This window comes from Hyla sarda, chromosome 5 (assembly GCF_029499605.1).
Source record: "Hyla sarda isolate aHylSar1 chromosome 5, aHylSar1.hap1, whole genome shotgun sequence".
Lineage (NCBI taxonomy): Eukaryota > Metazoa > Chordata > Amphibia > Anura > Hylidae > Hyla > Hyla sarda.
In genome coordinates, this window is record NC_079193.1 from 246,586,706 (window position 1) to 246,875,063 (window position 288,358).

The window sequence follows — 288,358 nt, forward strand, 5'->3', positions numbered from 1 at the left end:
GAGATTTATCAAAACCCGTCCAGATGAAAAGTTGCTGAGTTGTCTATAGCAACCAATCAGATCACTTCTTTCATTTTTAAATAGGCCTCTGAGAAATGAAAGAAGCAATCAGATTGGTTGCTATGGGCAACTCGGCAACTTTTCATCTGGACAGGTTTTGATAAATCTCCCCCACTGTCCTTTGGGCCTCAGACATCGCCAAAAAGTTCTGTAACTCTTCTGTTACTTGAGGTCTTCCAGGGTAAACTTATTTATGACCTATCCACAGGATAGACCATTATTGATCTTTGACAGGGTGCCTACCCCCATGGACCAGCTGTTTGAGGTATCTTTGGTTCTGGAATTAAATATTGTACGGGAGCCAGAAACCTTGGCTCTATACTTGGAATAGTAGCTTTGCTGTGGTACTGCAACACAGCTCCCATTCCCTTTATTGAGAACTATGCTGTAGTTACCCCAGCTACACCAATGCCATAATGTACAGAGCTGTTTACTTCCCACGCCTTGGCTCCTCTGAACAGCTCATCGGTGGGAGTGTCAGCTGTTGGCATTTTGGTGTTTTACTCCGAAAAGGCCCTTTAAGATCTGTGCCTCTGAAAGTGACTGAAACCATTAACCCCTTAAGGACTCAGGGTTTTTCCGTTTTTTCACTTTCGTTTTTTCTCCTCACCTTTTAAAAATCCTAACCCTTTCAATTTAGCACCTACAGACTGATATAATGGATTTTATTTTGTGCCTCAAATCCTACTTTGTAATGACATTAGTCATTTTACCCAAAAATCTACAGCGAAACAAACAAAAAAAAAAGTCATTGTGCAACAAAATTGAAAAAAACAAACAAATGCCATTTTGTACATTTTGGGGGCTTACGTTTCTACGCAGTGCATTTTTCGGTAAAAAATACACCTTCTCTTTATTCTGTAGGTCCATACGATTAAAATGATACCCTACTTATATAGATTTGATTTAGTCTTCTGGAAAAAATAATAACTACATGCACAAAAATGTATACGTTTAAAAAAAAATTCCTCTTCTGACCCCCATAACCCCTATAACTTTTTATGCATACGGGGATGTATGATGGCAAATTTTTTTGCGCCATGATCTGAAGTTTTTATTATTACCATATTTGTTTTGATCAGACTTTTTGATCGCTTTTTACTCACTTTGGAATTTTTTAAGTGTACGCCATTGACCATGCGTTTTAATTAACAATATATTTTTATAGTTTGAACATTTGCGATACCACATATGTTTATGTTTATTTTTATTTACACCGTATTTTTATGGGAAAAGGGGGTGATTCAAACTTTTATTAGGGAAGGAGTTAAATCATCTTTATTAACTTTTTTTCACTTGTTTTTGCAATGTTATAGCTCCCATAGGGGACTATAACATACATTACACTGATTGTCAAGCACTGATCAATTCTATGCCATAGCATAGCATTGATCAGTGTTTTTGGCGCTCGACTGCTCCTGTCTGGATCTCAGGCACGGAGCAGTAATTCGGTGATTGGACAACGAGGAGGCAGGTTGGGACCCTCCTCGGATCAGTACAGCTGATCGGGATAGCCAGGAATGCTTTTTTTTTTTACTATAGACGCGGCGATCATCTTTGATTGCCGCGTCTGAAGGGTTAATACCGGGCATCACTGCAATCAGTGATGTCCAGTATTATCCTTGGGTCCCTGATATTTTCAGCTGCTGGGATTGACCCAATATGATGTGGGTTCACAGCGTGAATTTAGATATATACGTCCTGCGTCATTAAGGGTACTCCAGTAAAAAAAAAAAATGTAATCAACTGGTGCCATGAAGTTAAACAGATTTGTAAATTCCTTCTATTTAAAAATCTTAACCCTTCCAGTACTTATCAGCTGTGATATGATCCAGAGGAAGTTCTTTCTTTTTGAATTTCTTTTCTGTCTGACCACAGTGCTCTCTGCTGACACCTCTGTCCATGTCAGGAACTGTTCAGAGCAGGGGAAAATCCCCATAGCAAACCTTTCCTGCTCTGGACAGTTCCTGACATGGACAGTGGTGTCAGCAGAGAGCACTGTGCTCAGATGGAAAAGAAATTCAAAAAGAAAAGAACTTCCTCTGTGGTATAGTACTGGAAGGATTAAATGGGCACTGTCACCAACTTTTTTTTTGATATGTTGTAGTTGTAGTGGCGGGGGGGGGGGGGGGGGCTAGCAAAAAAAATAAAAAATAGGATGGTGTGAGCTACCCTTTAAGGATTACAAATCTATTTAACTTTGTGGCTCCAGTAATTAAAAAAAAAAATGTTCCACAGGTGTACCACTTTAAGCTTGTCTTGCCTCTGTGTGAGGAAAATAAATGTATATATTTATATATATATATATATATATATATATATATATATATACACTCTAAGACTGTTTTGATTTCATTGTCACAGCTATCTGTGTAAATCTTGAACCTGACAAATTTTTAACCATTTATAAAACCAAACTAAGTATATTGATATTTCTACAGGTAAACATATGCTTATGAACACTAACCTGAATCATGACATGTAAAAATAACAGTTTCTGTGATGATTCATAATGTGAATTTTTTTTTAAATACCCTTGAAGGTCATGGCTTAAATATAAAAACATAAGCAGCAGCATTTGTGTCCATAGTAACTGACTGCAGTTTCCAGCTCCTATGGATACATTAAAATTTACACATACAAGAAGGTTAAGAATGTTATTATGTAGGCTTCATTAATCATTTACCACATGTGTAATTTACATTTTACTCCATTCTGCATTGGTGATTTCCCCATTTGCAAAATTATGTTTATATGACAAAGAAATATGACTGATTAAAGGGAGTATGGGGGAGATTTATCAAAACCTGTCCAGAGGAAAAGTTGCTGAAGTGCCCATAGCAACCAATCAGATCACGTCTTTCATTTTTTAAAAGGCCTCTGCAAAATGAAAGAAGCAATTTGATTGGTTGCTATGGGCAACTCAGCAACTTTTCCTCTGCACAGGTTTTGATAAATCTCCCCCCTATATCTCTGATCTCTATGTTTTGTTTAGGGCACTAATGCAAGCACAGATCACCGAAAAAAATCATAAATTGACAATAGTGGACTGTTCAAGAAAAAAAATTGCTGAAAAACTAAAATTTGACATTTATTATAACGCAATTGTAAAATCGGATCCAAATGGTCTGATGCCTTCAACAAAGTACAAGGTTGTGCATCTTAAAAAATGCTGCACAAGAACCGTAATCGGTATCAGGTTTGCAGACTTACATGACAAAATATTCTTCCACTAATAGCAATGTGTCAGTCAGCAATCAAGATCGGTAATACAGTCAGTAGTAAATTAATATTCAAAAACAACCATCACCTATATAAAGAATGGGTACAAGGGAAGGGTCACGGGCGGGGCGGGGGAGGGTACTCAGGGGGGTATGTGGGCCAATGGTGTAGGCGGCCCCTACCTGACTGTAACCCTGTGTACTAGACCTCTCACTATGCCTAATCCTAGGCAGATTTTCCATTACCACAGGATGTAACTAGGGTTTTGTGGGGTTAGGTTTCAGAGCAGGACCGCCCTTATAAGGGCGGTCCTGCTCTGAAACCTAACCCCACAAAACCCTAGTTACATCCTGTGGTAATGGAAAATCAGGGTAAAGGCTCTCTGTCTCACTGGTGTTCCCACATCTGGCTGGGAGGATAGGGAGAGGTAACCCTAATCCTATTAATCACAATGGATCAAGTAAGCCAGATATGGGAACTGTGATCAAAATATCATTAAGCTTGGATATATACTGTAGAAAATGTTCTGATACGCTGTATTCAATGTATGACTGAGATGAGTTAAGATGTTTTCTCTCATAGCTGGCATACATTTGGGAAAACAATGAGCATGATGTGCCGATATACTGTAGTTTATGATGTATTAAGACATCACTTAGATATGGTGAATACACATATCTCTTTTACTGCTAAATAATACCAGTGCTGCTGTAAGCTCATGCAGTAGAAAGTGGGTTAAAGTGTTTACTCTCACAGTTGACATACATTCAACATATCAATAAATATAATGTAACAATGCACTGTAAAATGCAATATACAATACATATCACTTAGTGGTATATACAAATATCCCATTCACTGATGGATAACACCAATGCCACTATGAGCTCATTAGATGTAATGAGGTCTGTAGCATATGTCTGACCATAATCCAACGGCAATCCTGTATACACCATCATGTATCAATCCACAGAAAAAACTGTAAACCCAGTGTACAAACTTGCACTGAGGGGCAGGGCGTGATATTCCGGCCCCATGGTCCTCACAGTGCACATTCTGAGCCTCAAGCACTGCGGAGAGCTTGCAAAGGTGGGTGATAGGAGATAAGATGTATTAGGGCCAGAGTACCCTTTTAAAGGGATACTCCCCTGAAAATGTTCTTTTTCCTAAATCAACTGGTGCCAGAAAGTTAAACAGATTTGTAAATTACTTCTAATAAAAAATCTTAATCCTTCCTGTTCTTATCAGCTGTTGTATCCTCCACAGGAAGTTATTTTCTTTTTGAATTTCCTTTCTGTCTGACCACAGTGTTCTCTGCTGACACCTCTGTCCATTTTAGGAACTGTCCGTAGCAGGATACATTTGCTATGGGGATTTGCTCCTACTCTGGACGGTTCCTAAAATGTACAGAGGCGTCAGCAGAGAGCACTGTGGTCAGGCAGAGAGGAAATTCAAAAAGAAAATAACTTCCTGTGATAAGCTGATAAGTACAGGAAGGATTAAGATTTTTTACCAGAAGTAATTTACAAATCTGTTTAACTTTCTGGCACCAGTTGATTTAGAAAAAAAAAATTTCAGGGGAGTACCCCTTTAAAGAAGAAGTTACAGGTCTGTGAGAGCGAGAAGTCTTGCTTGTTTGTAGGTGACCAAATACTTATTTTCCCCCATAATTTGCAAATAAGTTCTTTAAAAAATCAGACAATGTGATTTTATGTATTTTTTTTTCTCATTATGTCTCTCATAGTTGAGGTATACCTATGATGAAAATTACAGGCCTCTCTCATCTTTTTAAGTGGGAGAACTTGCCCCACTGTATGTAAAAAGTATGTTAGCCATGGTATATATAAGGATCATAGGGGATGGAGTCTATAACTCCTCATGGATTCTGTCACTCATGGTAACTTCCTTATTTTAACGTAGCATTATTCCAATGGGTCACGGCAGGTGGTGGATCCTCCGGGCCTGTGTGGATGATGACATGAGCCGTACCAGGGAGCGGAGTCTAAGGTGCCACTGATTTTCACCAGAGCCCGCCGCAAAGTGGGATGGTCTTACTGCGTCAGTTTGCACCGAGGTCGCTACCCCTGTCACGACTCGTCCACACAGGTTGCTGGGATGGAAACAACAAGACCTGGTCAAGGTAGCAGTAGGTCAGGGCAGGCGGCACATGTGCAGGGTCAGGCAACGGAACTAGGATCAGGAACACAGATATCAGGAACACAGGAACACATAAGCTTTCTCTAGGGCACAAACGTAACAACGATCGGGCATGGAACAAAGGGAGGAGCTGATACTTAAAGGTGTGAACTCTTACCGTATATACTCGAGTATAAGCCAAGTTTTTCAGAACCATTTTTCGTGCCAAAAACGTTCCCCTCAGCTTATACTCGAGTGATGGGAAAAAAAAATCGCAGGCATACCGGTGGGGGTGGCGAGGGGATGGGCCGGGCCGCCCATCATCGCCCATCTATGCTGCAGGGACCGTCCAACTTCCAGTGGGGAGGGTGAGCCCGGCCGGGCCGTCCATCTTGACAAGGAGGCCCTCTTCTCCACTCAGGGCCGGCCATGGACTAGTGACGCTGCATTGACGCCGCCGTGCAGGGACATCCATGCGCAGCAGGTGTCCGTAATGTCAGGGGCGCCCCTACGCTTCGTCGTCAATCCAGCGTCACTAGTCCGGGGCCAGCCTGCAGCAGAGAAGAGGGCCTCTCGGTCAAGATGGATGGCCAAACTGGCTCACCCTCCCCACTAGAAGTCTGACGGTCCCTGCAGCAACGTTGGATGGCTGCTAGGGAAGGACCGACAGAGCTGCAACTTGGGAGGTGACTAGAGAACAAGAGAGGAGGGTCTGGATGATGACAGGGGGGTATGATGGGGATCTGGATAATGATATTGGGGCAAGGGGGATTTGTATGATGGGGGGATGAGGGGGGTCTGGATGATGACAGGAGGGATGAGGGGGGGGCTGAATGATGACAGTGGGAGTCGGGATGATGACAGAGGAGGGCAGGATGATGACCAGGGGGGGGGATGATGACGGGGGGATGATGTATTTCCCACCCTAGGCTTATACTCGAGTCAATAGGTTTTCCTGGGTTTTTGGGGTGAAATTAGGGGCCTTTGCTTATATTCGGAACGGCTAATACTCGAGTATATACGGTAATTAAATTAGTACTGGCTCTTTAAATGTAAGAGCTTCGGCGCGCATGCGCCCTAGAAGGAGGGGGCACGTGCGCTGGGGCTGCAAAGACAGGAAGACCAGGGAGGTGAGTGACGGGCTGGGATTCGCATGCGGGCGCATCCCGTGATGCGAATGCCAGCCCCGCCAGCAGCAAAGACAAGAGAGCGTTCACGGCCAGCGTGCCCGGCCGGAGCACAGATGTTACAACTATAGTCCTTCTATAAAACTGCATCATAATGTATTTATAAATTAAATCAAGTCTTTTATGTCTTTTGTGAGTATAGAGCTTTATTAATTAAACACATATTCTCAAAATACTGAAGCAAGTTAAAATGCCACAGAAATTATATAATATATGGATTATCATTCCAGTAAATGAAATAATTAGTAAAACGTAAAATTCAATCAATGTAAGAAAAAAATATCTCAAGAGATTCTGACCAGGAATAGACATGTGTGATAGATGGATGATGAATGAATGATCACCACAAATAAGTAAGATGAAGTTAATGAGTTTCATTGAAGATAATTAGGATGAAATGCAAATGAAATGATTAATGAGAGATGAAAATCCTGGACATAATCTATTCCATGTTCATCTATCTTACAAAATTATATATGCTAAATTTCACCCATCAAGTAGCTATAGTAAAAACTATGCAACACCAGTAACAGAAGAGTTTATGAATGAAAAAATATAGATACAATTAATCCTCTTTGAGAAGACCCCCTAGAATTGTATCATAACATTTTCTTCTGGTGGGTTGTCTTCTCCCCAAAAAATGGCCACAATGCATAATGTAGGTTGAACTGAAAATCTTTCGCACAAAATGTTGTGTTATTGAGAGGTTACCCTTTTTTAGAGTGCCAATATAGAGCATAATAATTTCATAGCGACTGTAGGCTTTATTTGTACACACACACAAACAAACAAACACTGAAACACACACACACACACACACGAGTAGATCCTGCTCCCCCATATCTCTATAGCACACCTAAGTAGCAGCAGCATTAAAGGCATTATAGAGCAGTACTCAGCAGTCTAAGCTGTGAATACAACATGAGATAAAACACTTAGAGACTTAGTAGATTGTCTCTGCACTTCTCTCTCTGTCTCTCTGGTATATCACTTTAAGTGCAGCAAGGTTAAGTTATGAAGTAGAGAATATCTATATAAGTATCCCCATGTGGAAAATATGAGGACATATACAGTGAGTCTGCGTAAGTATTAAGGAACACAGTGTTCCCTAAGGTGTGTGAGGCATATCTAGAGGTAATGATTATGAAAAGGTCTAAGGTCATGAAGATGAGCAACATGAGGATTTAGCCCAGGAATCCCATCTAGAATGAAAATGATCGTAAGACCCATTACCTAGGGCAATTATTTTCTCATATGAATAGGATATATTGAGAGAAGAAACAACTTCCGCAAAATCAGGAACATCAGCCGTTTTCCAGTATCTAAGTAAGACAATTTTAGCTGTTATGCAAAGCATACATACTAAAGCTCTAAATTTGCAAGGGATATCAGTAATGCATACGAAGAAGAGTGCTAGTTGTGGAGTCCACGTTATGTCACAAGGTTGCAACTCCCTAAAGATTGACCTGCATTTAGCCCAATAAGAGCCTATGAAAGGGCAGTTCCAAAGGATATGCCTGAGAATCCCCCTACATCCACAACCCCTCCAGCATTTATTTGACATTGTATTGTAAATAATATACAGTCTGTCTGGGGTATAGTACGACCTAAGGATTGTTTTAACAGCTGACTCAATATGAGACGTACATTTAAAATGTTGGTGAATTATCTGAAAGGCTCCCAACCATTCAGTTTCTGTTAGAGAAATGCCTAACTCTAATTTCCAGCTGCGTAAAGAATAGGATTTGTGAAAGGTATCATTATGGAGGAGAGAGTTGTAAAATAATTTCAAACCTTTTTTGTCGCTATTTAATTGGATATTTGTAAGTTTATCCGGACCAAGGACAGATGGTTGTAAGGTGTGTAAGATATGATGGACCTTGAAGAACATACCTACAGGATATGGAAAATGTAATGCAAAGAGACTGAAAGTCTAGCATAGTGGAGTGTTCATATATGTCCCTCACTGAGTTGAGACCCTTCGCTATCCATAAGAAAAGATCAGCTTGTGGCAGTAAAGCTTGTATGAAAGTGAATGGCAAGGATTGTTTAGTAAAGTGATCTGATGTGAGTAACAATTCATGTTATTGTGACCATGCCAACAGAGAGGAAGACACTGAAGGTCCAATCTCCCTAGGGATGGGGATATTCCAGAATGGTAAAAGTAGCAGGTCTGGTAGAGTGAAAGGGCTTGCCAGTGAGTGTTCTTAATGAATCCACGGAATGTTCAGATCTGGTCATTTCCAATATAAGGGTGGACACTAGTGTGGCTATATAGCATTTCTTTAAGTCTGGGAGTGCCAGACCGCCCATTGAGTGGATCTTTGATTAGATGGAGCATGCTATTCTCGGCTAGCGACCCTTCCAAACAAATCCGGACAGTAACGAGTTTGAACGGACAAAAAAATGTGTACGGAATTATTATAGGTAAAGTACTGTAGAGATATAAACATTTTGCTAGTATGAACATTTTTAAAGATGCTATCCTTCCTATCCATCATATTTTGTGGTTTGACATGCGTTGGAGTTCCTTTTCTGTGTCTGTTAGAAGGGTTTGGTAGTTTAGAGAGTATAGTGTGGTAAGAGAAGGTATCAAAGTAGTCCCTAGATAGTCAATGCCATTTGATTTCCATTCGAAAGAGTAAATGGAACATAAATGCTCAACCCAATGTGTAGACATGTGAACCAAAAATGAAAAAATTTTGTGTTTTGGAGGAGTTTAAATGATAGTAGAAGAGCATACCATATTCCTTAAGTAGGTCCATGGCGGCAGCTAAGGAATGTTCTGGGTTCGTGAGGGACACATTGTCCGCATTTAAGGAGATCCTACCCCCAATGGTCACCCCATTCACCTTAGTATCCTTTCTAATAGTCTGGGCCAATGGTACCATGGCAAGTATAATAATTAAGGGAGACAGGGGACACTCCTGTCTCGTTCCATTAGTAAGTTTGAATGTGATGGAAAGGGCACCATTTACAAATGTTTGAGCTGACGGATTACAATATAGTGCTAGGGAATAGAGGGAAACCCCATGTGGCGAAGCACCGAGAAGGCAAAATCCCACCGAAGCTGGTGAAACGCCTTTTCGGCATAGAGCTAAAGCCAACATAGGTATCCCAAGTGAGTTTACAAGATGGAATACACTCAACATCCTCGGGTGTTAAAGAAAGCTTGTCAGTTAGGAACAAAACCTGTTTGATTGGGTGTATCAAGGATGGCAAGAATTTTGCTAGCCTGGAGGCTAGTAGTTTAGAGTATATCTTTGTATCCTGATTCAGGAGCGAAATGAGGTGAAATGGGGTGGAAGTCAGGAGACTTCCTCGGCTTAGGAAGTGTGATGAATCAATGCTAGTGTATTTTCATTTGGAAGCTGGTCCTGGGAAATATATAGCTTTTTGGCAAAAGTCACGCAAATAGGGGGACAAAAAAGACCGGAAATGTCTGTAATAATGATTTGCAAAGCCATCTGGGCCTGGGACCTTATCTCTGGGCAAGGATTTGATAATGGATTCTATTTCTTCTGAGAGTTTGGGTAAGTCTAATGAAGACAAATATGCTTGTATAGTCTCTTGTGGGGTAGGAGTGGGCTCTTTAAGATTTTATAATTGAGCACTATGTGTTTGAAAGGTGTTGCTAAGAGCTTACTTGCCTTATTATTTTGAAAGTAATAAAGTGCTCCTGTTTTCCTAAAAGCTTTTTCATAGGTGTGGAGTAGGTGTCCCCTAAGCTCTTGTCTCAGTTGTTGGAGTTCCTCAGCCAAAGATGGAGATGGAGAGGACTTATTGCAGGATTCTATTAATTGGATTGTATGTAATAATGTAGTTATTTGTTCTTCCCTCTGCTTTTTATAAATTGCTCCCTGTTTAATAAATGACCCAAAGATAAAGCCTTGTGAGTGTTCCAAAGTTTTACTGGTGAAATATCTGGAGAGATGTTACAGGAGAAAAATTCTATTAAGTCTGATGTACTACGAGCTCTATATATACAGTAGGATGGGAAAGAAGGAAGGGATTACTGCGCCAAAGATATGGGGGTTGAGAGATTATAGACTAGGACACTTCCATAGGGATCGCAGCATGGTCTGACCATGTTATGGTTTCTATAGACGTATTAATTATGGAGGGTAATGAAAATCTGTCCGTTAAGAATAGGTCTATACGGGAGTACACATTGGCCCTGATTTACTAAGAGTGGAGTGGTTTATTCTGGAGTGATTTCAATATCACTCGTCTTTTTTTTCAGGCTTATTTACTTTTCTGTCGCACATGTCGGTTATTTTTCTGTCACACGTTTTTTTGTGTCGCACTAGTCAATTGTGTCGCACAAACTCCGAGCTAAAGAAATTAGTTGTGTGAGTCAAAATGGTTTAGACTTGTTTGTTTAAAAATGTTTCCATGAATCAAAAGTATCCATGTGTTATAGTTTTTCAAACATTACAACAATTATCCTTGTTCATCAGCTTGGGTGTTAAATTGATTTAAACCTAATATTGCAAATGTGATAAAAAGAAAAAAATATATATAAACATTAACTATCACAAAAGCATTCAATATTTTATTAATAAAAGTGTTAAACTGTACAAAATGTTTTCAGGTTATAAAACAAGTTACTTTCACACAAAACACTGTTGTTAGAAATCACTCCATTTTTTAAATTCAGAGAGAGAAAAAAAAACACTCCAAGTGTTTTCTAAAATTCAGTTGTGCGACTAAAATTTGGTCGCATAACTAGTCGCACAGACGTTGCGACAAAAATTTAGGCGCAATAACCGAGAAAAATAATTGGTTGGACTTTAGTAAATGAGGGCCATTGTGCACACCAGAGTGGTAGGTATAATCACTGGAAGAGGCGTTGTTAATATACCATACTGTATATCATATTACTCTTCTTTCTACAAAGTAGTGGACAGGGAAGCTGGTGTTCTACGGTGTGAGGGAGTAAGTTGAAATCCCCAAAGATAATCAATTTCCCCTGTTTCACATTATTAACTTGTCTCATAAGTTTGCAGAAAAATATTAACTGAGCTGTATTAAGGCATAAGCTGTTACTAAAGTATACAATGTGTTATTCAACATACATATCTCTATCACATATCTGGCAAGAGGATCTATGCATTTGGATATCAAAGAGAAGGCTAACAAGTTTTTAATGGCTATCAATACACCTCTAGATTTGTAATGGAAGTGTGACAAATAAACATGTGGAAACGCTTTATGTTTTAAGTGATGAGCACCCGCCTGAATAAGATGTATTTCTTGTGCACATCACATTTAAGTGATATAGCTTCTTTCTACAATTGAGACCCACGCATAGGGCTGTTTAAACCATTAAAGGGGTACTCCAGTGAAAACCTTTTTTCTTTTAAATCAACTGGTGCCAGAAAGTTAAACCTATTTGTAAATTACTTCTATTAAAAAATCTTAATCCTTCCAGTACCTATTAGCTGCTGAATGCTAGAGAGGAAATTCCTTTCTTTTTGGAACACTGATGACATCACGAGCACAGTGCTCTCTGCTGACATCTCTGTCCATTTTAGCAACCGTGCATAGCAGATGTACGCTAAGGGCAGCATGGTGGCTCAGTGGTTAGCACTGCTGCCTTGCAGTGCTGGGGCCTTGGGTTCAAATCCCACTAAGGACAACAATAAATAAAGAGTTATTATTATTATTATGACGTCAGCAAAGAGCACTGTGGTCGTGATGTCATCAGAGAGAATTCCAAAAAGAAAAGAATTTCCTCTGTAGTATTCAGCAGCTAATAAATACAGGAAGGATTAAGATTTTTTAATAGAAGTAATTTACAAATTGGTTTAACTTTCTGGCACCAGTTGATTTAAAAGAAAAAAGGTTTTCACCGGAGTACCCCTTTAACATTAATGCTAGCTAATTTAATAACCATAGTAAACTGTTAATAGAGATGAGCTGAAATAAGCAAAGGTAGTAAAGTAGGTATGGCAAATACCGCCTCCCAGTGAGAGCGACTGTGACCAAGATGTACAGGAGGAACCTGATTGGTAAAATTGTGGAGGTTCGCCAACAGCATTAAATAACAAGCATAACAATGAACTAACCTTGAGATATGGTATAAGGAAATATAGAATTAGAAAATGAGGTAAAGTAGATTTAACTCCATCTACAAGTACGGGGTAAGTGTTCATCCTGTAGCCTAACAACAAAAAGTCTCCAGATCTAAGAGGCCGGGAGGCTTCGCACCTTACAGCAGAGAATTCTGCAAATGTAGTTCATCCTTTAAGTCGCGAAGGACCAATCTTCTTGGACCCTGCGAGGGGGAGAGGAGCGAGTTGCATCAACATGCTCAGAAAACAGGCAGATATTCCGCAAATTTGCATGTTTCTGCAGCGGATGTTTCAGAAGCGTAAATTTCACCGTATGAACATAGCCTAAGTTATCAGTTTTGGCCAGAAATGCAGAAATGGCTTATGAATTAAAGTGCACATGATAGCGGATCATCGACCTCAATGATGTCACCCTCCACAACCATGGTTCGCTAAGACCTTCCTTAGGTTGTATAAGGTTGTCCCTGCTTAATGCTAACCTAACTAATAACTTTGCCCACCACTTCATCAATGTATGTGACCCTCATAAAGACATTAGTCAGAGTTGAAGGTCCCTCTGTGGCGATTGTAAAAGGTCTCTTGTCATCTTCTTGTAATCTCTGATTTTGTCCTGTGCCAAGGCCATGAACCTAGAGCCTGAGTGAGTAATGTCTGGTGACCTTGGCAATGTTATAAGTGATCAACACGTGTTGGGATGTGGACAAACTTTCCAAACTTAGCCACCAGGTCTGCTCTTAGCTCCAACTTCGTCTCCTTTTGCTTCAGTTTAAAAATGTCAAGAAGCTGTCTCTCTTACTGGGCCAATACCCTAACATCTGCCCTACTGTACACAAGGAATGGAGGCACATGTAGAGGTGGATATTAAAGACAAGTACTGCAGAGAGATTACATCTTGTATTTATAATGGGGTAAACACAGATTCCGGCTTTACCATATTGGTAGTTATACAGCATTAATCAGTACTCTGGCCAGTAAGTGATGTATCCAAGCCCATGATACCTTAGAAGAAAAGATGAACATATTAATTTAGACCAATATAGATAGCATACATGCTGCCCATCTAAGTAGCATAATGTCCTGCAAACTGATGGTTAGACACCAGAAAAATGACAAAGGCAATAGTATGGTACCTATACAATCTGTACCCTCATTACCTCTCAGTATGACCAAATACAATTATCATTAAAGAGAATCTATGAGATGCTGCAAGTGGTTGATACTTAGGCTTTCTGATAGTAGTGATACTCTCGATCTCGATGCGTTTCCTGTACTCTCATCGTCAGGAGATAGATAAGGTATACGGCAGCGAGCGCGCCATTCTGGATCTAGTGCTGTGACCCATACACAGGAAGTCCTTAACGGCTCGTTTTAGTTTGTAAGAAAACAGCGGAACAAAAGTTATATTAAAGACATTCTTTTCTTTTCTTCTTTTTTCTTTTATTTTTTGCTCAGCTTTTAATTTGAAGATATTAAGAAATGTAATGTATTGGTTTTATTAAGAAGTGTATTTAGAAGTGTATCTGAAGGTCATCTACCGTATATACTCGAGTATAATCTGAGTTTTTCAGCACAATTTTTCGTGCTGCGCACGTACGTCCCTTAGCGTCGTCGTCAAGGCAACGTCACTAGTCCATGGCCAGCCCAAAGCGGAGAAGAGGGCCTCTCGGTGAAGATGGACAGCCCGGAGCGACTAACCCTCCCCACCGAACGGTCCCTCCAGCATAGATGGCCAAAGATGGACAGCCCGGACCAGCTCACTCTTTCTTCCCACCAAGAAACTGGGGAGGTGAGTAGAAAACAAAAGGGGGGGTCTGGATGATGAGGAAGGCCGCATTGGTCTTCAACCTGTGGACCTCCTGATGTTTCAAAATGACAACTCCCAGTATGCCCGGACAGCCGATGGCTGTCCAGGCATGCTGGGAGTTGTAGTTTTGCAACTTCTGGAGGTCCGCAGGTTGAAGACCACTGACAAAGGGATTTACAGGCAGTGATGATGAAAGGGGGGATGATGACGAGGGGGATGATGACGGGGTGATGATGACGAGGGTGATAATGACAGGGTGATGATGACAGGGTGATGATGACAGGGTGATGATAACGGGGGTGATGATGACGGGGGTGTTAATGACGGGGGTCTGGATGATGACAGGGGGGGATGATATATTTCCCACCCTAGGCTTATAGTCGAATCAATGACTTTTCCTAGGTTTTTGGGGTGAAATTAGGGGCCTCGGCTTATATACGGAACAGCTAATACTCGAGTATATACGGTAAATATTTCTAATTTGTTTATTTATTACTTATTGTTCATTAGGTATCTGTATAATATGCAGTGCTGTGCAGTGAATGTATTTATCACACTGATTCCGTTCTCTCTGGATTTACAGTTCAATATCCTTATATCTGACAACGCTATAGGGCCAATTCAATAAGAAGATAATTAACTTAAGCATGTTATCTGAGAATGGAAGAAAGACCATATGGAGAAATAGAAAACATGTAAACGTCATGTAGATGTTGACCACTTTTTTCCAATAAAGCAGGCATTCAGAAAATTGATTTCAGTTAAAATATTTCTAATAGATGGATTTGTAGGGAATATCATATGCTGCAATATCTTTTTATGTTGTAAATTTCAATTAGTTTTCTAAATTCTCACACTAGTACAATAAATTAGTAATGTTTATCTTGGGTTTTAGTATAACATTTTATTCTATTCTTATTCATATCCTTTATTTTCCTCCAGCTGAAATAAAATAGCTTTATGAGGATTCCAAAAGCTCAATACAATAAATGTATGCTACCTTGACTCTCATTTCATTTTTTTTGGGCGTATTTCAATTACTGTTGCCTCCTTGGACCTTGGCATTTTATTTCCACTTTTATAACACAGGTTATAACCCTGGCTAACATAAGATAATAGAGTCTTAAAGGGGTACTCCGGCACTAAGACATCTTATCCTCTATCCAAAGGATAGGCGATAAGATGCCTGATCGCGGGGGTCCCGCTGCTGGGGAACCCGTTAGAATCAGCCCCCGGAGCATGCTCACTCCGGGTCTGATTATTGGCCTTCACGGGGACGGAGCATATTGATGTCTCGGCTCCGCCCCGTGTGACGTCACAGCTTTCACGCCCCCTCCATAGGCTTGCATTGAGGGGGCGGAGGGTGATGTCACACGGGGCGGAGCCGAGACATCACTATGCTCCGTCCTTGTGATCGCCAGTAATCAGACCCGGAGCGAGCATGCTCCGGGGGCTGATTCTAACGGGGTTCGGCGTGGAAGATCACGGGGGTCCTCAGTGGCGGGACCCCCGCGATCAGGCATCTTATAAGCACAAAAGCTAGGAAACATAAACTAGAGATGTTAGAGGGCTAGAGATGAGCCCAACCCAGCAAAACCTTGCTCAGAACTTTGAGGTGAAAACGGCTTGCTGAACTTTCGAACATTGCCAGGGTGGGCTCGCACAAGCCTGGCAAAGGCGTTAAAAATAGCAGAAAGGATTAGGAACACCTGGTGTTTTGGCTCCTGAATTAAAGGAGGAAGTATTGGGAACACTGAGATGATGTCAGGGTAGCGCAGCATACCTTGCAGCTAGCAACAAGATCACATGATCCCAGGTTATTAAATCATTGCTTTGCATTATGTGCCATGTAGCTCCCATGTCAATGAGGACACAGCATAGGGTTTGAGCATAAAGAGGTATTCCAGCTTTATACATCTTTATCCCCTATGGAAAGGACAGAGGGATAAGATGTATGATTGCAGGGGTCCCGCCGCTGGGACCCCCGTGATCTCAGTACAGACCCCAGCATTCTATGCCGGGAGCTGCCTCGGCGTCCGAGATGTGAGGTCACGGCCGCTCCCCCTCATGACGTCACGCCACACCCCCTACATTCATGTCTATGGGAGGGGGCTTGATGGTTGCCACGCCCCTACCATATACATGAATGGAGGGGGCGTGTCATCATACATCTTATCCCCTGTCCTTTGGATAGGGGATAAGATGTATAAAGCCGGCATACCCCTTTTTGAGGTTAATGAAGTTGTATGCATGGCATTGCGGCTGCTTTTTGGAAGGAGAAAGCTGAGAGATTGAGCAAGAACTACTTATCCCAGAAAGCCTTCACAAATCCAATAGAATTTTAAAGCAAGCTGAGCAAAGCATTTATCAGTGGCCTGACCCCAGACAGTACCTCCTGTCACCTGCAGTGCTATTTCCAGTTGGTACATTAAAAGGGCCCATAAAAGCTTTCACAATACAATACAATACCCAACAAGCTGAGTAAAGCAGTAGATTATGTATTTTGTAATGTAAATACGCATTAAAAGCATTGTGAATGTGAAACACAGGTTATGTGTATTTTCTGGGTTTAATTGAACATACAGTATTTATACCAGGGTTTAACATAACTAAACATTTAAAAGCAGGGATAGTAAATGCAGAATTGCCATATTAGGCTTAGGTATATTGTGTGGGTTTAATAAAAAAATAAAAAAAAGCTTCGCACTTGTAGCTGGCTTTAACATAAATACGCATTACTAGTGTTAAGAGTGAAAGTTAACTAGTAGGTGAGTGACAAATCACCCCAGAAAACATAAAAATAATCTCCAAATATTTTTCTGCAATGGGATTTGTTGCATGGGGTAGAGGACAGAGCACCCTTACCATGTCCTCTGATAGTAAGAATGTTGGTGGCCTTACCAGCACCAGTACAGGTAGCAGCAGCAGCCATGGGCATAGTGGTAGTATTAGCAGCCATGTCAGCAGGCAAACCTTCTCACTGTCCTCCAAGGGTTGTGTAGTTTCAGAGGATATTACAGCCTTTGTGGACTTATTGAGGTATTCTCCGTAGGAGGAAGAAGAGTCTGAAAATAAGATGTTGAGCCAGGTGTCATTGGATTTCTCATTGTCTACAGTTACATGACATGGTGGAAATGTCCATCCTAGACAGTCTTTTCCATCATCTCTATCTTTGCTTACTTCCTCCCCTCCCCCCACTGCTAACTGCTAAGCAGAAGGATAGCTTTAGTGTGTTGCAGAGGAGGTGGAAGCAGAGGCTGAGTACAGTACTAGTTGGACTGGTGGTAGTAGGCATGGTGGGAATACTGTAAGGTATCATGGTGGATATGCTGAGGGGGAGCAAGGAGTCTATGATCAGTTATCAGAAGTTCATGCAGAGAAGAGTGGCTGGGACAATGAGCAGGAGTTTGATAATGATGTAGTGTTGGACAGGACATCAGAGCCAGCAGAGGAGGAGGTGACATGTTCAGAGCAGGAGGGTAGTGGTACTGTCAACGAAGAAGAGTGTAGCTGAGGTACAGCCAGAACACCTGTCAAAATAGACTTAGGGCTGCTGGTCTGATCAGATGACAGCGATGCTGCCACATCTGTAGGCTCGAGAGTAAAACCTTCAAGAGGAGGGGCACAGTCAGGTGATGGAGTACCTGTGGAAATTCCCATGTGGAAATTCTTTACTAACTTACCAGATGCATAAAACGTGGCATTGTGCCTTAATAAAATGTGACACTTATGCCAAACATAAAGTAAGCCGTGGCCAGGGTATGAGTATAGCAACTATGTTTCTACATAGTCATATGGAGCAGCAACTCCCACCAGTCTACCACTGCCTGCTGCCTGTTGGCTACTACAACTCCTACCAGTCCACCAGTATTGGCTGTCCTGTCTGCTGGTTACTACAACTCTCACCAGTCTACCACTGCCTGTTGCCTGTTGGCTACTACAACTCCCATCAGTCCACCACTGCCTGCTATTCTGTCTGCTGGCTACTACAACTCCCACCAGTCTACCACTGCCTGCTGCCTGTTGGCTACTACAACTCCTACCAGTCCACCACTGCCTGCTGTCCTGTATGCTGGTTACTACAACTCCCACCAGCCTACCATTGAGTGCTGCCTGTTGGCTACTACAACTCCTATCAGTCTACCAATGCCTGGTGTCCGGTGGTTACTACCAATTCCACCAGTCCACCACTACCGCCAGTCCACAATACCCTAGCTGCCACTATTACCAGCCAGGCCTACACATACACAACCCATGAGCCCCTAAAAAACGAATAATGTTTTTGGCTTTTCATAAAAAAGCTATTTCTTCCTCACTACTTTTAGAAACCAATCATGTTGCAAATCCTTTCTTGCCAGACCCAAAACCTGTTGCAAGGGATGTAGATTATTATTATTATTTTTTACTTTTTAATCTTTGCAGAAGCTATTTTTTCACTGTTTACTGTTTCTTTAATATTTTGAGACACCATTACCAATCATCTTGCAGTTCTTAAAAGAGGAGAACTTTTAAAAAATATTTCAACTTTCAATATTTACAAAAGCTTTTTCTTCTTCACTATCTACAAGTTCTGGGATACATTATGCCCCTTTATTTAGTGGTAAAAACATACAAAATCATCTAACGCAGTGTGTTTCTAAACAAGGTGTTAGGTACAATGGATTGCTACATGTTGTTGTAGGTTTGACATTAACTTAGCCTTAAAACCACTTTAACCTCTTAAGGACACAGGGTGTACCTGTACACCCTGCGCCCAATCCCAGTCATAGCAGGTCGGTCCCAGCGGCTAATGAAAACCAGCACCCTGGGCTAATAGCGTGCGGCACCTATCATTGTAGCGTGCGCTATTAACCCTTTAGACGCGGCATTCAAAGTTGATTGCCGCATCTAAAGTAATAAAAATACACTCCCGGCAGCTCAGTCGGGCTGATCGGGACCATCGCTGTGAAATTGCGTTGTCCTGATCAGCTAGAACGCGAGCGGAGGGTGCTTTACCTGCTACTGTCGCGTCCAATCGACGATTGATTGCTCTAAGCCTGAAATCCAGGCTTGAGCAATCGACCGCCAATAACACTGATCATCTCCATGTTAATGCATGGGGGGGGGGGGGATCTGTGTATAAGATCAGTATGTGCCGTGCTTTATAAAAAAAAAAGTGTGAAAAAAAATTAATAAAGATCATTTAACCCCTTCCCTAAGAAAAATAAGAATCAACCCCCTTTTCCCATTAAAAAAACTGTGTAAATAAAAATAAAAAACATATGTGGTATTGCCACGTGTGTAAATGTCTGAATTATAAAAATACATTGTTAAATATACAATAAAAATTACTCACTCTTCCCCCCCTTCTTCTCCTACCCCCACCCTCCTCTATCCCCCTAACTTCTGTCCTGTACCCACTTTCTCTTCTCCTCCTCTCTCCTCCACTCTCCTTTCTGAGACGGCCTGCATTAACCCAGAATCCATTCTCCATGTTATGTAAATCGTGACCCCTTTTATAAACCCCTTTGTTCTTATTGATTCTGCTATGTTTTAGGCTATTGATGGGGTGCCTGCTGCCCATTACATACCTGCCTCATTTGGGCAATCATCACCATGTACTATGGATATCCTTTTGTGCCACCTTTGATGGAGGAATTTTCATGCACTTGTTTTCTATTTGATACCTGTGTTATGTTGGTTGTTACTCATGTGTTTTCTCTGTATTGAAAACCTTAATAAATCTATATTATAAAAAAAAAAAAATAATAATTACAGAGTCCAAAATAGCGTATTTTTGGTCACTTTGTATATCATGAAAAAATGAATAAAAAGCGATCAAAAAGTCTGATCAATACAAAAATGGTACCGATAAAAACTTCAGATCACGGCACAAAAAATTAGCCCCATGCTGGCCTGTACACGGAAAAATAAAAACGTTACAGGGGTCAGAAGTTGACAATTTTAAATGTATAAATTTCCTGCGTGTTGTTATGATTTATTTCAGAAGTAAAACAAAATCAAACCTATAAGTAGGGTACCTACAGAATAAAGATAAGGTGTCATTTTTACAGAAAAATGCACTGCGTAGAAAAGGAAGCCCCCAAAAAGTTACAAAATGGCATTTTTTCTTCAATTTCAATGAATTTTTTTTCCATTTTGTTGTATTTTTTGGGGTAAAATGACTAATGTCACTGTAAAGTTGAATTGGTGGCGCAAAAAATAAGCCATAATATGGAATTTTTGGTGCAAAATTTTAAGCGTTATAATTTTTAGAATGTGATGAGGAAAAAATGAAAATGCAAAAATGGAAAAACCCTGAGTCCTTAAGGGGTTAAAACTATTTGAATACATTCCAAGTAGTGTAATACAGGGCTTTAGAGCTCTTAGGCAGGGTTTTGAGGGTTATTGTTTGCCAATTCAAACAAAGCTTTTTCAGAAAGATCGACGAGCCCAACAAACCAAACTTTTCAAACGTTTGCTTAGCTCTATCAAAGAGTATACCACAGCATACATTTAGGTACCATTTAAACATATCTCCTGACAAACTACTGAGTTTTATATGTGGACCGGCCCATAGCTCCTTTCTCTTTAATGGATATGAGCTGCAATACCACAATACCTGTTTGAAATAAAGTCTAGTTTGCTGAGCAAACTAGTCCTCCCATTGTGGGCCACAAACTTTGTTGATGGGTATATTCATGAGCTGCCACTCCCCCTGCCCACCTGATTGACAGTTTTCTGACTTGGCATAGGACAACATTGTTCTGCAGCTGAGAAACAGTAATACTGCATAAAATAAAGTAAGTCACTACTTTATGCTGCATTCTGGGAGATTTACTTTTGCTCTTTGGGTAAGGTCATATGTAGTGCATCTGCAGCGTATTTGATGCTGCGGATGCGCTACTGACCGTCCCTAGAGTGTGCTTCCTCCTGTGCCTGTGTACCCTGCTTTTGTCTGCTTCTAGCAGCAATCCGCCGCTATGAGCAGAAACACAGTGATCTGCGCTTCATAGCGCGAATGCACAGCGTACTCACAGACATCGCGGCTGCTCTCGACCTAGCAAAGGGAGCAGGGGGAGTGACCGCAATGTCTGTGAGTACAATGCACATGCGTGTGGAGACTCACAGATCACTGTGTGTCTGCTTGTAGCAGCGGATTGCAGGACACACACGGGCACAGAAGGAGACACACTCTAGGGACGGTCAGTAGCGCATCCGCTGCAGATGGGCTACGTGTGATCCTACTCTTTAGGGGATATTTATCAAAAGCTGTGTAGAGGAAGGGCAGAGCACTTGACTATAGCAACCAATCAGATCACTTCTTTCATTTACATGACTCTAAAAATTTAAGAAGCAATCTGATTGACTGCTATGGCCAACTGCACCAGTCTTCCTCTACACAGGTTCTAATAAATCTTTCCCTATGATACTACCACCACCCACCTTGTTCACGCCAATGAAGCTGTTATGCCTTTCAATTCTAAACTGCTTTTAAGTTCTGCGCTTGGTGAAACCTTTCTTACACGTAGAAGCTGAAAACTATAATACTACTGCTTTTACAGTGGTGACTGTCCAGTTTGTGACTATGCACCAGTATATGCAATCCTCTGTGTAGCAAACCATAAACACCACTATTTTCATTTACAATAATTGTAATAACTCTTTCTGTGTCTTCTATAAACATTGCTTTGATCCCTCCTAACTAGTCAAGTGCTAGAATAATGACAGGAAATATTTGAAATCATCTATCTCACATTTGATGATTGAATTTGCATTGTAAATTGTGATTTATGCATTGTTCCCTGTACATCAAACAAGCCTGTGTACAGACAAAACAGCCCATAAGCTTGTACAAGTTACCATAGTCCATCACGAAAAGATGATCAAAACAGAGGAATCATATTTTGAAATGGTAAAGGTTGATAAAGTGAACTGTCAGTTAAGTTATGCTATCCTCCCTGATGGAAGCTTTCTGGAGGTCTGGTCCTTATACGAGGGGGAACTGTAAGTTTGGAGAATCTTCACCTGAAAGCAGGCAGTGCATTGCCAGAAAAGAGTCAATGCTGCCTCAGCGCAACCACTGATGATTGATAGATTATTCCCTATCAGTGCATCTCTATACATACAGTGCGCTTCACGGTAAAACTGACATGTTCTCTTCATTCTGTAGGTCAATATGATTAAAATGATACCCATGTTTACATGCTTTACTATTACTGTACTACTTAAAAAAAATTGTTTTAACCAAATCAGTATGTTTACAATCGCCCTATTTTGACCCCTATAACTTTCTCATTTTTCCATATATGGGGCTTTATAAGGACTCACACAGTAATATCAACTATGTTTATTTATTGTTTTTTAATACTTTTTTTGTAACATGGGAAAATTAATGATTTAACCCCTTAAAGCCACATGGCGTACCTGTATGCCCTGAGTCCACTCCCTTTCTATAACACGGGGCCACGTCCCTCTAACATTGGCCGGGGCAGGTGGCTGATAGCGTGCGGCACTGATTGCGGTGCCGTGCACTATTAACCCTTTAGCCACAGTGTTCAAAGTTGATCGCCGCATCTAACGTGAAAGTAAACTTCTCCCGGTTAGCTCAGTGGGCTGTTCGGGACCGCCGCGGCAAAATCGCTGCAGCGTTCCGAACAGCTGGAGGACACAAAGAGGGCCTTTATCTTCCTCCTGTGTGTCCGATCGTCAAATGACTGCTCAGTGTCTGAGATCCAGGTGTGAGCAGTCAAGCAGCAGAATCAACAGTCAATGTTATCCTTTGAGATAACAAAGATCGATGTAAAAGATCAGTTAGTGCAGTATAACCACTAAAAACTTCAGATCACTGCGCAATAAATGAGCCCTCATACCGTCCTGTATGTGGAAAAAGAAAAAAGTTATAGGGGTCAGAAGATGACAATTTTAATCGTATACATTTTCCTGCATGTAGTTATGATTTTTTCCAGAAGTACAACAAAATCAAACCTATATAAGTAGGGTATCATTTTAATTGTATGGACATACAGAATAAAGAGAAGGTGTCATTTTTACCGAAAAATGCACTGCGTAGAAACGGAAGCCCCCAAAAGTTACAAAATTGCGTTTTTTCTTCAACTTTGTTGCACAATGATTTTTTTTCCATTTTGCCGTAGATTTGTGGATAAAATGACTGATGACATTACAAAGTAGAACTGGTGGCGCAAAAAATAAGCCATCATCTGGATTTTTATCGGCAAAATTGAAAGAGTTATGATTTTTTAAAGGTAAGGAGGAAAAAACGAAAGTGCAAAAATGGAAAAACCCTGAGTCCTTAAGGGGTTAAGGACCAAGACCATTTTGGCCTTGAGGACCAGGCCAATTATCATTTTTGCACTTTTGTTTTTGACTCCTCCTCTTTTAAAAACCAGAACGCTTTAAATTTTGCACCTACAAACCCATATTAGGGCTTGTTTTTTGCATCACTTATTGTACTTTGTAATGACATCACTTATGTTATTACAAAATTTGCAGCAAAACAAAAAGAAACTTGAAATAAAAAAAACACCATTTTGCATCTTTTGGGGCTTCCTTTTCTACGCAGTGCACTTTTTGGTAAAAATGACCCCTTATCATTATTTTGTCCATATGGTTACAAGGATACCCAATTTATAAAGGTTTTCTTTTATTTTACTACTTTAAAAAAATGTAAACGTCATTAACCAAAATCAGTATGCTGAAAATTGTCATATTTTGACCCCCTATAACTTTTTTTATTTTTCTGCATAAGGGGCTATATGAGGGCTTATCTTTTTGTACTGTGATCCGTAGGTTTTATTGGTACCTTCTTTTGAAGGGGCTTTTTGTTATTTATTTATTTTTTTGTGGTATATGAAGTGCAATTTTGGACTTTGGTGCAATTTAATTAATATTATATTTTAACATTCACGCACGCGATGGTACACATGTTTATGTTTATTTTTTTATTGCATTATTTTATTTAAAAAAGGGGTTAATTCTGGTGCCAGAAAGTTAATTAGAAAATTGTAGATTTATAAATTACTTCTATTAAAAAACCTTAATCCTTCCAGCAGTTATCAGCTGCTGAAGTTGAGTTGTTCTTTTCTTTCTGACAACAGTGCTCTTTGCTGACACCTCTGCTTGTCTCAGGAACTACCCGAAGCATTAGAGGTTTGCTATGGGGGTTTGCTTCTACTCTGGACAGTTAATGAGACAAGCCGAGGTGTCGGCAGAAAGCACTGTTGTCAGACAGAAAAGATAAGCTCAGCTTCAGCAGCTGATAACTACTGGAATGATCTAATAGAAGAAATTTACAAATCTGTTTAACTTTCTGGAGCCAGTTGATATATATATATATATATATATATATATATATATTGTGGCAGTGTGGCAAGGAAAGGGTGTGTTTCCTTGGCTCACCCTGCAGAAGCTCTCACCTGCTTCTTAAGTAATGAGGCAGGAGGGAAGGGAGGTGTGTATATGAGATGGAGACTCAGTCTAACCTGGGCTCTTCCTAGGAGACAGCATGTGGGCTGTAGGGAAGAGACAGAGCCTGCTGAGGAGTACACAGTCCGAGCTATGAGGGGCTCAAAGAGAGTGACATGAATTGTGAGTAGAAGGTTGCAGGGGACATATGTTTAACCGGCTGACGGAAGCTCAGCGGTTGTTGGTCAGGACAAGTTGATCTGTGTAGTCAGTGACCAGACGGTCTAGGATTTTGTTTTGTTCCTGCTTTTTGTTTATTTCTTTCCCTGCAACCTGTCTAATAAAACTGGCAAGGTGCCAGATTTGCATTATAAGCGTTTGTTTGCTGGTTTATTGAGAAGAAACGCATCCTGTGGCGTGGTTCAGGACGATCCCAGAGCTAATCCCCAACACGGATCGTCACATTTTGGTGGAGGATGCGGGCACGCCGTTGCTAACGGCAACCTGTTGCCAAGGGCAACCAACAAGCGAGTTGGAGAGGAGCTGTTGCTAGGAGCAACCCCCTGCAAGATTGCAAGTCGGAGGAGCCCAGCGGAGGAGTTCAAGCCCAGTTTGGTGAATGTGGAGGAGCGTTGCTAGGGGCAACGGATCGAGAATTCTTTTCAAGAAAATGGGACAACCTCGAAAGACTGTTGCTGGGAGCAACAGACGTGGGCCACAACCGGTGGTCGCCAAGACGAAGCCGAGGTCCCGTGAGTTGTCGGTGGGCAGAATCCCACTGTGGGTGGACTTGGATTGTTGCCAGACTGTATCTCGGATTATGCCAGAAATAATTCCATTTGTGAAGTCCCGCCCGGAGCCTGGTAAGACTTTTCAAATTACCTTTGATACATGTTTTGGGACAGTAAGCCATATGATGGAGGTATGTGCGGAACTTACAGTGGAAATTGTACTGGGCAGAGACTTTCCGTATTTCTGGCAGCTGTGGGATGCTGAAAGTGAGCCAGAGAATCCGCACACAAAGGTTCCGGAAGGAGTGAGGACTGGGGGGTCTCTACTGGACTGTGTGAATGGTGCTGTATATTGTGAACCCATGCAGGCTGATAATGTTTTTCTTGAAACACTTATGTTAATGTGTTCTGATGTAAAGAGTTCTATTCCCACCTCTCGCAGGACAAAAGAAAACCTGTGTGAGCTGGAAATAGAAGGTAGAAAGATGACTGTTTTGTTAGATCCAAAATGTGTAATAAGTCTGGTAAAGACCAGCTGCAGAAAGCCAGACCCCACTATAGTGTCTATACAAGCTGGTATTTGGGGTTATAAAACAGTTAATGTGTGTTTCTACGGCCTATGGTACCATAAGTCACAAGGTTGCAGTAGAGCCTACCTTAGAGTATGAAGTAGTGCTGGGGAAGGATTTTCCGTTTTTTCAGCAGTTGTGGGAAGATAGTCAGGTGACTAGAGCAGGAACACCTGATAGGCTCACAACACTTGGTTTTCACCACATAGCAGGGGACAGTAACTCAGCAGAGGCTGAGGACAGGGAGTGTCAGCAGACCCTAGGTATATCTCAGGTGGGAGTGTGCCAGACCACTAGGGGAGCTGAAGAACAGTCCACGAGTCAAGATAAAAAGTTGACTAGAATAGAAGCTATGGAGATGGCTGCGGAAAAACCAAAACTCCGGAAGAGAGTACCAGTGGAGCTGGGGGCTGCACTTACAGTCACAGACAGAGTCCTAAGTGAAGGAGACTGTGACAAGACAAAAGAAAAGTCTGCCAAGAAGCCGAGAGACAGTTCAGAGGAACTGATCAGGAATCTCCCTGACTCCCTGAAGTTGTTGCTAGGGGCAACAAACTTACCGCCAAGGGACTGCCGGTCCGACGGGAGTGTTTAGCGAGAGTCTCCAGAGTTTACCAATGTGGTGGGAGAGGAAGAGTGCCAGGTGTCAATGGTACCTGTTGTGGATGATGATAATGAGGCACAAGTGTCTGCAACCCCGAAAAAGGACCAGTGTGGCAAGTAAAGGGTGTGTTTCCTTGGCTCACCCTGCAGAAGCTCTCACCTGCTTCTTAAGTAATGAGGCAGGAGGGAAGGGAGGTGTGTATATGAGATGGAGACTCAGTCTAATGTGGGCTCTTCCTAGGAGACAGTATGTGGGCTGTAGGGAAGAGACAGAGCCTGCTGAGGAGTACACAGCCCGAGCTATGAGGGGCTCAAAGAGAGTGACATGAATTGTGAGTAGAAGGTTGAAGGGGACATATGTTTAACCGGCTGAGGGAAGCTCAGCGGTTGAAGGGGACATATGTTTAACCGGCTGAGGGAAGCTCAGCGGTTGTTAGTCAGGACAAGCTGATCTGTGTAGCCAGTGACCAGACGGTCTAGAATTTTGTTTTGTTCCTGCTTTTTGTTTATTTCTTTCCCTGCAACCTGTCTAATAAAACTGGCAAGGTGCCAGATTTGCATTATAATCGTTTGTTTGCTGGTTTATTGAGAAGAAACGCATCCTGTGGCGTGGTCCAGGACGATCCCAGAGCTAATCCCCAAGACGGATCGTCACAATATATATATATATATATATATATATATATATATATATAGTCATTATACACCTGACATAATTTAACCCCCTAAGGACGCAGGGCACCCTGCGCCCACATCCCTTATATGACGCGGCAGGCTGGAGCAATGGAGCGCCAATAACACTGATCAATGCTATGTTGTAGCATGGCACTGAACAATGTATGCAATCAAATGCATGTTATAGTCCCCTATAGGTACTAAAAACAATTGTGTAATAATAGTTAAAAACGTTAATAAATGTGATTTTACCAGTCCCATAATAAAAGTTTGAATCACCCCCTTTTCCCATAAAAAAAGTGAACAAAAATAAACATAAACACGTGTTATTGCCGCATGCATAAATGTCCAAACTATAAAAATATAATATTAATGAAACCGCACGCACAATGGCGTATCTGTAAAAAAAATACCAAAGTCCAGAAATGCGCTTAATGTATAAAAAGCGATCAAAAAGTGCCATCAAAACAAAAATGGTACTGATACAAACTATAGATCATGGCACCAAAAATTTGCCCTCACACATCTCTCCCCTAAAATAAAACCTATGTAATTTGGGTATCATTGTAACCGTATGGACCTACAGCAGTGGTCTCCAACCTGCGGACCTCCAGATGTTGCAAAACTACAGCTCCCAGCTTGCCCGGACAGCCGTTTGTTGTCCGGGCATACTGGGAGTTGTAGTTTTGCAACATCTGGAGGTCCGCAGGTTGGAGACCACTGACCTACAGGATTAGGATAATGTGTCATTTTTACTGTGTGTCATTGTCTCAATATTAGTCAGGTGGTGTTTGTCTCAAAAACCACACCGCACATGAAAACAACACCACACATGATGTAAAACGCATGATGTAAATGATAACAAAATACTTGAAAAAGGAGGCGTGGTCTCCGAAACGTCGTAAGTGTCGACGCAAGCTCCATTCTGTTCCCCTTTGTGTGATGAAGGTTGGTCAACTGAATGTAGCCCGGTCATGGGCAGAAAATCCTAGCAGCATCCAGAGTGTCTAGCATGTCCGCAGAAGGTGCACCTTGGATGATCAATTAATTTTGCTTTTTTTTTCTCCTTGCAAGATTTGCCTATGAACTTGTATATTTATGCCATTTTTTTTTTTTTTTTACTAAAGCAACTAAGAAAAATTGAAAAAGTGTGTGGTGTTTCATTTACATTGTTATATGGCCTGTTTAAAGGGGTACTCCGGTGGAAAACAATGTATTTTCAATCAACTAGTGTCAGAAAATTTAACAAATTTGTAAATTACTTCTATTTTAAAATCTTAATCCTTCCAGTACTTATCAGCTTCTATTTGCTCTACAGGAAGTTATTTTCTTTTTGAATTTCCTTTCTGTCTGACCACAGTGCTCTCTGCTGACATCTCTGTTCATTTTAGGAACTGTCCAGAGTAGGAGCAAATCCCCATATCAATCCTCTCCTGCTCCAGAAAGTTCCTAAAATGGACAGACGTGTCAGCAGAGAGCACTGTGGTCAGACAGAAAGGAAATTCAAAAAGAACAGAACTTCGTCTATAGTAAACAGCAGCTGATTAGTACTGGAAGGATTAAGATGTTTGAACAGAAGTGATTGGCAAATCTGTATAACTTTCTGGCACAGGTTCATTTAAAATAAATTGTTTTCCACCGGAGTACCCCTTTAAGTGAGTTTTGAGCCCTCACTATGAAATGCACTACACCCACCCAGGTGTGAATAGGTGACTATCTCTATTTTTTACATTGGTTGTATATAACATAAGTTTGTTTTTTTAATCAGTCCAGCAGCCCTTTCTTTACAATCAGATTTTTTATTTATTTATTTACAAACAATCTAGAATTGAAATTGAAAATATTTACACAAATCTATGTCTTGCTTATTCTCTTTTCTATTGTGTTACAAAAGTATTCACTTGTACAGAAGAGAAGCAGGGCAGCAATAAATACACATCAGCTTCTCTGCTCCATTCTATAAGGCAGAGAATGAGAACTCAGCTTCCCTTCTGCAGATAGTGAGGGAAATAAAGAAGAATCCTTACTTCACAGCTGTCCCCTCCCTCCTAGAATACTATGCTAAGCCTTGGCGTTGGCTCTCAGTCTGGTGCTGAGGAGAGTGTGTGTGCAGCGCCGGGGGGACAGGGACACTGTGCAGTAGGGGAGGCAGCAGCGCCTCCTGATGCCCAACTATGCGTCCTGCTGGGAAGGGGGCTCTTCAGTAAGCAGGAGGGCGCTTGATGGAAAGTGGAGGCAAGGGAATGTACGTCAGTGCTGGGTCTGTAGGGGAATGCACAGTTTCCTGAAGTCATGGAGGGTGACATTGTATCCTGTGAGTATGGTGGCCACTTCTGCACACGTGTGGAATTAACTGCTAAAGTTTGATGGTCCAGTGGATACTGAAGGAGTTGGAGCCGTAGTAGCTGGTACCGGCTGCAGAGATCATATACCTTCCTGTAGGATTGCTGCCCCGCTCTCCCCCAGCATAGGGCTCAGTGCCTGGGCTCCTCACATTCTTCTGCTGCTTGATACTATGCGACAAGCAGAGTCTTTGGATTTGCTCCACAGTCAGGGATTTTGCTGTTTTAATGCGGATTTCATCGCAGAAATATTATTAAATCCCTATATTTGTAAAGCTTTCCCTCAGAAGATTGCAAAGGTGGAGCAAGCGGAGGGAGCAGATGACGGACCCATTAATCCTTTCAATGCATGGGAAGACCCAGGAACCGCTGCTGTGTGAACCGTCCTGGCTGCATGTGGCTGTGCTGCTGTATGAAACTAATGATTAGTAGTCTCCTTACTCCACATGATCTCCAGCCTTCACAAGGAGGATGATGATGATGAGCAGCGGCAGCAAGTGACCATGGTGATCTGTTGCAGCGATCTGGGGATCTGGCTGGGGGATGTGATCTAGTGTGTGGATGCAGTGCTTACATACTCCTATCCCTATCTGCGATCATGGTGATTACTTGAGAGGAAGTGGCAATTCCTGCTCACCCATCCTATTCCCCGCACTGGAAGTCCTCCCGGATCTAAATGGAATTAGTGGAGATCGAAGCCCCTTGTGTAAGGAACAGACATGGTCCATGGGCGCAGCTTGTGTCACAGTGAGTATGTCTTCAGCCGCAGCTTGCCGCACATCACTCCTGTCGCTTGTGTATCAGACAGACATATACATTAATAGCAATCCTGCTGATCTTGGCCAGTATTGGACTATGACTATAGATCATTCAAAGCAGATAGGTAGAGAACCATCTAAGCTGCTCCTATATATAATGTGCTGCTGCTGCTGGTGTGCATGCATTGACATTCTGGAGATGTAGCACAACTCCTTCCATATACTGCTATGTGCAGAGGGGGTGATGCTGCTGTGGTGAATGGAGGTATAACAGTGCCCTTTCCCTTTCTGCGGTGATTAGTAAATGCTGTGCACAGCAAAGTGCTCCTTAATATGATAAAAGGGCTTTATGACACTGTCATGTGTATACATAGACATATATACCCCAGAGTCATGTGCTTTAGAGAAAAACCTGGGCTTGATGGAAAGGAGACTGTTAGTAGTGTAAAGTATTTCGTATGTTTGCACAGAACTATAGGAAAATTGCTTGGACAGTCAGTTTCACTACATTAAAAATTCACAGGCCCTTTAACTGTGTATATTAAGAGGGTTCATTTCCATAACTCATTAAGAACCAAGGACAGTTCCATCTGTGAGTCAATATATTGGGCTTTTGATGCTGCTGTATATGTGTGTGTGCATATGGGTAATAGTCATTGTTTATTCCCTCTTCTCTTTAGATTGCCCTTTGAGTCAGTCACACCGATAGGAATATTATTATTCAATATACCTGTTTTTTAAACCTGGGCTTTTCATTTTATGTTTTTAAATATAATTAAAATACTTTACCTGATAAATACACCATCCAAGTGTGGGAAGAAGTGTACATTTTTATTTGTAATAGTCACGGACATTATTATTCCTTCATTGCTGTGGCTACCTCCGTGTGCAGGAGTTCAGCAGAGAACACATCACCTTATCTTGTGACTGAGTCAGTGAGACATAACGCATTGTCTGACATATCAGACACACTCTATATCTTCCGATATGGCTTGTGTACTATACAACAGTCCATGAGATTATATACAGACTGAACAGCCGACCATATAACCTTATGTTTGTGTAATGTGTAGGTAAATAACCTGCAATGCTGTATAGAGAGGACAATACTGTATAGAATGGTGACTTTGACAAATGCTTCTAAACAAGAAGGTATCTTCTTTTATTGCAGTTGTAACAAGTCTAATTATTCTGCATGTGTCTTGGGCAACCAAAAAAATAGGAGGTAAGTATGGCACATTTTATATCCAAGCCTCTATTATTAAATGTAACACAATATATTGTTACCGTAACATATGCGATTTTTGTTTCCCTCAGACAAACAAAGTACTCCAGAAGGACAGAAATCATTGCAGTGTGGATCCTGGACAAAGTATTCCGATGGAGGAATTTTTACCTCTCCCAATTACCCCAACAAATACCCTCCTGACAGGGAGTGTATTTACATAATAGAAGGTAACTATTATTGACATCACCTCTACAATGCTTACTTCCCCATACCCCCAATGTAGAACCAGGACCAATGAGTCCAGCTTTACAAGGTTAATTGTAGACACGTATTCAGACTGTAAATATGACTTTTCACAATCTAATATTAGCTAATTGAAATGTGAAATTATGTCAACATTGAAGTTAATTTTCCACAGTGTTGTCAAGTCTTCTTGTGCTTCAGTGAGAGATTAATAGATTAGTAAAGGGAGGATTTAGGAAAGAGTGTGCTATAATTTATCAAATGCTTTCAGCCTCCAATCCCCAAGGAGCTATTCACCATTTAGCATTACAGTATGTCTCTTTGTTTGCGAAAGTACTGAATATTATTTCTGTTGTTTACGATAGAACAGAGTTTTCAAAGGTTTCTATCTAATGAAATCCTTTGATATATACTGGCATATTAATCATGGGAAGTAATAGATTCCTTCGACAGATTCTTCATTGCGTAGACTAGATGGGCCAAATGGCTCATATCTGTCAACACATTCTACGTTTCTATGTTATATGAAACGACTATTCACCATACCTCTTTGTGGTGGCAGGGTGTGTGTTGCTGGGCAGATGTTCTTACCCTATGGGCAGATGACATTAACCCCTGGTATTCATGATGCCAGGACGTGGTTTAGCCTATGACCATTCGAAGGTATACCCCTGGATCCTGGGCTAGGATCGGGGGCAATAAACACTCTGACGCAAGTTACCGACAATGGTAGCTTTACTGAGGGTAGACAGTTGGTAAAGTCTATACAGTTCAGCCAGGGCCCAAGGAGGTGACCAGTGACGCAGAGACCTTAAGGGCTTGCTGGGACTTGTAGTAGGACTGGAAAATTGAATGCAGACCACGCTGACTTGACAGATGACAGGGACTGACTTAACTTGACTCATAAAGCTGTGACTTTAGCTTACTTGACTTGATGATGGCTGCAGGACTGGACTTTGAGGTCTCCAACACTCTGGACACGCACACTAGGCACGACTGCCCTGGACCTCAGCTTAGCAGAAGAGCCGAGCTCAAAGAGAGAGAACCTATCTCCACCCAGGGCTTATATGGGGGAGACTAGCAGGGAGCCCATATTTCACTCCTGGGATCACCTGGTCACTGGTACCTCCTGGATAACAATCACATGACGTATCACATAACTCTTAAAGCAACATTACATTTTATAACACTTTACATGGTGAAACACATTTACAATGGGGAAACAAGTGCAGGGGGCCTTGGGAACACTGAAGGAGGCTGCCTGACAGGTCAGCAGGAGCATGAAGTAACACCTCCCGTACTGGGTCACCACATCTGTAGATCTACGTTTTAAAAGACAATGATACAATATATGCTCAGTTACACCAGATTGTATTAGATCCAGAAACATGGAAAATAAGTGTAAGGTTATATTTGTTTCTGAATATTTCCTGAATGTCACTGTATACCATCTACAGGCAGACATTCTATAAGAAAACCATTGTTGGTTGAGGTAACCTTATAAAAAATACTATAGAAATGGCAGTAAAGACAAGCATGAAAACAATTTATAAAAGTGAGCATTATGTCTACTTTATCAGACAAATGGGCACATAAATGTCTTTCAAGTGAGGTAGAGCTTTGACATGAAATGTTGAGGGTCAGGCAGGGTTCATAATGGTGGCAAGGCCATAAAATGAGAAATCAATGGAGGCTAAATTTGAACAATGATTAAAATGAAGCTTAAACAGAGTCCAATAAGACTAATAGCTGTACCACAAGGCTGATAAATAGATACATACCTATTTAGTTTAATCTTAGAGTCCTGTAGGCACAATATACTCTACTAGAAGATTTTGATTGGGCAGTGCAAATGTAACATTATTTCCAGAGAAGACAGAGAATTCCTTATAACGTATACCTTCACAACATATCTATTCCTATTGTATAAAGACAGTAGAGAAAACTGCGGTGTAGGAACTATAATCCATTGAAGATCAAGTTTATTTTCTGCAGAGCCACCAATAGGCACATGCTCCTGCACCATTTGAGTCTAATGGTTTAGAAACTGAATACGTCTATCTAGTTCAGCCTATAGTATAGACACTAGGGGATACCAGTATTATTAGGCTTCTACTAGTGAGTCCCCTGCTTGAGATATCCCTTTTTAAATCTCTTTTTGAGTGGAGAATGTGTCAAAAAGAGTTTTATTTTTGGCTTTTTTTTTGACCTGGCAGGACTATAAGAGACAATCCACAAAGGTCAGTGGAGGTGGAGAGGCTTAATTTCTCCTGCAGTAACCAAGAATAACCCTATTAAAATCTATAGAAAGTTGATTACTAAATAGACAGGAGCAAACAAACTTAGCATGGCAAGCTGTACACTATACCTTGCTGATCCATTACAATTCACTTGGCCCAGTGTGTAGCACCCCTTGTTGCCCCATACATTTGCTTGGACAGACACTCGGCCCCCGACACAGTGAATGTTCATTGAACTGCAAGGCAGAGAGTGTACAGGAGTACTGTATTCCGCTTGACAGATGTCCCAGTTTCTGTATGTACTTTTAATGTCAACCTAAGCTATCGGTGTGGAGTTCCAATAAAAGGAATCCCTGCTTCTGTACTCAATTGGCCTGGAACGAATCCCAAAAAGTTTAGATTTGGATGAATAGTCAGCTCTACTGAAGGCGGTGCTGCAGAAGGTCTCACATCTGTTGGTTTTAACTGCAGATTCACATATAGACATATTTTTTTTAGACACATTGCATACCTCTATTATTAGATTAGATTTCATGTATGGATCTGTTATTTGATCACTGTATGATAATATAATTGAGCACCGTATGATAGTACTTACTAAGGGATTGATAGTACTTACTAAGGGATTGTGTGGCATTTCTATGCAGTAAATTATTTTTCACTATGTCAGCCCTCTATAGAATAGCTATTTAGACAACTTATTTGGCCTCTGCATGACACTGTTATTTGGGAACTGTTCTCTATAAGAAAGGGACAGTAAGAACTGCAAAAATCTGTTAGAAGACTTACATGACCCAAAAGAGACACTGATGATGTGGTACTGTTAGTTTCCTTGGCATCCTTTGTATAACTTTGGAAACCTTGTGATTTCTCCAGCGTCAAGCAGTATCCCAGTTAAGAACATGGCCAGGAGATACGATAAATCAAAACAGACACATGTATGGCTTCATTACTTGAATATGTGGATTTGTGATGCTGAGTAGATTCAATATGGTTACAATTACTAATCAATACTGGTAATAACCATCAGGAAGAGTCTCAATAATGGGATGTACCTACAACATTAAAGACTTGGCCTCTGAGATGATGACTACTACTGAGGGAGCTATTACACAATACACATATATTGCCACTAGATGTAAGCTTTTATACAACGTGTGTTTGTATGAACCAAAAGGAAAAATAAGATTGCAAGCATTATAATGCTAAGTCCAGGGCTTTATTACAGTTTACACTGCCCTAGACATTAAGGCTTAAAGGGGTACTCCGCCCCTAGACATCTTATCCCCTATCCAAAGGATAGGGAATAAGATGTCTGATCGCGGGGGTCCCGCTGCTGGGGACCCCCGCAAACTCTCCTGCTGCACCCTGTACATCAGCAGCCTGAATCTATGGGTATGGGGTATTGTGACATCATGGCCCCGCCCCCTCATGCTGTCATGTCCCACCCACTGTGGGAGGGGCCATGGCAGCTGCCATGCCCCCTCCCATAGACTTGCATTGAGGGGGTGTGACGGCACAAGGGGGCGGGCCATCACCTCACAATACCCCGTCCCCTGTATTGCCCATCATCAGCCATTGAGGAAACAGAGCTCCAGGCTGCTGATGTACAGAGGTGGGACCCCCACTGATGTATGGGGGTGTGTGGGACCCCCACAATCAGACATCTTATCCCCTATCCTTTGGATGGGGGATAAGATGTCAAGAGGCAGAGTACCCCTTTAATACGCCCTATTAAGGGCCCATTTACCCTCTTCATTTATCATTTAGATTCACTCACTTCTGAGCAATTGTTATAATTGTTCAGTGTTAACAAATGTGAACATCAACAATAAATGTATAGTTTATTATTGCTCATCAATTGTGATACAGTAAGAATTGTTATCGGGGGCGGCGTCTATGTAAATGACATTCCGTGACATTTACACTTGGCATTGATGCCTAATTCACAGCCAGGTCCTGGTTGTGGTACATAGTAGTGTTGACTGTGTTCCTGAATATTCATGTGTGGGAAATACAGGATTTACTGTAATCTGATATCTGTATACATTGATGAGCTCAAATAATAAGAAAAACTGTGAATAAATATTATTACCATGCTTAATACTATGATATTTTACCACCATACAATAAGAGGATAACTCCACCATACTACAAATAGATAACACTTCCATACTTTCGCTAAAAAATGCCATTGAATAACTGAATAATAATAGGAATAACATAATAGGAATACCAAAATTAAAACAAAAATAGAGTAACCGAAACATAGCCACACATCCACAATTTGTATTTTGATCTATTTGCTTCTCAGCATAATTTCAAAAACGAATAGGTTGTTAGAATACATTTTGATCAGAAAGTGCAAGCCCACTCACCATGTCAAGGCCACCTAGTCAGAGTGGGTCCCTAAGCTAACATTGGCACAGTGCTGGGTGGCAGCTACGGCCTCTGCGACACCAAGCCCACAAGTGCATAGCTAGCACTCCACTCCAACCATTCGGCCCAGCCGTTTTTAATTAGCAGGAGACTGCATATGGGTTTTCTTCTAGCATTTTTCGAACCCTCTGGCAGGGAGCACATTGTAGGTGTTCACACTGGTGTCATGCTCTGTGGCAGCCATTGTTGCTGTGATGCTTTGTCTGTGGGCTGGTATGGCCCATAGTCGTGGGCTTGGTCAGGCAGCAATGGGGCTGCCTGGCCACTGGGTCATTCCCCCTGTGGGCTTCGTGTCTCGGAGGCAGTGGTCACTACCTGGCGCTACACCAGTGTTAGGTTAGAGATCCATTCTAAATAGGTGGCCTTGATGTGGCAAGTGGGCTTGTACTTTTTGATAAAAATGTTTACTAACAACCTGTTAGTTTTTAAAATTCTGCTGGGGCGCAAGTAGATCAAAATAACAATTAAATCCAGTAGATCACAGGTGACGTCTTCTCTGAGTAGAGACATTTGCTTTCCACATCTTCTCAATCAGGCTGATGACTTATTTTATTTATGAATTGTCTTTGCAGAGTTTATTGCACACTGACTTATAATGGGTTCCAAGAAATAGAAAAAGTTTTTCTCATCTCATCTGTGAAGCGACCTCTTGACATTAATTTAACACTTGTAGTAACACCAGCACTTGTGGTAAAACATGAAGAAAGGAACGCAGATATGCAAAAGTAGAAAAAGCACCATTTTTTACTGTGCTTTTTCTACTTTTGTATGGCCATGTGCCTTTTTTGCCGCCCTTCATGGACTTTTAATGGATTTACAATAAAGAAAGTCTTACCACAAGTGCTGGTATAATGGGGTCTGTTGGATTTTGTTGCTTTAATTAGAAAATAGCTCAGCATCAGAGCTTTTCTTCCTCTCCTGATAGAATTTATGCAGATGTAAACAGAGCCTAATCTGTCCTCTCTTGTCAGGTTGTTAAAATTCAATTCAGCCATCACTTAGTCATGTGTTTGTGAAAATAGGTGGACGACAACAGATACGTCCTCCATTACAGCTTTCACCAGGTTTGTTATCCATCTTTTCATGCAATCTAAATGGCAAAAGGGCCATGTTACACAACCTCCCACATAGTACTATGCAACTAGGAAGACTTACAGTTCACAAGTGTGAGACTGTTGGGTAGAACGCCTATAGTACATGTTTATAAGCAATCATGTCACATAATTGGATATACCCAACTACTTGATGCCTAGAACTCAGGGGGCAATTCCCACAGGCACAGGATGTTTACATGCAAGAGAATTGTTCACCATAAAATATAACCTGGACCTCCAGAGTTCCCCCTTAATGCACGTTTATGGGAGGGGGCATGAGTGTGGCCACGCCCCCTCCCATAAACTTGCATTAAGGGGGTGGAGCTTGACATCACAAAGGGGGCGGGCTGTGATGTCACAAACCGCCGGCCCCTGCATGGTGAGTCATCAGGCACTGAACAAACTTCGGCTCCGTGCTGCAGATGACTAGGGTCCGCAGGAGAGATCGCAGTGGTCCCCAGCGGCAGAACCCCCGTGATCAGACATCTTATCCCCTATCCGTGGATGAGGGATAAGATGTCTAGGGGAGGAGTACCCCTTTAAGCATGCAGGGGATAGGCATAAGGCTATCCTTCGTATAAGATAGGGACAAGAACTATTGATAGTATTCAGAATATTGGGCAGTCTAGATGGGCCAAATAGTTCTTATCTGCTAACACATTCCATTTTCTATGTTAGGTCTAAAGACCTGAACTGTAAGCCTGATGGAGCTCTATGTTGTTCTCAGGTTGGTGCGTTAGAGCTGGGATTTGGCCAGAACGTGTGTTTGTAATATGTAAGTAGGAAATTTTGGAATACAGGGTGCTCTTTCTGCTTGTGCTTGAGCATTTGACAGCCATTATACTCAGCATATGACTTTGGTGGTTCACCACACTACCCTTGTCCAATCCTTCACCTCCCTATCCTGTAAGGAAAGAGGGTGAAATTTATCAATATTGCATTGGGAAAGTGATTTTCTATATGGTTTGAAGTTGTGTATTTTTTGCCTGTTCTTGTGCCAAATTTATTAACCCCTTAAAGGGGACTCAAGTGAAAAACTATTATTTTTTTTAAATAAATTGGTACCAGAAAGTTAAACAGATTTGTAAAATACTTTTATTTAAAAATCTTAACCCTTCTGTGGTAGAGGGTGCGATGCAAAGGGCAGATGGAATTACCCTAGGGGCAGATGGCATTAACCCCCTGTATTTGTGGCGCCAGGGCGTGGCTTATCCTCGATTCCACCTGAAGGTATACCGACATCAAGTTACGGATAATGGTAGCTTTACTGAGGGTAGATAGATGGTAAAGTCCATACAGTTCAGCCAGGGCCGACGGAGGTGACCAGTGACTTGCTGGGACTTGCTGGGACTTGTAGTAGATATGGTCAATTTAATGCAGGCTACTTTGACTTGGCAAATGATTACTGTGACTGACTTGACTTGACTGATGACTGACAATACTGAGACTGTGGCTTACTTGTAGCTGCTTGTGGCTGCAGACTGGACTTGAGGCCTCCTATGACGCTGGACACTCTCTAGGACTCGACTTGACCTCAGCAATATATTTTTATTTTGCTGCACGCATAAATTGATCTGTGTTTAAAAATGTATACAAATTTTGTTATTAAAAAGATAAATTTCTGTAAATATACATTTTTCCATCACTACTACATATTAAATATTATTATTTTTTTTAATGGTACCCTACGAAATGTTATTAAAAAAGTATCTCCATCACTTTTTTGGATCGCTAAAGTCCAAAAAAGAATAAAAATCGCCTTCAAAAACGCCAAAGTTAAAACCCACATGGCGTTTTTTTTGGTGTTTTTTTACCTCCCATTAGCTTCTATGGGAGAAAAACGCCACAATTTCAGGGAAAAAAACACCATAGGCTCAACATGCTGCGATTTTGCAAAGCCGCCAAGGAGCTGAAAAACACCAAAAAAAGAGTGAAAAAACTGCAAAAGGATAAAAAAAAATGGTAAAATGAAAAACACCTAGTGGAAAAAGAATTTTGCAATTTCTCATTGATTTACAGCTAACATCTGGTCGCAAGTGGAATTCCAACCTCAGCCTGATCACCCACTCTAAACCCAAAACATTGGGTTATAGAGTGATTGACCAGGAGTCCACAAAGGGGTCACTTACTAAATTCTGTTCACTGGTTGCCCAGATAAAGGCTGCAGAAGTTCCATTGCTCATTTAACTGAAATGCGCACCGGAGGCGGGGCTATGGCGGCTGGCCACCCCTGCATCTGTCCGTTAGCTTATTATACTGACCCCACAATTAGCATATTCATTTTCTTTAATTCCACGTCCTAGGGACATGGAGTCTGGGTCATGTGAGCGTTACTACTCTGTCAGCAGAGTGCATGCGCTGGAAGATTACATACAGCTCTCACGTCCTGATGACGTGAGAGCTCTACCTGCTCTGAGTGCTCTGCACAGTGTCAGTGAGAGCTGTATTTAATCTTCCGGCGCATGCACTCTGCTGACAGAGTAGCAACGCTCACATGACCCAGACTCCAGGTCACTAGGACGTGGAGTTAAAGAAAATTTATATGCAAATTGCCATCACACCCCCTCCCATAGACCTGCATTGATGGGGCGGGGCGTGATGTCACACAGGGGCGGAGTCGTGACGTCACGATCTTCCGTCCCCGTGGTCGGGAGCCAGACCCTTCAGCGCTTCCAGAGCAGTAACATGTGGGTGCTGCGTACTATATTGCGGGGGTCCCCAGTGGCAGGACCCCCGTGATCAGACATCTTATCCCCAATCCTTTGGATAGGGGATAAGATGTCTAGGGGCGGAGTACCCCTTTAAATACGCTACCACTGCAAGCACCTACAGCTACACCATGTGAAAAGGCGGAAAGTACTTGTGCAAAAGTGCTTAACCACTAATGATAAATTCCCCCAGAGCATTTTTACACAAAAAGTAACAATGTAAGTAAGGTCCACCATACCACTTTCTATAAACTAGCTGTGTTACCCTCCTGTTTCAGATTCTCCAATCTCTGACATTTGGGTTAGAAAATCCCATACGGCCGTTAGAAAATCACGTTATAGTTTATGGGATTTTTACATTATCGGCTTTAACCAATATAGCCCGTTATTAATAACGGACATTATTTTGTGACAGTAGAATGAACGGAAGAAACTATTTATTCCGTTCATTCTCCAGTCACAAAATAACATCCATACCCTACACTATTTCTCCCATTATCTTCCGTCACAAAATAACGTCCATTATTAATAATGGGCTATAATGTGTTAAAACGGATAATATAAAAATCCCATAGACTATAATGGGATTTTCTAACGGTCGTATGGGATTTTCTAACAGCAATTTAACGGCCGGTTTTCAGGGTTTTTATAATGGAACATTGAACGGATCTTTAAAAAGGATTTTGGTGTGAAAGCAGCCTAAGAATTTAAGAAAATAGTGCTGTATATTTAAATAAAGGTCGATACCTTAGGCAATGTGTGTGTTTTATCCCTTTGTTATTTAAGGTGAATGCAGCAGAGCATTCAGCATTATCCTGGCTCGCTCACATACTGTTGCACACCTCAGCAGAAGGTGCAGATCAAGTGATTCTTATTAACTCATTACGCTGAGTCTGTAACCCTTTTCCTATGAACGCTGAAAGCAAGGCTTTGTAAATATTCAAACATTTTTCAAAATCTGCCTTTGCTGAGCATTTAATAACTGTCAAACCTATTACATGAAGAAAATGGGATTGTGTTATAAAGGTTAAATAACTATTTACTAGTCTAATACACCGTGTTAGACAGATTACAGTAGGAAATCTTTGCTGTTGCCGAAGATCTAGCTAAATTTTAAAGAACATGATAAAATTATTTCTGACAAATTGAGGTGCTCCATATTGAAAAATATTAAAAGTACTAATCTTTAATGTAATTTTACAGCTTAAAAAACACTATTTTAAATAAGCTTATTTTTTTATTGCCCCTTTTTTAAACTATTTTTGCAGCAGGTTTTTTTGCCCATAATTTTAGCTATAGTAAAAGCTAAAGCTTAATAGTGGCTACTGGATGTATTTTGGGATGTTTATGGCCCACAATATTACCTAAATGTGTGCCAATATGCAGACCAAAGAAGGAGCCAGCACTTAATTGGCGCCCTAAATTTTGTGGTCTGTTTCTGTTTTTAACCCCTTCAGGACCTAGCTAGTTTTGACCTTTATGACCCAGTCCATTTTTTCAAATCTGACATGTGTCTCTTTAAGTGGTAATAACTTTGAACGTTTTTTTTCGAGACATATTGTACTTTATATTACTGGTAAATTTTTGTTGATACATTAAGCGATTTTTGTGAAAAACTCAAACTCAAATTTCTCTATGTTTGAAACTCTCTACTTGTAAGAGAAATAGTCATGCCAAATAAATGTAGTTATTAATTCACATCCACAACATATCTACTTTATGCTGGCATCATTTGTTAAACATTATTTAACATTTTTACAACATTGGAAGGCTTATAATAATATGATTTTTTTTTTAATTTTCTACAAAAGTTTAAAATCAAAATTTTTTAGGGACCACTTGAATTCTGAATATATACGTGTGTATATATATATATATATATATATATATAAATATATATATACAGGGTGGGCCATTTATATGGATACACCTTAATAAAATGGGAATGGTTGGTGATATTAACTTCCTGTTTGTGGCACATTAGTATATGTGGGGGGGGGGGGAACTTTTCAAGATGGGTGGTGACCATGGCGGCCATTTTGAATCCAACTTTTGTTTTTTCAATAGGAAGGGGGTCATGTGACACATCAAACTTATTGGGAATTTCACAAGAAAAACAATGATGTGCTTGGTTTTAACGTAACTTTATTCTTTCATGAGTTATTTACAAGTTTCTGACCACTTATAAAATGTGTTCAATGTGCTGCCCATTGTGTTGGATTGTCAATGCAACCCTCTTCTCCCACTCTACACACACTGATAGTGGCCTTGAGGTTTCCATTGATGAAGAATGGCCCCACTATCTTTATACCCCATATACCACACCATAGCATCAATTTTTGTGTTCAAACAGTCTTGGATTGATCTATCCAATGTGGGTTAGTGTCAGACCAATAGCAGTGGTTTTGTTTGTTAACTTCACCATTCACATAAAAGTTTGCCTCATCACTGAACAAAATCTTCTGCGTAAATTGAGGGTCCTGTTCCAATTTTTGTTTTGCCCATTCTGTAGCACCTGAAACTACGGATACTGGAAGCCTGTGCTAGCATTTCTCCTGCGGTGTTGCTATCAGTGTGTGAAGAGTGGGAGAAGAGGGTTGCATTGACAATTCAACATAAAGGGCAGCACATTGAACACATTTTATAAGTGGTCAGAAACTTGTAAATAACTCATGAAGTTAAAGTTACGTTAAAACCAAGCACATCATTGTTTTTCTTGTGAAATTCCCAATAAGTTTGATGTGTCACATGACCCTCTTCCTATTGAAAAAACAAAAGTTGGATTCAAAATGGCCGACTTCAAAATGGCCGCCATGGTCATCACCCATTTTGAAAGTTTCCCCCCTCACATATACTAATGTGCCAAAAACAGGAAGTTAATATCACCAACCATTCCCATTTTATTAAGGTGTATCCATATAAATGGCCCACCCTGTATATATATATATATATATATATATATATATATATATATATATACACACACATACGTACATAGATATACACACATGTATACGTGTATGTATGTATATATATATATATATATATATATATATATATATATAGAGGGCCTGACTCACTGACTCATCAACGCCCAGCCTATACCCTTGAGCCTAGAAAGCTGAATTTTTTCACAGGTGTTTATTTTAAGATGTAGACAAGGAATAAGAAATCATTTTTTGAAATTTAACCCTTAATGGTGTTAAAAAGAGGTTGAAAGTATGGAAGAATTTTGAAGATAGAAGCATGAAACTTTGTTTTTAGGCTAACAATTAGAGATAAAGAAACATGTTCTCTAAAATTCCACCCCTGAAGGGGTTGAACGGGGGTTCAAAGATTGTATGAAATAACCCGTTGCCGCAGAACGCCGGGTATACCCGGCGCTGCGGCATGGGAGAATTATGAAGCAAGCTCAGGGGCTGAGCACGCTATCAGCAGCCAGGACCCGTGGCTAGTGCCAGAGATTACCATTCCGGCATATGTCCGGCATTAACTCTTTTGACCCGGCGATCAAAGTTGAAAGAATTCGGGTTGTTTGGATGTCCGTAGACTTTACAAAATAAAAACTGAAAAAAAAACTGTGTGGAAACTTAGCTTTACACAGGCATATTTTGTATCAATATTATTTGAATAGTGTAGTTCGATTGCCTAGCAGGATTTCCAAAACAGAAGTAAATATAGTCTTAAAGGGGTACTCCAGCGCAAAACATCTTATGCCCTATCCGCCGCTGGGGACCCCCGCGATCGTGGCACCCCGATCATCCGTGCATGCAGCAAACTCCTCTCCGTGCCGGATGACTGGTGACTACAGTCGCCACGCCCCCTCCATTCAGGTCTAGGGAAGATATCATGACGGTTACATACTAGTCATCACGCCCCCTCCCATAGACAGGAATGGAACCCCATCCAGGGGGTTTAGTGAGTGTGTGGGTGTCTCCACAGTACCACACTCTCCTGCAATCCCAGCCTCCCATCTGAAGAGGCCTGCCCCAATTTAAAGCTTCTTGGTGACACTACAATAGCAGCCAAGGTTAAAGCCAGGAGAAAGATAAACTCTTTTATAACTTCTGTGAAAGGTGGCCATGTATCCCATACCCTTGCAGGTGCCTACTGGCCTGTAATCAATGGAATGATTTGTGAGTGACCATCGCCTTTTGGAGAGGGCTTGTGGTAAACTATATCTTTGTACACTTTTTTTTTTGCTTGCTGCGCTTTTTCATGCACTTGGGTGGTAGAAAGCACATATTTGGGCAAAAAAATTGTGGGCAAGCTTCATGGATTTTTTAACAGGAATGTATAATGCATATTGTAAAGCCAACATAGCATTGCAAACATATCAGACAGTCCATGGGCAGCAACCATAGTCTCTTACAATGTCATATATAAAGACAAGCAAGCAAGAATAAAATATGGTGTTCCCTGCAGAAAGCTTACGGCTGCCGTATAAAACCTTCATGACAGGCACTAGAAGCTAATAAACCCCTCTATGCTCAATAAACTGCTTACTTTAAAATATGTGTGTTTTAATTAGGATTCTCTGTAATCTAGCAAATCCTTGACATAAAAGCTTTAGATCTGACAATAAAAATGCTTTGCTTGGATAACTCCATAAGGATTGACAGTACTTAATGATGACGGAACCATACTACAGATGTTAAATGAATGGATACTTGCCGTATACTAGTCACTGTATGAACCAAAGTAAAGTATCCAGAGAGAGAGAGAGAGGTCTAAAGTTTACGCTATGATAAAAAGTATATTTTCGGTTGTGAATAATTCATAACTTAACATGCAGATAACAGCACAGTAATATATAAAAAAGAACTGTGTTCAATATTTTATAGCATAATAGCTAAGGGGTTATGATATAAAGAGTGGAATAGGATCCAACTCCTTTGTCTGGGGTCCTCTGTCTCATAAAGGAAAGCAATGTTTGTAGGGATGCATTGACCTTGCAATCCGCTTTCTCAGACAAATAGTCTTAAAGCAGGGCTTGACAAATTTGTTCTTATTCTAGGAGCCATCAAAAAAGGTTAGTAGCCAGGATACTGTGCATGATGTTCTGTGATTTCACTACGCAATATGATATGTAACATCAATCAGTAGTTTTCCCTTGTCTCTCCCTGTGTGTCACAGTCATTACTGCCCCTCATCTCCCGTGTGTGCATCAGACATTACTGTCCCCTCATTTCCCCCTGTGTGTCAGTCATTAGTATCCCCTTATCTCTCTGTGTACTACATTTGTTATTGTCCCTAATTTCCCCCATGTTTCTCAGTTTTTACTGTCCCCTCATCCCCCCATGTGTCAGTTATTACTATCCGCTCATTTCCCCTTTGTGTATCAGTTATTACTGTTCCTTCATCTTCCCCCCCCCCCCCCCCCCTGAGTTGTATGGCATCCGGCATCCATTGTTTCTGCATGGCAGCAAGCTGCGTTCCACTGTTTGGTGCCCTCTGGTGTTTCCAACCATTCAGCATCAAAATTGAGATGGTGGATGATTATGAACTGTCCCATTCAAATGAATGGGATCAGTTCTAGTATCAGTTTCCCTCCAGTGCATATGCCTGATATATGTTAACCCAGCCTAAGTGATCTCAGTCATTGAATTAGAGTTTTCCCTCTTTTATTGTTTATAGACAAGCTGCCAGGTAATGAGTAGGACCCACAAGCCTAATAAATAGCAATTTAAATGAATAAATTACTGAATCTTATCCCACAAAACTGTATATAAATGTGCGTCATTCTTTATGTTCAGTACCATGCTACCTGCAGATCATATTCGGTAAAACAGGTTCCATATAGGAGCATACACAAGATGTTTTTTTATGATGGCTCTGTAGCTAGAGGCAGGAAATATTTAGCACCAGCAAATACAGTGGCAGTGTTCTAGTTCAGAGAGAGAACTTTTTACTTCCCTAGTATCCACCTGAAGTATTTGCACCATAGCTTGTAGAGATATTTTAGTGAGTACTAGCATTTAGGCTTTTAGGCCATTGCAGAAATGTAAGAAAAAAAAGCAAACCCCCCCGCCCCCCCTGTTTATTCTTATTCTGTTCAATGAGCATAAATAAGAACCCGAAATTTGTATGCAGTATGTTTATCTATGGCGTCACATTACTTAATTACACAACATTTGGGCCAGGACCTCTATCATACAGGGTATCAGGGCAGCTTTGTCTGCAGTATTTGTTCCCTGATCTGCATGTGCAGTATTTGTCTATTGTGTGAGTCTTATGTGTAGTATATGTCTACTGTGTGAGCTGTGTGTGCAGCATATGTGTGTGTACCGTGTGAGTTATATGTGTGGTATTTGTACCCTATGTGAGCTGGGTGTGTAGCATGTCTGTTGTGTGAGTTATATATGCAGTATTTCCTGTGTGAGTGTGTGTGCTACATGTGCCCCCTGTGTGTATGGCATGTGTCCCCCTTCCATAATCCAATCAAGGACCAATATATGGAGGGTTGCTTTAACCCAGTTTCCCAAAAGATCACCAAAGAGGTGATCCACTTATCCCCTAAATTTCCCATATATTTAAAACTGTAATCTTTATTAGTAATTCAAAACACCAACAGAAACAAAGGGTTAAAAGTATCAGTGTGTCTCTCTTCCCATAGTATTAGTCATTCTAGTGCCACTCTGGCATCACTGATTCTCTATCTGTCTGTGGGCACCTGCAGTGTGCACACAGTAAGGGAAGAACATACACTGTATATTAAAACCTACTCGCGGCCCCCCTGAGGGGGGCCGCGAGTAGGTTTTAATATACAGTGTATGTTCTTCCCTTACTGTGTGCACACTGCAGGTGCACACAGATTGAGAATCAGTGATGTGTCCCCTTCCCCAACAACATCCTGTATATGCCCCAAATTCCCTAAAGTGAATAACTCTTGCAAATTCATTAAATTGCTGGTGTTTTAACTTTGAGTCATCTGATATGTGTTAATATTTAGCTATTTTTATTACATTATGCTTTTCTAAGTCACGTTAGAATGGTACTAAGAATATGCTTCCTTTTACAATAATTATAGTTGTCATACCAGATATAGATTGTTTTATTTTTATTATGTAAAATAAAGAGCAGCGTCAATAAAGTAGAATAACTAGAATTTCATTCATAAGACTATCAGAAAATATGTGTAAATAGACTGGGAGTTTTTTTGCCGATAGGTATAACAAGGGTGCCACAAATCACTGGAGAATGCAGATTATTTATATAGATTTTGGCATAAAAATTATGAATTTATAGTTGGAAAAATGATTACTTAGAGCATTGTTTATTTTTATTTTTTCTTCAGCTTATTGATGTGTCTCCAATGTGCCCATTTCCTTATGTTAAACTACCTAAGTTGAAAAGTTTGCATTCAATGCAGCAAGTCTACTATCAAACTGCTAACAAAGTGATAGATGTAATCTATTTATTATGTAGTGTTAGTAGCTTGAATGTACCACTGAGGTTTTTCTATATCCAGACATTCAGTGGGAAGATTTATCAGCACTTACATGTTTCTATTTGCATTTATACACACTGAGTAATTGTGAGATTGTGGAAAAGAATGATTTGGTATGTTATTAAAACAAATTTATTTGAGGAGCTGGAACCTCAATAGGAAGCTATTACTTCATGTAAATATATGATGTCTGTTCAGTGCTCATAGTGCTTTGTTGGACAGTAAACAGGCCTGTATAATATATCTTTATAAAGATGGTTAAACCCCATAAGGGTGCTTTCACACCACGTTTTGTACTTACGGTTCCCAAATACGGCTGGGAGGAGGGGGGGCGGGGATTAATTGCGGCACCCGCACTCAGCTGTATTCGGGAACCGTATTTAATGCATGTCTATGAGCCGACCGGCGTGAACCGCAGCCTCTGGTCGGCTGCGTTTTTGGCCGTATGCGGTTTCCCGACCTCAGGCAAAAACGTGGTCAACCGCGATTCACTCCGGTCGGCTCATAGACATGCATTAAATACGGTTCCCGAATACAGCTGAGTGCGGGTGCCGCAATTAAGCCCCGCCCCCTCCTCCCAGCCATATTTGGGAACCGTAAGTACAAAACGTGGTCTGAAAGCACCCTAATTTAGGCTTTATGTTTTCATTTGAAGCTATTGCAGTTACCTAGATAGTTTTTTCTAATAATTATTTTTGTTGAATAAATACATAAAACAAAACTAAAAACACAACCTTCTAAACTGGGCAGCCACGCTTCTGCCACTGATCAATGCTTTGAATTAAAATAGAGGGTATAGTATGGAGCGGATTCAGCTAAAACCACAAATGGACATTATCTTTAATCAGTTGGACATTCATATGTTTTAATTTGTAATGTAAGGTAATTGTGTCCTCAAACATAAAGAATCGAGATGCTTAAAGATGACCCATAAGTAGAAAAGTATTGTTTGCATAAAATACTTGACCATTTGTCTGTTCTGTTTTTTTTTAGGTAAAATGTGTAGTTGATTCAAATTCAGCACATTAGCATAATGAAATAAAAGGCATAGATATGTCACTACAGTGTGTTCTCCCAGTACTTTTTCACTATTGAAAACAGTATTGAAATTATAAGTCTATGACATATAACCCTTAATGCCTTTAGTGCCTTTTGTTATAATATAAATGTGTAGCCCATTTTTGAATGTGTAGTCTGTCACTGCTAACTCTTAGTGTAGGGTATTCTATTATTTGACTAGTATAACTGTAGAATACTCTTTCCTAGATTGATTTCTAAGTCAAGCGCAATGTCCTATATTCTTTTTGAATTGTGGAGCCAAAACTTAATCCTATATTCCTCATATGATATTACATACTAATTGAGGGGCAAGAAAATGAAGGAGATCGGATCCAGCTCAATGCAGATAAAATCAGGTTTAATCCATAGGACAAGGAAGGAACAAGTAACGCGTTTCAAGCGCTATAAGTGCTCTTAGTCATACAACAAATGCATGTTACATGTCGGTTTAAATAGGCAGTGAGGTAATTGCGGCCGGTCACAGGTCATGTGACCGGCAGGAATTAACCCCTTACAGATAAAAAGGGGCAATGTAATAACATGAGATATAAACTTCAAGTATCAGGAAGGTAAATGAACACAAATACAATACTGACTACAAAAGAGAAAGATGTCTGAGAATAATAAATGACCCATGTGTAGAGAAAGAATGGGAAAACAAACATGAATAAATTGAATAGCAAAAAATATACTATTATGCATATAGGCTGGAAATAAACCACATATAAGTTGACATCTAAAAAATGTCACCAGGTGAGTCCTATATAAAAATAAGCACAAGTGCACAAATAAATCTATACATATTTGTGGACACCTGGAGGACATATAGAGATGTCAAAGAATAAATGGAGGATGACATAAATATAATTATATTCAATAATGGAGAATGACATCCTGGCATTTATTCATACCGAGAGGAACTCGTGTGGACAATTTGAGGATCCAAAATACTTCTCGGTTGAGAAGCTTTTGTTTCAAATCACCTCCTCTCTTGGAAGGGTTAACACGTTCAATTGCAATGCATTGTAAAGTAGAAAAGCTGCCATGGTGTGCGTCAGCACAGTGTTTGGACACTGCAGAGGTGTTTCTAGAATTAAAATGGGGGATGTCGGATAGATGCTTTCTCAGCCGAACTTTGAGTGGATTTGTGGTACAGCCGACGTATTGAACACGGCAGGTCATGCACGACACCAGATACACCACATATGTGGTATTACAATTAATATATTGTTTGATTGTATAGGTAGCATTGGTGGCGAATGAAGTAAAGGATCTGGTGACATGCATGACCGAGCAACAGGTACATCGGCTGTGCCCACACCTATATGAGCCAGGGAAGGATAGCCAAGTGGGTGGAGTAGGCCTAGAAGTAGAAAAGAGACTCGGAGAGACTCTTTCGCCAATCGTGGGAGCCTTTTTGGGAACACATCTGTACCCGGTTTCTTTAATGCACGCATACTGGGGATCAGTCAAAATCATGGGCATGTATGTGTGTACAATCTTGCAAATAGTAGAAAAATCTGTACTATAAGAAGTAGTAGTTTCTTGCTATTGGCTGGTGCCGTCCAGCACCTAGATCGGTGCTCTACTGTCCGGGGCGGGGCGAGCTGGCTTTCACCTTGTTTGCTTTCTAATTGAGGGGCAATATTACATTTACACAGCTTTTTAACTCTCTTTTTAACACCCTAAATCCCGTTTGCTTTTGCAGCTGCTGCTTGACATTGAGTACTGATATTTAGCCTACTTAACCAGGAAACAAAAGTCCTTCTCTTGTTCTCCTATTTTTTAAATATTACAATTCATCTGCCATGTTTTTGCCAATATTGCTAGAATTTTAATCCTAGATACTTATATTTGCAACACCCTATGCTAGGAATGGGGATCACTAAACCCCTGCCTCACTTGATGAAGTGGCGGCCACATTTAGACAAAGAAAGAATAGAGAGATTGCCCCTCGTAAGAGGACTCTTCATTCACTTCTATGAGAGTTAAAGAAATAGCTAAGCATATTTGACAACCACCTCTTTTACCTAAAAATAATTTCCCTCCGATTAAGTATCTAATATTGAAACCATTGGTCAGTACAGCTGACATGTGTCTATAAAAGGCTCCACTCATCTCACAGGGTTTTAACTAGATACTGAAATGTGGCTGTGGGGATGTGCATATTATTGAGGCCAAATGCTAATGCAATATCATAGTGATTGTCTTTTAGTAGGTGCTTTGTGTAGATCAGAGCTCTGTGCAGAATAGTCAAGGTTTTCAACTCTTAACTTCTCCACACCATACATGCATAGTCATGTACAACTGTAATGGAGCTTTCCAAAACTATTGCTACTAAATATAAAAAGCAAAGTACTCTGGAATTTACACTACTTTTTAACATTTTGTTATGTTGTGGCTTAAAACAAAAAAAAAAAAAAACGTAAAAAGTTGCTCTGCTAAAATGAAAAAAATACATTAACTTTTTCCCCATCAATCTGCATGAAAGCATGATGTTTTTTTGAAATGTTTGCAAATTTATTAAAATGGAAAAAACTTAACATTTTTCATGGACATAAGTACTCAGGAATGCTGGGAGCCTCCCGTTTCACATGATAAGATGTTTGTGCAGATAGGTGAAACTTTCAGTAGGCCAACCATAACTGCAGCTCTTCACAATCTGGGCAGAGTGGCCAAAAACCTCTACTGTACTCTACACTTCTACTTATAAAAAAGGACATATGAAAGCCCACCTGGAGTTTAGAAAAAAGAAAAAAAAAAGAAAGAAAACACACACGTAAGGAACTCTTAGACGGTGAGAAACAAGATGTTCTGCTCTGAAAAAACCAAGATGTAACTTTTTGGCCTAATTTCTAAGTATAATGCCTGAAGGAAAACAGGCACTGGTCATCACCTACACAATACCATCCATGCAATAAAACTTGGTAGTGGCAGTATCATGCTGTGGGGATGTTTTTCAGCAGCTGGACAGGGAGACTGGTCAGAGTTGAGAGAAAGCTGAATGTATAGAGATATTCTTAATGAAAAACTGATCCAAAGTGCCCAGGACCTCTAAACTGGGCTGAAGATTTACCTTACAAGACAATTACCCTAGGCACACAGCCAAGACAACTCATGAGTGGCTTTAGGACAACTCTGTAAATGTCCTTGAGTGACCCAGTCAGAGCCCTGACTTGAAACCAGTAAAACATCTCTGGAGAAACCTGAATTTGGTTTCTGCCGACTGTTCCCATCCAACCTGATGGGGCTTGAGAGGATCTGCAGAAGAGAATGCCAGAAAATCCCCAAATCCAGGTGTGTATACCTTGTGGCATCATACCCAAGAAGACTGGAGGCTGTAAACGCTGCCAGAGGTGCTTCAAATAAGTACATAGGAAAGGGTGTGTATACATGAGTCAAGTGTAGTTTTTTCATTGTATTTATATAGCAAAGATTTCTAACATTTTGTAATGAGTGCAAAATGACTGGGGAAAACCTTTTTTTTAGGCCACAACATAACAGTATGTGCAAAAAGTGAAAGGGTCTAAATACTTTCTGAATGCTTTTCAATTATATGGTATTTTCCTCAACTGATATTAATGGGGGGCAATTTACTTGGATCCACCAAATTAAGATTCATCCTTCAGACTGTTTCATGGTAAAGTAGGATTCAGCTCAGATAACGCTTGGCATGTTCATTCTTATGTCTGGCTTGTTTGCAGAAGTCCATTTTTAGCATTTTTATTATCTATTTATCTATCAGTATAGTAATTCCGGTTTGCCTCATACTGACTGAGCTTTTTACAGAACACATATGTTACTTATCAGATGAATGGAGAGGAGCTACTGCAATAATAGAAATTCAATCTTATAGGTGTTTGTGAGGTTGTGCATACATAGCCCAAGGTGTTATATAAAGTGATACATAATGGTATTCAGTATTCTAATTTTCTTATTTAACTATTCATTCTTGATATTTTTCTAAATGGAATATGGAATGCAATAATTTCTACAGGGTATTATTCAGGAAAAACATAAGATTTTATATTTGGTTTCTTTCTAAAGGGTAAAATAGTCAGTTATAATGTCTCCATGCCGGCAACATTCTAGGTTCAGAACATTCAGTAATTTGTCCAAGTCTTCATAAGGGAGCGCATTGTAATAATACTAGATTTCTTTTGTCTAGACTTTCTTTTTATTGTGTTTTGTTGAGATAGAAATGATCAGTTACTTAAATAAAAATGCAGATGACAAAATAGACATTCTGACAACTTAGAAAACAGAGACAAAGAGTAACTTTAGTTGAAACCTTAGTATGAAACAAGGTAAGAGTCTGGGTCCAGATAATCTAATGTAGGTATAAATTCATAAAGGTCAGGTATAAATTATCATTTATTCATGCAAATCTCTGCTCAATCTGAGTTTAGTAGTCACTAAGTGACTGATAGTTGTCTATGTGTGCATATAGAAAGAACTGTAAGCCACTGTGGGACCACCCATCCAGCTACTTATCCCAGGATGAAAAGAGGTTTATATAATTAACCCCTTAAAGACCAAGGACGTACCGGTACGTCCTTGGTCCTGCTCCCGTGATATAACGCGGGGTTACACAGTAACCCCGCATCATATCATGGCGGGCCCGGCGTCATAGTGAAGCCGGGACCCGCCGCTAATAGCGCGCAGCGCCGATCGCGGTGCCACACGCTATTAACCCTTTAGCCGCGCGCTCAGAGCTGAGCCGCGCGGCTAAAAGCGAAAGTAAAAAGTGCCGGTTAACTCAGTGGGCTGTTCGGGATAGCCGCAGCGAAATCGCGGCATCCCGAACAGCTTACAGGACAGCGGGAGGGCCCCTACCTGCCTCCTCGCTGTCCGATCGCCGAATGACTGCTCAGTGCCTGAGATCCAGGCATGAGCAGTCAAGCGGCAGAATCATCGATCACTGGTTTCCTATGAGAAACCAGTGATCAATGATAAAGATCAGTGTGTGCAGTGTTATAGGTCCCTATGGGAGCTATAACACTGCAAAAATAAAGTGAAAAAAAAGTGAATGAATATCATTTAACCCCTCCCCTATTAAAAGTTTGAATCACCCCCCTTTTCCCATAAAAAAAAAACTGTGTAAATAAAAATAAATATATATGGTATCACCGCGTGCTGAAATGTCCTAATTATAAAAATATATCGTTAATTAAACCGCTCGGTTAATGGCGTACACTCAAAAAAATTCAATAAGTCCTCTCAATGCAAAAATGGTACCGTTAAAAACTTCAGATCACGGCGCAAAAAATAAGCCCTCATACCGCCCCATACACGGAAAAATAAAAAAGTTATAGGGGTCAGAAGATGACAATTTTAAACGTATTAATTTTCCTGCATGTAGTTATGATTTTTTCCAGAAGTACGACAAAATCAAACCTATATAAGTAGGATATCATTTTAATCATATGGACCTACAGAATAAAGATAAGGTGTCATTTTTACCAAAAAATGTACTACGTAGAAACGGAAGCCCCCAAAAGTTACAAAACAGCGTTTTTTTTTCAATTTTGTCGCACAATGATTTTTTTTCCCGTAGATTTTTGGGCAAAATGACTGACATCCTTACAAAGTAGAATTGGTGGCTCAAAAAATAAGCAATCGTATATATTTTTAGGTGCAAAATTGAAAGAGTTATGATTTTTTAAAGGCAAGGAGCAAAAAACGAAAATGCAAAAACGGAAAAAACCCGGTCCTTAAGGGGTTAAATGAACACTTATCTCAGAATTTTTCCATCACGCCCCCTCCCATAGACATGAATGGAGGGGGAATGGCCTGATGAGGTTTGTAACACCGCAGCGCCGGCCCGGAGATCGGGGGGGGGGGGGGTTGAAAACAGATTTGTATTCTATTGTATATATTACTGTTAAAAAATCTTAATACTTCTAGTACTTATCAGCTGCTATATACTACAGAGGAAATCGAGTTGTTCTTTTCAGTCTGACCACAGTGCTCTCTGCTGACACCTCTGTCTGTATCAGGAACTGTCCAGAGTAGGAGCGAATCTCCATAGCGAACCTCTCCTTCTCTGCACAGTTCCTGACCTGGACAGATTTGTCAGGAGAGAGTACTGTGGCCAGACAGAACTTCCTCTACAGCATACAGCAGTTTAAGATGTTTTAATAGAACTCCTTTACAAATCTGTTTAACTTTCTGGCATCAATAATAATAATAATAATAATATATATATATATATATATATATATATATATATATATATTATTTTCCACTGGAGTACCCTGTCAAGGAATATCAGGATACTACTCTCTTTAACCCCTTAACGACCACAGACGTAAATTACGTCCTGGTTTGGCGGGACCTCCCGCACCGGGACGTACATTTACGTCCTGTGTATGACCGCGAGTATCGGAAGGGTGCTCGCGTCATACACGGCAGGTTCCGGCTGCTAGCAACAGCTGGGGACCTGCCCGCAATGGCCGACATCCGCGATCGCACGGATGTCCACCATTAACCCCTCAGATGCCGTGATCAATACAGATCACGGCATTGCGGCACTTTGATTGGATGATCGGATCGCCCACAGCGCTGCTGCGGAGATCCGATCATCCAGCATGACAGCCGGAGGTCCCCTTACCTAGCTCCGGCCGCCTCCTGGGGTCTTCTGCTCTGGTCTGCGATCAATAATACTGAGCAGTGCTGTGTCCTATGCATAGCACTGCACAGTATTAGCAATCAAAGGATTGCTATAGATAGTCCCCTATGGGGACATAAAAAGTGTAAATAAAAAAGTTGAAAAATGTAAAAATAAAAAGTAAAAAAAAGGGAAAAATCCCCTCCCACAATAAAAATGAAAATTGTCAGTTTTTCCCATTTTACCCCCAAAAAGTGTAATTTTTTAAAATAAACATATTTGGTATCGCCGCATGCATAAATGTCCGAACTATCAAAATATGATGTTAATGATCCCATACGGTGAATGGCGTGAACATAAAAAATAAAAAAAGTGTCACATTTTATTAAAAAAAAATTAATAAAAAATGATCTAAAAGTTTTATATATGCAAATGTGGTATCTAAAAAAAGTACAGATGATGGCGCAAAAAATGAGCCCTCATACCGCCCTATAAACGGAAAAATAAAAAAAAAATAGGTGGTCAAAATAGGGCGATTTTAGATTACTGATTTTGTACAAAATTTTTTTTTTTTTTTTAAGCAGTACAAAAATATAAAAGTATCTAGACATGGGTATCATTTTAATCGTATTTACCCACAGAATAAAGAACACATGTCATTTTTTCCATAAAGTGTACAGTGTGAAAACAAAACCCTCCAAAATGTGCAAAATTTTGGTTTTCATTTAAATTTCCTCCCTAAAAAAAAATTTTTTGGGGTTCACCGTACATTTTATGGTAAAATGAGAGGTTTCATTACAAAGTACAAGTGGTCACGCAAAATACAAAGTTAAACAGATTTGTAAATCACTTCGATTAAAAAATCTTAATCCTTTCAATAATTATCAGCTGCTGAAGTTCAGTTGTTGCTTTCTGTCTGGCAACAGTGCTCTCTGCTGACATCTCTGCTTGTCTCGGGAACTGCAGAGATTAGAAGAGGTTTACAATGGGGATTTGCTTCTAAACTGGGCAGTTCCCGAGACACGTGTGATCAGAGAGCACTTAGATAGAAAAGAACAACTCAAATTCAGCAGCACATAAGTACTGAAAGGATTAAGATTTTTTAATAAAAGTAATTTACAAATCTTGTAAGCACAAAGAAGATGTGAAAAGTATAAGATGGCACTCACCGGGATTTTCAGGCTTGCAAAAGCTTTCTTTATTGCATAAGCAAAAGGTGCATAGCGGTACGGTGTGAAGGCAGGTATCCGTCCAGGACGCCGGGGAATGAATGCAGCGTGATGGTATTTACCATCACGCTGCATTTGTTCCCCGGCGTCCTGGCCGGATACCTGACTTCACACCGCACCGCTATGCACCTTTTGCTTATGCAATAAAGAAAGCTTTTGCAAGCCTGAAAATCCCGGTGAGTGCCGTCTTATACTTTTCACATCTTCTTTGTGCTTACAACTATTGTGTTTTTGGACTGAGCACCTAGTTGGATTGGCTTGTGTCAGTATCCACCTGTGTCCTCGTGGTTTACCGCAGTGATCACCATTGCAGTGCCGGACTCTGTACCTTGTATATTTTAATTTACAAATCTGTTTAACTTTCTGGAGCCAGTTGATATATAAAAAAAAAGTTTTTTCCTGGATAACCCCTTTAAGGATTAAGTCGCAGGAAATGTAAAGGATATTACTAGGTAACTGAGGGACATAACCATTGATGAAGACTGGTTTAGGTATAGGTTATTTTGCTCTTGGTCCATGCTAGAATCCAGGATCATGGAAGAATGTTATTTTCAATAAAAATTCTGGAGCAATGTAATTCCCACCATAAGGAGTTCAATGGGAGGCTTACAGTTTATTCACCCCATGATCATAAAGCATCAGATATGTAAAACCAGTAAACTAAATAAGAGATTTGTGCCACTTCATGTCTGGAAGTCCAATCCCTGCTAAATTGTTAGGAAGACGAATTGCATTGTGAGCAATTATTGGCTTAGAGCCTTTCCAAATATTATTAAAACATTAAAATTTTAAAAGTGTTATAAAATAGATAAATTTGGGTTTTGGAAGATATTAGAGGAGATAAAGAATCTTTGTAAAATAATTTTAAGGAAGTTCATACTTCCTGTCCATTATGCATATATGAAACTTTCCCGTAAGAAATAGCCAAAATTATTTAGGATAGTAGTGGTTAAACACATACCTCATAGCTCAGGGGATGCTGTCAACTTTATCCAAAGATATTTGATATAATCAAACTGAAGAAGGGAGGATGAGTAAAAGGCCAAACTATGCTTCAAGTTCATAGAGCAGAATATACATAGGCCATTAAAGTTAGACATCTTGTTGAATTCCTCAAAACCGATTGAAAGACATGGTAGAGCTTTGAGTGGGTTGGTAGCTATAATAAGAAAATTGTCCACAAAAATCCCTGTAATAAGCATAGTCTCTCCAATCTTCACAACTTTCTGTAATAGATCCTGTACCTTATTCCTGAATATAAAATAAATAAAGCTGATTTCTTTGAAAAATAGCACTATACCTATCTTTCCGTTGCGTGTGGTATTGCAGCTCAGTTCCATTGAAATGAATGGAGCCAAGTTGTAATACCACACACAGGTGTGGTGTTTTTTTTCTTTTTAAAAGAAATTATCCCTGTTTTTCTATTCCTGGATAATCAGACAGGCAGCCATTACCCATTACTTAGTAAAATGAGAAGATAATATAGATGAACACAGAAGTAAAGCCATATTGGTGAATGAGGAGGTAAAAAGGCATTTGTGTTGTAATGAGATTTTGGGATATTATAGAGATTGGTGCATGGAGATAGTGAGAATTGTTTTTGTCAGAAAGTTTTTGTCAGAACCCTGTAGGGTTAATCTGTACTAGATGCTTTGGTTTATCTGGTTGCTATGCCTACGCCTAGTTTCTGGGCTGGTCAGCTGACCCTGCTGAGTTCACCTGGGTAGCTGGATATATAAACCTGCAGTCTGCTTTCAGGCCTTGCCTGTGAAAGAGCTCGCTCAAGTAACTAGTGTTTATTATCCGTATTCCTGATCTTCCGGTATTTGTGAATTTCTGGCTTGGCTTCCTGACTCTTTCCTGTATTTGCGATTTGGCACCTTTGACTACTCCTGGTATTGAATTTGGCTAGTGGGCCTTGACTTATTGTGTGTGTATATTATAAACCCACTTCTGGTAAATAATGAGGATGACCAGGACCCACTTTGATGTACAGCCCTAGGTGAACATATAGAATATAATACCAACTAGAAAACAAGAATAAGGCAAGGATAAAATGTAACTTTTACTTAAATAATTATTATATAACCCCAGATGGGGTACACATAAATAACATATACTGGGGGATAAAGGGTACAGGTAAAGCCCTAACCCAGAGTCCCTAACACATAGAAATCTCCTATTTTCTAGGTGTGGAATGGGGAGATGGATAAATGACAAAAATACAGCACAATACAGTGACTAGTGGCAAACCTCTCTTGCCAACACGTTTCACCCCTAATGTCACAGGGGCTCATCAGGGATAAACCACACTCATGTAGATATAGATAGATATAGTGTACCATAGGAGTAATATTATTATGGTTAATTAAGATAAAGTAGATATAAAGTAGACAGGTGTCCAAAAATTAACGAAAAATGGAGTCGGTGTTGGTCAGAGTAAACTGTACATCACAGAGATAGGTGTGGTAATATATAGGTAAGGTACTAGATAGAAGTAGTACAATATTAGTACAACATTAGAACAGCATTGGTACAACATTAGTAACACATATCCAGTTACAATTATAACCTTGCATAAGCACATATCAATAGGTGTGTGACCAAGATAACGGGCTTAGAGCTGAAGATGTGATGATATAATAAGGCCACATCCTATCTTAATTGGGTACAGGAAAAGGGACTCTTCCACCATACAAAAACTGGGATACACCAACTCCTAGTGATAATGCACACAGATAATTGGACGGCGAGTGGCATAAATCAGGTCTGTCATGATAACTGGGCACTGATAATGTCCCCTGATTAAGATGATCCCAACAACCTAAAGAAAGTACCTGGTATCATAAGATGGAGGCCAGGTCTATCTAAAAAGCCTGACCCTGTGTAGGGAAATAATATCCCATCAAGGCGTGCTGATACTCGCCTTGGACTATGAAAATCCAGTATAAGCCACGAGGATGTCTCTGTGACGTACAGTTAACTCTGACCGACACCGACTCCATTTTTCATAAATTTTTGGACACCTGTCTAACTACTTTATATCTACTTTATCTTAATTAACTATAGTAATATTACTCCTATGGTACACTATATCTATCTATATCTACATGAGTGTGGTTTCCTCTTATCCCTGATGAGCCCCTGTGACATTAGGGGTGAAACGCGTTGTCATGAGAGGTTTGCCACTAGTCACTGTATTGTGCTGTATTTTTGTCATTTATCCCTCTGCCCATTCCACACCTACAAAATAGGAGATTTCTATGTGTTAGGGACTCTAGGTTAGGGCTTCACCTGTACCCTTTATCCCCATCCCTACCAGTCTATGTTATTCATGTGTACCCCATCTGGGGTTATATAATAATTATTTAAGTAAAAGTTACATTTTATCCTTGCCTTATTGGTGTTTTCTAGTTGGTATTATATTTTATTTGTGTTTAGTATTATTTCGGTTAGTTTGAGTGCTTCTTGACTGTTTCCAGACCTGTGTCTATTTTGTAGTTTTATTTTGTTGACAGTTACCTCCATCCCTTACCTAGGAAGGGACCATCACCGTGGTTGTTGATCCGCTGTTTAGGGTGGATATTCAAGTAGGCAGGGCCAGAGGGAGTGGGTGAGATCAGGGCTGCATTCCTTCCCTGCCCATATGTGACAGTTTTTGAGCTGGTACTCTGGGTCTCAAGTCCATCAGAGATTGATAGAACTTGTTAGATGTAGAAAGAACCCTGGTGACATAACTGTGTGAATGTTTCCTTTTTGATTTAATAGATGATGAGCTATACAAAAACATACATCAAAGGGAATAGGTCATCAGAAAATTATCTCGTTTGAATCATACTTTTCTGTTAATCAATTTTTTTCAAGAATTTTTGTGGATTTTTTTCTAATTTACCATTTTTCTATCTATATTTTATAATATCCCTGAAATGTTACAGTTTCATTCTGGCCAGTAAATCTTAAACTAAGTTGAGACTTCCTGTTCTTTACAGAACACTTCCCAGTAATGCCTGTCTTCTGAGAATCACAGTGAAAGGTGACACCAATAAAGCAATAACACTGAATCTACCACCATTCACAGCAGTGATAAGCATCTCACCATCCCTATACAATGACCTTTGAAAAGTTCAAAGACAATGCTCAGTAACCTCTGCAATTCACCTGAATGTGACAATTCATGTCTATTGTCTATGTCCAATGATCCTGCTGTAAAGCATATCATGAAGTGCTGTTAAAAACACCTTGGGCAAGATGGCAACCCCCATAATAATGAATATCACAAAAAAAGGAAAAAAATACAATCAGAAAATGAAAATAAATTAGAAAAAAGAACATGTTTCAGTATCTGGCTCTAATCAGTAGAAAAAAAAATCTAGTGATACATTCCCTTTAAGAGTATTTCTGCAAAAACTAAGATCTAAGAATTGTATGCAATTAGGACATTTGAGCTAGAAAGCTATTTATTTACTTGTTGCACTTCTCTTTATGGAGATATCCTATGCTTATACTGTAAATACTCTATGGATCATAGATTTGGAAGCTCAGGGATGTCTGTCCACAATCATTCTCCTTAAAGTATTTGGAAAAGAAAATGTCTACCTCTTTTTTAGTGTTAATGGAGCTAAGCAAAGTTTAATTGTTGAAGTAGGGGTTAATTGTTGAAGTAGGGGTTAATTAATGAAGAAAAAGAAGACATTATATTGTGATAGGCTTTATTTGGGGGTTACATGTAATAAAACGTGATTTATTGATAAATACGTGGATAATCGACCATCTGATAGTTTGTAGAAAATGTGAGTAAAGTGTTTTAACAGTTTCCTGAGGAAAGGATGAAACCAAATGAGAAGTTATTAAGCAATTTAAAGGGGTTATCCATGAAAAAACATTTTTTTTTATATATCAACTGGCTCCAGAAAGTTGAACAGATTTGTAAATTACTTCTATTAAAAAATCTTAATCCTTTCAGTGCTTATGAGCTTCTGAAGTTAAGGTTGCTCTTTTCTGTCTAAGTGCTCTCTGATGACACATGTCTCGGGAACCACCCAGTTTAGAAGAGGTTTTCTATGGGGATTTGCTTCTAAACTGGGCGGTTCCTGAGACACGTGTCATCAGAGAGCACTTAGACAGAAAATAACAACCTTAACTTAGGAAGCTCATAAGTACTGAAAGGATTAAGATTTTTTATTAGAAGTAATTTATAAATCTGTTTAACTTTCTGGAGCCAGTTGATATATATATATATATATATATATATATATATATATATATATATATATAAAAAAAAAAAAGTTTTTTTCCTTGATAACCCCTTTAAGTGTATCCAAATGCCTCCTAAATTAGACCAATGGCGACAATAGTGTTGGATGCTGAAGTCTCCCATCAGTATGGAGGTGGAACTGAAGTGGGGGCAATAAAATACCATACTGACTATATTTGTTTTAGCAGACTAATTGCATGAGCGGTAGCATGTGTAAAGAGGGATTGTGAAAGAGATACAGGAAAATTTGAACAACCTTCCTTCCCAGAAAGAATAAACAAAATGGAGAGGTTGTAATATATATATATATATATATATATATATATATATATTGTTACGCCGAGCGCTCCGGGTCCCCGCTCCTCCCCGGAGCGCTCGCTTCACTCCCTCTGCTGCAGCGCTCCGGTCACGTCCTCTGACCCGGGGCGCTGCGATCCCGCTGCCAGCCGGGATGCGATTCGCGATGCGGGTAGCGCCCGCTCGCGATGCGCACCCCGGCTCCCCTACCTGACTCGCTCCCCGTCTGTTCTGTCCCGGCGCGCGCGGCCCCGCTCCCTAGGGCGCGCGCGCGCCGGGTCTCTGCGATTTAAAGGGCCACTGCGCCGCTGATTGGCGCAGTGGTTCCAATTAGGGTTTTCACCTGTGCACTTCCCTATATTACCTCACTTCCCTTGCACTCCCTTGCCGGATCTTGTTGCCTTAGTGCCAGTGAAAGCGTTCCTTGTGTGTTCCTTGCCTGTGTTTCCAGACCTTCTGCCGTTGCCCCTGACTACGATCCTTGATGCCTGCCCCGACCTTCTGCTACGTCCGACCTTGCTTCTGCCTACTCCCTTGTACCGCGCCTATCTTCAGCAGCCAGAGAGGTGAGCCGTTGCTAGTGGATACGACCTGGTCACTACCGCCGCAGCAAGACCATCCCGCTTTGCGGCGGGCTCTGGTGAAAACCAGTAGTGGCTTAGAACCGGTCCACTAGCACGGTCCACGCCAATCCCTCTCTGGCACAGAGGGTCCACTACCTGCCAGCCGGCATCGTGACAGTAGATCCGGCCATGGATCCCGCTGAAGTTCCTCTGCCAGTTGTCGCTGACCTCACCACGGTGGTCGCCCAGCAGTCACAACAGATAGCGCAACAAGGCCAACAGCTGTCTCAACTGACCGTTATGCTACAACAGTTGCTACCACAGCTTCAGCAGTCATCTCCTCCGCCAGCTCCTGCACCTCCTCCGCAGCGAGTGGCCGCTCCTGGGATACGCTTATCCTTGCCGGATAAATTTGATGGGGACTCTAAGTTTTGCCGTGGCTTTCTTTCCCAATGTTCCCTGCACCTGGAGATGATGTCGGACCTGTTTCCCACTGAAAGGTCTAAGGTGGCTTTCGTAGTCAGTCTTCTGTCCGGAAAAGCCCTGTCATGGGCCACACCGCTCTGGGACCGCAATGACCCCGTCACTGCCTCTGTACACTCCTTCTTCTCGGAAATCCGAAGTGTCTTTGAGGAACCTGCCCGAGCCTCTTCTGCTGAGACTGCCCTGTTGAACCTGGTCCAGGGTAATTCTTCCGTTGGCGAGTATGCCGTACAATTCCGTACACTTGCTTCAGAATTGTCCTGGAATAATGAGGCCCTCTGCGCGACCTTCAAAAAAGGCCTATCCAGCAACATTAAAGATGTTCTGGCCGCACGAGAAATTCCTGCTAATCTACATGAACTTATTCACCTAGCCACTCGCATTGACATGCGTTTTTCTGAAAGGCGTCAGGAACTCCGCCAAGATATGGACTCTGTTCGCACGAGGCGTTTCGTCTCCTCGGCTCCTCTCTCCTCTGGTCCCCTGCAATCTGTTCCTGTGCCTCCCGCCGTGGAGGCTATGCAGGTCGACCGGTCTCGCCTGACACCTCAAGAGAGGACACGACGCCGTATGGAGAACCTCTGCCTGTACTGTGCTAGTACCGAACACTTCCTGAGGGATTGTCCTATCCGTCCTCCCCGCCTGGAAAGACGTACGCTGACTCCGCACAAAGGTGAGACAGTCCTTGATGTCTACTCTGCTTCTCCACGTCTTACTGTGCCTGTGCGGATGTCTGCCTCTGCCTTCTCCTTCTCTACAGTGGCCTTCTTGGACTCTGGATCTGCAGGAAATTTTATTTTGGCCTCTCTCGTCAACAGGTTCAACATCCCGGTGACCAGTCTCGCCAGACCCCTCTACATCAATTGTGTAAATAATGAAAGATTGGACTGTACCATACGTTTCCGCACGGAGCCCCTTCTTATGAGCATCGGATCTCATCATGAGAGGATTGAACTTTTGGTCCTCCCCAATTGCACCTCGGAGATTCTCCTGGGACTTCCCTGGCTTCAACTTCATTCCCCAACCCTGGATTGGTCCACTGGGGAGATCAAGAGTTGGGGGTCCTCTTGTTCCAAGAACTGTCTAAAACCGGTTCCCAGTAACCCTTGCCGTAACTCTGTGGTTCCTCCAGTAACCGGTCTCCCTAAGGCCTATATGGACTTCGCGGATGTTTTCTGCAAAAAACAAGCTGAGACTCTACCTCCTCACAGGCCTTATGATTGCCCTATCGACCTCCTCCCGGGTACTACTCCACCCCGGGGCAGAATTTATCCTCTCTCTGCCCCAGAGACTCTTGCCATGTCCGAATACGTCCAGGAGAATCTAAAAAAGGGCTTTATCCGTAAATCCTCCTCTCCTGCCGGAGCCGGATTTTTCTTTGTGTCCAAAAAAGATGGCTCCCTACGTCCTTGCATTGACTACCGCGGTCTTAATAAAATCACGGTTAAGAACCGCTACCCCTTACCCCTCATCTCTGAACTCTTTGATCGCCTCCAAGGTGCCCACATCTTCACTAAATTGGACTTAAGAGGCGCCTATAACCTCATCCGCATCAGAGAGGGGGACGAGTGGAAAACGGCATTTAACACCAGAGATGGACACTTTGAGTATCTGGTCATGCCCTTTGGACTGTGCAATGCCCCTGCCGTCTTCCAAGACTTTGTCAATGAAATTTTTCGTGATCTGTTATACTCCTGTGTTGTTGTATATCTGGACGATATCCTAATTTTTTCTGCCAATCTAGAAGAACACCGCCAGCATGTCCGTATGGTTCTTCAGAGACTTTGTGACAACCAACTCTATGCCAAAATTGAGAAATGTCTGTTTGAATGCCAATCTCTTCCTTTTCTAGGATATTTGGTCTCTGGCCAGGGACTACAGATGGATCCAGACAAACTCTCTGCCGTCTTAGATTGGCCACGCCCCTCCGGACTCCGTGCTATCCAACGCTTTTTGGGGTTCGCCAATTATTACAGGCAATTTATTCCACATTTTTCTACCATTGTGGCTCCTATCGTGGCTTTAACCAAAAAAAATGCTGATCCCAAGTCCTGGCCTCCTCAAGCAGAAGACTCCTTTAAACGACTCAAGTCTGCCTTTTCTTCGGCTCCCGTGCTCTCCAGACCTGACCCTTCCAAACCCTTCCTATTGGAGGTTGATGCCTCCTCAGTGGGAGCTGGAGCTGTTCTTCTACAAAAAAATTCTTCCGGGCATGCTGTCACTTGTGGTTTTTTCTCTAGGACCTTCTCTCCAGCGGAGAGGAACTACTCCATCGGGGATCGAGAGCTTCTAGCCATTAAATTAGCACTTGAGGAATGGAGGCATCTGCTGGAGGGATCAAGATTTCCTGTTATTATCTACACCGACCACAAGAACCTCTCCTACCTCCAGTCTGCCCAACGGCTGAATCCTCGCCAGGCCCGGTGGTCTCTGTTCTTTGCCCGATTTTATTTTGAGATTCACTTTCGTCCTGCCGATAAGAACATTAGGGCCGATGCTCTCTCTCGTTCCTCGGATGCCTCAGAAGTTGATCTCCCTCCGCAACACATCATTCCACCTGACTGCCTGATCTCCACTTCTCCTGCCTCCATCAGGCAGACTCCTCCAGGAAAGACCTTTGTTTCTCCACGCCAACGCCTCGGAATCCTCAAATGGGGTCACTCCTCCCATCTCGCAGGTCATGCGGGCATCAAGAAATCTGTGCAACTCATCTCCCGCTTCTATTGGTGGCCGACTCTGGAGACGGATGTTGGGGACTTTGTGCGAGCCTGCACTATCTGTGCCCGGGATAAGACTCCTCGCCAGAAGCCCGCTGGTTTTCTTCATCCTCTGCCTGTCCCCGAACAGCCTTGGTCTCTGATTGGTATGGATTTTATTACTGATTTACCCCCTTCCCGTGGCAACACCGTTATTTGGGTGGTCGTTGATCGATTCTCCAAAATGGCACATTTCATCCCTCTTCCTGGTCTTCCTTCTGCGCCTCAGTTGGCTAAACAATTTTTTGTACACATTTTTCGTCTTCACGGGTTGCCTACGCAGATTGTCTCGGATAGAGGGGTCCAATTCGTGTCTAAATTCTGGAGGGCTCTCTGTAAACAACTCAAGATTAAATTAAATTTTTCCTCTGCATATCATCCCCAGTCCAATGGACAAGTAGAAAGAATTAACCAGATCCTGGGTGATTATTTGCGACATTTTGTTTCCTCCCGCCAGGATGACTGGGCAGATCTCCTTCCATGGGCCGAATTCTCGTATAACTTCAGGGTCTCTGAATCTTCCTCCAAATCCCCATTTTTCGTGGTGTACGGCCGTCACCCTCTTCCCCCCCTCCCTACCCCCTTGCCCTCTGGTCTGCCCGCTGTGGATGAAATTTCTCGTGACCTTTCCATTATATGGAGAGAGACCCAAAATTCTCTCTTACAGGCTTCTTCACGCATGAAGAGGTTCGCGGATAAGAAAAGAAGAGCTCCCCCCGTTTTTTCCCCTGGAGACAAGGTATGGCTCTCCGCTAAATATGTCCGCTTCCGTGTCCCTAGCTACAAGTTGGGACCACGCTATCTTGGTCCTTTCAAAATTTTGTGTCAAATTAATCCTGTCTCTTATAAACTTCTTCTTCCTCCTTCTCTTCGTATCCCTAATGCCTTTCACGTCTCTCTTCTCAAACCACTCATCCTCAACCGTTTTTCTCCCAAATCTGTTCCTCCCACTCCTGTTTCCGGCTCCTCGGACGTCTTCTCGGTCAAGGAAATTTTGGCTGCCAAAAAGGTCAGAGGGAAAATTTTTTTTTTAGTAGACTGGGAGGGTTGTGGTCCTGAAGAGAGATCCTGGGAACCTGAGGACAACATCCTTGACAAAAGTCTGCTCCTCAGGTTCTCAGGCTCCAAGAAGAGGGGGAGACCCAAGGGGGGGGGTACTGTTACGCCGAGCGCTCCAGGTCCCCGGAGCGCTCGCTTCACTCCCTCCGCTGCAGCGCTCCGGTCACGTCCTCTGACCCGGGGCGCTGCGATCCCGCTGCCAGCCGGGATGCGATTCGCGATGCGGGTAGCGCCCGCTCGCGATGCGCACCCCGGCTCCCCTACCTGACTCGCTCCCCGTCTGTTCTGTCCCGGCGCGCGCGGCCCCGCTCCCTAGGGCGCGCGCGCGCCGGGTCTCTGCGATTTAAAGGGCCACTGCGCCGCTGATTGGCGCAGTGGTTCCAATTAGGGTTTTCACCTGTGCACTTCCCTATATTACCTCACTTCCCTTGCACTCCCTTGCCGGATCTTGTTGCCTTAGTGCCAGTGAAAGCGTTCCTTGTGTGTTCCTTGCCTGTGTTTCCAGACCTTCTGCCGTTGCCCCTGACTACGATCCTTGCTGCCTGCCCCGACCTTCTGCTACGTCCGACCTTGCTTCTGCCTACTCCCTTGTACCGCGCCTATCTTCAGCAGCCAGAGAGGTGAGCCGTTGCTAGTGGATACGACCTGGTCACTACCGCCGCAGCAAGACCATCCCGCTTTGCGGCGGGCTCTGGTGAAAACCAGTAGTGGCTTAGAACCGGTCCACTAGCACGGTCCACGCCAATCCCTCTCTGGCACAGAGGGTCCACTACCTGCCAGCCGGCATCGTGACATATATATATATATATATATATATATATATATATATATATCTGTGCAATAGACTGAGAAAGAATTTATCCAGCTAAAGAAGAAGAAAAAAAAAAAAGATGAAGTCATACATTGTAACTGTCTGGTTGCAGGGTGTCCAACCGGTGGGAGCCCATGCGTTCAATCAATGCAGCAGGGAAAACTCAAGTTAGCATTGTAATTGTTACTTTGAAACAACTTGACTGTTACTTTTTATACATAATGATATTCTAATAATATAGTACAATGTATGGTCTCAAGTTTTATAAGGCCATATTTAAAGGAGTACTCCACTGGAAAACATTAAAATTAAACAGATTTGTAAATTACTTCTATTTAAAAAATCTTAATACTTCCAGTACTTATCAGCTGTTATATGCTCAACATGAAGTTCTTTTCTTTTTGAATGTCCTTTCTGTCTGACCACAGTGCTCTCTGCAGGCACCTCTGTCCATTTTAGATGCAGAGGAGTAGAACAAAACCCTTGGATACCGGCACTGCGACTTACAGACAGGAAGATAATAACATCCAGGTAGGGGTGAAAGATCGTAAACAGGACGTTTATTTAACAGGAATGGTAAAAACAATAAAACAGTGCATTATGCGTTTCGGGAGGAGCCCTCCCTTCATCAGATCAGGGGCTCCTCCCGAAACTCTCCTGCTCTGGACAGTTCCTGATATGGACAGAGGTGTCGGCAAAGAGGACTGTGGTCAGACAGAAAGGAAATTCAAAAGGAAAATAACTTCCTGTGGATCATACAGCAGCTGGAAGGAGTAAGATTTTTTAATAGAAGTAATTTACAAATCCGTTTAACTTTCTGGCACCAGTTTATTTAGAAAAAAAATAGCCAGCAGCCTCCTTAGGCAATAATAGTAGTATCCCCCTTATGTAGCTATCAGTAGCTCCCTTAGGCAGTAATCAGTAGCCCCCTTAGGCAGTAATCAGTAGCCCTCTTAGGTAGTTATCAGTAGCCCCCTTATGTAGTTACAGGTAGCCCCCTTAGGTAGTTATCAGTAGTCCCCTTAGGTAGTTATCAGTAGCCCTCTTAGGTAGGAATAAGTAGCCCCCTTAGACAACAATAGAAAAAAAACATATTTACCTGGCTCCTGCGCGGTCCATGATGATGATATCATTCATGTGTCAGAGCGTAGAGGAAGGAAGCCCGGGCCTCTTGTTGGCGCCTGCATAATGTGGGCAGTCCACAAGAGTGATCGACAGGGTAAGGAGCCAGTGGCTCTTCGCTCTATAAATCAGCCAAGCCCGAGCACCGCATTGAACTATAGGCGTGTCTGTAAGACACGCTTATAGTTTAATACGTCCTGGACCCGCCATGGAAGCAGGAGACTGCTGTCTAAACAGAGATCCCCTGCTTCTGTGCTGTGGCAGCTGCAGGGTGGGGGGGGAAGCGGGGGCCCAGGCCCCTTACTGGAGTACTGGCTGTACCCCCCTCATGGCGGCCCTACATGGGCAACTGTACATTGTCCTAAACAATACTTTGCTGTATTACCTTTGGGGTTTAATAACTTCCATAAAGGTCATCAGTTTGGTAACTAACAAAACTGTTTTAGGACCAAAGATAATAATAGCCCACTTCATACAAAATATGGTATATATTTGTCAGATAAAATGTATCTCAGAACTTTTTTGCAATTTTTCTTTTTACAGCGGCCCCCAGACAATGCATTGAACTTCATTTTGATGAAAAATATGCCATAGAGTCGTCATGGGAATGTAAATTTGATCATATTGAGGTGCGAGATGGACCTTTTGGCTTTTCACCAATTATTGGACGCTACTGTGGACAACAAAGTCCTCCTTTTATAAAATCAAGTGGAAGATTCTTGTGGATTAAATTTTTTGCTGATGGTGAACTAGAATCTCTTGGATTTTCTGCACAATATAATTTCACACCAGGTGAGTTACATAAGCCTTCTGAATTGTACTTATAAGCATTAAAAATCTATTTAAGTTATGTGTCAATCTGAATCCATCCTTTATTGCTTAAGATAGTGATGCTCAAGAACCCTTTAGTATCACAGAACAGAACCTACCCTTAAGGTCAAGATAAAAACAACTTTTATTAAGTAAATATTAAAATGGTCCCTATTGGGACCGTTTTAATATTTACTTTATAAAAGTTGTCTTACTTGTAGTCAACCCCCACTGGGTACCACCTATCCTAGTTATAAGTGTGTATAAGAACCGCTTTGGTGATTTGATTCAGGAACCCTTTAAAATGGTTCCGCTCCTGGCAAACGAAGGAAGCTTAGTGTAGGGGCATTTTCTATTCGAGTGTTTTCTTTTAGCTCTGATTTGTTTTCTACTTTGCATAGTATCTTTGGGCAGACAGAAATAAGTTTGCCTTCCTTATTATAAATGTCACAGGTCTTATGGTTGATGTGTTTTAGAAAATTCCTGATCAGAGCTGACGGAACCCTATAGTTCCTCAAAACCCTGGTTTGGAAACACTGTCATAGGGTATGATGCTAGCACCACTGTGCCTGGACCTGGGACATTGGGGAAGGGGGGGGGGCAATGAATAACTGTACAACTTACATATTTTTAACAACTAGAGATTTTCCTAGTCCCTTATGATGGAAGATATGGATATTATTAAAGAGTGGAGACAAACATTATGCTTTAAATCTTTCATTTACCGCACTACCACAGCAAAAGGGTTAATATACAGTTAACAAAAAAAAAAATTCAAACATGCAAATTAGGTTGGAATAAAAGCCAATCATAACGCAGTATAGGTGATATCGAGTCTCAACAGGTAAACTGACTCCTCTTTCATTGGTGCAAACTGGAAATCAAGACAAAGGTAACGTCTGCAGTCTGTTGGAACGTAGAATAAGACCCAAACTAACATCAAACAGGAAATCTTCACAAACAGATGAATCCCATCATGCAAGGATGAAGAAATAGCTTCAGCAATTAAGTTTCATTAAACTGCAATAAAAGGAAACAGGTAAATAGAAACAGGGAAGGGATATCGGGAGGGATAAAGTTTGTCTCCTGTCTTTAATAAAATCTATATTTTCCGTCATAAGGGACTAGGAAAATCTCGAATTTTATTACAAGAGCAGGAGACTTCGCATTATGCATGTTCAAAGCTTGCATAACAATATGTACAAATAACAAGTACAAATATATATGCACATGTAATTAAAATAAAACCATAGATACATGAGGATCAAATCTAAAATAGAAAGTTTTAAATGTGGATTCAGAAGACCAATTAGCAGCTTTTAAGATATCTGATAGAGATCACCCTGCCTGCCTAACTTTAGTGGACATAGCCCCTCTGGTTGAATGAGCTCCAAAAATAGAAGTGTCTATACCTACTAGAGACATGGTTTGACTAACCCATTTGGCAAGGGTTGTAGAAGAAACAGGTAAATGAGTTTTACAAAAGGAAACTAGCAATTGAGAAGCTGAAGAGGGTCTAAGAGATATTGTTTTGTGTACATAAGTTTTTAAACATCTAACTTTTTCTTGTTGGGGAAAAAAATGGGTAAAAAACTGAATGGATGTTAGTCTTGGTCCTATGGTGAATAAAAAAGGTCCCACCTTGAGGAGAGAATTGTCTACGAGAGAGATATAGGGCTTGGACATCTGAAACTCTCTCAAAGGAATTAAGGCATAGAAGAACTGTCAGTTTAAATGATAAAAATTTTAAAGGAAGGAGGTCATTATCGTCCCAGGAATTAAGAAGATTAAGAATTAAAGTAACATCCCAGGTAGAATAATACTTGGGTAAAGGAGGCCTTCTAAATTTAATACCTCTCATCAATTTACAAATCAATGGATGTTTTCCCATAGGTAAAGCATGAATAGGTGGGGGATAAAAAGATATACAGTCATGGCCGTAAATGTTTCCACCCCTGAAATTTTTCAAGAAAATTAAAGGGGTATTCCAGGAAAAAACTTTTTTATATATCAACTGGCTCCAGAAAGTTAAACAGATTTGTAAATTACTTCTATTAAAAAATCTTAATCCTTTCAGTACTTATGAGCTTCTGAAGTTAAGGTTGTTCTTTTCTGTCTAAGTAATCTCTGATGACAAGTGTCTCAGGAACCGCCCAGTTTAGAAGCAAATTCCCATAGCAAACCTCTTCTAAATTGGGCGGTTCCTGAGACACATGTCATCAGAGATTACTTAGACCGAAAAGAACAACCTAAACTTCAGAAGCTCATAAGTACTGAAAGGATTAAGATTTTTTAATAGAAGTAATTTACAAATCTGTTTAAATTTCTGGAGCCAGTTGATATATAAAAAAAAAGTTTTTTCCTGGATAACCCCTTTAAGTATTTCTCACAGAAAAGGATTGCAGTTACACATGTTTTGCTATACACATGTTTATTCCCTTTGTATTGAAACTAAACCAAAAAAGGGAGGGAAAAAAAAGCTAATTGGACATAATGTGACACAATTGAATGCACCAATTAGACCATAATCTCCAGACTGATCCTTAAGCAGACCTGGTACTCGGAGCCCATGCATCTGATAGGATGTCTTGAGCTAATTGTGAAAGTTCGAGACCAGATTCTGTTGACCTAAAATGAACCAGGCTATCAGAGATAGAAGCTGACTAACGGATAAGGGTTCCCCGTAGGATCCAGAATAATGGATTGATGGATAGGAAGGATTCGAGGAAAATTGATTGTCATTCCCAAAACTTTGGGAAACTAAGTCTGAGATGGCCAAAGAGGACTAATTTCTGTGATTTGGTTAACAACAGAACTCTCTGAATCAGAGCAAAAGGTGGAAATGCATACAGAGTATGAGAGGGCCAAGATAGGAGGAGAACATCTATTCCTTGAGATTCTGGATCCGAACGCCAACTGAAGAATTGGGGAAGATGCAAACAGATCAAAGATTGTTGCGTTGAGGAAAAATGGAGAGGTCTAGTTTCCAATCGCTGCAATCGGTTAGATAACATGAATTCCAATCTGCAATGGAATGGGATAGACCTGAGAGATATTTTGCTTTCAAAATGATATCTCTGTTCAAGCAAAAAAGTAAAAAACCTTCGTGATATTGGCTAAGAGTTTGGATTTAGGGCCCCCTAGCCGCTTGATATATTGTACAGCTGAAATGATGCCCATCCGAAGTAGGACACAACAGTGGGATCTGTCTTTCACAAAACTCTTGAGAGCAAAAGACCCTGCTAAGAGTTCTAGACAATTTATATGAAGAGAAGATTCTTCCTCTGACCATTTTCCTCCTGTGGAAAGTGGACCACAGCGAGCGCCCCAACCTGTATGGCTGGCATCTGATTCTATGATCAGGTCTGGAAGTGGGTGTAAAATGGCTTTCCCATTCCATGTCTGAATATGGTGTAACCCCTAAAGAAGTTCCTCCTTGGTTTCTGTGAGGGATATTTTGTCGGAATATCCCAAGCCATTCTGTAATGTTGGACTTTTAGACACTGAAGTGCTCTGTAATTGAGGGGAGCTGGAAATATCGCCTGAATAGATGCTGATAGAAGGCCTACTATGCGAGCAATTGCTCGAAGAGAGACCAATTGTTTGTTTAAGACAGATCAAATCTCTCGGCAGATTGTCTTTAATTTCCTGGAAGCAAGACTCAGTATGGCTGATCGTGCATTGATCATAAAACCTAGGCATTCTAGTATCTTTAAGGCAATCAGTACTGATTTCTCGAGATTGATTAAAAATCCGAGATTGTAAAGTAATGTCAGAGTCCAATGAATATGTAGATGAACGAGCTCCAGAGATTGGGCCATTAATAAAATGTTGTCTAATTATATAATTAGACGAATGCCTCAAGATCTTAGAACAGCTACCACTGGTTTGAGGAGCTTTGTAAAGCACCAATGAGCTGAGGATATGTGAAAGGTAGGCTGGTAAATTGCCATTTTTGTCCCTTCCATAAAAATTGGAGGTATGGTTGAGAGTTTTGGTGCATAGGCACCATGGAATAGGAATCTTTGAGGTCTATCTTTGCTAGCCAATCGTTATGGAGCAATAGGTCTCTGAGAAGATGGATACCCTCCATTTTGAAGTGCTGGTAACGCACAAAGTTGTTTAGGATTCTTAGATTTGTTACAGGTCTGTGACCTCCATCTCTCTTTTTTTTTTTTTTACCAAAAACAGGTTGTTCAGAAAACCTTGTGAGTTTAGAGGAACCTGAGTGATTGCACCTTTGAAACATAGTTCCCTGATTTCTTGTTGTATGAGACCTTGATCTGTCTGAGAAAAAGCAATGGGATGAGGTAATTGAATTTGATTTGGGGGATATGCAAATTCTATTACTACCCCAAAATTGTATTGAGGATCCATGAGTCTGATGTTATCATTGACCAATTCTGGAAAAAATGCAAATAACCTTCCTCCCAAGGGAATGAGGGCAGAATATGGAGGAAGAGCATTTACCTGCAGCGAGTCTAGGCCTAGGATATCCTCTGTGGCCTCTAGCCCTCCAGGGTCTTTCTCTTGTTGGGAAGAATGGTGTGGGGTTGAAAAAGATCAATGGTAGAGTGTATGTCTGGGCGAAGTGGTGGTGGGGGCCTCTATAGGATTGTCCCTCACGGGATTGTTTGCCGGGAAAACGACCCCTTCTTTTCACGGCCGGGCAAAAAAATGCGACCTTGAAAGACTCTCTTCAATGAAGATTGGGCTTTGTTGAGAGTCAAGAAAAGCCCCACGTATTTATTGATCTCTTTGATAAAATAGTCGCCAAAGAGTTAACCATCATTAGAACTAGACTTATTAGTGGCCAAATGGACTAGTTGAGGGTCTAACCTCATTAAAATGAACCTACCAAAAAGATGTATAGCCCTTTGTGCCCAAACCCTAAGAACCTTAAGGTTAATAGGTTCTCCTGATAAAGAGGCTTCCTCTGTAAGATCCAATATTTTTGTCAAAAGGCCGAGAAGGTCAAGGAATCTGTCTTGGACAAATTACTGTCACACTTAGTTGCGACTTCACAGAAATATTGTGGCTGCGGGCGGTGCCCTTATCAAGTGGACACTCTAGGCAGGTACCTATCCTGCCTGTAGGGTGCACCAGCCCTGCCCAGACCTTAAGACAATGTCAGCATTTGCACTTTATTAGTTTGCAAGTAAAGACACATATCAAGTCTCCTCTTGTAGAAACTCTGGGGAATTCTGGATAGTAGGAGAGGAAAAAAGGAACCTGGTCCTGCCACACCAGCTGGAGCAGCCTTTCCTAATCCTGTAGATTGTGCCAAAGTGCTTACTATGTCTTTGGGCAATTCAGAGCTTGCTTAAATAGGCAGATAAGCTTTCAGGCCAGCTAGGTAAGGAGAATATATGCTATCCTGAGTCAATAGTCACCTCTGGACAATAACATTAGCAGTGGGATCCAGGTCCTGTTGGCTAACAGGGGCAGATGAAAACGACTGAAGACTGTTCCCATTTTATCTTCTTGTAAGACCTTTGGGATCTTTAGTATAGGCAGAAAAACATTTGCTCATTTTAAGTTTCTTGGTATGAAAATTACATCCAGAGCCCATGGCCTATCGATCCTGAGCAGGGAGCAGAAACATGCTACCTTGATATTTTTGTGAGTGGCCATTAGGTCAACTTGTGGAAGACCTCAGAGGTCTGTGATCTGTTGAAGGATCATCTGATCCAGATGCTATTCCTCTAGTTTGCCAGGAGTTAGGACTTTCTTTAATGAGTACAGCTGATTGCTGAAGAAAGGTCTCTGCCCAAGTAAAGATTATTTCCACTTTATAAGAAGGTTAATAGATCGTGCAAATTCTTGGAGTAAGATACATTCGGCCAAGGAGGTACAACTTCCTTTGATGTGTACAGCTAACAGCTTTTGAAGAAAGGTTTCTGCCCAAGTAAAGATCTGTCCCTCTTCTATAAGAAGGGTAATGAATCTTATGACTTGACCTTTACTGCTCTCCCTCTGGATGTCTGGTGGAAATGAATAAAATATTTCTGAACAGCTCTCATCTTCTGAAAGAATGCTAAAAGTGATAATGGTAATAACTCCTTGACAGCATGAACATGTAAGCAAAGAGTTAAAGAGACAAAAAAGGAAATAAATGGAGTAACCATTTCCCAGATATCACCTGTCCGAGAGGAGGACAAAAAAAAATCACAATGAGGCTATGGAGTAGTAGGTGTTATATAGGTTGTGCAATTAAATGGTTAATCAATGTCATCTGGTTGATCATTAAAGGAAGACAGAATCTTCCCCATTGGTGCTGCTGCTTTCAGAAGTATAGGAATGTATTGTACTATACATTAAATTTCCACTTTATAATATAAACCTGGGTAGGATTGCATTCAAAACTTCCTTTATGTTTTTGGGCAAATTATCTACAAGGTACTTTATACATTCCTCAGAGATTTTGGTCCATATGGACATGATGGCATCACACAGTTGTAGTAGATTTGCTGGCTTCACATCCATGATGTGAATATCCTGTTCTACCACATTCTAAAGATGCTCTATTGAATTGAGATCAGGTGACTGTGGAGGCCATTGGAGTACAGTGATCTCATTTTTATATGCAAGAAACCAGTTTGAGGTTATATGAGCTTCGTGACATGGTACATTATCCTACTGAAAGTAGCCATCAGCAGATGGGTCCACTGTGGTCATAAAGAAATAGACATGGTGAGCAACAATACTCCAGTAGGCTGTCGTGGTTAAACGATTCTCAATTGGTATTAAGAGGCTTAAATATCACCGCTGAAATCGAGACATTAGACCAGCCATAATTTTTTCAGCCTTTTTCAGTCTGTTCTTACCTGACAGGAGTGGCACCTGGTATGGTCTTCAGCTGCTGTAGCCCATCTGCTTCAAGATACAATGTGTTGTGCATTCAAAGATGGTATTCTGCATACCTTGATTGTAACAAGCGTTTATTTGAGTTACTGTTGTCTTTCTGCCATCTAAAACCTCTCTGTCCATTCTGCTCTGACATCAAACAAATTATTTGTGTCCACACAACTGCCGCTCACTGGATATTTCCTCTTTTTGGATCATTCTCTGTAAACCTTACAGATGGTTGAGCATGAAAAATTCAGTAGATCAACAGTTTCTGAAATACTTAGACCAACCAATTTAGCATCAATGACCCTGCCACGTTAAAAGCCACCTAAATCCCCTGTTTTCACCATTCTGGTGCTTGGTTTGAACTTCAGCAAGTTATCTTGACCATGTCTACATCCCTCAATGCATTTAGTTTCTTCAATGTGATTGGCTGATTGGCTATTTGTGTTAACAAGCAATTGAACACGTGTACCAAATAAAGTGGCCAGCGAATGTATACTCTGATGTTTTTGTTTGGAAGAAAATTGAAAATAAAAATCACTTAAGTAAGAAAAAAATTGAGTTTTGAACAACAGTTATTCAATGTGCACACTATTGTTTCTCAACCAATGTGAGTTCAGCTGTTGCAAAATTACAACTCCCAGCATGCCTGGACAGCCATTGGCTGTCCAGGCATGTTAGGAGTTGTATTTTTGCAACACCTGTGTTACGCCGAGCGCTCCGGGTCCCCGTTCCTCCCCGGAGCGCTCGCCTCATCTTCGTTGTTGCAGCGCCCCGGTCAGATCCACTGACCGGGTGCGCTGCGGTCCCGCCTTCAGCCGGGGTGCGATTCGCGATGCGGGTAGCGCCCGCTCGCGATGCGCACCCCGGTCCCCGTACCTGACTCGCTCTCCCTCGGTCCTGTCCCGGCGCGCGCGGCCCCGCTCCCTAGGGCGCGCGCGCGCCGGGTCTCTGCGATTTAAAGGGCCAGTGCACCAATGATGGTGCCTGGCCCAATCTTCCCAATTAGCTTATTGTGTTCACCTGTGCACTTCCCTATATCTAGTCTCCTCCCTTGCACTCCCTTGCCGGATCTTGTTGCCTTAGTGCCTAGTGAAAGCATTCCCTAGTCTGTTCCTAGTCCGTGTTCCTGACCTCCTGCCGTTGCCCCTGACTACGATCCTTGCCGCCTGCCCCCGACCTTCTGCTACGTCCGACCTTGCTTCTGCCTACTCCATTGTACCGCGCCTATCTTCAGCATCTTCAGCAGCCAGAGAGGTAAGCCGTTGCTAGTGGATACGACCTGGTCACTACCGCCGCAGCAAGACCATCCCGCTTTGCGGCGGGCTCTGGTGAAAACCTGTAGTGGCTTAGAACCGGTCCACTAGCGCGGTCCACGCCATCCCTCTCTGGCACAGGGGATCCACTACCTGCCAGCCGGCATCGTGACAGTAGATCCGGCCATGGATCCCGCTGGGGTTCCCCTGCCAGTTGTCTCTGATATCGCCCGACAGATCGCCCATCTAACCCACCAGCTGTCGGAAGTGTCCACCATTTTGCACCAACATTCGCAACTTCTTCAGCAATCATCTCCTCCGCCAGCTCCTGCACCTCCTCCGCAGCGAGTGGCCACTCCTAGCCTCTGCCTGTCCTTGCCGGACAAATTTAATGGGGACTCTAAGTATTGCCGTGGCTTTCTTTCGCAATGTTCCCAGCACTTGGAGATGATGTCGGACCAGTTTCCTACTGAAAGGTCTAAGGTGGCTTTCGTGTTCTGCCTTCTGTCTGGAAAAGCCCTGTCATGGGCCGCACCGCTCTGGGACCGCAATGACCCCGTCACTGCCTCTGTACACTCCTTCTTCTCGGAAATTCGAAGTGTCTTTGAGGAACCTGCCCGAGCTTCTTCAGCCGAGATTGCCCTGCTGAACCTGGCCCAGGGTGTTTCTTCCGTTGGCGAGTACGCCATTCAGTTCCGTGCTCTTGCTTACGAGTTGTCCTGGAATAGTGAGACTCTCTGCGCGACCTTTAAAAAAGGCCTATCCAGCAACATTAAAGATGTTCTGGCCGCACGAGAGACTCCTGCTGACCTACATGAACTCATTCATCTAGCCACTCGCATTGACATGCGTTCTTCCGGATGGCGTCTGGAGCTCCGCCTGGATATGGACTTTGTTCGCACGAAGCGTTTTTTCTCTCCGGCTCCTCTCTCCTCTGGTCCTCTGCAATCTGTTCCTGTGCTTCCCGCCGCGGAGGCTATGCATGTTGACCGGTCTTGCTTGACACCTCAAGAGAGGACACGACGCCGCATGGAGAATCTTTGCCTGTACCATGCCGGTACCGAACACTTCCTGAAGGATTGTCCTATCCGTCCTCCCCGCCTGGAAAGACGCACGCTGACTCCGCACGAAGGTGACACAGTTCTTGATGTCAACTCTGCTTCTCCACGCCTTACTGTGCCTGTGCGGATATCTGCCTCTACCTTCTCCTTCTCTACTATGCTCTTCTTGGATTCCGGATCTGCAGGAAAATTTTTTTTGGCCTCTCTCATCAACAGGTTCTACGTTCCTGTGACCAGTCTCGCCAGACCCCTCTACATCTATTGTTTTTACAATAAAAGATTGGACTGTCTCGTACGTTTCCACACAGAACCCCTCCTAATTTGCATCGGACCTCTTCACGGAAAAATTGAGTTTTTTTTTCTCAGGTTCTTTGGCCCCAAGAAGAGGGGGAGACCCAAGGGGGGGGGTACTGTTACGCCGAGCGCTCCGGGTCCCCGTTCCTCCCCGGAGCGCTCGCCTCATCTTCGTTGTTGCAGCGCCCCGGTCAGATCCACTGACCGGGTGCGCTGCGGTCCCGCCTTCAGCCGGGGTGCGATTCGCGATGCGGGTAGCGCCCGCTCGCGATGCGCACCCCGGTCCCCGTACCTGACTCGCTCTCCCTCGGTCCTGTCCCGGCGCGCGCGGCCCCGCTCCCTAGGGCGCGCGCGCGCCGGGTCTCTGCGATTTAAAGGGCCAGTGCACCAATGATGGTGCCTGGCCCAATCTTCCCAATTAGCTTATTGTGTTCACCTGTGCACTTCCCTATATCTAGTCTCCTCCCTTGCACTCCCTTGCCGGATCTTGTTGCCTTAGTGCCTAGTGAAAGCATTCCCTAGTCTGTTCCTAGTCCGTGTTCCTGACCTCCTGCCGTTGCCCCTGACTACGATCCTTGCCGCCTGCCCCCGACCTTCTGCTACGTCCGACCTTGCTTCTGCCTACTCCATTGTACCGCGCCTATCTTCAGCATCTTCAGCAGCCAGAGAGGTAAGCCGTTGCTAGTGGATACGACCTGGTCACTACCGCCGCAGCAAGACCATCCCGCTTTGCGGCGGGCTCTGGTGAAAACCTGTAGTGGCTTAGAACCGGTCCACTAGCGTGGTCCACGCCATCCCTCTCTGGCACAGGGGATCCACTACCTGCCAGCCGGCATCGTGACAACCTGGAGGCACAGTGGTTGGGAAACACTGATCAACAGGATAAGGAATAAATGTAAAATTGCTGGATGTCTGACTACTAGGACCCCTAGTGATCATATAAATAAAGGCCCAAAGTTTTCTGTCTGACTGAAGCAGTGGTCCCAAAGTTCACTACCACTTCATTCATTGTGTATAGGACTGCCAGAAATAGCCAAGTACAGCATTTGTCCACCTCTGGCAGTCTTACAATAACTGGAGCAGCAGTAGGCACGCATAACTGCTACTTTATTCAGATTAGACCCTTTCTTGGGATCAGTGGGAATCACAGCTGTCGGTACTCTAGATATTATACATTGTTATGTATTGTCTGTTATGTATGTCTAGTGCCACTAGATAGCTCTGTAGCCGAGAGGTTCTAAAATAGTATAGCAATGTCAGTTATTTTTATCTCGTTTGTCACAAATGTAAAAATAACTCTTTGGTTTCTTGTTCAGTCGCCATTTTGTTTGACCAGTAAAACAAACTCTTTTATATTTCCATCCACAGACTAGTATTGTTGGGCTTGTTTTTTTCGAGACCAGTTGTCCTTTGTAATGACATCACTCATTTTACCATAAAATTTACAGCACAACCAAAAAAATACTATTTGTGTGGGGAAATTGATAAGAAATCCACAATTTTGCAAATTTTGGAAGGTTTCGTTTTCATGCGGTACACTTTACGGTAAAATAGTTTTCTTTATTATGTGGGTCAATACGATTAAAATGATACCCATGATTACATACTTTTCTATTATTATACCGCTTTAAAAAAATTGCAAACTTTATAACCAAATTAGTTCATTTAAAATTCCTCTATTTTGTTGACCAATAACTTTTTCATTTTTCTGTATAAGCGGCGGTATGAGGGCTCATTTTTTGGGTCATTATCTGTAATTTTTTTACTATCCCATTTGCATATATAATTTTTTAATAATCTTTTTAATAAAAGTTAAACAGATTTATATAACTTCACCTCCAGTATTTCTCAGCTGCTGTGTACTACAGAGGATGTCGCGTTGTTATTTTCTGTCTGACCACAGTGCTGTTCAAAGCAGGAGAGGTTTGCTATGGGGATTTGCTTGTACTCTGGACAGTTCCTGACATGGACAGAGGTGTCAGCAGAGAGCACTGTGGTCAGACAGAAAATAACTATACAGCTGCCTCTGGACCATACAGCAGCTGATAAATACTGATAAGTACTAGAAGTACTTTACAAATTTGTTTAACTTTCTTAAGCCAATTAATGAAGTACCCCTTTAACCCCTTCCCGCTATTGGACGTATGCATACGTCCAGGCGAATTACACGTTCGCGCAAATGGACGTATGCATACGTCCAAGCGATCTCCTGCTCTGCCGCGGGCAGCGCAGGAGATCGCGGGTGGGACTCAGCTGTCAATCACAGCCGGAGTCCCACCGCAGCTGCCGGGGCCGCGATCGCGCCGGTCCCGGCAGCATTAACCCCATAGATGCCGTGATCAGTCTGATCACGGCATCTATGGTGTTTGCAGGGGGAGCGCTCTCCCCCTGCCCATCAATCGCGGCGCCGCGATAAAATAAGGGGGATCGGGGGTGTCCAAGACACCCTCGATCCCCCTTGAAGAGATAGGAGTGAGGTGGCAGGGTTGCCACCCCTCCTATCCCTGCTATTGATCGGCGGAGCGGACGACCAATAGCAGACTGGGGGCGGGGGAGTTAAAGTTCGGTTCCCCGCGCTATGCCCGCCCATCGGTGTCCGGGCACAGCGGGGGGAACCGTGCAGTAGCGGCGGCGGCGGCGATCACTTACCCGGCGGCGGCGGCGGCTGTGATCACGGCGGCGGTGGAGGTGAGTATGGCGCCGCGTGTCCATAGTCTGTTGCCTAGCAACATCTGCAGGGCGACAGTTTAGAGAGTGGTCTCTAAACTGTCGCCCTCCAGATGTTGCAAAACTACAACTCCCACCATGCCTTGACAGCTGTTTGCTGTGTTGGCATGCTGGGAGTTGTAGTTTTGCAAGATTTAGAGGGGTTCAGGCTAGAGATCACTGGCAGTGGTCTCTAAACTGTAGCCCTCGAGATATTACAAAACTACAACTCCCAGCATGCTCAGACAGCAGTTTGCTGTCTTAGCATGCTGAGATTTGTAGTTTTGCAACATCTGGAGGGCTACAGTTTAGAGACCACTGTCAGTGATCTCCAGCCTGAACCCCTCTAAATCTTGAAAAACTACAACTCCCAGCATTCAGGAACAGCAAATGGCTGTCTCGGCATGCTGGGAGTTGTACTTGCGTGCATCCAGCTGTTGCATAACTACATCTCCCAGCATTCTCTTTGGCAATCAGTACATGCTGAGAGTTGTAGTTCTGCAACAGCTGGAGGCACACTGGTTGGGAAATACCGAGTTAGGTAATAGGTTCTATTACCTAACTCAGTATTTTCCAACCAGTGTGCCTCCAGCTGTTGCAAAACTACAACTCCCAGCATGCACGTTCTGTCAGTGCATGCTGGGAGTTGTAGTTTTGCCCCCCCCCCTCCCATATGAATGTACAGGTTACATTCACACTGGCGGTGGATTACAGTGAATTCCCTGCTTCAGGTTTGAGCTGCAGCAGCCGCAGCTCAAACTCCTAGCGGGAGACTCAGTGTAATCCGCCGTCAGTGTGAATGTAGCCTAAAAACACTACACTAACATAAAATAAAGAGTAAAACACTACATATACACACGTACACTGCCCCCCCCCCCACCACCCCTTCCCCCCCAATAAAAATGAAAAACGTATCCTACAGCAGTGTTTCCAAAACGGAGCCTCCAGCTGTTGCAAAACAAAAACTCCCAGCATTTCCGGACAGCCATTGACTGTCCAAGCATGCTGGGAGTTTAGCAACAGCTGGAGGCACCCTGTTTGAGAATCACTGATGTAAAATACCCCTATGTCCACCCCTATGCAAATCCCTAATTTAGGCCTCAAATGCGCATGGCGCTCTCACTTTGGAGCCCTGGCGTATTTCAAGGCAACAGTTTAGGGCCACATATGGGGTATCGCCGTACTCGGGAGAAATTGCCTAACAAATTTTGGGGGGCTTTTTCTTCTTTTACCCCTTATGAAAAGGTAAAGTTGGGGTCTACACCAGCATGTTAGTGTAAAAAAAAAACATTTTTGTACACTAACATACTGGTGTTGCCCCATACTTTAAAATTTCACAAGCGGTAAAAGAAAAAAAGCCTCCAAAATTTGTAACGCATTTTCTCCTGAGGACGGAGATACCCCATATGTGGGCGCAAAGTGTTCTGGGGACGCACAACAAGGCTCAGAAGGGAGAGTGCACCATGTAAATTTGAGGTCTAAATTGGTGATTTGCACAGGGGTGGCTGATTTTACAGCAGTTCTGACATAAGTGCAAAACAATAAATACCCACATATGACCCCATTTTGGAAACTACACCCCTCACGGAATGTAACAAGGGGTACAGTGAGCATTTACGCCCCACAGGTGTCTGACAGATCTTTGAAACAGGGGTCTGTGAAAATGAAAAATAAAATTTTTAATTTACACAGCCCACTGTTCCAAAGATCCGTCAAATGCCAGTGGGGTGTAAATTCTCCCTGCACCCCTTATTACCTTCCGTGAGGGGTGTAGTTTTAAAAATGGGGTCACATGTGGGGGGTCCACTGTTCTGGCACCACGGGGGGCTTTGGAAATGCACATGGCCAAATTCTCTCTCCAAAAGCTCAGTGATGCTCCTTCTCTTCTGAGCATTGTAGTTTGCCCCCCAGTGCACTTCACGTCCACTTATTGGGTATTTCCATACTCAGAAGAGATGGGGTTACAAATTTTGGGGGGTATTTTCTGCTATTATCCCTTGTAAAAATGTAAAATTTGGGGGAAAACAAGCATTTTAGTGTAAAAAAATTTTTTTTTTTTTTACATATGCAAAAGTCGTGAAACACCTGTGGGGTATTAAGGTTCACTTTACCCCTTGTTACGTTCCCCAAGGGGTCTAGTTTCCAAAATGGTATGCCATGTGTTTTTTTTTCTGTCCTGGCACCATAGGTGCTTCCTAAATGCGGCATGCCCCCAGAGCAAAATTTGCTTCCAAAAAGCCAAATGTGACTCCTTCTCTTCTGAGACCTGTAGTGCGCCAGCAGAGCACTTTTCATCCCCATATTGGGTGTCTTCTGAATCGGGAGAAATTGGGCTTCAAATGTTGGGGGGTATTTTCTTCTATTACCTTTTTTAAAAATGTTAAATTTTTGCTAAACCAAGCATTTTTGGTAAAAAAAAAATTATTTTTTTTTACATAGGCAAAAGTCGTGAAACACCTGTGGGGTATTAAGGTTCACTTTATCCCTTGTTACGTTCCTCAAGGAGTCTAGTTTCCAAAATGGTATGCCATGTCGTTTTTTTTTGCTGTCCTGGCACCATAGGGGCTTCCTAAATGCGACATGCCCCCCGAGCAAAATTTGCTCTCAAAAAGCCAAATATGACTCCTTCTCTTCTGAGCATTGTAGTTCGCCCGTAATGCACTTCAGGTCAACTTATGGGGTACCTTCATACTCAGAAGAGATGGGGTTACAAATTTTGGGGGGTATTTTCTGCTATTAACCCTTGCAAAAATGTGAAATTTGGGGGGAAACACACATTTTAGTGAAAAATTATTATTATTTTTTTTACATATGCAAAAGTCATGAAACACCTGTGGGGTATTAAGGCTCACTTAATTCCTTGTTACGTTCCTCAAGGGGTCTAGTTTCCAAAATGGTATGCCATGTTTTTTTTATTTGCTGTTTTGGCACCATAGGGGCTTCCTAAATGCAACATGCCCCCAAAAAAACATTTCAGAAAAACGTACTCTCCAAAATCCCCTTGTCGCTCCTTCGCTTCTGAGCCCTCTACTGCGCCCGCCGAACAATTTACATAGACATATGAGGTATGTGCTTACTCGAGAGAAATTGGGCTACAAATTCAAGTATAAATTTTATCCTTTTACATCCTTGTAAAAATTCAAAAATTGGGTCTACAAGAACATGCAAGTGTAAAAAATGAAAATTTTGAATTTTCTCCTTCACTTTGCTGCTTTTCCTGTGAAACACCTAAAGGGTTAAAACACTTGCTGAATGTCATTTTGAATACTTTGGGGGGTGCAGTTTTTGTAATGGGGTCATTTATGGGGTATTTCTAATATGAAGACCCATCAAATCCACTTCAAACCTGAACTGGTCCATGAAAAATAGCAAGTTTGAAAATTTTGTGAAAAATTGTAAAATTGCTGCTGAACTTTGAAGCCCTCTGGTGTCTTCCAAAAGTAAACACTTGTCAATTTTATGATGAAAATATAAAGTAGACATATTGTATATGTGAATCCAAAAAAAATAATATTTGGAATATCCATTTTCCTTACAAACAGAGAGCTTCAAAGTTAGAAAAATGCAAAATTTTCAATTTTTTCATCAAATTTTGGGATTTTTCACCAAGAAAGGATGCAAGTTACCACAAAAATTTACCACTATGTTAAAGTAGAATATGTCACAAAAAAACAATCTCTGAATCAGATTGATAAGTAAAAGCATTCCAGAGTTATTAATGTTTAAAGTGACAGTGGTCAGATGTGCAAAAAAGGGCTGCGTCCTAGAGGTGAAAATGGGCTGTGTCCTTAAGGGGTTAAGACCACTTATTAACTCTATTTATACTTGGATGATGACTTCTGTTTATAACTGAGCCAAGACAACCATCGTATGCCGGAATTGTTTTCACATGGCAAATCTTGATGGATCTCATGAATTTTAATGGGGGCTGTCACCATTCCAGTACTTTTGTTGACATGAATAGTGCTGCTTTAAATATTTGAAAGTCTGGCAGAAACCCTTTGGATCCCATTAATGCTAATGTCAACAGAGGAAACAAAGAAATCTCCATCTTGTAAAATCAATTTTGAGACATCACTATAACATAATTATGTCATAAACATATTTATTAGCGGGAATGAATTATGAAGCTATGAGTAGGTTAAATCTGTATTAGACATCATAAGGTTATGTCTGAATTAAATGATCATATACATATATAGCAGTAACTGTTATAAATAGGATGTTAGAAGTGATAAATCCTAATATTTTGGATTAATGCTTCAATTCAGAGAAAACTCTGGGAATTCATATAAGGGTGTATATCTGGGAGATATACATCAGGGAGTATGAAACCTGCCCTCACATTGTAATACAAGATATCATGTGATAATTTCCTAGTACTTGAATGTTTAGAGCAAGTTGGATAATATGGCAGAATTAAATGAATTGACTGTTGTAAGAAACCTTGTATAATGCTGCGGTTTAGAAAGTGAACTGTTAAATTGAGGCATATACTGTATATAAAAATATGTGACATAAATATAATTTAATGGGTTTGGTGGCATGGGTCAAGAACAAGACCAATATGTCTTTTTATGAAAGGCTGGAGAAAATTTGAAAGATCATTTGAGAGATCAATGTTTTTTCATTTTAACTATGTCCCATCTATAAAAGATTTCATAAACTAGTTTTCAAAGCAAAAATGTATATAGTTACATAGTTCATATGATTGAAAAAATTCAGAGTTCAACCTATATCCCTATTTTGTTTCTATTGTGTTGATCCAGAGGAAGGCAGAAAACCCCTATGAGGCTGATGCCAATTGCCCAATACCAGAATATAACCCTGGATCAACATTCTATCCCCATAATTCTCGTATCCATAACCTGTAATAATACATTTTTTAAGAAAAATGGCACCCCCTTGAACTTGTTTGAGTCAGACATCACAATATCATGTGGCAGAGAGTTCCATAGTTTCACTGCTCTAACAGAAAAGAATCCTGTCTGTGATGATGGTGAAACCTTCTTTTCTCTAGATGTAGCTATAGATTTCAGGGGTGCCAACATTTACGGCCATGACTGTATAGTGTAGCTCAATAGGTAGAAATGTGGGATGCTTTTAACCCCTTAATGACAAGCGCCGTAAATGTACAGCATTGCTAAGCGCCACTTGGCGCACAGAGCTATACGTTTACGGTGTACTAAAACACTTTACATCCACATATGGGGTATTTCCATACTCAGAAGAAATAGTGCTACAAATTTTGGAGGGCTTTTTCTCCTATTACCCCAAATTTGGGGTAACACCAGCATTTTAGTGAAAAAAAATAAAAATTTTCATTTTCACGTCCAACTTTAGTAAAAGTTCGTCAATCACCTGTGGGGTGTTAAGTCTCACTGTACCCCTTGTTACATTCCTTGAGGGGTGTAGTTTCCCAAATAGTGTGCCATGTGTGTGTTTTATTTTATTTTTTGCTGTTCTGGCACCATGGGGGCTTCCTAAATGAGACATTGCCCCCCAAAAACCATTTCAGCAAAATTGTCCTTCCAAAAGCGCAATATCTCTCCTTTCCTTCTGAGCCCTCTAGTGCACCAGCAGAGCATATATCTCTCATATATCCACATATGAGATAATTCCTTACTCGAGAGAAATGGAGTTACACATTTTGTGGGAAATTTTCACCTATTACCCCTTGTGAAAATGAAAAATGTGGGGTAACATCTGCATTTTTGTGAAAAAAATAAAATTTTTCACTTTCGCATCCAACTTTAACAAAAGTTCGCCAATCACCTGTGGGGTGTTAAGGCTCACTGCACCCCTTGTTACATTCCTTGAGGGGTGCTGTTTCCCAAATAGTGTGCTTTTTTCTGTTCTGGCACCATGGGGGCTTCCTAATGGTGACATGCCACCCAAAAACCATTTCAGCAAAATTCGCTCTCCAAAATCCCATTGTCGCTCCTTCCATTCTGAGCCCTCTACTGCACCCACAGAGCACTTTACGTCAACATATGCGATATTTCCTTACTCTAGAGAAATTAGGTTACAAATAAGGTTAAAAAAAGAAGATTTTGAATTTTTGCTTCCATCTTTCTGCTATTCCTATGAAACACCTAAAGGGATAACAAACTTTCTGAATGTCATTTTGAATACTTTGAGGGGTGCAGTTTCTATAATGGGGTCATTTATGGGGGATTTCTTAAGAAAAGCCCCTCAAATACACTTCAAACTTAACTGGCCTCTGAAAAATTCAGATTTTGAATTTTTCGTGAAAATTTAGAAAATTGCTGCCATATTTTGTCCTCTAATTGGTTCAAAAAGTAAGAACATGTCAACTTTATGATGCAAACATAAAGTAGACATATTGTATATGTGAATCAATATATAATTTATTTGGAATGTCTATTTTCCTTACAAGCAGAGTTTAAAAGTCGGAAAAATGCAACATTTTCAAATTTATTAATGAAATTTTGTAATTTTTCATAAAAAAATTATAAGTATCTATAAAAATTTACCACTTACATAAAGTAGAATATGTCACGAAAAAAAACTATCTCGGAATCAGATTCATAAGTTAAAGCATCCCAGAGTTATTATTGCTTAAAGTGACAGATTTGCAAAACATGCTCTGGTCCTTAAGGTCAAAATGGGCTTGGTCCTTAAGGGGTTGAACAACTGCACTGTCATTTTCTGTTTTCTAAAATAAACCTTTTTATGATCATCCATATGATAAAGCCATGGTCATTTGCTAGCCATTTCCATGATCTCATGCTGATCATAGTTTAAGGCAAAACAATTCTATTAATACTTTGACATTTTTCATAGCATGTGTCCAAAAATGCTTACTTTAAGCTGTGTGGTCATACTTTAAGCTGTGTTCTGTCACTCCCATTGCTGTTCCTGAAGAAAGAAAAAAAAGTACAGAACTAGATGACAGGCTTACATTTTGCATTTTCTCCACATACTCTTAGCACATACCGCTATTTAGGCGCCTTTCAGTCTACATGGAGAATAATGGAGAATTGAATAATTGGACCAAGGAAAGCTGTCTTAATATCATTTAGAAAGACCATGTATAACAACATGGAAAGAGCAGGTAGATTGCTCACATATGGTTTCAAATTGTATAGAATCTCATAGGAGAGAGACTATAGAGAGACAATTTATTGCAGGCTGAGAAAAGAAGGGGAAGATCTATGGGAGGAGGCGTGACGGCTATGTACTAGACATGAATGGAGGGGGCATGGAGTGACGTCACGAACACAGAAGCTGCAAGCAAAGTTCTGGATGCTGCTGGCCCAGAGATCGCGGGGGTCCCCAGCCTTAAGGCTGTTTTTTTTCTGCCTTCAATATCCGTTAGTGTGACAGAGCCCAACGGGAGGCATAAGGTGTACATAGGATCACTTGAATGGGATTCTCTGATGTCCATTATTGCGGCCGTTATTCCACTGGAGGAAAGTGGGAGAAAAAGACGTTGCTAGCACAAACGGCATTGTGAAATATATATATATATATATATATAAAACTCAATGTATGTATGTATGTGTGTGTGTGTATGTTCCAGCATCACGTCCAAACGGCTAAAGCCGTGGGCCAGAGGAAGCGCCTCAGTGCGTGAAACCGGTTGCCACCCCCTTGTCACGCCCCCGCCTCACCTGTTCCATCTATGCTCCCTGTGTGTCTGTCTGCTCCATCTTACCAGCTCAAGTTTGGAATAAATTTCTACTATGTTGCTGAACTTCTGATGTGGTGAGTGCTTTATCTACCTGCTCTACTTGCAAAGTTTTCATTGCCACTGGGCTTCTTTGATATGAGCACCACGATCACCCATAGCAACTTTATAGCAGACATACGTGGTTATTAGCTGTAATACTTTGTGTTGCTTAGAGCTCTGTTTTTTGCTACTTCAGTAGCGGTGCCAGACTTTCCTCCTTGTGAGTTTTACATTGAAAATGGCTCCATAGGAACAGAAACGTTGCTGTATTGAGATATGTGTGAATAAAATGCAGCTTTTTTTGGAGTGCTGCGCCATTGGAATTATATATATATATATATATATATATATATATATATATATATATATATATATATATTAGAGTTTCGGAAAAAAAATAAGTTAGTCCTAACTGTTGACTTTGCCGTTTTGCTAATCTATATGAGCAGAAAAGTAACATCAGGGAATTTTCTTTCTTTCATAAATAAAAGAAAATCTGTCATTAGGCTTATTCTGTCCTATTTGAAGGCTGTATTAACTAGGGAAAGAGACAATGACCAGAACAGTATATTACGTACATCATTCTGTATAGCTGTTCTGTACTGGAATTCCTGTTTCTGCTGTACACTCTTACCAAGTCCAAGTCTATTGCCCTTTTTCTGTGTTGAATGCTGCTGTGTGTGTTGTAGGTCGGGTTTTAGTTAAAGGGATACTCAGGCCCTAAGACATCTTATCCCCTATCCAAAGGTTAGGGGATAAGGTGTCTGATTGTTGGGGTCCTGCCACTGGGTACCCCTGCAATCTCTCACGCAGCACCTACCTGTCTCAGCTGCATAGATCAATGATAGCTCCGTGTCTGAAGACTTAAGACTCACAACCCTGCCCCCTTAGTGCAAGCCTATGAGAGGGGGTGTAATAGCCCCGTGGTCGTGAGTCTTCAGACACTGAGCTATCGTCGCTCCGTGCAGCTGAGACAGGTGGGCACTCCATGAGAGATTGCGGGGGTCCCCAGCGGAAGGAGGGATAAGATGTCTTAGGGCCAGAGTACCCCTTTAAGAAGGGTGAAATGCCATCTGAAGTCCTTTGTTGGATGTACACTTGACAGGAAGTGGTGGTAATTTAAAATAAGAAATCAGACAAGCAGTAGGAGAGCGTGAAAAACTACAGAAAGGTAGTCAAAAATGTTGTTAATTTATTAGACAGTTAAAAAAAGTGTTTTATCGGAGAATACCTCTTTAAAGGGCTACTCTGAAAACAGCTAGAATGCTGCAGAAATAAATAACCTTGCTTACCTGTCTGCACCAGTTCTGAAATCATCAAAATCTATTTGTCTTCTAATTATGTGATCCGCTCATCAGCCATGTCATCTCACTACATCCTGATAAAGCATTTGCACAGTACCGCAATTCCCAACATTTTTTCCTGAAGCATTTTATCACATTGCTCCTAACCTGCCTACTCACCTCTCACATCAATCCTGTACATTTCCTTATATAAATATGGGAATGGAAATCTCTAGCTCAAGCATGCACATGCCTTAATGTCATTTTCAGTGAATGAAGCTTGATCCTACATTGTTTATTGCATTCTGAAATGAACAGCATTTATGTGGAAGCTATGTGGATGTTTATAGAATATAATATACATGCTCCTTCTGTACCATATATATGAGATGTTTATTTACAAATGTTTACCTTCCCGTACGGGGGGGGGGGGGATGAAAAAAATTAAATTGAAATAAGTGTATGTTTTTAGTTTATTGTTGTAATTCGAATGACACTAAAATTATGTTTTCAATTGCTTCCTCTTTCAATTACAGCCATTACTATGTGGGTAGTAGTGTTTATAGGAGATGGTATTGGGGACATAGTTTGGGCTATATACTTTTTTCTCAATCTTTATTCTTTTTATTTTGTATTTTTTTACATAGTTTTTTTTACTTTACAAATTTATAATTTTTGTTGTTTTACTTTTAGTGTCATCTCCCTCATGCACACAGTGACATGTATCTGTTACACATTCTATGTTTATGAGATCTTTAGTAAAGCCTAATAGATGTTAGTACAAGGATACATCACTTATCTTTCTGGAAGCTGTTCATGACTTAACCCCTTAACGACCACAGACGTAAATGTACATCCTGGTTTGACCATGAGCATCGGAAGGGTGCTGGCGTCATACACGGCAGGTTCCGGCTGCTAGCAGCAGCCGGGGACCCGCCGGTAATGGCCGACATCCGCGATCACGCGGATGTCCGCCATTAACCCCTCCGATGCCGTGATCAAAACAGATCACGGCATCTGCGGCATTGCGGGACTTTGATTGGATGATCGGATCGCCCGCAGCGATGCCGCGGGGATCCGATCATCCAGCATGACAGCCGGAGGTCCCCTTACCTAGCTCCGGCTGTCTCCCGGGGTCTTCTGCTCTGGTCTGCGATCGAGCAGACCAGAGCAGAAGATCACCAATAATACTGAGCAGTGCTGTGTCCTATGCATAGCACTGCACAGTATTAGCAATCAAACAATTGCTATAGATAGTCCCCTATGAGGACATAAAAAGTGTAAAAAAAAAAGTTGAAAAATGTAAAAATAAAAAGTAAAAAAAAAGTGAAAAATCCCCTCCCCCCAATAAAAATGAAAATTGTCAGTTTTTCCCATTTTACCCCCAAAAACCGTAACATTTTTTTAAATAAAAATATTTGGTATCACCGCGTGTGTAAATGTCTGAACTATCAAAATATAATGTTAATGATCCCGTACGGTGAATGGCGTAAATGTAAAAAATTAAAAAGTCCACAAATGCTGCTTTTTTGTCACATTCTATTAAAAAAAAATCTAAAAGTTTTATATATGCAAATGTGGTATCTAAAAAAAAGTACAGATGAAGGCACAAAAAATGAGCCCTCATACCACCCTATATACGAAAAAATGAAAAAGGTATAGGTGGTCAAAATAGGGCGATTTTAGATAACTGATTTTGTACAAAAAGTTTTCGATTTTTTTTTTAAGCGGTACAAAAATATAAAAGTATCTAGCCATGGGTATCATTTTAATCGTATTGACCCACAGAATCAATAACACCTATCATTTTTACCGTAAAGTGTACAGTGTGAAAACAAAACCCTCCAAAATGTGCAAAATTTTGGTTTTCATTTAAATTCCCTCCCTAAAAATTTTTTTGGGGGGGTTCGCCGTACATTTTATGGTAAAATGAGAGGTTTCATTACAAAGTACAATTGTTCACGCAAAAAACAAGCCCTTATATGAGTCTGTAGATGGAAATATAAAGGAGTTATGGATTTTCGAATGCAAGGAGGAAAAAATGAAAACGCAAAAATAAAATTGGCCTGGTCCTTGAGGTGAAAATGGGCTTGGTCATTTAGGGGTTAAATGGGCACTGTCAGATACAAAAACTTTTGATATGTTGTAGAGCATGCAAAACCAATAGGTTTTGCAATTGCTCTCATTAGAAAGTTTTCAGTATTTCATACTGAAAAAGACAGTCAAACAACTGCCCCCCCCCGGCCTGCTTGGACACATACTAGTCCTGCTGTGTCCATGCATCATGGACACACCTCCTTGATTGACAGCTGTGAGCGCAGGACTCCCAGCTGGAGGAACAATCCTCCCACTGTCAGCTTATGTCCCGCTCCTGTCAGTGAGGACAAACTGGGAGTTGTAGTTTTGCTAATGTTAGGGGAGATGGGAGCAGACAGCATATTGCGGGAGGGGTCGGAGACCTGCACAGGGAGACCACACCCCCTCCCTTTGAGAGGAATTCAGACTAGTGAGCTAAATTAAAAGTGTAATAAAAAAATAAATAAAGGTGCTAGACACATAAAAAATTGATTTACATGGTCAGGATTAGGTACTGAGTGATATATAAAAAAACATTTTTTGTTTGATCTGACAGGTACGCTTTAAGTTTAAAAAAAATTGTGCCCTATCATTTCTTCTCTCAAACCCTCCTCCCCTCTGGGAGGAGTTTATACATTTTGAATGTTGCTGATTTCCCCAGGGGCTGACCTCTAAGGGGAAATACAGGCCCCTAACACTGTCTGAGAGTAACAGAGCTGATCAGATACTCGGCATTGCGATCGCAAGAAAGCCCAGTTGTCATTGACAGCTGGCAGTCAGCTTTAGCAGGGTCATCGCTCTGCACGACCATTTTAAAATGTCCGTAAACAGGTTATTGCCGACTGCCCGGACATACAGAGTCTTTGGCTGTAGGAATGTGGTTAAATATCTGTATCTATATTATACACAGTTAGCACTATTTAAAAAAACAGACATATAGATGGATAAAATTTCTCTTTCAGTAGCCTTCTTCATGTTATAAACAGGAAGCACATCAACCGGTGTACTGTATGTCCTGGCACTTACCGGTGCCAAGCCGCATCCTCTTTGACATGTCTCTGTTGTGGGCTCTGGGCTTCTTCCTCTCATTGCTGCAGTTCCTACTTTGCCCTATAAGGACCACTTAAGAGCACTGACTGGAACTTATTGCATCAAAATTAGCTCTCTAAGGAATCCTCCTCCTGTCCCTGCCAGGCAATGCCTATATAATCCTGTTCCACCCGTTCCTTGATGCCTGAGCAATAGGGTAGGTTACTACAGAAAATGTCTGTTCTGTGTTCCAGTATTTAACCAGTGGCTGATATCCCGAATCCACCACTCTCTGATCCATCGGTACCTTGCTGATTCTCCAGTGTATGACCTTGATTGTTGACACTGCCTGTGTTCTCCTTCAGCCTCCACCCCCTGGCTGCTTGTGAGTTAGCTCTGCTGTTCCATGAACTTTGCAATATTAAACTCATCTTTGCTCTGGACAGTTACCCGTGCTTATGCTATCCCCTTATTTTTTCCTGGCTGCATCTTAACATTCTCAACTTCAATATTGTACTCCTACTTCTACATTGCACTCTGCCTAACTGTGCTTCCAACTCCCACAGTGTGAGCCCACCCCTCCTGCCTACTCATTTTGGCCTGCCTAGCCAGCCATTACCTTACCAGTAGGTGAAACAACAGGTCAGCACCTGTTGGTGGTGTTACAATCAGTCAGAGTAACAAAACAATTAACAATTTAAACAAGAGAAGTGAGAACCTTGGTCACAAGATCTTACCACCTATGAGTGAGATAATATACTACATCACTATATACAATACAAGAACTAGGGCATCCTATAAAAGTTACCAGGTTACAACTTCAAATGGGAGACATCTCCCTTAGCAGAAGGATTACCAACTGTAGTTAAAGCAGACCCATAATAAACTAAACAAGGCTATTATGGAGGCATGAATAGGAGGAGGGGGTCTGGCTAACCCAGGGCTCTCTGTATTGGGGAGCAAAACCTAAGCACTTGAACCTCATATACATGTTAACAAAATTATACATATTTTGGCACTGGAAAGAACTATGGATATGAAAAAAAAAAAAAAAAACATATGACCAGAATGTTAATAGGAAGCCTTTTATAGCCATGTGCTCAGCCTAGCTGCTGACAGGTTTGCATTAATGGACAGTCAGTAAAAATAAAGGGGGGGGGGTGTCATTGTTGTCTTTTGAAAGTTTGTTTTGAAGTTATTTATTTTTGCTTTAGTTTTGCTTATGTGCGACATATTTATCATATTTAGGGATGAGCGAATCAAAACAGATGAATCCGAATTTGTTACGAATTTCAGGAAAAATTTGATTCGTAGCGAATGCGAATATCACCGCAATTCGATCACGCAAATCGTTTCCTTAAACTCTGTTTAGTGCAGTCTAGGCTCCAAGGCATCTAAAATGGCGGATCCACATGTGAGGACAAGGGGCAAGGAATCCTGGGAAGGCGGGAACAAGGGTGGGTGGAATGACCCTGAATCCCATGCAGCATGCAGCCACCAGCCACCCCTGTGATATCACAGCCCTATATAATCGGCTGCCATCTTGCGGCCACTCACATCAGCGTTCTATTGCAGAGAGAGAGAAACAGAGAGCAGTGTGCATTGCACAGAAAAGCTTTTTTACAGCAGCAATTCACCTCAAGCCCAAATCCAGCCTAGAAGCACTGATAGGGAAGGGAGAGAGATTGAGAGAGAGAGAGAGAGAGAGAGAGAGAGAGAGAGAGAGAGAGAGAGTGCAATAACGGGTGTATTACAGCAGCGATTCACCTCAAACCCAAATCCAGTCTAGAAGCACTGATAGGGAAGGGAGAGAGATTGAGAAAGAGTGCAATAACGGGTGTATTATAGCAGCGATTCACCTCAAACCCAAATCCAGCCTAGAAGCACAGATAGGGAAGGGAGAGAGATTGAGAGTGCAGTTGTGGGTATATTACAGCAGTGATTCACCTCAAGCCGAAATCCAGCCTAGAAGCACTGACAGGGAAGGGGGTGAAATTGAGAGTGCAATTTTGGGTATGTACAACAACTGAAAAGCTAATAGTAGTCAGCCAGTTAGGGGGAGCAGAGCACTAAAAGCATATTGACCTCTATTAAGTGTAACCTGTGCATACATCCACGTGGTGTACCATTTTGTTCCTGTTAAAGTCTTAATGGCCTAGTTACTGTGAAAGGCCAGGCAAAAGTACACACCTACACCTACTGGTGTTGTAGACAAATACTGCTTTAAGCGTACTGGAGCACATTGTACACAAGACCGGGATCTGTCACAAAGACCAGGATTGCTGAACAGTGTGGCGCTCAAGTTCAGCACATCGCAGATCGGGTTGACATGTTGCTGGGTGGGGCTGGAGAGGAGCCAGCAGTCATGGTACACGTTTGCACCAATGACAAAGTCGGTAGGTGGAGTGTCCTTAAAAATGATTTCAGGGACTTAGGCCACAAGCTTAAGGCAAGGACCTCGAAGGTAACATTTTCTGAAATATTACCTTTACCATGAGCCACACCAGAGAGGCAGCAGGAGATTAGGGAGGTAAACAAGTGGCTCCTAAACTGGTGTAGGAAGGAAGGGTTTGGGTTCATGGAGAACTCGGCCAACTTCGCTGTCTGATACCATCTCTACCGTAGAGACAGGCTACAACTCAATGGGGAGAGTGCAGCTGTGCTTGTGGAGGGCTAGAAGGGTGGAGGAGTAATTAAACTAGGGACTGGAGGGGGGACCTACAACGTAGACGGTGAAGACAGTGTAGATAGAGTGGGGGAACTTATTAATGTACATGGGGGTGGAGCAGAGAGGGGTTATAATAGTTAATAGGGATAGGCTTCATAGGAAGAGAAAACATACACCCTTGAATTGCATGTTGACTAATGCCAGAAGTCTGTCCAATAAAACAAAGGGACAGGAGTGGTTGATGTCTGAGGAAAATTATGACACAGTGGGTATAACAGAGACTTGGTTGGAAGATAGCTGTGACTGGGGGTAAACATACAGGGTTATAGTCTATTCAGGAAGGATCGGACAAAATGGAAAGGGGGGAGGAGTTTTTATATGAAATCGAGTCTGAAGGCCGCACTGAGGGAGGATATACGGGAGGGAAATGATAATGTGGAGTCATTATGGGTAGAAATATTTGGAGATAAAAAAAAAATTCTGATAGGGGTTTGCTATAAGCCACCAATCATAATGGAAGAGACAGAAGATCAATTACTGAGGCAAATAAATAAGGCAGCAAATCAGAATAAGGTGATAATAATGGGGGAATTTAACTATCCTGATAAAGGAATCTCTTGAGGGGCCACAAAAATAATGAACTTTAGGAAGGAAAAGTTTGATCAACTCAAAGAAGCCCCTAACAATAAAGATTGGGATAATGTCTTCAAAAACAAGAATACTGACACTAAATAGGAGACTTATAAATATCTTAAAATCTCACTGTAAGATGTATATACCTTATGGGAATAAAAGGGTCAGAAATGAAAGAAAACCAATATGGATAAATAAAAATGGGGGCAATAAATGACAAAAATAAAGCATTTAACCGAGGATGGAGGGTTTTCCAGTTTTTGCCCTTTCATTTTTCCCTCCTTACTTTTAAAAAAACATAACCCTTTCAATTTTGCAGCTAAAAATCCTTATGATGGCTTATTTTTTGCACCATCAATTTGTAATTTTACCCAAAAATCTACGGCGAAACAGAAAAAAAAAATAATTGTGCGACAAAATTGAAGCACAAATGCCATTTTGTAAATTTTGGGGGCTTCCGTTTCTATGCAGTACATTGTTCGGTAAAAATGACACATTATCTTTATTCTGTAGGTCCATACGATTAAAATGATACCCTACATATATAGGTTTGATTTTGTCATACTTCTGGAAAAAATCATAACTACATGCAGGAAAATGTATACGTTTAAAATTGTCATGTTCTGACCCCTATAACTTTTTTATTTTTCTGCGTATGGGCCAGTGTGAGGGCTAATTTTTTGCGCCGTGACCTGAAGTTATGAGATAAAAAGTGACCAAAAATACGCTATTTTGGACTTTGACATTTTTTTGCACGTACGCCATTGACCATGCGGTTTAATTAATAATATATTTTTATAATTCGGACATTTCTGCACACGGTGATACCATATATGTTTATTTTTATTTAAACAGTTTTTTTTATTGGGAAAGGGAAGGGGTTAAATGATCTTTATTAACTTTTTTTTCACTTTTTTTTTTTTCAATGTCATAGGAAACCATTGATCAATGATTCTGCCCCTTGACTGCTCATGCCTGGATCTCAGGCACTGAGCAGTCATGTGGTGACCGGACAGCGAGGAAGCAGGTAGGGACCCTCCTGCTGTCTTTACAGCTGTTCGGAATGCCGCGGTTTCACTGCAGCGATCCCAAACCGCACCCTGAGCTAACCGGCACTGCTATACTTTCAAAACCGCGTCTAAAGGGTTAATAGCGCATGGCACCGCGATCAAAGTCACAGATCCTGGCCGTTGATAGAGGCCAGGCCAGACCCGCTATGACCCGCGTTATAGACAGGGAACGGGCTGAGGGTGCCCTCCATCCCCAAGGAGTTAAACTACTAAAACAGGACGGCAGTGAAGAAGCATTAAAAAGCTATAGAGAAAAATTTGAAATATGTTAAAAAACAGATAAAAACCGCAAAGACTCATTGCAAAGAGAGTAAAACTAACCCCAAAATGTTCTTTAACTACCGTATTTATCGGTGTATAACAGGCACTGGCGTATAACACGCACCCCCATTTTAACAGGGAAATTTAAGTAAAAAAAAAAAAAAGTAAAATAAATGACTTGGACTAAATGCCACATCATCCCCCCAACTTCGTTTTCTTCTGCACCTCAGTTTGGTTCCGTCCCCTCCAGTACCACATAATCCCTTCCCTTATATCAGTCCCTGTGCCACATTTACCCCTCTCATCACCACCCCCCATGTCTCATCATCCCCCCATGTCTCATCATTTCCCCCTGTCATACACCACCACTAGCCATACAGTCATTAAGCATTTGGTGGCTCCCCTCACCATCATTTCCCCCTGTCTCATTATGTCCCCCATCATTCCCCCCTCATCATCCCCCCCACCCTGTCTCATCATGTCCCCCCATCTTCCCCCCCTTCATCATCCCCCCACCCTGTCTCATCATGTCCCTCATCATTCCCCCCTCATTCACCCCCCTCATCATTTCCCCCTGTCTCATCCCCCCATCATCCCCCCTCCTCATCATTTCCTCCTTTCTCATCCCCCCATCATTCCCCCCTCATCATTTCCCCCTGTCTCATCCCCCCATCATCCCCCCTCATCATTTCCTCCTGTCTCATCCCCCCATCATTCCCCCCTTCATCATTTCCCCCTGTCTCATCATCCCCCCATCATTTCCCCCTGTCTCATCCCCCCATCATTCCCCCCCTCATCATTTCCCCCTGTCTCATCATCCCCCCATCATGTTCCTCCTATGGCATCCAGTGGTCTTCAACATGCGGACCTCCAGATGTTGCAAAACTACAACTCCCAGCATGCCCGGACAGCCAACTGCTGTCCGGGCATGCTGGGAGTTGTAGTTTTGCAACATCTGGAGGTCCGCAGGTTGAAGACCACTCTTCCCCTTTCCTTATTTGTCTGCGCTTCGGCTGTCTTGCGGGGTCAGTGAAGCAGATGAGTTACGTCCTGTCCCGGCTTCTCTGTGCTGCATCACGGATGTCACTTTTCGGCGGCGACTACAGGAAATGAAAAGTGACATGAGTGATGCGGTACAGAGAAGCCGGCAGAGGACGTCACTCATCTGCTTCACTGACCCCGCAAGACCCCCCGCCTGACCTGACCTGCCGAAGCGCAGACAGGTAAGGAAAATAAACAAAACTATAAAAAGCAGGGAAAGGGGGAATGATGAGGGAGGAGGAGGGAAAATGAAAAGTAAAACTCACTTGTCTCCCGCACGATCCACAGGTACAGGTGGATTGTGCGGGAGACGCTGATTAAAAGGTATCGCAGATTCGGGCGAGGTAGGGCTCATTTTAATCAGCATCTCCCGCAGTATCCACCACATCAGTACCTGTGGATTGTGCAGGAGAAAACAAGTGACAGTGCGGGGAGGAGACACCGCTGGTCACTGATTTAAAGTGGCCGCGGCCGTGCTGTTAATACGTTACAAGCAGACGCTGCTGGGGCCGCTTTAAAACAGTGACCAGAAGACTTATCGGCGTTTAACACGCAGGCAGACTTTTTGCCTTAAATTTAAGTTTTAAAAAGTGCGTGTTATACGCCGGTAAATACGGTATATAAATAGCAAAAAGTGTAGGCCCTTTAAAAAATGATGAGGAAGAAATTATAAATGGGGATCAGGAAAAAGCAAATATATTAAATAAATTCTTCTCCACTGTATTCATCGAGGAAAATGAAATGACAGGTGAAATACAGTGAGATAAGGTAAACTCCCCAGTACAGGTCACCTGTCTAACCCAGGAAGAAGTACAGTGCCGCCTACAAAAAATCAAAATAGACAAATCACCAGATCCAGATGGCATTCACCCCCATGTTCCTGGGGACTGTTCCCCAGGTAAGGCGCATGGCAAATTTGGTGCCAATATTTAAAAAGGGCTTAAAAGGTGACCCCGGGAATTATAGGCCTGTTAGTTTAACCTCCGTTGTAAATTGTTAGAGGGTTTTCTAAGAGATGCTATTTTGGAGTATCTTGATTAAAATAAATGTATGACTCCATATCAGAAGAAAAACACTTGGGACGACTGACGTGGGAAAGGACTTGGGAGTCTTAGTTACTAGTAAATTTAGCTGTAGTGACCATTGTAGGGCAGCTGCTGCCAAGGGAAATAAAATCATGGGGTGCATCAATAGGGGCATAGATGCCCATGACAAGGAAATAATTCTACCAGTGTACAAATCACTAGTCAGAACACACATGGAATACTGTGTACAGTACTGGGCACCAGTGTACCAAAAAAAAGTTGGAGAGTTGGAGCGGCTTCAAAGATTGTCAACTAGAGTAAATCGGGGAATGGGAGGACTACAATACCCAGAAAGATTATCAGAATTAGTGTTATTTAGTTTAGAAAAAAGAAGACTTAGGCGAGACCTAATAACTATGTATAAATATATCAGGGGACCTTACAGAGATCTCTCCCATGATCTATTTATACCGACATCCTCTACATTTAGAGGAAAAAAGGTTTCTACTCCAGAACAGACGGGGGTTCTTTACTGTAAGAGCAGTGAGACTGTGGAATTCTCTGCCTGAGGAGGTGGTCATGGTTAACTCTGTAAAGGAATTTAAACGAGGTCTGGATGCATTTTTGGAGAATAATAGCATCACAGGTTATGGATTTTAGATCTAAAGGGACAGGAGGTTGATCCAGTGATCTCTTCTGATTGCCATATTTGGAGTCGGGAAGGAATTTTTACCTCGAGTATGAAGTTTTGTTTTTTTACCTTCCTCTGGATCAACTCAGTAAGGACTCATTAGGGTTATAGGTTGAACTTGATGGACTCTGGTCTTTTTTCAACATTATGAACTATGTTACTATGTTACTATAAGTGCATACCACATACGTACATCTAAGTGGTGTACCATTTTGTTCCTGTTAAAGTCTCAAGGGCCTAGTTACTGTGAAAGGCCAGCCAAAAGTACACACCTGCTGGTGTTTTAGACAAATACCGGTTTTAAGTGAAATGGAGTCCATTGTCTTTAAGCATAGTGGAGCGCATTGTACTCCCCTCATAAGTGCATACCACATACGTACATCTAAGTGGTGTTCCATATTGTTCCTGTTAAAATCTTAAGGGCCTAACTACTGTAAAAGGCCAGACAAAAGTACACACCTGCTGGTGTTCTACACAAATACTGTTTTAAGCATAGTGGAGCGTATTGTACTCCTTTCATATACGCACGATGTATGTCAGGCAGAGAAGTGCCAGGACGTGCACAGAGGATTGGCAGAGGACTAATTTCATCAGGCAGAGGCTGCAGCAGACTAGGGTCGAGTGGCAGCAGGAGTCATAGAGAGAGTCCTGAGCTTACGGTATCAGCTAGCAGTTGTGTCTCGACCAGCAACCCATTTGCCGTCATCGATTGGTTAACGTGCTCATCCACTTCATCACAAGTGACATCTGACACCACCATTCAACAGTCGGTGGGTCCCTCAGACACCACCCTTGGTTGGCAATGCCCGGGAGGAGTCCCTGTCCTCCCATTGCCTCTGTCCTATGTTGTTCCCACCCCTACAGAAGTATCTTATGTTGTGGGTTCAGCTCCACTATTTAGTGAGGACGATTCACTAGAGGACAGTTAGCAGCTACTGCCCAGCCAAGAAATGAAAGAGACATTCGCAGCTTCCTCCGCTAGGAGGCAAGTAGTGATGAGGAGAGTGGCGTGGGAGGTGGTGTTGCGAGCGTTCAGGGTCCTGAAACAGACACTGATGAGGAAGCTGAGGAGGACATCAGTGGTGTGCAGACACAACTCGATGATGATGAAGCCGATCGTACTTGGGAGCCGGGTGCAGAAGGGGCTTAATCATCATCAAGAGAAGAGTGTTGCAGGTTTCCCGTGAGGCAGCAGCTGAGCCAGCAAGGTGGTAGCATGTTTGGCAGTCAGCATGGTGGCAGAAATGGGAAGTCTGGAGCCAAATGTGCCCGGGGTAGACAACCTGCTTTGTGGCAACCTACCTTCACGGGAGGTAGTGGAACAGGTGTTCCTGGAGTCGGCAGCAGTAGCAGCCAAACAGTGTGGACTGTTGGTGGAAAAACCGCTGAAGCAAGCCTGACAAATCGCCTTGTGGCGTGATACGGCCCATGGCCCGATGTCTGAACTAGCCCCCCCCCCCCCCTCCGGGCACAGACCGATGCAGTCTCTGGAGTAAGAAGTCCGTTCTGCCAGTTCAAGATGTGGTGAGCGCTCCATAACTTTTTTACTTGTGTGCCATTATAACTGTATTTCTGATTACTGTCACTGTTTTCCTGATTAATGTCTCATCATTCTATAAGAAAATCACAGAGATGTTAAGTGACAGCAGTAGTGTATATCCTATTGTAGTTAGGATAAATAGGGTGAACCTGGCCTTTTGTCCCAACTGATGTTATGCATCAAATGGATTGGGGATACCTTAATGAGATTGGAAAACACATTTAAGGAAGATGTTCATGGGGATACATTTATTTCCAACTTCCCCAGATCCAAATCTGATCAGACATCTGAGGGATGTGAAAAATGTGCAATCCATAGAGGCCCTACCTCATAACTTACATACCTGTTAGATCTTACAAAAAAAAAAAAAAAAAAAAGTAATTTAACATCAAGCTAAATATATAGAAAAAAATGCGTTTCTGAAAATCAACACAATACATCACTGAAAACACATAACAGCAACAACACAAATAATGAAAATGTACAAAAAACTTTATTGAAAATCCATAACATAAGACATTAAAAACAATAAGGATTGAGCACAGTGCCCATAACTGGATGGATAGAAAGCAGTTCAGGCATAAATATTGGTTTATATATTAAAATCCATACATGAACCACTTCAACAAGAGTAGACATAAGATAGAGGTATATATAACCTGCAGGAAGTAGCTCCAAGAGTTGAAAAAACATAAAGATAGGAAACAAATTGGTTACCAATGCAGAGCCATGCACCACTTGCACTTAAAAAAAGAATACAGTACTCAGTACCTAATCCTGATCCTGCTCATGCAGCCTTGTCGATGAGTCATCTCTTGTCCATGACTCATGGACAAGCCTGAGGCTGCTGCAGGACTGGTTAGTGTCCCATAGGTATGGGGACCCATAGTGGTGGGATTTTCAGGAGCCATTTTCTTTATTAAATATTTTAAACATTTTAAACAACCATATTACAAAAGGTCTTTACTTTTCATCAGTAACAACATATAAAAAGTTTTTGACAGTGTCCATTTAAAGGATCCACTGTTAATGACTTGGCACTAGATACCATGGGGCATCTAGAACCAGTGATGTTAATGCTTTGGTGGGTCAAAGCTGTTTTGATGGCACCATGGAATTTTAGTAAAATGGCTGATCGATGTATAGGTAAATATATTGCATATTGTATATATTCTTTAAAGTTAAATTGAAATTGGAAAACTTGTGAAAAATATAGCTGGTTTATTGCACTGTATACTATTTTAAGGATAGTATTTATCATCCCGATGTTTCAGTAGGAAACAACTTGTCTGTGTATTCCTCCATTGGTCAAACAAGCTTTCATATTTCTATAAAGGTTAATTTTTGCATGTTGGCTTTGCACTGTGCTGGGAGTATTGAGCTGAAAAATATATGACTATACAGAAGTCTACAGTCAGAAACCAAATTCAAATAAATTGATCACTGTGTCACAGTCATTATTAAAAACTCTTTTGAAGCGTGACAGAAGCAGACTAGCTCCATTATTATTCCAGTCACAATCTAAACCTCCAGATGAAACTGTGAAGCCGCCATTTGTTGTGCGCGAGAACTAACAAACATCCATGGCCAGATGTTATCTAATATTTTATGTCCAATTCATGGAACTCTGATTTTAATATGCAGGTAATTACTATGGTAATAGCATATCAAGCGTTATCCCTAGTTTTGTTTTCATGTAAGTATGTTGTAGATTAGAAGAATTGTTTTATCAACAGGTCTATATAAACCACAGTATTGTGGTACACTACCGATACCACAATAATGTACATAATAGGGGAATAGAAACAAGACATACTGTGTTGAAGGCATAAAGGGGTACTTCGGCAGAAAACATTATATATTTTTTAATAAACTGGTGCCAGAAAGTTAAACAGATTTGTAAATTACTTCAGCATAAAAATCTTAATCCTTCCAGGAGTTATTAGCTGCTGTATGCCTGAAGTTCCTTTCTTTTTTAATTTCTTTTCAGTCTGACCATAGCGCTCTCTGCTGACACCTTTGTCCATGTCAGGAACAGTCCAGAGCAGAAACAAATCCCTATAGCAAACCTATGCTGCTTTGGACAATTCCTGACATGGACAGAGGTGTCAGCAGAGAGCACTGTGGTCAGAAAAAAAAGAACCTGTGGAGCATACAGCAGCTGATAAGTACTGGAATGATTAAGATTCTTAAATAGAAATAATTTGCAAATCTGTTGAACTTTCTGGCACAAGTTGACTTGAAAAAAAATAAAAATAATAATTCCACCAGAGTACCCAATTAAAGACTACTCATCCTCAGAATTACAGGTTGTCCTTCTTATAGTAATTGTGTAATACGAATATATAATTCTAGCTCTAATGGTTAGGTTAAAGAGCCAAATAATCTTTTGGAGGGGAATGTCTTTCCCTGTTCTGCAGAAGATAGGGAGTGGGTTATATTCTTGCCTCTATGTCACTGGTCTCAAACTATTGCCCTCCAAATGTTGCAAAACTTCAACTCCTAGCATGTCCGGACAGCCAACGGCTGGGAGTTGAAGTTTTGCAACAACTAAAGGGCCACAGTTTGAGACCACTGCTCTATATACACATATGTACAGTATTTCTGTGCTGCAACTATTCACGCATGGTGACTCGTTGTTGCCCTGTTACAATGCTGGAGGCCTGATTTTGCATCTGTCCAAGAACAACATCTACATGGAGTTTGTATGTTCTCCCTGTGTCTGTTTAGGTTTCCTCAAAGCACTCTGGTTATCTCCCTCACTCACAAAATATACTAAGGGTAGGGTCACACGTAACGGAGCCGCAGCATATTTTATGCTATGGATTCGCCGATGACTAACCCCTATTGTTTGCCTCCTGCTGTTGCTGCTAGTAGCAGCAATCGGCCGCTGCTACGAGCAGACCCACAGGGACCTGTGAGTCACCTTGCACGCATGTGCAGTGTACTCAGATATGGAGACTGCCCTTGGCCTAGCTCAGGTAGAAGGGAGAGCGACCGCTATGCCTGTGAGTGCACTGCGCATGCAGGTTGCTGTGTGTCTGCTTGTAGCAGTGGCAGATTGCTGCTACAAGCAGCCACAGCAGGAGGCACACAACAGGGATCGATCATCGGCGGATTCAGAGCGCAGAATATGCTGGGGATCCATTATGTGTGACTCTACCCTAAAAATGTATTCTCCATGCCATAAAAAAAACAAAAAACTAAATTGTTTGTGTTTTTGAAAGATGGGGATTAGATTGTGAGCCCACATACACAAAACATTGCTACTATGTGTAGTGCACAAAGAAGACAGGGTGGGGTTAGGGGAATTTTAACTTGTTAAGGAACATGGGCTCCCTTTCTATAACACGTCATAGCGGGTCGGGCCCGGAATCTAACAATGCCCGGGACCTCTGGCACTGATCACGGCGCAGCGCGCTATTTACTTTTTAGACGCAGCGTTCAAAGTTGATCGCAGCGTCTAAAGTGAAACTAAACTTCCCCCGGTTATCTTAGTGTGTGCAGTGTTATAGCCCCCTATGAGGGCTATAACATTGCAAAAAAAAAAGTGAAAAAAAAAAAGTTAATAAAGATCATTTAACCCCTTCCCTAATAAAAGTTTGAATCACCCCCCTTTTCCCATAAAAAAACAAACAAACTGTGTAAATAAAAATAAACATATGTGGTATCGCCGCGTGCGAAAATGTCCAAATTATAAAAATATATCGTTAATTAAACCGCTCGGTCAATGGCGTACGCACAAAAAAATGCAAAAATTGCGTATTTTTGGTCACTTTTTATATTATGAAAAAATTAATAAAAAGTCTTATCAATACAAAAATGGTGGAAAAATATAAAAGTTATAGGGGTCAGAAGATGACAACTTTAAACGTATTAATTTGCCTGCATGTAATTATGATTTTTTCCAGAAGTACAACAAAATCAAACCTATGTAAGTAGGGTATCATTTTAATTATATGGACCTACAGAATAATGATATGGTGTCTTTTTTTACCGAAATATGTACTGCGTAGAAACTGAAGCCCCCAAAAGTTACAAAATGGTGTTTTATCTTCAATTTTGTCACACAATGATTTTTTTTTTTTTTTCGTTTTGTCATAGATTTTTGGGTAAAATGACTGATCTTATTACAAAGTAGAATTGGTGGCACAATCAAATAAGCCATCATATGGATTTTTAGGTGCAAAATTAAAAGAGTTATGGTTTTTTTAAAGGTAAGGATGAAACCTTAAGTACCCTTTAGGGGTTAAAGGAAAAGATCAAATCTACTGGATTAAAGGAAAACTGTCAGCCTGTTCATCCACACTAAACCCAATTCACTGGGCTATAGTGTGGGTGTCCAATGAGGGGTTAATTGCTTAAAGGAGTACTCCGGCGAAAAGCATCTTATCCCTTATCCAGCAGTGGGACCACCAAGATCTCCGGTGCAGCACCCTAGTCATCTGTAGATGGACCAAACACCGCTCCATGCCGGATGACTGACGACTACAGCAGCTACTCCCCCTCCATTCATGTCTATGGGAGGATGCGTGATGGCTACGTACTGGCGATTACACCCCCTCCCATAGACATGAATGAAAGGAGTGTGGTGTGACATCACGAACAGGGAAGTTCCAAGCTTCTGTGTTCCGAACGCCGCTGCTGCCAGCCCGAAGATCGCAGGGGTACTCAACAGCGGGACTCCAGTGATCAGACATCTTATCCCCTATCCTTTGCATAGGGGATAAGATGTTATTCACCAGAGTACCCCTTTAAATATGTCCTGTAGGTCCTAAGATATGTCCCCTAGAAGATACCCTGCTAAATTCAGTGAATTGCGCTCTAGAGGGGGCCCCACCAGCTCAATTTACATATCCATGGTCTGTGACACCACATCCTAGGTAAGTCACTAGTCATGTAAGCTGACTAAGCACTTCATGACCAGTGACCCCACGTTACTAGGACGTGGAGTCACAGACCATGAATATGGACCATGAATAAGAGGTGAGCCCCACCTCTTGCACACAATTCACAAAATTTAGCAGATAATGTTTTGGAGGACACATCACCACTGAACAGAAGAATTAAATGGGGAATCCAGAGATGTATTTTTTATTTACCTGTGCTCAGGATGCAGTTAAATAGAGCAAATCTCTACGTACCCCCAGTCTCTTCTGCTTCTCCGCTATCTGTATGTCAGTACCTCGCCATGCTGCAATTCTTTCTGTCCGTGTTGTACAAGGACCTTTCTGCTCAGCCAATCAGTGGCTGAGGAAGTACACTGCTGCATCTACTTGGCTGAGTGCGAAGGTCCTGGTGTGGCAAAGCCACAAGGTTTAGCAGTGTAGTGAGGTACTAAGTCAGTTACTAAGTAAATTGATAGTCAGTGTGTAGGGAAGCAGGGGAAAAAGTAAAGTTTTTTTTTCTTTAAAGGGGTACTCAGGCCCTAAGACATATTATCCTCTATCCAAAGGATATGGGATAAGATGTCTGATCACGGAGGTCCCGCCGCTGCACGCAGTGCTGCATCCTTGGAGTCTGCCAGGTCACGACTACGGGGCCGGAATATCGTGACATCACGACCGGAATATCGTGCCACCACGCTCCCTCCCATAGGCTTGCATTGAGGGAGCAGAGCATGACATCACATGGGGGCGGACCCATGATGTCACAATACTCCGGCCTTGTGATCGTGATTCATCAGACCCGAAGCGATGTTCACTCAGGAGGCTGATGATAGTGGGGTGCTGCATAAAAGCTTGCGGGGATCCCCATCTGGCATCTTAGCCCCTATCCATTGCATAGGGGATAAGATGTCTTAGGGCATTAATTCCCTAAAGTAAGGTTTAAAATGTACTGGTGAAAAGCAGTCTTACCTCAGTATAAGGCTATTTGTGCATATATATATATATATATATATATATATATATATAACATAAAGGATGACCGCAGCACTCAATAGTAGTGAAAAAATAAAAAAAAGTGGCTTTATTCCAAAAGCAAACAGCAGCGACGTTTCGGTGTTCTCACAACACCATTCTCAAGCTAAATAACAGTGATCACAGCAAGGTATATATAGAGGGTGAAACAAATCAATCAGAATTACAAACAATTATAAATATGTAAACATTCGTAAAGTGCCAGTGTGTACAGTGCATCAGAAAGATATTAGGGGATGTACAATAGTCCTCCAGATACAAGTGAGTGATATAAAAAACATCTCTATGCAGATCTTATACATAGGTAAAACAGAGAATGGTATAAAATATAAAAACAATAAAGTATGTAAACAAACATCTTAAGTATCATAGGGATTCAGGGCAGGTGTGTGGCATCACTCACCGAGGAAGCGTGTCCCATGTGTAACAGGTGTAATGGCGGCGAACGCCAGTGTAAAGATACAGCCAGTGTCATGGCGACAGACGCCAGTGTATGTATAAATAAAGTTGTAAAGGAACAGACCAATCACCTCTGGTGGAAATAGATCACATGACTATCGGTGTAATGTCAGTGTATTGGCCGGGTGCGCATGCGCACCGCTGCAAGTCACATAGCGGTGGCCATCTTAATGTAGGGCAATACTGCATGAAGTGTTGGCAAAGCGCTGGTCTGCGCAATATCAATAATAGAAAAATAGTATGTCTAAGTCCGTGGTTTTGTCCCCACTCATCCTGAACGTAGCAGTCATACTGGGCACACATATCTCTCTCACCCACCAGGGAATCCCAACGTCCACCGCCCGATCCTTGCGGACCCGGAGGGGATCACCCGATCGCATGTCACAGGGCCACTAAGGGTCCCGGACACTGACATCGAGGGGCGCCCTGGTACCTGGGCTACCAATACCTGGACAAGAGTGCCACTCAATCACAAAATGCACAGGCGCAGGGGAACTGTGATCATATCCACAGGATTTATTATAAACCAACAGCCAACTAAAGGAGAGGAATGCCCCAACATGAAGTATGAAGTATATTAAAAAAGTGAAATAGAAAATAGAGAAATATACATCAAAATAAAAATCTAAATAAATATAAAAAGTAAAAATAAATATAAGAATCAAATAAATATAAATAATAATAATAATAAATATATATATAAAAAAATATATAGATAAATAAATAAAATGAATTAAATTAAATAAATAAATATGAAAAATATAAAAATAGAAATAAATATAAAAGGAAAAATAAAAATAAATAAAAATAAAAATCATATTGAATATTAATAATCTGTTCCAGTGTGAGTGAATCCGTTCCCTTACAATACAAAATTATAATGAATAGTGTACAGTACAGTGTAATTTGAAAGAATATTTCGAAGGGGACCGCTATCGCTTCGGTTCATATGTTCAGCCACCGGCCGCACCTGATCCCTATGAGAGAACAAAAAAGGAAAAAGAGAATCATTAAAATAAGTTCATATCATTATTGAATATAGATCACTATTATCAATACCTAATCAGAACAATGACATCCGCCGGATCCCCGGACAAAACGAGGATCAGACGCCACTATAACTACATACTCATTGTGCATTATATATTTGCTGGGTGACCGTGAAATCTACATTAAGGCCCTTCGGCCGAAGGGTCTGGAGCTCATAGATCCACTTGAGCTCACGACGTTTCAGTACGCTCACACGGTCACCCCCCCTCTTCAAAGGTGGAATACAATCCAACAACGTGAATCTAAGATCACCTTCTGTATGATGTGCTTCAGCAAAATGTTTGGAGACTGGTAAATCCAGTCTCCGTTTACGTATACAATAGCGGTGCTGATTAAATCTGGTCTTGAAGTCCCATGTGGTCTCCCCAACATATAGGAGACCACATGGGCACTTCAAGACATATATGACAAAACTTGATGTACATGTCAGATAATGACGTAATTTAAAGTGCTTACCAGTAGTGGGATGTACAAATACCGGACCCTTGTCCATGTAACTACAGTTCGTGCACCAACAGCAGGGATAAGAGCCCTTATTCCTGACCGTCAGGTACTTTTGGGAGGGCATATTAAAAGAGATATCTGTTTTAACGAGTTTGTCACGTAAATTAGGGAGACGTCTGTATGAAATAAGTGGATTTGTAGCAAACTCTGGTATATTGGGGAAGCTTCTAGTTAGGATATTCCAATTCTTGTTAAGGACTTTGGCTATCAACTTGGAATGTTCACCATAAGTGGATACGAAAGCTACTCGAGCTTCACCTGATCTCATCCTAGGTTGAGATAAAAGTTTTTTGCGGTCTGTGGCAAGTACTCTATCTTTACCATCATGAAGTAATTGTTTTGGGTATCCCCGTCTGGAAAAATTTAGAATAATCTTATTTAAGGCATGGTCGGTTTTGTCCTCTGCCTCAATGATGCGTCTCGCCCTGAGCATTTGGCTATATGGGAGTGAACGCACCATTGGGCGGGGGTGGCAGCTGTCAAAGTGTAATACCGAATTACAATCTGTCTCTTTAACAAAAATGTCAGTAGTCAGTCTGTTGTTCTCAATAATAACCCGTGTGTCCAAGAAGCTAACCGAAGTAGTGGATGCATGTAACGTGAATTTGATGTGTGAGTCAACCAAGTTCAGATAATCAGCAAACTCAGTTAAAGCATCCATGGTCCCATTCCAAATCAAAAAAACGTCGTCTATGTATCTCCACCACCGCAGCAAAAAGCTGGAGTGGTGGGACACATAGACTGACGTTTCCTCCAGCACCGCCATGTACACGTTGGCGTACGTGGGCGCCACGTTCGTGCCCATGGTGGTGCCGGAGGTCTGCAGAAAAAACATATGAATTGGACCCAAGACCAGGGCCCCCAGACTGCTTGCACCATATCCATTTTATTGGAAGTGCTGCCTTCCACCTCAAGTTCTATATATATATATATATATATATATATATATATACCGTATTTATCGGCGTATAACACGCACTTTTTAGGCTAAAATTTTTAGCCTAAAGTCCATGTGCGTGTTATACGCCGATACACCCCCAGGAAAGGCAGGGGGAGAGAGGCCGTCGTTGCCCACTTCTCTCCCCCTGCCTTTCCTGGGGTCTAGAGCGCTGCTGCTGGCCCTTCTCTCCCCCTGGCTATCGGCGCCGCTGCCCGTTCTGTCCCCCTGACTATCGGTGCCGGCGCCCCATTGCCGGTGCCGATAGCCAGGGGGAGAGAAGCGGCGCCGACAGCCAGGGGGAGAGAAAGGGCAGCGGCACCCATTGCCGACGCCGCTGCCCCGTTGCCTCCCCCCATCCCCGGTGGCATAATTACCTAGGTCGGGTCCGCGCTGCTGCAGGCCTCCGGCGTGCGTCCCCGGCGTCGTTGCTCTGTGCTGCACGGCGCGGCGCATGACATCAGTGCGCCGCGCCGTGCATAGCAACGACGCAGGGGACGCGCGCCGGAGGCCTGCAGCAGCGCAGACCCGACCCAGGTAATTATGCCACCGGGGATGGGGGGAGGCAACAGGGCAGCGGCGCCGGCAATGGGTGCCGCTGCCCTTTCTCTCCCCCTGGCTGTCGGCACCACTTCTCTCCCCCTGGCTATCGGCGCCGGCACCGATAGTCAGGGGGACAGAACGGGCAGCGGCGCCGATAGCCAGGGGGAGAGAAGGGCCGGCAGCAGGGCTCTAGACCCCAGGAAAGGCAGGGGGAGAGAAGCGGGCAGCGACGGCCTCTCTCCCCCTGCCTTTCCTGGGGGTATATCGGGGTATACACGCGCACACACGCACCCTCATTTTACCATGGATATTTGGGTAAAACACTTTTTTTACCCAAATATCCTTGGTAAAATGAGGGTGCGTGTTATAGGCCGGTGCGTGGTATACCCCGATAAATACGGTATATAGATATATATATATATGTGTGTATGTATATATATATATATATATATATATATATATATATATATATATATATATATATACACACACACATAGCCTTATATTGAAGGTTTTTTATTTTTTTTGCAAAAACACCATCAAAAACACTGCTGCTAGATGTGTGTTTTAAGTGTATAGGGATTTATGAAATACCTTACCCTCTTGGTGTTTTTGTCTTTGATTTTTTTACCCCCCTTTAGCGCTTTTTGCATTTTCGGGCTCAGTGGCAGTTTCTAAAAAATGGCAATAAAACCACATGTGAGTTTTGCATTGGCATTTTTTTCGGGTATTTTTGCAGCTTATTATAAAATAAATCATTAAAAAAGTGGTGGATATAGGAATAGGAAAAAAACACAATTTCCACACAAACATAAAAATGCCAGAAAAACTTTTTTTCTGGAATTTTTTCTCCTTTTTTTTTTTTTTTGTTAAAAAAAAGCAAAAAGGCTGGCAAAAAACCCTGTGGAAACCTAGCCTAAAGCCTGTGAGTGCTGGAATGTTAAGGAATGATATCTGGATTTATGTTACTGTTTTTGTATGTTTTTGTCTGGTTTACTTTTTACAGTCTATGGGGGACATTTATCATCGTTGCTTTGGTAAGCAAGTTCTGTGGGCATTTTTTTCTTGCTTTTGGTTTTGCTTATGTGTGACACATTTATTATACTATCATGGTGGGTTGATAAATTTGGCTTACATAAGCAAAAACCAATAAATCACTTTTGAATACCATTTTTTTAGAATACATAAGCAAAAACCAATAAATGACTTCAGAACACAAATTTGAAGCTTTGAAAAAAATTTGTGATATATATATGTTTTTTTTTTTACATTTCTTACCGCTTTTTTCCCCTAAATGTACTAACACATTTTTTTTCTTATCATTTCAGATCTGTGTATCTTGTGGATTACTTTAGATTCAGGGGAGTACAGTGATCAGCATTTTTTTGGTTTAATGTTAATAAAAAGGTTAATGAGGACTTTTGGGGGCAGTGTTTTTTTGGAATAACATTTTTTTAAACGTGTTGTTTTTTATTTTATTTACTTGACATGCTTAGTATTGGAAGCTGTATTATAGACAGAGTCCATTACTAAGCCGGGGCTTAGCGTTAGCCCCCAAGACAGCTAGCGTTAACCCCCAATTATTACCCCAGTACCCACCACCACAGGGGGGCCTGGAGGAGCCGGTACCAACAGGCCCAGAGCGTCAAATATGGCACTCCTGGGCCTAGCAAAAACAAAATGAAACAAAAATTTAGCCAGCACCTAGCCCAATACACGGTTGCACGCTTCTGTGGCAAGTACAAGACATGTAAAAAAAAAAAGGAAAATGGCAGCAGCACACTTGGTCAATAAAATGGAGGCTCTTAGCGCACTTTTTGTTCAAAACGTATCCCCCCATCCACCTCGCTCCTGGGCCTAGGCGGTAACAGGCTGGTGTTATTTAGGCTGGGGAGGGCAAGTAACAATGGTCCTCGCACACCCTGGTAACGTCAGGCTGTTGCTGCTTGGTTGGTATTTGGCTAAAAATAAAAATAGGGGGAATCTTTTCTTTTTTTTTTTTTGCATAAATAATTATAAAAAAAAAATGCATAGGGTCCCCCCTATTTTTATTTTCAGCCAAATACCAACCAAGCAGCAAAAGGCTGACGTTATCAGGGTGGGCGAGGACCATTGTTACTGGCCCTCCCCAGCCTAAATAACACCAGCCTGTTACCGCCTAGGCCCAGGAGCACCATATTTGACGCTCCGAGCCTGTTGGTACCGGCTCTTCCCGGCACCTCTGTGATGGTGGGTACCGGGGTAATAATTGGGGGTTAGCGCTAGCTGTTTTTGTGGCTAACGCTAAGCCTCAACTTACTAATGGACTCCGGCTATAAGACAGCTTCCACTACTAAGCCTGTGAAGTAAATTTTGTTAAAAACACAACACGTTGCAAAAAAATTTATTCCAAAAAACACTCCCCCACAAGCCCTCGTTAACCATTTTATTAACATTAAACAGATAAAAAAAATGCTGGTCATCAAAGCAGTCCACCGAATCCGAAGTAGTCCACAGGATACACGGATCTGAAATGAGAAATAAAAAATAAAAAAAATAGGTTAATACATTTATTGTCACCCGCCCATGACTACAACTCCCAGCATGCCCTTACAGTAAGGCTATGCTGGGAGTTGTAGTGTGGGGGGAAACAATCTCCCGCACCACATGACTACAACTCCCAGCATATTCCCACTGTAAGGGCATGCTGGGAGTTGTAGGGGGCGGGTGACAAGCCTGTCATCTGCCCTCTGCCGCACAACTTCAACTCCCAGCATGTCCTTACAGTAAGGACATGCTGGGAGTTGTAGGGGGCGGGTGATAACTACAACTCCCAGCATGCCCTTACAGTAAGGACATGCTGGGAGTTGTGGGGGGGGGTGACAATCTCCCACACCACATGACTACAACTCCCAGCATATCCTTACTGTATGCAGGTAGCTGTAGTTGTGCGGCAGGGGGCAGGTGACAAGCACCCGCCCCCACCCCCCCCCCTACAACTCTCCCAGCATGCCCTTACAGTAAGGACATGCTGGGAGTTATATTTGTGCCAGCCAGGGAAGCGGGTGGTAATGCGCTCCGCTCCCTGGCTGCAGTGATCAGAGAATCACTGTAATTTCATATTTCCTGCCGTGTCACGTTACCCTGGACCCAGCGGGAAATATGAAATTACACCAAACTCCGCTGCGCTGTGGTAAGGAGCCCGGGCTGACATAACACTGCAGCCGGGAAGGGAGATGTGCAGAATCTCTCGGCGTGTACCGCAGTGCTGAGGGATGGCAGAGACGGCACCTAAACATCTCCCTGCCTGGCTGTGGGAGTCCCGAGGGGGCTGCTGAGTTATGTCAGCCCGGGCTCCTTACCAGGCGCTGCTGAGAGAATAGTTGACGGAGCCCGGGCAGCTGAAGTGTGGCTAGCCCGGGCTCCTTTTAACATCTGGCTCCGAGGTATGTTAAAAGGAGCCCGGGCTGGCATCACTCTGCAGCCGCCCGGGCTCCTCTGATTCTATCCCTGCTACCCTAAGATAGTGATGGTTACACTGCTGTACATACCCACACCCCCCCCTTGTCTTCCACCCGCCCGTGCCGTACATTGTCCGCCCAATACAATACTACAACTCCCAGCATGCCCTCACTGTATGGACATGCTGGGAGTTGTAGTCTTGCAACAAGTAGCAGACAGATGGGAGATGTGTGGCACAGGCGGGTAGTAGCTTTTTCTGCTCCATGTTTGAGCTGGAGTAAATTTAGTAAATTTTTAACCTTGTTGCAACTTTTCTTGCGCAGTTGCTACTGTCGCAGTTAATAAATACCAGACTACCCTTAGTCCATTTTAAAATTATTACTACGTAGTTAAGTTTTGGATAACTTGCTTTTCTTGCTTTCCAGTCAAAATGTTGAACGAAAAATCGCATAGTCGCAGGTGCGACATTTGTGCGACATTTTTAGCAAAAAAAAAAAAAAACTAAATCGCTTGATAAATGTCTGTCTATGAGATTTACAGTATATGACTTCATGATCAGAACTGCCAACTGGCAGAAGGTTTTTTTACTGCTATGCTGGCTGTTACCTTCTTTCCACTGTTAGCACCTGTGCTGGTACCCCCATTCTATTCTCCTCTTACCGTATATGCCGGCGTATAAGACGACTGGGCGTAAAAGACGACCTCCAACTTTTACAGTTAAAATATACAGCTTGGGATATACTTGCCGTATAAGACTACCCCTCCTACCGCGATGTACAGTACCTTGTAGTTCCCCCCCATATTAAGTAGGCAGTATAGTTCCCACACATTAGGTAGGCAGCATGTTCCCCCACAATAGTAGGCAGCTCCGCCACATTAGGTCAGCAGCTCCCACACATTAGGTCAGCAGTTCCCCCACATTAGGTCAACAGCTCCCCCACATGAGGTGAGCAGTTCCCCCACAATAGTAGGCAGCTCCCCCACATTAGGTCGGCAGCTCCCCCCCACAATAGTCGGCAGCTCCCCCCACAATAGTAGGCAGCTCCCCCTCACAATAGTCGTCAGCTCCCCCCACAATAGTAGGCAGCTCCCCCCACAATAGTAGGCAGCTCCCCCCCCCACAATAGCAGGCAGCTCCCCCCCACAATAATAGGCAGCTCCCCCCACAAAAGTAGGCAGCTCCCCCCCACAATCGTAGGCAGCTCCCCCCCAGAATCGTAGGCAGCTCCCCTCCCCCAAAATAGTAGGCAGTTCCCCCACAATAGTAGGCAGCTCCCTCCCCCACAATAGTAGGCAGCTCCCTCCCCCACAATAGTAGGCAGCTCCCCCCACATTAGTAGGCAGCTCCTCCCACAGACATACAACTTCCAGCCATATAGAGTGTATGTCTGTGTACTGCCCCCCACAGTGTTCCGGTCACCGCTCCTCCGGCCCGGGGTCACAATCTACTGCTATGGCCTATGGATCATAGCAGCAGTCCCGGGACCAGAGGAACGGTGATCGGAACACTGTAGATGATGCGCCGCTGGTCACTCACCAGGCCCCGGCCGACGCTCGTCCTCCTGCGGTCCTCCTGTGCCTCTATGGTTGTACACACGGGACGTCACTGACGTCCAGTGCGTACAACCATAGAGAGGTGGAGAAGCGCAGAAGGGCCGGAGGAAGACCGCAGGAAGACCGGAGGAGGTTGTGCGGCGGCCAGGGAATGGTTAGTGACCCGCGGACATCCTTATGTCCCGAAAAGATTTTTGGGACACAGGGATGTCCGGCATAGGAATACTTATGATTATCTGCCCGTGCCGGCTCCTGTGTGCAGCTGCAGGCGGGGGCCGGCCAGAGCATGTAAAAACGAATTCATGTATACTAAAAACCAGGGTGCCTCCAGCTGTTGTGAAACAGAGGTTTTTTTTCATTAAATTCTGTTCCCCTTCTTCTCCAAACGTACCTTTGCTCATTCCAGCCAAAAAGTTAAATTTTAACCTTATCGGTCCACAGAACATGTTTCCAAAATGCATCAGGCTTGTCTATATGTTCATTTGCAAAGTTCAAACGCTTATTTTTGTGGTGAGGACGTAGAAGAGGTTTTCTTCTGATGACTCTTCCATGAAGACCATATTTGTACAAGTATTCCTTTATAGTGGGATAGTGTACCACAACTCCAGTGTCTGCCAGATCTTTCTGGAGGGATTGTGCAGTCAAACGTGGGTTTTGAATTGTTTTTCTCACAATCCTGCAAGCTGTTCTGTCTGATATTGTCCTTGGTCTTCCAGATCTTGCTTTAACTTCCACTGTTCCTGATGACTGCCATTTCTTAATTACATTACGAACATCTGAAACATCTGAAAATGTTTTACTATCTTCTTATAGCCTTCTCCAGCTTTGTGAGTGTCAACTATTTTAAGTTTCAGATTTCTAGACAACTGCTAGAAGAACTCATGGTGCTGATTGTGGGGGCAAGGTCAGATGAGTCTGGGCATTTAAAACCTTTGAGATTGATATCACCTGGTCTTCCCAGATAATGATTGAGAACAATCCATGACACTGGCAGGTCTCAGCTTTGCAAAGGGGGCAGTTCATGCTATAAATTCTGCAGGGTGCCCAAACTTTTTCAGACGCCATTTTTTTGTTTTTTGTTATTTTGAAAGTGTCAATGATGGAAAAAAAATCTAACTTTTGTTGACATATTATAAGAATGTCTAATCTGTAATTTGGTGCCTTTTGGAGATTTTTCCATCTTTCCTTGGCTTTTTTATGCACATTAATAAAATGTTTTACTTGGGGAGCCCAAACTTTTGATCCCCACTGTATGTAATATATAAATTATTTAATTTTAGAGTAATTTTCTATAAATGATCCAAAATTTCCCCCCCACTCCTAATTAATTGATTCAACAGGTTTGCAACACAATAAATACATACATTTCTATCAGCACTTACTTAATTACTCTCATCCTATAATTATGGAGACAAGGGATATGTGAACATTCAGTACCATATTAGGTCCCCCTTGTGATTCTCTTCCTGGTGCTTTGGGGCAATGCGTCAAAGTGGAGCTGAGTGAGTCGTTGGCCGTAGGGTTGTCCCATATGATGTATTGAGCCCCGGCACTAGGAAGACCAGGACGGGGGATCAGTATATCACATTGCTGCTAAATCAATCGGTGGAGGCTGGACACTGCTGCACTTTGACGCATTGACCTCAGCACCAGTTAGTGGACCACACCAGAGACCACAGCAGCAATACCGGAGGAACTGGGGGAGTGCAGGAGTTAAGGTTTTTGTCTTTACTAGGGATGATTTGGGTACCTTTAAAGGGAAACTGACAGCAGGGTCAATCACTAACCTGACTATACAGGTATATGTTGTGGGTGACCCTGTTTCTAATGCTTCTTAAAATTGATGCAGCCATTTAGGAGAAATGCATCTTGTTGCTGACATGGTCATTTCTTTTTCTGTCCAATGAAGGCATTTGCTGCTTTATGACCATTGCTTTCTCCCACCTGCTCCCGCCAATGTGACTGCCCCAACATCATGAATATTAATGAGGGGGAGAAAGCATTGCTCATATAGCAGCAGCCTGTCTCCATTATGCAGAAGAAGAAATTGCCATATTAGCAACAAGACGGATTTCTCCTTAATGGCTGCCCCGGTTTTCACCTAGTTGCGCATTAGAAACAGTGTCACTTGCATTATCTTCACGAGTGACCTTGCTGTTAGTTTCCCTTTAAGGACACAGATAGAATTATATTCAAGCAAGGAGAACTTGGTGCACAAGGTATTTTGGGTAGGCGTGTCTAAGCCTTCACACCCCACCCACACTGTATATCTCTGTTAATGATGTACATAATTTACATTTTAGTTACTGAACTAATGTTCATCCTGTAATGTAAAACCTAAAGAACAATGTAGTGGCACATTTACCCACAGGTTCTCTGCGGTATTGATGTTCAGCCCCTTTAGTTACATGACTGGTTGTCATCTTAAGATGGTAAACAATGTATGGTGCGGGCTCCTGATGCAAGCCCACACCATAACGGGTGGCTCTCAGCTGATTACAGTACTGTTAATAACCGACATGTGGTGACCGCCATGGCCGGCTATTAAGCATTTAGGTCACCATTGTCAAAGCTGACAGTGGCCTCTAAAGGGACATTTAACAGTTCCTGGTGGTCCATTGGGGTGGATCCCCCCCCCCTCCCCACAGCGTGATTGTGGGAGCAATCCACTTCTGAGGTAGCCAGAGGTCTTACCTCTCATCCTGTGCTGGTCCCGGCTCTGTGATTGACCAGGCTTTATCAATAGAGTGCAGAGCACACAGATCAATGTAGTTCTATGGAACTACATTGATCTGTATGAGGAATCTAATGATTCCTCCTAAAAGTCCCCTAAGGGGACTAATAAAGTGTAAAAAAAAAAAAGTTGAATAAAAGTTTAAAAATACACATTAGGGGATGTACAATAGTCCTCCAGATACAAGTGAGTGATATAAAAAACATCTCTATGCAGATCTTATACATAGGTAAAACAGAGAATGGTATAAAATATAAAAACAATAAAGTATGTAAACAAACATCTTAAGTATCATAGGGATTCAGGGCAGGTGTGTGGCATCACTCACCGAGGAAGCGTGTCCCATGTGTAACAGGTGTAATGGCGGCGAACGCCAGTGTAAAGATACAGCCAGTGTCATGGCGACAGACGCCAGTGTATGTATAAATAAAGTTGTAAAGGAACAGACCAATCACCTCTGGTGGAAATAGATCACATGACTATCGGTGTAATGTCAGTGTATTGGCCGGGTGCGCATGCGCACCGCTGCAAGTCACATAGCGGTGGCCATCTTAATGTAGGGCAATACTGCATGAAGTGTTGGCAAAGCGCTGGTCTGCGCAATATCAATAATAGAAAAATAGTATGTCTAAGTCCGTGGTTTTGTCCCCACTCATCCTGAACGTAGCAGTCATACTGGGCACACATATCTCTCTCACCCACCAGGGAATCCCAACGTCCACCGCCCGATCCTTGCGGACCCGGAGGGGATCACCCGATCGCATGTCACAGGGCCACTAAGGGTCCCGGACACTGACATCGAGGGGCGCCCTGGTACCTGGGCTACCAATACCTGGACAAGAGTGCCACTCAATCACAAAATGCACAGGCGCAGGGGAACTGTGATCATATCCACAGGATTTATTATAAACCAACAGCCAACTAAAGGAGAGGAATGCCCCAACATGAAGTATGAAGTATATTAAAAAAGTGAAATAGAAAATAGAGAAATATACATCAAAATAAAAATCTAAATAAATATAAAAAGTAAAAATAAATATAAGAATCAAATAAATATAAATAATAATAATAATAATAAATATATATATAAAAAAATATATAGATAAATAAATAAAATGAATTAAATTAAATAAATAAATATGAAAAATATAAAAATAGAAATAAATATAAAAGGAAAAATAAAAATAAATAAAAATAAAAATCATATTGAATATTAATAATCTGTTCCAGTGTGAGTGAATCCGTTCCCTTACAATACAAAATTATAATGAATAGTGTACAGTACAGTGTAATTTGAAAGAATATTTCGAAGGGGACCGCTATCGCTTCGGTTCATATGTTCAGCCACCGGCCGCACCTGATCCCTATGAGAGAACAAAAAAGGAAAAAGAGAATCATTAAAATAAGTTCATATCATTATTGAATATAGATCACTATTATCAATACCTAATCAGAACAATGACATCCGCCGGATCCCCGGACAAAACGAGGATCAGACGCCACTATAACTACATACTCATTGTGCATTATATATTTGCTGGGTGACCGTGAAATCTACATTAAGGCCCTTCGGCCGAAGGGTCTGGAGCTCATAGATCCACTTGAGCTCACGACGTTTCAGTACGCTCACACGGTCACCCCCCCTCTTCAAAGGTGGAATACAATCCAACAACGTGAATCTAAGATCACCTTCTGTATGATGTGCTTCAGCAAAATGTTTGGAGACTGGTAAATCCAGTCTCCGTTTATGTATACAATAGCGGTGCTGATTAAATCTGGTCTTGAAGTCCCATGTGGTCTCCCCAACATATAGGAGACCACATGGGCACTTCAAGACATATATGACAAAACTTGATGTACATGTCAGATAATGACGTAATTTAAAGTGCTTACCAGTAGTGGGATGTACAAATACCGGACCCTTGTCCATGTAACTACAGTTCGTGCACCAACAGCAGGGATAAGAGCCCTTATTCCTGACCGTCAGGTACTTTTGGGAGGGCATATTAAAAGAGATATCTGTTTTAACGAGTTTGTCACGTAAATTAGGGAGACGTCTGTATGAAATAAGTGGATTTGTAGCAAACTCTGGTATATTGGGGAAGCTTCTAGTTAGGATATTCCAATTCTTGTTAAGGACTTTGGCTATCAACTTGGAATGTTCACCATAAGTGGATACGAAAGCTACTCGAGCTTCACCTGATCTCATCCTAGGTTGAGATAAAAGTTTTTTGCGGTCTGTGGCAAGTACTCTATCTTTACCATCATGAAGTAATTGTTTTGGGTATCCCCGTCTGGAAAAATTTAGAATAATCTTATTTAAGGCATGGTCGGTTTTGTCCTCTGCCTCAATGATGCGTCTCGCCCTGAGCATTTGGCTATATGGGAGTGAACGCACCATTGGGCGGGGGTGGCAGCTGTCAAAGTGTAATACCGAATTACAATCTGTCTCTTTAACAAAAATGTCAGTAGTCAGTCTGTTGTTCTCAATAATAACCCGTGTGTCCAAGAAGCTAACCGAAGTAGTGGATGCATGTAACGTGAATTTGATGTGTGAGTCAACCAAGTTCAGATAATCAGCAAACTCAGTTAAAGCATCCATGGTCCCATTCCAAATCAAAAAAACGTCGTCTATGTATCTCCACCACCGCAGCAAAAAGCTGGAGTGGTGGGACACATAGACTGACGTTTCCTCCAGCACCGCCATGTACACGTTGGCGTACGTGGGCGCCACGTTCGTGCCCATGGTGGTGCCGGAGGTCTGCAGAAAAAACATATGAATTGGACCCAAGACCAGGGCCCCCAGACTGCTTGCACCATATCCATTTTATTGGAAGTGCTGCCTTCCACCTCAAGTTCTATATATATATATATATATATATATATATATATATACCGTATTTATCGGCGTATAACACGCACTTTTTAGGCTAAAATTTTTAGCCTAAAGTCCATGTGCGTGTTATACGCCGATACACCCCCAGGAAAGGCAGGGGGAGAGAGGCCGTCGTTGCCCACTTCTCTCCCCCTGCCTTTCCTGGGGTCTAGAGCGCTGCTGCTGGCCCTTCTCTCCCCCTGGCTATCGGCGCCGCTGCCCGTTCTGTCCCCCTGACTATCGGTGCCGGCGCCCCATTGCCGGTGCCGATAGCCAGGGGGAGAGAAGCGGCGCCGACAGCCAGGGGGAGAGAAAGGGCAGCGGCACCCATTGCCGACGCCGCTGCCCCGTTGCCTCCCCCCATCCCCGGTGGCATAATTACCTAGGTCGGGTCCGCGCTGCTGCAGGCCTCCGGCGTGCGTCCCCGGCGTCGTTGCTCTGTGCTGCACGGCGCGGCGCATGACATCAGTGCGCCGCGCCGTGCATAGCAACGACGCAGGGGACGCGCGCCGGAGGCCTGCAGCAGCGCAGACCCGACCCAGGTAATTATGCCACCGGGGATGGGGGGAGGCAACAGGGCAGCGGCGCCGGCAATGGGTGCCGCTGCCCTTTCTCTCCCCCTGGCTGTCGGCACCACTTCTCTCCCCCTGGCTATCGGCGCCGGCACCGATAGTCAGGGGGACAGAACGGGCAGCGGCGCCGATAGCCAGGGGGAGAGAAGGGCCGGCAGCAGGGCTCTAGACCCCAGGAAAGGCAGGGGGAGAGAAGCGGGCAGCGACGGCCTCTCTCCCCCTGCCTTTCCTGGGGGTATATCGGGGTATACACGCGCACACACGCACCCTCATTTTACCATGGATATTTGGGTAAAACACTTTTTTTACCCAAATATCCTTGGTAAAATGAGGGTGCGTGTTATAGGCCGGTGCGTGGTATACCCCGATAAATACGGTATATAGATATATATATATATGTGTGTATGTATATATATATATATATATATATATATATATATATATATATACACACACACATAGCCTTATATTGAAGGTTTTTTATTTTTTTTGCAAAAACACCATCAAAAACACTGCTGCTAGATGTGTGTTTTAAGTGTATAGGGATTTATGAAATACCTTACCCTCTTGGTGTTTTTGTCTTTGATTTTTTTACCCCCCTTTAGCGCTTTTTGCATTTTCGGGCTCAGTGGCAGTTTCTAAAAAATGGCAATAAAACCACATGTGAGTTTTGCATTGGCATTTTTTTCGGGTATTTTTGCAGCTTATTATAAAATAAATCATTAAAAAAGTGGTGGATATAGGAATAGGAAAAAAACACAATTTCCACACAAACATAAAAATGCCAGAAAAACTTTTTTTCTGGAATTTTTTCTCCTTTTTTTTTTTTTTTGTTAAAAAAAAGCAAAAAGGCTGGCAAAAAACCCTGTGGAAACCTAGCCTAAAGCCTGTGAGTGCTGGAATGTTAAGGAATGATATCTGGATTTATGTTACTGTTTTTGTATGTTTTTGTCTGGTTTACTTTTTACAGTCTATGGGGGACATTTATCATCGTTGCTTTGGTAAGCAAGTTCTGTGGGCATTTTTTTCTTGCTTTTGGTTTTGCTTATGTGTGACACATTTATTATACTATCATGGTGGGTTGATAAATTTGGCTTACATAAGCAAAAACCAATAAATCACTTTTGAATACCATTTTTTTAGAATACATAAGCAAAAACCAATAAATGACTTCAGAACACAAATTTGAAGCTTTGAAAAAAATTTGTGATATATATATGTTTTTTTTTTTACATTTCTTACCGCTTTTTTCCCCTAAATGTACTAACACATTTTTTTTCTTATCATTTCAGATCTGTGTATCTTGTGGATTACTTTAGATTCAGGGGAGTACAGTGATCAGCATTTTTTTGGTTTAATGTTAATAAAAAGGTTAATGAGGACTTTTGGGGGCAGTGTTTTTTTGGAATAACATTTTTTTAAACGTGTTGTTTTTTATTTTATTTACTTGACATGCTTAGTATTGGAAGCTGTATTATAGACAGAGTCCATTACTAAGCCGGGGCTTAGCGTTAGCCCCCAAGACAGCTAGCGTTAACCCCCAATTATTACCCCAGTACCCACCACCACAGGGGGGCCTGGAGGAGCCGGTACCAACAGGCCCAGAGCGTCAAATATGGCACTCCTGGGCCTAGCAAAAACAAAATGAAACAAAAATTTAGCCAGCACCTAGCCCAATACACGGTTGCACGCTTCTGTGGCAAGTACAAGACATGTAAAAAAAAAAAGGAAAATGGCAGCAGCACACTTGGTCAATAAAATGGAGGCTCTTAGCGCACTTTTTGTTCAAAACGTATCCCCCCATCCACCTCGCTCCTGGGCCTAGGCGGTAACAGGCTGGTGTTATTTAGGCTGGGGAGGGCAAGTAACAATGGTCCTCGCACACCCTGGTAACGTCAGGCTGTTGCTGCTTGGTTGGTATTTGGCTAAAAATAAAAATAGGGGGAATCTTTTCTTTTTTTTTTTTTGCATAAATAATTATAAAAAAAAAATGCATAGGGTCCCCCCTATTTTTATTTTCAGCCAAATACCAACCAAGCAGCAAAAGGCTGACGTTATCAGGGTGGGCGAGGACCATTGTTACTGGCCCTCCCCAGCCTAAATAACACCAGCCTGTTACCGCCTAGGCCCAGGAGCACCATATTTGACGCTCCGAGCCTGTTGGTACCGGCTCTTCCCGGCACCTCTGTGATGGTGGGTACCGGGGTAATAATTGGGGGTTAGCGCTAGCTGTTTTTGTGGCTAACGCTAAGCCTCAACTTACTAATGGACTCCGGCTATAAGACAGCTTCCACTACTAAGCCTGTGAAGTAAATTTTGTTAAAAACACAACACGTTGCAAAAAAATTTATTCCAAAAAACACTCCCCCACAAGCCCTCGTTAACCATTTTATTAACATTAAACAGATAAAAAAAATGCTGGTCATCAAAGCAGTCCACCGAATCCGAAGTAGTCCACAGGATACACGGATCTGAAATGAGAAATAAAAAATAAAAAAAATAGGTTAATACATTTATTGTCACCCGCCCATGACTACAACTCCCAGCATGCCCTTACAGTAAGGCTATGCTGGGAGTTGTAGTGTGGGGGGAAACAATCTCCCGCACCACATGACTACAACTCCCAGCATATTCCCACTGTAAGGGCATGCTGGGAGTTGTAGGGGGCGGGTGACAAGCCTGTCATCTGCCCTCTGCCGCACAACTTCAACTCCCAGCATGTCCTTACAGTAAGGACATGCTGGGAGTTGTAGGGGGCGGGTGATAACTACAACTCCCAGCATGCCCTTACAGTAAGGACATGCTGGGAGTTGTGGGGGGGGGGTGACAATCTCCCACACCACATGACTACAACTCCCAGCATATCCTTACTGTATGCAGGTAGCTGTAGTTGTGCGGCAGGGGGCAGGTGACAAGCACCCGCCCCCACCCCCCCCCCCTACAACTCTCCCAGCATGCCCTTACAGTAAGGACATGCTGGGAGTTATATTTGTGCCAGCCAGGGAAGCGGGTGGTAATGCGCTCCGCTCCCTGGCTGCAGTGATCAGAGAATCACTGTAATTTCATATTTCCTGCCGTGTCACGTTACCCTGGACCCAGCGGGAAATATGAAATTACACCAAACTCCGCTGCGCTGTGGTAAGGAGCCCGGGCTGACATAACACTGCAGCCGGGAAGGGAGATGTGCAGAATCTCTCGGCGTGTACCGCAGTGCTGAGGGATGGCAGAGACGGCACCTAAACATCTCCCTGCCTGGCTGTGGGAGTCCCGAGGGGGCTGCTGAGTTATGTCAGCCCGGGCTCCTTACCAGGCGCTGCTGAGAGAATAGTTGACGGAGCCCGGGCAGCTGAAGTGTGGCTAGCCCGGGCTCCTTTTAACATCTGGCTCCGAGGTATGTTAAAAGGAGCCCGGGCTGGCATCACTCTGCAGCCGCCCGGGCTCCTCTGATTCTATCCCTGCTACCCTAAGATAGTGATGGTTACACTGCTGTACATACCCACACCCCCCCCTTGTCTTCCACCCGCCCGTGCCGTACATTGTCCGCCCAATACAATACTACAACTCCCAGCATGCCCTCACTGTATGGACATGCTGGGAGTTGTAGTCTTGCAACAAGTAGCAGACAGATGGGAGATGTGTGGCACAGGCGGGTAGTAGCTTTTTCTGCTCCATGTTTGAGCTGGAGTAAATTTAGTAAATTTTTAACCTTGTTGCAACTTTTCTTGCGCAGTTGCTACTGTCGCAGTTAATAAATACCAGACTACCCTTAGTCCATTTTAAAATTATTACTACGTAGTTAAGTTTTGGATAACTTGCTTTTCTTGCTTTCCAGTCAAAATGTTGAACGAAAAATCGCATAGTCGCAGGTGCGACATTTGTGCGACATTTTTAGCAAAAAAAAAAAAAAAACTAAATCGCTTGATAAATGTCTGTCTATGAGATTTACAGTATATGACTTCATGATCAGAACTGCCAACTGGCAGAAGGTTTTTTTACTGCTATGCTGGCTGTTACCTTCTTTCCACTGTTAGCACCTGTGCTGGTACCCCCATTCTATTCTCCTCTTACCGTATATGCCGGCGTATAAGACGACTGGGCGTAAAAGACGACCTCCAACTTTTACAGTTAAAATATACAGCTTGGGATATACTTGCCGTATAAGACTACCCCTCCTACCGCGATGTACAGTACCTTGTAGTTCCCCCCCATATTAAGTAGGCAGTATAGTTCCCACACATTAGGTAGGCAGCGTGTTCCCCCACAATAGTAGGCAGCTCCGCCACATTAGGTCAGCAGCTCCCACACATTAGGTCAGCAGTTCCCCCACATTAGGTCAACAGCTCCCCCACATGAGGTGAGCAGTTCCCCCACAATAGTAGGCAGCTCCCCCACATTAGGTCGGCAGCTCCCCCCCACAATAGTCGGCAGCTCCCCCCACAATAGTAGGCAGCTCCCCCTCACAATAGTCGTCAGCTCCCCCCACAATAGTAGGCAGCTCCCCCCACAATAGTAGGCAGCTCCCCCCCCCACAATAGCAGGCAGCTCCCCCCCACAATAATAGGCAGCTCCCCCCACAAAAGTAGGCAGCTCCCCCCCACAATCGTAGGCAGCTCCCCCCCAGAATCGTAGGCAGCTCCCCTCCCCCAAAATAGTAGGCAGTTCCCCCACAATAGTAGGCAGCTCCCTCCCCCACAATAGTAGGCAGCTCCCTCCCCCACAATAGTAGGCAGCTCCCCCCACATTAGTAGGCAGCTCCTCCCACAGACATACAACTTCCAGCCATATAGAGTGTATGTCTGTGTACTGCCCCCCACAGTGTTCCGGTCACCGCTCCTCCGGCCCGGGGTCACAATCTACTGCTATGGCCTATGGATCATAGCAGCAGTCCCGGGACCAGAGGAACGGTGATCGGAACACTGTAGATGATGCGCCGCTGGTCACTCACCAGGCCCCGGCCGACGCTCGTCCTCCTGCGGTCCTCCTGTGCCTCTATGGTTGTACACACGGGACGTCACTGACGTCCAGTGCGTACAACCATAGAGAGGTGGAGAAGCGCAGAAGGGCCGGAGGAAGACCGCAGGAAGACCGGAGGAGGTTGTGCGGCGGCCAGGGAATGGTTAGTGACCCGCGGACATCCTTATGTCCCGAAAAGATTTTTGGGACACAGGGATGTCCGGCATAGGAATACTTATGATTATCTGCCCGTGCCGGCTCCTGTGTGCAGCTGCAGGCGGGGGCCGGCCAGAGCATGTAAAAACGAATTCATGTATACTAAAAACCAGGGTGCCTCCAGCTGTTGTGAAACAGAGGTTTTTTTTCATTAAATTCTGTTCCCCTTCTTCTCCAAACGTACCTTTGCTCATTCCAGCCAAAAAGTTAAATTTTAACCTTATCGGTCCACAGAACATGTTTCCAAAATGCATCAGGCTTGTCTATATGTTCATTTGCAAAGTTCAAACGCTTATTTTTGTGGTGAGGACGTAGAAGAGGTTTTCTTCTGATGACTCTTCCATGAAGACCATATTTGTACAAGTATTCCTTTATAGTGGGATAGTGTACCACAACTCCAGTGTCTGCCAGATCTTTCTGGAGGGATTGTGCAGTCAAACGTGGGTTTTGAATTGTTTTTCTCACAATCCTGCAAGCTGTTCTGTCTGATATTGTCCTTGGTCTTCCAGATCTTGCTTTAACTTCCACTGTTCCTGATGACTGCCATTTCTTAATTACATTACGAACATCTGAAACATCTGAAAATGTTTTACTATCTTCTTATAGCCTTCTCCAGCTTTGTGAGTGTCAACTATTTTAAGTTTCAGATTTCTAGACAACTGCTAGAAGAACTCATGGTGCTGATTGTGGGGGCAAGGTCAGATGAGTCTGGGCATTTAAAACCTTTGAGATTGATATCACCTGGTCTTCCCAGATAATGATTGAGAACAATCCATGACACTGGCAGGTCTCAGCTTTGCAAAGGGGGCAGTTCATGCTATAAATTCTGCAGGGTGCCCAAACTTTTTCAGACGCCATTTTTTTGTTTTTTGTTATTTTGAAAGTGTCAATGATGGAAAAAAAATCTAACTTTTGTTGACATATTATAAGAATGTCTAATCTGTAATTTGGTGCCTTTTGGAGATTTTTCCATCTTTCCTTGGCTTTTTTATGCACATTAATAAAATGTTTTACTTGGGGAGCCCAAACTTTTGATCCCCACTGTATGTAATATATAAATTATTTAATTTTAGAGTAATTTTCTATAAATGATCCAAAATTTCCCCCCCACTCCTAATTAATTGATTCAACAGGTTTGCAACACAATAAATACATACATTTCTATCAGCACTTACTTAATTACTCTCATCCTATAATTATGGAGACAAGGGATATGTGAACATTCAGTACCATATTAGGTCCCCCTTGTGATTCTCTTCCTGGTGCTTTGGGGCAATGCGTCAAAGTGGAGCTGAGTGAGTCGTTGGCCGTAGGGTTGTCCCATATGATGTATTGAGCCCCGGCACTAGGAAGACCAGGACGGGGGATCAGTATATCACATTGCTGCTAAATCAATCGGTGGAGGCTGGACACTGCTGCACTTTGACGCATTGACCTCAGCACCAGTTAGTGGACCACACCAGAGACCACAGCAGCAATACCGGAGGAACTGGGGGAGTGCAGGAGTTAAGGTTTTTGTCTTTACTAGGGATGATTTGGGTACCTTTAAAGGGAAACTGACAGCAGGGTCAATCACTAACCTGACTATACAGGTATATGTTGTGGGTGACCCTGTTTCTAATGCTTCTTAAAATTGATGCAGCCATTTAGGAGAAATGCATCTTGTTGCTGACATGGTCATTTCTTTTTCTGTCCAATGAAGGCATTTGCTGCTTTATGACCATTGCTTTCTCCCACCTGCTCCCGCCAATGTGACTGCCCCAACATCATGAATATTAATGAGGGGGAGAAAGCATTGCTCATATAGCAGCAGCCTGTCTCCATTATGCAGAAGAAGAAATTGCCATATTAGCAACAAGACGGATTTCTCCTTAATGGCTGCCCCGGTTTTCACCTAGTTGCGCATTAGAAACAGTGTCACTTGCATTATCTTCACGAGTGACCTTGCTGTTAGTTTCCCTTTAAGGACACAGATAGAATTATATTCAAGCAAGGAGAACTTGGTGCACAAGGTATTTTGGGTAGGCGTGTCTAAGCCTTCACACCCCACCCACACTGTATATCTCTGTTAATGATGTACATAATTTACATTTTAGTTACTGAACTAATGTTCATCCTGTAATGTAAAACCTAAAGAACAATGTAGTGGCACATTTACCCACAGGTTCTCTGCGGTATTGATGTTCAGCCCCTTTAGTTACATGACTGGTTGTCATCTTAAGATGGTAAACAATGTATGGTGCGGGCTCCTGATGCAAGCCCACACCATAACGGGTGGCTCTCAGCTGATTACAGTACTGTTAATAACCGACATGTGGTGACCGCCATGGCCGGCTATTAAGCATTTAGGTCACCATTGTCAAAGCTGACAGTGGCCTCTAAAGGGACATTTAACAGTTCCTGGTGGTCCATTGGGGTGGATCCCCCCCCCCTCCCCACAGCGTGATTGTGGGAGCAATCCACTTCTGAGGTAGCCAGAGGTCTTACCTCTCATCCTGTGCTGGTCCCGGCTCTGTGATTGACCAGGCTTTATCAATAGAGTGCAGAGCACACAGATCAATGTAGTTCTATGGAACTACATTGATCTGTATGAGGAATCTAATGATTCCTCCTAAAAGTCCCCTAAGGGGACTAATAAAGTGTAAAAAAAAAAAAGTTGAATAAAAGTTTAAAAATACACCCATTAAGCGCTTCCATATTAAAAGTTTAAATCACCCCCTTTTCCCCAAATTCCATTTAAAATATGTAAACATAATAAAACTAAACATATGTGGTATTGCCGTGTGCGTAAATTTCCGAACAATAAAAAGATAATGTTAATAAAACCGCACGGTCAATGGCATATAGAAACATAGATTGTGTCGGCAGATAAGAACCATTTGGCCCATCTAGTCTGCCCAATAATCTGAATACTATGACTAGTCCCTGGCCCTATCTTATATGAAGGATTGCCTTATGCTTATCCCATGCATGTTTAAACTCCTTCACTGTATTTGCAGCAACCACTTCTGCAGGAAGGCTATTCCATGCATCCACTACTCTCTCAGTAAAGTAATCCTCCCTGATATTACTTTTAAACCTTTGCCCCTCTAATTTAAAACTATGTCTTCTTGTGGTAGTTTTTCTTCTTTTAAATATGCTCTCCTCCTTTACCGTGTTGATTCCCTTTATGTATTTAAGAGTCTCTATCATATCCCCTCTGTCTCTTCTTTCTTCCAAGCTATACATGTTAAGGTCCTTTAACCTTTCCTGGTAAGTATTATTCTGCAATCCATGTACTAGTTTAGTAGCTCTTCTTTGAACTCTCTCTAGAGTATCTATATCCTTCTGGAGATATGGCCTCCAGTACTGCGCACAATACTCCAAATGAGGTCTCACCAGTGTTCTGTACAGCGGCATGAGCACTTCTCTCTTTCTACTGCTTATGCCTCTCCCTATACATCCAAGCATTCACCTAGCGTTTCCTGCTGCTCTATTACATTGTCTTCCTACCTTTAAGTCTTCTGAAATAATTACTCCTAAATCCCTTTCCTCAGATACTGAGGTCAGGGCTGTGTCAAATAATCTATATTCTGCCTGAGGGTTTTTACGCCCCAGGTGCATTATTTTACACTTATCCACATTAAATTTCAGTTGCCAGAGTTCTGACCATTCTTCTAGTTTGCCTAAATCCTTTTCCATTTGGTGTATCCCTCCAGGAACATCAACCCTGTTACATATCTTTGTGTCATCAGCAAAAAGACATACCTTACCATCAAGACCTTCTGTAATATGAAGATATTAAACAATATTGGTTCCAGTACAGATCCCTGAGGTATCCCACTGGTGACAAGACCGTGCTCTGAATATTCTCCATTGACTACAACCCTCTGTTGTCTGTTACTCAGCCACTGCCTAATCCACTCAACAATATTGGAGTCCAAGCTCAATGACTGTAGTTTATTGATAAGTCTTCTATGTGGGACAGTGTCAAAAGCCTTACTAAAATCTAGAATTGCGATGTCTACTGCAACTCCGCCATCTATTATTTTAGTCACCCAGTCAAAAAAATCTATAAGATTTGTTTGACATTATCTCCCTGAAGTAAACCCATGTTGTTTTTCATCTTGCAATCCATGGGATTTTAGAGGTTCCACAATCCTATCCTTTAGTAGGGTTTCCATTAATTTCCCCACTATTGATGTCAGACTTACTGGCCTATAGTTGCTTGATTCCTCCCTACTACCCTTCTTGTGAATGGGCACAACATTTGCTAATTTCCAATCTTCCAGGACGGCTCCTGTTACCATTGATTGGTAAAATAAATCTTGTAATGGTTTTGCTAGCTCACCACTAAATTCTTTTAATAATTTTGGGTGTATCCCTCAGGCCCCTGTGATTTGTCTTTACTTTAGAAAGCAAACGTAGAACCTCTTCCTCTGTAATGACACATGTATCAAACAATTCCTTAGTTTTCCTCTCTAATGGAGGTCCTTTTCCTTCTATTTCTTCTGAAAAAACTGAACAGAAGTATTCATTAAGGCAGTCGGCTAGCCCCTTATTCTCTTCTACATACCTTCCTTCCTTTGTTTTTAATTTAGTTATTCCTTGTTTTCCTTTTTTCATGTATATATCTGAAGAATGTCTTATCCCCTTTTTTCACAGACTGAGCTAGTTTTTCTTCTGCCTGTGCTTTAGAAGTTCTTATAACTTGCTTGGCATCTTTCTGCCTAGTCTTGTAGATTTCCCTATCTTCATTGCCCTGGGTTGTTTTTTAATTACTAAATGCTAGTTTAAATGCTAGTTTTAGTTTATATTTTTTTTTATGATTTTGGCCACTTCTGCTGAGTACCTCAGTGGTCTCTTCCTTTTTGTGCTTTTACTGACAAGTCTAGTGCAATTTTCTGTTGCCTTCAATAAAGCATCTTTTAAGTAGTCCCATTTCTCCTGAACTCCATGTACTTTGTTCCAGTCTGATAGGGACTCATTTATGACTAATCTCATTTTTGAAAAGTCTGTTTTTCTAAAATCTAAAACTTTTGTTTTTGTGTGGTGTGACTCCTTCACTGTTCTCATATTAAACCACACTGATTGGTGATCACTAGATCCCAAGCTTTCGCCAACAAAAACATCATATACCAAATCCCCATTTGTGAACACCAAATCCAAAATGGCCCCCTTCCGCGTTGGCTCCTCAACCACTTGTTGTAGAGATAATCCCAGTAGGGAATTTAGAATATCTGTACTCCTGGCAGAACTAGCTATTTTGGTTTTCCAGTTTATATAAGGAAGATTGAAGTCTCCCATAATGATAACTTCTCCTTTCATTGTCATTTTAGATATTTCTTCAACCAGTAGATCATCTACTTCTTTTACTTGGCCAGGTGGTCTGTATATCACACCTACACGAGTTACTGCATGATTACCAAACTGCAATGTAACCCAAACTGACTCTGTGGTTGCCTCACTAACTTGTATTAAGTTAGATTGTATGCTGTCTTTCACATATAGGGCCACTCCTCCTCCTTTCTTGCCTTCTCTGTCTCTTCTGTATAAAGAGTACCCTGGTATGGATATGTCCCAGTCATTCCTTTCATTAAACCATGTCTCAGTAACAGCCACTAAATCTACATTCTCAGATGCCATTATTGACCTAAGTTCATTGATTTTATTACCTACACTGTGGGCATTTGTAGACAGGACTCTGAGCTTGTCATTTCTTAAACTCTGGGCTACTGACATGTTCTGGCATTGTTTCGGGGGGCAATTGGACTCATGGATTTTCACTCTTTTGCCCCCCCCCTTCCTAGTTTAACCCCTTAAGGACCCAGCCAATTTTCACTGTAGGACCCGGACAATTTTTGCACATCTGACCACTGTCACTTTAAACATTAATAACTCTGGGATGCTTTTACCTTTCATTCTGATTACAAAATATTTTTTTCTTGACATATTCTACTTTATGTTAGTGGTAAAATGTTGTCGATACTTGCATCATTTCTTGGTGAAAAATTCCAAAATTTTATGAAAAAATTGAAAATTTAGCATTTTTTAAACTTTGAAGCTCTCTGCTTATAAGGAAAATGAATATTCCAAATAAATTATATATTGATTCACATATACAATATGTCTACTTTATGTTTCCATCATGAAGTTGACATGTTTTTACTTTTGGAAGACATCAGAGGGCTTTAAAGTATAGCAGCAATTTTCAAAATCAAAATTTTTCAGGGACCAGTTCTGTTTTGAAGTGGATTTGAAGGGCCTTCTTATTAGAAATACCTCACAAATTACCCCATTATAAAAACTGCACCCCTCAAAGTATTCAAAATGACATTCAAAAGGTTTGTTAACCCTTTAGGTGTTTCACAGGAATAGCAGCAAATTGAAGGAGAAAATTCAAAATCTTAATTTTTTACACTCGCATGTTCTTGTAGACCCAGTTATTGAACTTTTACAAGGGGTAAAAGGAGATAAATCTCCCTAAAATGTGTAACCCAATTTCTCTCGAGTAAGAAAATACCTCATATGTGTATGTCAAGTGTTCGGCGGGCGCAGTAGAGGGCTCAAAAGGGAAGGAGCGACAGTGGGATTTTGGAGAGTGAGTTTTTCTGAAATGGTTTTTGGGGGGCATGTCACATTTCGGAAGCCCCTATGGTGCCAGAACAGCAAACCTAAATTGGTGATTTGCACAGGGGTGGCCGATTTTACAGCGGTTCTGACATAAATGCAAACAAATAAATACCCACATGTGACCCCATTTTGGAAACTACACCCCTCATGTAATGTAATAAGGGGTACAGTGAGCATTTACACCCCACTGGCGTTTGACAGATCTTTGGAACAGTGGGCTGTGCAAATGAAAAATTACATTTTTCATTTTCACGGACCACTGTTCCAAAAATCTGCCAGACCCCTGTGGGGCGTAAATGCTCACTGTACCCCTTATTACATTACGTGAGGGGTGTAGTTTCCAAAATGGGGTCACATGTGGGTATTTATTTGTTTGCATTTATGTCAGAACCGCTGTAAATTCGGCCACCCCTGTGCAAATCACCAATTTAGGCCTCAAATGTACATGGTGCGCTCTCACTCCTGAGCCATGTTGTGCGCCCACAGAGCATTTTACGCCCACATATGGGGTATTTCTGTACTCAGGAGAAATTTGGTTACAAATTTTGGGGGTCTTTTTTTCCTTTTAACGCTTGTGAAAATAAAAAGTATGGGGCAACAACAGCATGTTAGTGTAAATTTTTTAATTTTTTTACACTAACAAGCTGGTGTAGACCCCAACTTTTCCTTTTCATAAGGGGTAAAAGGAGAAAAAGCCCCCCAAAATTTGTAGTGCAATTTCTCCCGAGCACGGAAATACCCCATATGTGGCCCTAAACTGTTTCCTTGAAATACGACAGGGCTCCGAAGTGAGAGAGCTCCATGTGCATTTGAGGACTAAATTAGGGATTGCATAGGGGTGGACTTAGGGGTATTCTATGCCAGTGATTCCCAAACAGGGTGCATCCAACTGTTGCTAAATTCCAAGCATGCCTGGACAGTCAGTGGCTATCCGGAAATGCTGGGAGTTGTTCTTTTGCAGCAGCTGGAGGCTCCGTTTTGGAAACACTGCCATACAATACATTTTTCATTTTTATTGGGGGGGGCGGGGGGACAGTGTAAGGGGGTGTATATGTAGGTTTTACTCTTTATTATATGTTAGTGTAGTGTAGTGTAGTGTTTTTAGGGTTCATTCGCACTGGCGTGTTATGGTGAGTTTCCCGCTAGGAGTTTGCGCTGCGGTGAAAAATTTGCCGCAGCCCAAACTTGAAGCAGGAAACTTACTGTAAGCCTGCCCATGTGAATGTACCCTGTACCTCCAGCTGTTTCAAAACTACAACTCCCAGCATGTACTGACAGACCGTGCATGCTGGGAGTTGTACTTTTGCAACAGCTGGAGACACACTGGTTGGGAAACCTTAAGTTAGGTTCTGTTACCTAACTCAGTATTTTCCAACCAGTCTGCCTCCAGCTGTTGCAAAACTACAACTCCCAGCATGTACTGATCGCAGAAGGGCATGCTGGGAGATGTAGTTATGCAATAGCTGGAGGTACGCAACTACAACTCCCAGCATGCCGAGACAGCTGTTTGGACATGCTGGGATTTGCAGTTTTGCAACATCTGGAGGGCTACAGTTTTAGAGAACACTGCAAGGTGATCTCCAAACTGTGGGCCTCCAGCTGTTGCAAAACTAGAAATTCCAGCATGCCCTGACAGCAAACAGTTGTTTGGGCATGCTAGGAGTTGTAGTTTTGAAAGATCTGGAGGGCTACAGTTTAGGGACCACTATATAGTGGTCTCAAACTGTAGCCCTCCAGCTGTTGCAAAACTACAACTCCCAGCAATGCCCAAACAGCTGTCTGGGCATGCTGGGAGTTGTAGTTTTGCAACATCTGGAGGGCTACAGTTAGAGACCACTGTATAATGTACCCTCCAGATGTTGCTAGGCAACTCACCGGCTTCCGTCGGATCCAGTCGCACGTCATCGCCGCCCGCCGACCGCAGCTTCCGTCGCCTGCCCGGATCGGTAAGTGGATCTTTGGAGCCGGTCCCCGTCGTTTCCCCGTCCTGCCCCACCTATTGTGGGTGGGCAGGACGGGGAAAATGAAAGTTAACCCCCTGCCCTGATCTGTTACTATTGGTGGTCACGTCTAGACCACCAATAGCAGGGATAGGAGGGGTGGCACCCCTGCCACCTCACTCCTATCCCTTCAGGGGGATCGCGGGTGTCTTAGACAACCGCAATTCCCCTTATATTCCGGGTCACCGGGTCACTATAGACCCGTAATGACCCGTAATCGCGCAAATCGCAAGTGTGAATTCACTTGCAATTTGCCGCAATCGCCGACATGGGGGGTCTGATGACCCCCCTGGGCGTTTGCACGGGATGCCTGCTGAATGATTGAATGATGTACGTCATGGGTCCTTAAGTACCAGGGTGTCATGACGTACGCGTACGTCAAGGGTCCTTAAGGGGTTAAATACTCCTTAGCAAATTCTTGGAATTGTTCACTGAGTACATTTGCTCCTTTGAGAGAAAGATACAAACCATATTTTTTGTACAGTTCCTTTCTATTCCAAGTAGAGCTATCATGAGACACAAAGCCAAATCCTTGCTCTTGACACCATTTACTAAGCCATAAGTTGAACTCTTTAATGTGCCTCTGCCTATCATGCTGAACGTTATGCACAGGCAGAATTTGATATCTGGACCGTCCCTTTCATATCAGACTGAGAAGTTGTCTGAGAGGCATTAGTTGACCTCAGAGTTTGCTGGCAGATAGTGTTCCTATGCAAGCTAACATAACCACAGCTGGGCTCTTATAGAGTTAAAGGAAACTGATATTATCACATGTACTTTACTAGAATGGTGAAATATGATGTTCTTTTCTGAGACATCATTTTCGCTTCATTGGGTTGCTATGGAAACAGGTGATATCATAGTAATTCACTGTATTACAGGAAAGTAAAGAAGAAACATGATATGTGTCTTCTTGGCTACTTTCAGCAGTGCAAATAAATAACTACAAAAGGTAAAAAGGGTAAAGTAAGAAAAAAAATTACTGAACAGCTTTATATCTTTTGCCTTTTTATGGGTTACATGGCAGCCATCAGAATCTAATGCCAAAGTTGTTGCCACTGTAAATTATGGCAAACTGGCACATTCTTAGAATGTAATGTTAGGACACGGCAACAGTTACTGAAAGGCTAAGTGTCAACCTGCATAGAGGAAGGTAGCGCCGGCCTTGACGGAATGGGAAAACTCAAGTATCTTTGTTTAGGATCCGACATCCATTATTTCTGAATGTTGTATAGGAAAATACAGGAAGATGCGTTCCCCTGTTTGGTGACCATGTCGTGTGTCTAACAATTTGGCATTCAAATGAAGACACTGGATGAATGTGAACTATCAGGTTCAAATGAATGGAATTGGTTCTATCCTCCGCCGGTTGCCAGTCATATTTAAACGGTCCCCAAACAAAAGCACAATAAATTAGTATTGTTGTTTTTCAAACTTTTGATATACCACTTTATGGCCATTTTAACAATGTGAACATCACCTGTAAGATCATCTCTTCTCTTACACATTCCAATAAATAATCCCTGATTCCCCATGTCATATAATGGAGACATTTTAATGAATCCTTCCTATACATAATTCTTACTTTGGCCTGCTTATAATATTCTGTTTAGAATTCATATTGTACTAAGCAATCTTTCCTTTATTCCCTCATAATTTATATTGTGATCATGTAGCCACTTCATATATCAAATTGTGGTCTAGTACTCATTCCTGTATTCATGTATCATTGATATTGTGGCTAAATATCCATCCTGTCATTCATGTTGTGGTCAAGTAATCCCTTCATTCCCAATTCATCACTTCCCTATTTGGCTGCGTTTGTGCAATAGTTTTAGTACGACTTGAAACTGGAATTGTGTTTTTTATAAGTTCTTATCTGTTTGTCAGCTTTATTGTGTGAAACTGAATCAAAAGGATTCCAGTTTAATGTCTAAATGGATTTATCTCTCTTTTTGTCTCTATTACACGGGACAAATATCAGCTAAATAATTGTTCTCGATGATTGACTTGTGTAAAGGGGGCCAGAGGTCAGCGAACGAACAAGAATACGCTCCTTCGTCAGATGATCAAATCTTTTGTGCAGGCCTAATAACCATTGTTATTGGCAAAACATTGTCCTCTTAAATGGAGGAAAGGAAAGTCCAGCACACAATGTATAATGCTTCTTGAGTTTATTTCGGCATAAAATCGAATACACAGAGCGTATAGCCTACGCATTTTGGGTATTGCTACCCTTAATCATGCCAAGACACACTAAAAGCTGAAACATTTTATAACACACACATTGGTCATGTGATTATTTCATTAAAGTTGGATATAAAAGTGGCAATGGATTGAGTCAATGAAACATCCCAATTCTATAGTCCCATGGACTGGATCGTCTTGGATTGGAATACATGAAAAACACATTTACCATATGTCAATCAATATAAACAAAAAGGTCAGAGGAATCATGTCAAAAAACCTAATAATTTATTTGTCAATATGTAAGTATTAGATCTTGATGCAGATTTAACCCTTTCGGTGTCCTGGTACCTAAGAAGAAGATCCAAAACGACTCCCTATTTAAAAGGGTTCATCTATCATCCCCTCCACGTAGCGATCTTTTAACTCTCTCTATCCCTGATACTCTGTGGGAGTCAGTGTTCCCCTGATGTTGGTCCCTGAAGTGCCTGGACAGAGCCAAGACATTGAATTGACTGCTTGTACAGTCTGACACATGTCTCCTGATTCTCACCTTTAGTGGTGTTATGGTACAACCCCCATGTTGACACCTGCATGTCTCACAGGAAGCCAGATAAACAATATACTCAGAATTGTAATTAATATAATCTTTAACCTGTTCAGGACTAGTGTTGCTCGCGAATATTCGCAAAGCAAATTTTATTCGCGAATATCGCATATTCGCGAATTCGCGAATATTCGCGAATATAGCACTATATATTCGTAATTACGAATATTCTTTTTTTTATTTTATTTTTTTTTCACAGTACAAATCACAGTGATCATCCCTCTCTGCTTCGAGCTTGTGTGGTGTAAAGATTAGGCTCTAATACTACTGTGTGAGACTGGCGTGCAAATTTTCGCATACGTGAATTTTCACGTATGCGAAAATAAAACAAGGGTATTACGAATATGCGAATATTCACGAATATATGATGAATATTCGTCCATATATTCGTGAATATTCGCGAATTCGAATATGGCCTATGCTGCTCAACACTATTCAGGACGCAGTGCGTTTGCATACGCCCTGCATCCCGAGTCCTTAAGGACGTAGGGCATATGGATATGCCCCTGGAAATTCCGGTCCCCGCCGCTAGCCGGTTGGGGACCGGACCGGGATGCCTGCTGAAATCAGGCACCACCTGAGACCCCCCATGTCGGTGATCAGAGAAAATCCAAAGGCTGTCTGCGCATGCTGAGAGTTGTAGTTTTGCAACATCTGGAGGGTCACAGTTTGGAGACAACTATTACAGTGGTGCCCAAACAGTAGCCCTCCAGATGTTGCAAAACTACAGCTCTCAGCATGCCTAGACTGCCCAGGCATGCTGGCAGTTGTAGTTCTGTAACATCTGTCCCTTCAGATTTTGCAATTTTCATGAAAATTTTTAAAATTGCTGCTATACTTTGAAGCCTCTAATTTTTTCAAAAAGCAAAAATATGTCCATTTTATGATACCAAAATAAAGTAGACATATTGTATTTGTGAATAAATATTTAAAAAATTTGAAATATCAATTTTCCTTACAAGCAGAGAGTTTCAAAGACCGAAAAATGCTAAATTTTCAAAATTTTCATGACATTTTGGGATTTTTCACCAAAAAAAGATAACGACGAAAATTTACCACTAAAATAAAGTAGAATATGTCACGAAAAAACAATCTCAGAATCAGAATAATCGCTAAAAGCATCTTAGAGTTATTAATGCTTAAAGGGGTTGTGCGCTGCCCTGACTTTCGGAGCTCCGCTCACAGCGTCCGGAAGTTCATTACTCCGATCGCTGTGAGCGGGCTTCCGTGTTCGCAGCCGTCGGGCGTGACGTCACACTCGGCCCCTCGCGACGTCTGGCCTGCCCCCTCGTGACGTCTCGCCCGCCCCCTCTACGAAAGTCTATGGGAAGGGGGCGCGACCGCTGTCACGCCCCCTTCCCATAGACTCTAGTAGAGGGAACGGGCTTGAAATCACGAGGGGGCGGGCAAGACGTCACGAGTGGGCGGGCGAGGTGCCGGGCGTGACGTCACGCCCGGCGGCCGCGAACACGGAAACCCGCACACAGCATTCGGAGTAATGAACTTCCGGACGCTGTGAGCGGAGCTCCGAAAATTAGGGCAGCGCACAACCCCTTTAAAGTGACAATGGTCAGAATTGCAAATTGCTCCATCCTTAAAGTGAAAATGAGCTGCGTCCTTAATGGGTTAATATTGTACACCTCATTGCTACTGTAAGATCTGAAGTCTCTTGAGAAATGCATATATCTACATGTAATGCATGTTTTGTAGCCGCATTTCCAATTATCGGGACTATGTAACCATGTAGGATTCATGTGTGGGCTGCTAGAATTGAACAAGCTAGAAGATAGTTTATTACCTAGTGAGGGGCCTCTCTTTGATGCCATCTTCAATCCCTGCAAAATTATTCCTTCTAAAACAGGATCCTGTTGAAGTACAGGTAAATACTTTCTTATTATATGTCTGATCTTACTATATTGTCTACTATATTGCGTGGTGAAATATGGAATTTAATTCTCGGACTTGGTTTGTGAAATAAGTTGTGACCTATTCAATCTGTCTGCCCTCTCTTTTTCTGTAACAAGATAAATTTCTGTGAATCCTCTTTCCCTCACCTTGGGATGCAACCGTCTCGACTCAACCTCATATTCATCTGCACTTGAACAATTGCGGTGAAGTCTGCACCATTCGCCATACGGGATATCCTCCACCACATGACAATGGTGACAAGATGACGCCTGCAGAATTGTGTTCCCTGCTACTTCTTTACGATAGGGAGACGAGACGATGCAGTTACCCTCAGATGAGAATTCCACATGCAGGAAAGGAATACTGATCCGGGAAAAGGAAGCCGTAAACTTCAAATTCTAATTATTACAGTTCAAATATTGAACAAATTCCCAAAATCTCGGCTCAGTATTTCTCCAAATAATGATCAAATCGTCTATATATTGTCCATTCCATTTTATAAAAATCAAAAAATGGATTTTGGGACGAAAAGATGTATGACTACTCCCACAGAGACATGATGATGTTTGCAAAAGAGAGCGAATATTTCGCACCCATAGATGCTCCCCTGATCTGAAGATAATGATAATGAACTTTAATGAGATGATCACATGACCAATGTGTGTGTTATAAAATCTTTCAGCTTTTATTGTGTCTTATGCCATGATTAAAGGGGTACAGTGGTGAAAAACTTTATTTTTTTTAAATCAACTGATGCCAGAAAGTTAAACAGATTTGTAAATTACTTGTATTAAAAAATCTTAATCCTTCATGTACTTATTAGCTGCTGAATACTACAATAGAAATTATTTTCCGTTTGAAACACAGAGCTGTCTGCTGACATCATGAGCACATTGCTCTCTGCTGACATCTCTGTCAATTTTAGGAACTGTCCAGTATTAGGCGAAAATCCCCATAGCAAACATATGCTTCCCTGGACACTTCCTAAAATGGACAGAGATGTCAGCAGAGAGCACTGTGGTCATGATGTCAGCAGACAGCTCTGTGTTTCAAAAAGAAAAGAATTGCCGCTGTAGTATTCAGCAGCTAATAAGTACAGAAAGGATTAAGATTTTTAATAGAAGTAATTTACAAATCTGTTTAACTTTCTGGCACCAGTTGATTTAAAAAAAAAAAAAGTTTTTCACCGGAGTACCACTTTAAGGGTAGCAATACCCGAAACGTGTAGGCTATACACTCTGTGTATTCGAATTTATGCCTAAATAAACCCAAGAAGCATTATACATCGTGTGCTGGACGTTCCTTTCTTGTATGCTGCATACGGCGGGTGACGCTAACCCCCAGTCAGAGAACATGTGAAGCAGCAGGACATTTGGAGCTGTCTATATCTACTTTCTTGGATATCCCAGCATTTGGATGTGCTCATTTCCCTGGGTGTTACTGGCAATTATAAGACCAATGTTACGCCGAGCGCTCCGGGTCCCCGTTCCTCCCCGGAGCGCTCGCCTCATTCTCGTTGCTGCAGCGCCCCGGTCAGATCCACTGACCGGGTGCGCTGCGGTACCGCCTCCAGCCGGGATGCGATTCGCGATGCGGGTGGCGCCCGCTCGCGATGCGCACCCCGGTCCCCGTACCTGACTCGCTCTCCGTCGGTCCTGTCCCGGCGCGCGCGGCCCCGCTCCCTAGGGCGCGCGCGCGCCGGGTCTCTGCAATTTAAAGGGCCAGTGCACCAATGTTGGTGCCTGGTCCAATCTTCCCAATTACCAATTAGTGTGATCACCTGTGCACTTCCCTATATTACCTCACTTCCCTTGCACTCCCTTGCCGGATCTTGTTGCCTTAGTGCCTAGTGAAAGCGTTCCCTTGTCTGTTCCTAGCCCGTGTTCCTGACCTCCTGCCGTTGCCCCTGACTACGATCCTTGCTGCCTGCCTCGACCTTCTGCTACGTCCGACCTTGCTTCTGCCTACTCCCTTGTACCTCGCCTATCTTCTGCATCTTCAGCAGTCAGAGAGGTGAGCCGTTGCTAGTGGATACGACCTGGTCACTACCGCCGCAGCAAGACCATCCCGCTTTGCGGCGGGCTCTGGTGAAAACCTGTAGTGGCTTAGAACCGGTCCACTAGCGCGGTCCTCGCCATCCCTCTCTGGCACAGAGGATCCACCTCCTGCCAGCCGGCATCGTGACAGTAGATCCGGCCATGGATCCCGCTGAAGATCCTACACTGGTCGCCCAGCTAGCCCTAAAGATCGCCCAACGAGATCAACAGCTGGCATACTTGACCTCCGAGGCACTGCGTATTCAGTCACAGATACAGCAGCTGCAGATACAGCAACAGCTACAGCTGCAACTACCATCTCCTCCGCCGGCTCCTGCAACTCCTCCGCAGCAACCGGCCGTTCCTAACCCCTGCTTGTCCCTGCCGGACAAATTTGGCGTAAAGATCGCCCAACGAGATCAACAGCTGGCATACTTGATCTCCGAGACACAGCGTCTTCAGTCACAGTTACAGCAGCTGCTGCCGCAGATACAGCAACTTCAGTCACAGCAGCTGCTGCCGCAGATACAGCAACTTCAGTCACAGCTACAGCTGCAACAACCATCTCCTCCGCCGGCTCCTGCAACTCCTCCGCAGCAACCGGCCGTTCCTAACCCCTGCTTGTCCCTGCCGGACAAGTTTGATGGGGACCGCAATGATTCTGCCACAGCCACAGTCCAGTCCTTCTTCGCTGAGGTCCGTGGTGTCTTCGAGGAGCCTGCCCGAGCTTCTTCTGCCGAGATTGCCCTGCTGAACCTGGAACAGGGTGTTTCTTCCATTGGCGAGTACGCCATTCAGTTCCGTGCTCTTGCTTACGAGTTGTCCTGGAATAGTGAGGTTCTCTGCGCGACCTTTAAAAAAGGCCTATCCAGCAACATTAAAGATGTTCTGGCCGCACGAGAGACTCCTGCTGACCTACATGAACTCATTCATCTTGCCACTCGCATTGACATGCGTTCTTCCGGATGGCGTCTGGAGCTCCGCCTGGATATGGACTTTGTTCGCACGAAGCGTTTTTTCTCCCCGGCTCCTCTCTCCTCTGGTCCTCTGCAATCCGTTCCTGTGCTTCCCGCCGCGGAGGCTATGCAAGTTGACCGGTCTCGCTTGACACCTCAAGAGAGGACACGACGCCGCATGGAGAATCTTTGCCTGTACTATGCCGGTACCGAACACTTCCTGAAGGATTGTCCTATCCGTCCTCCCCGCCTGGAAAGACGTACGCTGACTCCGCACAAAGGTGACACAGTTCTTGATGTCAACTCTGCTTCTCCACGCCTTACTGTGCCTGTGCGGATATCTGCCTCTACCTTCTCCTTCTCTACTATGGTCTCCTTGGATTCCGGATCTGCAGGAAAATTTTTTTTGGCCTCTCTTATCAACAGGTTCTACGTCCCTGTGACCAGTCTCGCCAGACCCCTCTACATCTTTTGTTTTAACAATAAAAGATTGGACTGTCTCATGCGTTTCCGCACAGAACCCCTCCTAATGTGCATCGGACCTCTTCACGGAAAAATTGACTTTTTTTTCCTCAGGTTCTTTGGCCCCAAGAAGAGGGGGAGACCCAAGGGGGGGGGTACTGTTACGCCGAGCGCTCCGGGTCCCCGTTCCTCCCCGGAGCGCTCGCCTCATTCTCGTTGCTGCAGCGCCCCGGTCAGATCCACTGACCGGGTGCGCTGCGGTACCGCCTCCAGCCGGGATGCGATTCGCGATGCGGGTGGCGCCCGCTCGCGATGCGCACCCCGGTCCCCGTACCTGACTCGCTCTCCGTCGGTCCTGTCCCGGCGCGCGCGGCCCCGCTCCCTAGGGCGCGCGCGCGCCGGGTCTCTGCAATTTAAAGGGCCAGTGCACCAATGTTGGTGCCTGGTCCAATCTTCCCAATTACCAATTAGTGTGATCACCTGTGCACTTCCCTATATTACCTCACTTCCCTTGCACTCCCTTGCCGGATCTTGTTGCCTTAGTGCCTAGTGAAAGCGTTCCCTTGTCTGTTCCTAGCCCGTGTTCCTGACCTCCTGCCGTTGCCCCTGACTACGATCCTTGCTGCCTGCCTCGACCTTCTGCTACGTCCGACCTTGCTTCTGCCTACTCCCTTGTACCTCGCCTATCTTCTGCATCTTCAGCAGTCAGAGAGGTGAGCCGTTGCTAGTGGATACGACCTGGTCACTACCGCCGCAGCAAGACCATCCCGCTTTGCGGCGGGCTCTGGTGAAAACCTGTAGTGGCTTAGAACCGGTCCACTAGCGCGGTCCTCGCCATCCCTCTCTGGCACAGAGGATCCACCTCCTGCCAGCCGGCATCGTGACAACCAATATGGTAGTCTTGTCCACGGAGCGAGTGGATGCCACAGGATCCTTATCAGGATTAGGAGACAGCCTCCAGAATTAAACAGGGCTGACAAGGTACGCTCTGTTTTTGAATCCAGTATGGAAGGTATGAGTCCTGCAGCTCCACAAGATCTTATTTATCTCATGTGGCAATTGGAGATAGCACAAACCAAAGAATTAAAAACCTGGTGGGACTGTACAACTTTAACCACTTACAAAGATATGGAAATGATCCCAATAGTTTTGCGTATTAAAAAAAAGACCTACAAGGGTCTTTTCAGCTGTGTTTGAAAGCAAATGGGACTCACCTTTGAACAGGTGTTCTCAGGAACTCATTGGATACATTATCGAGGAGGAGGAGGAGGAGGAATTAGAGCTGACAGTACTACAAAACGAGATCCGTGAAATCAAGGCTAAAATTGAGACATACTCTGCTAATACAGACTTTCGTATTTTGGAAGATAAAGTTAAAGTAAACATAGATATGTTGGAATCCAATATTATGGAAATAAAGAAAGATACATTTAAAAGAGACGTCCGTGATTACCAGGAGGGTGCAGTTTATAGGTGCACCACACAATGCAAATAGGTGATTGCCAAGGGCGACGCCACACCCAAATCTATCTTACGATCCAGGTCCCGTAAATGATATAGAAAAAACCGCAACACCAAGCACAGATTTAGTTTCTCAGATGACGAAAGTGTACAAGGTCTCACCTCGTCCAATGAGAGTCTGACATCATCAGGTCCGGCCTAGAGCGCAGCTGTGCAGCGGGATCTCGCGATACCGGGGTTTCAGCGCCGAAGCGACGCAGGAGGAGAGCGGGGCGCAAACACCGGACACAAAGGGTATGCCCTATGACCTCGGACATCGCACAAGTGAGTGACTCTGTTATAAATCTGTCTTCTTTCATTCTGTCAGTTCCTAAGTTAATAGCACTTAGCCGGGGATTGAACTTTGTACTACCATATTGGATGTCAACAGATGGGCAAGGAAAATTACATTAAAGAGACACTTTGCTCTCATGGAATCCCCTGACCCACAACCGCCAGTTTTGCCCCCCCCCCCTCCCCCCAATGGGCCTGCATGAATGTATATGTTGATTTCTCAGGTCAAGTGAATATAATAAATTTAAGTGCATTGTATACGGAATCTGAGTCTTGTGATAGGGTTCTGCTGTTTCGTTCTGCCAGTCCTGATTTCTATCCAGTGGCCTCTCGGCCATTTGTTCTGGATAGATTTTAGGAGCTGGTTAAGAGAGACCAGGCTGAGTAGCATAAGAAGACACAGACAATGTTTAAAAATAACAACATGATTAAGGAAGAGATAGCAGGAATTAAACAATTGCAAGCTAATAAAAAATTTAACAAAACGCAACTCAGACAAAGGGGGTACGATAGTTGTTATGCATGCGGATCTGTACGAAGACCTTAACATGTGTATGTTTGAAGATCCGGATAACTTCTGGGGGATCCCACCATAAACTGTCAGGGGAGATTACGTCTACTTTTAGAGGAAGGGTTACAATCGGGAGTAATCAATCAAAAAAATGAGGGACTATATGTCCAAAATCCAGTCACCCCTGTCTTCTATTCTCTTCCCAAGGTCCACAAGGCTTTTTTTCCCACCTCCCGTTCGCGCTATTGGGGCAGGCATAGGATCCTTGGGAGAGAGACTGGGAGACTGGGTTGATAGTTTAATGCAACCCTTGCTGGGTATCACCCCCACATATGCCAGGGATACAAAGCATGAAACTATGGACCAGATACAGTGGCAGGAGGAGTTCTCGTGTGATGTGGCAGCACTGTATCCATCAATTCCCTGGGGAGAAGGTTTGCAAGCACTGTCTTGACACATGAACATGTATAGCAATTACTCCCCTGATCTGAAGAGATTTATCTTGGATGCAACAGAATTTCTGTTAAAAAATATTTTTTTTATGTTTAATGGCACACATTTTCTTCAGATCAGGGGAGCATCTATGGGTGCGAAATATTCACCCTCTTTTGCAAACATCTTCATGTCTCAGTGGGAGGAGTCATACATCTTTTCATCCTGAAATCCATTTTTTTATTCCATAAAATGGTTTGGACTATATATAGACGATTTGATCATTATTTGGAGAAATACTGAGCCGAGATTTTGGGAATTTGTTCAATATTTGAACTGTAACAATTTGAATTAGAAGTTTACGGCTTCCTTTTTCCAGATCAGTATTCCTTTCCTGGATGTGGAATTCTCATCTGAGGGTAACTGCATAGTCTCGTCTCCCTATCGTAAAGAAGTAGCAGGGAACGCAATTCTGCAGGTGCCATCTTATCACCCTCATCATGTGGTGGAGAATATTCCATATGGCGAATAGGGCAGACACGTGTTCACGTGCAGATGAATATGAGGTTGAGTCGAGACGGTTGCTTAACAGGGTGAGGGAAAGAGGATTCACAGAAATTTATCTTGTTACAGCAAAAGAGAGGGCAGACAGATTGAATAGGTCACAACTTATTTCACAAACCAATAAGAAATCTATCAAACAGGAGTCCGAGAATTCAATTCCATATTTCACCACGCAATATAGTAGACCATATAGTAAGATCAGACATATAATAAGAAAGTATTTACCTGTACTTCAACAGGATCCTGTTTTAGAAGGAATAATTTTGCAGGGATTGAAGATGGCATCAAAGAGAGGCCCCTCACTAGGTAATAAACTATCTTCTAGCTTGTTCAATTCTAGCAGCCCACACATGAATCCTACATGGTTACATAGTCCTGGTAATTGGAAATGCGGCCACAAAACATGCATTACATGTAGATATATGCATTTCTCAAGAGACTTCAGATCTTACAGTAGCAATGAGGTGTACAATATGAAAGATGATATTAATTGCAATTCTAAGTTTATTGTTTATCTGGCTTCCTGTGAGACATGCAGGTGTTAATATGTGGGTTGTACCATAACACCACTAAAGGTGAGGATCAGGAGACATGTGTCAGACTTTACAAGTAGTCAATTCAATGTCTCGGCTCTATCCAGGCTCTTTAGGGACCAACATCAGGGGAACACTGACTCCCTTAAAGTATCAGGGATAGAGAGAGTTAAAAGACCAATACATGGAGGGGATCATAGACAAACCCTTTTAAATAGGGAGTCATTTTGGGTCTTCTTCTTAGGTACCAGGCAACCGAAAGGGTTAAATCTGCATCAAGATCTAATACTTACATATTGACAAATAAATTATTAGTTTTTTTTACATGATTCCTCTGACTTTTATATTTATATTGATTGATATATGGTAAATGTGTTTTTCATGTATTCCAATCCGAGACGATCCAGTCCATGGGACTTTAGAATTAGGATGTTTCGTTGACTCGATCCATTGCCACTTTTTATATCCAAATTTAATGAGATAATCACATGACCAATGTGTGTTATAAAATGTTTCAGCTTTTAGTCTGTCTTATGCCATGATTAAGGGTAGCAACACCAAAAATGCCTAAATAAACCCAAGAAGCATTATACATAGTGTGCTGGGCGTTCCTTTCTTGTATGCTATATACGGCGGGTGACGCTGACCACCAGTCCGAGCACACGTGTAGCAGTGGGAGATTAGAAGCTGTCTATATCTACTTTTTTAAATGGGGGAAGCGTGACCAACAATGATGAAATTAAGTGGCCTCATGATCAAAACCTACACTTCTTCTATTGAATTGTTGGGCACAATATAAGCAGCACAAGCCTGCAACTACCAAACATTCAATGCTACCTCCCAAAAAGAGTAAAACATGTACAAACTATTATAACAAATAGTATCACTTTATTGAAAAATATGTATATAACTAGACAAAGATTTACCCCTAACCCTTAAAAAACATATCTCCACAAAAGGAACAGAAGAAACCCCACATATACATATACAAGACATAGAAATGATAACAAAATCCCTAACAGTAACTAATTGTATAATACACATAAAGTAATAACATTGGTATTATGCCCAGTGTACCTGAGGATCCCTATATCAGTATAGTATGTCAAATGATTTCATAGACATGAAAAACTATAAACCGCATACATTACTAACTGCAATGGACATACTGTGTGCAATGTGAGGACTCCCACCAGCACTTCAACGCATGTTTCGTGGAGGATCACTTTGTCAGGAGGTGTCATCTCCCAGCTACCCCCTTGTATGTATACCCCGTGTACATCAGGTTTCCAGCACCAGAACAAAGAATCCTTTGGCATCACACAGTGGCGTGTGATGATGTGACCGTGACAGATGATCATGTGACCATGACAAGCTAAAAACAAAAACTAAAAACTAGGGATCGACCGATTATCGGTTTGGCCGATATTATCGGCCAATATTCACGATTTTGGACGTTATCGGTATCGGCAATTACCTTGCTGATAATCCGATAATGCCCTCCCACCGCACCGCACGCCGCCCCCCACCGCCGCTGCCCCATTGCCTCCCCCATCCCTAGTTTTATAATTACCTGTTCCCGGGGTCTGGGGCCCGCACTACTTCTAGCTCCTGCTGGGTCCTGTGTTATGCTGTGCGCTGCGCAGCGCAATGACGAGTGACGTCCTCACGTGATGTCACCGTGAAAGCGCAGGACGGGAGCCAGAAGTAGCGCGGGCCCCTGACCCCGAGAACAGGTAATTATAAAAATGGGGATGGGGGAGCCAATGGGGCAGCTGCGGTGGGGGAGGCAATGGGGCAGCTGCGGTAGGGGAGGCAATGGGGCAGCTACAGTGGGGGAGGCAATGGAGCAGCTGCGGTGGGGTAGGCAATGGGGCAGCTGCGATGGGGGAGGCAATGGGGCAGCGGTGGTGGGGGAGGCAATGGGGCAGCTGCGGTGGGGGAGGCAATGGGGCAGCTGCAGTGGGGGAGGCAATGGGGCAGTGGTGGTGGGGGAGGCAATGGAGCACCGGTAGTGGGGGTGGTAATGGGGCGGTGTGCGGTTCGGTGGGGGTCAGTGGCGGTGGTTGGGAGGATCCCCGGACAGGCAGGGGGGAGAGAAGCGGGTGGCGGCGGTCTCTGGCCCAGCAAAAGCCGATGCAGTTCATTGATTTAAAGCGCCTGCTTTAAATCAATGATCTGCAGCGGCTTCTTCTGGGCTGGGGGGGGGGGGAGAAATAACCAGTAACATACCGGAATATCAGTATAAGTTATCGGCTATCTGCCTGAAAGGCCACAGATTATCGGCATTGGTCGATCCCTACTAAAAACAATATAAAAACACTGTTTTTATAGTGTTTTTATATTATTTTTAGTTTATATAGATATTGTTTGCAATTATTAACTCCCACTTTGATAAAACTGGGATATCTTTTAGATAAATCCCGGCGTGATCCAAGTTGGAGCAGTCTGATGAAGAGCATAGCTTGAAACTGCTGTAACTAATTATACTGTTTGGAACATGTTGGCGAGGTAAACCTGCAAGCCCGTTTGGAATGATTGTTGCATTTTAATTAACTTTAAATAAACCTTTTTGCCTAGTATTACTGGTAAGTGCCATCTACTCTTTCTACTGTACTGATACTCTTTCTACTGTACGGTCTTGATTGAATACTACATCTCTTTTGATCACCCTGTGGAATTGGTGCAGGCTTTTACATTTTTTGTGACCAAGGGTCTGCTGCTCAGATATTGAGCATTTAACTCCATTGCTGTGGTGCCAAGGCGATAACAATTATGTGTCCTTTTTTTTTTTTTTTTTTTTTTTTACAGTGTTTTATTTGAAGAATGGGAAAGAGGTGATTTAAATTTTATTGTGGGGGGGGGGGGTTATATGTTTAAATCTTTTTTTTACTTTTTCACACATTTTTGAGCTCCCATAGGGCCTATCATACACCATCAGTAGATGGCTTACATAGATCAATGTAATGATTGTTATGTAAAGAAGTCTTTTTGATAGCATAAAGTCATATTTTGTGTTCAACTGCATTCATAAGAAATTGCAATCCTTAACTAAACTAATGATAAGGTATGGGTGGACACATTTGTGATAGATATTTTTTAAACACCTGTATGACCAACTAGAAGAGATGCATGGGCCCCATTTAGCTCCATGCATTGAAGTCTGGTAAGAGATGCCCATGAGACCCACCTTGAAGTAGATCTTAAGGCCAGTGAGTGTTTTACAGGGTACAATAAGGGTCAATCACATAAGCAGGATCATCTAGAAGATTATTAGAGGGATAAATGGAGTAAGAAAAAGCATCTGCTCTGAGATTTTTTTCTGCTGGATTATAAATGATGAGAAAGTTGAAGAGGCAGAAGAAAAATCAATGGGCAGTCTGAGCAAGTTTTTATGGTCTTTATAGATAGTATAGAAGATATTTCAAAGGGAGGATCCCAGCACTTCCAAAAAAGATAGTTCAGAAAAATTGTTTAAAACATATCAGCTTTAGTTATACATGTTAAAAATATATAGAGGTGCCATAAAAATAGAACAAATCTGATGCTTTTCGGTAGACAACCTTTATTAAGACATGAACAGTTACAAGATAAAACGCTGAATAAATGGAAAAATATCACCAAGTATGGTCACTCCCCCTTTCCTTCCACTGGGGAAAAAGTCCACTGCACATGTTGAGCTGGATTCCCTGTGATTAACTCTTTGTTATCATCATGTGAGGAGGAACCAGCTTAAAGATGCAATACACTGATACATAGACATGCATTCATTATAATATCATTATGGATAGAACATGCTATATATTTCTATGTTAAATTAATATAGAAATATATAGCATGTTCTAGCCATAATGGTATTATAATGAATGCATTTCTATGTATAGGTGTATTGCATCTTTGAGCTGGTTCCTTCCTCACATGATAACAAAGAGTTAATCACAGCAAATCCAGTTCAACAGGTGCAGTGGATTTTTCCCCCAGTGGAAGGAAAGGGGGAGTGACCATACTTGGTGATATTTTTCCATTTATTCAGTGTTTTATCTTGTAACTGTTCATGCCTTGATAAAGGTTGTCTACCGATACATGTCAGATGTTTTTCTATTTTTATGGCACCTCTATATATTTTTAACATGCATAAATAAAGCTATGTTTTAAACTATTTTTCTGAGCCTTAGATTGGAAGTGCTGGGATCCTCCTTTTGAGATATCTTATCTACTACATTGACTTGCAAACCGGCTGCAATGCCCTAGCACCTGGTCGAACAGCTTTTTCCTTGGATTTGGATACTATCTATAAGTGGGTGAGCTGACATTTTTCTATTTTTCTCTTTATGGATAGTTATATACACAAAATATGTCACCAGTCCCCCATGATCTATTTGATAGCTACAAAAGAAAAAAAGGGGGGTGAATGTTTTATAAAAAAGAGGATTGAGTAAGAACTGATGCTACTCTTAATATTAGGCATCTACTTTGAGAAAGAAATTTCTTTTCAACAGGGTACTGTACGGTTTCAGCAGAGGAAGAGGACTATTTCATATTAGAGTAGGCTTAGATAGCTTTTCTGTCTGCTCACAAGCATCGACTCTCTTCTCCATTGGTTATCTGAGGGGAGCAATAAGAAATTCGGCATGAGACCATAGAAGGATGGCAAAGTTTTCAGTCAGACACAATGCATGAAGGTTGGTGAAAAAAAATCACCTGTTATCCAAATTGCAAAACTAGGGAGCAATCCAGGACATTTCTTAAAGCTCCAAAAGTAATAAAGTAATATCTCTATAACAGGTAACAGTTTAGGTTAAGTTCCCTTGGCTTAGTAAGTCAAATTGAACAGGAAAATTGAAGATGTCCATTTTCCCCACAAAAAGGCCACAGACTGAACTTGAGGTAGCAAGAACTTTACTCCAGTAACAGTATGGTTCTACCTGTTAAATGAATTATAGTTTGCTGTGAGTCCCCCCCCCCCCGCCGATAATTTCCTTTGGTATTTACTAATTTTCCACAGCATTTTGCACCTTTCCCTTTGTTCTTTTTTTATACAACTGTGAGGTTTTTCAGAGCTCAAATCCATCACATGTTATGTGGGAACTTTAATAAATATGTTGGGGTTTTTCAAAACTGTAGGGGACATGCCCCTTTTCAGTGGCCATCCCCCTTTTCACAGTAGCCACACCTCTTTTTCATATGATGGAGGGATGTTGGGTTTCTGTTTTTTTTTTTTTTTTTGGTTGCAGTAACTGTCGCACACAACATGCAACAAATTTCAGCTGCAAAACCTGACAAAAAAAATGTTACTCCCATTATCTTTGGCAGAAGCTATTGAGGAGGACTAGATAATAATGTCTAGAATATAGAGACAAGCTGGATATTTCTGTTTTTTTTTACCTTTCCGGGTGACCTTTCTTGAAAGCTAACGTCAATCTTTATGTTTAGGAGGGGAGCTAAATCTTCCAAAAGCTGGCAACAACATATCTTTGATATGGGGAGAGAAACATTCCATAAAAGATAACAACCAAATATATATTATTAGTCACTGAAGGAGTATTATATATTAATTTGTTGCTGTCTTTAATTTTATGGCTGCTATAGTTTACATGTATGCTTTTAGAGTAGCTGTGGTTAATTGAAGAAATTATACTTGACCATGTAAAGTGGTGGGTGCACAGACTGTATAACTTCTTTCTGGCAGGGCAGCCATGCAGACCAATTTGAATCAGTGTGGTCTGAGCATTAACTGGCTGACCCCTCACCCCTTCAACCTCTGCAGAAATGCTGGCAGCACTCATACATCTATTTACCAAAGACAAACTGGATATAATGCTGAGTATTTGCACTTACTTCTTTGGTTGACCATGATGTGGCCTGTTCTGAGTGGAATCTATCCTGTGAAGCCCCTGTATTATTTTGCCCACTAGGCAGGATCTGGTCTGCTAAATCATCTTATAGCCTTGACCATCTCTGTAGAAGAACAGTTCTTTTTTTTTTTTTTTAATCCCCAGAGAGTTATTTGCCAAGAGGTGCTGTCAGGATCCGGACTGGTATGCAGGGATGACACAGGTAGCGTATCCTCAGTGTTAGTGAGGTGATGGCGTGGGCCGTACCAGGGGAACGGAATCTAAGGGGTTACTGGTTTTCACCAGAGCCTGCCGCAAAGCGGGATGGACTTGCTGCGGCAGGTAACCCCCAGGTCGTTCCACCCGATAGCGACTCAACCTCACTGACAGCTGAGACAGGCACGGTACACAAGGAGTAGGCAAGGCAAGGTCAGACGTAGCAAAAGGTCAAGGCAGACGGCAAGGTTCGTAGTCAGGGGCAAAGGCAATGGGTCTGGAAACACTGGCTTGGAAACACACAGAAACGCTTTCTCAGGGCACAAGGCAACAAGATCCAGCAGGGACTGGAAGGGGAAGTGGGTTAATATAGTGTAGGGAGGTGATTGCACTGATTGGGCCAGGCACCAATTAGTGGTGCACTGGCCCTTTAAATTTCAGAGAGCTGTCGCGCGCGCCGGGACAGGACAGGAGGAGGACGGGGCAGGTGAGTGACATGGGGAGCGATCCGAGAGCGGGCACGACCCGTGCCTCGCATCGCGTCCCCTCCGGTGACACGGGAGCAGTGCTCGCGGTCAGCTGTGCTGACCGGAGCGCTGCATGCAGAGGCACGCCACGAGCGATCCGGGTTCTGCTGCCTCCCCGGACAGGTGTCATGTTGAACTTCGGGTAAAAAGTATTAGAGAGTGTTAGAGCTATAACACCAAGTTTTAGACCCCTTATCCTCATTCACACCTAAGACCTTGTAACACTAACAAGTCACATTGTATCAGGTGGAATGGCAACTTGGGCCCAATATGGACATTTCCTCTTAGGGGTGTACACACTTTTGCTGCCAAGATTTAGACATTAAAGGGGTATTCTGGTGGAAAACAATTTTATTTAAATCAACTGGTGCCAGAAAGTTAAACAGATTTATAAATTACTTCTATCTATCTATTAAAAATCGTAATCCTTCCAGTACTTATCAAATGCTGTATGCTAAAGAGAAAGTTATTTTATTTATTTTATTTTTATTTATTTTCTGTATGGCAACAGTGCTCTCTGCTGACACCTCTGTCCATGTCAGAAACTGTCCAGAGCAGGGTCGGTTTGCTATGGGGTTTTGCTCTTGCTCTGTACTGCCGATACACTCATACATAGCTATTAGGTCGACCCTAAGCCATCTTTTTTCTAAACTAAAAACCCTAATTCTTATAATCTTTCTGGGTACTGTAGTCCTCCCATTCCCTGTATTACTCTGGTTGCCCATCGTTGAACCCTCTCTAGCTTCACTATATCTTTTGTGTACATTGGTGCCCAGTACTGTACACAGTGTTCCATGTGTGATCTGAATAGTGATTTGTTCAGTGGTATAATTATTTCCTTGTGATCCCCACCTTTGCCCCTTTTTATGCCCCCCCATGATTTTATTTACCTTGGCGGCAGCTGCACGACACTAGTCGCTACAGTTATTTGATGTCAACAAAACTCCTAAGTTCTTTTACATGTCAGTCATCCCCAGAATTTTCCCATTTAATACATAATCGCTGCCTGGATTTTTCCTCCCCATGTGCATTACCTTACATTTATCTGTAGTGAACCTCATCTTTCACTTCCCAGCCCAAACCTCCAACCTATCTAGATCCATTTGTAACAGTGCACTGTCCTTTATTGTGTTAACCACTTTACAGAGTTTAGTATCATCTGCAAAGATTGCTACTTTACCATACAAGCCCTCGACAAGGTCATTAATAAATATGTTAAAATGAATAGGTCCCAAAACTGACCCCTGTGGTACCCCACTAGTAACAGTCACCCATCAGAATAAGTACCATTAATAACGACCCTCTGTTTCCTATCTCCAAGCCAGTTACTTACCCACTTACACACATTCATCCCCAGTACAAGCATTTTAATTTTATTTACCAGCCTTTTATGTGGCACCGTATCAAATGCTTTGGAAAAATCAGGATATATATCCCTCATAAATCCATGCTGATATGGAGTCATTCATTAATTTTCCTTACTCCAAAAAAGCATCCCTTAAAAAAACGTCAAACAATTTACATACAACAAAGGTTTATCTAAAAGGCCTATAATCCCCTTGGTTATAGCTTGGCTCGTTTTTGAATATTGGCACCACATTTGCTTTGTGCTACTATAAAGTATAGTGAATTTTGCTTTGTGCTACTATAAAGTATAGTGAATTTAAAATACAGGACAATACTTAGAATAGAATAAAAAAAAAATCTGTGCTGTGTACTCTATGATCTTTTCTAATTCTACCATGTCACGGCATAGTGACATTTGAAAGAAAAACTTTTGGGAACCTGCAGCTTCTTATTTCTTTAAAAGTTTAGAATTTGGACCTTTTGTGTTAATGGCCACTATAAAAGATTGCTGACATTTTCAAGGCTGCCACATTAATTATATCTCAACTACAGGCTGACATGTAAGGGGCCTTTTCTGATCACCGCTAGATTTACATGCTGGAATAGTTTTTAGCATATATTTCAATGGCCCCCAGTACAGCGAGCTGTCAGCAGTGAACAACAGACATTTCCAGCTGATTTCCTTTTCCAATGTAAATCATAGCACTGAAAGAAAACAAATGAAGGTTTATTAACATCTTGTTCTTCAGGCTAAAACCCAGGTTAATTTACCTTTGTTTAGCAGAACAGAAACATTACAGATAAACTAAGATGCATGCTATATTATCATATTCTGTAATATTTCTATTTGTCTTAAAAGCAAAGGTAAACATACTCTTCATTTTATATAATGTAGATAATCACATTATAATTATATTTGTAATATACATTGATCAAAATGTGTGTATATTTTTTTAGGAAAAAAATCCCTGCAGCTATTGCCTGTATGTCTCTGTGCAGAGACTAAATACAGGAAGTGTGGGCGGGACAAGCAGGGCTCTGTGCACGGAGGCTGTATAACACACCCCCTGGCTCACAAAACAGGCTGATTGACAAGCCAGGAGGCTTCACGGAGCCCTAATTGTTTTTAATTTGACAATTAAGGAATCATGACACAAAGCCACAACACATGCGTATGTCAGAAAGTGAGATAAAAAACATTTCACATCAAACAGAGCTTAACAAAACAAAAGGAGAATATGCCTGGGCATACGTCTCACAACATAATACAATATCATAAAGGTCAAAACCAAAAACACCGTACAAGACAAGACATAAAAAGACAATACAAAAGACAACAAGGGGGGAAGTACGAAAAACAGGGACTGGTGGGGAGGGGGGTAGGCTGTTCAGGAAGGCAGTTTGTCCACAAAATGGCCCCAGGGATCCATGGTAGAAGTAGAGAGATCTACCATTTTGTTTAAAGAAACAGTGAGAAATTCCAGAGATTGGATTTCCTGTATCCTGGCTTGGAGATCGAGAATGGAGGGGGGAGCCAAACTCTTCCAGCAATCAACATTTAGGCCGCTAGGAGGACATGCTTGAGCAACTTGACACCTTTCTTCCCCAGGGATCAGGTAGAAAGATGGAGGAGGTAAATCATAGGGTTTAGGGAGACAGCAATATCAAAAAGCGATTTACCTCGACCAAAAACCCTACAATTAACTGGCATGACCAAAAGATGTGGTAGGTCAATCCCACCTCCTCCCACAGCGACAGCAGAGAGAATATATTGTGGGGTTCAGTAGGTGAAACAGTTCTACAGCAATTTATACTGAGTCTTCTTATAAGCTGTGCAGATAGAGGCCTTAGAGGCTTTCTCACATATAATTTTCCACTGAGCTAAGGAGATTCAGGAATTCAAGGCCTCCTCCAAGCAACTCACATTTTGATAACATAGCACATCGTCGCCCACTGGTGAATTTCAGAGCCTTGATTTTCCTGACTTCACTTCATGTATTTTGTCTCCACACAGAGACACACATGCAATAGCTGCAGAGATAGCATTTTTCCACCAAAAAATATCACTGTAAATAGGACACAGGCCTGAGTGCTAAAATGCTTTACAATGTATCGTGATGTCTATTAAATAATACACAAATTTGTGTCTGAATTGATGAGGGCTGGGAATTTGCTTCACTTTCGGATTTGATCATCACGTGTACCAGCACATCTAGCAGTTGTGCTGACATTTATTTACCATTGGCTTCCTTGTAGAATAACGTCTAAAAAGGTCACAGAGTATGCCCAGTAACCTTTCCAATTCATGTGAATGGGACATATTCATTACATATATATATAACATGCGACCAAGTAACATGCGACCAAGTATTATCGAAATATCTCCAGCCGTTTGGAAGTTATGCAATAACATATATTTCAAATAGACTTGTATGGGACTTTAAACATAAACTCCGCCCCTGGCAAATGGGGGTGAGTAAGGGTTAAATCACCTATCCTATGTTTGTTGCTGACATATAAGTAACATGCGTGCCAAGTTTTATGTTAATATCTTTAGCCGTTTGGACGTGATGCTGAAACATACACACATACACACATTGAGTTTTATATATATATATATATATATATATATATATATATATATATATATATATACTAGCTGAGTATCCGGCGTTGCCAGGTTTTTCCTTCCTAATCCTTGTTGGGGAGGAAAATAAACAAAGGAGGAAGCTTTTGACTTCATAGCCCGTCCTCATATATTATTGTCATATCCCAACCCCATATCCTGACCTCCTATCCCGACCTCCTTTCCCGACCTCCTTTCCCAACCTCCTATCCCGACCTCCTATCCCGACCTCATATCCCGACCACCTATCCCGATCCTCCTATCCCGTCCACATATCATGGCCTCCTATCCCGTCCTCCTATCTCGACCTCATATCCTGTCCTCCTATCTTGACTTCCTATCCCGTCCTCCTATCCCGACCTCCTATCCTGACATCCTATTCCGTCCTCCTATTCCGTCCATCTATCCCGACCTCCTATCTCGACCTCCTATCCCATCTTCCTATCCCATCCTCCTATCTTGACCTCCTATCTCATCCATCTATCCTGACCTCCTATCTCAACCTCCTATCTCAACCTACTATCCCGTCCTCCTATCTCGACTTCCTATCCCGTCCTCCTATTTCGACCTCCTATCCCGACCTCCTATCCTGTCCTTCTATCCTGGCCTCCTATCCCGTCCTCCTATCCTGGCCTCCTATCCCATCCTCATATCCCATCCTCCTATCTCGACCTCCTATCTCAACCTCCTATCTCGACCTCCTATCCCGACCTCCTATCCCGACCTCCTATCCCGACCTCCTATTTCGACCTCCTATTTCGACCTCCTATCTCGACCTCCTATCTCGACCTCCTATCTCGACCTCCTATTTCGACCTCCTATTTCAACCTCCTATCTCGGCCTCCTATCCCGACCTCGTATCCTGTCCTCATATCCCGACCTCTAATATGTGTACCAGGTATTGAAATATCTCCAGCCGTACAGAAGTTATGTGGAAACATAAATTTTTCATTGATTTGCATGGGACTTTAAACAAAAAGCCCGACCCTCACAAATGGGGGGTAGTTAAGGGTTAAATTAATTATCCTGTATTTTAAGTGGACATATAAGTAGCATGTGACCAAGTATTATGGAAATATCTCCAGCCATTTGGAAGTTATGCAGTAACATATATTTCCCACAGACTTGTATGGGACTTTAAACATAACCCCCCCCCCCTGGCAAATGGGGGTGAGTAAGGGTTAAATCACCTATCCTATGTTTGTTGCTGACATATAAGCAACATGTGTGCCAAGTTTCATGTTAATATATTTAGCCGTTTGGACGTGCTCGGTTTTTTGACCATTTTTTTCTTCCTCATCCTTGTTGGGGAGGAAAATCAACAGAGGAGGAAGCTTTTGACTTCATATCCATCCCCATATATTGTTGTCATATCCCAACCCCATATCCAGTCCTCATACCCCGACCTCCTATCCTGTCCTCCTATCCCATCCTCCTATCTCGATCTCCTGTCCCGACCTCCTATCCCGTCCTCCTATCTCAACCTCCCATCCCGTCCTCATATCCCGACCTCCTATCCCGACCTCCTATCCTGTCCTCCTATCCCGTCCTCCTATCTCCACCTCCTATCTCCACCTCATATCCTGACCTCCTAACTCGACCTCCTATCCAACCTCCTATCCCGTCCTCCTATCTCAACCTCCTATCCCGTCCTCCTATCCCGACCTCCTATCCCGTCATCCTATCTCCACCTCCTATCTCGACCTCCTATCCTGTCCTCTTATCCCGTTCTCATATCCCGACCTCCTAACTCGACCTCCTATCCCGACCTCCTATGCCGTTCTCCTATCTCGACCTCCTATCCCGTCCTCATATCCCGACCTCCTATCCCGACCTCCTATCCCGACCTCCTATCCTGTCCTGCTGTCTTGTCCTCCTATCCTGTCCTCCTATCTCCACTTTCTATCCCATCCTCATATCCTGACCTCCTAACTCGACCTCCTATCCCACCCTCCTATCCCAACATCCTATCCCATTCTCCTATCCCCTCCTCCTATCTTGACCTCCTATCTCGACCTCCTATCTTGACCTCCTATCCTGTCCTCCTATCTCGACCTCATATCCCGACCTCATATCCCGACCTCCTATCTCGACCTCCTATCCTGTCCTCCTATCTCCACCTCCTATCTCGACCTCCTATCTCAACCTCTTATCCTGTCTTCATATCCCGACCTCCTAACTCGACCTCCTATCTCGACCTCCTATCCCTACCTCCTATCCCGTCCTCCTATCTCAACCTCCTATCCCGACCTCCTATCGCGTCCTTCTATCCCATCCTCCTATCCTGTCCTCCTATCTCGACCTCCTATCCCGACCTCCTATCCTGACCGCCTATCTCGACCTCCTATTCCAACCTCATATCCCAACCAGTAATATGTGCACCAGGTAGTGAAATATCTCCAGCCGTACAGAAGTTATGTGAGAACATACATTTCCCATTGATTTTCATGGGACTTTAAACAAAAACCTTGACCCTCACAAATGGGGGTGGTAAAGGGTTAAATTAACTATCCTATATTTTAAGTGGACATATAAGTAACATGTGACCAAGTATTATCAAAATATCTCCCGCCGTTTGGAAATTATGCAGTAACATATATTTCCCATAGAGTTGTATGGCACTTTAAACATAAACCCCGCCCCTGGCAAATGGGGGTGTGTAAGGGTTAAATTACCTATCCTTTGTTTGTTTTTGACATATAAGTAACATGTGTGCCAAGTTTCATGTTAATATCTTTAGCCGTTTGGAAGTTTTTGTGGAACATACATACACACACACACACACGTTGAGTTTTATATATATACTAACTGAGTACCCGGCGTTGCCCGGTTCTTCTTTCCTCATCCTTGTTGGGGAGGAAAATCAACAAAGGAGGAAGCTTTTGACTTCAAATCCCATCCCCATATATTGTTGTCATAATCCAACCCCATATCCTCTCCTCCTATCCCGTCCTCCTATCCCATCCTCCTATCTTGACCTCCTGTCCCGACCTCCTATCCCGACCTCCTATCCCATCCTCCTATCTCGACCTCCTTTCCCGTCCTCCTATCCCGACCTCCTATCCCGACCTCCTATCTTGATCTCCTATCCCGTCCTTCTATCCTGTCCTCCTATCTTGACCTCCTATCCCGTCCTCCTATCTCGTCCTTTTATCTCGACCTCCTATCTCGTCCTCCTATCTCAACCCCCTATCCCGTCCTCCTATCTCCACCTCCTATCCCGTCCTCATATCCCGTCCTCATATCCCAACCTCCTAACTCGACCTCCCATCCCGACCACCCCGTCCTCCTATCTTAACCTCCTATCCTGACCTCCCATCCCAACCTTCTATCCCGTCCTCATATCCCGCCCTCCTATCTTGACCTCCTTCTCCTATCCTGACCTCCCATCCCGACCTCCTATCCCGACCCATAATATGTGTACCAGGTATTGAAATATCTCCAGCCGTAAAGAAGTTATGTGAGAACATACATTTCCCATTGATTTGCATGGGACTTTAAACAAAAACTCCGACCCTCACAAATTGGGGTAGTTAAGGGTTAAATTTACTATCCTATATTTTTAGTTGACATATAAGTAACATGTGACCAAGTATTATCGAAATATCTCCAGCCGTTTGGAAGTTATGCAGTAACTGTCCTCCTATCCCGTCCTCCTATCTCCACCTCCTATCTCCACCTCATATCCTGACCTCCTAACTCGACCTCCTATCCAACCTCCTATCCCGTCCTCCTATCTCAACCTCCTATCCCGTCCTCCTATCCCGACCTCCTATCCCGTCATCCTATCTCCACCTCCTATCTCGACCTCCTATCCTGTCCTCTTATCCCGTTCTCATATCCCGACCTCCTAACTCGACCTCCTATCCTGACCTCCTATGCCGTTCTCCTATCTCGACCTCCTATCCCGTCCTCATATCCCGACCTCCTATCCCGACCTCCTATCCCGACCTCCTATCCTGTCCTGCTGTCTTGTCCTCCTATCCTGTCCTCCTATCTCCACTTTCTATCCCATCCTCATATCCTGACCTCCTAACTCGACCTCCTATCCCACCCTCCTATCCCAACATCCTATCCCATTCTCCTATCCCCTCCTCCTATCTTGACCTCCTATCTCGACCTCCTATCTTGACCTCCTATCCTGTCCTCCTATCTCGACCTCATATCCCGACCTCATATCCCGACCTCCTATCTCGACCTCCTATCCTGTCCTCCTATCTCCACCTCCTATCTCCACCTCCTATCTCAACCTCTTATCCTGTCTTCATATCCCGACCTCCTAACTCGACCTCCTATCTCGACCTCCTATCCCTACCTCCTATCCCGTCCTCCTATCTCGACCTCCTATCCCGACCTCCTATCCCGTCCTTCTATCCCATCCTCCTATCCTGTCCTCCTATCTCGACCTCCTATCCCGACCTCCTATCCTGACCGCCTATCTCGACCTCCTATTCCAACCTCATATCCCAACCAGTAATATGTGCACCAGGTAGTGAAATATCTCCAGCCGTACAGAAGTTATGTGAGAACATACATTTCCCATTGATTTTCATGGGACTTTAAACAAAAACCTTGACCCTCACAAATGGGGGTGGTAAAGGGTTAAATTAACTATCCTATATTTTAAGTGGACATATAAGTAACATGTGACCAAGTATTATCAAAATATCTCCCGCCGTTTGGAAATTATGCAGTAACATATATTTCCCATAGAGTTGTATGGCACTTTAAACATAAACCCCGCCCCTGGCAAATGGGGGTGTGTAAGGGTTAAATTACCTATCCTTTGTTTGTTTTTGACATATAAGTAACATGTGTGCCAAGTTTCATGTTAATATCTTTAGCCGTTTGGAAGTTTTTGTGGAACATACATACACACACACACACGTTGAGTTTTATATATATACTAACTGAGTACCCGGCGTTGCCCGGTTCTTCTTTCCTCATCCTTGTTGGGGAGGAAAATCAACAAAGGAGGAAGCTTTTGACTTCAAATCCCATCCCCATATATTGTTGTCATAATCCAACCCCATATCCTCTCCTCCTATCCCGTCCTCCTATCCCATCCTCCTATCTTGACCTCCTGTCCCGACCTCCTATCCCGACCTCCTATCCCATCCTCCTATCTCGACCTCCTTTCCCGTCCTCCTATCCCGACCTCCTATCCCGACCTCCTATCTTGATCTCCTATCCCGTCCTTCTATCCTGTCCTCCTATCTTGACCTCCTATCCCGTCCTCCTATCTCGTCCTTTTATCTCGACCTCCTATCCCGTCCTCCTATCTCAACCCCCTATCCCGTCCTCCTATCTCCACCTCCTATCCCGTCCTCATATCCCGTCCTCATATCCCAACCTCCTAACTCGACCTCCCATCCCGACCACCCCGTCCTCCTATCTTAACCTCCTATCCTGACCTCCCATCCCAACCTTCTATCCCGTCCTCATATCCCGCCCTCCTATCTTGACCTCCTTCTCCTATCCTGACCTCCCATCCCGACCTCCTATCCCGACCCATAATATGTGTACCAGGTATTGAAATATCTCCAGCCGTAAAGAAGTTATGTGAGAACATACATTTCCCATTGATTTGCATGGGACTTTAAACAAAAACTCCGACCCTCACAAATTGGGGTAGTTAAGGGTTAAATTTACTATCCTATATTTTTAGTTGACATATAAGTAACATGTGACCAAGTATTATCGAAATATCTCCAGCCGTTTGGAAGTTATGCAGTAACATATTTTCCATAGACTTGCATAGGACTTTAAACATAACCCCGCCCCTGGCAAATGGGGCTGAGTAAGGGTTAAATTACCTATCCTATGTTTGTTGTTGACATATAAGTAACATGTGTGCCAAGTTTCATGTTAATATCTTTAGCCGTTTGGATGTTTTTGTGGAACATACATACATACATACATACATACACACACACACACGCGTTGAGTTTTATATATATATATATATATATATATATATATATATATATATACTAGCTGAGTACCCGGCGTTGCCCGGTTTTTCCTTCCTAATCCTTTTTGGGGAGGAAAATAAACAAAGGAGGAAGCTTTTGACTTCATATGCAGTCCTCATATATTGTCGTCATATCCCAACCCCACATCCCGACCTCCTATCCCGACCTCCTATCTCGACCTCCTGTCCCGACCTCCTACACCATCCTCCTATGCCGTCCTCCTATCCCGATCTCCTATCCCGACCTCCTATCCCGTCCTCCTATCCCGTCCTCCTATCCCGTCCTGCTATCCCGTCCTCGACCTCCTATCGCGACCTCCTATCCCGTCCTCCAATCTCGAGCTCCTATCCCGACCTCCTATCCTGACCTCCTATCCCGACCTCCTATCCCGACCTCCTATCCCGTCCTCCTATCTCGACCTCCTATCTCGACCTCCTATCCCGACCTCCTTTCCCGTCCTCATATCTCGACCTCCTATTTTGACCTCCTATCCCGACCTCCTATCCAGACCTCCTATCCCGTCCTCCTATCCCGACCTCATTTCCCGTCCTCCTATCTCGACCTCCTATCCCATCCTCCTATCCAGTCCTCCTATCTCGACCTCCTATCTCAACCTCCTATCCTGACCTCCTATCCCGACTTCCTTTCCCGTCCTCATATCTCGACCTCCTAATCTTACATCCTATCCCGACCTCCTATCCCGACCTCCTATCCCTACCTCCTTTCCCGTCCTCATATCTCGACCTCCTATCTTGACCTCCTATCCCGTCCTCCTATCTCGACCTCCTATCCCAACCTCCTATCCCGTCCTCATATCCCGTCCTCCTATATTTTAAGTGGACATATAAGTAACATGTGACCAAGTATTATCGAAATATCTCCAGCCGTTTGAAAGTTATGCAGTAACATATATTTCCTATTGACTTGCATGGAACTTTAAACATGAGCTCTGCCCCTGGCAAATTGGGGTGAGTAAGGGTTAAATCACCTATCCTATGTTTGTTGTTGACATATAAGTAACATGTGTGCCAAGTTTCATGTTAATATCTTTAGCAGTTTGAAATTTTTTGTGGAACATACATACACACATACATACATACACACACACGATGAGTTTTGTATATATATATATATATATATATATATATATATATATATATATATAGGGCTGTATTTTATTGTGCTATTATTTGTAGTTTTTGTTTAGATAGGACTATTTGATCACTTTTTATTCATTCCGGGATATGAAGTGACAAAAATCAGCAATTCTGAGCGCTGGTACTTTTTCTGTTTGCGCCAGTGACCATGCAGTTTCATTAACATTATTATTTAATAGTACAGACATTACCTGTAGATCAAAATACAATTTGTGGATGTTCGGCTATGTTTCTGTTACTCTATTTTTGTTTTAGTTTGGAAGGTGTTTGGTTTGTTGGGAAATGGCATGGCTGGATTGCAACCTTTTGTGCCACAATTTTGGCCAAAATTTTGGTGCATGGTTTTGATATGATGCAGTTTTGTTTTAAAGAGCTTACATCAATTTTTAAGCTGTTCTTGAAATATAGTTAATGTTATATATTAACTGGAGCTGGAGGAATCATTTGGATGAAACCCCATTCTAAGATATGCTAAATTTATCAAACAGCCGGAGCCACTGTGACTGTCTAGCCTACGTTTTCAGTTTGTAAGTATAAGCCAGTTCTTAAAAATCTGCCTCAATTCGTAATAGCTCACAATGAAACAGCATAAACCACATTTAATAATCTCAATGACCCATTATAAAAGATAGCATAATTGATGAGGTAAGAAATAGACAGAAAATATAGAATATTTGTTTCTTGTATGTAAACTTTTTCCTGGCCCTCGTGGGAGATAAAACAGAAGAAATTACACATGTACTACATAAGAAAAAAGAAGACTAAAATATGAACACAATCCCCCCAAAAAATAGTTGTCGGTTTGTTTTTATATTTGATCAAATGCAGTAATATCCTAGGCTAAAAGAATATCAACCTTGGTAACCTTAGTAAAGATTCAGAATGAATCACCCACCCCAACAGGGATTGACATTATACAGTCACATTAGAAAATTGTAAACCATAGGGGGAACTTTGGACCATTAACGCAAAATCTGTAACAAGGCCTTGAACATTAATATATAATTTGTATTACATGATTGATGTTACTATAATGTCTGTATCCACTATCATTACGTCCATGCTTAAAATAAAAAAAATCTCAAATTGAAATTTGAAGCTAGTACTTTGACCTTTGTGTTTTGTTATGGATGCAGGAGAACTGCATGTGTAAGGGTATGTTCACACTGAGGAATTGGAGAGAAATTTCCACGAGTAATTCTGCTTGCTTTTTCCTCTCCAAATCATTCAGCAGTGAAAACCCCATAGAGTTTTACAGAATTTCTGCCCCTCAGTCCACACTGAGGAATTTCCTCAAGCAGAATTCTGACGAGGAAGTCTGTTCCGCTTGAAGAAAGAACATGTTCTTTCTTTCAGGCGGAATCAGCGTCGTTCTCCCATAGAGATCAATGTTATTATTTTCAGAGTCAGAGCCAGAAGCATTTCCACGCGGAATTGGCACGGAATTGGCGCGGAATTGGTGCGGAATTGGCGCGGAATTCACGTGGAATTCGCATGGAATTCGCACGGAATTTCTGCATGAAAAAATAAATAAATTTATGAAGAGAAATACTTGATACTCCTCCTCCGCATGAAAACTGTATTTCCGCGTGATTTCCGTGCCAATTCCGCGCCAATTCCGCACAAAATTCCGCGCGAAATCTCTGTGAGTTCTTGTGGAAAAGTAACAATATTTTGAGGCAGAAAATTTCTGCTTGATTTCCACCCCAATTCCTCAGTGTGAACATACCCTCACTGTTATAGCTCCCAGCTTATGTAACAGTGCTCACTAATATTGGGACAGGGAGCTGCTTACCTGAAAAGTTTTGACAAATACCCTCTAATAGCCTTTACCAACTTTCTCCATTCTGAATTGGGTGATTGCCGGAAAACATGGTTTGGGAAGGAGCTAAAAGGACCTGGCTTCCAGACGTGCATGGGGCGCTTAGAGGTGACTGCTGCATCTGCACGAAACCTCTGGCAGTCAATTTATCAAATTTATCAAACTGTGTGAGAGAAAAAGTTGACTGATTTTCCCACAGTAACAGCAGAGCTTCTCATAGGGTAGTAGTCCTAAAAGGTATGGAGATATACCTAAGTGCTGATAGAACAATAGGGGCAATCTCGCTCACCTTTCATGGTTGTGTGCCAGACACAACCACCAGTAGAAGCATAAAATGACGGTGCAGTCACCTCGGTATCGGTAATCAGGAAACCTTCGCAGATCGTAGAAGCATTGAGGATGAAAAGTGGAAAAAGCGAGGTCTTGGCGCAATCCATGGAATGAAATCACAGCACGTGATGTTTAGGTAAAAGGTCCACTTATTAATACCAGAAACAGACGCGTTTCGAGGCCCAGGCAGCCTCTTTATCAATGTTACAAGTGGTATGTACAGACAGTAAAAACAGTGGGTTTTAAATAGATAAAAGGACGCCACAATCAATTAGGTGTCGGATGTATGACGTCAGGCTACCTCCTGGAAACGCAGGAGAGTGACGTGTGTAAACAGTGTCAAAGCACATCATGAGAACAATTAGGTTGCATGTATACTGCAGGAACCTCTGCCGAGGTCCAGCAGGATGTACATGCAATCTCCATGGTGTGGGCGACTAGCGCCGTGCAATGGGATGCCAGGGTGACGTGGCGATCAGTTACCTGCCTAGCGCCGGGATCGCTGACAACTCAGAGTGAGCTGCACGCATCCATAGCTAGGCAGCAGTCGGGTTGCTAAGGACGCTAGAAGTTCACGCATGCGCGCGGACAGAATAAACAGACATTCTTGGACATGAATGAGAGCTCACCAAGGAGCAACATAGGTAGGATGTTGTAACCTGCGCAAAGTATACAATCTCATAGGGAGAGTGCTTCTGAATCTTGTCTAATAAGATGGATAGTATATAGGTAATGGGTATGTCCACATTATACGTAAATGAAAGGGACATAGGCTGTTTATAGTGCAGATGGAATAAACAGACATTCGTGGATATGAATATAGACTCGCTAAGGAGCAACATAGCTGGGATATTTTAAATTGCTCAAAAAGTGCAATCAGTGCAATCTCCTAGGAAGAGTGCTTCTTGGTCATATCTAATAAGAAGGATGATGTATAGGTAATGAATTGGTCCACACTATAGGTTTGTGAAAGTTACATTGGCAGTTTACGGCAAAATGGGATATGTATATGGAGAACAAATGAGTTTATCACAGGAGGTAGTGCAAGTAAAATGTGGTGGTGGAGACGGTTCTCTTATAATATCCAATATCACACCAACCACGTAATGAATGATATGTGTGAAACACATGAGAATACGACATATACATGTGGCCTAATGCATGTAATGTCAGGATAAGAAATCATCATGAATTGTACATTTTAGGACAAGTGTGTGGTGGTAGATGAATGCTAGATGTCATGTTCCTGATAGGTAGGCTATTAATGAAAAATCTTAGCTGTTGTATATCCTCAGTGATAATTATTAAAAAATTAGAGTGGAAGTATGGTGATGGTATAAAACACGCTCTCTTGAAAAAATGAAGAATTAGTAATATTAATGGTGCTGAGTATACAATTGGTTGTTGTCAGATGTTGTCTATTTCCTCATTCAAACCTGATGGATATAGTGTATTCATCTTAAATATCCAGTATGATTCACGTCTTTTGAGGCTCTCAAAGCGATCTTGTACATTTGGAGGGATTTGTTCCACCGCCGTTATTCTAAAAGTGGTGAAATTGCTGTCATGAGCTTCCAAGGCGTGACGTGATATGCTATATTTAATGAACTTGTGATTAACATTATGACGATGATTGTTCATCCGAGTTCTTAGTTGTTGCATCGTCCTCCCGACATACTGTAATTTGCAGTCACATTCGATCAAGTAGATCACATAGGTAGATGAACAGCATGAATTAGTCTTGATGTTAAAGGTCTCTCCAGTACTATTACTTGCATACGTGGGGACTCCATGGTTGATATTGGTGCATAGTTTGCATGTCCTCAAACTGCATCTATAACAGCCAGGTTTTGCATAGTTACGGTCATTTCCATTAGTACTGCTACCATTGTGGTTGAGTGTGGTAGACTCTTTTAAACGGCTGGGAGCAATCATGCTTTTCAAGGTTCTGGCGCGCCTATAGGTAAACCTTGGTTTCCTGGGTATTAGTTTTCCCAGGATTGGATCTAATTGTAAGATGTCCCAATGTTTCTCAATGGATTCTTTGATTTTTTTGGTATCCGGCCGAATAGTTAGTGATGAAGTTGAATCGGAAGTCTTTTTCTGCCTCATTAGGTTTTTTGGTTTCCTTGTTGTCTCTGAGTCCGGGGGAGTTTTTGAGGGCTCTCTTAAAGGCAGAGTTGATGATTCCTTTTGGGTAGCCTTTCTCTTCTAATCTTTTCTTAATGATGCCGCTCTGTTGGATATAGTCTACGGTCTTGGTGCAATTCCGCCTTATCCGGTGGAATTGCCAATAGGGGATGTTCATTTTCCATTTCCTGAAGTGGCAACTCCTGTAGTCCAACAAACTGTTACAATCAACGTTCTTGAAATGAGTCTTGGTGGTGATGCTCATATTGGTAGATGTCAACTCTAGATCCAGATATTTAATTACTTCTTCCATGCATTTTCCGGAGAACGACAGATTCCAGGTGTTGGTATTGAGGTAATCTGTAAAAAGCCTAAAATCCTCTTCAGTACCTTCCCAAATGAATATGAGATTGCCTATATACCTCTTATAGAACTTGATGCAATCTTTCCAGGGATGTTCAGTATATATGTATTGACTTTCGTAAACTCCCATGTAGAGGTTCGCAAATAATGGGACAAATTCCGTCCCCATCACTGTACCCGTTATCTGGAGAAACATTTTGTCTGGAAGCAGAAGTAATTGTGACTGAGAATGAAGGCGATGCTTTCTATTATGAACCTTTTTTGTTCGGTCGGCATGGATGAGTCTGTGTGGAGGATCCTCAATATGTTGTTTATACCTTTTTCATGTGGGATGTTGGAATATAAGGCGGTAACATCTAAGGTGGCCTATCTATTGCCCTTGTCCCATGTTTGATTATTTAGAAGTTCTATTAAGGTTGGAGTATCTTTTAAGTATGAGAGTTGGACTACATGTTTCTGGACCACAACCACATCTTCCATTAATATTACTAATTCTTCATTTTTTCAAGAGAGCGTGTTTTATACCATTACCATACTTCCACTCTAATTTTTTTTATAATTATCAGTGAGGATATACAACAGCTAAGATTTTTCATTAATAGCCTACCTATCAGGAACATGACATCTAGCATTCATCTTCCACCACACACTTGTCCTAAAATGTACAATTCATGATGATTTTTTATCATGACATTACATGCATTAGGCCACATGTATATGTTGTATTCTCATGTGTTTCACACATATCATTCATTATGTGGTTAGTGTGATATAGGATATTATAAGAGAACCATCTTCACCACCACATTTTACTTGCACTACTTCCTGTGACAAACTCATTTGTTCTCCATATACATATCCCATTTTGCCGTAAACTGCCAATGTCACTTTCATAAACCTAGTGTGGACCAATTAATTACCTATACATCATCCATCTTATTCGATATGACCAAGAAGCACTCTTCCTAGGAGATTGCACTGATTGCACTTTTTGCGCAATTTAAAATATCCCAGCTATGTTGCTCCTTAGCGAGTCTACATTCATGTTCACGAATGTCTGTTTATTCCATCTGCACCATAAACAGGCTATGTCCCTTTCATTTATGTATACTGTGGACATACCCATTACCTATATACTATCCATCTCATTAGACAAGATTCAGAAGCACTCTCCCTATGAGATTGTATACTTTGCGCAGGTTACAACATCCTACCTATGTTGCTCCTTGGTGAGCTCTCATTCATGTCCACGAATGTCTGTTTATTCTGTCCGCACGCATGTGCGAACTTCTAGCGTCCTTAGCAACCCGACTACTGCCTCGCTACAGATGTGTGCAGCTCACTCTGAGCTGTCAGCGATCCCGATGCTATTCAGGTAACTGATCGCCACGTCACCCTGGCATCCCATTGCACGGCGCTAGTCGCCCACACCATGGAGATTGCATGTATATCCTGTGGGACCTCGGCAGAGGTTCCTGCAGTATACATGCAACCTAATTGTTCTCATGATGTGCTTTAACACTGTTTACACACACGTCACTCTCCTGCGTTCCGGGAGGTAGCCTGATGTCATACATTCGACACCTAATTGATTGTGGCGCCCATTTATCTATTTAAAACCCACTTTTTTTACTGTCTGTACATACCACTTGTAACATTGATAAAGAGGCGGCCTGGGCCTCGAAACGCGTCTGTTTCTGGTATTAATAAATGGACCTTTTACCTATACATCACGTGCTGTGATTTCATTCCACGGATTGCGCCAAGACCTTGCTTTTTCCACTTCTCATCCTCATTGGTTGTAATAAGAAAATTTCTCTCATACCATTTGATAAATCTATGTTTAATGATGCCAGAGTGTTCATGTAATACACAAACATTGGTGTCATATCTAAGTGGTGTATTTACTAAAAAAACAAAAACAAAAAACTGTGAGTAAATATCCTGAACGTGTGATAATTCTTTCTTTTTTGCCAGAGGTAGTAAATGTAACTAAATAATTGTATTAAGACACAAATCTTCAATTTTCTGATTCCTTCTTCAACAATTATAAACTCTTGTTTATTCTTTGTGAATGGAAGCATTTCTGGTCATGTCCATGGCTAAAAACATTTGCTAAGGATCGTATGTATGAATTGTACTCTCCTTTTGTATTTACCTTAGTACAGACCTGTCACTTCTACTGATGGGTCTGCTTTAGTAAACACCTGCAGTTTCCATAAAATAACAATTCTAGAGTTTGTTTTCTTAGAACAATGCAGTGTGCCAATTCTCTGCTGTTTCTCCTGAAAATGTAGGAATAAATTGGTAATTGAGCATTGCTATTCTGCTTGTCAAGAAGACTTGTCATGGCACTCTAACACTGTCCGATCAGTGCGGACTGTGTCAGTCTATGTATGGGCACACTTTATTGACTAGGGAAGGGGTAGGCAACATTCAGCACTGCAGGTGTTGTGGATTTTGTGATGCTGCCAAAGCATCATGGGAAATGCAGTCCAAAACATCTGCAGTGTCAAAGCTTGCCTACGCCTGGGCTGGGGCAAAGGTAATGTGCAGTTATTTATTTAATCCTACATTTTCAAAAGGAATTACAAATAAGCAACACAAGGGGCAGGTATAAGAATAGTTGTTCTTTAATATTTAACAATCCATAAACTTAAAGGGGTACTCCGCCCCTAGACATCTTATCCCCTATCCAAAGGATAGGGGACAAGATGTCTGATCATGGGGGTCCCACCGCTGGGGACCCCCACAATCTCAGCTGCGGCACCCCAGACATTCAGTGCACAGAGCGAAATTTGCTCTGTGCTGGATGACTGGCGATGCAGGGTGGAGGCTTGTGATGGGTGCAGCAGGGAGACCGTGGGGGGTCCCCAGTGGCGGGACCCCCGTAATCAGACATCTTTTTTTTTTTTTTAATAAAGTGTTTTATTGAAGTTTTATATAAGTGCAATACAAAACACTAATGTCTCAGTATGACAACAATCAAAACAATATACAACAAAATACAACAATGGAGCCGCCATGAAGTGACGGTGCAATATGTATAGATAGGCAATTAAGTTAAGTAATAGCTTATACTAAATAAGTCTCTGATATCACAAGCTGATTGCATGTCCTCCAAGGCATGAAAAACTAAATGAGGTGAACAAATGTCAATTGGAGACACAAAGGGGTCCTTAATCACAACATCTTCTGTGAAGGACCTCGCAGGTCTAAGTTATTATGTGATAGAGGAAGGAAGAAGGATATAGCAAGGAAAGATAAGAGGAAAGAGGAGGAGAGGGGGAGAAGTGGGAGAAGGGGGTGTAATCAGACATCTTATCCCTTATCCTTTGGATAGGGAATAAGATGTCTAGGGGCGGAATACTTCTTTAACAGACAATATATTTTAACCATACTGATACATTACAGCTATGAGAACAGAATTTTCACTGCCCTAGCTCACATATGACTGCTTAGACATTTATAGCAAACTCTCCTAATTATTTCTATACTATTATTAGAACAGCATTTTGCAAACAAACTACATCATTATTTACTTTCTAATCAAATGGCCAATAATTACCGGAAAATATATTTATTAGACAATCAGTAATTAAGCTTCCATCTTTAAAAGAAATGGGAATATTAAACTCTCAAGGACCCAGCCATTTTTTTATTTTAACATTTTTGTTTTTTCCTCTCGGCTTTCTACGTATCCCCCGCCACCAAATGTTTAGACCCATATGAGAGCTTGTTTTTTGTACAACTTATTCTGCTTTTTAATGATACTAAGCCGTGACTAAGATGGCTGAACTGTTGTACAAAACAGGCACTTTTACCTCTTGCTTCATACTTAGGCCCCCTTCACACATATCCTGCTTCCAGCAGCATTTCCCTCCTGCACTGTAGAAAAAGCTCTGGAGGGAAACTAATGATATAACTGATTCCAATTATTTGAATTGGTTCCATTCTCAATTTGAATGCTGGAAGCTGGGACATGCCGCACCGTCTCCATATGGGGGAACTCTTACTGGTTTCCCCTACAGGTGTTCAGAAATACCGGACAACATTGACTACCAGTGATGGGTTTCGGCTGAGGATGCCAGTTCTACACAGCAGCAGCAACTGACTGTATTTCCCCCCATATTTAGGTTTAATATGCGTGAATGCCTTTTCTAATAAATGAGAGTGTCCAACCATAGTTGGGGGTCTCATCATTACTGGCCAGTACCCAACTTACAGAAGCTAGACCCAAAGCCTTAATGGACAATACACCAATGGTACATTGTAGAATTATTTAAGTTATTAAAAATGTTGTTGAATGTAACATTTCCATAATTTACAATTTCTGATTTTAGTTAAATTGTAAAATAACCTTTCTTATGTAACATATTTTAGCATCTTATGTAACATATTTTAGCATCATATGCAGTAATAGAGGTAGCATCATATGCAGTAATAAAAAAGAAATTATGAAATATTCTTCATAAACACAGCTGTGGCAGTGTAGTAGGTAAGAATACAATTGGTAAGATGTAGCATATTCATAGGAAACATTATAGTAATAGTAATTTCTGGGGTGGTCCCCAGACTATATTATTATCGGACTTGCTTGTGTTTACTGTCAGACTTGCATTTTCTGTCACAGTTGCTTGCACACTTCATCATTCACTGTCAAGCTTGCTTGTACTCTCTGTCATTCATTATTCCACTTTCTGTTTAGGTCTGCTACCTATAGCTTGTTTGCTGATAGGCAGAATTTTAAATTGCAAAAAGAAGGCATGACACAGGCATAAATAGCATCAAACCTCCTTCATAGGTATCTAAGATGAACACATAAAATGCACTGTAGTCTATAAATGAGTGACAGAATATACCGTATTTTTCGCCATATAAGATGCTCCGGCATATAAGATGCACCCCATTTTAAAGCATAAAAATCTAGAAAATAAAGATTCTGAACCAAAAACAATGTAAAGTATAGGACAGTGATCTTCAACCTGCGGACCTTCAGATGTTGCAAAACTACAACTCTCAGCATGCCCGGACAGCCGTTGGCTGTCCGGGCATGCTGGGAGTTGTAGTTTTGCAACATCTGAAGGTCCGCAGGTTGAAGACCACTGGTATAGGAGGTAATACTCACATGTCCCCGCCTCTCCGGACCCGTCACCGCTGCCCTGGATGTCGCCCTCCATCGCTGTCGACGCGTCCCCGGGGTGTCCCCGTCGCTCCGGAATGTCTCTGCTGCCTGGTATCCTTGCTCTCCGTCGCCGCCATCACGTCGCTACGCATGCCGCTACGCATGCCGATACGCATGCCGATAAGCATGCCGCTCCTATTGGATGACGGGACGGCGTGCGCGACAACGTGATGATGACTAAGGAGAGCGCCGGCCATGTAAGGATCCCGGCACGGAGCAGACACCGAGGAGGCAGGTAAGGTCCCTCCCGGTGTCCTGTAAGCTGTTCGGTATGCCCCGATTTCACCGCGGCGGTCCCCCGACTGAGCAGCCGGGTTAGTGTCACTTTCACTTCAGACGCGGCGGTCAGCTTTGATCGCCGCCTCCGAAGGATTAATACAGGGCATCACCACGATTGGTGATGCCCTGTATTAGCCGCGGGTCATGGCCATTGATGGCCGCAGGGACCGCCGGTTTTAATTTGTATTTGTCATATAAGACGCACCAACTTTTCCCCCCCAGTTTTGGGGAAGAAAAGTGCATCTTATACGGCAAAAAATACGGATACAGAGGGGAAAATACTACATTTTTACCTGGCAAAAAATTGTTAGACCTTTAAGTTTACCAGTTTTTTTCCTTCCCTGGATACATTTCAACAGCCTAAATCCTTGCGTTACATACCTCCCAAATCTATTGTATGTCTTAGTAATAATGTCTACAAAGCCATCATAGTTCCGCTCTTAGGTGTTCAAATACTACCACCATACAGCATTGAGAGAGCTAGGGATACAGCATAGGGAATTTGTGCTAACATGGCTCATATGTAGAACATTGTCCGGGGTAGCATTCTGTAACACCAGGTGGTCTCAGGTTATCTTAAAACAGAGTGGAATTTTTTATGAACAGCAGTGGCTTACTTTGTGTCTTTCCATGAACACATTCACATTCAATGTTTTCAGAGAAGTAATTAATACAGAGGTTCAATGATTTTTTTCCCTATACTGTTTACTCAGGGGGCTCAATAAAATGTTTACCCAGGGGGCTCAATAAAAGACACAACCAGTACAACTGCTTTTATGTTATTGTACATAGATTAATGGTTTTACCCTATTTTTTTATTCGTGGTAAATTGTCACATTGTTTTGCACAATGGATGAAAAAGTTGCTAAATGTTTGTGCAAATCATGTATACTCTTTCAAGAAAACAACTTACATGCAAAGTAGCATGGTTAGTTTTTTGCAGTGGCCAACTTTTTAAAATTGCAATCTCATGCTAGCCCTGTCCACACTTAAAAACTGTTATTTCTCATGTTCACACATAAGCTTATACTAAAATCACATGAAACTTCATAGAAGGGAATTTATCATTGGTTTTACCATTATATATGTGTTAAAAAGTGGCAAATTGCCATTTGTCCAATGGGATAAAAATGACAACATAAATCGTTAGACATCATTTAACCCCTTGAAGGGGTACTTCACTGGAAATTTTTTTTTTTAAATCAACTGGTGCCAGAAAGTTAAACAGACTTGTAAATTACTTCTATTAAAAAATCTGAATCCTTCCAGTACTTATCAGCTGCTGTTATGATCCACAGGAAGTTCTTTTCATTTTGAATTTCCTTTCTGCCTTACCACAGTGCTATCTGCTGACACCTCTGTCCATGTCAGGAACTGTCCAGAGCAGGTGAAATTTGCTATGGGGATTTGCTCCTACTCTGAAGAGTTCCTAAAATAGACAGAGGTGTCAGCAGAGAGCACTGTGGTCAGGCAGAAAGGAAATTCAAAAAGAAAGAAATTCATGTGGATAATACAGCAGCTGATAAGTACTGGAAGGATTAAGATTTTTTAATAGAAGTCATTTACAAATCTGTTTAACTTTCGGTCACCAGTTGATTAAAAAAAATGTTTTCCAGTGGAGTACCCCTTTAAGGATGAAGGACGTATATTTACATCCATTGCCCGCACCCGTTATATAAAGCACGCTCAGGTGGGTCCCAGTTGCTATCAGCAATCACGACCTGTGGCTAATGCCGGACATCGACAATTAGGGTGATCACGGCATCTGAAACGGAAGTAAGGTCATTCCGACTAGCTCAGCAGGCTGTTTGGGACCGCCACAGCATTCCGAACAGCTGAGAGGATGGTGGGAGGGCCCTTACCCTCCTCCTTGCGGTCCAATCTCTGCCTTGGTGCTCCAGTCAGCCATGGCAGGCTGGAGCAGTCGAGCACTGATAACACAGATCAATGCTATACTGAGGCATAGCATTGTTCAGTGTATGCAATCTAAAGATTGCATGTAATATTCCCCTTTGGGGACTAAAAAATTGTGTAAAAAAATAGTTAATAAATGTGATTTAACCCCTTCCCTAATAAAAGTTTGAATCACCCCCCTTTTTCCATAAAAAAAAAAAAAATGAAACAAAAATAAACTTGTGTGTGAATGTCCGATCTATAAAAATATAACATTATAAACCCCTTAAGGACCAGGGTTTTTTTCGTTTAAAAAATCATAACTCTGTAAATTTTGCACCTAAAAATCCATTTAATGGCTTAATTTTTGCACCACCAATTCTACTTTGTAATGACATCAGTCATTTTAACCAAAACTCTACAGCGAAACGGAAATAAAAATCATTGTGAGACAACATTTAAAAAGAAAAAAAAACACCATTTTGTAACTTTTGGGGGCTTCTGTTTCTACACCGTACATTTTTCGGTAAATATGACACCTTCTCTTTATTCTGTAGGCCCATATGATTAAAATGATATCCTACTTTTATAGATTTGATTTTGTCGTACTTCTGAAAAAAATCATAACTACATGCAGGAAAATGTATACGTTTAAAATTGTCATCTTCTGACCCCTATAACTTTTTTATTTTTCCGCCTATGGGGTGGTATGAGGGCTTATTTTCTGTGCCGTGATCTGAAGTTTTTGTATTGATCAGAATTTTTGATCGCGTATTATTCATTTCTTCATGATATAAAAAGTGACCAAAAATACGCTATTTTGGACTTTGGAATTATTTTGCGCGTACGCCATTGACCGTGTGGGTTTAATTAACATTTTCATAATTCGGACATTTCCGCATGCGGCGGTGGGGGGTGGTTATAACTTTTATTAGGGAAGGGGTTAAATGATCTTTATTCACTTTTTTTCACTTTTTTTGCAATGTTATAGCTCCCATAGGGGGCTATAACACTGCACACACTGATCTTTTACATTGATCAATGGTTTCTCATAGGAAACCATTGATCAATGATTCTGCTGCTTGACTGCTCATGCCTGGATCTCAGGCACTGAGCAGTCATTCGGCGATCGGACACCAGGAGGCAAGGTAAGGAACCCTCCTGCTGTGTCACAGCTGTTCGGGATGCCGCGATTTCACCGCGGACATCCCGAACAGCCCCCAGAGCTAACTGACAATGATTTACTTTCACTTTAGACATGGTGTTCAACTTTGAACGCCGCGTCTAAAGTGTTAATAGCGCACGGCACCGCAATCAGTGCCGTGCACTATTAGCCATGGGTCCGACCCGCTATGACGCAGGGCCACATCACTTATTCATGTTTCACCATTGCACTTCAATCCATTGTATCAATTCTCTAATTTATTATTATTTTTATTTCATCCCCTTCATGCCCCGTTTACTTTGACTCCCCTCCTTTTCCTACACACATTTTTCATGTAATTTGTTTGGAGGTGGTACACAGTGTGATTTGTGTTGTGGTCCTACACTTGGGTATTTGTGCACGTTTCATGTTTTGTCTTTGTCTATTATGTTGATGTTTCATGTCCTATGTCCATGTCCTCATATATTGTCTTGATGTCATGTGTCTTATGTTCATGTATTTATCCTAGTATACTACATTGGCTCTTGGTTGCGATAAGTTACCCCCGGGAGGCCTTCCATCTCACCCTATGCAGCTTCTGCTATCTGTAACTTAGTAGCCCCTCCTCCCCCAGGTTTATTCATTGGCTGATAATAATTTATCTTTGTTTCTCTTTAAAGTCCTATTCTTTTCTTGTATGTATACCTTTTCATTTTGTTGAGTCAACTGTATTACATTCCTGTTACTGTCTCCGCATTCCATGTAGTGTTGTCCCTCCTTACCATCTCCAGTCACCTGTTTTTGTCACTGAATGTGCCCATATTTTAGTGTTCTTTCAATTTTTTTAGTGTATGTCTTTTTTGATATATGTTTAATAAAGGTAAATTATTTTACATAATTGGTTCTTTTTGTTTGTGGATATTGGTTATGTGAACCAATTGTGGTAACTTCAGTGGCCATTCTTTGTTGGTAATATATATATATATATATATATATATATATATATATATATATATGTGTGTTATAGAATGGGAGCGGACTCAGGGTGTACCTCAGGTGCGCCCTTGGTACTTAACAGGTTAAACCACACGGTTAATGGCATACACATACAAAAATACCAAAGTCCAGAATTGTGTATTTTTGGTCACTTTGTATACCCTAAAAATATATAAAAAGCGATCAAAAAGTCCCATCAAAACAAACATGTGCCAATAAAAAACAAGAGATCACAATGAGCCCTCACACAGCCCCATATACGAATAGTTGGGTATCATTCTAATCATATAGACCTACAGAATAAAGATAAGGTGTCATTTTTACCAAAAAGCGCACTGTGTAGAATCGGAAGTCCCCAAAATTTACGAAATGACGGGTTTTGCAAATGTCTTTGATAAACGTTGGGGAAATACATTTGATGTACGCCTAGGCAAGATGGGTTAAAAAGAACTTGATTAACACTAAATGCTCCCTCCACCATATGTCTGTAATTGTTACTTAGCTATCAATAAGACCACAATTAATTAGTAATTCAGACAATACAGTTAAGTAAAAGAAAGTAAACTCAGTATCAAATACATCAGCAAGTAATATAAGTGTAAAAACTTACAGAAGTGCTGTAGATGAAAGGAACCCTGTCATCATTTTCATGCTGCATAAACCACTAGTCATCAGGGCGGTCCCTGGTGGCATCTCTTTATCTCTTACCAACCTTGATTAATAGATTTATTCCTGTTTAGTTATAGGAAAAGATCTATATACCAAGGCCACTGTGCAGGCAGAAGACACTAGGGACTGCCCAGAGGACCCGTGGTTCAGCTAGCATGAAAGCAATGACAGGTTCCCTTTAAAAACTATGGGGGAATTTATCATTGTCTGTGTAAATCAAGTTCTACCCAGTTTGCCTGGGCAATGACATGTGTTCTTCCCCCACATATATCAAAGAAGTACATGTTCTTCATAAATGGCAAAGTAGTTTAGATGTAGACAGGTTTCTAAGTGTAATCTAGGCTGTTGTAAGATTGCACAAAATTTGGCCAATAATTTGGAGACAATTTTAGAAAGTCAAACTTGATTAATCACCAAGCACTGCAAAAAGCAAATCATGCCACACTACATCCAAGTTGTAGTTTATTGTTTGATGTTTTTTAATGATTTTTGCTACTTTTTAACACAAAAAAGCATGGTAAAACCAATGATAAATTCTGTCCTATGTTTCGGATGACTTCAAAATAAGCTATGAACATTTATACAGTATACTACTAAGATTGTATGCACAATATAAATGCTATGAACGTTTATACAGTATACTACTAAGAATGTATGCATAATATAAATGCTATGAACGTACGAACAGTATACTACTAATAATGTATGCATAATATAAATGCTATGAACATATGAACAGTATGCTGCTAAGAATGTATGCATAATATAAATGCAATGAACATATGAACAGTATACTGCTAAGAATGTATGCATAATATAAATGCTATGAATGTATGTACAGTATACTGCTAAGAATGTATGCATAATATAAATGCGATGAACATTTATACAGTATACTACTAATAATGTATGCATAATATAAATGCTATGAACATATGAACTGTATACTGCTAAGAATGTATGCATAATATAAATGCTATGAATGTATGTACAGTATACTGATAAGAATGTATGCATAATATAAATGATATGAACCTTTATACAGTATACCACTAAGAATGTATGCATAATATAAATGCTATGAACGTATGTACAGTATACTACTAATATTGTATGCATAATATAAATTCTATGAACGTTTATACAGTATACTACTAATAATGTATGCATAATATAAATGCTATGAACATATGAACAGTATACTGCTAAGAATGTATGCATTATATAAATGCTATGAACCTTTATACAGTATACCACTAAGAATGTATGCATAATATAAATGCTATGAACGTATGTACAGTATACTACTAAGATTGTATGCATAATATAAATTCTATGAACGTATGTACCGTATACTACTAAGAATGTATGCATAATATAATTGCTATGAACGTTTACACAGTATACTTTTAGCTAGCAATAAGACCACAATTAATTAATAATCCAGATAATACAGTTAAGACAAAAAAGTAAACTCAATATCAAATACATCAGCAAGTAATATAAGTGTAAAAGGTTACAGAAGTGCTATAGATGTAGTATATTGTACATACATTCATAACATTTATATTATGCATAAATTATTAGTAGAATACTGTATAAACCTTCATAGCATTTATATTATGCATACATTTTTAGTAGTATACTGTACATATTATGCATACATTCTTAGTAGTATACTGTATAAACGTTCATAGCATTTACATTATGCATACATTCTTAGTAGTATACTGTACATACGTTCATAGCATTTATATTATGCATACATTATTAGCAGAATACTGTATAAACGTTCATAGCATTTATATTATGCATACATTCTTAGCAGTATACTGTATAAACGTTCAAAGCAGTTATATTATGCATACATTCATAGTAGAATACTTTATAAACATTCATAGCATACATATTCTGCATACATCATTAGCAATACACTGTTCATATGTTCATAGCATTTATATTATGCATACATTCTTAGTAGTATACTGTATAAATGTTCATAGCATTTATATTATTCATATATTCTTAGTAGTATACTGTACATGAAATGCCAAAAGTAGCAACAAACTCCCCCCAGAGATTTCGTGTCCTCGGCAGGTGTTGGGCAACACTGAAGTCTAAGGTAATGAAGAAAATTGCCTTTGTGAAATATGCAGAAGTCCCTTTTATTAAAAGACAAAGACACTAGTGGTGAGCACAGTCACAGGTTTCAGGAGTTGCATCCCTAAGACTTGTGTGTACATGGGAAATAGCAGTAATTCCTGCCATTATAAAACCATGAAAATGAATAGAATTTGATGAGAAAAGTTGTGTTCTTTTTGATAAATGGCTATTTCCTGTTGGAATTCCCTCCCTTTAACTAGAAGTCCCATGTGAATGTGAGGTCACTTTTCTCCCTCCCAAAACAGCCACCCTACCCATTGAAACATGCCTGTGCTCCCTTCCATGCAATAGACCAGTGTTTTCTAACCAGAGCGCCTAAAGCTGTTGCAAAACTGCAATTCCCAGCAGAATGATCTCCCTCCTACCCAATGGTCGCTCAACCCATTGAAGTAGACAGGCTCCTAGTCATCACCTGACTAGTAGTGTAATACTCAGGATGCACAGCAACCTGGGAAAAACTAAAACAGCAATCATTTTGTAAATATAAACATCTGGGCAAAAATCACATAAGAATTGCAAGACCACCATCATACACAGGTGAGAGAAGATTTCCACAAGGGAGATAGGATCCCAGCACTCCAGTCATCAGTCAAAAATGTAAAAAATTTAAAAAAAATTATAAGTGCATTAAAAAATATCAAAGAGTGTAAAATACACGAAATACAGCAGAAATACAGTAGAAACCAACATGCTTCGGGAGGACCCTTTATCAAGGGCTTCTATCTTGTGTTCAGCAACAATGCTCTGTACACCCGGCCGGTCTGAACTTAGTGAGATATTGTGGAGGGATGAGCGGAAATTTTCTTTTCTTTTAACTACAGCTCCTGTAGCACAGTCAAATAAAAAGAAAAATCCTGGAATACCCCTTTAATCTATATAATATCAAAGTTTTGGGCCTCTTCCTGTACTACTAGACCAGATGACCAGTTTGCACTACTTCTGTTGGAAGTAATGACATTCTGTTCCATTATATTAGTGTTTCCCAACCATTCTGGCTTCAGCTGCTGTAAAACTACAACTCACAGCATGATGGAAGTTGTAGTTTTTCAACAGCTGGAGCCACCTGAGTTAGGACTCACTGCATTTTATGAATGATTGGATTTCATTGGTCTATACTGCTATAACCCTTGGTAGCATATTTATGAGCAAATGTCATTTGTGAATCCATCATGCTTGTTAACCATTTTCCCAGCCTAGCTATGGCAACATTTTTAACCTAGGGTTGAAGTTATCTAGGTAGATAGAAAAAATTTCGGGAGATCATACAACTCTCTTAGTTCATGATTTGTTAACCAGCTTTCCCAGGCCCTGAAAGACAAGTCTGCCTAGTTGTGCCGCAGTATGGATGATTTATTTCTGCATGTTGCTTTATCAATGTATGCCCAGGCAGATGTGACTTTTGGGCATCTGCATCCTGGCAGAACTGGCATCAGACAAAACAAGAGCAAGAATAGGTTTTAGGATTGTTTTTTCTTTGTTTAGATTTAATGTTTAATTTGTTATATTTGTTTACTTTAGAAACATGTCGGTGTGTCATACACAGGCACAGGACCACCAATTGGCAGGACCTAGCAATGCAATTATGATAAATTGTAAATATGTTCCACTTAGTTATTCTCACATATTTGAGACATCATACACTGGAAAAAGGAAACTTACTCTCATAAATGCTGGGGTTAAAAAATATAATATTCATTAATTGCATAATATACTAAACTTTTTTTTTAGCTGTCTGAGAAACATACTGTATAGGAATCAGTGGTTGGATTAGGGCCCTCCTGCTGGAGGGGTCCTGTTTTGATTTCTCTCTGGCATTGATCCCCAATCTGTGGTTCTCCTACTGTTGTAAAACTACAACTCCCATCAAGCTTTGACAGTTACATGCCCTGACAGCCACAGGAAGTCGTATTTTCACAATGGCACAAGAACAATAGTTTGCAACAGGTTGGGAAGCCTGCTCTGTGGGGTATTTTATCCTTAGTCATGTAGAAGTATAATTCACTAATTTCCAGGTCCTGCCTGGTTCACGTGTGGCCACCACATCTGAGGCCACGTTTGCATGTAATTCAGCTTGGTATTCAAATTGCATTCAGCTACAAGTAGTTTAAATGTTGATGGCTGTGTAGTATAACTACCATGCCGCCTATAGCCATTAAGATGTGTGTAGCTAAACCCATGATGACTTATAAAAACTAGAATTATATTAAAATAATATTTACAGTTAGGTCTCCAATATCTTAAGAGACATATTTGGCTATTGTTTAATTTAAAAAAATCTTCATTGTAGAATTATTGTACCCTATAGATATTTTAATGGTATGGTATGATTTTATATCTGCCTTTAGACAAATAGAAACATAATGAAAGTTATGCACTATGTTCATCTATGCCCAAATAATTATAAGATTGTGATAAGAACTACCAATAAGTCAAGATAAAATGATGGGAGGAAAATGTTTTTTATACAAGGACATGCTGCCCTCTATGGTCTAGAAGGTGTAATATCGCTCACCCAAGTTAAAAACAGATTCAGGATTTTTTTTTTCTAAATCTGAGGGATTGAATGAATATAGACATTTGAATGATGACATTTGATGTACCAAACATTCATCTCATGCATCATACAATAATGCAACCCTATAAGGTGTAATGTAAACAATCTGTACTGCAGAAATCCCATTAATAAATAAAGTATATAATTCTGTTAACAATTTCTGTCAACAGATCCAGATTTTAAAGATCTTGGTGTTCTGAAACCATTACCTGGTAAATAGACTTTATGCTTAATCTTTCATGATCTACCTTAAAGGTTTCTAACCCTACTCTATCTATCTATCTATCTATCTATCTATCTGTCTGTCTGTCTGTCTGTCTGTCTATCTATCTGTCTTATATTACTGTAATATATATATATATATATATATATATATATATATATATTTTATATTTTTTTTATTTTTTATTATAAATATACATTTTTATTATCTCAAAATATAGTTTGTGAGTTTGAAATGGGGGGACCAGAAGGAATAATAGAGTCAGTGCAAATCCTTAAAGAAGGAAAAGCATCTGCAGATGAGGCAGTGGATTGCAAATGGTATATTCGAGCACCTCCACGGTCAAAGGTAAGATGCTTTTTCATTTGTCTTTATGAAGTTTAATTGCTAAATAGTTACTGTTAAGCATTTTAATAGGGGGCACCAGCAGTCAAGGCATGAAACCCTGCCCCAAGCATTAAGCATAATCCAGTCTACACATAGAGGTGACCAATAAAAGACCAATTTTGTTTATTATAGACATTTAAATATTGTATACCTGTATAACGATCAAGTTGCAGCCACCTGAATGATGTTTGCTTTTTTGTCTGGCACTGACCTTTTATGTTTCCAGTTATTGGGATATAATAGGAGTGCTTCCCCTTATTAGGATCCCTTTTTTATGTTTACAAACTTCTCTTCACTAAAGGGAGTATACAATGAGTACGAGGTATTCCTAGGTTTTCTATCCAAGTGTATGAAGAGAGTACATATATATTTTTTTTAAACTGCTTTTTAATGGTGTTGAGGTAGCGGTGGCTAATGCATACCCCCCTTGTCTAAGGGATAGGAGTTATTCTTCCTCATGATCAGTGAATAAGGGATGGTTACATTCTATTTTATTTAGAGGGAAGAAATCAGGCTACATTTCTTAGTTGTGGGGGATAGGAACCTAAGTCAATATTAATGTTAGACAAAAGAACCAAGTTCAGTCTAAAATATTGAGTCAGATGTTGTCATATTTTCTATAGTAGGATTAGGGATGAGTGAATCGAATCTGATGAATCTGAATTCATAACGAATTTCTGAAAAAATTTGATTCGGCACAATCCGATCGCGTGAATCGTTTCATTAAACTCCATTTAGTGCGGTCCAGGCACAAGGGCACCTAAAATGGCAGATCCACATGTGAGGACATGGGGCAAGGAATCCTGGGAAGGCCCTGAATCACATGCAGCATTCAGCCTATCAGCAGCCAGCCACCCCTGTGATATCACAGCCCTATATAATCGTCAGCCATCTTGCGGCCACTCACATCAGCGTTCTATTGCAGAGAGAGAGGGACAGAGAGCAGTGTGGTGCACAGAAAAGCTTTTTTACAGCAGCATCCTCAAGCCCAAATCCAGCCTAGAAGCACTGATAAGGAAGGGAGAGAGATTGAGAGAGAAAGTGCAATTGTGGGTGTATTACAGCAGCGAATCACCTCAAGCCCAAATCCAGCCTAGAAGTATAGATAGGGAAGGGAGAGAGATTGAGAGAGAAAGAGCAATTGTGGGTGTATTACAGCAGTGATTCACCTCAAGCCGAAACACAGCCTAGAAGCACTGATAGGAAAGGGAGTAATATTGAGAGAGAAAGTGCAATTTTGGGTGTAGTACACAGCGACGGTGTGCTGCAGCACAGGTTTCAGCCAGCCAAGGCTCCACCACCTAATCCGATGGGAGCTGTGTGTCATACCCATTTTCTGTCACTCCAGATGCTCCTGCTCCTCCTACTTCAAGTCAGTCATTACATCAGCAATCCATCGGTGAAGCCATGTCCAAGAGACAACAGTATGCGCCCACTCCTCCAATGGCACAGAAGCTGAGTGTGCTCATGTCCAAGTTGCAGGTGCTGTAGTCCCTGTCGTTTCAAGTGGTGGTCTCTGCACCTTTCAGAGAACTGATGGCTTGTGCCGTTCTGAGGTGGAGAGTCCCAAGCCGTCATTTCTTTGCGAAGAAGTCCTTGAGCCTGTCGGTGTGTGCCAAAGTGCTTGGCAGCACCGGCTTGTGGAGCTGTAACCGCGGTCAGGGACAAAACATGTCCTTTACAGCCCACTGGGTGAATGTGGTTCCTGCACAGCCACAACAGCAACTTGGACAGCTCACGCCGCTTCCGCCTCCATGCTTTCAGGCTGTTGGTCCTGTGACAGTGTACAACTCTGCCTCCTCATCCTCCACAGTGTCCTCAGTCTCCACTGCACGGACAAATCTCAGTTCCCTTCAGCATACCATGTGTGCAGGGCACAGTGGTTTCATACTGTTCTTCACATGGTTTGCCTTGGCGAACGGAGTCACATAGGGGAGGAACTGCGAAAAGTCATTCATCAAGAAATCAAATCGAATCATGGCTTACTCCATGAAAACTGGAAATGGGAACCATGGTGACCGACAACGGGAAGAACATCTTATCTGTGCTGCAGCAAGGAAGCCTGAGCTATGCGACCTGCATGGCACACGTGTTCAATCTGGTTGTCAAGCGGTTCCTGAAGTGTTCCTCCCCATCTGCAAGACATCCTAACAATGGGAAGGAAACTTTGCATGCACTTTAGCCACTCGTACACCATAAAGCACACCATCCTTGTGCTGCAACTTTAGAACGGTATCCCCCAACATAGTCTGATTTGTGACGTTTTAACATGTTGGAATTCCACCCTCCTTATGTTGGACCGACTATATGAACAGAGAAAAACCATCACCGCTTTCTTGATGATACAAGCAGAAAAGGAGACGCCCCTGTGTAATTTTAATGCCAACCAGTGGCAGCTCATACAGCATCTTACGGCCACATGAGCCCTGTGGGGGCTGAACTGGAGGAGGAGGGGGAGGGGCACAGTGGAGCACAGTTTAGGTTTCACGAGATAGGAAGTTTTTCTGGTAATCTGACAGGAGAGGAGGAGCAGGAGCAGCTAGAGGGAGACTAGACAGAGGACCCAGACACACCGTGGCAGTATGCAGTGGAGATGGAGACAGGGAGTCCCTCCGAGTCACTTGCACAAATGGCACGATGCATGCTCACTTGCTTGCGTAGTGACCACCAAATTGTCACCATTTGGCAGTGGGATGAATTCTGGCTCTCCACCTTTTTGGAACCTCTCTACCGGCACAAAATGGGGGCCTTTTTTACACCCACTGAGAGGGAGGACAAATTGACCTACTACAGAGACATCCTACGTAGTCAGTTGGCCAATGCCTATATGCGACATTGTCCATCCTCTCGCAGGTCTGACTCAGGGGGCCCTCTGTGCTCAATATCCACTGCCATGGCTGGTGGGGAGGGGTGGGGTGGCATGAGCAGTATCAGCTCCATGAGCAGCAGCCTGAGTCCACAATCTCTGATGAGATTGAGTAGCTTTCTTCATCTGCATAGTGAAGCAACTCATCAGCAGCAGGTAGACCTGGAGCAGGGCCTTATCCAGCAGGTGGTGGCATACCTTGACATGACCATGCCAACACACCTTGAAGATCCGTTGACTTCTGGGCAGCCAAACTTGATTTGTGGCTGCAACTAGCAGAGTTTGTCCTGAAAAAGCTGTCCCGGTCAGTAGTGTGCCATCAGAATGGATCTTTAGTGCTGCGGGGGCCATAGTAACCCCAAGGACTCCTCTGTCCATGAAAAATGTGGAGAGACTGACCTTTGCGAAGATAAATCAGGCAGGATTTCCACCCACCAATGCCTGATGCATCAGAGTAGATTGACCATGGTGCCACACCAACACTTCACAAATATGGATAGTGCAAAACATATTTAAGGTGCTGCTCCCCAGTTACAGACATTTCTCCCCATCAGACCACAAGTAAGCATTGAGGATATGCATTAGCTAAAACATAACTTTTCTTAGGATTCCATTGTAATTGATAGTGGTAAAAACTTCCCTTGCAAGGCCGTACTCTCGTATTATTAATTCCCTTCTTGGCAAGTGTTACTCTTCGGAAAAAGGCTGCCCCATGCAGGAACCTCTCCCTATGTCCACCTACAAACATTGACATTTCATAGGGTTTTGGAAATAGAAAGAGTTTCCTGTTTGGGGCCGCCCTTTTTAGCGAGTAACACTTGCCAAAAAGGGAATTAATAGAGCGAGAGTCGGGCCTCACAGGGAAATTTTTTACCCCCACCTGCTACAATGGACAATACGATGTTCCCTTCAACCTTATCGAGTAAAGTGTTACTCATCTTAAAAAGGGCAGCCCCACACAGGAACCTTTCCTTATTTCCATCTAAAAACCCTGGGAAATGGCAGTGTTTGCAGGTGCAAATAGGGTGAAATTTCTGTGTGTGGCCGCTCTTTTTAGGACTAGTAACACTTGCTAAGAAGGGAATTAATAATGCAAGAGTAGGGCCTTACAGGGGATGTTTTTACCCCCACCGGTTACAATGAACCATACGTTGTTCCCTTCCACCTTTTAGAGGTCGCTGCATCACATCAATTCTTGGTGGTGTATGTGGCACATGGTGTTTTTTGCACACCTTTCCTTTTGTTTGATTTAAAAAAAATTATTAAAAGTTAACTTTTATGTAGTGCATATCCCCAATACTTACTTGTGCAGACTAACACTTTTCTTCTGCCTACCTGCCTCAGCTACTATTCTTATCCTGCCACCTTCCTGATGCCACACTTCTGATGCTAAGTTTTCCTTTTTTCACCCACCTTCATCACCGGGTACTGGTATTGCCACCCACCGCCCCACTATATCACCGGGTCACTAGGACTCCTGATGCTGCTGATGCCAGCTCCAGGTTGTCTCATTCTGCCACCATATGTTCTCATGCTGATGCCACCTCCAGGCTGCCTCATACTGCCACTATATGTTCTCCTCATGGTGATGCAACTTCCAGGCTGTCTCATTCTGCCACCATATGTTTTCCTCATGCTGCATCCAGCTCCAGGCTGTCTCATACATACCATATGTTCTCCTCATGCTGCTGCCACCTCCAGGCTGTCTCATTCTGCAACTATATGGTCTCCTTATGCTTCTGCCACCTCCAGGCTGCACATTCAGCCACTGTATGGTCTCCTCATGCTGCCGTCAACTCCAGACTGTATCATTCAGCCACTATATGATCGCCTCATACTTCCGCCAACTACAGGCTGTGTCATTCAGTCACTATATGGTCTCCTCTTGCTTCTGCCAACTCCAGGCTGTGCCATTCAGCCACTATATGGTCTCCTCATGATTTCACCACCTTCAGGCTGTGCCATTCAGCCGCTATATGGTCTCCTCTTGCTGCCGCCACCTCCACGCTGTGTCATTCAGCCACTATATGGTCTCCTCATGCTGCCGCCACCTCCACGCTGTGTCATTGAGCCACTATATGGTCTCCTCATACTGATGCCGATGCCAGGCTCTGTCATTGTGCCGCTCTGCCACAGTGATCCTAATAGCGACACCTCTAATCGGCATGCCATACTGAATAACAGTATTATTTCACTAACCTAGCACACACCCTATGCGTTTTACAGCAAGCAACGTGTTGGACACCCCTATTGAGGCTCTCTGTAGTCCAGAAATATCAGTTTTTACCCGTTGGGGACGGAGGGCGTATGGATATGCCCTCGCGTCCCATCACTTAAGAACGGAGGGCGTACCTGTCTATCAGCAGACATCCCGTGGCAATGCCTAGGGGGACCCCCCCCCCCCATGTCGGCGATCACCGCAAATCACCGGTCAGTTCAGACCTCAATTCTGGTGACCCAAACTCCTGGATAATACGAATGATCGGAGTTGGCAGAGACAGCTCTGACCATCTTAAAGGATAGGAGCGAGGTGGCAGTGTTGCCACCTCCTCCTATTCCATGACATTGGTCGGTCAGTACGACCACCAATGGCAGTTGGGGGTGGGGGGGTTAGAGTTAATTTCCCCCACTCTGCCCGCAGGGCAGAGCAGGGGGGAACGCGAGCGGCGAGGGGGGGGAGCATGGCCGGCTTACCCAGATGGCTGCATCGGCGGAAGCAGGAGGAGTGCGGCCGGAAAGTGCGGTGGTGGAGGAGGCTGCAGTGAAGATCGCCGGTAAGTGATCTTCACTGTGGCCTTCTAAAAGTTGCAAAACTACAACTCCCAGCATGCCCAGACAGCCTTTGGCTGTCTGGGCATACTGGGAGTTGTAGTTTTGCAACATCTGGAGGGCCACAGTTTGGAGACCACTGTGTAGTGATCTCTAAACTGTGGTCCTCCAGATGTTGCAAAACTACAACTTTCCAGCATGCCCAGACAGTCAGTGCATGCTGGGAGTTGTAATTTTGCAATATTTGAAGTGGCACAGTTTGGAGACCACTATACGGTGGTCACCAAACTGTAGCCCTCCAGATGTAGCAAAACTACAATTCCCACCATGCCTAGACAGTCAGGGATGCTGGGCATGTAGTTCTGCAATATCTGGCCTTCATATGTTGCAGAACTACAACTCCCAGAATGCATGGACAGTCTGGGCATGCTTGGAGTTGTAGTTTTGCAACATCTGGAGGGCTACAGTTTGGAGACCACAACTTAGCGGTCTCCAAACTGTTCTTCCCCAGTTGTTGCATAACTACAACTCCCAGCATGACCAGACTGTCCAGGCATGTTGGGAGTTGTAGTTCTGCAACATCTGAAGGGCCAGATATTGCAGAACTACACATCCAGCATCCCTGACTGTTTGGGCATGCTGGGAATTGTAGTTTTTCAACAGCTTTAGGCACACTAGTTGGGAAACACTGAGCTAGAGTCTGTTTCCTAACTCAGTGATTCCAACCCATGTGCCTCCAGCTGTTGTAAAACCACAACTCCCAGAATGCACTGACAGACCGTACATGCAGGTAGTTGTAGTTTTGCAACAGCTGGAGGTACACGGGTTGGAATCACTGTGCTAGAGTCTGTTTCTTAACTCAGTGGTTCCCCACCAGTGTGCCTACAGCTGTTGCAAAATTACAACTCCCAGCATGTACGGTCTGTCAGTGCATTCTGGTAGTTGTAGTTTTGCCACAGCTGAAGGTTTGCCCCCCCCCCCCCCATGTGAATGTACAGGGTACCTTACACACAGGCGGGTTTGCAATGGGTTTCCTTCTACAAGTTTGAGCTGCGGCAAATTTTAGCAGCGTTTCCTAAATGGAGCCTACAGCTGTTGCAAAACAACAACTCCCAGTATTGCCAGACAGCCATAGACTGTCCTGGCAGGCTGGGAGTCTTGCAACAGCTGGAGGCACCCTGTTTGGGAAACACTGCTGTAGGGTTTTGGTGGAGACATTTCAAGGCAACAGTTTAGGGCCACATATGGGGTATTTCCATACTCAGGAGAAATTGCGTTACAAATTTTGGGTGGATTTTTCTCCTTTTACCCCTTATGAAAAGGTAAAGTTGGGGGCTACACCAGCATGTTAGTGTAAAAAAATATAAAATTTTACGCTAACATGCTGTTGTTGCCCCATGCTTTTCATATACAAACACAAAAGATAAAAGAAGAAAAATTTCTTCCAAGTACGGAAATACCCCATATGTGGAAGTAAAATGTTCTGCGGACGAACTACAATGGCTCAGAAGTGAGAGAGCACCATGTACATTTGAGGCCTAAATTGGTGATTTTCACAGGGGTGGCTGATTGTTACAGCCGTTCTGACATGCACGCAAAAAAAACAAAAACACCCACATATGACCCCATTTTGGAAACTACACCCCTCATGGAATGTAACAAGGGGTTTAGTGAGCCTTAACACCCCACAGGTCTTTGCCAAATTTTCGTTTAAGTTGGACATGAAAATTAAAAATTCGTTTTTTTTCCCTGAAATGCTGGTGTTACCCCAAATTTTTCATTTTCACAAGGGGTAATAGTAAAATAGCCTCCCAAAAGTAGGGTGCCCGCTTTGTGTATGTACATGCAACTTATCAAGCACATTAGAGAAGTCCATAATGGACATAGTAAAAGTATGCAAAAAATTTGCTTCAATCCCATGAACTCAGGCACTAGGACAGCTCAGGTTAACAGTGATGTTATTTATATATATATATATATATATATATATATATATATATATATCGATGCAAATCATAAAATGTTGCAGTATCTTGTAATACCTTTTTTATTGGACTAACAGCATTTTGTAGAGACAAGATTTCGGGATTCCTCCCTTTATCAAGTCCAAAGCAAATCTAAGCTCACAAGCAGAAGACACAGGTTACATCTCACAATTATGCAGGGGTTAAGACAATAGATGTGGAGAATTCACACTAAGATGGGCCATAAATTGTACCACTGGTATCCACATACAGTCCGGCCCTTGAAGAAATACGCAAAATTATCAAGGACCTGCAGCCGATATTGGCGGAAGACCAGATGCTAAAAGAAATCTTCCCTGAACCTCCCATCTTGGCCTTCAGACAACCACACAATTTAAAACGAATGCTGGTCAGACGAAAAGTACCTACAGAAAGAACAGAGACAGACAATGGGACCAAACCCGGCACCAAACCTCGCTGTAAACTCTGTCAACATATCTGCACCAAGATGGAAGCCCCCAACAACAACAAGACAAATAACCTTTAGGGACAATGGGGGGTATTTATCAAAGCATTTATGTGTTTTTTTCACGTAACTTTGGCGCAATACTTTGGCGCAGTGTCTTTTTGCGCCAAAGTTTGGCGCATCTTCTCCACTGTCATTTTTACAACTTTCTCAAAATCACACGGTCCTGTGTGTGATTTCAACTTTAGTCAGTAATTCATCATTTGCTCCAATCGATCTTTGGCGCAATTTTGGTGCAAATCCCGTTTTTTTGGCGCAAATCCCCGCCAAGAAATTTTGCACATGGAAAACATACTTACCAATGTCAGAAAATGTAAAGGCGTCAAAATACATAAAAAATGTTTTTTTGTGAAAGCAGCGACGCCTCCAGGGCTGCTCAATACTATCCTGCGACATAGTTGTCTCTGAGGAACCTTTACCCTCCGTTGAGCCAGCACTGGACATGGCCACACAGGGTCAGGAAAGGTAAGCACTAAAGCAGTGGTCTCCAACCTGCGGACCTCCAGATGTTGCAAAACTACAACTCCCAGCATGCTCGGACAGCCAACGGCTGGGAATTGTAGTTTTGCAACATCTGGAGGTCTGCAGGTTGAAGATCACTGCACTAAAGTAACAAAAAAAAAAAATACCCAAGTTGAAAATAAAATCCATTTCACATGGTGGCTATAAACCCCACAAAAGAAAATAACTCATGTCGCTTGCTGATATACTGCAGGAGGGACTCCGAAATGGCTGCTCTACAGGGTAAAATACGCTCTACAGGGTAAAATACGCATCCTCTGTGGTGGTAAGTTCTGTGTAAAAGGCGCTGTGAACAGCTGATTTCAACATTTGAGCCAAAATTACTAACAACTTGCACCAAATGATAAATTCGGTGCATGTCCACGAAAACCAAAGTGAAAAAAAAGGGTAAAAAGAAACTGTCAACAGGCAAAATTGATGAATACCCCCCTATACTCCTGCACATCCCCAAATGTGGTCTACATGATACAATGCACCAAGTGTGACATGGGATGCTACATTGGTGAAACCAGACGGAAACTCAACGAAAGGATGAATCTACACAGACGTTCCATCAACCGCCATAAAGAAAAGGACTACTGCACCCAAGTTGGACACCATTTTACCCAAACAGGCCACTCCATACATGACCTTACAATCAAGATACTGAGAGGGAACTTCAAAAACACACAAGAGAGAAAGACATTTGAAGCTAAAATGATACTGTTTTTGTATTCCAAACACTGGGGACTCAATGTGGATTTGAGCTTTTTATCTCATTATCAAAATTTCTTATAACCTGTACTGTACTGTATTCTCTTATAACCTGTACTGTACTGGATTCTCTTATAACCTGTGCTGTACTCTATTCTCTTATAACCTGTACTGTACTGTATTCTCTTATAACCTGTGCTGTACTGTATTCTCTTATATCCTGCACTGTACTGGATTCTCTTATAACTTGTACTGTACTGGATTCTCTTATATCCTGCACTGTACTGTATTCTCTTATAACCTGCACTGTACTGTATTCTCTTATATCCTGCACTGTACTGGATTCTCTTATATCCTGCACTGTACTGTATTCTCTTATAACCTGTACTGTACTGGATTCTCTTATATCCTGCACTGTACTGGATTCTTTTATATCCTGCACTGTACTGTATTCTCTTATAACTTGTACTGTACTGGATTCTCTTATATCCTGCACTGTACTGTATTCTCTTATATCCTGCACTATACTGGATTCTCTTATATCCTGCACTGTACTGGATTCTCTTATAACCTGCACTGTACTGGATTCTCTTATATCCTGCACTGTACTGGATTCTCTTATATCCTGCACTGTACTGGATTCTCTTATATCCTGCACTGTACTGGATTCTCTTATAACCTGCACTGTACTGTATTCTCTTATATCCTGCACTGTACTGGATTCTCTTATAACCTGCACTGTACTGTATTCTCTTATAACCTGTACTGTACTGGATTCTCTTATATCCTGTACTGTACTGGATTCTCTTATATCCTGCACTGTACTGTATTCTCTTATAACCTGTGCTGTACTGTATTCTCTTATATCCTGCACTGTACTGGATTCTCTTATAACTTGTACTGTACTGGATTCTCTTATATCCTGCACTGTACTGTATTCTCTTATAACCTGCACTGTACTGTATTCTCTTATATCCTGCACTGTACTGGATTCTCTTATATCCTGCACTGTACTGTATTCTCTTATAACCTGTACTGTACTGGATTCTCTTATATCCTGCACTGTACTGGATTCTTTTATATCCTGCACTGTACTGTATTCTCTTATAACTTGTACTGTACTGGATTCTCTTATATCCTGCACTGTACTGTATTCTCTTATATCCTGCACTATACTGGATTCTCTTATATCCTGCACTGTACTGGATTCTCTTATAACCTGCACTGTACTGTATTCTCTTATATCCTGCACTGTACTGGATTCTCTTATATCCTGCACTGTACTGGATTCTCTTATATCCTGCACTGTACTGGATTCTCTTATAACCTGCACTGTACTGTATTCTCTTATATCCTGCACTGTACCGGATTCTCTTATAACCTGCACTGTACTGTATTCTCTTATAACCTGTACTGTACTGGATTCTCTTATATCCTGCACTGTACTGGATTCTCTTATATCCTGCACTGTACTGGATTCTCTTATATCCTGCACTGTACTGTATTCTCTTATAACCTGCACTGTACTGTATTCTCTTATATCCTGCACTGTACTGGATTCTCTTATATCCTGCACTGTACTGGATTCTCTTATAACCTGTACTGGATTCTCTTTTACATCTCACTTTGTCCTGCTTAATTACCAGTCTCTCCCCTGCTCCCCCCTCCCTCCCCCTTTTTTTCATTCTTATCTATTTAGTCTATGTTCCTATAACAGGACAATTTATGGCCCATCTTAGTGTGAATTCTCCACATCTATTGTCTTAACCCCTGCATATTTGTGAGATGTAACCTGTGTCTTCTACTTGTGAGCATAGATTTGCTTTGGACTTGATAAAGGGAGGAATCCCGAAAGCTTGTCTATACAAAATGCTGTTAGTCCAATAAAAAAGGTATTACAAGATACTGCAACATTTTATGATTTGCATCTGCATCACTGGACTAATACGTCTACTCAAATATATATATATATATATATATATATATATATATATATATATATATACATATATATATATATTTGCTGTGAAACGGCCGCCATCAATCTTTTAACCTGCTATGTCTATGTATATCTTACTATAAATTTTCTTCCTGGATTTTATAGAACTGGTGAGTGCTGTTTTATTACACCTCTTTGCTGGATACATTTATGTTATGTCCTCTTGGTGATAAATATCTAGTCTATAGTTTTGCGCCATCCGTTTTGAATCCCCTGTATGTGTTGTAGTCATACAATTGAAAAACAAGAAATCTCTGCAGCTGATTGCATTGACTTCAAGGGGTACTCCACTGGAAAACATTTTTTTTTAATCAACTGGTACCAGAAAGTTAAATAGATTTGTAATTTACTTCTATTTAAAAATCTTAACCCTTTCAGTACTGATCAGCTGCTGTATGTTCCAGAGGAAGTTCTTTTCTTTTTGAATTTCCTTTCTATCTGACCACAGTGCTCTCTGCTGACACCTCCGTTCATTTTAGGAACTGCCCAGAGTAGGAGCAAATCCCCATAGCAAATCTATTCTGCTCCGGACAGTTCCTAAAGTGGACAGAAGTATCAGCAGAGAGCACTGTGGTCAGACAGAAGGGAAATTCAAAAAGAAAAGAACTTCCTGTGGAACATATATCAGCTCATGAGTACTGGAAGGATTAAGATTTTTTTTATTAGAAGTAATTTACAAATCTGTTAAACTTTCTGGCACCAGTTGATTTAAAAAAAATAAGGTTTATCAGGGGAGTACCCCTTTAAGCCTGGGCGGCCGCAATTGTCTATAATTGAATGTGTTTTTAGTGGTGGAATAATTTTTCCCTGATGCAAAAAGAAAGAAAGAAAAAAAGATTAAAACTGGAAAATACATATTGCATATACTTCTAGTTCTGCCTAATGTAATTCATCTCAGATGAGTTTTTAGTGACATAATATTTCCCTGCTCTTCTGTTTCTCTAAGAAAGGCAATTTGACATATTCTCTGGAAACATTTTTCTAGCTTGTATTAAGATTCCTTATTATTCATCAATAATGGAAGGAACGTGCAGTCTAATAAATGCTGTGCTGTGAATAGCAGATAATTGAAGTACTTACTGATTGAACTGTGAATGCTCAATCAATGTGTAATAGTGCTCACATAATGGACTTTCTTTACTTCCAGATATACTTGCGATTTTTGGACTATGAAATGCAAAATTCGAATGAATGCAAAAGGAATTTTGTTGCAGTTTATGATGGAAGTAGTTCAGTAGAAGATTTAAAAGCTAAGTTTTGCAGCACCGTAGCTAATGATGTGATGCTACGGACAGGACTTGGAGTGATCCGAATGTGGGCAGATGAAGGCAGCCGCACCAGCCGTTTCCAGATGCTCTTCACATCTTTCCAAGAACGTAAGGCACATTATGTCTCATGTTCAACTAATATACCATAATAACTGATTATCTTTCAACTGGGTTGCTGCCTACTAAATGTCTCAATTTTTTACAGTACCACTAACAGCTGATGTCTGCTATTAACCTCTCAGATGTCGTGATCAATACAGATCACGGCAACTGCGGCAAAGCAGCGCTTTAAATTGCCGATTGTATAACCGGTGGCACAGCTGCAGGAATCCGATCATCCAAGATGGCAGACGGAGGTCCCTTCACCTGCCTCCGCCACTCTCCCGGGGTCTTCTCCTGTGGTCTGACATCGAGCAGACCAGAGAAGAAGATTGCCAATAATACTGATCAGTGCTATGCCTATGGAAAGCACTGACCAGTATTAGCAATCCAAAGATTGCTATAGATAGTCCCCTATGGGGACATAAAAAGTGTAAAAAGGGTGGTGTGGCGTGGCAGCACCCCACCCCACAGACAAAGCATCTTGTTTGGACAGCAGTGGGGCTTCCTGGCCACTGGGTCATTCCCCCTATGCGCTAGGTGTCATGGGGGCAGTGGTCGCCGCAGTGGGACCCACTCTGACTAAGTGTCCTTGACGTGGTGAATGGGCTTGTACTTTTTGATCAAAATGTATACTAACAACTGGTTAGTTTTTTCAATTATGCTGAGAAACAGGTAGATCAAAATACAAAAAGTGACTGTGCGGCTATGCCTCTGTTTCTCTATTTTTGTTTTACATTTGTAATCTGTTCCCTCTTTCATAGCCAACACTCCACTCCACCCATTCGGCCCAGGCATTTTTAATTATTAGGAGACTGCATATGGGTTTCCTCCTAGCATTCTCCCAGCCTTTTGGCAGGTAGCACATGGTAGGTGTTCACACCAGTGTGGTGCTCTGTGGCGGCCATTGTTGCTGTGTTACTTTTTCTTTGGGTTGGTGCGTCCCCGAGGCTTGGTCAGGCAGCAGTGGGGCTGCCTGGCCATTGGGTTATTCCCCCTATCGGCTTAGTGTCACAGGGGCAATGGTTACTGACCGATGCTATGCCAGTGTTAGGTTTTAAAGCTTTTGGTTGGCTCAAGTTTCTTGCTCGCTCCCTGCTCACAGTTTTTCTGGCAATGGGCATCTCATGTCTGCGTACTGCCTGGTCTGTTGGTCTCTGCCCTGGGTCCTTTTTCTTGGCTGCTGTCATGCTCCTTCCTCTGAACTTTTAGTTATGGTCTATAGGAGCCACGTGTCGCCTCTTTTACTTATTTAAAGGGCCAATACACACCTTTACTTCTCACCTTATGTATCCCTGATTGGCCGTAGGTTTTTAAATGTTTTCCATCCAGCATCCTGTGCCTGAGCCAAAATCTCTGCTCCTGTATAGTGAGAGGTGAAGCATATAGCACTGTATGCCTCATTGCTCACTAAACATTTGCTAGGCTAGGTGAACAGCACCCGGCAACACCAATGTATACTGTAGTAGTAACTGGCAATGCATGTATGCATTACCATTTAACTCCAAACCACCAAACACATTTGTTGGGCCTTATACAGAGCATTCACTGTATATATCTGCATACACAGTAGTGAATGACAATCCATGCGTTATGCATCATCAGCCATACATACTGCCCAATGCCAGGAGGTTTCCAGATGGTATGCCGTCACACTCTCGTTGGAGGCTACATCTGTAAATACAAATAAAACACCTGGAAAGATGGAGGCAAAATTTGAAAACAGGGTAGGATTTCTTAACCTTAATGTCATTTTATTTTAAACCTCTTGAATGAAAACTTAATATCTACACTTCACCGATCACACAACACATATTGATGACTTTGTTTTAAATCTCTGGTGGGATAAATACTTTAAATTGTGAAAATTGTGTTCCTGTACATAAAACTTCTGGGCACAACTATATATTATTACAATATAAGTATCATGTCTGAATCTGAAATGCATTTATGAAAAGTTCAAGATAAATCAAAATGTTACATTATTTCTGTGGTCAAGTCTGTTCTGCCCTTTTTAGTTTATTTAATTTAGCTTTGATTTATATTTTGTTTGTTCTTTAAAGGAAACTTTTATCGTCCATGTATTGACATTTAAGATAATTGAATACTTTTTGGCCTGTCACGCTATTTCACGTATTAAATAACATTTTAATGTTACAATGTAGATTATGTTTAGATGTTTTCTGATTTCAGGAAGCTGAGGTTAATAAGGTCACATACTTAGGCTTCTTAGTGCCAAAACCTGTAATTATTGCTTGTTTTCGCAATCAGTGACCTCTTCAAAGGAGTCCATGGTAGCAAAGCTACCTTTTTTTATTTTTTAATAATTTTTCAAACTTTTTTCTATGCTATATAGACTATGTCAAATTAATAGGAAATTACAAACTAAGCAGGACATTTTAGAATGCAATATTGGATAGAGTCCTCAATAAAGTGGCGAAAAGAGAGATAAAAGTCATAAGATATATGTTTTCAAGGGGCCACAGAGCATAACATACAATACATCCCAGCATTCACATTATAGGTATCCATAAATAGCGATGGTTATAACAAAAACAATAGACTGTTAACATAAGCTGAAATACGTGGATGTTTTTCATTGGTAAATTATTTCTGCTGAGTCTTCTGTACTGTACTGGGTCTCTTCATCTAATTACTGCAGGCTGCTGTATGATCCACTCCTCTCTGTTTTCAGACAGGAGTCTGATAGGATGGGAGTGAGCACAGAGGAGTGCTAGTCCCAACCTCACTGGACTTTGTCCATGCCTGCGCTTCAGAAGATGTAGGAATTAGACAGGTTTATGTTTATGTGTAGATGGCACAGACGGCACCACTAGTCACTGGCTTATTGGGGGTTAATTCCTATGCTTGAACAGAATAGCAGCACAGCAAATACAGACGATCCAAAAAAGAGTCTATGATGGTGCTAGGATGTAAGGCAAAGGACACACTTGATAAATATTCAGTAGAATAGACAAATTAAGACATCCGCACTCACCGCTAGATATGAGACTCGAAGCTCCTATATGAAAACACCAGTGGACCGGGACTGCAGAGATGCGTGGGTGCTCAGAGGCAATCACCGGTAATTTCACGCAGTGTGGGCTTCTTCCGGCCTCGAAGAAGCGCACACTGCGTGAAATTACCGGTAATTGCCTCTGAGCGCCCACGCATCTCTGCAGTCCCATTTCACCTGCGTTTCCATATAGGAGCTTCTAGTCTTGTATCTAGCGGTGAGTGCCGATGTCTTAACTTGTCTATTTTACTACATATATATATATATATATATATATATATATATATATATATATATATATATATATTTATATATATATAGCAATGGCACAGCACCCCGGGTTTCTATCCAAAAAATGGTACTATATGTAAGCTTTCTCTTACAACTATCTTTTCTCTTTATTATAATATATTAACTATATTTTGCTCTGTATTTTCCTACTTTTGAATGTATGATCATTCCACTTTTTTTTTTTACTTGCATTGTTTTCAAAACAGTAAACAAACCAAAAAAATGAAAACACATATTTTTAAATGGGCTAAAGAAAAGTTTTCACCTTTTTTTTTTTTATTGAAACCTAGAGTGCTGCACCATTGCTTTTTATATTTCTATGGACTCTGATCAAGTCTGGGACACTGGCACCCCCTTATAAATAAGCCCTTATAAAAGTAGTGCAGCAGAGGAGAGCAATTTTTCTTGCAGCTATTCTTAGCACATGGAAAAGTTTTGTGATTAATTAAATCTGGATATGTAACAATATTATACATATACATTTAAAAGTACTGGAGAAAATGTACAAATGTAATACAATACACTACTAAGCATTCCATACCTCAGACTGCAGAAACATCTTGTCTTATGATCAAACACTGCCATCTGCTGTACATGTCTTTTCTTACAGCTTGTAATTCTTAATGTCTCAGCCAAAGCCATTGCACTGTATTTGATCCAGCTTTATGACCACATAGAATGTGTCATTATCCTCTTAACGACCACGGACGTAAATGTACATCCCGGTGCGGCGGTACTTAGCGCACCAGGATGTACAATTTACATTCTTTGTATGACCGCGAGCATTGGAGCGGTGCTCACTTCATACACGGGATCGTGCGGATGTCCGCTATTAACCCCTCAGATGCTATTAACCCCTCAGATGCCGTGATCAGTACAGATCACGGCATCTGCGGCAGTGCGCATCTTAAAATAGATGACCGGATCGCCCACAGCGCTGTCGCGGGGATCCGATCATCTGTAATGGCGGACAGAGGTCCCCTCACCTACTTCCATCCATCTCCTGGCATCTCCTGCTCTGGTCTGTTTCCTATACATAGCACTGAACAGTATTAGCAATCAAATGATTGCTATAGATAGTCCCCTATGGGACATAAAAAGTGTATAAAAAAAAGTTGAGAAATGTAAAAATAAAAAAAAGTTAAAAATCCCCTTCTTCAATAAAAATAAAAATTGTCAGCTTTTCCCATTTTACCCCCAAAAAGCGTAATTTTTTTTGAATAAACATATTTGGTATTGCCACGTGCATAAATGTCCAAACTGTCAAAATATAATGTTAATGATCCCGTGCGGTGAACGGTGTAAACGTAAAAAATAAGTCCAAAATGCTGCTTTTTAGTCACATTTTATTCCAAAAAGTTTTTTATAAAAAATTATCTAAAAGTTTTATATATGCAAATGTGGTATCGATAAAAAGTAAAGATGACAGCACAAAAAATTAGCCCTCATACCGCCCTATATACGGAAAAATGAAAAAGTAATAGGTGGTCAAAACAGGGCAATTTTAGATTACTGATTTTGTAGAAAAAGTTTTAGATTTTTTTTAAGCGGTACAAAAATATAAAAGTATCTAGCCATGGGTATCATTTTAATCGTATTGACCCACAAAATAAAGAGCAGATGTCATTTCTACCGTAAAGTGTATAGTGTGAAAACGAAACCCTCCAAAATATGCAAAATTGTGGTTTTCATTTAAATTTCCTCCCTAAAAAAATATTTTTTGGGTTCTTCGTACATTATATGGTAAAATTAAAGGTTTCAGTACAAAGTAAAATTGGTCATGCAAAAAACAAGCCCTTATATGGGTCTATAGATGGAAATATAAAAAGAGTTATGGATTTTAGAAGGCGAGAAGGAAAACAAAAACGCAAAAATAAAATGTGCCAGGTCCTTAAAGGGGTAGTCCAGTGGTGAAAAACTTATCCCCTATCCTAAGGATAGGGGATAAGTTTGAGATCGCGGGGGGTCCGACCGCTGGGGCCCCCTGCGATCTCTCTGTACGGGGCCCCGGCTCTCCGCCAAGATAGCGGGTGTCGACCCCCGCACGAGGCGGCGGCCGACACGCCCCCTCAATACATCTCTATGGCAGAGCCGGAGATAGCCGAAGGCAGCGCTTCGGCTCTGCCATAGAGTTGTATTGAAGGGGCGTGTCGGCCGCCGCCTCGTGCGGAGGTCGACACGCCCCCTTCCCGCGGGCTGTCGGGGCTCCGTACAGGAGATCGCAGGGGGCCCCAGCGGTCGGACCCCCGCGATCTGCAACTTATCCCCTATCCTTAGGATAGGGGATAAGTTGCTCACCACTGAATCACCACTGGACTACTCCTTTAAGGTAAAAATGGACTTGGTCCTTAAGGGGTTAATATATGTGGGCTAACACCTTATAGTCCATAAAGTGCGATCACTAAAATATCATAGTTGAGAACAATCATACATTTCCCAGTGCAAAAGCAAAGTAATTTACCTATACAATAACCTCTGCAGATTTTTATTAAACTAATTCTAAAATTGTAAATATTATTTTAAACTTGGACATATGGCTACACTATTATTTTTAAATATGTATCTATATTTCAGGTAGTTTTTACAATTGGGCTTACATAGATAGTTTGTATGGTTGAAAAAAAAAAAAAAAGAGTCCGTCAAGTTCAATGATAACTCTCCCATAGAGCTGATATAAAGGTAACCAATCTCTTGCCCACAGTGCAATCACAAGCTGCCAAGACCCATCTATTAATACAGCATACTTCTGGTAGACTCTACCGAGCACAGATCTCCCCGTCTCGGACGCAGCGCCCAGCACAAAATGGCAAAATTGTGGGGGTCCCCAATGGCGGGACCCCTGCAATCATACATCTTATCCCCTATCCTTTGGATAGAGGATAAGGAGGGGAATTCATCAAGCAATTTAAAACTTTTTTGTGTGTAAAATTGTTGTATAAAAAGTCTCAGTCACTTGCAACTTTTGTGAGACTTTTGCTTTTGATCATATTTGAAAGTGAACTACCATTTGCAGTGCTTTAGACTAGTTTTACGCAGTGGGCACTGATTCATTATGTCCAACTTTTCTCTGAAAGTTGCAAAAAAGTTGCAGCAGTCGTTTTTCAGACACAAACCCACACTCATTTACTTCAGCCCTGTAAAGCAGTCTAAGCTGGTACCATGGGCGTAGGAGCCATTAAATTCATCAAGTGTCGTGCGACTCTGAGGAAGGGAGGGCTCCTCCCGAAATGCGTAATCACCTGCTTTGTTTTTTTACTAATAAATGGTCCTGCTGAGGACCTTTTAACTACTACATGGACTTTTTCTTCCATCTAAGAATTTGCAGTGCCATGTTCTAAGGGTCCTTTTTCCTTCAGCCTCCTCCACATATCCACAGGATGACCGTGGTCGGTTCCTGCAACCCACTGGCTTGTCAGCAACTCTCATTTGATGGTACCCCATTATTGCTGGGGTTATATGCCTTCTATTTTGTACCTGGATGTGAGCGGTCATCTGTAAGCCCCGTGGGGTATCCCCCCCCCCACATCTCTCCTCCCCTATATATCCTGGGGTAATACACGAGGCACCATTCGTCGGTCCTGTCTTTTCTAATTCCAAACAGCTTCAATAGGGTTGTAGAGGTGTAGAACACTTTGCTTTGTTCTAGCACGCATATGGAGTGTGCTGGGGCAGGGAAATAATACTGTTATTCAGTGGGACATGCAGATTACAGGTAATGCTATTAGAATCACTGCCGCAGAGCGGCACAATGACAGAGCCTGGAGGTGGCATAAGTATGAGGAGACCATATAGGGGCTGAATGACACAGCGTGGAGGTGTTGGCAGCATGAGGAGACCATATAGTGGCTGAATGGCACAGCTTGGAGTTGGCAGAAGCATGAGGACACCATATAGTGTCTGAATGACACAGCCCTGAGGTGGCTGAAACATGAGAAAACCATATAGTGGCTAAATGGCACAGTCTGGAAGTGTTGGCAGCATGAGGAGACCATATAGTGGCTGAATGACACAGCGTGGAGGTGTTGGCAGCATGAGGAGACCATATAGCGGCTGAATGACACAACGTGGAGGTGTTGGCAGCATGAGGAGACCATATAGTGGCTAAATGACACAGCATGGAGGTGTTGGCAGCATAAGGAGACCATCTAGTTGCTGAATGACACAGCCTGGAGCTGGCAGCAGCATGGGTAGACACTAGGGCCTCACAATCCCTAAGGTTAAAAGATGAATTTTGAAATTTAAATTAAATATTTATGGTAGCTAGTGCTACCATAAAAATGTTTAGGCCCAGGCCCAGCAGCATCAGTAAATTATATATTGGCTTAATGACACAGCCTTGAGGTGGCTGAATCATGAGGAGACCATACAGTGGCAGAATGGCACAGGCTGAAGGTGGCTGAAGCATGAGGAGACCATATAGTGGCAGAATGGCACAGCATGGAGGTGGCTGAAATATGAGGAGACCATATAGTGGCTGAATGACACAGGCTAGAGGTGGCTGAATCATGAGGAGGCCATATAGTGGCTGAATTGCACAGGCTGGAGGTAGCAGAAGCATGAGGATACCATATAGTAGCTGAATGGCACAGCCTGAAGGTGGTTGAAGCATGAGGAGACCATATAGCGGCTGAATGGCACAGCCTGGAGTTTGTGGTTGCATGCGGAGACCATATAGTGTCTGAATGGCACAGCCTGGAGTTGGCAGAAGCATGAGGAGACCTTTGAAATTTAAGATTTTTTTTATTTAAATTTTGAAATTGAAATTGAAGATTTTGAAATTGAAATTTTAACTCCCAAGTTTTAGTTTTAGTGTCCCTGGTTCCGGAGTGTGGGTACAAAGTCACATGTCACATGGCAGCACAATGACAGAGCCTGGAGGGGGCATCAGTATGAGGAGACCATTTAGTGGCTGAATGACTGCCTGGAGTTTGTTGCAGCATGGGGAGACTATATAGTATCATAATGGCACAGCCTTGAGTTGACAGAAGCATGAGAAGAGACCACATAGTGGCTGAATGGCACAGCCTTGAGTTGGCTGAAGTATGAGAAGAGACCATAGAGTGTCTGAATGGCACAGCCTGGAGTTGGCAGAAGCATGACTAGACCATTGAAATTTAAGATTTTGACATTAAAATTTTAGCTAACACTCCCAAGTTTTAGTGTCCCGTGCCCTGGCGTGTGGGTACAAAGGACAAAATCTAAAAAGGAGTCACATGGCGGCAAAATGACAGAGCCTGGAGGTGGTAGCATTAGGATGAGGAGACCATAGAGCAGCACAATGACAGAGCCTGGAGGTGGCAGCAGCAGCATGATGGCCATGCCAACTGAGGGTTGAGTCTGAGGAACCCACCAACTGTTGACTGGGGGTGTCGGACGTGACTTGGGATGAAGTGGATGACCGCGTGAACCGATCAGTCACGGCTGCTGGGTAGCTAGTCGAAACACGACTGCTAGCTGACTCCGGGAGCTCAGACCTCTGGCTGCGACTCTGGCTGCCACACGCCCCCTACTCTGCTGCGACCTCTGCCTGTGCCTGATGAATTTAGGCCTCTGCCACTCCACTGTGCATGTCCTGGCACTACTCTGCCTGACATAATTATTGCATATATGAGGGGAGTACAATACGCTTCACTACGCTTAAAACAGTATTTGTCTAGAACAGCAGCAGGTGTGTACTATTGGCTGTCCTTCCACAGTATCTAGGCCCTTGACAGATTAACAGGTACAAAATAGTACACTACTTAGATGTATGTATGTGGTCTACAATTATGAGGGTAGAAAAATGTGCTACAATACGCTTAAAACACATATTTTTTGTAAAACACCAGCCAATGATTACTTTTCCCTGGCCTTTCACAGTATCTAGGCCCTTGAGAGTTTAACAGGTACAAAATGGTACACTACGTAGATGTAGGTATGTTGTTTGCACTTAAAAATGCGCAACAGTATGCTAAAAAAAATTTTTAAAAAAATGTGCCCACAACACCAGCAGTACACAACAGTGCTGCAAACACAGTCACTGTGTACTAAACCCAAAATTGCAAAAATACTATTAGGAATGGACTGCTGGGTATGGATTATACTGTCTACAGACTACTATAATCAGCACACCAGTTGTTGTGGAACAAAGACACAGATTTGCCCTAAAAAAATTATTTCTCCCACTTGTGAAAACCTTTCTGCAGCTGAGGCAACACACCTATGCCTCTCTGTAATACAATGCTTTTCACAGTGACTGAGGGGTTAATCGCTGCAGTAAGAATTAATTTCAGTGCAAAAACGCTGTGCTCTGAGTCCTACCGAAGGCTGAGGGGACTAGGAGGTGAAACACTGCTGGAATGAGCTTTTCTGTGTAACACACACACACAGCGATGTCCGTCCAATCTCTCTGCAGTGTAATGAATAAAATGAAGAGCAGGAAAATGGCTACCGAATATATAGGGCTGTGACATCACAGGGGTGACTGGCTGCTGATAGGCTGCATCCTGCTTGGGATTCAGGGTCATCCCGCCTACCTGTCTTCCCACCTTGCCTTCCCACCTTCCCAGCGTTCCTTGCCTGATGTACTGACATGTGGATCCGCCATTTTAGATGCCCTGGAGCCTGGACCGCAGTAAATGGAGTTTAATGAAGTGATTCGCATTATAGAATTGCGGTGATATTCGCATTCGTTGCTAATCAAATTTTTCTTGAAATTCGTAATGAATTCGGGTTCGTCAGCTGCGATTCGCTCATCTCTACTAAATATATGTCAAGATATCTGTATCACCAGTTTTATATTTTGGGGTATAGGATTAAAAAAAGTTACTAACAGTTTCTATCTCTGTGTAGAGAAGGAGGTAATAAATAATTGATAGGATCGAATATAGTTTTTACCTCTTCAGTTGTAGTGATATATATATATATATATATATATATATATATATATATACACACACATACTGTATATATAATTTATAAATTTTTATTTAAAAAAATGTATACTTTAATGCAAAATTTTAGTAAAAGTTTTTTTTCCACAGTGACTTATGCTAATTAAAAATTGTTGATTAAACTACACCTAGATTTTGTGCACACATAATTCTGGCACATTTTTTAGTGCACGATGTTGCATTTTTTTCACTCCCTTTGGCCAAGACCATAACCCTTGAAGTGTATAAATGTGGTGCATGAAATCTGGCTTTTTGGTGCAAATGATGCCGAAATGATTACACATTTGCAGTAGTAAATCTGTCCCAATATGCTATGTGACTTAGAGAAAATATTTAGATACAGGGATATTTTATTGTGTTTTTAATTTTCAGATCAGGTTTTATGTGTATATGAAAAGAATGAAAGTGATCCCGAAATACTTGGCTGTAAAAAAAAGTAATGTTTACTTAGAGTGCCCAAACGGACTGTCCATTTAATCTGTAGCTGTAATAAAACAAAATTAGCAAATACTGTGTAAGAAGGACTATGTTGTGTTTATGGTTTGTTTTTCTAAGAAATTATTATGTTCTGCTATGATCGTTTTTTTCTTTTACAGTGGATATAATTGGTATACCATATTATCTGAATTATTACTATTCACTGTTTATTCCTTTTTCCTTTTAGCTCCGTGTGAAGCAAATTCATTTTTTTGTCATAGTAATATGTGCATTAATAATACATTGGTCTGCAATGGAGTTCAGAATTGTGTATACCCTTGGGATGAAAATCACTGCAAAGGTAATACATGGAATACTAATTATAAGAGCTCATTCTATTACACATACAAAAATATTAATAAAAATGTGGTTTACAGTTATTAGTTTTGTGGGGGATGGAGGTATTTTAACATGTATATTATTTGGCATTAGTATCAGTTTAATTCAAATGATCAGTCAAATGATCCATCCCTCCATCCAAAAATAAAACAAAAGTAAAAAAAAAAAATCTAAAATTTAGTTCTTTCTGAAATAAGAGACGGAGTTTACAAATTTTTTGCAGCAAGTTTTTTTTTTTTTTTACCCTTGTATCTAATATAAACTGTATAAAACATTGATGAACAATTGATATCAGTGTGAAGGCTGGGTTAAGGGCTGCACTACAGAACATAGTCTGAGAGAAGCTGTTGTCAAATACAGTAACCCCCCGACATGCGATGGCCCCGACATATGATAAAATCGACATACGATGGCCTCTTAGAGGCCATCACATGTCGATGTCAGCATCGACATACGATGCTTTTATATGTCGGGGCCATCGCATTAACTGCTATCCGACAGCGCAAAATGCTTAAGCTGCTGTCGGATAGCAGTTTAAGCATCCCTGGCAGGTTCGCTTACCTATTCTCGCTGCTCCGGGTCCACTTCGCGATCCTCCGGTGTCTTGCGCATCTTCTCCAGGGTCAGGGCCTCGCTTTCCGGCGTCGTTATTACGTCACTACGCACGCCGGGGGGGGGGGGGGGGGGGGGGGGCGCAGCAGCATAATAACGTCACCAGAAAGCGAGGCCCGGACCCTGCAGAAGATGCGGAAGAAGCCGGAGGATCGCAAAGAAGACACCGGCGCAGCGGGACAGCATCGGGAGCCCCTGGGACAGCATCGAGAGCGGTGAGGACCTGGTCTGGAGTGGCGGGGACAGGTGAGTACAGCTTCCTATACTTTACATTGCACAGATCACTCAACATACGATGGATTCGACAAACGATGGGTCGTTTGGAATGAATTACCATCGTATGTTGAGGGACCACTGTACTGATACAGATGGAAAAATAAAATGACAAGAAAAATTGCATTTAAAGGGGTACTCCGGTGCTAAGACATCTTATCCCCTATCCAAAGGATATGGGATAAGATGCCTGATCGCGAGGATCCCGCCACTGGGGACCCTTGTGATCTTTCACGCAGCACCCCATTACCATCAGCCCCATTTGGATAGGGGATAAGATGTCTTAGCGCCGGAGTACCCCTTTAAAAATAATAAAAGATGCAACAATACAGAATAAAGGGCAGATGGCAATGGACAACAAAATAACCTCCCCCTCCCAAAAGAAGAAATATATATATATATATATATATATATATATATATATATATATATTTATATATATAACAAAGTCAAAGTATGTAGGACCCATAAATAATGGTAAATTCCCTAATGAACTGGCTTAATTTATATATGGTCCAAGGTAAATTAAATGAAGTGCTGATCTTCAAAATGGGCTCCTATTTTTCATCAGGTAATTATAGAAATGATATGCCTAATATCCATTGTGGGAAAACTATTTGAGGGACTCCATACAGGAATATGTAGGGGGCAATAGTATTATGAGTGATAGTCAGCATAGGTTTACTAAGGACAGACGTTATCAAGCCAATCTAGTTTATCTTCATGAGGATGTGAGCAGAAGATGAGCACCTGTGGATATAGAGGGACATTTATAATTGTTGCTTTGGTAAGCGAGTTCTGTAGGCATTATGGGGGACATGCTGGTAGTTGTAGTCGTGTGACACAGGCAGGCGGGAGATGTTCTTGTCATCCACCCCTGCCGCACACTACAACACCCAGCATGTCCTTACTGTAAGGGCATGCTGGAAACTGTAGTTGTGCTGTGCTGGCGCACGACTACAACTCCCAGCATGTCCTTACTATAAGAGCATGCTGGGAGTTGTAGTCATGTGTTGCAGGCAGGAGATGTGTGGGCAGGTGACAAACTTGTCACCCGCCCACACATCTTCCACCCACCCCCCAAACCACTACAACTCCCGTTACGCCCCCTCCCATAGACATAAATGGAGGGGGCGTGGCGTGACGTCACGTCCCCAGTCCCGGAAAACTGGAGGTTTCTGAAATTGGAGATTCAGCACCCGCATAGAATGCAGGTGCTGCAGGGAGATCGCGGGGGGTCTCAGCAGCATCCTTTGGATAGGGGATAAAATGTGGATAAAATGTTTTTGCCCAGAATACCCCTTTAATATATTTGTTTTTTCCTGATCCCCGTCTATAATGTCTTCCTCATCACTTTTTAAAGGGCCTACACTTTCATTTTTTACCTTTTTGCTATTGATATAGTTAAAGAACATATTGGTGTTAGTTTTACTCCCTTTGGCAATGAGTCTTTTTGCTTCTATTTTTGCGGCTTTTATCAGGTTTTTGCATATTTTAAATTTTTCTCTATGGCTTTTTAATGCTTCTTCACTGCCATCCTGTTTTAGTAGTTTAAATGCTTTATTTTTGTCATTTAATGCTCCTTTAACATTTTTATTCATCCATATTGGTTTTCTTTTATTCCTGACCCTTTTATCCCCATGAGGTATATACATCTCACAGTGAGAATTTTAAATTTTCTAAAAAAATCTCCCATTTAGTGTCAGTATTCTTGTTTTGAGGACATTATCCGTTCTTATATTGTTAAGGGCTTCTCTGAGTTGATCAAACTTTTCCTTCCTAAAGTTCATTGTTTTTGTGGCCCTTCGCGATATTCCCTTATTGAAGAACAAGTTATAATGTATTATATTATGATCACTATTTCTTTAGCTATAGTCAGAAATCTGTTTCCTTTATGAGATTCACAGGTCTCAGTCTCCCAATTTATATCAGGATAGTTAAAGTCCCCCATTATTATCACCTCATTCTGATTTGCTGCCTTCTTTATTTGCCTCAGTAATTGATCTTCTGGCTCTTCCATTATGTTTGGTGGCTTATAGCAAAACCCCTATCAGAATTTTTTTTTCCACCCATAATGACTTCACATTATCGTTTCCCTCCCGTATATCCTTCCGCAGTGCGGCCTTCAGACTGGACTTTACATAAAGAGAAACTCGTCCCCCTTTCCATTTTGTCCGATCCTTCCTGAATAGACTATAACCCTGTGTGTTGACCGCCCAGTCATAGCTATCGTCCAATCAAGTCTCTGTTATACCCACTATGTCATAATTCTCCTCAGACATTATAAACTCCAGCTTGTCAGTTTTATTGGACAGACTTCTGGCATTAGTTAACATGCAATTCAATGGTGTATGTTTTTTTCCCTATTAACTATTCAAACCCCTCCCTCTGCTCCACCCCCCCCCCCAGTGCCTTAATAAGTCCCCCCTCTCTATCTACAATATCTTCTTACTGTACGTTATAGGTTCCCCCCTCCCAGTCTAAACACTCCTCCACCCTTCTAGCCATCTTCTCCCCAAGCACAGCTGCACCCTCCCCATTGAGGTGAAGCCCGTCCCTACGGGAGAGCCGGTGTCCGACTGCAAAGTCGGCACAGATCAACATTAACCCAAACCCCTGGCAAACAAAAGAAATCATACAAAATGTCAGACATATTGACAATATTTAGGTCAGGGTCTTAAATGTAGCCAAGTGCGCATAAGCCTTAGTGAAAAAAATCTAATTTGGACCTCCTACAATTGGGTGTTTTTTTGTGTCTCCAAGTTTAAGCATTGTCTTGCACCTTCCTGCATAGATTATAGAGAGGGATGTAGGGAGAGGATACCGTGAACTATGTGGCTGTAACTACTGTTTTGATGCACAGCTCTCCCTATGATTTTACAGACTTAGGATCGTACTGCCTAATAATTAAAGTGAGAGTTAGCAATAGTGTAAGGAGGTGATTGTGGGCCTTTTGCTATGCTTGTGGTCAGGATGAGCAGCAAAAAAAAAACCTTATAAACTTAAAGGGGTACTCAACTGGTGCCAGAAAGTTAAACAGATTTGTAAATTACTTCTATTGAAAAATCTAAATCCTTCCAGTACTTATCAGCTGCTATATTCTCCACAGGAAGTTATTTTCTTTTTGAATTTCGGTTCTGTCTGACCACAGTGCTCTCTACTGACACCTATGTCCATTTTTGGAACTGTCCAGAGCACAAGCAAACCTCCATAGCAAACCTATCCTGCTCTGGACAGTTTCTAAAAGGGACAAATGTGTCAGCAGAGAGCACTGTCGTCAGCAGAGAGAACTGTGGTCAGACAGAAAGGAAATTCAAAAATAAAAGAACTTCCTGTGGATCATACAGAAGCTAATAAGTAATGGAAGGATTTAGATTTTTTAAATAGAACTAATTTACAATTCTGAGACAAAGATTGACCACACCTCAAGAATACCACCCTGCTGGGTACACAATGAATAATTATTGGAGACAGAAAGTTTTGAAAAAATGCAGGATTTATTAAAACAACAGTTACATAAATAGAAAACCTATTGGTAAAATTATCAGAGCAATATCAATATTAACTTAAACTGTCATTGGGCCCTAATGACAGGATAATAAAAATATTATAGAGCAAATACCTATTTTATGAATTCAAAAGATATCTGCAGATTTGGTCCTACCAATCATTCCTTCTCACCGAGTGCACTACAAACCTGCTGTCTTTATTACCAGAACCCAGCCATAATCCACACAGCGAGGGCCCGATACCTGCATGGGAGTTTGCCGACACTACGGACCACTCATAAGGGAGCCTCCTGCCGGAGCCCTTCGCCCGCTTAGGCTTTCACGCCGGGATCATTGCAGCCATCACAGGACTTGCATCTATCGGCCCATCGCAGTACGGGACCAGCAGCTATGGTGAGATCGAACCATCTATCTGTTTAGAGACTGTAGGCAGCATACTTTACTTCCAATAGTGACTTTGCGATTTCCATCATAAGTGCTGGATTAACAGTCCATTCCGGACTACAGACATTTGCTGCTGAAAATCTGCAGATATCTTTTAAATTCATAAAATAGGTAGTTGCTCTATAATATTTTTATTATCCTGTCATTAGGGCCCAATGACAGTTTAAGTTAATATTGATATTGCTCTGATAATTTTACCAATAGATTTTTTATTTATGCAACTGTTGTTTTAATAAATCCTGCATTTTTTCAAAACTATCTTTATAATTATTCATTGTGTACCTAGCAGGGTGGTATTCTTGAGGTGTGGTCAATCTTTGTCTCAGTTTTTTACCCATTTGGATCGGTGGGGATCGATCTTTTAACCACATTAACCTCGAATACCTGGTTGTGAGCTGCACACATATTTCCTTTTTTAATTTACAAATCTGTTTAACTTTCTGGCACCAGTTGATTAAAGAAAAAAAAATGTTTTCCAGTGGAGTGTCCCTTTAACCCCTTAAGGACCAAGGGCGTACAGGTACGCCTTTGCTCCCTGGTACTTAAAGAAGAAGTATCATGGACCAAGTCACAAATTTTTTTTTCTATCATGTGAAAGTGCATCAGCTCATCATTCTGACAATCTGCTCCTCATGTATCTCACCCTCTCCCTTCTCCTGCAATCCCCTCTGAAAGATCGGTACTTCCTGGTCCATGGAGGTCCCTGACTTCCTGTCTCCCATAATGCCTTTCAGTTCATCATAGAAGTAGCCCAGCCTAGACCAGTGCTTCCTAACCAGGGTGCCTCCAGCTGTTGTGAAACTACAACTCCCAGCATGCCTGGGAGTTTTAGTTTTGCGACAGCTGGAGGCACCCTGGTTGGGCTACACTGACCTAGACACTGATCACTTTCCTAACAGCAGGCTCAGTGTTTCCCTTCCCCCTGCTTCTATTCTTAGGACATGGTTCTTTCAGACTGACCTGCTGTCAGATTGTGATCAGTGCAGGGGAAAGCAGGGATCTCCCCTCCCCCTCTGCTTCTTCTCGGGACATTGGGACATCGTTCTTGCTGTTATAAACACTGAGCTGGCTGTCAGATGCTTCCCTGCCGAGGAGATGAATACACGTGAGCTCAGCTCACTGGGGCTTCTATGATTGGTTGAAGCTGCACATGGGAGGTTCCCTTGCCGTGCACAGAGCTGGCTAAGCTGCAGAACTATGGGAAATTGTGACATCACGGCCCCCAGCATAATGCAGCTCAATGGGGGGTCGCAAGTCATCAGAACAGGGAGCTGCTGAACTTCCTCTCTGAACAAAGAAGCTAGAAAAACAGGTTTTACTTACAAGATGGGTGAAGTCAGTGATTTACAAAGTGATATAACTTTTGCTTCTGCATTTAAAACACAATACTTTTTCTACATGGGACTTCTCCTTTAAGGACCAAGGGCGTACCTGTACGCCCGTGGGAATTTCGGTCCCCGCCGCGCGCCGGGCGGGGATCGCGCCGGGGTGACTGCTGATATCTATCAGCAGGCACCCCGCGCAAATGCCCAGGGGGGTCATTAGACCCCCCCATGTCGGCGATCGGCGCAAATCGCAAGTGAATTCACACTTGCGATTTGCGCCGATTCCGGGTCATGCGGGTCTATGGTGACCCGGTGACCCGGAATAGAAGGGGAATCGCGGGTGTCCTAGACACCCACGATCCCCCTGTAGCGATAGGAGTGAGGTGGCAGGGTTGCCACCCCTCCTATCTCTGCTATTGGTGGTCTAGACGCGACCACCAATAGCAGATCGGGGGCAGAGGGGTTTACTTTCGGTTTCCCCGTCCTGCCCTCCCACAATAGGCGGGGCAGGACGGGGAAACCGACAGGGACCGGCGCCGAAGATCCACTTACCCATCGGCGACGGCAGCGGCGACGATCAGCGGCGGCAGCGGGCGACGATCGGCGGAAGAAGAGGACCGCGACGCAGCTCCCTGGATCCGACGGAAGCCGGTGAGTTACTTAGCAACATCTGGAGGGCTACAGTCTGAGACCACTATAGTGGTCTCTAAACTGTAACCCTCCAGATGTTGCAAAACTACAACTCCCAGCATGCCCAGAGAGCTGTTTAGGCTTGCTGGGAGTTGCAGTTTTGCAACAGCTGGAGGTCTACAGTTTGAGACCACTGCAAAGTGATCTCTATACTGTGCACCTCCAGATCTTGCAAAACTACAACTCCCAGCATGCCCAGACAGCAGTTTGCTGTCTGGGCATGCTGGGAGTTGTTGTTTTGCAACATCTGGAGGTCCACAGTTTGGAGACCACTATGCAGTGGTCTCTAAACTATAGCTCTACAGATGTTGCAAAACTGCAACTCCCAGCAAGCCTAAACAGCAAACAGCTGTCTCTGCATGCTGGGAGTTGTAGTTGCGATCCCTCCAGCTGTTGCATAACTACATCTCCCAGCATGCCTTTCGGCGATCAGTACATGCTGGGAGTTGAAGTTTTGCAACAGCTGGAGGCACACTGGTTGGAAAATACTGAGTTAGGTAACTGAAGGTTTTCCAACCAGTGTGCCTCCAGCTGTTGCAAAAGTACAACTCCCAGCATGCACGGTCTGTCAGTACATGCTAGGAGTTGTAGTTTTGAAACAGCTGTAGGTTTGCCCCCCCATGTGAACGTACAGGGTACATTCACACTGGCGGGTTTACAGTAAGTTTTCTGCTTCAAGTTTGGGCTGTGGCAAATTTTTCACCGCAGCGCAAACTCCTAGCGGTAAATTCACTGTAAACCCGCCAGTGTGAATGTACCCTAAAAACACTACACTACACATAATAAAGAGTAAAACACAACATATACACCCCCTTACACTGTCCCCCTAATAAAAAATAAAAAACGTATTGTACGGCAGTGTTTCCAAAACAGAGCCTCCAGCTGTTGCAAAACAACAACTCCCAGCATTTACGGACAGCCACTGACTGTCCAGGCATGCTGGGAGTTTAGCAACAGCTGGAGGCACCCTGTTTGGGAATCTCTGGCGTAGAATACCCCTATGTCCACCCCTGTGCAATCCCTAATTTAGTCCTCAAATGCGCATGGCGCTCTCTCACTTCGGAGCCCTGTCGTATTTCAAGGAAACAGTTTAGTGCCACATATGGGGTATCTCCGTACTCGGGAGAAATTGCGTTACTAATTTTGGGGGCTTTTTTTCCTTTTACCCCTTATGAAAAAGAAAAGTTGGGGTCTACACCAGCCTGTTAGTGTAAAAAAAATTTTTTTTTTACACTAACATGCTGGTGTTGTCCTTTACTTTTTATTTTCACGGGAGGTAAAAGGAAAAAAAGACCCCAAAATTTGTAACGCAATTTCTCCTGAGTACGGAGATACCCCATATGTGGGCGTAAAATGCTCTGCGGACGCACAACAAGGCTCAGGAGTGAGAGCACACCATGTACATTTGAGGCCTAAATTGGTGATTTGCACAGGGGTGGCTGATTTTACAGTGGTTCTGACATAAACACAAAACAATAAATACAGACATGTGACCCCATTTTGGAAACAACACCCCTCACGGAACGTAACAAGGGGTATAGTGAGCCATAACACCCCACAGGTGTAGGTGCACTACAATGCTCAGAAGAGAAGGAGCGCCATTGGGATTTTGAAGAGAAAATTTGTCCGGAATTGAAGGCCACTTGTGTTTACAAAGCCCCCATGGTACCAGAACAATGGACCCCCCCATATGTGACCCCATTTTGGAAACTACACCCCTCATGTAATGTAATAAGGGGTACAGTGAGCATTTACGCCCCACAGGTGTCTGACAGATTTTTGGAACAGTGATCCGTGAAAATGAAAAATGTAATTTTCCATTTGCACAGCCCACTGTCCCAAAGATCTGTCAAACGCCAGTGGGGTGTGAATGCTCACTGCACCACTTATTAAATTCTGTGAGGGGTGTAGTTTCCAAAATGGGGTCACATGTGGGGGGGGTCCACTGTTCTGGCACCACGGGGGGGCTTTGTAAATGCACATGGCCCCTGACGACCATTCCAAACGAATTCTCTTTCCAAAAGCTCAATGGTGCGCCTCCTCTTCTGAGCATTGTAGTTCGCACGTAGTGCACTTCAGGTCCCCTTATGGGGTACCTCCATACTCAGAAGAGATGGGGTTACAAATTTTGGGGGGTATTTTCTGCTATTAACCCTTGCAAAAATGTGAAATTTGGGGGGAAACACACATTTTAGTGAAAAAAAAATATATTTTTTTTTTACATATGCAAAAGTCGTGAAACCCGTGTGGGGTATTAAGGCTCACTTTATTCCTTGTTACGTTCCTCAAGGGGTCTAGTTTCCAAAACGGTATGCCATGTGTTTTTTTTTTTGCTGTTCTGGCACCATAGCGGCTTCCTAAATGCGACATGCCCCCCGAGCAAAATTTGCTCTCAAAAAGTCAAATATCACTCCTTCTCTTCGGAGCATTGTAGTTCGCCTGTAATGCACTTCATGCCAACTTATGGGGTACCTCCATACTCAGAAGAGATGGGGTTACAAATTTTGGGGGGTATTTTCTGCTATTAACCCTTGAAAAAATGTGAAATTTGGGGGGAAACACACATTTTAGTGAAAAAAAAAATATTTTTTTTACATATGCAAAAGTCGTGAAACACCTGTGGGGTATTAAGGCTCACTTTACACCTTGTTACGTTCCCCAAGGGGTCTAGTTTCCAAAATGGTATGCCATGTGGGTTATTTTTGCTGTTCTGGCACCATAGGGGCTTCCTAAATGCAACATGCCCCCCAAAAACCATTTCTGAAAAACGTACTCTCCAAAATCCCCTTGTCGCTCCTTCGCTTCTGAGCCCTCTACTGCGCCCGCCAAACACTTTACATAGACATATGAGGTATGTGCTTACTCGAGAGAAATTGGGCTACAAATATGAGTATACATTTTCTCCTTTTACTCCTTGTAAAAATTCAAAAATTGGGTTTACAAGAACATGCGAGTGTAAAGAATAAAGATCGTGAATTTTCTCCTTCACTTTGCTGCTATTCCTGTGAAACACCTAAAGGGTTAAAACACTTACTGATTGTCATTTTGAATACTTTGGGGGGTGTAGTTTTTATAATGGGGTCATTTGTAGGGTATTTCTAATGGGAAGACCCTTCAAATCCACTTCAAACCTGAACTGGTCTCTGAAAAAAGCGAGGTTCAAAATTTTGTGAAAAATTGGAAAATTGCTGCTGAACTTTGAAGCCCTCTGGTGTCTTCCAAAAGTAAAAACACGTCAATTTTATGATGCAAACATAAAGTAGACATATTGGAAATGTGAATAAAATAAAAAAATATTTTGAATATCCATTTCCTTACAAGCAGAGAGCTTCAAAGTTAGAAAAATGCTAAATTTTCAAATTTTTCATCAAATTTGGGGATTTTTCATCAAGAAAGGATGCAAGTTACCACAAAATTTTACCACTATGTTAAAGTAGAATATGTCATGAAAAAACAATCTCGGAATCAGATTGATAACTAAAAGCATTCCAGAGTTATTAATGTTTAAAGTGACAGTGGTCAGATGTGCAAAAAACGCTCTGGTCCTAAGGTGTAAAATGGCCTGGTCCTTAAGGGGTTAAGCTAACTTCCTGTAAACAGTGGTCAATCTACATTTATTTTCACACTATCTCTGAAAGGGGTTGTCCCAAAAAAGAATATTGTTTGTTTATGGTTTAATCCAGCCACACATTCAGAAATGCATTTATATATATATATATATATATATATATATATATATATATATATATATATAATCAAAACAACAAAAAAATAACCAAAACATGCTCATATCATATCAAAATTTAAAGGAAATGCTGGCTCGGGCAAGGTTTCCTGGCCTAGACAAATGCATTTTCTTTTATGGTCTATTTGTTCAAAAATGATCATATATCAGTTGACACATTCTACATATGTTATGCTGCACACATTCGGATACCAAATTGCATCAGTTTTCATTTTTTTTTATCACATCAGACCTAGCCACAATGCCTTATATGACAGATCCAGTCACTGTTTACAACCCTTGTAAAACCCATTATTTTAAAATGCTATACTCTATAAAATTAGGTTTTCACAGTATTCCAAAAAATGAAAGTCACATACCTCCATTACAGAAACACCCGCCATGTTCCCATAGCAATGCTTACTAAAGCGCTCCTATAGCAGTGCTAACAGTGGGCTTGAAACTATATACAGTTATTGATTTACCTTTCTTGTTGCTTTCTCTCTTTTTCCACAATCCTGCACTTATTCTACCAAGAGGCATTCACACGAGAGGCAAGTGGGACTCACCAAAATGTGGAAAAAAATACTAGGAGGCATATATTTCTCCAAACTCTCTCCTCTCCAGTGCATCCTTAATGCCGCAGCTAGACTCATCTTCCTCTGCAGCCGCTACACCGACGCCTCCTCCCTGTGCCAGTCACTACACTGGTTAACAATTCAGTCCAGAATACAGTACAAAATCCTCAGTCTCACACACAAAGCTCTCCACAATGCTGCACCTCCCTACATCTCCTCTCTCATCTCCGTCTACCATCCTACACGTTCTCTCCGATCTGCTAATGATCTCACACTAACATCTTCTATAATCCGAACTTCTCACTCCCGTCTACAAGACTTCACTCGTGCTGTACCGGTTCTCTGGAATGCTATACCTCAATCCCTCAGACTCAACAACAACATCCATAGTTTCAAACGTGGCCTAAAAACACATCTCTTCAGACAGGCCTATAACAGTCTCTAATTGGCCTCAACATATCCTCAACATATCCCCAACATATCCCCAACATATCCCCAACATATCCTCAACATATCCCCAACATATCCCCAACATATCCCCAACATATCCCCAACATATCCCCAAGATATCCTCAATATATCCCCAACATATCCTCAATATATCCCCACACCTCTTGTTTGAATAGTTATTGTGTAATTTTATGTCTGATACTTGTCTTTGTTTGTACCCCATAATTGTAAGTGCTGCGGAATCTGTAGGCGCTACATAAATAAATAAATACATTCTATTTACTATAGTGTGAACACAATCATCTGCGTGCCATTGCCTCTCTTGTGAATGCAGGGTTTTTCAAGTCTGCTACTTCCAAAGCTGAGCACTGTGACTATTCAACCAACATGTGTCAACAGGTCCCAATGTGCAATAATCCGGGTGTAATTCACACAAAAAAGGGTGTTTATACAGATCAACATATAGCTTTATTAATACATAACTACAAGAATAACATACATTTAAAAAACAAAGAAATAAAAAAAAGAGACTAACTGCTGGGAAACCACAAGCAGAGAGTAAGGAGATGCCAGGTTAGAACAGACTGACAGTGAGGGATCCCATTACCAAACAGGGTAAATATAGTAATATGAAAGAGAAAAATAAGTGTAAATCTCATATTTTAGCTCAAATATAAGCAGGAATATTGGTAGACATTACTGTTCATAATATGTGCATAAATCACAACCTGTGGTAATTACAAAATAAAGTATAAAATATACATTATATGTATCTTTTATATCTTTTATGAGAGATAACCTGGTGAGCCATCACCACCTGCCGTTTCGCACACAAAGCGGCTAGGTGGACGAACTGCCATATTTGTGGAACTGTATACTTCCATTGCACTTCAATTCATTTTGTTTTCATTGCCAATAACATATATTCATCTTCTTATTCTACAGAAAAAAGAAAATCCAACCTTTTGGACCAGCTAACAAATACCAGTGGGACAGTTATAGGGGTCTCTTCTTGCATTGTTATCATCCTCATCATTATATCTGTAATAGTACAAATCAAACAACCTCGTAAAAAATTCATCCAAAGGAAGGCAGACTTTGACCAAACAGTATTTCAGGAGGTGTTTGAGCCACCACACTATGAATTATGCACTCTTAGAGGTCCAGGAGCTGTGGCAGACATTGCTGATGTTGCAGATGATTTTGAAAATTACCATCAATTACGGAGATCATCCTCAAAATGCATTCATGACCATCACTGTGGATCATCCAGCACTAAGGGCAGCCGTACTAACCTGAGTACAAGGGAAGCACCCATACTAACAGACACACCAAACCAGCCTGCTAAACCCAATCTACAGCCTATGAATAGAAGAAACATCCTGGTAATGAAGCATAGTTATTCTCAGGATGCCACCGACACATGTGAAATTGATGAAATTGAAGAGGTGCCCACTACAAGTCACAGAATATCCAGACATGACAAATCTGTCCAGCGGTCAGTATCAATAAATTTTTGATGAAGACATTTACTTAAGGACTTGCTCGTTCCTTCAAATATTAACTTCCATATTTTTATGTTCCATCATTTCCCTTTTCATTACCTTATGATTTTTCGTAATTTTTTTAATTTTAGATACTGAAATAATAAAAAAAATTGTAGAATGAGTGCACACCCATTACGATGAAACCTATATATATATCTTTTTTTGTTCATCTCATTTAAAGATCTATACTTAATTTACTGGCTCCTAAGAATTCTTAATGATAATACATCCATAGATCGCAAAACCTTTACTAACCCTCCTTCTTCAGTGAATGCTTCTATTTCAATTTCCAGATTGCACTTTTTACTATCTTGAATTATGTCATGCTCCAACATGCATGCGATATTGCATTAACATAAACAGTATGTATGAAACGATCTGACTTTTAGTTATAATTTTAGTTATAAATGGGACTGTTGATCAGTTAATACACGATATGCGGTTCTGTTTAATGAATCAGTACAAAATCTAGTAAGATAATTTAATAAGAAAAACAAAACAAAGCAAAACAAACACCTTTTTTATGCATTAATAAATAAGATTTGTATACATATTGTCAGGGCTATAACCACTCCATAAACCATTGGATGTTATAACACTATTTGTATGTTTCTCTGTGTTTGTATTGCATGAATACTTGTGCTTATGTGTTTGTTTACATGCACTACATGCTTTCTTTGCACATTAAAATCACTAATATCTCTCAAAATCTCTTGTTTTAGTGTGTTTTGCATGCCCATGTGTTTTTTTTTGTATTTTGTATTTGTTTGTTTATCATTGTTTTCTAAACGTAATCTGATTTATGCAAACACAATGAATGAAATAGCCATAACATTCCAGGTTCTGCCTCATTGGGTCTCTAAACAAACATGAAACTGAGTACAACACAACTAGGGTATGAAAAGCAGAATTAAGGTAAGGCAGTATGTGGTATGTCTTGATTTATTATATTTAATGTATTTATCATTGATATAATTATTAAAGGGACACTAACTTGTAGAACTAAAAAAAAGTGTTTTATACTTCTTATTATTCTGATACAGTGCATAAAAGTTTGCATCTTAGTGAAGTTCACATCTGCTTTAGGTTCCATTCAGGGCTTCCATTGCAGATTGTGTTGAATTAACTAGACAAAGAAACACAATATGCACCGTTTTTTTTTTTAATTCAGTAAAACTACAGACTCCAACTGAAAACCTTATAGACCACATTAACCCTTAAGGATCAAGCCCATTTTGACCTTATGGACCAGGCCAATTTTATTTTAGCATTTTCGTTTTTTTCCTCCTCGTCTTCAGAAAATCGTAACTCCTTTATATTTTCATCCACAGACCAGTATGAGGGCTTGTATGGCGCAACCCAAAAAAAATACTACTTGTGTGGGGAAATTAAAAAGAAAACTGCAATTTAGCAAAATTTGGAAGATGTCATTTTCACGCCGTCAAATTTTACGGTAGAAATGACATGTGTTCTTTATTCTGTGGGTCAATGTGATTAAAATGATACCCATGATTACTTACTTTTCTATTATTGTTGCGCTTAAAAAAAAATCGCAAACTTTTAAACCAAATTAGTATGTTTAAAATCCTTCTATTTTGACAACCTATAACTTTTTCATTTTTCTGTATAAGTGGCAGTATGAGGGCTCATTTTTTGTGCCATGAACTGTAATTTTTATTGATATCACATTTGTGTGTATAACATTTTTATAAATTTAAATTAAATGTGACAAAAAAAGCAGCAATTTTTTTAACGTTCACGCTGTTCACCGTACAGGACCAATAACATATTTTAATAGTTTGGACATTTACACACGTGGCGATACAAAATATGTGTATTAATAAAAAATTTTTTACACTTTATGGGGGCAAAATGGGAAAAAAAAGGCCATTTTACATTTTAATTGGGGGAGGCGATTTTTCAAAATTTTTTAAACTTTTTTCTTTACTTTTTTTACTTTAATTTTTATACTTTTATAGTCCCCATAGGGGACTATTTATAGCAATCCTTTGATTGCTAACACTGTTTACTGCTATGCATAGGGCATAGCACTGATCAGTGTTATCGGTCATCTTCTGCTCTGGTCTGCTCGATCTCAAACCAGAGCAGAAGACCCATGGAAGGTGGCGGAGGCAGTTAAGGGGATCTCCATTCTCATTCTGGATGATCGGATCGCCGCGGCTGCGCTGCGGGCGATCCGATCATGCATATTTCCGACCGCACTGCCGCAGATGCCGTGATCTGTATTGATCATTGCATCTGAGGGGTTAAATGACAGACATCCGCGCAATTGCGAATGTTGGCCATTACCGGCGGGTCCCTGGCTGCGATCAGCAGCCGGGACCAGCTGTGCATGATCCGAGCATCACTCTGATGCTCGCGGTCATGTAAAGGACGTAAACATACATCCTGGTGCGCTAAGTACTGCAGCACCAGGACGTAAATTTACGTCCTTGGTCGTTAAGGGTTTAAAGTCAATAGGGTCTATAAGGCTTTATTGGTGGCCATTGTGCAACAGATCTACAGACTTTATTTTTTTGTTTTGCTATGATGAACATAAAAGCAAGCAGAGTCTCCAAGCAAACGTGAATGTTTTTTATTTATAGGAAGTAAGTTTAAAAGGCTTAAATATCTACCAAAGTGCCAATCACACTAACTTAGCTATAGAAGTCTCTAAAAATGCTTATTTTCAATTTTTCTTTATCAAACTGTGTGAGAGAAAAAGTGGAGAGATTTTCCCCCAGCAACCAATCACAGCTCAGCTTTAACTTTACCAGAGCTCGTTAGCTGTGCTGTGATTGGTCGCTGTGGAAAAATCACTCCAACTTTTTCACACAGTTTGATAAATCTGGGCCATAGTGTTTACAGCAAAGTTTCAGTTACCTCTTACGATAATTTTCAACCTGGGAAAGAGATGGCGCTAGGATGCATGGTGGGAGAAAGGATATCTGGAGGAACAATGTGATGTGCTGGGCAATGTCCTGCTGGGAAACCTTGAGTCCTGGCATTTATATGGATGTGAAAAATATTATCCACCTAAACATTGGTCCAGACCATGTTTAGGTGGATGATATTTTTTGACACAACTGATGTCACAACTGATGACAACATGCATCAGTTGTCATCAGTTGTATAGCATCTGGCCTCCATTGTTTGTGATTGCCTGATAGTGAAACTAAGCCAGATGCGTTCCCCTGTCTGTAACTGTCCAAAGAATCCAATAATCCGGTGTCCAAACTGAGATGCCGGCTGATTGTGAACTGTCCCATTAAAATGAATGGGATCAGTTCTGCTATCAGTTTCTCTCCGATGCATGCTGGAGGGAAACGCCGCTTGCCAACTGATATATGTAAAGGAATGTCACATTTTAATAGGGATAGCCCCATCAGCGCTTGAATTAGTTCACATTTGTCTGGCGTCCAGCATACTCAGCTTTAATCTTGATTCAACTTATGCTGCAACTGCATCAGTTGTCATCAGTTGTTTGGGATCTGGCATCCAGTGTTTTTGGATGCCGGAAAGGGGAATGCAGCAAGATGCATTCCCCTATCCAGTGCCGTCCGGCGTGGCCAACCATCTGGCATCCAAACTTATATGCCAGATAATTGTGAACTGTCCTATTCAAATGAATGAACTCAGTTCTTCTATCAGTTTCCCTCCAGTGCACGCCAGAGGGAAACACTGCCAGCCAACAGAAATGTGTGAAGGGGGCTCTAGCAGGATAATGTACTTAGCCACATTGCAAATACAGTGGCCCCCAACATACAATGGCCCCGACATATGATCATTTCAACATACAATGGCCTCTCAGAGGCCATGTTGAAGGCAGCATCAATATACCAACATCTGTGTGTCGCGGCCACCGCAAAAACGGCTATCCGGCAGCGCTGACAGCTTCATCTGCTGCCGGATAGCCATTTAATGTGCCCCGCTGAAGGATACTTACCACTGCCCTGTGCCGTCGCTCTCTGTCACCATCATCATGTTGCGGCCCCATAATCCAATGGGGGCGGCATGAGCGGCGATGTGATTATGGCGACAGAGCGACGACGAAGGGCAGAGGCAGCAGTGGAGCGGCGAAATGAGGGACCGGAGAACCAGGGACGTGAGTATAATCTATGGTACGAATCCCTCAACTTGCGATGATTTCAACAAACGATGGTCCACCTGGAACCAGTTACCATCGTATGTTGAGGGACCACTGTGTAGTCAAAGAATAGCTTAAGGGACATGACAAAAAGCTCAAGGTTGTGCACTGGCCTCCAGGTTTCCCATATCTCAATACAATCAAGCTTAGATATGCTAAAAAACTAGCCCCCACATCACAAATGACAGCATTTAATAGATCTTTTGCTAAAATCTTAGTAAGGCTAGAGTTACATATATCCGGTGGCTATCTCTGGGGAAACTCACCACAACTGATGCCAGAAGTGCATCAGTTGGTATCAGTTGTGTAGCTGTTACGCTATGCGCTCCGGCCCCACATGCTGGCCGTGAGCGCATAGTCCCCTTACCTTCTGCTGCCGACAGGGCTGGGACTCGCACTGCGGGACGCACCCGCATGCGAGCCCCAGTCCGTCACTCTCCGGGCGTTTCCCCTGCCTCTGCTTCCACCTCTCTGCTCCGGCGCATGTGTCCCCGTCCCTTAGGGCGTGCGCGCTCCGGAGCTTTAAGATTTAAAGGGCCAGTACGCTCATTGGTGTAACCACCTGTGTCTTGTTGATAAATTCCTCAGTTCTCTGCCGGATCTTTGTTGCCTTGTGCCCTAGAGAAAGCGTTCCTTTGTATTGCCTTGCCGTGTACCAGATTTCCTGCTCTTGTGACCTTGACCTTGCTTCTCTGCCGCCTGCCTACTGAACTTATGCCACATCCCGACTACGCTACTGTGCTGCCTCCCTGACCTTCAGCTATCCTGACTACGAGTTGTCTCATCCCTTTTGTGCTTTGCATCTCCTCAGCTGCCTGTGTGATCGAGCCGTTGCCGGGGGTTATGACCTGGGTGTCACCTGCAGCAGCAAGCCCATCCTGCTTTGTGGTGGGCTCTGGTGAAGACCAGCGGCACCTTAGACTCCATTCCCTGGCACGGTCCGAGTTATCTGCCACACAGGTCCAGTGGATCCACATACACCGGAGTTCCTGTCTTCAGAAACGTGAGTGTTACAGTAAGATCCGGCCATGGATCCCGCTGAGAAACCCCTGCCTGAAGTTGCGGATCTTTCCTTCGTTGTGTTACGTCACTCACAGCAGTTGTCCCGACAGACGCAGCAATTTTCTCAACTTGCAGCCATGATGCAACAGCTTTTGGCCTTGCAACAGCAGCAGGTACCACAATCTGGCCCACTTCCTCCTCCAGCTCCTGCAGTCTCTCCTGGCTCCCAGCTGCACCTGCCTTTGCCTTACAAGTATGATGGGGATTCCAAGTCATGCAGAGGCTTTGTTACGCAATGCTCCATGCATTTGGAGCTCATGTCTGAACTATTTCCAACTGAACGTAGTAATGTGGCCTTTGTCATTAGTCTACTTTCTGGAAAAGCCCTGGCTTGGGCTACACCCCTTTGGGACCGTGGTGATCCAGTATCCTCCAATTTGTCTGCATTCTTGGCCGAATTTCGCTGTGTCTTTGAGGAACCCGCGCGTGCCTTTTCAGCTAAGACGGCATTGCTGAATCTATGTCAAGGAGATTCTACCGTTGGTAACTACGCGGTTCAGTTCCGCATTCTAGCCTCTGAACTTGCCTGGAATGAAGAGGCATTGTGTGCCACATTTAAAAAAGGACTGTCAAGCAGGATTAAAGATGCCCTTGCAGCACGAGATCCTCCATCTTCTTTGTCTGAACTTATCCACATGGCCACACGCATTGATGTGCGTTTTGCGGAAAGACAGGAGGGATTGTGCTTTGAGAGGGAATCTGCCCATCTGACATTTGTGCCCCAACGTTCTCCTCTTCTGTCTCTTGAGCCTTTTGCCAAAGAGATTATACAAGGAGATCGTCCTCATCTTACACAGCAGGAGAGGTCACGATGACGCAACCAGAATTTGTGTTTGTACTGTGCTAGCCCGGAGCACTTTCTCAAGGACTGTACTGTTCGTCCGCACCTAAGGTATGTGGGAGAGGCATCCCTGGGTGTGAATATTACCTCTCCAAGCTTAACTTTTCCTGTACGAGTATTCGCTTCAGCCAAGTCTTCCTTCAGCGCTACAGCATTTTTGGACTCCGGATCTGCAGGTGACTTTATTGATGCGGCTTTAGTCCACAAGTATCATCTTCCTCTTACTCGGCTTGCCAAGCCCTTGTTCATCTCTGTAAATGGACAAAATCTGGACTGTAAGGTTCACTTCCTTACTGAATCTGTCGTCATACAAGTGGGAGTATCGCATAAAGAGAAAATTGAATTCTATGTTCTACCACACTGTACTTCTGAGATTCTTCTTGGTTTTCCTTGGCTGCAACGCCATACCCCGCAACTGGATTGGAGCACTGGAGAAATAATTCGCTGGGGACAATCCTGTCAACATTTTTGCCTCCAATCTGCTCTGCGTAAAGTTGTTTCTCGTCCTCCACCTTTACCTGGCCTGCCGCCACCAAGATTTCACGGATGTCTTCTGCAAGAAACAGGCTAAGTCTCTGCCTCCACATCGTTCTTACGACTGCCCTATTGATCTTCTGCCTGGTACCACTCCTCCTCGTGGGAGGATATATCCTCTTTCAGTTCCTGAGACCAAAGCCATGGTTGAGTATATCCAGGAGAATCTCCAAAAGGGATTTATCCGTAAGTCCTCTTCTCCTGCAGGAGCAGGTTTCTTCCTTGTAGGGAAGAAAGATGGCTCACTCCGTCCATGCATTGACTACAGGGGACTTAACAAAATCATGGTCAAGAAACGTTACCCTTTACCTCTTATCTCGGAACTTTTAGACCGTTTACGTGGTGCCAAAGTCTTCTCCAAGCTGGACTTGCGTGGTGGGTATAATCTCATTCGTATCCGCAAGGGAGATGAATGGAAAACGGCCTTCAATACTCGTGACGGACATTTTGAGTATCTTGTTATGACATTTGGTCTCTGCAATGCTCCAGACGTTTTCCAGAAATTCGTTGATATCTTCTGTGATCTTCTTTACACCTGTGTTGTCGTATATCTTGATGACATCCTGACCTTCTCTTCCAACTTAGTGGAGCATCGTGCTCATGTTCGCCTGGTTCTTCAGAGACTGCGGAAGAATCATCTCTACACCAAATTGGAGAAATGCCTGTTCGAAAACTCTAGTCTTCCATTTCTTGGCTACATTGTCTCTCATCGGGGCCTGCAGATGGATCCAGATAAGTTATCTGCAATTTTGGATTGGCCACATCCCTCGGGCCTACGTGCAATTCAATGCTTTCTGGGATTCGCTAACTATTATCGTCAGTTTATCCCACATTTTTCATCTTTGGTTGCTCCTATTGTAGCTCTCACTAAAAAAGCATCCAATCCTAAGTCTTGGCCTCGAGAGGCTGAAGAGGCCTTCTCCCGTTTAAAGTCTGCATTCGCCTCTGCTCCCGTGCTTACAAGACCTGATCCAGAGAGGCCCTTTGCCTTGGAGGTTGATGCCTCATCTATTGGAGCGGGAGCCGGCCTCACACAGAAAAACGCCAAGTGCAAGAGTGTAACTTGCGGGTTTTTCTCCAAGACTTTCTCTCCTGCTGAGAGGAATTACTCCATTGGAGATCGGGAACTCTTCGCTATTAAGCTAGCTTTGGAGGAATGGCGACATTTACTGGAAGGTTCTTCTCATCCGGTCAGCATCTACTCCGATCATAAGAATCTTCTATACCTTCAATCTGCTCAGCGTTTGAACCCCCGCCAGGCAAGATGGTCACTGTTCTTATCCCGTTTCAACTTCTTCATTCACTTCCGTCCTGCAGACAAGAACATCAGGGCTGATGCACTCTCCAGGTCCTCTGACGTCATTGGTTTGGACTCCACGCCTAGGCACATTATTCATCCTGACCGTTTGATTCCTGCAGCTCCTGCCGAGATTCAGCAAATTCCTCTGGGAAAATTCTTTGTGCCCAAAAGATTGAGACGCCAGGTCTTGTAATGGGGTCATTCTTCCTTGACAGCAGGTCATCCTGGAATACGCAAGACCCTATTTCTTATTTCCCAGTACTACTGGTGACCCCATCTTGAACGTGATGTTTCTGATTTTGTTCGGTCCTGTGTAACTTGTGCCCGTGACAAAACTCCTCGGCAAAGGCCTGCAGGACTCTTACAGCCTTTACCCATTCCAGAGACTCCCTGGTCCCATATCGCCATGGATTTCATCACCGATCTGCCACCTTCTCATAATAATACTGTCATCTGGGGCGTGGTAGATCGGTTTTCCAAGATGGCTCACTTCATTCCTCTACCAGGTCTTCCTTCTGCTCCACAGCTGGCGAAGTACTTCTTGTCGCATGTCTTTCGTTTACATGGTCTTCCACAACATATCGTTTCGGATCGAGGTGTGCAGTTTGTCTCTAAGTTCTGGCGAGCCCTTTGTAACCGTCTGGACATCAATCTGGACTTCATCTCGACCTTCCACCCTCAGTCCAACGGTCAGGTGGAAAGGGTCAATCAAATCCTTGAGACTTATCTTCGGCATTTTGTTTCAGCTCGCCAAGATGATTGGGTCGACCTTCTCCCCTGGGCTGAATTCTCATATAATCTTAAGGGAGGTCGTCTCCCTTTTTTGTTGTCTACGGACTCCATCTCCGTCCTCCTCTTCCTCTCCCAGTCTCCTCCGGTGTGCCTGCTGTTGATGAGCTGGTCCGTGACTTCTTCACCATCTGGCAACAGACCCGACAGTCATTGTCCCAGGCTTCTTCACGCATGAAGGTGCAAGCGGATAAAGGTAGAAGCCCTCCTCCGTCCTTCTCTCCTGGTGAAATGGTGTGGATTTCATCCAAATACATCCACTTCAAGATCCCCTGTTACAAGCTCGGTCCCCGCTACCTTGCTCCCCTTCAGATTCTACAAAAGATCAATCCTGTTTCCTACAAACTCCGTCTACCTGCTACGTTACGTATTCCCAATTCCTTCCACGTCTCTCTCCTCAAGCCTCTTGTTGTAAACCGGTTTTCTCAGAAGAATCCTCCCCCAACACCTGTCTCCGGCTCATCAGATGTCTACAAAGTTAAGCAGATCCTTTCTGCAAAAACTGTCAGAGGTAAACAATATTTTTTGGTAGACGGTCCTGAGGAGAGATCTTGGGAACCTGAGGAGAATATCCTGGACCGTGACCTTCTCAGGAGTTTCCTCTCTCGTAAACGGAGGGGGAGACCAAAGGGGGAGGATACTGTTACGCTATGCACTCCGGCCTCACACGCTGGCCGTGTGCGCATGGTCCCCTTACCTTCTGCTGCCGACAGGGCTGGGACTCGCACTGCGGGACGCACCCGCATGCGAGCCCCAGTCTGTCACTCTCCAGGTGTTTCCCCTGCCTCTGGTTCCACCTCTCTGCTCCGGCGCATGTGTCCCCGTCCCTTAGGGCGCGCGCGCACCGGAGCTTTAAGATTTAAAGGGCCAGTACGCTCATTGGTGTAACCACCTGTGTCTTGTTGATAAATTCCTCCACCACTCTGCCGGATCTTTGTTGCCTTGTGCCCTAGAGAAAGAGTTCCTTTGTATTTCCTTACCGTGTACCAGATCTCCTGCTCTTGTGACCTTGACCTTGCTTCTCTGCCGCCTGCCTAATGAACTTATGCTACGTCCCGACTACGCTACTGTGCTGCCTGCCCTGACCTTCAGCTATACTGACTACGAGTTGTCTCATCCCTTCTGTGCTTCGCATCTCCTCAGCCGCCTGTGTGGTCGAGCCATTGCCGGGGGTTACGACCTGGGTGTCGCCTGCAGCAGCAAGCCCATCCTGCTTTGCGGCGGGCTCTGGTGAAGACCAGCGGCACCTTAGACTCCATTCCCTGGCACGGTCCAAGTCTTCTGCCACACAGGTCCAGCAGATCCACATACACCAGAGTTCCTGTCTTCAGAAACATGAGTGTTACAGTAGCATCCGGCTTCCATTGTTTGTGATTGTTGTATGGGGGGATGCATCCAAATGCGTTCCCCTGTCTGTGACGGTCCGGCGAGTCCAGTCATCCGGCACCCAAACTGACATGCTGGATGATTGTGAACTGTCCCATTCAACTGAATGGGATCAGTTCTGCTTTCAGTTTCCCTCTGGTGCACGACTGATATATGCATAAGAAGCCTTATGTCACATTTTTGATAGGGTGCTTGAATTAGGCTGGGTTCACATGTGTCCGGCATCCAGCCTAATTCTGGACACAACTGATGCCACAGCTGATGACAAGATGCATCAGTTGTTATCAGCTGTTTGGGATCTGGTGTCCAGTGTTTCTGAACACTGAACAGGAGAACACCGCAAGATGCATTTTCCTGTTCAGTGCCATCCAATCATCCAGCATCCAAATTGAGATGCCAAATGAATGTGAACTGTGCCATTCAAATGAATGGGATCAGTTCTAGCACCATTTTACCTCCGATTCTTTTTTAGTAAGCAATGTAGGGGAAAGGATGACTGACACTGGACATATGTGAACGAGCCCTTACACAACTATCTTAGGACTATAGCTCCACTATAAAACCTAATGTTCATTTAATATACTGAAAAATGTGTAATCTAAATCTCCAGTAAACACAAAAGAGTTAGAAAGCATGAAACAAAAAGAGACACACACTAAAATAATGATCAGCTCACAAAATGGGTACCACAACAAAGTGAGATAAAGATTAACATCATGGATGTCCCGACAAGGCATAATAACACCAATACTGACCCTCAATATAACGTTGTGACCCAAGTCAAACAACACCCTAAAAATTGCAGAAATTAAAATGATAAAACCTTGCTTAGGAAACCCCCTTGCTTAGGAAAAAGCTTAAAAAATTGTTCTACCTCTTAGTCTCCCTTTAATATACTGTATAATAATTGAAATACAATTATGTATATGTAGACATAGTAATATATACAAATATATGCCATTTTATAATTGATTTTGTAAAGTTCTATATTGCATTCTATGTAATGATTTATTATCTAGGAATTTAAATTTTTTACTAAATATATTTTTGTAGTACATGTGTGTATGTGTATAGTATCTTGTTGTCTGTTTATACATTGGGATCTGTAATAACATTACTTTTTCTTTCGCTTCTTTTAGGATGGCCTGTTTAATTATTTATTTTGCTTTCAGAGAAGAATTTTTACAACTTTAGGACACAAATAACAATGTTCTATTGAGAATTATTTCACCCATATTCAGAGAGTGGACTCTGTTCTAAACTCATTCCACAGCCTTCTTAATATAGGATATACAGACATTTCTGCCCTCAACACAACGTTTCTGCTACTCAATGACATTGTTGTAATTTGGTTGCTGGCCACCAAGTGCTCCTTAGTTTTTAAATACATTTTGGAATATACTGGATACTTGAAGAAGAATCTGGTTACTGATTGCAGAATTCCCAGCAGTATTTGGTATTTTACTTTACAAGGTCAATTTTGTTTGTTCATGTGAAAAATAACCCTCAATAAAATTTCTTAATTTGTGTATTATTTTTATTTTACTAATTACTTGAAACAGTTGTTCCTCAATTTTAAAATTATATATAAATTAAACTTTACGAAGAACACGTCTCTTGCTATTATGACCTTAACAGATATTCTATCAAATATGATTGTTTTGATTAAAATACTAAATGGCAATAAGATGTTTACTTCTGTCTTAATTTATATTCACTTATTTTGGTCAACATGTTGATTTACAGTTTTTTGGCCACAAGTTGTTGACATTTGTCAAATAATATTAAGTTGGTATTTGAGTAGAGACGTGAATATATTCTAAATGGCTAGACTAGATTTCTAGATGCTGCTTTCCAGTCTAGTATTTCAGAATTTGGAGCAGGGAAAGAGTTGTCTTATTAAATGATTACAATGTGCATGCATTATCATTTGTTTGCATTAATGTTTCAATTTCTTTTTTGCTTGCATATTGGTCTAGCATAATGAAGTCACACATTAAACAATCTATAGGTATTCTGACCAAAAGCTCAATATTTTTTTTTTTAACCAAATAAATGGTTTATTGAGCTTAGAAGAAGGGGAAATCGGGAAAAATTTTAAATAATTTATTAATAGATAAATTAACCGATATGGCCTTAAAGCCTGTCAGTAATCTAAGTATACATTTTATTATGCACATTTCATTATTATTTTACTATAAACCTTTGGAAAGGTAACCATATATTTCCAAAGCAAAGGAGAACTTTTAATGAACTTGTGTTACGAAAATGAATGAAGTATTAAATATACTTGTTTCTATGTTATTTTTTTTTTAAATAAACTAACAAAAATGCATATTGTATCTTATAATATGTATTAAAATTTACTTTAAACAAAATTATTAATGCTGGTCTTGATGACTAAACTATCTTAAGGATATACTGTGTGCTTTCTCGATTTTTTTCAATGTCCTACACTGCTCAAAAAAATAAAGGAGACACTAAGATAACACATCCTAGATCTGAATGAATGAACTAATCATGTGAAATACTTTAGTCTTTACATAGTAGAATGTGCTGACAACAATATCACACAAAAAATTATCAATGGAAATCAAATTTATCAACCCATGGAGGTCTGGATATGGAGTCACACTCAAAATCAAAGTGGAAAACCACAGTACAGGCTGATCCAACTATGATGTAATGTACTTAAAACAAGTCAAAATGAGGCTCAGAAGTTTGTGTGGCCTCCACGTGCCCATATGACCTCCCTACAACGCCTTGGCATGCTCCTAATGAGGTGGCGGATGGTCTCCTGAGGGATGTCCTCCCAGAACTGGACTAAAGTTGGTGGATGGAGCGAGAAATAATATCCCAGATGTCCTCAATCGGATTCAGGTCTGGGGAACGGGCTGACCAGTCTATAGCACCAATGCCTTCCTCTTGCAGGAACTGCTGACACACTCCAGCCACATGAGTTCTTGCATTGTCTTGCATCATGAGGAACCCAGGGCCAACCTCACCAGCATATGGTCTCACAAGGGGTCTGAGGATCTCATCTCGGTACCTAATGGCAGTCAGGCTACCACTGGCAAGCACATGGAGGGCTGTACGGACCCCCAAGGAAATGCCACATCACACCATTACTGACCCACTGCCAAACTGGTCATGCTGGAGGATGTTGCAGGCAGTAGAACGTTCTCCAGGGCGTCTCCAGACTCTGTCACATCTGCCACATGTGATCAGTGTGAACCTGCTTTTATCTGTGAAGAGCACAGGGCGCCAGTGGCGAATTTGCCAATCTTGGTGTTCTCTGGCGAATGCCAAATGTCCTGCCCGGTGTTGGGCTGTAAGCACAACCCCTACCTGTGGATGTCAGGCCCTTATACCACCCTCATGGAGTCTGTTTCTGACCACTTGAGTGGACACATGCATGTTTGTGGCCTGCTGGAGGTCATTTTGCAGGGCTCTGGCAGTTCTCCTTCGGCTCCTCCTTGCACAAAGGTGGAGGTAGCGGTCCTGCTGCTGGGTTGTAACCCTCCTACCCCCTCTTCCACATCTTCTGATATACTGGCCTGTCTACTGGTAGCGCCTCCCTTCTCTGGACACTCCATGACAGACACAGCAAACCTTCTTGCCACAGCTCACATTGATGTGCCATCTTGGATGAGCTGCACTACCTGAGCCACTTGTGTGGGTTGTAGACTCTGTCTCATGCCACCACTAGAGTGAAAGCACCGCCAGAATTCTAAAGTGACCAAAACATCAGCAAGGAAGCATAGGAACTGAGAAGTGGTCTGTGATCATTACCTGGAGAACCACTCCTTTATTGGGGTGTCTTGCTAATTGCCTATAATTTCCACCTGTTGTCTGTTCCATTTGCACAACAGCATGTTAAATTGATTGCCAGTGTTGCTTCCTGAGTGGACAGTGTGATTTCACAGAAGTGTGATTGACTTGGAGTTACATTGTGTTGTTTTAGTGTTCCCTTTATTTTTTTAAGCAGTGTATTATACAGCCATAAAAAATAGACCCCTAACTAAATGTTTGTCCTAAACTTTGCAACTTTTGATTTTGGATAGAGACAACCCCATCTTTGCTACAAGTTATTAGCATATTGATTCAAAATGCTTCAACATTTGAGATTTTCCTACCCTTGGTGACAGAAAATATAGATTTTATTAAAGACTGGAGACGAGCATTATGCTAAATTATTTCTTTACTGAATTTATAGCAGCAAACAAAGAATAAACAGTTAACCAGAAAAATGTTGAAGCAGTACATGAAGTCCAGTATTAAATCAGTAATGGTACAGTCTAGGTGAATATAAGGACCCCTCAGGTGAAGCCCCTCCTCTTTCTTTGATGAAGTGGTAAATGAGAATAATATAAAGTTGACGTTCTCATGTTGAAAACAGAATGAACGGAACTGGAACCAATTGTTGGTCAACTTAAGGATGAGTATTCCATTAAATAAGAAGGAATAACCGGAAACCCAGAGTTGTAACTTGTTTAGGCTGAAAGAAACAAACAAAAATCATAAATAGAAAGGGTCGGGTACATGGGAGGGAAAATTCTCGTCTCCTGTCTTTTCCGTCACCAAGGGTAGGAAAATCTCCAATTTTATAACAGATTCACATTATGCTTGTTTAAAGCTGAGGCTGCTTTCACACTATGAGCATTCATCCTTTATTAAATGTCCGTTTTCTGTGTAATAACGGACGTTTAATAACAGATGAAATAAAGGGTGCTAACGGCTGAATAAAGACCCGTTATCCCTCATGTATAGCCAAACACCTCTGCCTACAGACTCCCACAGCCTGGACTACTACTGCTCCCATCATGGAACAGACTTGTTTCCATGATGGAAGTAGAAATTCCCTGGCTGCAGGAGTCTGCAGACAGCTGGGGAGGATACATTAGTGCTTGTACTACTACCCCCATCATGGATCAGACTCTGTTCCATGATGGGGGTTGTAGTACATGGGCTGAGGGATTGATCGCACCGGGTTTCACTTCTGAGACCCGATGCGATCAAAAGTTATTAAGCAGGGGAGCGGGCGGCATGCTCCGCAACCCTGTGATGTCTAGTGTGTTTTAACTCTCATTTTCTAATCCCCCGCGGGGAGCCCTGGATAGCCGGTACTGAGGAGCCAATCAGGGCTCTCAGCGAGAGATTGAAAAATGAACTTTGGGATTTTAATATCTATATTAAAAGCTCTGTGGGGGGCAAGATATATAGCGCTGCAGAGGGGGCAGATATATAGCCTATATATCTAGCCCCCAGCAGCGCATTAGATAGGACCCCCGTCTGCGTATTAAATATATACCCCCCGCCGGTGCATTAAATATATACCCCCGCAGCGCATGTGTATGCATGCAATGTCAGGCTGATGTTTCCAAGGCCGGCAGGATATTGTCATGTATAAAAAGAGGCATGGACTTGAGGGACAGGGACATAATACTCCCCCTTTATAAAGCATTGGTATGGCCTCACCTGGAATATGCTGTTCAGTTTTGGGCACCAGTCCATAAAAGGGACACTGTGGAGCTGGAAAGGGTGCAGAGACGTGCGACTAAACTAATATGGGGCATGGAACATCTTAGCGATAAGGAGCGATTGAAGGAGTTACAATTGTTCAGTCTTGAGAAGAGACATTTAAGGGGGGATATGATAAATGTATATAAGTATATAAATGGCCCATACCAAAAATATGGAGAAAAACTGTTCCAGGTTAAATCCCCCCAAAGGACGAAGGGGCACTCCCTCCGTCTGGAGAAGAAAAGGTTTAGTCTCAAGGGGAGACACACCTTCTTTACCATGAGGACTGTGAATTTATGGAACAGCCTACCTCAGGAACTGGTAACAGCAGGAAAAATTAACAGCTTTAAAACAGGGTTAGATACATTCCTGGAACAAAATAACATTAATATTTATGAAGAAATATAAAATCCCATCCCTTCCCCAATATCGCGCCACACACCTACCCTTCAATTCCCTGGTTGAACTTGATGGATGTATGTCTTTTTTCAACCGTACTAACTATGTAACTATGTATGCCACTGCAACGCTATATGTGAAAAGCATTCTATCAGCAGCATCGGCCGCCCGATGCTACTGATAGAAATACTTTTCATACATAGTGCTGGAGTGGCATATGTATATAGAAGCGCTGTGGGGGGGCAAATAACGCTATTTGTCTGCCCCCCACAGCACTTCTATATACATATACCCCGCCGCCGTATGAATGAAAAGTATTTCTATTAGCAGTGCATAGAGCCGGCTCCCGGCACTATGCACTGCTAATAGAAATACCTTTCATTCATATGGCAGCAGGGGTTTATGTATGTAGAACCACTGGGGGGGCAGATAACACTATATGTCTGCCCCCCACAGCTCTTCTATATACACATGCCCCTGCCGCCGTATGAATGAAAAGTATTTCTATTAGCAGCGCATAGTGCCGGCTCCCGGCACTATGCACTGCTAATAGAAATGCCTTTCATTCATACGGCGGCAGGGGTATATGTATATAGAAGCACTGGGGGTGGGGCAGACATATAGCATTATCTGCCCCCCCCCCCAGTGTTTCTACATACATATACCTCTGCTGCCATATGAATGAAAGTTATTTCTATTAGCAGCGCATAGTGCCGGGAGCCGGCACTTTGCGCTGCCAATAGAAATACCTTTCATTAATATGGCAGCAGGTGTATATCTATATAGAAGCACTGGGGGGGGGGGGGGGGCGATAACGCTATATGTCTGCCCCCCCCCAGTGCTTCTATATACATATACCCCTGCCGCCGTATGAATGAAAGGCATTTCTATTAGCAGTGCATAGTGCCGGGAGCCGGCACTATGCGCTGCTAATAGAAATACTTTTCATTCATACGGCGGTAGGGGCATATGTATATAGAAGAGCTGCGAGGGCACATATCCATACATATACATACATATACATGCGCTGCGGTGGTATATATTTAATGCGCCGGCAGGGGGGTATATATTTAATGCGCCAGCGGGTATATATTTAATGCGCAGGCAGGGGTCATATCTAATGCGCTGCTGGGGGGCTAGATATATAGGCTATACGTCTGCCCCCTCCCCCCCCCCCCCCTCTGCAGCGCTATATATCTTTCCCCCCACAGTGCTCTTTGGCCCTTGCTACTCTCAAAGTTCATTTTTCAATCTCTCGCTGATCGGCCATTTAGGGCTCCTCGCGGGGGATTCAAAAATGAAAGTTAAAACACACTGATACATCGCAGGGTTGCGGAGCATGCTGCCCGCTCCCCTGCATAATAACTTTTGATCGCATCGGGTCTCAGAAGTGAAACCCGGTGCGATCAATCCATCAGCCCTTGTACTACAACCCCCATCATGGAACAGACTCTGTTCCATGATGGGGTTTGTAGTACAAACACTAATCTAACCTCCCCAGCTGTCTTCAGAATCCCGCAGCCGGGGAATTACTACTCCCATCGTGGAAACAAGTCTGTTCCATGATGGGAGTAGTAGTCCTCCCTCAGCACTGCAGGAGTCTGCTGATGTCACCTCTTCTTGTGACCCGTTTCTTGTGAGGGAAGAAAAATTAGTGCATGTGCCGTTATTTCTTCCGTCACAACTAACGGCCATTGTTCATGATGGACTATAACGGGTCATAAAAGATAATCAAAAAATCCCATAGACTTTAATGGGATTGTTTAACGTCCATTTATCAGGGCTTTTCTAACGGACGTTTGTAACGGATGAATTTGTATATTTGAAAGCAGCCTTATACATTAACCCCTTAAGGACTCAGGGTTTTTCCGTTTTTGCACTTTCGTTTTTTCCTCCTTACCTTTTAAAAATCATAACCCTTTCAATTTTCCACCTAAAAATCCATATTATGGCTTATTTTTTGCGTCGCCAATTCTACTTTGCAGTGACATTAGTCATTTTACCCAAAAATGCACGGCAAAACGGAAAAAAAAATCATTGTGCGACAAAATCGAAAAAAAAACGCCATTTTGTAACTTTTGGGGTCTTCCGTTTCTACGCAGTGCATATTTCGGTAAAAATTACACCTTATCATTATTCTGTAGGTCCATACGGTTAAAATGATACCCTGCTTATATAGGTTTAATTTTGTCGCACTTCTGGAAAAAATCATAACTACGTGCAGGAAAATTTATACGTTTAAAAATGTTATCTTCTGACCCCTATAACTTTTTTATTTTTCCACGTACAGGGCGATATGAGGACTAATTTTTTGCGCTGTGATCTGAAGTTTTTATCGGTATGATGTTTGTTTTGATCGGACTTTTTGATCACTTTTTATTCATTTTTTAATGGTATAAAAAGTGACCAAAATACGCTTTTTGGGACTTTGGAATTTTTTTGCGCGTACGCGATTGACCGTGTGGTTTAATTAATGATATATTTTTATAGTTCGGACATTTATGCACGCGGTGATACCACATATGTTTATTTTTTTTTTTACACTGTTTTATTTTTTTTATGGGAAAAGGGGGGTGATTCAAACTTTTATTAGGGAAGGGGTTAAATGACCTTTATTAACACTTTTTGTTACATTTTTTTGCAGTGTTATAGGTCCCATAGGGACCTATAACACTGCACACACTGATCTTTTACACAGATTACAGGCGTGTATTAACACGCCTGTGATCAGTGTTATCAGCGCTTGACTGCTCCTGCCTGGATCTCAGGCACGGAGCAGTCATTCGCCGATCGGACACCGAGGAGGCAGGTAAGGGCCCTCCCGGTGTCCGGTCAGCTGTTCGGGACGCCGCGATTTCACCGCGGCGGTCCCGAACAGCCCGACTGAGCAGCCGGGTCACTTTCACTTTCACTTTAGAAGCGGTGGTCAGCTTTGACCGCCGCTTCTAAAGGGTTAATACCGCACATCGCCGCGATCGGCGATGTGTGGTATTAGCCGCGGGTCCCGGCCATATCGCGGGAGCCGGCGCAGGACGTAAATATACATCCTGCGTCATTAAGGGATTAATGAAAATATATACAATCATACATCTAAAGTTAAAATAAAGACATGTGAGTCTAAAATGTGTGGGTCTAAAATAAGAAGTTTTGTATGTGGATTCTGATAACCAATAAGGAGCTTTCAATATATCTGCCAAAGAGCCTCCTGCTTGTCTATCTTTAGTGGACATGGCACTTCTAGTTGACTGGACCCCAAAAACGGAATTATTGATACATACTAGAGACCTGTGTCTATCCACCTAGCTAAAGTTGGAGAAGATACCGGTAAATGAGGTCTGCAAAAGGAAATAAGTCATTGAAAAGTCTAGCGAATCCTAAGAGTTTCCGTTTTTAGTTTGTAAGACTTCAAGCAACGAACATATGCATTTTCTTGATGAGGAAAAACTGGATAAAAAAAAAGTGTGAATGGTTAGTCTTAGTTTGTTTAATTATGGAAAAATATAACTCTTTAAGGGGAAAATTGGCTGTGAGAAATATCTAAAGCTCTAATGTTTGAGACTCTTAAAAGAAATGAGACATGATAACATTGTGAGTTTATAAGATAATAATTTTAATCGTATGGAATCATTATACCGTGACATCCCAAGTAGGTTGATATCTATATTTAATACCTTTCAATAACTTGTTCATTAAAGGGTGTTTTCCTAATGGTAAAGCGTGCACTGGTGCATGGTAAAGAGAGATGGCTGAACGATTTACATTAATAGTACAATTAATGTGTGATCACAAACTTTTTGTTTTTTGTTTAGGGTTAGTTTTGTCCATGCGTTTGTTCACCGAACAGCCCAGACATAAGTGGCACAGCGGTCATCAAGTGTGCTGTACAGGAGCAAGGAATCCTGTCTTTGACAAGAGTCCCTGCTCCTGTACATACTTTTAGCTGTCAGTCAGGGGAGAATTAGAGCACTTCCAAATCTGAATAAGGGTGCGTTCCCACAGGGCGTATACGCAGCGTATTTGACGCTGCGCAAAATGTATGGCAGCAGCGGGAAATACGCTGCGTATCCCTTGCTCACTATACACACAGAGCTTTCCGGCGGCAGCCCTATGTGTGTAGTGAGTTTTGGAGGCGGAGCCGCGCGTCACAGATACGCCGGCACACGGCCCCGCCTCCAAAACTCACTACACACATAGGGCTGCCGCCGGAAAGCTCTGTGTGTATAGTGAGCAAGGGATACGCAGCGTATTTCCCGCTGCTGCCATACATTTTGCGCAGCGTCAAATACGCTGCGTATACGCCCTGTGGGAACGCACCCTAAAAAATTTTTTTGCTCCTAATGCTTTGTTGCTAGTAACTGACCTAAATTAAATCATTTGACTGCTCGTTTGAAAAGGGGTATTGGCACTGGACTGACAGTAAAGAATGTATTCATTGGAGATAGTAATCACATCTTCATGTTAGCAGCCAATAACCTTTTTTTGCTATGGGAAACTGATAAACTTTCCCTCTGAACATGTTTTGATAAATCTACCCCATAGTCTTTATTCATTGTGACATGTTGTGGCATGAAATGTATAGCCTAAAGTGTCAGATCGATTTACCTAGTCAAGTTGGAGCAATAATAATGATACCTTTTGTTTTGGTTACACAATATGATAACCAATTTAAACATTAGATGCCCTAGCTGTATTGGAGGCAAGCTCTTTGAACCAGGTGTCCAATGCGCTCTGTATTGAGAGCTCCCCCAGCCCCTCTTCTTAGATATGACTAACAGCTCTAGTGGTCACCTGATGTTACTGCTGTCACTCAAAGTTAGGAGAAGTGGCTGTGGAAGCTCTTCATACAGATAGCTCCTAACATGAAGTGTTCACCTCCTGGTCACTTGTTGTAGTAGCTCCTGACATATCAATGTTTTTCACAGTCATAGGAGTAAAAAACAGTAAAAAAAAAAAGTTAAAAACCGAAAGTATAATTATACACCCCATATACATACATTGGAGGCTAAAAACTGCTGTGGACAGACCCCCTTTAACCCGTTAAGGACACAGGGCATATAGGTACGCCCTGATGTCCTGGTAGTTAAGTACACAGCGCCACCTGCACCCCGGTCCCCTCTGCATGCCAGGCGAGGACTGGACCAGGATGCCTTTTGAAATCATTCAGCAGGCACCCCGTGCAAACCTCTGGAGGGGGGGGGGGGCTGAGATCAATTCAGATTGGTGATTTTCGGCGATTTCAGACTGACGTGGTCTATGGTGACCCAAATGCCGGAAAATAGGGATGATCGGAGCAAGGTGGATAGGAGCATCCTCCTATCCCCTGCCATTGGTCGGTCAGGAGTGACCGACCATTGGCAGTTGGGGGCGGGGGGTAAAGTTGAAATCCCTGCTCCCCGGTAAACCCCCCGATGTCCGGGCAGAGTGGGGGGAAAGATGGCAGTGGGTACCGGAGTGCAGGGGGAGGCCAAGAGACCAGCGATTGTGGTGGGACCGGCAGCGGGATCAGTGGCAGTAAGGAGGTAGCAGCAGAGGCAACAGTGAAGATCAGTGGTAAGTGATCTTCTCTGCTGCCTTCTAGGAGTTGCCAAACTACAGCTCCCAGCACAGCATGCCCAGACAGCCAAAGGCTGTCTGGGCATGCTGGGAGTTGTAGTTTTGCAACATCTGGAGGGCCACAGTTTGGAGACCACTGTGTAGTGGTGTCCAAACTGTAGCCCTTCCAGATGTTGCCAAACTACAACTTCCAGCATACCCAGACAGTCCAGGCATGCTGGAAGTAGTAGTTCTGTAACATCTGGCCCTTCAAATGTTGCAGAACTACAACTGGGCAGTCTGGGCATGCTTGTAGTTGAAGTTTTGCAACATCTGGAGGGCTACAGTTTGGACACCACTACACAGTGGTCTCCAAACTGTTCTCCTCCAGTTGTTGCATAACTACAACTCCCAACATGTCCTTCGGGTGTCTGGGCATGCTGGGCATTGTAGTTTTGCAACAGCCGGAGGCACACTGGTTGCAAAACACTGAGTTAAGTAACAAACTCTCAGTGTTTTGTAACCAGTGTGCCTCCAGCTGTTGCATAACTACAACCCCCACAGACAGCCAAAGGGCATGCTGGGAGTTGTAGTTTTGCAACAGCTGGAGGTTTGCCCCCTCCCCCCATGTGAATGTACAAGAATGCTGCAAGTATCGACAAAAAGTTACCATTATGTTAACGTAGAATATGTCACAAAAAAAACTATGGAATCAAATTCATAAGTAAAAGCATCTCAGAGTTATTAATGCTTAAAGTGAAAGTGGTCAGATATGCAAAAAAATGCTCTGGTCCTTAAGGTGAAAATGGGCCTGGTCCTTAAAGGGGTACTCTGGTGCTTAGACATCTTATCCCCTATCCAAAGGATAGCACAGCTATCACGCCCCCTCCCATAGGCTTGCATTGAGGGGCGGAGCGTGACGTCACACGGGGGCAGAGGCGTGAGGTCACACGCCGTCAGCCCTGTGGTCACGGTAATCAGACCCAGAGCGAACACGGTCCGGGAACTGATTTTAACTGGGGTGCCGCGTGCAAGATCATGGGGGTCCCCAGCGGCAGGACTCCCGCGATCAGGCATCTTATCCCCTATCCTTTGAATAGGGGATAAGATGTCTAAGCACCGGAGTACCCCTTTAAGGGGTTAATAAAACTTGTACCACTTCACAGAGATGTGTCAGAATAGCTCACTGTTGTTGATCCACCAGGGACTTTGAGTTCTAATAATTCCACAATTGAAGGGATGAAAGCAATCAATAGTAATGTCAGTAGTGTGATGGCACAAGCATTGTTGGCACTCCATGGAGCCCTAAGATGTGTTTGATTTGGTTTTCAATGAAATCCAAACTGATATATTCTCTACTATGACGTCTATTGCCACTTTTTTTTACATACCGGCAAATCTTTAGGATTTCGAGCCTCAAATACAATAATAAGCTTCCCACTGTCAAGAAGCTGTGTCAATAGTCATATGAGAAACTTTACACTTGTACTTAATGATACCTCTAGCATTCCTGCACACGAAGCCAATAAGTTTTATTATTATTATTATCATTCTACACTATTCTACTATATTTTACACTATTTAGCTATAACAGCTTTGTGGGTATTTGACTGAACATTCTGGATAAAAATATTACTGATATGGTATAGTGCAGTACAGTACTTATTGTAACAGTAAGGTGTGTATATTATTAATCCTTATAAAATGGATATTCAGTGCAAGTTTATTCTACTACAAAGTAAGGAATATAGCACTAATATTTTAATATTCATACATACATTCTAAAGAGCAAAGGAAAATCATCACTTTCTATTCTAAACATTAATACAAGACGTACATGAAGATACAGACAAAAACTGTTTGCAATACTGTTCAGGAATTCTATGGTTGAGTTAAAAAATACTTTTAAAAGGGTTTATACTTTGGGCACAGTATATGTCATAACACATCCACTTTTTCTTTAGTCATCCATTCCCGCTCTGGTTTTCCCGGTTTTCCATGTCACAGAAATGCTCATTACAGTTTTTCCAAATTTTGCCTCCCGCCTTGGGACAGTATAAATGGAAGCGCTACTCCTCCAACTGACCATTTGATCATTGAGGAAGGGCTCAGGCAGCCCAAAACGCATCTGATCTATATACCAGCGCTTCATCGGTCACCATCCCACAGCCAGCTTCGCTATACGATCGTCACAGCAGCAATCAAACTACCCATTGTCATGCTACACTATGAGGACTTGAATCCTCATCCCCACAACAATGCACGTTCACTGCTCCCCATCCAATCTGCTGAAGGGTAGCAGCTGGAACACAACTATAAAGAGGACCCTGGCAACTGAAACCAACATTGGTGAGTGGTGCACGGTACCATCTGACCAACAAAAATGTATTTTAGTTCATCATTTCCCCTGGCGTATCTACTGCTGAAGATGGAAAACTTTTGAGATTCCTCTGCACATTCTATACCTCTGGAATAGGCCACAATGGTATCTGGAGCATTAGACAATGAAAATGGTATAAAAATTAGGAAGGAAAATATTATTTTGTGTCATATTTTTATAATTAATGTTAAGGTAAGAACTAAGGACATGTAAAATAAAAAGATCAGGTATGAAAGTATTACATAAAAGAATGGCAAAAATATAGGCAGCTGACATTTTTGGCATTTTCTTCACTATGGAATAACCAGGCACTTATTCCCGACTCTTCCTAAAGAATTTCATATAGCTTTCTGTATAGTATTGATTAGTATAGTATTATTATTATTATATAGTATTCTAGTATTCATGGCTCTTATTCATGGCTAAATATTTCAGGAACAAAGCCTAAAACTTTTGTTAGTCATCAAATTTTCATGGCCCAGTTTGAATTGTAACAAAATATGTTGAGTTTATTATAGTAAATCAGGGTCAATAAATATTAGAGATAGTTGTGTGGTGTCCCAGCACCAATAGCTGTCCTGTGGCTTTGGACTGTCTCGGGCAGCTTGGCAGCCCTAGGTGTTGGGCCCACCAGTTCTTTGACTGGCTTTTTCAGTATGAAATACTGAAAATTTTCTAATTAAAGCAATTGCAAAACCTATTGGTTTTGCATGCTTTACAACATATCAAAAGTTTTTATATCTGACAATGCCTATTTAATGAGAGCAGTGAACCCCTTGTGACCCTGCCTGCCAATGGGAACCCCTAATGTCTCCCTTGTATAGTGTAGGGGGGGAGGAGTTGCTTCAGTCTAGTTCCAGTCAAAACAGTGTAAGCTGAGCCACAGTTTGGTTCAGGTGTGTGTGTGCTGTGAGCTCTGAGGAGAGGCCTAACTCAAATCTAATCTCAACTGGCAATCCTGCAAGAATTACTCACGCAGTGCTAGTTCATGCCCCTGCGGAAGAAGGCTTCAGTACCTTGACAGGACCCTAGTTACCAGGATTCAAGTCAATATTGATCTGTTTGGTGTAAGTACCACAAGTCCCAGCAAGGCAACAGGGCTCCCAAGGGGTTACACTGCACTCTCTCACCTAAAGCCAGCTGTACGTGTAATACCATCTGCACTCAGCTCAGTAAAGACAGTTATCCATAACCTGACCTTGGTATGTTGATTTACTCTCTCTGTCTGGCCCAGGAGAAGCTGTCCCCAACCTCAGACAGTGTATAGGATAACGGTGCCCTGGCGATACGAAGTGATCAGGTATTTCCACTAACACCACCCCGTGGCACCACAGATATATTTGAGATTTTGGATATTGTTACTGTGAATCTTGCATGTCTCTCTATCCTTATCTACTTATGTATTTATATCTAAATGGAATTTTAATTCCATTATAGATTCTCACAAATACAGAGGGAGTAAAAGAAAGCTATTAATTGGTTTTAACCATTACTTAAATTTTGTATGGATATTCTGAGCAAAATTTTTTTGTTTTGTTTTGTATTTCCTCGGCATTATAGTCAGTAAATAAAATTACCCTTAATCAATTTTGGACCAAACCCCAATGATCTTTGAACTTTATTAAATGTGGAAGTGGATATAGTCCTTATAAGATCAGTCCTTATTGAATCACTTTAATTGAGAATTTAGATTGCATTAACAGTTTACTAGAGAAATTTTGGACTATCAAAAAGGTATAGCTGATTTATGCATGGTGTGGGAAGTGCAAAAGGCATATCTACGTGAGATACTGTACAAAGAAATTACACAACCAATTAAAGGTTCAAAGCAAAGGAGGAAGACATCAGTAAATGGGTAAAGAATGTGTCTAGTTTTTTCTCAAGGTCTTTTTTTTATAGGAATTTTCGGAATTTCAAAAACAAGCAGGAAAAATTGATAAATATAAGTCAACATAAACTTTCCTTACATGGTCGAAAATGATTTTTTGAAGGAGGTAAGCCAAATAATCTCCTTTCTAATATTAAAAAGGAACCAAAATTATATTTGAAGAAGGGGAAATGGACTTTTTACTGGACCACCTCCCCGGGCTAACATTGAGCCAAGAAGAAGTGTTGGAGACTTCAGTTACATTGGAAGACACTGAGACACCCATTAGCTCATTCTTAAGAAATACATCTCCAGATGTTCTCGCTTATGAGGTTAATAGGAGGTTTCAATTTTAATCACCCAAGCTCTTCCAGTTTTCTATTTAATTCTGTCAGGAAGGGTCCATTACCAAGTCCATGAGAGAAGCAACTATAGTTTTGATTTAAAAAAAAGTTACTTTGGACTTGGAATACTATAGGGCCATTTCTCTTTTAATAAGATTTTTTAAGGTTCTGCTATAAAGGAATGTTTTTGATAACATCCACAGGGTCTTTATAAGCATTCAGATGGGTGACAGATATTTCCGTTCAATTCTGTCTTTTGATGACTCTAAGGATTTTGACAGGGTGGAGTTTTTTGAAAGATTAAAGGGACACTCTGACCCTAGACATCTTATCCCCTATCCGCTGGGGACCCCTGCCATCTCCCTGCTGCCCCCAGCATTCAGTTAGAGCGTCAGGTGCAGATCCAGAGCTTCGGAGGCTCATGATGTACCGGCCGTGCCCCCTCATGTCCCATAGACTTGCATTGAGGGGGCATGGCCGTGACATCGTGAGTTGGGCGTGACAGTGATGTCACGAGTCTCTGCATTGCCAATCATCTGGAGCAAAGTTTGCTCCATGCAATGGATGTCTGGGGTGTTGCAGCCGAGATCACTGGTGTCCACAATGGCGCGACCACCACAATCAGACATCCTATCCCCTATCCTTTGGATAGGGGATAAGATGTCTAGGGGTAGAGTACCCCTCTAAGGCTACTGTACATTTTGCCAGGGGCCAAATTTTGTGAGACTGGTCAAGACTGTTTATAAGGTTTAGCACCCTTTTAAGTGGAGCTTCCGGTATTAGATTTGAGTTTGCACATAGTATTAGGCAAGGTTGCTCCCTCTCTCCTTTGCCTTATTGACTATTTATTGAAACTGTAGCCCTTTTTATTTGGGATGACGTCCAGTTTTATAGATTTAGCTTAGATGGCTGCCCTAACCAGACTATTTTGCATGAAGACAAAGTTCTTTTATATGTTAATAAAGCTAATTTGCAAAGTGTTTTTTTTGGTTGAGTTTTTTTTTTTATAAATCGAGAAAATCCTGTCAAAAAATAAGATGTTGAAAATGCAATTTTATGCCATTATTATAGTAAAAGATGAACGAACTTTTGAAAATTAGATTCGATCCGAATTTATTTGCGGCAAATATATATTAAAAACGGCTATTTCTGGCGTACGGAGAGCCTCAATAGGGGTGTAAAATATTTGCTGTGTTCTAACAGTGTGCTGGGGTAGTGAAATAATACTGTTATTCAGAATGACATACAGATTACCGGCATCACTTTTAGAATCACTTCTGCCACAATGACAGAGCCTAGAGGTGGCATCAGTATGAAGAAATCATATAGTGGCTGAATGACACAGCGTGGAGGTGTTGGCAGCATGAGGAGACCATATAGTGGCTGAATGACACAGCGTGAGGGGTTGGCAGCATGAGGAGACTATGTAGTGGCTGAATGACACAGCTTTGATGAGGCTGAAGCATGAGGACACCATATAGTGGTTGAATGACACAGCGTGGAGATGTTGGCAGCATGAGGAGATCATATAGTGGTTGAATTACACAGCGTGGAGGTGTTGGCAGCATGAGGAGACCATATAGTGGCTGAATAACACAGTGTGGAGGTGTTGGCAGCATGAGGAGACCATATAGTGGCTAAATGACACAGCGTGAAGGTGTTGGCAGCATGAGGAGACCATATAGTGGCTGAATGACACAGCGTGGAGGTGTTGGCAGCATGAGGAGACCATATAGTGGCTGAATGACACGGCGTGGAGGTGTTGGCAGCATGAGGAGACCATATAGTGGCTGAATGACACAGCATGGCGGTGTTGACAGCATGAGAAGACCATATAGTGGCTGAATGACACAGCGTGGAGGTGTTGGCAGCAAGAGGAGACCATACAGTGGCTGAATGACACAGCGTGGAGGTGTTGGCAGCATTAGGAGACCATATAGTGGCTGAATGACACAGTGTGGAGGTGTTGGCAGCATGAGGAGACCATATAGTGGCTGAATGACACAGCTTAGATGAGGCTGAAGCATGAGGAGACCATGTAGTGGCTAACTGACACATCGTGGAGGTGTTGGCAGCATGAGGAGACCATATTGTGGCTGAATGGCACAGCCAGGAGTTGGCAATAGCATGAATAGACACTAGGCCTTCACAATCCCTAAGATTATAAGATGAATTCTGAAATTTAAACCAAAGATTTTGGGTAGCTAGTGCTACTATAATAACATTTTTATTCCCAGGCTCACGCCCAGCAGCATCAGTAAACCATATATTGCCTGAATGGCACAGCCTGGAGTTTGCAGCAGCATGAGAAGACACCAGGGCTTCACAATCCCTAAGAAAAATAGACAAAGTTTGAAATTTAAACTAAAGATTTTGGGCAGCTAGTGTTACCATAACAAAATTGTTATTCCCAGACCCAGTCCCAGAAGCATCAGTTAACCATATATTGCCTAAATGGCACAGCCTGGAGTTGGCTGAAGCATGAGGAGACCATATAGTGTCTGAATGGCACAGCCAGGAATTGGCAGCAACATAAGTAGACACTAGGCCTTCACAATCCCTAAGATTATAAAATAAATTCTGAAATTTAAACTGAAGATTTTGGTTAGCTTGTGCTACCATAACAAAATTTTTATTCCCAGACCCAGCAGCATCAGTAAACCCTATATTGCCTGAATGGCACAGCCTGGAGTTGGCAGCAGCATGAATAGACACCAGGGCTTCACAATCCCTAAGAAAAAAAGACGAAGTTTGAAATTGAAACCAAAGATTTTGGTTAGCTTGTGCTACGATAACACATTTTTATTCCCAGACCCAGCAGCATCAGTAAACCATATATTGCCTGAATGACACAGCCTGGAGTTGGCAAAAGCACGAGGAGACCATTGAAATGTAAGAATTTTAAATAGAAATCTAATATTTTGAAATTGAAATTGAGGATTTTGAAATGGAACTTTTAACTCCCAATTTTTAGTGTCCCGGGCCCCGGCGTGTGGGTACAAAGGACCTAATCTAACAAGGAGTCACATGTCACATGGCAGCACAATGACAGAGCCGGGAGGTGGCATCAGTAGGATGAGACCATATAGTATCTGAATGGAACAGCCTGGAGTTGGCTGAAGCATGAGGAGACCCCAGGTCTTCACAATTCCTAAGAAAAAAAGATGAAGTTTGAAATTTAAACTGAAGATTTTGGGTAGCTAGTGCCACCATAACAAAAGTTTTTATACCCAGGCCCAGGCCCAGCAGCATCAGTAAACCATATATTGGCTGAATGACACAGCCTGGAGTTGGCTGAAGCATCAGGAGACCATTGAAATTTAAGATTTTAAATTTAAATTAAGTATTTTTAAATTGGAATTTCACTACTCTGCCTGACATACTTATTGCATATATGAGGGGAGTACAATACGCTTCACTTTGATTAAAACGGTTTTTGTGTAGAACAGCAGCCCTTGACAGATTAACAGGTACAAAATAATACATTATTTAGGTGTAGGTATGTGGTATGCTCTAATGAGGGCAGAAAAATGAGCAACAGTATGTTTAAAAATACTAATTTTTTTACCTGTGTCCCAGATTACAAAATTCCTTTATAATCAGAAATTGTCAGAATACCACCTGACAAAAGAATAAAATGATACATAAATCATTAGATGACAATATGAGTATTGTGTGTTCCAGTGACATTAGCTCATCGGAGGATTACTTTTATTACTGGTCTGGTATCAACATGGCAATAATGCTGGGAGAGTAACTCAAGGATAGCCACATGTTTCCTACAATACATAGTCAATATATGGAGACTATATAGTGGCTGAATGACACAGCCTGGAGGTGGCTGAAGCATGAGGAGACCATATAGTGTCTGAATGGCACAACCTGGAGTTGGCAATAGCATAAGGAGACCATTGAAATTTAAGAATTTTAAATAGAAATGTAAGATTTTTTAATTGAAATTGAGGATTTTTAAATTGAACTTTTAACTTTCAAGTTTTTGTGTCCCAGGCCCAGGCGTGTGGGTACAAAGGACCAAATCTAACAAGGAGTCACATGGCAGCATAATGACAGAGCCTGGAGGTGGCATCAGTATAGTGGCTGAATGACTGCCTGGAGTTTGTGGCAGCATAGGGAGACCATATAGTGTCTGAAGTGCACAGCCTGGAGGTGGCTGACGCATGAGGATACCATATAGTGGCTGAATGGCACAGCCTGGAGGTGGCATTAGGAGTCCTGAAAGTGACCCTAATGCAAGGAATTTCTGAAACTGGCGACCAGTACCTTAATTATGTTTTGCAGTATCCATGGCAGCACAATGAGAGAGCCTGGCGGTGGTAGCATCAGCATGAGGAGACCATAGAGCAACACAATTAGAGAGCCTGGAGGTGGCAGCATCAGCATGAGGAGACCATAGAGCAGCACAATTAGAGAGCCTGGAGGTGGCAGCATCAGCATGAGGAGACAAAATGGCGGCACAATGACAGTGCCTGGAGGTGGTAGCATCAGCATGAGGAGACCATATGGTGGCACAATGACATAGCGTGAAGGCGGTAGCATAAGCATGAGGAGACCATAGAGCAGCACAATCAGAGAGCCTGAAGGTGGCAAAATCAGCATGAGGAGACCATAGAGCAGCACAATCAGAGAGCCTGGAGGTGGCAGCATCAGCTGAGGAGACCATATGCGCAGCACAGTGAAAAAGCCTGGAGGTGGAAGCATTGGCATGAGGAGACCATATGGTGGCACAATGACAAATCATGGAGGTGGTAGCATTAGCATGAGGAGACCATATGGTGGCACAATGACAGAGTGTGGAGGTGGTAGGATTAGCATGAGGAGACCATAGAGCAACACAATGACAGCAGCAGCAGCAGCATGAGGGCCATGCCAACTGAGGGTTGAGTCTGAGGAACCCACCAACTGGGTGTGTCGGATGTCACTTGGGATGAAGTGGATGACCAAGTGAACCTCACTTGGGATGAAGTGGATGACCGAGTGAACTGATCAATCATGGCTGCTGGGTTGCTGGTCGCAACACGACTGCTATCTGACACCAGGAGCTCAGACATCTCACTGCGACTCCGGCTGCCACTCAATCCTACACTGCTGGGACATCGGCTTGCGCCTGATGAATTTAGGCCTCTGCCACTCCTCTGTGCATGACCTGACACTACTCTGCCTAACATACTTATTGCGTATATCAGGGGAGTACAATACGCTTCACTACGCCTAAAACAGTATTTGTCTAGAACAGAAGCAGGTGTGTACTATTGGCTGTCTTTTCACAGTATGTAAGCCCTTAACAGATTAATAAGTAGAAAATAGTACACTACTTAGATGTAGGTATGTAGTATGCACTGATGAGAACAACACCAGCCGATGAGTACCAGTGCCAGTACCAGTACCAGTATGTAGGCACTTGACAGATTAACAGGTACAAAATAGTACACTACTTAGATGTACATATAGGGTATGCTCTTATGAGGGCAGAAAAATCCAATCCAAATACAATCCATTTGTCCCGTTGTATCACTGTGGTGTTCCTAATAAAGAAGTTCTTATTGCACTGACATCTGCACTGGACTTCCATCATTCTGTTTTTGTGGCTATCGTGGTGCCGGTTCACACCAGTCTGGCCGCCGTTTCCGGCTTCAGGGGTGAGCTGAAACAGACACGCCTCTTTGCACTTATGTTTTATTTAATATCTTCCTTTTAACCATGGGTTACCATATATTCTAGAGTTGACTGTATAAAAATAACGCCGGTTATTTTTCTCTTATAACTGTTTTTGATGGATCTAGATACATTCATATTAATTCAAGACATTTTATAAAAGGAAAATACATTTAGAAACATGATCTTGTCAGTATTTTCAGGTGATTTTTTTTTATTAGTCAATTAAATGAGTTCCTGTCATATCTTCCCTGTGTAGTTACACTAATAGCCATGACATTTACAATATTGTCAGTCTTAATACTCCATTGACAAATGGAATGCTGTGAGGGCACAAAGTACTTCAGGCCTTATAATATTCGCCCTCCTGCCCTTCTTAAATTGACATGTGAGTTTTGATTTATTTACTTGCCCTTTCTATGGGCATAAGTGCTCAAGGGAAACTCATTTAATCTTCCACATGAGGGATTTGTCACCACTACGGAATGCTCGCTGTCTCTACTTGTCAATCAAATCCGATTGAAGTTTGAACCAGATTTCTAAACTTGTACTATGTTCTATTTGTTCTTTGAGTTCTAATTGCTTTATAATCCTGCAGTTCATTGGACAAATATTCAGCTATATTTAAGAAATATAGATCAACTTTTTAAGAACTTTATCACATAAAAACATAAATTGATCATATAATTAATAATATAAAAGACATAAATAAAACATAATCCCACTGTTTATGTTAGTAATAGCAAATATTACAAGAAACATTTGTAACATTTTCCTATGCTAAAGCTTTTATACGATAATATTATTATGGACTAGTTGCATAGCGGATTATAGCTGAATAAAATACATTTTCTATTGACATATTTAAAGCCTATTTTCAGTATACCATTATTTCTATACAGATGTTTTGCATTTTATTCAAGCTTCAGGCTGCTGGTGTGTGTGTAATGGCTGGTGGGCATGTTTTGGGAGGCAGAGTATTATGCATGACATGGTGTGTAAGTAATTTATGTTTCAATATTGAAGCATGGGGTATTTTCCATTGCAATTTTCTCATGTACCTTCCCAGCCTAAGGCATATATAAAAAGAAAACATTCATCAGCTCTATAGATGTAAAGGCATGGTTCATTACTCCACAGTTTATAATAAAATGATATACTAAATGTGAATCTGTAGGGTGAGTTATGTTGCCCTATCTGAGAGCAGCATGTGTTTAAAGAAGAGAAGTTGAGCTGTTGGATATTCTTCTCTATCTAGCCCACTTAAGTCGTTTAACCAATTTCCCTATATAAGGGTATAGAGAAGGCTGTAGTGACAGGGTAAGCAGTATTCTCAGGCTACATTCATACTACAGAATCTACACGCTATAGGAGATATTCCGGGTGGATGGACTGTCACCATTGACGGCAATGCAGACCACACGGGTTTCTACCAAAAGAATAAATAAGTTATTATTTGAGTCTGTTATTTGAATTTCCGCAGCGGAATTTTACACTGTGGATATTCTACAATGTGCACGGAGCAGTAGAATCCCATAGAAGACAGCAGGAGGCTGCTGAACAAGAATTGCCATGCACAATTACATAGTGTGAATATAGCCTCACTGTCTCTTCTGCAAGTCATGTCAGGATTGACTCTTTTACCCAGAAATGTTGCTCTGCTCAGTCTTACTCACTTTTTTTTAGGTACAGATTCAGCAGCTGCGAACTGTGCCCATCTGACACCCTGCTATGATATGTAGACATAGCATTACTACAATTATGTTGGTGGTTGCTACATCTATCTGTACAGCAGTATAAATCACCTGACAGTTTCTATTTAAACATTAAATAAGATAAAAAGGGTGCAAACATTTTGCTTACCGACCAACGTACTTCTGTGCCTGTGACTAATGGAACACTTTTTACTTCATACTTTTAAGATCGGCTTTTTTGTTTAAAATGGCAGAGATGAAAGTGATTAAACTAACTAATGTGCTATTAATGTAATAAGAGATGGTGCATTAAAGCAGTAACGTAGCACCATCTTGTGTCAGAAATAGAGAGGATATGATATTACAACAATCTTCTTGTTAGTTGAAGCTAAAAGCCATTTCATGGCATTTATGATATGAGAAAAAATAAAATACAATCAAGGTTGTTATTAAATGAGTGTCTTGCGATACTTTTTTTCTGCAGCTGATGCTGAAGGACCGTGTAAATTTAAACCCTTCGCAATTTCCTAAAGGATTGGTATAAATATTCCTGTATATTTTTTAACTGTAAGAAAACGTCCATAAATATAAAAAATTAGGAAAAATAGGAAAATACTCAATGCAATCGACAAAAGACAAATACATCTGTCACTCAAATTTATTAACAGCAATGCCACACAGAAATATGATTCATCTTGTCTCTTTATAACAATTTATTGATTCTTGCTGGTGAAAATGGCGAAAGTCAATCACAGTGTCCAGGAGCTAAGCCAGCTGGCTCAGGTTTGCGCCCCTCTGCTATGCTTACTTGCATAACGTCACAGCCTCTAGTGTCTGAAATGAACTGGACAGCCAAAAGGGCCACAGCCAGTCTGAGTGTGCACGAGAAACAACTGCACAGGTGCATGCGCAGACTGCACAGAAATAGCTGCTGCAAGCAGGGATGTGCAGGTTGTCAGTATGATTGCTGTGATGTTATGCAAGTAGACAGAGCCACACAAACCCAGACACATTGGTCCAGTCCCTGGGACACTGCCATGGATTTTAAAACAGGATGCAGTATTAATGCAGTACCAAATGCCAAAACTTTAACAAATAGAAAATAATATTGGCTCTTTAAATGATGATTATGGGAACATAATTTCATAGCCCAAAGGCAAGGCTTACATATGAAAAGAAATCTGTTAGCTGCAATTCACTTACTAGATTGCTGATAGCTGTTAGGATAAGGAGACACATGGTACCTTTCATGTATCACTCTGTGTTTCCATATCATATAATTTTTATTTTTTTTCCCCCTGGTGTAATGATTCAGAGAGACGTTCACAAGCCCCTGAAGTGTTTTAGGCTGAAACAATTTAAGGAGGTGTTCCAGTCTGCTGCACTTCATGGCCTTTGGAATGCCTCTTGACTCTTTGCATAGGGTAAAAGTGTTTTTCTTAGTTTTGGAAGCACAGACAGATAATTGAAAGGCACCTTGTATCTCCTTGCACTAACACATAAGAAAAACACATAAAAAAATGCCCAAACTGTTAGATGTTAACAGGGAGTCAATAGGGAAATGCCAAATGCCAAACCCTGTTTATATTAGTGGGTCTGGCATCACTACTTCCCTCTGCCTCCATACAGTATCCAGCGCATCATAAAATTGTGCAGCGCAGGAAACTCTCCCTGCTGTCAGTAGAAATGAACTGTTTCTGCAGCTGTACACCGTGAGCACAGCTGATGCTGAGTGGTATATATATAGATTGTTTGTGTACTGTATATGACATGAGTTTGCTCCCTGTGTCTCCGGTGACAATCAGGACACAACCTGGTTGCACACTCCATTGGCTACTACGATATTCCCTGATGGATACTGTAGTTTAACCCTTTAAGGAACCGGGCTTTTTCCGTTTTTTCATTTTCAATTTTTCCTCCTTAACTATAAAAAATCATAACTCTTTAAAATTTTCCCCTAAAATTCTATATGATGGCTTATTTTTTGCGTCACTAATTCTACTTTGTAATGACATTAGTCATTTTACCCAAAAATCTATGATGAAATGGGAAAAAAAATCAATGTGCGACAAAATTGATGAAAAAACACTATTTTATAAGTTTTGGGGGCTTCCGTTTTTACGCAGTACATTTTTAGGCAAAAATTGCACCTTCTCTTTATTCTGTAGGTCCATACGGTTAAAATGATACCCTACTTGTATAGGTTTGATTTTGTATCACTTCAGAAAAAAATCATGAATACATGCAGGAAAATGTATAAAATGTTTAAAATTGTCATTTTCTGAGCCCTATAACTTTTTTATTTTTCTGTTTTCAGGGAGCTATGAGGGCTCATTTTTTGCGCCGTGATCTGAAGTTTTTAGCGGTACCATTTTTGTTCTTTTCAGACTTTTTGATCACTTTTTATTCACTTTTTTGTGGTATAAAAAGGATCAAAAATGCGCTATTTTGGACTTTTGAATTTTTTTGCACGTACGCCATTGAATGTGCAGTTTAAAAAGCAGTATATTTGTATAATTCAGACATTTCCGCACGCGGCAATACCACATACGTTTATTTTTATTTTTATTTACACTGTTTTTTTTTTTTATTCTTGGAAATGCCGGGTGATTCAAACTTTTATTAGAGGAAGGGATAATTGAAAGGGTTAATTATTTTTTTTACACTTTTCTTTTGCAATATGATAGCTCCCATAAGGGGCTATAACATTGCATTTACTGATCTTTAACACTGATTGATGCATCCCCATAGGAATGGATCAATCAGTGTTTTGTGCGATTGAATTCTCAAGCCTGGATCTCAGGCTTGAAGCATTCATTCGGCGATCGGACTGCAGGAAGGAAGGTAAGAGACCTTCCTCCTGCGCTACAGCTGTTTGAGATGCCGCGATTATACCGCGGCGATCCTGAACAGCTCCCTGAGCTAGTCGGGCACTTTTACTTTAGTTTTTAGCCGCGCGGCTAAAGGGTTAATATGTGACCCCGCGTTATATCGCAGGACTGGGACTCAGGGCGTAAGTTTATGCCCTGGGTCCTTAACAGGTTAAAGATGTAGACCTTTATCTGCACCTGGGATATTAACCAAGGTCCAGTTTGCTGCAACACTTCACTTTTCCAGAAGAGGAAAAAGGCAATGAAAGATCAGAAGGTCACTTGTTCATGACCTCAGAGCTATCAATGAGATTATCTTAAGCAACACTCCATTAGTCCCTAAGCCACACACGTTGTTGGCCTCTATACCACCCGATTCACCCTGCCTTAGTGTGATTGACCTTGCTAATGCATTTTTCTCTGTGCTACTGGGTTGCCGATGTCAATACCTTTTTACTTTTTCATTTCAGGGTCAGCAGTTGAGTTGCACACATTTATTGTAGGCTTGGTAACCAGCCCATCTGATTATAGTAGCTGAAGCTACTTAGATCAGTCGATACCTGACAATAGTGATGTTCTCCTCCTACAGTGTGATCTGTTGATCAGACTGATTAACTGGTTATAGTCATACTGTCTCTTTGTTAAATCCCCTAGCATCAACAGGAAATAAAGCTAGAGGGGATAAATCACAGTTTTGTAAAAACTAGGTTACCTTCCTGGGGCATTGCATATTGCAGGGCACTAAACATTTGACAACCCAGAGGGTACAAACTTTGAAGGATTTTCTAGGTGTGGTACTTGTAGGCCCCAAAAATGAATCGCTATGTTTAATAGAATTATAGCATTATGTATCCGTCATGTTGTATGTTCTAAATAGACCACAGTGTATTCTAAAGTTCTTCTCTACAAGTGCCAGTCTGGGAGAAGAATACTTGTTGTCTTTTTTAGATATTTATGGCTGTTTAGATAAGACAGATGTGAATATTATTCTGACTAACAATTAATTAAGAATTTGACTGGACAGATAGATATTCACACATCTGTGTGGGAGAATCATCCATTGTATTATTATCTTTCCCATAAATTTGATAGTGTTGGAAATGTCTAATTGATGACTCTATGTCTGGAGAAAACATTTTTTAATTACTTATATATGTCAAAGATAATCCCTGAATTTCTAATTTAGGGCTCCATACGTCAAGTGTGGAATTTGGGTTTGAGACCAGTTATTGACAGTTAACCCTTAATGGTAATGATGCTAATTGCTTATGCAATATCACGCCCTAGGGTATGGGTAATTTGCATCATACCAGCCAGAAAGGCATTATGGGTGACATGTCCAAATGCATTGTGGATAATATGACATCACATAGTCATTACCATATGTACATGCCCAATCTACATTCATTGGCGAATTCCAAATTAGGGAGGTATGTCTAACTAATTAAAATGGCTGGTAAACCAGATGTTATACACACAAAGACATAAAGGAAGAGAGACAAGGGAAAAAGAAATGAATTTGAAAAACACAAAAGAAGGTGGCTCCTAGTGTAGGCAGTATGGTGATAGGCTTCAATGTGCGCAAAAATAGGAGGCTTACCGGATTGTGTTGTGCTCAGAGCACAACACCTCAGCAGGCATATAGACTCGCAGGATGGAAATGGAGGTCAGCAGCCACGGTTTCCTTTCCAGGTTCCTCTTGGTCACTGGATGGGTAGTGGAGAGTAATGGATAAGATCCAAGAAAACAGGCATTACCAAACGGCGCTTTTCCTCCTAGGACAGATGCCTGCATCTGTCCTAGGAGGAGAAGCTCCGTTTGGTAATGCCTGTTTTCTTGGATCTTATCCATTACTCTCCAAGGGAAAAAGAAAGACAGAAAGACAAATAACTCTCTCCCACACACACAGGAAAGAGGTCCAACAAGGTGGAAAAGCCATGTGAGATCCCAGCAAGCCGGACTGATCACACAGTACCAGACCAATGGCTATCCATGATGATGGGATGGATCGTTCAGCTTTCCTAGGACCAGAAACAAAGTTCTTACATAGACTTGGTAAGAGACACAAAAATGGTATCCCATTTAATCAAGACTAATTTGGATAATGTGGATAGAATTATACAATTTAGATTGGCGAATACATTAATTAAACAAAATAATTAATTATCTCCATATTGAGATTATCGTTTTAGGATATTATGAGACTTCATTCTAACTGCAGAAGAATCAAGACTCATAATCTATCAAAGCATTAAATTACTGCTTATACATATTGATAGAACTTCTACTTGCCAAACTAAGTGTTATAAGTAAATTTCCCACACAGGAAACTTGCTTCAAGTTCTTCCTCCTAAAACATAGTCTAGCAAGATCATATAGCATTGCTATTTGTCTTAATAATCTTATCAAAGTCATGAATAAAATAGTCCAGAATTGGACAGAAGTGTTCTTCCATGTTTATATCCTTAGATGGATTTGCCCATTCATGGAGTCATGTGATGTAGTTGGTTAGAAGGTGGCGGGGAGTGTATTTAGCATTCCATATTGATATGTCTATGATTAGATATTGCCCATCTTGATATCATGAGGTTTTCTCTGGACAGAGTGATGTATAAACCTTTTTCTTGTTTGAAAGTCTAACCTAGTAGCTCATGTTATATTATAACAAGTTACTTACTACTAACATGTTTTGTTCTACTGTTATGTAGTCAAATAACAAGCTTATAATGTTTACTAACATATCTAATTGATATTAATTAACATATATCATTGTTTTTATTACTCATTTATGTTTATAATCTTATAACCAATAAATCTGCATACTTTATAATACCTGTGTATTATTGTATATTCCAAAACTATATCCAGCGTTAATGTCATCTCATAATAAAAAGAACTTGTTGATATCTGAGGAAATAGTCGGACTCAGATGTGAATTGCATTGATTGGCTTTGTCTAAAATTCACCAGATCATATTTTTGATCATATTCAAAATTTAAAATTTTTCATAATTAATATTTTTATGACCAATATTTCATAATTCATAATTAAGTTATTACCTCACGACATAGGCCACAAAACTCCCAAAAACTGAGAGCTTTTCTGTGGTTTCCATGTCTATGAGTCCTCTGTATGAGAAAGCCTATGCAACTCCTCTTACTTTGACAGTTGATAACTGGCTGACACTGCAAATACTGGTTCAAGATGTCTCTTAAGCTCCCAACCTAGGCTACCCTCCTTTGTATACTGCTACAAGAGTAAAAGGAATGCCACAGGGGTCTTGACTCAATGTCATGGGACTAGATACAGTATCATCATGTATCTTTCAAAGACTTTGGACCCTGTAATCAGGGGATCACCAGGATGTGTCCGTGCCACAGCTGCCTGTCCACTTTTGCTACAAAAGGTCGTAACTTAAGACTCACATTTAACTCGGCTCACGCCCTACTGGGTCCAGGTGATTTTGAACCTGGTGTATACTAAACATATTTTAGCAGCTCATCTGACAAGATGACCCTCCTTATTCTAACCAATCTTACCATGAAAATCAACACTTTTCTAAACCCGGCATCTCTTCTTCCTTTTGAGGAGGAAGAAAAGGGGGGTCGGGGGGGGGGGGGGGAATGTGAGATTGATGGCAACAGAGTATCTCAGACAAAGCAGTTCGCGGATGATTAGCATGACTGTCTGGCTCTAATTGCCATTTCATAGGAAGCTTCCATCCCTGGTAAGCCTTGGCCAGAATGTCCCCTGATTGCTCTGTATTCAGTGAGAAATGCTCATAGACGCCCCCATGGACTGTCCCGGTACAAAATTATGTTTGGTAATAACCCTAAGACATAGTTACATAGTTTATAAAGTTGAAAAGATGTGGCATCACGATTAATCCCTGGATCAACATACAGTGGGGATCAAAAGTCTGGGCACCCCAGTTAAAAATTTGTATTAATGTGCATGAAGAAGCCAAGGAAAGATGGAAAAAATTTCCAAAAGGCATCAAATTACAGATTAGACATTCTTATAATATGTTAACAAAAGTTAGATTTTATTTCCATCATTTACACTTTCGAAGTAACAGAAAACAAAAAAATGGCATCTGCTAAATTTATAGCATGCACTGCCCCCTTTGCAAAGCTGAGACCTGCCAGTGTCATGGATTGTTCTCAATCATCATCTGGGAAGACCAGGTGATGTCAATCTCAAAAGTTTTAAATGCCCAGACTCATCTGACCTTGCCCCAACAATCAGCACCGTGGGTTTTTCTAAGCAGTTGTCTAGAAATCTGAAACTGAAAATAGTTGATGCTCACAAAGCTGGAGAAGGCTATAAGAAGATGGGAAAACGTTTTCAGATGTCAATATCCTCTGTTTGGAATGTAATTAAGAAATGGCAGTCATCAGGAACAGTGGAAGTTAAAGCAAGATCTGGAAGACCAAGAAAAATATCAGACAGAACAGCTCGCAGGATTGTGAGAAAAACAATTCAAAACCCACGTTTGACTGCACAATCCCTCCAGAAAGATCTGGCAGACACTGGAGTTGTGGTACACTATTCCACTATAAGGAGAAACTTGTACAAATATGGTCTTCATGGAAGAGTCATCAGAAGAAAACCTCTTCTACGTCCTCACCACAAAAATCAGTGTTTGAACTTTGCAAAAGAACATATAGACAAGCCTGATGCATTTTGGAAACAAGTTCTGTGGACCGATGAGGTTAAAATTGAACTTTTTGGCCGGAATGAGCAAAGGTACGTTTGGAGAAGAAGGAGAACAGTATTTCATTAAAATAACCTCTGTCCAACTGTTAAGCATGGGGGTGGATCAATCATGCTTTGGGGTTGTATTGCAGCTAGTGGCACAGGGAACATCTCACGAGTAGAAGGAAAAATGGATTCAATAAAATTTCAGCAAATTTTGAATGCTAACTTGGTGCCATATGTGAAAAAGCTGAAGTTAAAGAGAGGATGGCTTCTACAAATGGATAATTATCCCAAACACACCTCGAAATCCACGGGGTAATAACATCAAGAGGCATAAACTGAAGGTTTTGCCATGGCCTTCCCAATCTCCTGACCTCAACATAATTGAAAATCTATGGATAGACCTAAAAGAGCAGTGCGTGACAGACAGACCAGAAATCTCAAAGAACTGGAAGACTTTTGTAAGGAAGAATGGGCAAAGATACCTCAAACAAGAATTAAAAGACTCTTGGCTGGCTACAAAAAGCGTTTACAAGCTGTGATACTTGCCAAAGGGGGCAGTACAAGATATTAACTCTGCAGGGTGGCCAATCTTTTGAAGATGCCATTTTTTGTTTTCTGTTATTTTGAAAATCTATTTTAAAATCTAACTTCTGTTGACATATTATAATACTGTCTAATCTGTAATTTGATGCCTTTTGGAGATTTTTCCAACTTTCCTTGGCTTATTTATGCACATTAATACACATTTTTACCAGGGGTACCCAAACTTTTGATCCCCACTGTAAATATAGTATCCATAACCTGTAATGTTATAATTCTCTAGAAATGTATCCTGGCCTCTTCTGATCTCTTTTATTGAGTTCACCCTGACCATTTCCTGTGGCAGAAAGTTCCATTATCTCACTGCTCTTAAAGGAAAGAGCCCTAGTTTGTGCTGGCATAAAAAAATAACTACTTTCTTCTAACTGTAGAGGATGCCTCCTTGTTATAGATACGGTCCTGATTATAAATAGATCATGGAGAAATCTCTGTACTGCCCCCTGATATATTATATATAGTTATTAAGCCGTCCCTAAGAAAGGACTGTACTTCTGATTGAGTATATGAAGTCTCTACAACGCAAGCTTTCCATGATCCACCATCAGGTCCATATATCCAGACCCTGATTTAATAACTAATTTACATTTTATTCAACTAGGTGATTTGGTTGTCATTAAAAAGTTCCAACAGAAGGGGATAGAAACTTGCTACTCTGCTACTTACAACATAAATGGCTCTAAAGCTGGAGGGCAAGGACACCTGTATCCACGTCAGCCACTGTAAGAAGCTGCTGCTGAAATACAGGAAAACAAGTCTAAGTATAAGTGTTGGCTATTGTCTCACCTTTTTAATCCTAGGTTTGTGTATAAGTGACTGTCCTAACCTGTTATTCAGAATACATGTGCAGTTGGCAAAAGCTGCAAATCATACCAACTGTTGGGTGTTCTCCATCCTGCTCCCTAGTCAGACCACATCATCCATGGCCCCCCTCTATGCCACATATTGCTTTAAGTTGTCCATGGGAGATGGGAGGGATCTAACAATAGAACTCAACAACACATTCCTGGATGACAGAATGGGGTGGTCTGTATATCTTCAACCATGACCGTAACTCATGCATAACCCCCAGCAAGCCCATCTGGGTTTCCAGATGGCGGGGTGATCTGCGGGTGTGTTTTTATTTCAACTTTGGAGTGATTGACTTGGAAATCACAATGTGTAAGAATGACATTGAAGTCAGATCAGTAATGAATAGGGCAATTTTGGAGATTTTATTTTGTCTATTGGTTTTGTTAAAATGGGTTGGGGTACATATATTAATGCCAGTCTTTTCTATCCTAATTATATATGTGTGATGTCCCAGTATAGGACATGGTTCTGTACTACCCTTAGGCCTTGTCAGGTTGAGTCCCTCAGTGACTTGGGGGCTCCCCTGCAACGTCTCCTCCTGTTGGTTTCATAAAGGTGTGTGTGTCACTTTAATTCCTAGACAGGAACCCTATGTATAAGTAGTACAGAAGACCTGTGGGAGGTCTCAAGGACCTGTGTAAATCTGTCACATGTTATGTTATGCCGTCACATGATTTGTTGTCACATGTTCTCCCAGAAAGCACCAGATTAACCTATGACCCGCAGCTTGACCAATGGGCTTTAGTCCAGCCCCCCATTATATAAAGGGGCGGCCATTACAATTTTTCTCAGAACAGATTCCATCTGCTACTGAGCAAAGCAACCACCAGAGATCTCAGTGCAAGTGATCAGCATCTGGAAGACCTCAAAAGCTACAGTCATTCCAGTAAGTCTCAAGTCTATGTCTGCTGTCACTACAAGTAGTCAAGTCTTGCACATAGTTGAGTCAAGTCTAATTTCAAGTCAAGTTAACTACAAGTATATTGGTCCAGCAAGCTGCGAGGTCCTTTGGGCCCTGGTCACCTCTCTGGGAATTCTCACCTTAGCTGTGAAGATAATTACACCTGTCTTCTACTCATTAAAGCCTCCTTTTGACCATTACTGGTTGTGGACTCTCATTTCACAGCCCTTGAGTTGGCTTTCATTCAGGGAATGGGGTTTGATTGGGGGGAGGGGGTGCTTACTGGTTCTTCTTCCCTCTAGGTAATATACCACTAGGAAGGAATATGACAAAAAAAGGGGAAACTGTCATGGAAATATTAATAGTCACATTGCCTCCATGGTGGGCTTCATATTATGCGATATGACATGTGTTGTCGACTAGTCATCATAGCTGCAGATATGGTGGTTATCAGTAGCACATGGACGTATGTCATGTCTTTAGGTTGAATGATTGCATTGTAAACTTGTGGTAGTGATTGTAACTATGGGAGTGGCTTTGTACTGTATAAGTGGGAGTGGTATTGTAAACCCTCCCTTTGTGCTAGGGTGAATAACTGAACCCTAACTAGCAAAGGGGATTTTTCCTAAAGCTGGTGGGAGAGAATGAGTTGCTGAATTACAATATGTTGTTTGTGCTTCTTCAGCTTTTGGCGAATTTGCTATTCCAGGGCAAACCACACAAAGCCTAAATTATTATTACAAGTCTGGATTCCTACAACAAGTCTTATGCAGTTGGAAAAAATATGACTGATTTTATATATTGTGTGCACAGACAACCACTTTCCCATAGACTTGCATAGAGCACATTAGTTTTGCAAATACAGACGCAAATTTTCCAGGATTTTACAGACATCATTTTGCAAATAAAATATGCGTAAAAATATACAGTGTGAACATAGCTTACAGGTGAAGTAGAGCATTTAAAACTCTATGTAAAAAGAAAATGAGATAGGAATTTTGAATTTATTTTAGGTGCCATTTTTCATCATAAAATAGAATACATCAGTATATTTTGGTTTCAAATAATGTTAAATGAAAACAAAAAAGTAGCACTAAAATAGGTGGTTTTTTTATTTTTTTAAATCTAATCACGTGTTCATTGCAGACGACTAAGTTTAACTATGGTTTTTAAATGTGTTAAGTACAAAGAATGTGATTGTTTTAAAATACTTACAGTTTGTTGCTGGATTGTTCCAGCAGAGGTCAGTAGATGCATTCAAATAGGAGTTCTCAGCTAGAAGGAGATAAAATAAGAGGCAAACTGTGAACATTCTGTAACATTGTTCCTTTGGGCATTTTTTTTTCCCATCAGAACAAGATATTATTTAGATCAGGCCATCAGAGTTATCTCATTTAGTGAGTCAGATATTTAATTCCACTTCTAAGTATATTTCACACTGAATACAATAACCATTAAAACCTGACCTTCTTTATTAGTGCTTCTTTGTATTAAAATGATAATCTTCAGACTAGCAGCTTTTAATGTAGTATACTATATTTAGAACAGAAGATAACCAGAGTAGTCAAAATGGATAAAAAGATCATGGAACAATTATCTAATTCCAGTAAGAGTCAGAGGATAATATATCCATCTTTGGTGCAAGCTCTCAAATACGTATACACATTTATAATATACAGGGGTGTAGCACTTCACACATTTATGCCTACACAATATCTATATAATGTCATCATTTCACCACAAAAATTTACATGGAACCCAGAAAAAAAAATATTTGTGGGGCAAAATTGAAAAAAAAAGCCATTTTGGGACTTTTGGGGGATTCCGATTCTATGCCGTTCACTTTTCGTAAAAACTACACCATATATTTATTATGTACGTCCATGCGGTTAGGCTTCTTTCACACTACAAAATTACTCAGTTTTAAAGATCCATACGAAGTTCTGTCTGAAAATTAGCTGAAAACGGCAGTTACAAAATTCTATATGGCCGTTAGAAAATCCCATTATAGTCTATGGGATTTTTCTAATAGCCGTTTTAACCGATTATTAATAACATCCGTTATTTTATTACGGAAGATAGTAATGGGTGAAATAATGCATGCACTATTTCTCCCATCACTATCTTCCGTCACAAAATAAGGGCCGTTATTAATAACAGGCTATAACGGGTTAAAACAGCTATTAGAAAAATCCCATAGACTATCATGGGATTTTCTAACGGCCGTATAGGATTTTGTAACTGCCGTTTTACAGCTGATTTTCAGACAGAACTTCCTACGGATCGTTAAAACGGAGTCATTTTGTAGAGTGAAAGAGGCCTTACAATGATACCCAATTTATATATATTTTTCTTTATTTTACTACTTTAAAAAATTATAACTATGTAACTACATGCACCAAAATTTAGTATGTTTAAAATTGTCCTCTTCTGAACACTTTAACTTTTTAATTTTATGTATAAGGGTAGGTATAAGGGCGCTGTGACCTGTAGTTTTTATCAGTACCATGATGGTTTTGATTTGACTTTTTGATCACTTTTTATAAATTATTTTATGGTATAAAAAAGTGACCAAAATATGCAATTTTGGGCTTTGGAATTTTTTTACGTGTACGCCATTGATGTGCGGTTTAATTAACATAATATTTTTATTGTTCAGACATTTACGCAAGTGGCAATACCACATATGTTTATTTTTATTCTTGTTGAATTTTTTTATGGGAAAAGGGGGGGGGGGGTGATTCAAACTTTTATTTAGGAAGGGGTTAACCTCTTAAGGACGCAGGGCATACCTGTACGCCATGCACCCGATCCTGGTATAAAACGTGGGGTCACGACGTGACCCCATGTCCTACCGGGTTGGTCCTGGTGGCTAATGACAGACAGGACCCTGGGCTAATAGCGTGCGGCACCGATCGTTGTGCTGCACGCTATTAACCCTTTAGACCCTTAGTTCAAAGTTGATCGACGCTTCTCAAATTAAAGTAAAAGCTTCCTGGCAGCTCAGTCGTGCTGGTCGGGACCATTGCGATGTCCCGATCATCTAGAACGCGAGCAGAGGTCTCCTCATCTGCCTACGCCACATTTGATCATCAATTGATTGCTCCAAGCCTGAAATCCAGGTTTGAGCAATCGACCGCCGACTACACTGATCTTTGTCACATCAATGCACGGCAATGATCTGTGTATGAGATCGGTATGTGCAGTGAAAAAGCCACCGGGGGGGGGGGGGGGGCTATAACACTGCAAAAAAAGTGTAAAAAAAAAGTTAATAAAGATCATTTAACACCTTCCCTAATAAAAGAATCGCCCCCCTTTTCCCATTTAAAAAAAACTGTGTAAATAAAAATAAACATATGTGGTATCACCACGTGCGGAAATGTCCAAACTATAAAAATATATCATTAATTAAGCCGCACGGTCAATGGTGTACAAGCAAAAAAATTCCAAAATCCAAAATAGTGTATTTTTGGTCATTTTTTATATCATGAGAAAATGAATAAAAAGCCATCAAAAATTCCGATCAATATAAAAATGGTACCAATAAATACTTCAGATCACGGCGCAAAAAATTTGCCCTTATACCGGCCTGTACATGGAAAAATTAAAAAAGCTATAGGGGTCAGAAGATGACAATTTTTAATGTAAGTTTAAATGTAGCTATGATTTTTTTTTAGAAGTCATACAAAATCAAAACTATATAAGTAGGGTACATTTTAACCATATAGATCTACAGAATAAAGATAAGATGTCATTTTTACCGAAAAATGCACTGTGTAGAAATGGAAGCCCCCAAAAATGACAAAATGGGATTTTTTCTTCAATTTTGTCGCACAATTAATTTTTTTTCCGCTTCACCGTGAATATTTTGGTAAAATGACTAATATCATTGCAAAGTAGAATTGGTGGCACAAAAAATAAGCCATAACATGGAATTTTAGGTTCAACATTTAAAGTGTTATGATTTTTAGAAGGTGATTAGGAAAAAATGAAAATGCAAAAACGGAAAAACCCTGCATCCTTAAGCGGTTAAATCACACTTATTCCCTTTTTTTTTTTTTTAACACTTTTTTTTTACATTTTTTTTTAGCCCCCATAGGGGACTATTACTTGCAATACTTTGATTGCATACACTGAACAATGCTAATTTGGAGAGACCCCCGGGGCGTCCTATAGTCTCGGGGGTCGACTCCATTTTGTGCCCTTTGGCAATTTATGTAGACAGCTACCTCCAGAAAATTGTGACTTCTTTACCGAATTGTTTGTGTGATACCAACCAACTTCTAGATTGCATGGCAGAGCTGGATGATGTCCAGGACACTCTGTTATGCACCCTAGATATAAAGAGTCTTTATACCAACATCCCAACCCATGAAGGTATAGTTGCCATTAAAGAACAACTCATAAAATATAATATATTATGTAATGCTAAAATTAAATTTCTGTTAGAACTGTTGGAGATCATTTTGTATAAAAATTATTTTAGATTTGGTAATAATTTTTTTTTCTTCAGAAGCAGGGGACGTCGATGGGGTCCCCTGTGACCCCAAGTTTAGCTAATATTTTCATGTCCAAGTTTGAAGAGAATTTTGTGGGAGGCCATAGCCTCAGTGGGAAGATGAGGCTATGGGTCTGCTACGTGGATGATATTTTTATCCTCTGGGCAGGCACACAGCCTTAACTTCCTGAATTTGCTGGATATCTGAATAATTGTCATGAGCTTATCGAATTTTCATGTGAATTTAACGACAAAGAAATTCACTACCTAGATGTGAAAGTAATGAAGGGTTCAGATGGAAAGCTTAATACCACACTGTATGTAAAGGAAACGGACAGAAATAATTTTTTACAAATAGACAGCGAACATGTCCCACAAGTCTTTAAAGGCATTCCAAAAGGTCAGCTAATCAGGACAAAAAGGATTTGCAGTGAGGAAGATGAGTTTAAAAAAAATGGTTATTAGCAAGTTCATACAGAGAGGTTATAATGAAAAAGAAATAGAGAAAGTCAGCAAAGAGGTTGATATATTATGAAGAGAGGATGTAAGATGTAATAAAAGGAAGAAGAATTCACAAGAAACAAAAATTGGTTTTTAGTCTATGTATAATTGTCATTCTGAAATGATCAAAAAACTATATGCAAATATTGGGGGATTTTGGAAGCCGACAATAAAATTGGTCATCTATTCCGCGATCGTCCGAAATTTGTGTATAGGAAAATAAATTGATTGCGAACCATCTAATTAGAGCAGATCTAAAAGAGAAAAAAATGGACAGACGTTCCTGAGAGCGAGACTATCGGGGACGTTTGCTTGTCTATCTTGTCAAAATTGCAATGTGATTATTAAAGGGGACATGGTATCTCACCCCATGAAAGGGACAACAACTCCCATTAAAGGCTGGCATTCTTGTAACATCACCCAAGTTGTGCATTTATTAAAATTTCCCTGTAGGAAAGGGTACGTAGGGCAGACTATGAGATCTATCAAACAGAGAATCAATGAGCATAAAAGTGCAATTCGCACATATAAAAGGGAAATCGAAGAAGGGGTACAAAAACAAAAAGAGAAATATGAAACTAGTGTAGCTAGACATTTTTTTTGAAAAAGGGCATAATGTTAATGAATTGAGATGGCAAATATTAGAGAATATAGAAGGGGAAAATAAAGAACAAATTAAGATGAAACTCCTGAGTAGCGAGGTATGTTGTATTCAGAAATTGTGTACGCTGCAGCCCCATGAAATTAATGAGACCTGTAATTTTAATGTTTTTTTATAAGAATATTACTGCTTCTAGTATGATCCATATATATTGTTTATATTTTTAATATTTATAATACTTTTTAGTATTTTGTTGTGTGTTTTTAGAATTGAAATTTTGCGAGAGGTTTAGACTATGTATATTGGTGATGGGAATGTGCATCATGCTTGACAAAGGAGGCGTTGCCTCTGAAACGTAGCTTACGTTCTCGCCTGTATAGTGGCTGAATGACACATCGTGGAGGTGGCAGCAGCATGAGGAGAACATATAGTGCCTGCATGACCCAGCTTGGAAGTGGTGGCAGTATGAGGAGAACATATAGTGGCTGAATGACACAGCATAGAGGTGAGGCAGCATAAGAAGAACATATAGTGGCTGAATGACACAGCCTGGAGTTGGCGGCAGCATGATGAAACCACATAGTTGCTGAGTAACACAGCCTGGAGTTTGTGTCAGAAGAAGGAGAACATATAGTGGCAGATTGATACAGCCTGGAGTTAGCGACAGCATAAGTAGAACATATAGTGGCAGAATGACACAGCCTGGAGTTTGTTGCAGCATGAGCAGAAAATATAGTGGCTGAATGACAAAGCCTTGATTAGATGGCAGCATGAGGAGACCACATAGTGGCCGAATGACACAGTCTGGAGTTTGCGGCAGCATGAGGAGAACATACAGTGGTTAAATGACACAGCATGGAGTTGGCGGCAGCATGAGGAGACCACATATAGTGGCTGAATGACACTGCCTGGATGTGGCAGCAGCATGAGAAGAACTTATAGTGGCAGAATGACAAAGCCTGGAGTTTGCGGCAGCATGAGGAGAACATATAGTGGCAGAATGGCACAGCCTGGAGATTGCGGCAGCATGAGGAGACCACATAGTGACTGAATGACACATCCTGGAGTTCGCGGCAGCATGAGTATAACATATAGTGGCTGAATGACAAAGTGTGAAGGTGGCGGCAGCATGAGAAGACCATATTGTGGATGAATGACACAGCGTGGAGGTGTTGGCAGCATGAGGAGACCACATAGTGGCTGAATAACACAACCTGGAGTTTCCGGCAACATGAAGAGACCATATAGTGACTGAATAACACAGTATGGAGGTGGTGGCAGCATGAGGAGAACATATAGTGGCTGAGTGACACAGTGTGGAGGTGGTGGCAGCATGAGGAGAACATAAAATGACTGAATGACTCAGTGTAGAGGTGGGGAAGCATAAAGAGAACATATAGTGGCTGAATGACATAGCCTGGAGTTGGCAGCAGCATGAGGAGACCACATAGTGGCTGATTAACACAGTGTGGAGGTGGCGTCAGCATGATGAGAACATAAAATGACTGAATGACACAGTGTAGAGGTGGGGAAGCATAAAGAGAACATATAGTGGCTGAATGACAAAGCCTGGAGTTGGCGGCAGCATGAGGAGACCACATAGTGGCTGCATGACACAGCCTGGAGTTTGCTGTAGCATGAGGAGAACATATAGTGGCAGAATAACACAGCCTGGAGTTTGTTGCAGCATGAACAGAAAATATAGTGCCTGAATGACACAGCCTGGATTAAACGGCAGCATGAGGAGAACATATAGTGGCTGAATGACACACCGTGGAGTCGGCGGCAGCATGAGGAGACCATATAGTGGCTGAATGACACAGTGTGGAGGCAGAATGAGGAGAACATACAGTGACTGAATAACACAGTGTAGAGGTGGGGAAGGTAAAGGAGAACATACAGTGGCTGAATGACACAGCCTGGAGTTGGCGGCAGCATGAGGAGACCACATAGTGGCTGCATGACACAGCCTGGAGTTTGCTGCAGCATGAGGAGAGCATATAGTGGCAGAATGACACAGCCTGGAGTTTGTTGCAGCATGAGCAGAAAATATAGTGGCTGAATGACAAAGCCTGGATTAGACGGCAGCATGAGGAGACCACATAGTGGCCGAATGACACAGTCTGGAGTTTGCGGCAGCATGAGGAGAACATACAGTGGTTAAATGACACAGCATGGAGTTGGCGGCAGCATGAGGAGACCACATATAGTGGCTGAATGACACTGCCTGGATGTGGCAGCAGCATGAGAAGAACTTATAGTGGCAGAATGACAGAGCCTGGAGTTTGCGGCAGCATGAGGAGAACATATAGTGGCAGAATGGCACAGCCTGGAGATTGCGGCAGCATGAGGAGACTAGACATGTGCAATTCGGTTCGGCACGAATGTCTAAATTAACGAATTTTACCGTTTTCGTGCATTCGGACCGATCCGAATGCACGAAAACATAATTTGAACATTCCCGAATAGCCACGATAATACGAATAGCAAAGTAACGAATACATTCGTTATTTCCCGACCCTATTGCTGTAAATAACGAATGCATTCGTTATCTGTAAACGAACGTGAAGAATTCATTCTGATAACAAATATAATAAAAAGGATATAGATAGTTTGATTTTTCGGATACATTCGGTATTCGGGTACATTCGGTAAATCTTTTTATTCTTTTTTTGGACTTTAGCGATCCTAAAAAATTATGGAGATACCTTTTTTATAAAAATTTCGTAGGGTATCATAAAAAAATCATAATAAAAAAGATACAGTGGTGATGGAAAAAATTGTATCTAATGAAATGTATCATTTTTATTATGAAATGTTTATTCATTTTTAAACAGGGATCAATTTATGTGAGCGGGTAAAGCACTAAAAATGTAGCCGACAATAATGAAAATGTAGTGTGTGCGTGTTTTTCACTTTTTTTTAAAACATTTTTTAGGTAGTACTACTACTCCCAGCATGGAACACACTCTTCCATGATGGGAGTAGTAGTTACCTGTACTAATTGACAGATTGCAGGGGTCCCTTGCGATCCTCCAGTATAATGTATAGATGCGGTGGCTGCTCTTCTATGGTCCCCTGCACTCACGTATATATACACATATTCATATTTCCCGCAGAGCTGTGATTGGCCAGATGGTTCCAGCCAATCACAGCTCTCTTTGAGAAATAGGAATATGTGTATATATACGGCCGTGCAGGGGTCCATAGGAGAGCGGCCGCCGCATTCATACATTATACTGGAGGATCGCAGCGGGTGTCAGGAGTGATACCCACAGTGATCTTTCCTTTACTACAAGTACTAATACTCCCAACATGGAGCACACTCTGCTCCATGCTGGGAACTGTAGTACCTGTATTAATAGACAGATCGCAGCGGGTGTCAGAAGTTACACTGGCTGCCATATGTCTATTAATGCAGGTACTACAGCTCCCAGCATGGAGCAGAGTGTGCTCCATGTTGGGAGTATTAGTACCTGCAGTAAGGGACAGATCCCAGGGATGTCACTCCTCCTGACACCCGCTGCGATCGTCCTTATGTGAATGTCGGGATCAGCTGTTCTCAGGGCTACAGAGCCGGGAGAACAGCTGACGCTGAGCCGTAGGTATACATCGTATATCTACTGCCCAGCAACAACTTACAGTGAGCTTGCAATGTGTATACAGTATACACATTGCTGGCTCACTTAACCCCTTGCTGAGCTGTGCGCTATGCGCAAGCCCAGCAAGGGAAGAGTTAACTTACACTGCTGGACAGTGTAGGTTAACCCTTTGGGCGGTATACACTATATACAGCTATCTATAGATAGCTGTATACAGTGCATACAGAAGACGAAGTCCAGCTTACTTCCCTCGAGTCCCGGGCGGGGTTCGTGTAGCTCCGCCCCCTAGTGATGACGTCATTAGGGGGCGGAGCTACAGAAGGGAACAAGGCTAATTAATCTGAAGCTCTGTTCACATTGTACATTATGTATAATGTGAACAGACCCTTCTGGCAGTGTCTACCCAGACAGGGAGACTCCAGCTGTTGCTAAACTACAACTCCCAGCATGCCCAGACAGCCAAAGGCTGTCTGGGCATGCTGGGAGTTATAGTTTTGCACCAATTGGTGGCTCCCTGTTTGGGTAGACATTGCATCATGGGTGCTCTCCCCAGCGGACAGCGCCAAAAATGTCATAACCAATTTTTTGTGTTTTTTTCTTCTCGTTTCAGATCCGTGTATGCAGAGGATTACTGCGGATTCGATGGATTACGGCGGATTATTTATTTTTTCCTTTAATAAAATGGTTAACGAGGGCTGTGGGGGAGTGTTTTTTTAAATAAAATGATTTTTCCAATGTGTTGTGTTTTTTTTTTTTAATTGAATTTTCAAGGTTAGTAGTGGACGCTGTCTTATTGACAGAATCCATTACTAGGCCAGGGCTTAGTGCTAGCCCCAAAAACAGCTAGCGCTAACCCCCAATTATTACCCCGGTACCCAACGCCACAGGGGTGCCGGGAAGAGCCGGTACCAACAGGCCCGGAGCGTCAAAATGGCGCTCCTGGGCCTAGGCGGTAACAGGCTGGCGTTATTTAGGCTGGGGAGGGCCAGTAACAATGGTCCTCACCCACCCTGGTAACGTCAGGCTGTTGCTGTTTGGTTGGTATCTGGCTGAGAATGAAAATACGGGGAACCCTATGCGTTTTTTTTTTAAATTTTTTTATTTAAATTAAAAAAAAAACGCATAGGGTTCCCCGTATTTTCATTCTCAGCACAATACCAACCAAACAGCAACAGCCTGACGTTACCAGGGTGGGCGAGGACCATTGTTACTGGCCCTCCCCAGCCTAAATAACGCCAGCCTGTTACCGCCTAGGTCCAGGAGCGCCATTTTTGACGCTCCGGGCCTGTTGGTACCGGCTCTTCCCGGCACCCCTGTGGCGGTGGGTACCGGGGTAATAATTGGGGGTTAGCGCTAGCTGTTTTTGGGGCTAGCACTAAGCCCTGGCCTAGTAATGGATTCCGTCAATAAGACAGCTTCCGCTACTAACCCTGAAAATTCAATAAAAATAAAAAAAAAACACAACACATTGGAAAAATTATTTTATTTAAAAAAACACTCCCCCACAGCCCTCGTTAACCATTTTATTAAAGGGAAAAAAAATAATCCGCCGTAATCCATCGAATCCGCAGTAATCCTCTGCATACACGGATCTGAAACGAGAAGAAAAAAAAACACAAAAAATTGGTTATGACATTTTTGGCGCTGTCCGCTGGGGAGAGCACCCATGATGCAATGTCTACCCAAACAGGGAGCCACCAATTGGTGCAAAACTACAACTCCCAGCATGCCCAGACAGCCTTTGGCTGTCTGGGCATGCTGGGAGTTGTAGTTTAGCAACAGCTGGAGTCTCCCTGTCTGGGTAGACACTGCCAGAAGGGTCTGTTCACATTATACAAAACGTACAATGTGAACAGAGCTTCAGATAAACTAGCCTTGTTCCCTTCTGTAGCTCCGCCCCCTAATGACGTCACCACTAGGGGGCGGAGCTACACGAACCCGGCCCGGGACTCGAGGGAAGTAAGCTGGACTTCGTCTTCTGTATACACTGTATACAGCTATCTATAGATAGCTGTATATAGTGTATACCGCCCAAAGGGTTAACCTACACTGTCCAGCAGTGTAAGTTAACTCTTCCCTTGCTGGGCTTGCGCATAGCGCACAGCTCAGCAAGGGGTTAAGTGAGCCAGCAATGTGTATACTGTATACACATTGCAAGCTCACTGTAAGTTCTTGCTGGGCAGTAGATATACGATGTATACCTACGGCTCAGCGTCAGCTGTTCTCCTGGCTCTGTAGCCCTGAGAACAGCTGATCCCGACATTCACATAAGGACGATCGCAGCGGGTGTCAGGAGGAGTGACATCCCTGGGATCTGTCCCTTACTGCAGGTACAAATACTCCCAACATGGAGCACACTCTGCTCCATGCTGGGAGCTGTAGTACCTGCATTAATAGACATATGGCAGCCAGTGTAACTTCTGACACCCGCTGCGATCTGTCTATTAATGCAGGTACTACAGCTCCCAGCATGGAGCAGAGTGTACTCCATGTTGGGAGTGGTAGTACTTGTAGTAAAGGGAAGATCACTGCGGGTATCACTCCTGACACCCACTGCGATCCTCCAGTATAATGTATGAATGCGGCGGCCGCTCTCCTATGGTCCCCTGCACGGCCGTATATATACACATATTCCTATTTCTCACAGAGAGCTGTGATTGGCTGGAACCATCTGGCCAATCACAGCTCTGCGGGAAATATGAATATGTGTATATATACGTGAGTGCAGGGGACCATAGAAGAGCAGCCGCCGCATCTATACATTATACAAGAGGATCGCAAGGGACCCCTGCGATCTGTCAATTAGTACAGGTAAATACTACTCCCATCATGGAAGAGTGTGTTCCATGCTGGGAGTAGTAGTACTACCTAAAAAATGTTTTTTAAAAAAAGTGAAAAACACGCACACACTACATTTTCATTATTGTCGGCTACATTTTTAGTGCTTTACCCGCTCACATAAATTGATCCCTGTTTAAAAATGAATAAACATTTCATAATAAAAAAGATACATTTCATTAGATACAATTTTTTTCATCACCACTGTATCTTTTTTATTATGATTTTTTTATGATACCCTGCGAAATTTTAATAAAAAAGGTATCTCCATTATTTATTAGGATCGCTAAAGTCCAAAAAAAGACTAAAAAGATTTACCGAATGTACCCGAATACCGAATGTATCCGAAAAAAACAACACGAATATCCGAATACCGAATGTATCCGAAAAATCTAAACCGAAAACATTGCCGAACCGAAATTTTTTTCCAAAACGAAAAAACGAAACGAAATTAAACGAAAATTTTTCTAGTGCACAAGTCTAGAGGAGACCACATAGTGACTGAATGACACATCCTGGAGTTCGCGGCAGCATGAGTATAACATATAGTGGCTGAATGACAAAGTGTGAAGGTGGCGGCAGCATGAGAAGACCATATTGTGGATGAATGACACAGCGTGGAGGTGTTGGCAGCATGAGGAGACCACATAGTGGCTGAATGACAAAGTCTTGAGTTTCCAGCAACATGAGGAGAACATATAGTGACTGAATAACACAGTATGGATGTGGTGGCAGCATGAGGAGAACATATAGTGGCTGAGTGACACAGTGTGGAGATGGTGGCAGCATGAGGAGAACATAAAATGACTGAATGACTCAGTGTAGAGGTGGGGAAGAATAAAGAGAACATATAGTGGCTGAATGACATAGCCTGGAGTTGGCAGCAGCATGAGGAGACCACATAGTGGCTGAATAACACAGTGTGGAGGTGGCGTCAGCATGATGAGAACATAAAATGACTGAATGACACAGTGTAGAGGTGGGGAAGCATAAAGAGAACATATAGTGGCTGAATGACACAACCTGGAGTTTCCGGCAACATGAAGAGACCATATAGTGACTGAATAACACAGTATGGATGTGGTGGCAGCATGAGGATAACATATAGTGGCTGAGTGACACAGTGTGGAGATGGTGGCAGCATGAGGAGAACATAAAATGACTGAATGACTCAGTGTAGAGGTGGGGAAGAATAAAGAGAACATATATTGGCTGAATGACATAGCCTGGAGTTGGCAGCAGCATGAGGAGACCACATAGTGGCTGAATAACACAGTGTGGAGGTGGCGTCAGCATGATGTGAACATAAAATGACTGAATGACACAGTGTAGAGGTGGGGAAGCATAAAGAGAACATTTAGTGGCTGAATGACACAGCCTGGAGTTGGCGGCAGCATGAGGAGACCACATAGTGGCTGCATGACACAGCCTGGAGTTTGCTGTAGCATGAGGAGAACATATAGTGGCAGAATAACACAGCCTGGAGTTTGTTGCAGCATGAACAGAAAATATAGTGCCTGAATGACACAGCCTATATTAAACGGCAGCATGAGGAGACCACATAGTGGCCGAATGAAACAGCCTGGAGTTTGCGGCAGCATGAGGAGAAAATATAGTGGCTGAATGAAACTATCTGGACGTGGTGGCAGCATAAGTAGAACTTATAGTGGCTGAATGACACAGCCTGGAGTTGGCGGCAGCATGAGGAGACCACATAGTGGCTGAAAGACAAAGCCTGGAGTTTGCGGCAGCATGAGGAGAACATATGGTGGCAGAATTGCACAGCCTGGAGATTGCCACAGCATGAGGAGACCATATAGTCGCTGAATGACAGAGTGTGGAGGTTGCGGCAGCATGAGTATAACATATAGTGTCTGAATTACATATCGTGGAGGTGATGGCAGCATGAGGAGACCACATAGTGGCTGAATGACAGCCTGGAGTTGGTGGCAGCATGAGGAGACCACATATGGTGGCTGAATGACACTGTTTGCATGTGGCCGCAGCATGAGGAGACCACCTATAGTGGCTGTATGACACTGTCTGCATGTGGCGGCAGCATGAGGAGAACATATAGTGGCTGAATGTCACAGCGTGGAGGTGGCGATAGCATGAGGAGAACATATAGTGGCTGAATGACACATTGTGGAGGTGGCAGCAGCATGAGGAGAACATATAGTGCCTGCATGACCCAGCTTGGAAGTGGTGGCAGTATGAGGAGAACATATAGTGGCTGAATGACACAGCATAGAGGTGAGGCAGCATAAGAAGAACATATAGTGGCTGAATGACACAGCCTGGAGTTGGCGGCAGCATGATGAAACCACATAGTTGCTGAGTAACACAGCCTGGAGTTTGTGTCAGAAGAAGGAGAACATATAGTGGCAGATTAAGACAGCCTGGAGTTAGCGACAGCATAAGTAGAACATATAGTCGCTGAATGACACAGCGTGGAGGTGGCGGCAGCATCAGGAGAACATATAATGGCTGAATGGCACAGCCTGGAGTTGGCGGCAGCATGAGGAGACCACATAGTGGCTGAATAACACAGTCTGCAGGTGGCAGCAGCATGAGGAGAACATATAGTGGCAGAATGATACAGCGTGGAGGTGGCGGCTGCAGGACGAGAACATAAAGTGGCTGAATGACACAGCCTGGAGTTGGCGGCAGCATGATGAAACCACATGGTTGCTGAATGACACAGCCTGGAGTTTGCGGCAGCATAATGAGAACATTTAGTTGCAGATTGACACAGCCTGGACTTTTCGGCAGCATGAAGAGAACACATAGTGGCTGAATCACACAGCCTGGTGTTGGCGGCAGCATGAGGAGACTATATAGTGGCTGAATGACACAGTGTGGAGGTGGCAGCAGCATGAAGAGAACATATAGTGACTGAATGAAAAAGCCTGGAGGTGGCAGCAGCATGAGGAGACCATATAGTGCCTGAATGACACAGTGCAGAAATGGCTGCAGTATGAGGAGACCATATAGTAGCTGAATGACACAGCGTGGAGGTGGCGGCTGCATGAGGAGAACATATAGTGGCTGAATGACACAGCTTGGAGATGGCGGCAGCTTGAGGAGAATAAATAATGGCTGAATGACACAGCCTGGAGTTAGCGGCAGCATGAGGAGAACATATAGCGGCTGAATGACAAAGCCTGGTGGTGGCAGCAGCATAAGGTGTGACATTGGCAGCAGCATAAGGAGACCACATCTTGGCTGAATGACACAGCGTGTAGGTGGTGGCAGTATGAAGAGACCCCATAGTGGCAGAATGACACAGCCTAGAGTTTGTTGCAGCATGAGGAAAACATATAGCGGCTGAATGACAAAGCCTTGTGGTGGCAGCTGCATAAGGAGAACATATAGTGGCTGAATGACACCGCTTGGAGTTGGTGGCAGCATGAGGAGACCACATAGTGGCTGAATGACACAGCGTGGAGGTGGTGGCTGCATGAGGAGAACATAAAGTGGCTGAATGACACAGCATTGAGGTGGCGGCAGCATGAGGAGAACATATAGTGCCTGAATGACACAGCGTGGAGGTAGCGGCAGCATGAGAATATATTGTGGGAGAATGAGACAGCCTGGAGGTTGCAGCAGCAGCATCAGGAGTCCTGAAAGTGACCCGGTGACAGAGTGGTGCGGTGGGTAGCAATACCAGTACCCGATGACGAAGGTGGGTGGAAAAAGAAGAACTTGGCATCAGATGTGTGGCATCAGGCGGATGGCAGGATCAGAATAGTAGCTGACGGAGGTAGGCAGAAGAAAACGGTCTCTCTTGTAAAAGTGTTAGTGTGCACAAGTAAGTATTGAGGAAATGCATTACGTAAAACTTAACTTTCAATAATATGCTTAGGATAAAATATATGGCCCTAAAAATTAGTTTTTTTAATCAAACCAAAGGAAAGGTGTGCAAAAAACAGCATGTGCCACCTACACCACCAAGTATTGATGTGATGCAAAGACCTCTAAAAGGTGGAAGGGAACAACGTATGGTCCATTGTAACCAACGAGGGTAGAAACTTCCCCTGTAAGGCCATACCCTTGCCCTATTAATTCCCTTCTTGGCAAGTGTTACTCACCCTAAAAAGGGCGTCCCCACACAGGAAACTCTCTCTACTTCCACCTAAAAACCCCGGGAAATGGCAGTGTTTGAAGGGGGAAATAGGGAGAGGTTCCTATGTTTAGCTGCCCTTTTTAGGGTGAGAAACACTTGCAAAGAAGGGAATTAATAATGCGAAAGTAGGGCCTTACAGGGGAAGTTTTTACCACCACAGGTTACAATGAACCATACATTGTTCCCTTCAAACTTTTAGAGGTCTTTGCATCACATCAATACTTGGTGGTGTAGGTGGCACATGTTTTTTTTTTTTTTTTTTGCATACCTTTCTTTTTGTTTGATAAAAAAAAAAAATTGGAGTATGTATGTTTTATCCTAAAAGGAATGTCTGTAACTGGGGAGCAGCACCTTGAACATGTTTTTGCACTATTCATATTTGTGAAATGTTGGTGTGGCACCATGGTCAATCTACTCTGATGCCTCAGACATTGGTGGGTGGAAATCCTGGCTGATCCATGCTTGATTCATCTTCAAAAAGGTCAGTCTCTCCATATTTTTCGTGGACAGATGAGTTCTCCTTGGGGTTACTATGGCCCCCGCCTCACTAAACACCCGCTCTGATGGCACACTACTGACTGGGCAGGACAGCTTTTCCAGGGCAAACTCTGCTAGTTGCGGCCACAAATCAAGTTTGGCTGCCCAGAAGTCAAACGGATCTTCAAGGTGTGTTGGCATGGTCATGTCAAGGTATGCCAACACCTGCTGGTTCAGGTCCTGCTCCAGGTATACCTGCTGCTGATGAGTTGCTTCACTATGCGGGTGAAGAAAGATACTCATCAGTGACTGTAGACTCAGGCTGCTGCTCATGGAGCTGGTACTGCTCCTGACACCCCACCCCTACCCACCAGTCATGGCAGTGGAAGGTGAGCGCAGAGGGCCCTCCGAGTCACACCTGCGAGAGGATGGACGATGGCGCCGATAGGCATCGACCAACTGACTACGTAGGAGTCTCTGTAGTAGTTCAGTTTGTCCTCCCTCTCAGTGGATGTGAAAAAAGGCCCCCATTTTGTGCTGGTGGCGAGGGTCCAATAAGGTGGAGACCCAGAAGCCATCCTGCTGCCGAATGTTGACAATTCTGCGGACACTACGCAAGCAAGTGAGCATGCATTGTGCCATTTGTGCAAATGACTTGGAGGGACTTCCTGTCTCAATCTTCAATGCTCCTTTAGCTGCTACTCCTCTCCTGTCAGATGATTAGAAAAAAAACCCATCTCACGAAACCTTAACTGTGCTCCACTGTGCCCCTCCTCCTCCAGTTTAGACCCACAGGGCTCATGTGGCCATGAGATGTAGGTGCCATGTCTCCAGTGCCCTGACCAGCACATGTTGTAGTAGATGAAGCAGTGGAATGACATTGTTCATTCCGTAATCCTGGTGACTGACTAATAAAGTTGCTTCCTCAAAGGGCCTGAGCAAACTGCAGGTGTCACAAATGAGCTGCCACTGGTTACATAGTTAGTATGGTTGAAAAAAGACATACGTCCATCAAGTCCAACCAGGGAGATCAAGTCCAACCAGGGACATTGAAGTTACACAGGGGAGTCTCCCTTGGATTATCCACTTGGATCATCATGAAATCGGTGATGGCTTTTCTCTGTTTGTACAGTCGGTCCTACATATGGAGGGTGGAATTCCAATGTGTGTAAACGTCTATGTTGGGGGATGCCATTCTGACGCTGCAGCTCAAGGTGGGTGTGCTTTGCTTTGTACGAGTGGTTGAAGTGTATGCAAAGTTTCCTTCCCATTTTTAGCATGTCTTGCAGATGTGGGGGAACACTTCAGGAACCGCTTGACAATCAGATTGAACATGTGTCCCATGCAGGGCGCATGTCTAAGGCTTCCTTGTCGCAACGCAGACAAGTAGTTCTTCACATTGTCGATCACCATGGTTCCCTTTTCCAGTTTTCTGTGGAGTAAGCCAAGATTCGATTTCTTCATGAATTACTTTTAGCAGTTCCTCCCCTGTGTGCCTCCATCTGCCAAGGCAAACCATGTGAAGAATAGCATGACACCGGCATGCCCTATACACATGGTATGCTAGAGGAACATTGAGTCTTGACCATGCAGGGGAGGCTGAAGACATGGTGGAGGATGAGGAGGTGGAGTCGCACACTGTCACTTGACCAATGGCCTGAGAGCGTTGAAGCGGATGCGGCATGACCTGTCCAAGTTGCTGTTGTTGTGGCTGTGCAGGAACCACATTCACCCAGTGGGCTGTAAAGGACATGTATTGTCCCTGACCGTAGTTACAGCTCCACATGTCGGCACTGCCGTGCACTTTGATATACACCGTCAGGCTCAAGGACTGGCCCACCTTCTGTTCCACAAAATTGTGCAGGGCTGGTACTGCCTTTTTCGCAAAGAAATTACGGCTTGGGACTCTCCACCTCGGCTCGGCACAAGCCATCAGTTCTCTGAAAGGTGCAGAGTCCACCACTTGAAAAGGGAGGGACTGTAGCATCAGCAACTTGGACAGGAGCACATTCAGCTTCTGCGCCGTTTGATAAGTGGGTGCATACTGTTGTCTCTTGGACATGGCTTCGCCGATGGATTGCTGGCGGAATGACTGCCTCGAAGTAGGAGGAGCAGGAGCATATGGAGCTACATAAGATGGGTATGACACACAGCTCCCTTCGGCTGAGGTGGTGGAGCCTTGGCTGGCTAAAACAGGGAGCGGTGTGCCACTGGGTGATGCAGCAGGCTGGACCACCACATCGGAGCCATGGTTCTCCCAGGCTGCTTTATGGTGACGCTACATATGTTGACGCAGGGCCGTGGTGCCAACATTGGACACTGGCCACGCTTCACCTTCTGCCGACACATCTTGCATGTGGCAAGGTTAGCCTCTTCCAGAAGCTTGATGAAAAACTGCCACAAAGCCGAGTAGCTGATTTTCCCGCCAACAGTCCGGACTGATTGACTGCTACTGCGTTTGGCTGCTGACTTTCCACTTCTGCCACCATGCTCACTGGTAGCCATGCTATCACGTGCAACCTGCAACCCTCTTCTCCAGATGATGATGAAGTCCCTTTTGAAACCGGCTCCCAAGGGCGATCGGCTTCATCATCATCATCATTGAGATGTGTCTTCAAGTCACTGATGTTCTCCTCAGGTTCCTCAACAGTGTCTGCTTCAGGAGCCTAAATGCTAGCAACACCACCTCCCACGCCACTCTACTCATCACTACTTGTCCGCCTAGCATAGGAAGCGGTGGATGTCTCCTCAATTCTTGGATGGGCAGCAGCTGCTGACTGTCCTCTAGATCGTCCTCACTAAATAGTGTAGCTGAACCCACAGCATAAGATAATTCTGTGGGGGAGGGAACAGCATAATAGGCAATGGGAGGACAGGGACTACAGGGACTGCTCGCGGGCCATGCCAACTGAGGGTTGCGTTTGAGGAACCCACCAACTGTTGACTGGGGGTGTCAGATGTTACTTGTGATGAAGGGAATGACCTGGTTAACCAATCAATGAAGGCAGATGGGGTTGCTGGTCGAGACATGACCGCTAGCTGATACCGGGATCTCAGGCCTCTCGCTGCGACTCCTGCTGCCACTTGCCCCTAGTCTGCTGCGACCTCTGCCTGATGGATTTAGGCCTCTGCCACTCCTCTGTGCACGTCCTGGCACTTCTCTGCCTGATATACTTAGTGCGTATATGAGGGGAGTACAATACGCTCCACTGCGCTTAAAAAAGTATTTGTGTACAACACCAGCCGGTGAGTACTTTTGCCTGGCCTTTCATAGTATCTTGGCCTTTGAGTCTTTAACAGGAACAAAATAGTACACCAGTTAGATGTACGTATGAGGTATGCACTTATGAGGGTAGAAAAATGCACTACAGTACGCTTAAAAAAGTATTTGTGTTCAACACCAGGCGGTGAATACTTTTGCCTGGCCTTTCACAGTATCTAGGCCCTTAAGACTTTAACAGGAACAAAATAGTACACCATTTAGATGTACGTGTGTGGTATGCACTTGTGAGGGGAGAAAAATGCGCTACAGTACATTTAAAAAAGTATTTGTGCACAACACCAGCAGCACACACCAGTGCTGCAGCACACAGTCACTGCGTACTACACCCAAAATTGCACTTTCTCTCTCAATCTCACTCCCCTCCCTATCAGTGCTTCTAGCCAGGATTTGTGCTTGAGCTGAATCACTGTTGTTCTGTGCAAACCACTGCTCTCTGTCCCTCTCTGTAATAGAATGCTGTAGACAGTGACTAGGAGGTGAATCGCTGCAGTAAGGATACTTTTCTGAGCAAAACACACTGCTTTCTGTCCCTCTCTTTGTGCAACAGAATGGTGACTTGACTAGGTGAATCACTACTGGAAAAAAGCTTTTCTGTGCAACACACAGCGCTTCTTTCCCTATCTATCTTTCTGCAATGAAAGGCTTAAGTGACTGGCCGCAATATGGCTACCGATTATATAGGGCTGTCACATCACAGGGGTGGCTGGCTGCTGATAGGCTGCATACTGCATGTGATTC

General features: G+C 42.2%; 1 protein-coding gene across 2 annotated transcripts; it reads left to right on the top strand.

Annotated features, from left to right (window-relative positions):
* The first annotated feature begins 29,355 nt into the window (after window positions 1-29,355).
* On the top strand, window positions 29,356-235,892 carry NETO1 (neuropilin and tolloid like 1). 2 transcript variants are annotated; one of them, XM_056521454.1, is made up of 11 exons: window positions 29,359-30,557; window positions 31,740-31,793; window positions 31,886-32,023; window positions 69,757-70,005; window positions 186,947-186,988; window positions 187,220-187,347; window positions 199,873-200,101; window positions 210,996-211,109; window positions 223,698-224,250; window positions 225,140-225,214; window positions 235,498-235,892. In XM_056521454.1, exons 1-10 carry the CDS (start codon window positions 30,530-30,532, stop codon window positions 225,198-225,200), a joined length of 1,596 nt encoding a protein of 531 aa, XP_056377429.1. In that variant the 5' UTR covers window positions 29,359-30,529; the 3' UTR covers window positions 225,201-225,214; window positions 235,498-235,892. The 2 variants fall into 2 exon arrangements, with proteins under 2 accessions (XP_056377430.1, XP_056377429.1); XM_056521455.1 differs by lacking the exon at window positions 225,140-225,214 and having other exon boundaries at window positions 29,356-30,557.
* Window positions 235,893-288,358: the final 52,466 nt, after the last annotated feature.

Excerpts from the sequence above, each read along its gene's own strand:
- NETO1 (XM_056521454.1), top strand. The coding sequence starts at position 30,530 with ATGGTCCATGGGCGCAGCTTGTGTCACA. Across the intron at positions 30,558-31,739 it reads TGGGCGCAGCTTGTGTCACA|TTGTAACAAGTCTAATTATT; the intron begins GTGAGTATGTCT and ends CTTTTATTGCAG. Across the intron at positions 200,102-210,995 it reads CTTCACATCTTTCCAAGAAC|CTCCGTGTGAAGCAAATTCA; the intron begins GTAAGGCACATT and ends TTTTCCTTTTAG.